A 243,793-nucleotide genomic window follows, 5' to 3' on the forward strand; every position below is an offset into this window, starting at 1 on the left:
AAAAAACCAGCCAAACACAGTTAGGTCAACCAAACAAAACATAAACATCAAACGATACCAAACAGACAATATAGACAGTCAGTTTCCCTCGCCAAAGAATGCTCCACATAAATAATAGCAGTAAATAAGAGTAAAAATATTGAAAAGTGTCATGGCGGGTAGAAAAGCGCGCGAAACTTTATATCCTTGGGTTTCCGGCCGCCCGCGCGCCAAAATGGCAGAACGGATATTCGTGTATCGGAATTTCGTACGCGATCGCCGAGCGACGAATAAAAGAAATCTGTGGAGACAATGTTTGGGGTTGTTTTAAAGGGTTCAAATATGGTTTGTTGTTCTATGTTATTGAGTTGTAATAGTGTGTAACGGTGTGTGTTCAGTTATCTCTGTAATTAATTGTTTTGGCGCCCAACGTGAAACATACATTACGAAGTAAGACAATTTCTCTCGGACCGAAACTGATTTGATTGTTTTGTTTGGTATTTTTTTATCTTACCACCAGATTATGGCGTTTTAGTATGGCCTGTACCATAATATGTAACAATGTGCATAGTTAATAAATATTTAAAAAAGTTTTATTAAATATACAGGTCGCTCTAGTAACCACGTCAGTATCCAGTTAAAAGACTCACGTTCGCTAATTTCCAAAAATAACTTCTGTACGACGAAGAGCCCACGGCTTACCCCTCTCTGTTTCGGCCATATTGATTTCTTTCATTTTCTTTTTCCACCCAAAGCTATCCATTTTTATTTCTGTTTGTCCGCCATTCACATACTGCAGTCTATCCAAATTTCAATTTAAAACTCGCATGCGGGCGGTTTATGTTTCAAACTTTGATGAGTACGCCTGCCTTAATTAAAATTCTAGTTAAACTAGACGACCTCTTTTAATTTAATATCCGACGGCAACTAAAAAACCATTTAAACTTATAAAACAAAACGCTATTATCTATGCCCCGTTCGCTGTCCGGAACCGCAGGGGAGCGCGGCAGATTTGAAATTGGAACCAAATAGGCGTTAAATGGCGGCGTGCGCTGTCATAACGTCATTTGGCGTTCATCAGCGGGCGAAACAGCATCTCCGAATGGTGCACGTTTTATTAGCGTAAGGAATAGCGGGGCACAGTGACTCGGAAATTGAGATTTGCATCGGGGAATATACCGGGGCGGTGATTGCATTTTCTTTGCGAATGCAGCGTCATTTAATTTCGCTTGGAGGCAGCCGCTTGGTCTAGCTAAATTGTGTCCTGTCTCTAGCTAATTCTGTCGTTTGAGACTTAGTTTGATAGATATTATAAACTGGGCTAAAGCACACTACAAAATAGAAATAAAAGCGAGATTGATGTTTTTTTTTATTTTAACTAAATCGTTTGATATTTTTTTATTTTATCAACTAAACTGTATACGGCGCGGCGGTGTGACAACAAGTTCTTTAAAGGTTTTTTTATGCAATTAGCCTTCACTTAAGTTACGTAACACTGAAAAGTCTTAGTTATGAAAACAGTCTCAGAGTGTAACAAACAATTCATTTTCAATTTTACAAACATTTTATCTATTTTTCTTATTGAATACCCATCTTATTATACGAAATCTCTTTCACAGCAAATCCGAACTTATCTAACTACCCGCGATTCAAACGAAAAACAAAAATATGCATTCAAGTTGGAAATCTCTAAAAATATTAAATTGAATTCATGAAGTTCCATCGGATATGAATTGCGGTACTTGGTATAACATTTGAATGAATGGCGTTCGTATGTGAGCACAATTGTGGTGATAAAGAGGAATTCTGTCTGATCCATCGGCGTGCCTCATTACGTACGGTATAAAACCGTGAGACGCCGCCACGCCGTTTTCTTATAAATTATATTACGTTCCAATCGATTCTCAGTCAAGGATTCCGGTGTATGTTTTTGGGATGAGTAAATAGAAGCATTTACTACATTTCTTCCTTACTGAGACTATGCTATTTAATATATGGCACTTAATGTCTATCTCACGTAAATTAGAGCTCTACATAATAACGTCACATCGGCATTAGCGTTATAGTTACATGTGTGTTGCGTCTAACGTCTGTTTAATTTTTTTATTTTGTTATTCAATTTAATACAGTAAACATGTTCCTTCTCTACTATTTTTCGTCCCACGTACTCCATTTTCTGGTTAAATATTAATTTGACTACGGCGTATTTATCGTACTGTACATCAATAAAAAATATTATTTACGATTTATATCAATATTTGCTTTACTCAACTCGTTACCTTTTTACATCAAATAAATTTTCATATAAAAAATGAAATAAAAATACACCCCTTAGCTCTCCAGACAGGGGGTGTTTCCATTTTGTACAAATTAAATTGAGTTCAATCTGACACCGCCGCCCGAAACCAAATGCCTACCCGCCGTAAACAGACGAATCACACCTTATTTTATTTACCTGTGCCTTAGAAATAATAAATGTGTCTATGCTTTAGTGATGTGATTTTGGTAGACAAAAGATTTACAAATGATGTTCATTCAGGTACTTGATTTTCTTTTTTTATAACTAATTGATACTTGCCTATTAAACTACCGTTGCTAGATGATTAGAAATATGTTTATTAAGATGTTTTTACAGGGAATTTCTTTTTGAACTTTCATACTAATTTCTAAGGAATGAGTGCATATTTAGCGGTCGTTCTCTGGATAAAATATCATAATTAAGGAAAAATACATTCGTATTAGCAAACCTAAGCAGTAATGAAATAGGTAAGTACGTAAGTATATTGTCTACTTGTCTTAAAAATTGTTGTGCAGCGTGGTTAAATGAACGAATTTTCAATTAACTGATTCAAAAAGCCTTCTTCCTTAATAATTTCTAACATCAAAACACGAAAAACCGTTTCACTCAATCCATTAACCAAAACAAATTCAACCAATTGACAAGCGTCGAATTAGTTGTCAAACAAATCAAATTAAACGGTGTTGCCAGCACTTGTATTAAAAAGTAGATTATCTACAAATTGCGGGTAAACATCTCTACGTAATGGCGCGGTCGTGTCAACAAGCATGGGTGAAAGAACCACGCCTCCAATTGCCTCGGCTGGCTTTAATTTTTTAATCTTTATTATGGTGAGGTTTAGGTGGAAGTTATTTTGTCACGTAAATTAAGGTTGTATGTGATTTGATGCTTTAAGAAACAAAACTGGCTGAAATTATACGGCAATATAAAGCGTAAATTTTAATATTATAAGTACGTTATCTTTTATGGCTTGTGTTGCAAATTAAAATAGATATTGTTTAAGACAGTTAAATCTGCTTATACCGAATCAGGCTGGTTTACTAGCAAATGTGCATTATAAAAGGTATTTTCTGTAAAAGTTGGCAAAAGTAGATGTATTAAAATTTGTACTTTGAATAAAAATAAAATTTGATTTGCTTTATTTAGGTATATTTGAAGCAGAGTTCGGTGTACTAACTAACTGGCAAAGTTATACAGATGGTTTTGTAAACATGTTTGTTGTTTCAGTTTTTCACTATCAAAGCATTAATTATAATAATTAGCATAAGATTATTACGATTGCCGTCTAACCACAATTCATACTATAAAATGATTACTTATGAGCTTGTATCAAACCATTTAAAGAATATTGTATTAAATTTTGATACAACCAACCAAAACACCTACAGCCTGAAATCTTCACAAAATACCTACACAAACTCTACTCCGAAACACATTGTCCAACTTAACAGTACAAACTTAAAAAGTAAGAACCAACATGGCGTTACAAAACGTATAATTTACTTCTGTTTGTATAACCGCCGCGATCTCAGATTAAAACGATAAATAAATACTTAACGCGTTAATCCATTTGCGGGACGATCTAATTCAACTGATATAAGAAATGAGAAGAATGGACGACAAAGGACGGGCGGACGACGAGTTTGAGAGACATAGTGGGCTTGATACTTCAATGAAATTAATATTTTTCGTTTGTACATAAATATAAAATTAGATAATAAATGTACTTTTTTAAATGTTAAAGGAAATGTAAGTATTAAATAAATATATGAAAATTATGTTCTTTAATATTACATGTATAAAATCACGCCCCCTATATCTGAATATGTAAGATGCGTAAATGCACCTACGTTTCGCCATCGACAATATTAGGCCCATTTATCGGGACCTATTTAATTGCCATCATTATTAGCCCGGAGTATGGTATTATGCCCAGTAGGTTATATTACTCCAGACATATATTTTAAACTAGCTGACCACCGCAACTTCGCTTGCGTCACATGAGAGACAATGGGTCAAAATTTTCCCCGTATTTGTAACATTTTTTACTGCTGCTCTGCTCCTATTGGTCGTAGCGTGATGATATATAGCCTATAACCTTCCTCGATAAATAGGCTATCTAACACTGAAAGAATTATTCAAATCGGACTCGTAGTTTCTGAGATTAGCGTATTCAAACAAACAAACAAACTATCAAATAAACAAACAAACTCTTCAGCTTTATAATATTAGTATAGATTAGTATAGATTAAATGAGAAAAAACTCTAGCATTTTGACTGACCCAGGAACCGAAGTTGAGTCATCATATACTACCGATCGCATCACAGTTTTTAATGTTAATGAACATTTAAAACGTATAGTGGTAGTACTACCTCTATATGAGTACTATATATAGTGATGCATCCTACTTTTAACCGAATGACCAATTTATTTATGTGACCAATCATTTAGATATGTCGTGCAAGTGCCTTTTCGCTCATTAATTGTCTGACCACCTGGAGGTCATAAGCTGAATGTTAAAAAAATAATAGGTAATGGGTAGATGTCAGCCACCGTGCTTTTGTTAAGTACTTCGACTTCGATAATAAATTCTTTAGTACAATTTTGTCATGTTTCATAGAAACTGTGTAGATACACTGTCGCTTTTGCAGATACTCCGATATCTTATGGAAATAAAATAAAGCCTAAAGAATGATGCAATATTTTATAAAAAGTATCAAGAATTCCTATCCAAGTATCCCATTGTTCTAAGATCACAAAAGTGTCAGCGATCAATTACTTCGGTTTATTGAGAACAGAGACAACACTAGATGGAATGAGACAAAGATATTGGAAATAATTACACTGTTGTTACACAAAACAACAATCTTTGTGCGAATAGAGCACAATGTTAATAAAGTTTAATTATATTTTTTTAAGGGATGTGAAGCTTTTGTTAAGATAACTACTTGTATATAATTACTGTTAAGTTTCACTTGTGGAAAAATAGGCACTCAAACGCAACTCCGTTTTTTTTTATGATAGCTTAATTTCCTTAATTTGTTTTTTAGTTTCAGTCGTACAATGAGAAAAATAATCCCAACTTGCGAAAAAAATCATTTTTACTTACTTCCCTTTACCAATGAGCCCCCCGCAAGAAACAAACGACTTTTCATACAAAAATATGTCTGCCAAGTAAACCGCAAAGGTCAAGCTTTCACCTATATTAATAACCAATCATAAATCAACACAGAACAAGAAAAATACGAAAACGGAACTCGAACGAGCCCACTTGACTTTTTCCAGATTTTTAAAAAAGGAAAATTTGCCAAACCAGCCACCAAGAATAAGAAGTAATAAGCAGTTTTCTTTCGCGCCAAAATTGTCTTCCATAATAGCGTCGGCGGGAAGATAGCGCTCTCGCCATAAAAAGAGATAAACGACCGTTCTCTCTATTATTTTTGCTCTTTAACAAAGGCAATGTGTGCACCTGCCGTTGTTTCTTTCCCCCGCATAGGTCTCCCACTACAGCCGTCTCTTACACGAGTGAAAAACAAAAATTTGTCCCAGCACCCACCCCCACGCTAATGTTCGCGGAGTGGCGAAGGAAAGCGGCCACTCTGCCTCCTTTACAATTTACTTGGAAAACCTAATACGTGTCAATTAAAATTTTATTAAAACCACAAATTGAGCGCACTCGAGTGTGTATGTTATGATGTTAAGGTTTTATTAATATTTTAATAATGTCGATGCTTTATTGCGAGATTATTATGTTGCTTCCGAGAAAATTCGCTGTGATTTTGAACGAATTTAACCTTATTAAGGCTAAGTGTAATTATTTAAAGGTTAATTGTATCGTAAGAATAATAAAGGTAAAGCTATTTTATACAGCCTAGGCTACTCAAACTTGAGTGGGTTGGTACCTACTTACTATTCATAAAATTAGACTGAGTTTATATTAATACCTATAATTATTTTTAGTTACGATCCTCGAGTATTTGCCTATTATCCAATAATAAACGATATATATTGTAATGTAAGATGTATAATAGTCAAGTTTAAAATACATCGATCTTTTGCGGTAATAAACTAAATTACCTCAACCTCAAATTAAATCCACTACCATTACCTCAAAATATATGCATGAAAAATCAAATTCACGTAAACCAACCATAAAATGTACATAAAAGTATGAAAAGACTACAAAAAATTTATTACTTCGCAGTGTGAGTGTTCGCGGCATTGTGTGCTCAAGTGGCTTTGTGTCGCTATTCTGTGGCAACAATGGCGCCCTGTTTTGGCGGGAGAAAAAGGCGGGAGCGGTGTTATCAGCGGCCGCCATTATGGTGGCTTATCAGCGACACTTCCTTCAAGACTTTGCCCCTTTTTCTTTTACGGTCACGTCTGGTTCAGGTGAAGATAGTGGCTTCAGTTTCAGCGCCTTGTGTTTCGTTTTTAGATGCTCGTTTAGAATAGCTGTTTTGTTTGTTGAGAAAATATGGCGAGAGTTATGAGTTGATGAATGTTTAACACGAATCTGATGAAAATAGATTGTGGAATATTTTAATCATATCTAATATTAACTTTTGAATGTTGGATTAGGGGATTTTCGTACTACGTCAGTTACATTAATGTTTAATCTCGCCGATAGAGAATCGGTTGGTAAGCAGAAAAAATTAACAGCACTATAACTCTACATAATATATAATAAGTTAAGTATATTGAGTTACTTCAATTAAGTTACTTTTAGGCTAATTACAGTGCATCGTAATGAGTTAATGTAACAAGTAAGTAGGAATAACTTTCAGCAAAATAAACCTCTGTGTTTGACTGTATTATGAAAGAAGGTTCTCAAGGTTCGTGGATTTTCTCGGAGAAGGATTGTAGTTGACCTTAGAGAGCAGCGACAAATGAAATGAAGCTCTACAAAATAACATAATGTGATAGTGGTGACTGACCATGTATCATATAGATACGTATCAAATTCACATCCTATGGCAGCAAGAAGTACTCTGAAAGGAACTTATTTTCAAAATTGACGAGGTTTTATCTATGCCGATTAATAATTAGGTAACTCTTAGCATTGGCTTCTTATCCAATATTATATGTCTTATAGTAAGAAACAGCATGTACATTCTATTCAAAAACATTGAACTACTTATGTACCTATTACGACAGAAATGTTACATCTACGAAAACGTAATATCAAAATCTATAAAAAACTGTGTCCCCAATCTGTATCTATGAACTGAAAACCTATAAATATTTGATTATGCACAAAAAATATGAATAAAGTTCATCGCCCTACCAATAAAATATCACCTTATTCGCTCCGTGGGGTTTCGCCGATCGCTAAATGCTCACTAAATACACCATTCGAGTTGTCAAAATGTAATATAAAAGTGCTTTCAATAAATAAGATAATTTAGGGGGTGAGGTGGCGAAGAAGGGGGCGCGGGGAGGGCGAAGGGGGCACTGAATGAGCTAATTAAGGCACCAAACGAAAGAAAACGCAAAGAAAAGCTACGAAAACTCGGGGAAAACAAGAATATTCCGGGCAATGATGGGGGACGGACTTGGTGTGGTTTAGTTTTGTGAAATCGTAACCTTATTTTGTAGATAAATACAGGTTATTTAGAAAAATAGTAACAGTTAGATAAATATTATTTTGCCGTGCCGACCTTAAAACTAAGGTTCAATAATATCATACTGTATAAACTATAAAGATTGAAGATTAGTAAGTTACTGCGTCATGTATTTTTAGAATAATAATAGTTACAAATAATTACAATAACATACTATCCATAGGTCATTAAACAATGCCAATCAAAGATAACGCAGTTTTCCATCTGTATCTAACCTTCTTGTTCAAACTCAGCCTTTAAAAATATTAACTTTACTACTTCATACCGTAAGCAAAAAAATACCAGAAATTTGATCACTTCCCGCTTCCCTAAATCCGTCCCTTCTATAAGAAAGCGTCCGCGTCCTCGACTCTGAATGGTCCGCTAACAAACTCTTTCACAAAAACACAATAATTACTTTAAGCCGAATAAAAAGTGCTTTCTTATGAACGGACAAGAGCTCTAATTTCACCTCGCCACCTCTCCACTTTGCTTTTGGACCTCTCTTACAATGCCGCTTTATTTTCCCTTTATTTATAAGATTTGCGCGCGGAATACTGATTTGTTATGGACACTTACAGGAAAATACGTTTGGAAAGGAATTGTAGTTGCTGGTTAGGGTTAGAATTTTGGAGGTTATGTTTTGAAGGAAACTAGAGGGTTTTGGAAAAAAACATTAGATGTGTTTTATAAGCTAATAGGTATAGTAATCTGTGATTATGTTGTGATTCTAATCTACTCACATGTAAGGAATTTATGTGCGTTTTACTGTTTCTTTTACCTTATTATATCTGTTTTAACATAAAAGTCTTACGATTATTAAGTAAGAACAATGTGATCTAAAGACTTTGGGAAAGATCGATGCTCATTATATCTTCACAGTCTCACTTGAAGTAAGTATTAATATTTGTGATTCACAAGAAACACTAACGTCTTAATACAATCCTAATAAAGATTATAATGCTAAATATAAACTTGTAATTGAATTTCTTACAATTTAAAACCATAAATAACCTTAAAGTCTCGAACATGAAGTGTAATTATAAGTGTGAGTATCGTTCGCGGCAACAGTCTGTAAATTTTGCTTTAATTCATTAGCCAACTCGTTAACAAACGCGTATTAAGCTGTTAAACACCGCTATAAGTTTGCAAGATGTTAGTACAAAGATGTATTGTGATGTGGAGCGTAGTTACTGCTGGATGAGGTTTGAAGCGCTCTCTGATTTACCTACCTTGTTAAATTAATTGTTAACAAACTAAGTGTCATGTTTCCTGTCTCCAAATCACTTTAAGTATGCTGCGAATGAATTTGACGTTTTCAATTTTAATGGTAACCTGTGTAATATCATAATAATTCAGCTCACAAAGTTGTAAGTATATACATACTATATTACCTTACTCTAAAGGATTAAGATTCTCAAGATTAGATTGTAAATTCATATGACAATAAGTTATACTTAAACTTTTGACAAAACTGATGTACCTATTCAATTTTAATTTATGTAAACATCATTTAGCATGCGGAGTAAATATTCCGTTTATTGATTTATCATTCTACCCAACTTGTCTTACTTTCTGGCCTTTCTGGTAATAACGTAAGACGTTTCTATTTTCTCTATAACAATGTACCGCGAAATTTCCCGCGCCGGAGCGCAGCGCTTTCCAAATCAGCGCTCAATCTAAATTATTGTACAACTTATGAACTAATCTTAATCAGCCCGCCTCCACCCGCCTCTAAGTTTTTCAATAAAACACGCTTATCTCACGCTCACTCAACTACCGCTAATTGCAAATGTGCACAACTTTAGCATGCTGACAACTGGTTTAATTAGGTTTTGTAGGAGTTTGTCATTTTAACTTAATAAATAATTTTAAAACGTAAATATTAATAAAATATACTTACCTAACACTTCTAATTTTATATGTCGAGCTAAGTTTTAATAATGTTTGCAGTTATAAGAAAATCAGTGGCATTGCCGCCATCTAGCGAATAAGTCTTACGGGATGGAAAAGTGTCCCTTAAAAAGTTTTACTTACGGCGCTTGATGGTGATCTCGTTTCTGGCCGCTCTCGAAGAGGACGGGTTATTTCAGCATTCACAATCACTTCACAACACACTTTAAAATTGAAAAAGTATAAATAACTTTAAAAGCAAAACACAGCAAATAAGTTAACCTCCGTACACCAAAAACCTATGGTACCTTCCTAAGGTAGGCACAGGAAAATATTAGAGATCCTTATTAGATTCTAATTACAAAAATACTAACATTATTCCTATACGTTTACCTATATTTTACTCCAAAATCGTAATATGTATTAACATGTACATACATTATAATTAATATTTTTCTGTGCCTATTTAATAATAAATATATAAAAAAATATATTTCTAATTTCCTTCAAAACAAACAAAACACTACTACCGCCATCTAGTATCAATATCGTGCAACAATTTCCTCGTTGGGTCGTTTTCGCGCTAATATTCTACGTTGATGGGTTAACTTTTATCAGTAAGTTGTTCGTTAACGCGTCTCAACGGGTAATTAACAGCTGCAGGAGATTGAATATTGATAACATCTAATTGATGAGGCTGTGATATTGGAATGCGATTTGGTTTGTATAGTTAGATGATTGAGTTATTTGTATGGTACTGACGTATGGGCGTAGTTTATTGTTTTACTTGAATTGTTTGACTATGAATAGGAGAGAATCAGTAATAAGTATAAATAAGTTGTCGATAATTTTTCTAGCACTCCTGACCTAAAATGATCATTTAGTGACGGCTGATCGCTTTTTGTGTAAATAATCTTTGAAAACTGCTAGCTTAAGTATAATAAGACTTTTTGCAAAATATTTTTGGGTTTCGATTTATTTTTAAAGATACAAAATACTAACACAAATCGTAAGTCGTATTTTAAAAACGTTAATTGCTTTCTTTCTATATTAGCATCTGAAAATGTTGTGAAAGGTTAAAATGAAACAACCACATTAAAAAACAACCAATTTTTCCGTAACAATAATTAAAATTACAAAAGGCAACAAAATATACATACATACAAACAAACGGATTATCTGTGCGCTTACAATATTACCCTAGCACCTAACAATAACTAGCTCGGTACATCACAGCTTAAAGCTTATAGCACTAGCCTTAGCATACTGACAGATGTGTAGTAAAAACGATTTCTGAACCGGGCACACAGTACAGACAACTCAAAAGTATGTGAAACTATTATTGTGATCGTATTGTATCGTTAAAACAGGGATTTTAGATAAATAACTAAGTTAATAAGTCTAGTCATGCACGACATATCTTTATAATCATAATTCCGTTAACAAATGAACAGGCAACCAAACACAGCATAAATTCTAAGTTTTGTAATTTTAAATTTAAAGTCTAAGAAATTTAAGTCTAAGTTTTGTATGCCTCAGCTATCCGCGCACCGCGCTCCTTGCTTATGGGGCTCTTGACTAAACTGTTGGACTGTAGTAGACATCGTATCGGCTGGTATAATTATTATGATATTCAAATTATCTGAGTTTATCTTTATTCATGTAGACAGAAAAAACACCTAACCTTTGTCTAACAATATGTAGGTAACTTTCTAACTGTATTATGCCTTAGTCTGTAACTTTTAAAACTGAAAAGTATGAGGAAAGATAAATATGTCAGTATGCTAATTGTGTAATTGTTCCTTTCCCTATTTAAGTAAGGCTGAAGAACTATCCATTTACATAGCAAATATAACATTATTATAATAAATTCAGCTTAAAACTACATCTTGTCAATACTTTATTAAACCTTTCAACTTTTAAACTAACAATTTTCTAAAAAGCGGCGGCCAGCACCATTTCCAAAACACTTATTGCATTTATCTAATAGCATGTAATTTTATATATTTGGTTTAATTCAAGCAAGTGTAACTCGTTGTTTTTGTTGTAAGCTTGATATTATTTTCTGTTCCGATGTTAGTGGTTCCCCTCTGAATCTTTTGTATCTGAAACAGAATACAATTTATTTATTTAGCAGCACAATTTATAAAAAGGTATCATTACTTCATTACTTTAGCTATGTTACCAAATTTATTGATTCTGATCATATTTGTGTCTACTAACTTCCGGTTTCTGAAGTAGGTACATTTAGCAGCAGTTTATCTATTCAATAGCGTTTAAGCTCGTTAATACATGACAGTTTAAAAAGATAAACTACCACTAAATGTACCTCAGAAACCGAGCATAAGTGAAACATTAACAAAATTTTAAATCACGATATTTTCGCGAGTAAGTTTTTTACATTCATTATCTTACTGCTTGTCGTAAATAAAAAAAATAGACCTAAAAAGTATTGTAAAAATCCTGATTACACTAAGTTAATAGTATGCATCTATATGAATCAATCTGTATTAACTCACATCGTATCATAGAAAAGTCTTTGTTCCCTGGAGAGCGAGGGCTTGGTCTCCTCTAAGGCACTCTCTATGTCTTCTTGATACACCACCACGGATTCCATAGTTTTGTCCTCACTAGTGACCTATAACAAAACATTGATTGATTATATCACATAAAAAGGTTTACCTATATGTCAAGCGATTCTGGGCTTTTCTGTCAAAAGACTTTCTTTTAACAGTCTAATAACCAATCAATGGTATCGCCCCTGCCCAAAATGTAGGTTGTACACGGTTCTCTCTCAATGTTCGTTCTTCCTCCTCGTAAAAACTGGACTAGATTAGATAAAATTTTGCATAATAATAGACCTAAAAATATTTGCCGTAGTCAAACTTTTACTCCCAGGACACGATATTATGTCGCACATTAGCTCCTTATAAAAGAAAATAGTAATGTACTTACCAGTTGTTTCTCCAGCCGAGTCAACTGCGCAGTAACTAGTATGGACTTGAGATCGGCGGGCGAGTAGCCGTCGGTAGCGGCCGCTAACTCTTGCAGGTCCACGCTGTCGTCTATTGATACGTTCTTTGTTAGAGTACGGAGAACTTCGTAACGCCCGCGCTAGAGTGAACAGGATATTATTGTTATAAATAGGTAGTTTCAAATATTGATGTAAATAAAGTCTACAATTTTCAATGATATTCATTTGACTGGTAAGTACTAGAAACATCTGTTACTTACGATGTAGCAAAGTTTTAGTCAAGTAGTAGCTAATCGCGTCACGCGTAGAATATCTTCGTTAAAGATCAAATAATTACTGAACAGCGCTAATAGCGTATTGTAAGAACTACTTTCTCGTGTAGATAATTATAGTCCATTAGCCAGGCGAAGTAATAATATATTGAGGAATTTAGAACAACACAGATCCGCAGAAAAATGCAGCTGTCGGTGACCTGTTAGATACCGCTATTACCTATATTGTGAAAATGCCCAGAATTATTCATTATAATCCAGATAGATCTCTTCTAAGTTGTCAGACTAGATATACGTCAGATGTCCGCTTCTTAGTGATACCGAGTATAGTCATTATAATCCAGATAGGTAGATCGTACACGCAAAATTGAAAATTGTCAGACTAGATATATGTCAAATGTGCTTCTTAGTGATACTCAATATAGAAAATCGTGGTACAGGTCGTCACCTCATCAGGCAGCGGACAGTAGATATGTCTCTGCAGACGGCCCGCGCGCAGCAGCGCGGGGTCCACGAGGTCGGGGCGCGACGTGGCCGCCAGCACGGGGCCGCGCGCGCCGCCCTCCGCGCCGTCCAGCCGGGACAGCAGCTGGTTCACTACCCGGTCCGTCACGCCGGTGGAGTCGTGGCCACGCCTTTAGAAAACGAATATTTTTAAGATAATTATATGTAAATTATAACCAAACTATACATAAACAGTAAAGAAAGTGATAAATGTTTAGACTTGTAGGTACAAGCATAAACACATAGTTGCCTATAGCATTTGCTCATTTAATTCAGACAGGTTTTTCTTTGGTAAGTGTAGAAAAATCAGAAACACTGTATACCTAGTCGGGTCGTAAGTTCTGTCACATTTTTATTGTGAAATAATTGAGACATGTTTGTTTTTAGAATAATCATTTATATATCAAAAGAAACGTAATAAAACATGGATTCTTATTTTAATTACTATTATTCAAAATAAGCTCCGCGATTTTGTACACAAGCCTTCAACCTGCGCGGCCAGTCGTCTACAGCAGCACGCACGAGGTCCATGTCAATATCGGCGGCTGCTTTGATCAAGGATGCCTTGAGTGACTCCACATTAGGATGGCGTGTTGAGCAGGCCTTTTCCTCTAAGTGTTGCCATATTTTGAAATCCAACGGATTTAAATCTGGACTGGAGGAGGGCCAGTCTTCGTGCCGAATGAAGTCAATTTCGCGCGCCGCTAGCCAGTCTTGCGTGCTTTTCGCTCTATGAGCTGGTGCAGAATCTTGCTGGAATACCCAGGGTCTGTTATTGAACATTATATGAGAAACTGGTTCCACAAGGTTTGCTAGGACTGTATTTTGATACACTATCGCGTTTGTTTTTACGCCTTTCTCACAAAAATGTACCTCAGTTAAGCCCAAATATGAGATTCCTAGCCATACCATGAGTGAGGGTGGAAAATGTCCTCGCTGGACACGCGGAATACGCTTGCTGGCCTCTTCACTGCTGTGGGCGTACACCTTATCATTTTGTTTATTGTAGCTCTCCTCCACGGTAAAATTTTTTTCGTCCGAAAAGAGAATTTGACGATGCTTTTTTCCCGCGTACCGCTTCAACAAAACGCGGGATCTCTTCAGTCTCATGTCCATTAGACGCGCATCTAAGCGATGCCCTGTTTTTCTGCGATAGACTCGTAGCCCTAGGTCTTCATTCAACACCCTTTTGACCGTGGTTCTGCTTAACCCCATTTGAAGGACCAACAGTTTCTGCTTGCGGTTGGGATTTCTTTGGATTCGCGCCTTCACAGCTTTTATCACTGCTGGCGTCCTAACAGAGCGAGGGCGACCACTTCTTTTTCTATCTTCCAAACTTGAGTCCTCATTATAACGTTTGATGGTACGAGAAATGAATCTTTTGGATAAATTCAAATTTTTTAGTATATCAAAAATCTGAGTTGGCGCGTAACCACATCGATGTAGCGCGATAACCGCGACACGGTCTACTTTAAGCGTCCACTCCATAATTTACCAATACACCAAATATGAAAAATACACATTCTTATTTTAACATTTTTGTGGCCAAAATTCCATAATTGAATAGTTTTTATTGTGTACACAACTTATGACCTGACTAGGTATAGGAAAACCCGGGAGCAAACATGGGCCAACTCTTTTTTAAAACAACTTCTAAAGTGCTGAAATAACTAAAGTGCTAAAAATGACGCATTCCCATGGGCAAATTCAGGTGGCAGACGAAGTCGCGAGTAAAAGCTAGTGTACTATATATAATAAGATATGTACGCGAGGAAAACCGTGCAGCTCAGCTGGTACGTATAAACTTTACTTAATTTTGTGTATTTGTGTTAGTAACTTTGTTGGTGTGTAGTGGAGTGTTGGACACTTACTATAAGCACTTACTTGGGCGCGAGACTGTCGAACTCGTCGAAGAATAGGATGCAAGGCCGCTTCATGTCCGCCCTGTAAATAAACCGACTCGATATAGCTAATATTCAGGGAATCGTATAATTTACGCCAAATTTCCTCAAACAGGCAAAAAATTAAGGTAAGCATATTCGATAGACTAGTTTATTAAACATATCTAGTATTTGTTAGTATATATTATAGATTCTCTCGTCACATGTATATTTCGTGCCGATAATTACGGACGATTGCTGGACGTACTCCGCTATAGTTACGTCTGCATCACAGTGCTATGCTCCTAAGTATATTTACGTGGAATCATAAAAAAACAAATGTATACTATGTATACTAATATTATAAAGCTGAAGAGTTTGTTTGTTTGAACGCGCTAATCTCAGGAACTACTGGTGCGAATTGAAAGATTATTTTACTGTTGAATAGCCTATTCATGGAGGAAGGCTATAGGCTATATATCATCACGCTACGACCAATAGGAGCAGAGTATCAGTGAAAAATGTTACAAAAACGGAGAAAATGATGACCATTTCTCTCTTATGTGATGCAAGCGAAGTTGCGCGGATCGGCTAGTCCTCCATAAAGCAAGAAATCTATCACAATACTAACTTGTCAAATACATCTCGCACAGCCTTCTCGCTCTGTCCGATATACTTGGAGAGCAGCTCTGGTCCTTTAACGGTGATCATGTGCATATTGCGCATGCGCGCCAGGCACGAGCCCACGTGCGACTTGCCCGTGCCCGGCGGCCCGTACAGTAGGATACCGCATGCTTGAGACGGGAATAGTGCTGGGTACTGGGGAGAAAGAGAGAAATGAGTTGTCGAGACATTTCTACAGTAGCTATGCATAAAATTAGTAATTTTTATAACATCAAAAAGATGGCTCATAGTAAAAAAATGTTCATAATTGAAGCTCATGTCAGAAAATGCACTTAATTTCTGTGGGAATGTAAAAATCAATGGTCTTTATACCTTTTGTAGTCACTGTGTAAAGTGTTATTTAAAAATAAGCTATTTGTAATATCTATGTAAACGAACTGTAGTTCTACTATTATCCTATTTATGAATATAATATTCTTGAATACGATAGCGGGAGGAGCAGCACAGATAGTGCTGAAATAGATTAATCCACGGTTTTGTGGCAGTGGTAATAGTGTCACAACTTACCATAATAGGCCAGAATATACATTCGGTAAGTTCTTGCTTGACTAGCTCGAGTCCTCCCACGGGGCCCCAGATGTCAAACTCGCTGGCTTTCTCCTCGTCTTTTATCACATCTTCCACTAGGCGAGGTTTGGGATCCGTTGGGTTGGCTTCTAGCAAAGAAAATTTAAATTTATTTATACATAATGTAGTACCAGTAACCAAGGCCTGCACCAATATAACAGATTTCTAACAGATAATTTTTTAAATAATATACCCATACATAACTTACTTTTTTAACTGGATCTTAGTAAAAATTGCAAGTGCTTTTTAAGCAGTTTGTTAATTAGAAAACTGACACAATTAAGGTACTAACAGAGGAGATAAACAACTTTTAAACGCGAATTTACTGTTGTTTTACAACTAAAATGTGCCAAAACACATGTAGAATTTGTTAAACTGACTGAATAACCATCATCTAAAATCTAAAAATATAATATAAAATTCTTACTTTTCTTTTTGACAGCTTTAAATATCTTCTTATTGAGATAATCAGTGATATCTCTGACAGAACAGCCGGCGGTGTCCGACGCAAGTTTGATGACGTCATCGTCCTCTATCAGGAACTCTTGACGAAGCTTGTCGTTTAACAAGTGCTTGAATAACTCCGTTCTTTCTTCCTATAACGAAAGATATATTGAGTAAAAATTTCGTTGGTGTCAAAGTTATTAATCATTTATTTATATGAAATACAGTAAACAAGCAGATTCCCGCAGTCCGTGTAAAACCGCTCCACGTTTTACTCACGTTTCAATTTTAGTGAAATTAAAAAAATACAACTCGTTTATTTTGAACGAAAATGGGTAGCTTCAAGAAATGTTTAAAAAACATAAAGCTATTGTCTTAAACTATATCCATCCAAAATTACATTACAATCGGTTAAACGGTACCTTCGAAAGCGTAACAGATTCTGATAGACTTTCGTATATTTAATATCCAGTATGAATAGCTCTTTATCAACCTCTCACCTTATCAAGTTCTGGCACATCAAAATGCGCAGTAAACATAGGTTTTCCGTTGAACTGTCTCAGCGTAGGATGTAGTGCCTTCATACTGAGTGACGTCATCAGCACGCACACACCGCTACATGTCTGTAGCAAGTGCTTTATTACTACTGCTAGTCTGTGAACATATTTTACAATAAAATTACGAGCTACTGAAGATATTACTTGAAGATTCATAAGATGGTGCAAAATAAGGGCTCTAATAGACTAATATAGTCTGGACAATAATGAGACTAGAAAATAGAATATTATAAAAAGGCCCAATTATAATAGAATAAGTATTAAACATCGAAACTGACTAAGCTGATATGATGACGGGCTACATTGATAGACATTAATCTGATCGTATCTTGCTTCGGCGGAAGTTGTAGATTAATCAAACTTGACTTTGCATTTCTAAATATACGTCTAATATGTCTAATATCTATAACTACAAACAATGATCCGTATAATACAAATTTATACATATTTTTTATACTGTACATTATTATCGCTAAACATTAAAAAAAGATTTCAGTCTATCAATCTTCCTAACAAGACCTAAAACGGTGTAGGTATAAACTTGCCTTTGATAATAAGCGATATCTTGTGGCGAAGCTCCCTCGACATTAGGCGGTACTAGCGAATCCACATCATCACAGATCAGCACAGCAGGACTATGTTCTTGACACATAAGTATCGCCTTGCCCAGCACCTCGGGAATGTCTTTACGACCCTTCAGAGAACGACAGTGGAGGATGTGCGACCATACTGTAAGCTCTTTCTGAATTATATGGCAGATTGACGACTTGCCTGTACCACTAAGACCTGAGGATTTGAAATTGGAATGTTAGGGAAAATGGCGATTGCGTAGTAAATATATTTTAGCGCATTTCAGCAAAAAAAAAAACACTCAGATTTGATAGATTGATGGGTAAATTGACTCCAAGGAAATAAAGTGTCCACGTTGCACCTCTATATAACTGGTAAGTTAGTTTTTTTACGATTAACAGTATTTTACTAACTAGCTAGAAAAACTGTGATAAGACCGCGAAAAAAAAGACTTGGCAACATAATATTATACGACAGAAAGCTTGCAGCCTACGATGCAAATAATAACGTCAAATGTAATAATTATAGTGTCTCACCCGTGACCAAAACATTGCTTTTAATCTCCGAAGCACCTTTAAAACTCGCCTCTCTATGAATCTCAAAATAAACATGAGACAATACTTTTCCAATCAAAGCCTCCACAGACTTCATTGTTCTACAATAATTCTTATAATCATAATCAAACTTCGAAACAACCAACTTTGGCATAGCCATTTCAATGTCGGTCAAACATTTTGCTGAAATCGTACAGTTTCTAAAAGACTCACAATTCAACATAGTAAACTTTAACTTCTCAGGTTTTAATTTAAATTGTAAATAGCCTGAAGAAATCTCAGTATTTTGTTTAATCATCCCATTATTTATTAAGAACTTCTTTCCAGAATGTGTGCTGCTTATAACACAGTTTTTAAACCGTTCTATAACATCTGTTTCGGTTTGTGGTTGGTCTGAATATGTCACAATATCTATATGATCTGGTTGTTCAATTCTGTCACCAATTATAGTGAATATTAGTCTCATACCGTTTTCTATATTAATAATAGTGTTTAAAGCTTTAGGTATAAGGACTGTGGGTATATGTTTGTTATATACTTCTCGACAGAGGCTTCTGTATATCACACTGTCTATAGGCACAAGTTCCACACACAAATCGTTGATCGGGCTATTATTGTTTTCATTATCGTCATCGCTATCATGTATAATAGAAGGTATATTCGTCATTGTGGATAGTATAACAATCAAATCCTTATATTTATCATCTACAAAGTCTTCATGAACGAAAACGGTGTAAGGATGTATTAAATTTTTTTTACCATCACTGTCTATTGGTAGTGCTCTTAAAACTATCTTTTGCGGTACATTTAAATACGGACCGATCATAGCTTTGTTAATTGCACCAATGTTTTTAAATTTCTCTGGTTCTTTTGGTGTCTCAGAAGGTGTGCTTGGAAAGCTGTGCATGCTATTAAAAGCGTCCACTTTGACGATAATTCGGCTGTGGTTGACGAGGATACCGGTTTGTTTCGGTATGAATACTATTGGTAGAGAGGCTGATATCCACACTACTGTTTTCTGATTGGCTACTACTAGTCTTAACTGGTCTAATATTCTCATTTGGAGAAGTTCTACATTGTGTTCCTGAAAACAATATTGACAAATTACGAGAAATTAAGCGTTACGACATAGTGGGAACGCACCCTAAGGGCGATTAATTTATCATTGGATGACTGTCGTCTCTAGCTGTTCCCATTATAACGATTGTTTGCCGTCAAAATGTTTTATCGTTGACTATCGTATCTAGCCGTCCCACAGTGTGTTATAAACCCGATTTTTGTTTCGTCGTCTTTTTATTGAATTAATCGATAGAGTATACCATTCTGAGGATTAGAGTAAAACTCCGGGCTCGCTAAGACTTGTACTTTTTTCGTAATTCAGTGTCAAAGTTCTGGAATATCCGACTATTGAAAAACGAAAAAAAATAATTACAATTTAACGGAAGTCCTTATTCCAGAATTTATTTATTCTATCGAAAGAAGATATAATAGCCGACCATTCCACCAATTCCTGAAGCTTTAGCATGAATAGGTCGAGAGATATGATTATTTTTCTCATTTTTCGTTTTTATTTTTTTATTCATCTAAACCACCGTAGTAGGTGGTCATTCCTACATCAAAAAATTGCTAATACTTTCTTTTATTTGCAGTATTAGTTCTAAAACCTAACTCGTTGGTTTCCAGGAGATATTTGAAATTTGAAATTTTACTTAGGGTTGTCACTTTCGAGTATCCGAAAATTATATAAGATTATAAACCTTTATTTGAAAAAAAAGTTAAGACAAGCCCCCCGGCCGTAGTTCTGCACGACGTACCTCAGTCACGCCTTACTGAGGTTGTTGAAGTGCAGAGTACGGTTACGGTATTAAGGTTGACTGGCGTTCAGTCCCCTAAAATTGTTCCAACTCCAGATGGAACAACCATTGATTTTGCTTTTTAGAAAAAAAATCAACAAATACAATTACATAATATGTGTATAAATTATAATAAATACCTTAATTGTTGACGAAAATAATTTTATCGTATTTTTTAAATAAAAAATCGACACAATTGATGTACATACATGATAAAATTTGATTTAAAATTATAGATAGGTATATAATTCATGTAGATATATAAAATACATTAAAAATTATTCTTAAAATTGTTGTACCACAAAAATTACGATAAAATTGATTTTAAAAAAAGTAGTTGTAAATCAAAAAATAATATGGAATTCACTTAAAAAGTAATTGTAAAATTAAATAAATTAACTAAAAATATTTTGAAAAAAAAACGTTGTAATAATACTTATGTTGAATGTTGATTTATAGGTATACTTATGAGATATCGGAAAGGATTTTGTTTTATTTACTATAAGTTGAGTCTTTTGAGTTAGAATTTATAGACAGATTCCAAATAAATGTATAAATCAACATCATACCAATTTCTTAATTTGTTTTTTAATTTCCTTTATAAAATTACCCAATCTTTGCCATTTTAAGCCACAAAATTATGATATCTTGTTATGGTCGTGATATAAAAGCTAAAACTTTATAAAAATAAATTTATTAAATTTTGATTGAGGTGGCAGCCCTATGTGCGGATATTTCGGATATTACTAAACTTTCAAATATCTCCTGGAAACCAACGAGTTAGGTTTTAGAACTAATACTGCAAATAAAAGAAAGTATTAGCAATTTTTTGATGTAGGAATGACCACCTACTACGGTGGTTTAGATGAATAAAAAAATAAAAACGAAAAATGAGAAAAAAATTCATATCTCTCGACCTGTTCATGCTAAAGCTTCAGGAATTGGTGGAATGGTCGGCTATTATATCTTCTTTTGATAGAATAAATAAATTCTGGAATAAGTACTTCCGTTAAATTGTAATTAATTTTTTTTCGTTTTTCAATAGTCGGATATTCCGGAACTTTGACACTGAATAACGAAAAAAGTACAAGTTTTAGCGAGCCCGGAGTTTTACTCTAATCCTCAGAATGGTATACTCTATCGATTAATTCAATAAAAAGACGACGAAACAAAAATAGGGTTTATAATACACTGTGCGTCCCCAGTGTCACGATAATCTGTCGTCACTGCAAAAAATGTCGTAGACGACAGTAAGTTGTGTCGTTCTATATGTGAACAGCTCCATTTAAACATATAAGCATCGACACTTAAAACTACACGATTATCTGTCGACACGACATACTGGGAACGCGCCCTTACTGTACTTAGCAAGGGTGGTTCTTAAAGGATATTTCTTCATACATTTTATAGTAATTGGTAACTAGCAAAAACCACACAAAGTTTATTATAAAATCTGCTGTTGAGACTCACACTTGAAATTTAAGGGTAATATTAACAATTTAACAAGGAAAAATGTATTTATATGTATGCGGTGAATAAAGAACCTACTTTCTTACAATCTACCACACATATACAGGTACTATAAAATTCATAATAATGTTTTACAAATCACTTACCAGTATCTCCTGATCATCTGGACTATCAGTATCCACAAAGAGTTCATCCAGCACCTTGATATCTCCGCACGGAGACACAAACACATCAGCCCCTTCATCCAGGCCTATTAACCGGCTGTATATCGGGTTGCAAGATATATGACCTTCTGGAACTGAGCTGTTGTACACCACCCAGAGGAGCATCTGCTTGTCTCTTGATAGCACTTGAACACATTGTGTCTGAAAAAGGTTGGTTTTATGTTTATTTGAAAAGAAAATAATAAGTGCACATATAAAATCACATGGATGTATGGATGTGAATAAGGCAAAGGAAGGTTGTAAGGATTGTACCAAGTTGTGGTCTTTGCACTCACACCCCTCCATGAAAGTGGGCAAAGACAAAATGAAAGAATAAGTTTTGCTGATGGTACACTTAGCAATTCTGTAAGGTGTATAATAAGGGGCCTATACTCAGCAATGAGTAAGATTGGATTGGATATCTTATAATAGATACAGAATTTTATGATAAAACACTTTTAAGATGAATGGTTAAAAATATTAATAAATATTAAAAATAAATTTATAACTTTGCACAAAAATATTAATGTAATCAGTCGCCCTTGATATAACTCATATTTTTTGGGGTTTGACCAGCTCAAACACCTGAGAAAGTCAGTCATTGTATTTTATTCATATTCATTACGGTCATATTTGTATTATGTATTCAGCATACAATGGGAACAAAACAATGACCATGGTAAACAAAATTCTAACCTCTTTCCGAAAAAAATATGATAAATATCAGTCTCAATATTATCTTGACATGTAAAGCTACTGATTTATGACAAATTTATATCGTAAATCCTTACCTGTTCATTATTTGTGCTGTACTTTGGACTGATATAAGCAAAACAAGTTTTTTCATGGGTATATGTCACTTTCAGCTTAAGTCCTCCTAACATTTTTGTTCCAGACTAGTTAAACTACATTTATTGCAACAAATTTACTACACCAACCACTGTTTTCTTATCATTTGCTATTATTTTTATGAATAAATATCAAAACAGTAAGTACAATGACCAAATTTTAACAGTCATGTTTCACTTCGTAGCTGGTTAGTATATTGTACATTATGTTAGGACGCAATTTATGGCTAAAATAAAAATTACGAAACGATTTTAGATTAATACTGTGACTTTTTTCATTCTGTAGTCAAAATATCACCGTACTGACAATTTTGATTATCATAGTAATAATTCATTGATTTATTTTGTGTTTTTCCTTTATTTTTGTCCTAGTTTACTTGTTGTGTTCATGCTACGTAATCATTATTTTATATAATGGAACGCTATAATCACATTGGCCCTTTGACATTTACATTCCGTTCCAGATAATAACGCGAAGTAAAGAAATATTATTACTATTCACTTTAATGTTACTGTTCTATATAATATAAGTAGTAATAAGGAATAGTTTACTATAAAGTAGCACGCTAAATTTAAGAGATTCTTCATAAGTTTGCTTTTAAATGACATCAAAACTGAGTTATTTGGAATTGTGATAACTATTATAAGACAACCAGTCAATATAATATATTTATTAACGCATCTGAATAATTTACTTTAGATAACAACGAACTATTCTATAGTAGTATTCAAACAATACATAATTCAAAAGTTTAAAAATGATCTATAAGTTCTAATCAATATGACAGAAACGTAAATTGGAACGCAATTTTAAACCTTCCCACTCCATTGGTTTTCCGTTGCACCAATGAAAATTCAAAGCAGTTCAACGGTTTTTGAAGACGTTTCATCTGTCCGGTGTCTTGTTGAATTATCTTAAAATTTTGATAAAAATTTATCATTTTGAAACTAATATCGGGACGTGCAACTTCTAAAGCAACCAAAATTAAATCAAAACGGCCAACGCCGTTTAATAAATGTGAGTACAAAATGAGTCGTTAGATAACCGTTTGACGCTGTGTCGATGTTCGCTTGTTTTGCCTCCATTTTCGGTCGTTAGACGTGATAATTTTGAAACGGTTGTTTACGTTTACATCACATTTTACTTGTGTTTTATGATTACAATATTGTATAATCGTGTGAATTATACCACGTTAGAGAGTGCACGTGATAAATTGCGGATTGTTTCAGTACCTCCATAATGGCGCCAACACGGTTGGCATCGAAGCCGATCGGCGTCAATGAGAACTTGAACGGTTTACTGGGGCATGGTATAACGACAAGGAGTAAGCAATTAGCTTCTCTGAAGACTCACAAGGACAGTCTGAAAGTTCCAAATAAGAGGAAAGCAGACAGTCCTTTGAAAGATGTTACTGCGAAGAGGGCGGCGTTTGGCGATATCACAAATGCCTTCAACAAAACCAGCGCTCCTGGAGAGAAGGACAAAGGAGCCACCATGGCCCTGAAGAAAGTGACTGTGGAAAGCAAATTGCTCCCAGTTGTGAAGGTTGTATTTTATTCCAATATTTATTTTTCGAGGGTACTAATTACAAATGTTTGATAATTAGCTCGTGGGAACTTTGTAAACGCGTAATTATCCGCATGGTTGGGTTAACGAACAACAACATAAAAATTAGCGAATGCTTAACGGGTCATTGAACTTTCCCTCCAAAAATTAACTTGTTCAAATTCTTTCAAAATGTGCTATTTTTCATCAGTTTTTAAATCACTATATTTTTATACCTCATTGGGAGTCGGCTTTGATTAAACATGTGATTGCTGTGGTCTTTATTTGTTGAGATATTTTATTATCACTGACTTGTATTGGGTCAAGGTCAGCATTGTATTGGGAGCACTCTGCAAACAGTTGCTAATACCTCAACAACTGTTTCAGTTATTTTGAAAGTAACTGTAAACGTCCCTTTTCCTTTGTGTATGGCATGATAAAGATAAACTTTTATTATCATATGTTTCCTGTTTTGATATGAACACTTGTACTTACACTGAATAAAAGTAAGACTCAGATTGCAACAAACTGTAAAGACTTATAATATTTATTTGAATATTTTATTATTTCAGTTTTCTAATAAAGGCAGGCAGTTGTTTACTATGGAATACTACTTCATTGGTTACTCACAAGTACTCTAAAACTATTTAATAATAAGTTCTTTTACTAATAACTGCTTCCCTTTTTAGAGCATTAAACCACAGACAACTACCCTGAATGGTAAGACCTCTAAAGCAAAGACTCTGCAGAGAGTGGCAACAAATGCCATAGATGCAGTTCAGAAGCACTTTGCCAAGGATCCTCCTAAGCCTTTAGCCACCAGGGCTCAGAATGGCATCCTCAAGAATGTGGAGCATAAGAAGGAGAAGATTATCAACCAGAATCAAAGCCAAAACTCTGCCAAGTCAGCCAGAAGTGATATCTCTGAACCTTCACTTTATATGACTGCTTTGGAAACTACGTTAGTTTGTTTATTTTTGTATATTTTGAAACAATTTGTTTAATATTTGACCTTATCAAGATAAGACAGTGTTAGTTAATGTTTTTGTTACCACTTGGTCTGCATCATCATATCTTTAATTAGTAGGATCAGTAATTTTTGTTTGTTATTACTGCTATTTATGTGGAAGAGACTAAAAAACACTTATTTACTTCAGAAGTAGTACAATGTCTTATCAATGATGTTCTAATTTACATTGTGAAAGTTATTATAGTAGAGATTTCTTTGTGTTGTCATGGTCCAATTTATTTATGACTTGTGACTACAATGAGTACACGTTGCTCTTATTTGAGCCCATCATGTGGGACAGAGTTTATTTGCAAATGAAGATTCTGAAATCCACTATATTGTGAGATTGATTGGACACAATCTAATTGTTTATTAACTGGGAGCTGTATAACTTACTAAAATTTTATTTTATTTTGTTTGTTCGAAATCTACAACATTCTGTTTTTAGTATAAATTTCAAGTTTAAAAAGAGATTAAGTAGACAAGTTACACATCACTGTTAGGTCATTCACGGAAAGTTCTGCAATACTATCCACCACTTCAACACAAGTTCTTCAATTTCAGCAGTCCCTCAGAAACCTCAAAGGAGGAATACAAGACGATCAGCGAGAAGCTAGATAAAGTAAACTTGGACGACACAGTGAGGTCCCTGGACGAGGAGACCGAAGTCCCGCACAAGCCACCCACAGGTGTCGCCGACTTTGACCAGGAGAACTGGAATGACCCCTTCCAGGTCTCCAACTATGCTATGGATATATTCAACTATTTGAAGGGCAGAGAGGTGAGTTCATTTAGTTATTGATTTAGATTCTCCTTCCCGCGTCGTAATGCACGTAGATGCGTTAAGATGCGCGTGCGCACCATTAACAGTTTTCGCGGCAATCAAGTTACTTGTGTTGATATTACGAAATTATGTTTTCTTTATTTATATAACTTATGATCTACTAAACTGTTTAATAAATTATGTAAACATAACTGTTTAAAACCTTTCAAATGTATCGCAATCTGTGTCACGTCGATGGCTACCCATAATAATGTATGTTTTATCACTGTTGTGGATTATTTGTCAAGTCGGTCACATTGAAATCGCTGCGCGAAATAGCGGGTTCGATTACAGCTAAACGAAGTGACTCACTAACAATTGTTTTGTGTAAAAGTCTTCGCGAAACTGCGAACATTTTTCAAAAAAATAGTAGTTGTAGTCACATTTTACGACACTCTTTGTATTTTGGCGCGTAAACTCATCTCTGTCTATTAGATGTAATCATCAACAATCATCAGTCATTTAACGCTACCCAAACCTTTTAGCGCCTGTTCCCAATCGACGACTACCTAGTAAGAATGAACGGCATCACATCATGGATGAGGGCACTCCTCGTTGACTGGATGGTGGAAGTGCAGGAGAGCTTCGAACTGAACCATGAGACTTTATACCTGGCCGTGAAGCTCGTAGACTTGTTCCTCACACGTTCAACTAAGACGCAGCCGTTGAAGAACCAGCTGACTAAAGAAGAGTTGCAACTGCTTGGTGCCTCTGCGCTTTTCATTGCTTCGAAGTTTGACGTGAGTAAATGTTACATTATGCTTTTGATGTTACTTTTGTTTTGGTACAGACGTAGGACTTTAGATTAGCTGAACTGATAATTTTTCTTAAGCCAATAATATTTTGACAACACTAAACTTTCGGAAATACTTCGTTCTACTATTGAAGAACAACTTGTGCCAAATATTTGCAATTTGGACGAAATATTGACTTCTATCTTCTCATTTCATTGAATTTGTTTTATTTTTGAAGTAACTTACTACAAGTTCAACTCTGAAAAGTCAACGTAGAGACATTACGTGTGATTTTAGTCTAGCAGTGCCTTATCGTCATGGTTTGTTTTGTTGTATCTTTAGGAGCGCATTCCCCCGCTAGTAGACGACTTCCTGTACATCTGCGACGGCGCCTACACGCTGAGCCAGCTGCTCAAGATGGAGATGAACATCCTCCGCGTCGTGGACTTCGACCTCGGCGTGCCCCTCTCCTACCGCTTCCTCAGGAGATACGCCAGGGTCAGTACTGTTTGAATACACATTTGTATGGTTCTTTATTATAAATGGTATATTTCTGGATCAATCATACAAAAATTATATACTTCGAGGTTTTTACGTACCTACCCTCTGCGGTTGTTGTAGCTGCTTGGTTTAGTTTTGTTGGCATATTAAGTCTTTGTGGCAGAAACTTTGGTCTTAATTATTGCAATATATTATCACATAAAATTGAGACAAGCACTAACTTTTTTATTTTCTATCTTTTAAATAGCGATGTACGGGTAGACAATCGCGTAACGTATTCGAAATTTAGTCGTGATACAGGTATCTTTAATGTAGTAAATATTTGTTGTTAGTGCGCGCGCGTGTCCATGCCGACGCTGACGCTGGCGCGCTTCGTGCTGGAGCAGTGCCTGCTGGAGTACAGCCTGCTGGAGCACTCCGACAGCAAGATGGCGGCCGCCGCGCTCTACCTCGCGCTGCGCATGAAGAACATCGGCACCTGGACACACACGCTGCAGTATTATACAGGTCAGTAGCACTGCCATATTTTAAATTATCCAACCCAAATCCCAAACTAGTTTTATGCGTATTTGGAAATATAATGTAATTCTTTGAAGTTTATGATACAACAATGTTTTTCGTATCTTACACTTGCGTAAAACCCTACGCTCTGTCGTGAAGTTTTAATATGAGTAATTATAACTTCTTTTGATAACATGTATTGTTTATTTGGTTTCAGGTTACACCCTCAAGGACATCCTCCCGATCGCCCTGGCACAGAACGCGACCCTGCACAAGAAGCCCAAGTCGGCGATCAGCACAGTACGCAACAAGTACTCGCACACGATCTTCTTCGAAGTCGCCAAGGTACCTCTCATCGAAGACTCCGTGCTCTCCAACCAGAGCTGAGACGAGCCCTGTGGCGCCTTATATGCTGTACAGAATATCCTAAGGTGGGTCCAAATTTTCTAATAAATTTGTAAAATTCGTGTGTATATTTTAAGGCTAGGCCGAGAGATGTCTGACTCGAGTTTCCTCACTGTAAATAGACTCACTTCATTTTTTGTTAGCTCTTATTTAAGTATCGTATTGTTGTTTATTTAATCTCAAAGCTTTTTAATACAAATTGGTATTTTCTTGCGCTAGTATTAACTCCTTTTTCCTGTGCGTGTGAATGGTGAGTGAGTGTGTATGTATGAACTGTGTTGCTATCGTTTTTAAATCTCTCAGTGGTGATGAGTATGGGATTTATCAATATTAAGGCGAATAAAACCTTTAATTAATTTTAGCGTTTTACCATTTTTGCATTTATTATTATGACACCATTGACTTGCGTCAGACTGAAGCTCGGCGCTGGCCGTAGTCTAAGATATCGCAATTGATAGCTTGTGTTACTTAATTATTTGTAATGTGCTGTCTTCGTGTGACGAATGTTGGCTATCGGCGCACAATTAGCTCGCTCTTCTTATAACAATGGAATGTAAAAGTTTAGGGCCCGCGACCACGAGCGAGCTATAATACAGGACAGTATCAAAAAGATCAATTTAATGTAAGGTGCCACATAGGCTTGTAGTACTACGTTTTAATTGTAAGTAGGTTTGACTTTAAACAATGGCTTGGGGCACCCGAGCTCGGGTGAACAACACTGCCATTAAATAAAAATGTAGGTAGTGAAAAAATCTAGATCAATGAAGAATTTGTGTTAGCTACACGAATTGTTAAGCGTTATATACTTACGAGTTGTTATGCGAAGTTTATTTACTTTCGGTAAATTAATGTATTAAAGACTGAATGTGTTTTGTTGACATGATCTAGTGGAACGTCAGGTCATCACCTGATTATTATTATTTGTCAAATATGTGCCATATAATGTTATGGCGAACCGAAACACGGACGATTTGACTAGAGGATAGAGCCTCAATAAATAACATCATTTTGAACGGCGAAACTAAGTTTCATTAATTAAAAAAAGCGTTTGAACTAAAACACTTAAACCAAAATCCCATCATGTCTTGTCTGACCTCAATAGATAGAATTTTTACCAAAAAGCAATGCCCAAAAGCCACATTCCAATATTGTTTATCCGCCTTGCTGCTTATTATTTAATTAGAATAACGCTGTCTTCCTATAGTAAATTATAGGTGTTAATCGGCTATTGTAATAATAAATGTATATTTATCGGTCATGTGCAAATTTAGACCATTATTTCGGGACCAATAGTTTTAAATACGTCGCTTGTTTAAAAGTTGTCGTAGTTTGTGTCACATATGCGCCTCCGCACTCACGATAAATATACAAACGATTTAGGAATATTTTACGACTAAGATTTGTAGAATCTTTAGAAATCGTAAGCCTCGTAGACAGTCGCGATTATAAGTGTAATATATTAGTAATGAAATGAATTATACTTTGTAAGTGTAGAAACTATTTTTGGTTCATAAGTAGGGTATATTCTCGTAAAACAAAATCTGTAACACTTATTTTCCCGACTATCGCAGGACCAACTCGCACCGGATGTCGATGAATGTTTTTATACATATTATTATGTATTCGTGGCAAAGCTTTGCTAATACTCTTTTAATTATAATTATTATTAATGGATTTTGTAATGTTTTAATATAATTAATTTACATAGTAATTATTGTGAGATTATTCGCATCATTTGTCGTATGTTTTGTAATTTATCACATTTTAAAGAGTACAAAATATTGGAATGTTATAATAATGTTGTTCGTTTAATAATAAGTTTTAGAATAATTGTCACTTTGAAAACTGTTTTCTTGATAACATTTGTCGTCTAATTATACAAGGTTAATGTAAAACTGACGTGTAAATAAAAGTGATTTTGGTTTGGTAACACATGCTTTTGATTTAAAACATATTACTCATAATTTTTCGACAGAAACCAGAAACTAGTGTTGTCATGCTTTTATCAGCTTCTTAAATTATTGTGTAAACGTGATAAAACTCATTAAAATTCGAGTTATCGTATTGTTCACAATCTGATCGAAAGTAATCCTTCTTATAATCAGTATGTATCATATTATCAGTATTGTGATATAAGAGATTTGTAAGAAATTAATAACAGCAATTAAGATCTTTATCACTGTTGTGTCAAGTGCTGTAGTTTGATTAAATGTTTAACTTGGCACAGCATTGTAAGCTAAACTCATTATCGTCAGATGAACTAAAAGAGTAGAACCTCTTTCTGCGAAACTAAGCTGCGTACACGATCTTCAATGTTACCTACATTTAACTGTTTTTATTTATTTCTGTAACAACAGGATATACAGTGTTTAAGCAAACAATTTTTATGTTCTCCGAGAGAAATAACAAAATTAATATTCTTTTTTCCGTTATTACAAGGCACGAAAACTCAGCTTACTATCTCAAGAGTAATTTTAAAATAAAACCACAAAAATATTCATGTTGTGATTTAATCACACTTGAAAAACAAATCGTTTTTTCCAGTAGTCGACTGACATCTGACTAACATTACTTTGACACAAAAACCAGTCAATTTAGAACAACCATAGCTATTCACAACTTATTGCACAATGAATGAAGGCATTATGATTGAGAAACTTGTCTGATTTTTGTGCTAAAGTTATACCATACAAAAAACTTATGAATCGTTACCTACATTATATAGTTAGGTACACACAAGGATAAGATACCGTGGGCATACATACATACATCGGTCTAACTTATATACACAGCTCAAACTATATTAACAAAATGCATTTACAGTTCACGACTGCCACCGTGAGGTAATTTGACGGACGAGATATTGTGAACAATCTATCTTTCGTTGAGAGATAACTATTCATGATGCAATTTTATGTAGCACTGAGCAACAAACTCGGTTTGATCACAGGTTATTAACTAACAGATAAAGGCTGCGAGTTGGCAAGACAATATACAAACATTAATATGTCTATGTTCTGCCTATATCATTTGGTGCGCGCAAAAGCGAATCATATCATTATCAATGGTGGAAACGCAGGATAATTCTATTGCCTGCCTGTTCGTAAGGTCATTTTCAACAACGTCATGAATAAGTAAAACAATCGATAAATTGATCAATAATCTCGACCGTATGAGAATTCATTTTAATCCTGACAACACTTCCGATCAAAAAACGTGTTACAAAAATAACATTTGTTACATCAATTTATCACAATTCATAGTTTCTCCAAATAGCACTTTAATAATACAAACAAATATTACGAATTTTGAGTTCAAAATGTGATGAATATTTTACAAATTACATTGAAGAAATTAAATCAACTCAACAGATCGCAAGCCGTTTCAGAGATTCGGTCTTGGCACTTATTGAACTAGTCCAGTCTAGTCAATTAGTAAATAGTAACAATCATATTTATTTTACAACCTTTTCCTTTAGTAAGGACACTACTTTGTCATTTAGTAGTTTAGCGCGATTAGGCATCGATTGACTTGACTCACATAACAGTGAGTTAAATATTTAACAATTGATTACAAAAGAGAGATATGTAGATTTTCTGAAATCATTTTATCTGACAATGCAAGTGCCTTCACTCTGCAATACAGGCGATAAAAAACTGCCAAATGGCTTGTACATAAAAGGAACAGTGTGAGAACATTAAAAACAACAAATTTGTTGGATACTGCACATTTGATAGTAAATAGTATTGCATTACCTATACTCACTGTTGGTAAAACAGTCCTTCCCAAAAATCAGATGTAACAAAGTTCTTTAAACAGTAATCGTCGAAGTCCATTGCAACGCGAACCATATTAAATACCAATGACTATAAACAAAACCTATACGAACATATCGCATTTGCAATAATACCAGTGGTACGTGGCTATGACGCGAGTCACATGTTAATACCCCTTAAATATTGGATCAAAATAGAAAACTTACTACCAAATTGGTTTGAAAGGTAACTAAAAAAAAGTGGCATTCTTCAGGACGTGTTTCACGGCTATTTAATAAGTGTTTAAGTCTGCCTATCGCCATGTTGAAAGAGCGTGAACGTAAGTATGTGTATAACTAAGAAAAACGTGTATCATGATGAACTTAACAAACAGATCATTGGTAACCAGATTAGAGATAACATTCTTACAAATTGTCTATGTAAGAATCGTGATAAGCGTTGATATCGAAACAGTCACCAGTGCCTTTTTTACTCAAAACTGGGGTGTTACGAAAACTATCGACATTTATAACAAATGAATTTGAGATATTGGGTATAATAATATGAGGGTATCAACATGTTTGTCTCGCTAAGCCACTGCACTGTATAATACCTACACACTTGTGGGTGTGACTACACTATCTTATCGATACAAATTATATACATTACGCGCTCTATACACGTGAACGCATCTAAATATATTTACAATAAAGTTTTGGATGCTTTGGCTAACAATAGGGCACTCGCGCTTACAGTTCATTCCTATACTACTTTATAATTTCAATGTCGATAGGAACCAACATGGTAGGCTACTGTATATGAATGAATACACGAAATTTGAACCCTATGAATAGTAACACTAGGCTTACAATCGCTCGCTATACTCAGCTAAACGTGCTTCAGTACCGAAAAGCCATTAAAACCTGCAGTCGATGAATTTGAGTTGAAAAATTCTGCGTAAACAATACAAGAATGAGATCTAGAGTAAGTTGAAGGTTTAAAATGTGTAAATAATAATAAATTCGTGAATGATTCAATCTCGACGGTATACATGTAGAATTGAATACACTAAGATAATACAGAAGTTGGCAAGAGCATTACATTTCTATGATAAGTTTCTGAACTGATGATGCAGACTATTCGATAGCACGTTCAACTTTCCAAAGCACTAGGCTGGTAATCAGATAATGTCTAGTACACACCGAATGCGAGCGGGTGACGTATAAGTGCACGTATTGCACGCACCGGTAGCAAGGTAAGAAGTGTCAGATCCAGCTCCAATACCCTGCAAGATCATGTTCAGCCAACGAACCAGACCTTCACACTAAATCGCCTTCAAGTTTACGCAAAACTCCCAACCCAAGACTTCACACACTATTAGCTAGGATTCGACGACTTGTGATTTTCTTGGATATCTGTGGATTCGTGTGAGCACTCGTTCATTGGCTGGGCCCGGGGTGATACTGGCCTGAAAGTGCATTCTAAAGAGTCGGAGTCGGGAGTGCCTGGTGTGGAGGGTGTGAGCCTGTCTGAGGTACACATACGCTTGGACAGCGGCGAGTCGGCCTCGTCTCCCCGCCGTTTGCCTGGAAGCAGGTTCGGTCGACTGACTGGACTGAAGTTTGACGCTCTGATCATCTGGATAGGTGAGAGACTGCGACGTGTCGTGTATTTCCGCGGCGGTGATGGTGATACGACGGTGGGAGAGAACCTGGAATGTAACAGTTCTATTAGCAATCTGTCGTAAGTATACTAAGTTGAAGGTATAACTTATCTAATATCATATTGAAAATAATTTGCTTCTGGTTTAAATTACTGGTGGCATGGGGTCACAAATTATTGACAAACAGTTACAAAACAGTTATCCTATAAAATAAAATCATGTATTTAACCCCGTACCCTCGTAGCGGATACGTAGAAGAGTGACTAATTAATCATAGGTTTGAACGCTAGTCAGCCAGCTGACTAGCGTTCAATTGTTGAAAATACCATAGTATGTATGTAGCCTGCTATAGTTCGTAAAAATTAAATTTCGTAAAATATTAAAAGTATTATTTTAGGACTTTATTCTATCTTGAGACGGAGTAAGCAGTATCGGGTAAGCATGATTTTAGTTCGGCTAACATTTTATAATGTATAGAATTGTAATAAAAACAAACGAAATTTCAACAAATGTTAGTTTTTAATGATTATGGAAAGGCTTCAGATACGTGAAGGTTGCTTTTCTATCTTGCCTTGCTCACCTAGTGCTAAAAGTGATGCAATTTTTGTAACATTTATGACGCTCAAATTATTCTTATTTTAGCAAGTCATAGAAGGCATTTCTTCGTAATACAATTTATAAAAGCTGATGAAACTAAATGATACCGTAACATTCACTGAAACTTATCTGGATGTATCGTAATCTGACATTTACATCAGTGTTTATTGTAGGCGCCGCTCTTTTATCAATGTACTGGATAATCTGCGAGAGAATGCCTATGAATGAACCGATAACACTACGACTAGGTTAGTAACGAATAACAAATGTTATTAAGATTATAGTGAGTGCAGTCGGACTAAGTGTTATAAGATTACCGATCACGAGACCATGAGTCAGGCTATTAGGAAAATGTTAAGGTTCTCTTGTTTTCCTAATATGACACAGAACTAAAAATGGTAATTGGCATATAAATCGATCAGAGTGGTCAGGAGTTTCTTTCCAGCTCTGCTCATTGGCCCTATCTGCCGAATTAGCGTAAAATCATTTACCGTATTTTTTACTTTAATAAGTGTCGGTTTTGACCTAATAAGTAGTATTAGTAGAAAATGTCATGCTCATCTTTGGATACCAGAATAGTTCATCTACCCCACCAACAATGTAATCGTCTTGCATAGTAAGTATTCAGCGATCCATTTTCGTGCTAGGTCGTTGAGAACTATTTGATAGTCACAATTCTGTAAATTAATTGTGGTTTTCTTGGTGATTAATACGTCACGTCAAAGCAGCAATATACTGCTCAGTGGCTATCAATTCGAAGTACGCTGGCTGTCAAGGCAGTAGCAGGTAAGCAGTAAGGAGTGTCGTACCTGGGTATCCGAGTGGGCGAGTTGGCGAGGCCGGGCACGAGCGTGAGGTCCTCGCAGGACTGCCCCATCTGCATGGCGCTGTGCACCTCGCGCTCGTGCGCCACCTCGCGCGTGTTGGCCACGTCGGCGCTCTCCTCCGCGCGCAGCTGCGACACGCGCGGGGCCATGCGCGCCCACGAGTTCTGCAATGTACGGGTTACTAGTTCAAAATACTGCTTAAACATAACCCACTACCGGGTAAGGGTCTCCTCCTATGTAAGGAAAGGGTTAGACCTTGAGATACCACGCTGGCCTAGTGCGAAAGGAGAACAGACTATGCCTTCCTTCAAGAACTGTGTTAAAGAACTCTCAAGCGTGCAAGTTGTGTATTTGGACAGTAAAATGGATGCTAGTTTGTATATACAAAAACGTCATCATCATCATCGTCATCTCAGCCATGGGAGGTTCACTGCTGAACATAGGCCTCCCCCATAGATTTCTAGAGCTGACCGATCTGATGCGGCCTGTATCTACCGGCTCTCTGCTATTCTCCTCAGGTCATCTGCCCATCTTGTGGGAGGACGTCCCACGCTGCGTTTGCCAGTACGTGATCTCCACTCGAGAACTTTTCTGCCACAACGGCCATTGGTACTTCTTGCTATGCCATGTGCTCTGCCACTTTAACGTACTGATTCGCTTGGCTACAAGAAAGCAGTAAAGTGGAGTATAAATACATAGTAGTAAATACAATATACTAACGCCTAAGTTGACAGGCGCCGAGATGTGTCCGAACGTGCCGCTGTGCCTGCGCGTGCGCGTCAGGTTGTTGTTCGAGAACATGCTGAAGATCGACGGGTTCCTGAAACAATACCAACAATACCTTTAATTTACATTATTTATGTTGACTATGTGGCGCGGCGGAGTATACGACTGTTGCGTAGAGTCTGGTCGAATCGTACGACCAAAACCCTATATCTCAGTTGTCTGTTAAGCCATGCTTGGTGAATAACCTGGAGTAAGGAAGTGGTATAGTGTAGATGTCCTTTATTTACGTCAAATTTTAGGGTTACATCATGCTAATAATCTAAAAAATTTGCTCGAGACATCACTGTTGCCTCACCAACACACGCTCTATCTATGTAATCATACTATCAAAAAATAACATCTTTCGAATCAAATAAACGACTTCTATTTAAACAATGGTCGCCGTCTACCGCTACTTTGTCGTACACAATTCGGATGGTAACAGAGTTTTGTTACTTGAAGTTATTGATATAAGACGTATCATTAAATATTGAATGCAAGCGGCACCCATTCGAATCGATCGCTGTATAAATCTATGAATTACTTAGTGGTATAACTACGCAAAAGTGTTGTGTGTGAAACCTTGGAAGAACTTTGTATTTCCTCAGTAAAGCGAAGGACTCAATACCCTACAAATGATTTAATATTCATTAGTTGAGAAGATAAAGACCTGAGAAATTTTCAAATACTACCTTGAAGATATCGTAATAATGTTTATGCAGCAGGTAATAATATTAAGTTTAGTTAGTTCAATTACATACAAATGACTACCTAATACCACAGAATAAGTAATAGTACTACCGTACAGAAGGTCCACTTCCGAACAAAAGTGAAGTTTAGGCATAAAAAATTACCTACACTAACGACTGCCACACGAAATTGAAACTTATCGCGCTGCGCGAGCGTTCATACTCCATTGGGTATCGGCGCGCGTCTCCGGTTTCACCGCCGGAACACAGGGTTATCACTAATCGATATAAATATTAAAATAAATCAATAAAGAGAACAGTGTGTACCTATGCAAATACAATACTTCAAAACATGTTAATCTGTTCCTATAATAGTGTCTGAAAAACCCATTAATCATTATAAAATAAAATTATAATTGTATTGCTGTCTGACCATTAAATAAATATAGGTATCTACATAACTTTACTATAGGTAAAATCAAAGAAACGAATAGAACGAACGATTGGCCGCCGCCACTTTTTTAATAGGTATTCCGTGGATTGCGCCGACGATATAAAAAAATGATATTTACCTATATATTTATTATATTATTATGATATTTTCGATTCCGTATTGTCTTTGTTCATGCACCCATAAACACTACAGTATCTTTTAGCTTTTTTACGGGATTTTTGTTGTTTAGTTGACATTTTTTTTATTTAAACAGAAAACAGATTAAGAAAATAGATAAGTGTAGCTAGCACTAAATCGCGCGACGCGGTCAGCGAGCGCGCCGAGTGGCAACCTACTGAGATAGGCCGCATATGCGGCCCGGCGGCCGATCATACCTACTCTGCGGAGTGGAACCCCCCTGCTAATACTTCAATATTCTAGTTCTAAGAAGTTGTAGATAAAGTGACGGCAAATGTATAGATATATCCTTCTGGCTTATACCTACCTATGTGACACCTAACTATAAGTCGTAAAAATGGGCTTTATTCTTGGTTAGCTCATCAAGTAGAAATTGGCGGACGCTTTCTTATATTTACTGTCAGACACATTACCACAGTTATTTATAAGCTGCGAATCTGATTCTACGTGACACAGAAACTTATTGAATCACTAATTTCGAAATCAACAGTCAAAAATTAAATTCCTAAAGTATCAGCATACTTTGCATATGAAAGTTTTCGTTCATAATCGCGACACATACGGGTAGCATTGCACTCGTGCGACCGACACAATGTACTGCATGAATAAAAAGATCAAAATCAATTGACATGTGCGGCGCGGGCGCAGCTGTGTGTTAAATTAAAAGCATCCTCCTTGGTGTCGCGGTCCAAAGTTATGGAATTGATTCGTGCACTTACATATTATTAGGATTGAAGGGTTATCATGTTATACTGTTAGCTCTTCTCATGGGCTCTATGTTCCTAACTAGCGGTACGCTTACTATAACTATGTACTATACTGTATACTATAATATAACTTATAAGTGCTAATAATTTACTATATGTGTACTATAATATAATCATATAAGTGCTAATAATTTACTTAAATGAATAAAGGATTTGATTTTTAAATGGAATTGGCCAGAAAACCAGACTCCAGAGTCACAATAGAATCAGCCAGAAAGTTGAAAAGCATCAAAGATTGCACACGAAAAAAAAAAGCATGTTACACCGTCGCAGGTAGATATACCATTCGAAACAGATACACAGTCAATTGAAAGAACTTTAAGAGTGACTAATATTACGAGGTATTCATAATACGATACTATCTCAATAACAGCTGCCAAGTAAAACTTAAGTGATACTAGGAAAGCCCGTATCACTAAATCTGGAAACTACAAAATGATAAAATGTCCTTTGCAATTTTCCTTACAAGCAGTGGCATAGCTAAGCGGTGCAGCCCAATGGGGCCCTTAAGCTCAGGGAGGTCCCGGCGACCGATCAACTAGGCATTTTTTTTAAATTTCTCCTTTTAGTCGAGTTGTAGTGTTGATAGCCTTAGTTTTTTTTTTGCACCACGGTCCTAGACATCTTTGCTACACCACCGGTTGCAAGTTTTATTGATGGCCGTTTAAACGGACATATTTATAACAATCTTATGAACAAATTGACGTTGTTGATTAACCTTTATCAATGTGCAATTATTTGTGATTGATTGATGATTTATGTGAAGTGGGAAAATTGACAATCGAAACGGTATTCAGGCTGCTTTGTAGTGCTTACATTGTACTTACAAAATTATGCACTGGATCTGTGAATACGACAAGGAGTGGTTCTGGACATTCGATTTTCCATCGACACAAGTAACTTATAAAAAAATTATGGTATCTAAAAACTCTGAAAGAAAAATATCTCTTGCAAAATAAGTATCTTGCTGGTGTTGTGTTTACCTTTGCGCCTGGTGCGAAATAATCTTCCAGTCACTTACGCTAATTCTTACTTCGCTATTATATATCTCAAATCATTATTTTATTAATCGTAAACAACAAGCACACTAAATCCTTAAACTGTAGATCAAAGAAACCTTCCGATACTAAACTTACTACTTGAATACTCCCCAAGAAATGAATGAGCCTCCGACTTCGCCCATTTCACAAAAAGCCTACGCAAGAAAAGCGGGTGTTTTATCATTCCGTGTAGGGTATACTCTCAATATAGTCTAGACGTGTGGATAACGCCTACAATTTTGTATAATCATCTTGAAATAGATATCTGTAGGTCTGTGAGTTATTTTAACGAATTTGGGTTTCATCTCAGAACTATAGTAGGAAGGATGTGCGAGACCCTGAATCTTTTGGAAGATGAAGCTGCGAATAATGCCCTTATAACGCTAGATTTGCAGACAATTTTTTAATTAACGAGAACTAACGCTTAAGGGCTATAAATCAAAATAGGAAAGACGACACCATATATCAAGGTGCCAGCAAGGATCAAAGAAACCAAAGATGAAAATAATGTGAAATCACTTGTCTGGCGAAAGCGCTAAATATTATAGTCAACAACCTTTTAACTACAGTTCAAATAGTCAACACAGTAGACCATCTAGAACCAAACATATCGGTAACATAGTTGCTTATAAAACAACTATAACATACCATAACATTACGAGGTTGTCGTGAGCCAACAATAATATAACCACTTGCGTGTACAGACAACAATTAGTCAATGTTTATAATATACAATTTCATTGCAACTGTGCGACTATCGTATATGTCACGATCGAATTATCATACTCATGTTAAGTGGAAATTGTATGGAAAACTGTTACTATTGACATGCAAACTCATGTGGGACAAGTGTAGAGACATAATCGTAAAGAAACTTTAGGAACTACCCGCATTTATTCAGGCTGTTTCAGCCGTGACAACACTAAAGACCCGATGGTTAAGAAACTAAGGACTAATGACTTTTATTCATGCTGATTTAGTTGTTAGTCAAAAAAGCAGAGATTCTGAAAAATACTCGCACGCGTCCTTTCAATATTCGACGACTAATCTTAAAGTCACTGAAACGAAAGAAAATGGCGTCAGTTATTTAATATATAATTCTTCTTCTTCACTTCTTAATATCCAAGAGTTAACTTATCGAATTTTGGGCGTTATTTACATACATTTGCTGTCACTTATTTAGCAGATAAGATATCTAACAGTTATTTACAAACTGTGAAATTGGCAAAATGTTACGCGTCTGTCGTCTCCATAAAAAAGAAAATAGATCACGAGAGCTATCGGAAATCGATCGAAATAGAATAGAAATGCTGTCTTAACACGTTAGTGCAAGGAATTAGCACCATAGTGCTAATTACTGTGACGAACACTCAGCCGCAAAGTCGCTAAACAACTTAGACTTTTGAACTCCTTTCAACTGGACTAAACCACAATACAGTAAATAGCGAGTTAGGTATAGTAATTACAATTATACCGCAAATATTTTAAATAACTGCTAAGACTGCATTTCATAAACCATTGTGTATAACAGGTGTGATATCCTAATATTATATATTCCCTTAATTTATACCTATATTCCCGCTATTCCCTTTATAATTACGAAAGTCTGTTTATCTAAAATACTTGCTAAACTATTGAACCAATTATGGGAAATTTGGTACAAATAGAAGAGGTACTAAGGCAAATTTTTCTCAAAATTTAATCATTTTGCAGCTGAAATAAGGAATAATTAAGCTATTTGCATTAATGAGCCTGGTCAAGTGGCAATTAGTTCATAATTTGATTCTGAGGCCCCATAAACATTGGAACTCTATACTCATAAAACATTGAGTTACTCATGTTACTTTGTTATTGAACTGAATAAATTCAACTTGTGGGGTTTAGTCACTGTTCAGTGTTCACAGGAAAACAATAACAGGGCAATGTTATTCATTTGAAATGAGAAAGTAATATTTAATAATAAATATCATTGGACAACTCATACACCAACATTTGATTCCAAACTAAGCAGAGCTTGTACTATGCTAACCAATAACTGATAAACATACTATATTCCTCTAATTGCATACTTATATAGATAAATTTACAACCAGGCATAGAACAGATACTTATGCTCATCAGACAAATATTTGTCCTGGGTGAGATTCAAACCCATCACATGCGGCTCAACAGTTTTTGCCGGGAGGTGACTATGTTAACCACTGCACCATATGTGCAGTTAACGGTAAACATACCTGCTTAGGTATATAAGTAAATAAACATTACTGCTATTGGAGACTCTCCACTAGTCTCCACCTGAGGTAAGACATAATAGAAGGATAACTTCAAATCAAAATAAAACTACCTCATTACTATCCAACAACTTGGTAGAGAGAGTAGAGAGCCTTATCCTAGTTTCATTGCTGGCAGGCTTGTAAACATTTTGAATTTAGACCACCATTGATCTAGCATATTCAGCTGTCAGTGGCCAATTTGATAATTCCTTCATACCCATAATCTAGATAAATCATGCACACCAAGGCTCTCTTACTAATAAATTGTGGGAATAAATTATCAAGGGTATCTTCTTAAATTCATGACCTATTGTAAACATCTTTGCATCTCCTTAAGAATTATTTTAAGAATTAAGAAGTAAACTATACACTGTATTATGTTTACAAAGATCTTACATAGGAGTACAGCTGTTAGGTATTTAATAGCATGCTTGGGTTAGAGGGCAGCAATTAGTTGTAATGCTCTATTGACAATCTTGAAATGTTATGTACTGTGACACAAACATTTATGTGCTTTAATGAACGCTGTTTTGTTACTAGTTCAATTTATTTGAATATCTGCTTAATAAATGAAGATAAATAGAAAATTCCTGAGGGTAATGTTAGTATTCTGTTATATTGTAATATTAACAAATCTTAAAAACAAGTTGTGTTATTATTCCTATTAGTAACAAACATTATGATATTTATTATCATCTTGTTTATGCCATACACCAAGAAGTACTATCTTATTGCAAAGATTTAACTTTACAAGACCAAGTTTACATTAGAAAACCACTCTATTTGTAAAGTAAATGAAGTTTTCAAGAAATATAAAACCATATTTTAAAATAAATTCCCCTTTAAAACCCCAAATTTCATATGAATGTTATAATTTTATAAATTTCAAGTGCAAAGTGATTAAATTTCCAAGAATTTTGTAATCAAAAATGAGAAAACCCCAACTTCAACTGTCAACGGTCAATTAAATACATATTTATCATAAAATCCAGTATTTATCAAAATAAAACCTGTCAGATAGCAACAAACAAGTTATCAGACTCCTTAACTTATGAGAATTTAATCACTCAACCAGACAGTTTAAACAGTTAGATAAATATTTGGCATAAACTTATCATGATTGGTCGAGTGGTTTTTGAGATGCATGCAGATAAGTAAACAAACATTTGAATTATTTAGTTAAAGGATGATCTAATGTTTCATTGATATTAAGTTAGCTTTGTAATAAGTGGTTATTTGAATGAAAGATGCATTTCATGACATAGTGGACATTGAACAATAATAAATTAATGAGTGTATTATGTGTGAAGACATTATGTGCTATTTCATGTTCATTACCTACTGTTTGATGTACACTCAGTACAAATAACTCAATCAACAACTTAGTAACACAAATCAAGGAATCAAATCAAAACACTTATCACAACATGAAAATTAATTAACTTGCTATGATAACATTAATAGAATAGGCAATTAAACACAAATGACTGAGTTGTAAAAACAGTACACAAAAAACTACAACACATGAACAGTGTGATAGCTCAGCACTCACTGCCATACTCACACATTGTCAACACAACCGCAATTCAACACTGAAAAGTGACGCCAAGCTACTGCATTTTTACCAAAACATTATACAACCATGCAGTAATGATAATATTATAGAATACAGTGTGAATGATGCACAAACATCGCTAAATACGGGCACAGCACCCACTGGCGACCTCAGCAGCTGTCAAAAATAGGTAGGCAGCGTAGCAACAACCATATCACAGCCGTAGGAGGCGTGTTCATAAAATATAACATTACCTGGGAGCTACGTTCGTTGTGGGCGACGTGACGGCCGTAGAAGCTGCCTCATTGATTAACGGTGCGCTGCTGCACCTTTTTAATATGTTAGGAGCATCCACATCCATTATCTTAATGCCACCATTCGTTCACTGACGTACTATGTAGTTATATGCATCGGAATTGCCGAAACGATTAGCCCTCTACTGTTTATGTAACACTGTAAGTGCACTGACAAATAGTCTAATAAACGAATCACTCTACTATTACTTCTACATACATGTTATTTATTACGCGTAAATGAAAGGATAACACAAAATAAAATGAAAATACGCTACTCGGAAAGCTAAAAAGTGGCTCGAAGCTGACCTGTCAAATCGCCGCAATAGTGGAGCGTTCAGGTTTTGTTTTTTATAAAAGTGCTACTAACATCTATGGCTTTTGTAAATCGAACCAATTGCAAACATCATTCAAAATAATATATTCTGGTTTAAATTGAGTATACATTCAAAAATAATAAGTAAAGTAATTGTTTAACTAGGATAACGATTTCTTAATTTTAGAACTCAATTTACGCCACTTCAAATTTATTGAACGCGCTCTTATAAATGTCAACACTCATTACCATAAACGTTCCATTCCTCATTTTCGTTTATATATCTCAGAGTATAAATCTCCATAAAACAATGATTGTATATAAATTAATAAACCTGAAAATTACAAATATTTTATTTTGTAACCAAAAATGAAAATTATAGGCTTAAAACTTTTGTTTCACAAAATTTGCAAAACAAACATTATATTTTATTAATGATATTTATGTGTAGCGTAAACCAAAACGTAAGCACGTTGTTTTGAGAAATTTAATTTGAGATGGATAGATAAGGTCTTGTTTAATTTAATATATTTGAATCACACACAGAACAAATTAAACAAGGCGCAAAATTTGGAACAATGTATTTGAGAAGAAGGTGGGTCTGTGGTACAATTTTCGAAAGTTCGGAGTCTGGGTGCGTCTTACTTATCTCGTGAGATAAACTTATTTTGGGTCATATTTTTGCAGTACCACTGTGAAGTACTTCATAGCGGCGTTTTTGGGCGCCGCTGTGTACTGCGAATGGTTTATTTACCTCGTACAACCGCAGTACTGGTCGGAACTGGAGTGCAGTGAACATGATTCCACCTGTACGAAGATATTGTTTATTGCTGATCCTCAGATACAAGGAAACTATGCCGTCCCAACACCTTTGAACTACTTGTTCAATTGGGATAGTGATCGGTGCGTATTTATTATAAATTTAACATAATATTTAAAAGAACTCTACCAATTTGTCTTCTTAACTTCTAGTAGAAATACATAAGTATAAAACTTAAATAAATTAAGACTGCAATAAATAGTTATAATCAATGATGAAATAGTTGTTATTGTTAGTTCAAAATTTTAGAGATTTGCATGATAATACCTACTTGTTTTGTATTTAAAAAAACATAAAATTTATGCTTAGCCAAAACTTATAAACACTCAAATTAAAATTTATAATGAACATGAACATTGCTACTTTGTCACCTGCGCTAGGTTCCTACAAATTTTGTATTTATTCCTTACTTCTTCAATATTATATTCAAATCGGCATGGCATTGTGGTATAAGTTGGCACCTCCCATGCAAGTGATGAACAGTCCCAGCCTGAGGCAATACACTAATGAGTTTTTGAACTTATGTGTGAGAGAAAACATTGTGATGAAAACTGGCATGCTTAAAATTTGTATAATACAAATTTTAAGCATGCCATTAAGGGTATGCAAAGTCCCCAACCCGCACTTGGCCACTATTTTGACTTAAGCCCTAGGTAGAGGACTCTTGCCCAGTAATGGTACAGAAACAGGTTAAAAATATAAATATACTATCATAGCAGTGACATACAATTGTACAGTAATAAAGTAATATTATACTCACTGTAAAAATTCATTATTTCAGCTACCTAAAGTCGACATTCAGTGTAGTGATGAAGAAATTTAAGCCAGATGTCCTTGTCTACCTCGGTGACCTGATGGATGAGGGCTCCATAGCACCCTATAAAGATTTCCATGAATATGTGGGGAGACTTCTTGACATATTTGAAGTGGATTATGAAGTTACGGTAAGATTGCATACACTATCAGCTGTCTTAATTGCCTGCTATATAATATAATAATAGTAAAAATTTGTTTACTCATACATATTGTCACAAAATGGATATGGTAAGACAAGATGTATCGATGTAAATGAAGCAAAGGAAGGTTGTAAGGGTTGTACCAGGTGGTGTACCATTCTTTTGTCTCTGCCTACCCCTGTGGGAAAAAGGCGTGATATTATGTATGTATAGATATAGCGCATGATGGTTTCCAGCTACGGAGTGAGCCTATATGTACGATCTGGATAAAGAACCAATGATTACCACTATGCGGTCACCCATCTATTGAATGACCGCACCAAATCTTACTAAACAGATCGTTTACCGATCGCTGAGCGCCTCTTTACAATACCTAAAGGAAATTGTTTTTTTTTTCCAGCAAATCTGGCTACCAGGCGACAACGACATAGGCGGTGAAAATGAACCAGTACGCTATGAGAAGCTGGCAGAATTTGAGAAATCATTCCAGCAGCCGTCCGTGATATACTTCAGGAACATCTCGTTCTACAAAGTGAATGGTATGACTAACAAGTACCCAGAAGGTACGGACCCTGATGGCAATCATACTAAGGACTTCAAGATGATTGTGTCCCATTATCCACTGACGCATAGGCGCCTATTTGTTTTGCAAGTAAGTAAATAAAATAATTGTTTAAAATAATAATTTGTTGTTAAACTGTGTCATCTCAAATTGAGTGTTAAAAAATTAAGATGACTGAAATGATGCCACGGAATAATAGTCGACATCGCTCGCATTAAATGTTTAAGATAATCTTGCCTTTCCTCAACACTGAGCAATAAATTTGAGCGGAATGGAAAGAGGTTTAGCTGTGAAACACAAGACTATGCAAATTCTTTAATACGCAGCGAATTTAGGCTTCAAGCAACTCCCGCCATACAAATCCTTAATTCATTGCGTTTCGTGTCATGTCGTAACATTCGCACCGCGGCTGGATTTGTATGGCGGGAGTTGCTTGAAGACCAAATATCGTTGAAATTGCGAAGCCTTGAAAGACTTAGCACTACATAAAAAAACTTATCAATGAAACAATCTCAAGCTAAATATTACCTTTCTATTCCAGATGAAAGACACGATCCATCCCAACATATTCTTCTGCGCCCACACCCACGAGTCCAAATACGTAACTCAGAGTAAAGACTTTACTAACAGGAAGACGACCTGGTTCAATGAACCGAAAGGCATGCTGAGCTTGTCGTTCAATGAGGACACTATGTATGAAGTGTTTGTACCGACTTGCTCTTATAGAATGGGAACTAGCGATATCGGGTATGGAGCTGCTGTATTGGGTAAGTTAAAGTTTATTTCTAAAGTACCTTTTGTAGCATAAGAGTACAAAGGGAACGATCTTTTGAACTCACTACCGTCTGCTACGAAAAGCTTCAGTGCCCACTAGGGGGCAGTATTACACCGTATTCATTCATAGACTTTTGTGGTCCGCCCCATTTATCTTCGAAAGGCACTTCTACGCAACGTTTTGTGAACTACCGCCTCTTTTACTAATAAAAGAAACTTTCAGCGCCCACCTTTACATAATGAATGCTCTTCCATCGTAATGCGTTACTCGAAAGCTGGTATTAAATGTTTAGGAGATAAAGTATTTTAAGACGTTGCTGGTTCTTAGTGCCTGTACAATTGCATTATAAGCCCCGAAATTCCGACGAAGTCTTCCTTTATCCTCCCAAATTTTTTTTTACGTTGCCGCGCCAGTAAATAACCCGATAGAGTCCTTCTATTTAAACACAATTAATTCTCATCTTACTACTGCTTGATTAATAGCCTAAGTAGCACTATACAACAACCCTTTTTTTAATGGGAGACAAAACAACATTATAAAAGTGTTTATCTGGTTATTGTATACATTGTTTTTTATTCAATTTCAGAGAACAACAACCAACACATGCGCTACACGGTATTCTGGTCATCAACAAGGTTCCCCTACTTGATTCTGTACCTGGTAATACTAACACTCTTACTACTATACTGCCTAGTATTCAGTGCAGCTAGGTTCTTCCACAGGAAGCCTAAGATTAAGAAACCAACTGCCGACATGTCACCGCTCTTGGAAAGATTGTAAAAACTTGCTACATTTAAATGCAGCAACTGCAAGGTTTACGCAGCTAAGTTTGCTTTGACGATAAGAGATTTACAGGAATTCAGTTGTTATGTAGCAGTTGCTGCACTCGATCAAATCTCCGAAGTTATTAACCCTTTGACCGCCACGGTCGGCTATACTCGACGCTTTCGTTGGCAAATGTCGACAAAAATATAGCGCCGTGAGCACATTCTGATTTGTCTGACATTTGCAATTCAGCAGAAAAATCTTATAAAGCAATTTCACAACAAAGTGGTATATTGAAAATACAAAAAAACAAGTTATATAATAATCCATATAACAGTAGATGAAATTGTAGCATTTGATGTGTTTGTAGCATTTAACATCTTAATACTCAATTGTTGTATTTCCAAAGGTTGTTTTAGGCTGTGTTCTCCTTACTATATCCTTTCCGTATTCGGGTCACATGTTTAGTTCTTCTTAACGGGTTAAAATTGGACGCTAAATTGACTTATTTTATTAAATCGCGTCGGTAATAGAGCCTAATTTAACATGTTACATTTTTATGTCAATTTATTACTTAATAAAAAGTCGGGTATCTTTCAATAATATATTGAGAATTTAATAAAATGAAATACTATACTCATTAAATACGTTGTGAGCGAACAGTTAAATCGATATTTACTCTAGTTGTGAAATAGTAGGTACATAAAACAGTTAAGCCATTCATGAAACAATAATTTATTATTTGAAATCAAAAATATTTAAAAGCCAGTGTACAAAAGCTTTAATTTACAAGGTACAACATTGGAATTAATTTAGTTCATAACTTGTAGTTTTATTATAATTTAAATTACAATAACATTAAATTAAAAAACTGGTAGCTTTGAACAATCATGACTTTAATAAATAACAGGGTTAAATAACCATGACAACATTTACATACATACCGAAAAGCTCTAAAAATAAAGTCACTTCAACTCCACCTAAAAATTATACATGACAAACTAAGTAACTTTATTTTTAACGATTGCAATACTAACCATATAGTATGATGGTAACACTCAAAACATTTTTTAGCAGTGTAAAAAGCCTATTATCAATATTTTATTTTAATTTGTGCAGCTAATTTTAGTTATTTTCGTTCGTACGTTTTACGCCTGTTGTACCCGACAGTGTAGGTAGATGTGTATGAAATACTCTTTCCTTGACTTTTAAAACATGACTTTGCTATTTCAAGTATATTTACACGACAGCTAATACTTTGCCCCAATAATATTTAATCTAGATTTAAGAAGTATTGAATTATATCTCGTTCGTCTAATACAAGTACAAGTATATAAATGTATTATATTTCATAATATTAATATTGCAGTGAATATAAATGTTAGTTTTTGAATATTCCAAAGATTTTATAAAAAATTGTAGCTAGGTACTATTGTAACGAAACTGAAAATTGTCTCCATTTTAGTTATTTGTTTCAAAATGTAGATTTATAATTTCCCAGTAATTCATACAGAGTCAAATAAAAGAAAGACTGTATTAAAAAGTATAAAATATATTTTGGAAATTTTAAATAGTATACAAATTGTAGTAACCAGTGAATTGAAATATGGAATGTGATTAGTTTTACAAATTATTTTTATAATAAATTATTAGTTTCTATTTGTAGCATTTACTATTTAGCCATTAAAATATATTTACATTATTTACGATTAAATACACTAGAAGAAAGAGCATACGCGGGCGTTGATTGAGCATAAATAAATAAATAACGTAAGCAAGCATATTGATTCTTAAAGCAAGTGAAAAAAAGAAACAATTTTTTGGCGCGAATTTGCATTTGACGTACGGTATCACGATTGCTTGCAGCTCTGCGCATTTTTCATTATGTACTAACAAATTTCAGCTTTCTTTACACAAACATAAGATTTAAAATGACAATGTACTGCAGTTCATGGAATTTAAGGCCTCGGAATTTTAATTTCACTGTCTTATTAATAAACGTTGTAAGCTCTGATAAGTGATATATTTCGTCTTTGTCAATCAATTTTGGAACTGTATATGAGTGAGAAAGACAAAACACTAACTAATCAGAGCTACGTTTTAGTAAGATGGTGAGTATATTAGATCTCTATAGCAACTATTACTTCTTTAGTTATTTTGTAAGGTGTTTTTATGTCTGAAGCTATATACATTTTTATCATAATAACGCTTTGTGTGTTCAATGTAATGTACCGATTTACTGTAACGTTTTCGAAGTAGTTCTTCTACTGTAGCAATAGTATTTTGTGCTCAGGAATTAGTAGTTTTAAACTACATAGAATTGTCTAACAGAAGTGTAGCTAGCTGTAGGCTGGACGTATAACAAAACCTGTTAAAGCATTTTAAATAGACTAAAACCAGGTCCAAAAAGTAAGAAATACAGGGTTCATATAACCCAGCGGTCAATTGATAGTATAGCGCCAAACCTGCCGAACCTTCGTCACCACACATTAGGCAATGAAAGGTTCGCTGCTACGCGAAACGCGACGTAATTTTGACTGATGTGACAAGTGTTTTACATAACAACGAGCGTGTTGAACGGAACGTTCGGCAACAGACGTTGCGCAGGTGTGACGCTAGATTTTCAGCAGCTACACTCCTGTTGCCAAGGAAATGATGTACTGGTCAATAGAATTGTTATTATATTAACTGATCTCTAGCAAAATAGACATACATAATATTTACATACAATTTTGAAAAACGTAGCTGTGTATCTCTGTTATAGTTTTCTAAATGTATTACAAATTGTAATGTCTACTCTACATTTTATATAACTTTAATACTCTCTGTGAATTGTATAACAGTCTATATTAATATATTTGTTGAATATTTTATTATGCTTTCATTTGTTATACCACACTTAATAATAGCACTTAGGAATGTATTTAAATTTAAGTCTGTCTTTCTATTGGAGCAGGGAGAGGCAAAGCTGTGACAATACAAATAGGACTTGCTTCAAACTAGTTTAAGCCTGGCTCCTTTTCATTTAAAAATTTGGCTTGTTTGTTTACTAAACACATAATTACATCTCCCCCCTAGTGGTGGACAGTTCTTATGTCTCTCTTTAATGTATGTATATTAAAATTACAATCACTGACAACATTTATCGATTTTTTATAAGAAATCTAGTTTTGGCTTACAGCAATATCTATCATGAGTTCTATTCAAAACATTACATCATATTCTGAACCCCATATTTTTCAGATACACTACAATTGCTAAAGTAAAAATCATATAAACATTTAAAATAACAAATGTAACACTACTGGGTACAAGTAAAGTTCTCATTGACAAATTAATAGCACCTGTACTCAAGTTAGCTATTAAAAAATATGACAATCCGTTTGTGTTTATTGTAGACAGGATCAATGGTATTTGTATATTGTCTTTCTTATCACATAATACAGCTACGAAATACATCAATGTGGTCATAGTTACTAATAAAGTGTTCATGTACATACAATAACTTGCATTAGCTAACGTTCTTGACGTTGGTCTTATATGGTCAAAGTATAATAATAACCATAATATTATCGTTCCCAATGCAAGTTTCTTCATCGTATCGTATTTAGTGACTCCTTTATTCAGTAATAATTGTCTTATGTGAACCGCAAACAAGTAGATTGAGACGTAACCTAAACTTGACGATAATCCTTCACGATTTGCTGATATTAGAGAATCTCTGGGACTATCACCAAACACCCATTCTTGTAGTCCAGTGTACAATACAAATTCATGAATGCATAAAGTTATGATACTAAGTAATAAGGCACGATCTGACATGTACAGTAAAATCGTTGACAGTATTTTACAAACAGCTATCGTAAAAAAGAAATTCCAATGGACACCATATTCTGTAACATGTTCTTGGTAGTCCAATTGTTTAACAGACACAAATCGTCCAACACCAAGCAATAATAATATACCAACAATTTTTATATTCCCTTTGATAACATCCTTTAGAGTACTCTTTCTTATATCTTTATGAACTAAACCACTCATGGTTACGAATAAACCTACGCCGGTATCCATTAAGCTGTAACCAAACCTTTCAGTCTTTGCTAAATACCTTGGGAAGTCACGAAAGTCTACTGCAAGTATACATAACACAGTAATTAAGTACGTAAGGCCTCTTAGAGATGATATCAAAGGTATTCTATCGTTTTTAAACACATTTTTAGTTTGAAACTTTTTCAAACAGTTTTTATACTGAGGTAGAACTTTGTAAGACAAAAATACGAACATTATGAAGTTTAAAATATAGATGTATTCTGCTAAAACTGTGTGGGCAAGGATCATAGGTAGTACCATGACGATATATTCGTAGATAAATTGCTTGGACGCTGAGTACGTAGGCCGAATGGATATGTACATAGAACTTTGTACAGTAAAAAGTATACAAAAGAATGTATGGACTGCGTTAGTTCCATGGTTATTCTGCATAAAGGACTCATGATATTTCTTGTATTCCATCGCGTTCATTGTAAAATACGATTAGAAAATTCACTTTAAATTATGTTTCTTCACAAGTTCTTACATGTTCTTGAAGGGAGGCCACGTGCCACAGGTATGTAGTCTTTGAAAATCCACACAATTTACTAGTCTAGTTTACTATTTGTGCAGTTATAAAAGGAAAAATTGAATTAAGCCCCAATGTTATCAAGAGATAACCTCAAAAGCAAAACATCAAAATTCAAAACAAACAAATGTCACTGTCAAAATTTCGACGTTCCAATTCATACAGATACGATATCTTGAAAACGTATGTAGAACAAAATCTTATCTACAAGCTGATGTGACCACGCTTTTCATAATCTTTTCATTCTTTGTACATTCTGTATTTCTGAATTGACAGAAAACGTCTTTATTGATAGATCAATCAAAATTAATTTTGATATTTTTCTACAATAATACAAAAAAATGTTACAAATAATATTAAAAATATGAGTTTAATTTGATGCAAAGAATTCACAAAAAGTTTAAGTTATTTGGTATATTTCGAAAGGATTATTTTAAAAGTTCCCCGTCCAAATCTATTCTGATTATTCTTGCAGTATTTGGTGTAGGGTTCCTGTGTTTTTCTTTATTTTTCAATAATTTTCTCTTCCAGTTAGTTCGTCTATGTCTTTCTGTATTCAATCAATATTATAACTTTTTGCACATAGCTTATCTGTTGCTATTGGTTTTATTTACAAATCATAGAACTCGTTCGTTGGGGTGTTGCGGATGTAATAAGGTAAGCCTACCTTTACGGCTCATGATAACTACTTCGCTTCGATGGTGCAGCGGTAGCGAGTGCGGCACCGCTTGTTCAGAGGTCTCAGGTTCGATTTAATAGCATTAATCCATGTCATTTGCAAAACTTTATAACTTGAAGTGTTTAGTTTCAGATAATAATCATAATTCTATGTTATTACTATTGCAGTATACGTTATTGGATTGTAATGAATGTATATCGGGCAGAGAGAACACAAAACACGTAAACTTCACCAGTTATTTGTGTAGTCTCTTTGTAAAATTGAAGTCGTTTTTTGTTACAATCTATAAAAAGGTTATGCTGTTGCCTCAATACCGTAAGTATCATGTTTTTAAACACAATAGTAATGACCAACATATATCTCGTATGACTTAAAAGTACGACAAATACAGGACAATACCTACTAACTAACAGTGGATTCGATTTCCACACGCACCAATTTTGATTTGTCTTTTGCGGTTCCCGTTTTATGTTTATACCTAATATAGATACTTAATATATTCGTACACACTTTAAGTATTTTTCGCTTTACTTCTATAACTATTGATACTTAAAAAACTGTTAAAAATCTTAAAGACAGACAACGAGTGAGTGATCCTATTTAAATCCAAAAACTCTACACATTTTATTCAATTTGTCATATAATTGATCAAAATCTGTCTCTTTCTTTTTTAGTTGTAACCAGTTCGGATAAAGAAATACTATTAAAACCAAGCTACCCTTTAGATCAGTATTGTCGCTTCACTGATTCAATCATCAAGCTGTTTATATGCTACAAACTGTACACAACGCACACAAAGTTAAGAGAAATTGTCGGCATTGCTAGTACGAAGCTACGCAGGTTCAACGCATTACTACTTGGAATAAAGAATATTAAAGCAATTAATGTTGTCAAGGAAGAATTATAAGGCAGAACTATCAAGAATATAAACAAAGATTTGTTTTGTAAAAATAATATAATCCTCGATTATTGCCGATATTAATTTCAACGTGTGTCGATCAAATCTGATTATGAGAGGAAGAAAACCAGGTCTCCAAATATCCATAAGAAACAGAAATTACAAAAATATTGCGTATATCATTGTAGACTTATTTTTGTTCTTTTGCAAGTGAGTTCGTGAGTTATTTCTTTTTCTCGTTTGATATTATTACATCGGGCTTTACTTCTATTTTGTAATAGTGTTGTAGCACAATGTCCCACAAAACCATGATCGTTATTAGTTGTTTTCTCACCTGAAATCAATAGGTAGGTACTTTTTTCAACTGAAAATATCTATATCTTGATCATCTCTCAATCTCCATCGACTATCTGTAATTATTTTTGTGGTTACAAAGCTGCACAAAAACTGCAGCTACTTAGGTAAGGTGACAATAAAACATTCGTAAAAGGACTAAGAAAGCATTGCTTGCAGATCATGAAATCAGAACCAGAAAAGCGACCGAAAATATAACACACTCCTGCCAAGTCCTGCACGGTCCGTCGCCCATTGCTGTGACGTAGTATAGAAGGTAGTTGAATCTCTCTTTTGTTATTCTTGAAGAAAATGGCAGGGATTTTTCCCGTGTTAAGAATCATGTTTCCTCCGACTATTGTACTCATAGCTTCTGAGACAATATGGCCTACCCAAACCAACATAGCTGTCGCTGTGACGACCACAGAATTATAATTAGATACGACTTGAGTACATTTTCGAGAAGATAGGTCTTTACATTTCTCTATTATGCATCTCAAAAAAGGATGTTCGGCTCGTAATGTTAAGCCTACTAAATGTTATCGAACAATCAGAATGACAGTCTTCCTATTCCGCGTCTTCAAGATTGTAAAGTTCGCTAAATATAATTTGTCTCTTACTGATTCGTCAACAAATACTGCAATCGTTGGAACATTTCAGTCGTCTACCTAACAAAGAGATACCTCGGAATATACGTTTAAAATGAAGCGATATTCTGATATGATATCCGACTCCGAAAGCCATGTATCAGGCTCTGAGACTAAAGTTGATGAATTTGATACCAAAAGAGAATCCTTTGGCTCTGCTTGTAGAATACTTGGATCTCGTTGTGTATCTAGTACTGATCTTAAAGATTACTGCCGAATCTCTGATTCTAAAAGTGACAAATCTTGTTACGCTCCTGAAGGCTACCCACCTGGCGTTAGGCGTGTCATATCTTCAGTTGATGGTCGGGATTCAGCCCTCGCTTTTGGAGGTGTACCGGATATTCTACTTTATAGCTTTTCGCAACCGCAACAGACAGACGATGACTGCAGCTGTCCACCTTCTGTTCAAAACGATGAAACAGAAATTTGCGGAACCTTCTGTAAGCTTGCCCAGTTTTACAAACACCAAAGAGAACAGTACAAACTGACTATTGACGAAGCATCCGAGTATCCGGAGAAAATATACAACAGAGTTAAGAAACTAATCAATACTGTCACACATTTTCTAGGAGAGGATCACTTTAGCAGAGGAAAAAAGAAATGTAAAGAATGTTCGTGTGACTGTATAAACACAAGTAACATTTGTAGTCAAACAGACTCGGATTTTAATCTAATGGATCATGACAGTCACAGTTTGGGGATGTGTAGAGAAGAAGAATTGAGAAAAGCAATTTGCAATGTAAAGTTTAGCGATACACCTCCAGAGGTATCAAAAATTCCGGGCAATAAAAACGTTTGCATCATAAGATTTAACTCTGGTAATCCAAAAAGTCTACACGATTACCTTAACAAGAACGAAGGGTGTGACTTATTATCCAAGTGTATCCAAGTACAAAATACTCAATGTAAAAATGAGGGTTGCAACATAACATTCAAACTGATCAATAAAAAAGGAGAATTGAAAAAAACTTCGAGTAAGAAGGAAGGTTGTGATATAACCCTTAATGCTATTTATAAAGAAGAATTGAAAAGAACCAATAGTAATAAAAAAGTTTGTAATTTAAGATCAAACCTTAAACATAGAGACGAATCAAGAGAAATGTATAGTGCAGATGATTTCTCGTACAAACCTATTGGCAAAGATGAATTTACGGAAATTACGACCGTTGTAATTAGCAAAGAAAAAGGTAATGTTATAAATTCTCGTAAACTTTGCTGATTAGGTCAATATTATTTGAGATTTTTAACAAGATGTGGGCGAAGGTTACACCCAGATAACCATGTTTGGTTTCGATTTCAGCTTTCCCTAAAAACGTGGATCCTAATCAGTACAGATATTATTATTAAAAGGAAACTATTGAAATCTGTGCTGACCAAATTTTATTCACTGTAATGTGAAACAATCAGAATCTGTTTTCCCATTGCAACGTCTTCGAGTTGATTCAAGGTTTTGGAAAAGGTAAGTATCGTTACAAAAGCAGCGAAATTAAAAAAAACCCAAGCTTTATTTGTAATACTTTATTTATTACTTATGTAGTTTACACAAAGACTAGCTTACAACTAATTTGTGACTTATTTTACATCAACATAAATAAGTTTAATTATAATTAACCCTTAATTTAATACAAAGATGTGATGGTACAGTTTAATCGGTGATTAAACGAAATCCGTGATATAGCACCATACGAATGTTGAGTTATAATTTCAGTGATTCTTTGAGAATGGGCGTATAAATATGAAATGGGAGGATGGATAATGATGAAAATGTCGCGTGGATTCGATGGATGATCGTTTTATGGAAATGGTAAAGAACCACTGAAGCTTAGAAGTGTCTAAGCATTTGAATTATGATGGCGGGTTGATGGTGAGCGGAGGATATTTAAAAGTCAAAGTCGTAGGGGCGCTGAGGGCGCCTCTGGACCAGAGGGATGTTGACCTCCTCTGCTGACCGGAACACTTGGGGTCTTTGTGCGGGTCTCGGCTGCTGTTGCAGCTGAGCTGGCTGCGGCTGGCGACGGGGAGCCTCCTCCTGCAAAAAGATTTACATCAGATGGTAGAACTCAATAAATATTGAATGTAACACGAAATTTTCCGTTTTATTTCTATGCAATGAAAACGTGTAGGTAGTCCATTTTTTTAAGTTTCACGATATTTTTAGTGTTAACTTATTTTATTTGAAACAAAGACATTTCAAGTTAAGTTGCGTAATCGCGCAGTTCTGCTAACCTTTCAACCATCATTGTTACAATAGAATTCACATGAAAAGCACCGAAAAGTACTAATCTAACTTCGACTTAAAATCTTTGAATCGCAAGTAATCGCAAGTAGTCTGCTTATCTTTTCCATTAAATTTTTCTCGTGTCCTTACCTCTTCTTCTTCCTCCTGTTCGAACCTGTCGTCCCTGTAGACCTCAGCGGGGTAATATCTGTCGGAGTACTTGAGGGACACGTTGGGTTTCCTCTGAACCTCGTCCTCGTTGATCGGCCGGTACAGGTACTCGTTCACGAAGTGGTATTTAGACGACTTCTGGCAGATATTGTCGTGGGTAGGAGGCATGCAGATTAAGTGGACCTAGTGGAAAAAATAGAGAATTATGTTTGAATCCGTTGCAAATGAGGGTTTAAGATGTCGTATGGATGTTGGAGAAGTTAACATAGTTCAGGAGCATATGTTCGAAACGGATTAAAGTCTTCATAATCAGTATGTTCGAATGGAAAACATCCCATCGTGTAAAGATATTTAAATATTTTGTAAATATCATTATTGGGATAACTGAACATACTTTCTTTATGGAAGTGGAATCTAGCCCATGAAAAATAATAGGAAAATTAAGACGATAGATGATTTTTCCAAAAAATTGAGTTGCGCTGGATGAGATAAGAAAAAAGTTTTATTTTCATCTTTTCTGTACTTATGCAGCGCTCCACCAGCTCTATAAAATATTCGCTTAACAAATCTTGCTAATATATATACCTGGTGGAAAGTGAATCCGTCAGGGCAGATCCACGAGTGTTTCACATTATCCTGGCAGTAATGGAACACTTCGCAGTTGAGGTCCTCGTCAGCGTAGTAGCCGGTCTGTTTGCTGACGCAGTTGAACTTGGACTGCTGCAGCAGCGCCGAGAGACGGTCGGGCTCCTCTTTCTCCTCCTCCTCTAGTTCCTCCTCCACTTCCTGGACGGGACGCTGTTGGAGACGGGCGGGACGCTGTTCTTGCTGCAAGAAGGAAATTTAATATGAAGTAGGAAGATCGGTAATGTGAAGTACCCACGCGTTTGGTTAGTAATGATTTAAGAGTAAACGCATTGAAAGATTTTTTATTTACTGCTATTACCGCTTGGCTGAATAATTATTGTTCTAGTACTGCACTAGAAATTTCTGCATTATTAAGTACTAGATGATCAGGTTGTACGTCAAAAGGTGCTGGTCGTACTATATTGCCTGCTTTATTTCCTTAATAGCTCCTCGAATATCTTGTGTGCATTTGACAAGGTTTTTTGTGTGTCATTTATATGAAAAATAATTGAAGTAAGTCTTACCTTCCTCTGAGGAGCTCTTTGAACCTGAGGCCGTTGTTCTTCGACATACAGTTGTTGTGTAGGTCTCGCCGGCACGAGGTATTCTTCTTGCACCTGCTGCGGCCGCTGCTGGTAGCCGGCCAGCTCAGCCAGCGACGGTGTAGGCCTGAACCCACTGGGCAGCTGGTTGCTATAGGCTTGGGGGGTGTACGCGCGCGGCCTGAGGTTCCGCGATTCCTGGAAGAAGGGAAATAGTCAAATTAATATTTGAAAATATTTAACTTCAGCTTTATAGCAACAAATTTGAAAGATGGAATATCTAAGATTCTAATTATAAATTGCTATCTTTTTTCTAGATATTGTCATTTTGTTTATCTTAAGCACCCTGTGTTGTTTGGGTGGCCAAGTATCTGAATGATTAAAGACTACATAGCGTCTGCAAGACATTGCGGAATATAATATCCATTAACTTTATTGTTGCTTAGAGTTATGTATAAAATATTGCATCTCAAGCCGTAATTTCCGTCAAACTTGTCTATAGCAACAAGGAACATTCGCTTCTTCGAAGAAGCCTTTAAAATACAGCTATTATTGTTTTCACGCCGTCAATATTTAAAACAAAACGTAGTACATTCACACGTATAATTACGTTGCATTTTTGCCGTACGTTTTTCCGGACAGTTAACTATTACACATTACAGTACAATGCGTCTATTATTTCACCGATTACCTTAAAAAAGTGGAAGCAAACGACATTACATAATTACCAGACTATAATTTGTATTATAATCAGTTTCGATTGTCGACGCGTGCAAATTTTATTGCGGCAATACCACGACCGTTAAAAAATGGCGGTTCGCGCGCAATCGTGCGAGACGACGCGTAATGTGTTTACAGAATTATATCTCTGTTACATGTCGAGATCCGGGGGCCTTTAACCGCTAATGAGGAACTCGTAGTTAATTATTTAGTTTGACTGCTTGATGGGCTTTCTATTTCATCTAATGGCAGTCTAAAACGGATGCACCCATTGATTTAAATAGAGCAGGTGATTAGAAAGTTGCAGTAACTTATATGAACATTATATTGCTGAGATTGATAAGTATTAATGATTCTCGGATATGACATTGAAATAAGATGCATGCGCTCGTTAGTTTCGCGTGCGATTTCGGCAAAACACGCGTAAGAAATTGATTTAGGTACCGATGTTTAATTGTGATTAAGCGGAAGTTTTTAAATCAAATCAATTAGTCCAGTGTTATATCCGTTCTGTAATAAACGAAATTGCAGTTTTACATAAAAAATACATAAATTACTCTATGAAAATTAGGAATTCCGAATGCATAAATTTATGTATGAAATAATCGCATGCAACGGTTAAGCAAATGCAATCGAATAGATAATGCGTTGTTTGCATTTTTCTCACGCGATTATGCAAAACGAACGACGATGTGGAAGCGATTCAATTAAAGAAGACTATTGAGGCAAAATTAACTTCCTACAATTCACTTTTCTTTGTAATAAAAGTAATTAACACGTTTAAAATTAGGTAGTAAACTTGAAATATTAGGCTTATCATACCTAGATAACTGGTACCTACAGATAAAGCTATAGAACTTTAAATAAACTGAACGAGTAAGCGACATTGCGTAAAGAAAGGGAAATTCCGAAAAGTGAAAGGAAAAATATCGTAAAGGATTTTATTTTAGTTGCTGAAATATTACCGATTTCTTTTGTAATTAACTAGGTGTGCAAACAATTGAGGAATGTAGACAATAACATTTTTATAATACTTTAGTCAAGCCTCTTAAAAAAAATAACAATAGCTTTATGATCATAACTTTCCCGCCAAAATGCGGACATAGCGGCAAGTGTCGTTCAGAAAACGTGTAAAAAAGGGTGAATTAAGAAAAAAGTAATGCGTGGCTTTCGACTTTCACTCTCGCGGCCTTGCAAGCCGGACATTGACACGAAATGCTGTAGAAAAATTGCATCGCATAGTGTAATACGGTTGTAACACTCGATTTCTAAGACACGTCAAGTTGGAAAAAAAATAGAGCTGTCAAAAGTTTATTTTTTAACTTGTCTCTGAGTTTTTATTGATTTTTAACTCTAAACGAAAATACGTTAACAAATGGTTATGAAATCAAATTTAATTTATTTCTACTGATTGATGGAACCTTGAACTTTGTTGCACTCAAATCACGAATTTTAAATCCTGTTGCATTCATAATCTTAATAATATTGTCGTGCGAAATTTACTATCTTTGATCTATTAAATTACTTTCAATAGATTCAAGTAACAGTAACTGATATTCAGAAATCGAAAGTGAAATGTTTTAACTGTTAACTAAAGGTAGTTTAGATTACATATTGATAGCAAAATATATCATTACTAAACTGTGAAGCATTAATACAATTTAAGAATGTCGTACAGCTATAAATATTCGTTGCTCAATAATGTAGACATTAATGTTTTTAAATCAGACCTCTTTACGTTGGGAGTGCCTTGAATTTAAATAGATGTGGCTCTATGTCAGTTTTCCCACGCCTGATTTTGCAATTTCCATCGAATCCCTTCCATACTCTCGTTAGTTTTGATATTTGACTGCACTTTTCATTCTAATCTGGAGGTCTAACTTTGAAGCCTTCAGAGTTTTCATTGTTTTCAATTTTCAGGCACAAAATACTATTCGAAAGAAGCAGGTTTATCGAAAGAGGTCTATTCTCTTTAGAGATGTGACCCCGGAATATCACTGTTTACATAAGAAGAATATAAATTGTCTTTGGTTTATTATGGAAGCCATGACAGATACACACTTTCCCGCGCAAAGTTGTGAAAGATTTGGCAAACGGTAGCCCATTTGTGGCAAGCTCTAGGCATCGTTGCTTAACTAGGATTGCTTGATCACCCAGTCTTTTAGTATTCTTACAATAATTTAGGTCCATTTCATCAGTAACACCTTGAATAGCGTGAGTCATTCAGTTCTAGATTGTAATCGGACAGTGGCGAGGTTAGGTCGTGCTGTTAAACTGCGAGCCTAATGTTGTAAGATTGATTGATAATTTCAATCAATTGGTATTTGTTGGCACGTGTTTGGCTACAGGCTACGTCAATCTGGGGGCACGGAAGTGCCCCCGCAAGTCGAGCAAAAAAAAAGCGGCACGGCCGTAACATCCTTTTCTCGAAGCAATTCGGGCTACTTTTGACACCCCTATAATTTCGTTGTGGATAAAACAAGAAGCCTGGATTTTCAGCAACTAATTAGTCATTGTATAAACACGGTATATTTAAAATTTCAGTCAATTTGAACCAGTAGTTTAGGAATGACAACTTGTTAAAATTTTGAATTTTGTCACTCACTGATTCACTGACTCACTGACTCACCGATCATCAAAAGTCTAAGGTACTTCTAGCAGACTTAGAAGCTTAAAATTTAGAATACAAATAGGGTTTTGTGTCTTAATCATGGGAAAAATGTAATATTTTCTAATTTCGGTCCAGTTTTCTAAATACACCAACTGCAACAATAACTTTGTAATCCCATATAAATGTATAAGATTACAAGGTTACATTTGCAGTTAATGAATTATTATTACAGTAGAAAATAAAATAAATAGGTACCTACTATATGAGACATAACGGGGGAGGGGGTATAGGGTGGATAAGGGTGTTTAGCCCATGAAACTGAACAACATTCCCATAGGAAAATATGTTGAATTATGAAAAAAAAACGTCTTTCCATACAAATTGGACTTATGTTCGCTCTACAAAAAGAAGTGGGATGCCATCAAAAACATTCTGTAAAAACCTCAAGTCTCGCCGTAAAAAGTTGTGAGATCGATATAATACCAAGTCGATTAATCTATTTAGTCTCTACTTAAAGGACCTTCTGTCTTAAGTTATTACGTATGTTATTATCATGCCAATTTAAAAAAAAATACCTTTAAAACAATTAGATCGACTTGGTCATCGCAAGAAAACACAAATTCGCCATTAACATTTCAGGAGCATTAACTTCTCGTCGTGCTGTGTAGTGTGATACATACTAATAATTAAATCATGCGATGGCCAGGTCGGTCTATTTGTTTTAAAGGTATTTTTTTTTAAATTGGCATGATAATAACATACGTAATAACTTAAGACAGAAGGTCCTTTAAGTAGAGACTAAATAGATTAATCGACTTGGTATTATATCGATCTCACAACTTTTTACGGCGAGACTTGAGGTTTTTACAGAATGTTTTTGATGGCATCTATGTTTTTTCGACAGGATAAATTAATGAGAAGGATATCCGTTATACAATATGTGTTTGCCGTTGGAAGATTTCAAATTATGATGATATTTTCTTATTGAAAAAGATAGAGCTAGGCTGAATGCATTAACTCCTTAATTTTTTGAAAATAATATTATTTCGCAAACAAAACACTCCATACCATCATTGAGATACTTAAAATGAAGAAAAAATCCAGTTTCAATCTTAATCCAAGGATTGTTATTATTACATTTGCGAAGCAGAAATCTGCAAGTTCAACATTTTAACGTTTGATAGATAAATAGATAATTTCAATCACTTGTTAATTACATGAGCGGTCGTGTTGCGGCTTTATGATAAATATCTTTTAAATTGATTGTTGTTTTCGCGTACATTCACTCTACTTCCGTCTCTGTAAGGAAGCAAGTACCTAATAGACTATTAATTAATTATATCGCCATAAAAGTCTATATAAAAACACTAATAGCTTCGTACAGTTCATAACATTATGTTACCTTACACTATAGCTTCATTCGCATGATATACAAATATAGAATAGAAAATAATTAAATAAACTACACTAATCTTTGTAAATATGAAAATGTTGAATACCTGAAATAATATTCTAAATCGGATTCTCGAGATAAATACGTTCCTATCAAGACAAACAAACTTTCTTTAACTTTTTTATATTACTGTAGAATAGATAGTTCAAATTTCGCTTGAATAAACATTTATTTTGTAGATTTGAATCTTATTTAAACTGAATTCATTTAAATGGTTAAATATCGTTTTTAGTATTCGAACAGAGAAAGTCTTATTAAAACCTGTCTCGTAGTTTTTGCCTAGTGTCTGAACAAACGGCGTAGACAAAAATAAACTCATTAAAATTTTAAAAAAATACCAAAAAGTAGAGACCTGTTAATATTTCAAATCGGGTCTGTATATTGAAATTATAGTTATCAAAATATCAAAGTATAGCTTAACCCCTCCCTCGTTTGAGAGGAGACCCTTGCCCAGCAGTGGGACAGTAAAGGGTTAAACAAGATGAAAAGGTTTGTGACGTCCTTTCTTACGAATATACGTATATAGGAACCTACCCAGATAGATGAAGAACAACTTATACGTTAGTCTTCAGTGCTGTTAAATTGAATGAATCTATTTATTCAATGGAACTACTCAATAGCTCTCAATGCAAGGATTTGCAACGAGAAAGCGGTTCTACGTGCTCAAACACGATACAGGATGTATTATACTATTATTGCCAATGCAAATTACATTGCTCTTTTAACACGTAATACAGAAAGGTAATCGAAACAAAAAGTGCAATGAATAGCTGACTAGTAGATAGCATCGGCTGATTGACAGATGTTAATGTAGCTTTAGAATCAGTTTGTGATCTGGTTGATGATAAATGAGTTTAATTATTAAGACCAGCATTATTTTTCGTCTTTACAAGAGATAGTTTATCGGAACAGTTTTGTTTTCTTCGTATTTGACCAAGCTAGACTACATTTACAAAAGCTTTTGCCGGAAATATCACAACTAACTTTTATAAAACGAAAGTGAATAAAAACAAACATCGATGTCTTCTTCATTTAGGGTGTGATATTCGTATATTATTAATTATAAACTTCTTCATCTTCTTATCTTCTTCTAATTATTCTAATTATAAACGATAATATAATTCTAGATTGGTTATTTGTAACACTCAATATCAAAAACTAACGGCAGCACTATAAAATTCTGATTGAGTGACGATGTATACTCAACTGAAATAAGCTTTCAACAGTAGCAGTAGCAATAGCACTTGTAGTAGTTAGTAAAAAAACTATCGAAAAGCCACTCGTAATAAATAAAGAATCTTGCCATTACAGGCTATAAAGTACTGCAAGTGTATGAATAGTATTCTCACCTCTCTGTCTAACGCCAGTTCATCATTGTCGTCGACCTCGGCGTCAGGGATGCTGTCCTCGTCCTCCACCGCGAAGGCCACGCTCAAGAGCAGCATCGTTAACAAGTATCGCCACCTGGAACAAACAATAATACGATATTAATTGCTGATATATGGAAAATGTTATAATGTGATGTTTTAGGATCGCAATGGGCAAGGAATCTGTACATATAGAGCTTCTTTTTATCATTTTCTTATACTTCTTGGCAATAATAAGGTATCGCAAGTACCAACCTATCTCAAAGTAGGTTCTACAAATGTATGTAGCTCTATCTGAGTAGGTACTATACGTACTCTATTTAAACTCGTAGCCTGATTGAGAAGTCCTTGTTTATTGGTGTTATGAATAGAATTGAAAGAGAACTATCATCCGTTACTAAGATTCTGTAGCTCGGATTGCTCGCATACCTAGCCTAATTTATGAATTCATAAATTATAAGCTAGGTTTAAGCTCTACTGAGCGGACTCTGGGACTTTACAAGTTCGCAGACAAACTCGTTTATTCAACGACTTCAAGGAAGTAGAAAAGATAGGAATGTTTGTTCAATAAAACGGTACAAAAAGTCCTCGTCATGATGATCGAAATACCAAGCATCAGCAGCTGTTCATAATATAAGTAAGTAAATATCAATTGTAAAACACGTGCGAACCGCAAGATGGCGGCTTACGTAATGGCGGCAATTTCACCAAAATGGCCGCACATTGCAGGGCAGTTGCGTAACACAATTGATGTTGTACGCCAATTTAATACGATGACAGCGGAACTGCGCGAGGGAATTACAAACAGGTGAGAATACGGAAACTACAGTCCACTTAGATAAGTTTAAATCCATTAATTTATGAGATTAGTTTGAACGAAAGCCTTAACTACTTCATGAATATCTAGGATATATTGTATTAGAGAAAGTCTTAGATGTTTCGTGTATACATTTCCAATAAGATGTGCTCTAGGTATAATAGTTTGAAAAATAGCTGATTATCTAAGAAGACAGTTAATAAATCTATATTATGGCTGTTAAGTTAATACTTTTATTCCTTCTCTATGCTTTAAATTACCTACCATAACGGTAAGCATTTTTTTTCTTGCGAATTCATTACTCAATAAACCCGTTTTATAAAAAATCCAAAACATTACCATAACAATTTAATTACGTCAAAAGCCGGAAAGCGGTTTGCCAAAAAGGGTTTACGGGTTCGAAAAATCAGTAGGTCAGTTACATAGTGAAAAGTTGTATCGCGTTGTCGTAACATGTAGGTGTGGTGTGTATTTACACACTCATTTATCTCATTAAGCGTGAGGAAACCTTACTTGTTGATAAATGTATTAATATTTTGATGTCGTGAATCAGAGCAAATGGGTTTGCGTCATATAATTTTTTGATGAATGTCGTGTTACGTGATGTTTGTAAAGAGTTATTTCTTTAGATCTAATTTAAGGACTGGGTGTGTAACCAGTAGTTTTCAAAATAGATCTATAGATCCTTCTCAACAGCTTTTCCGAAAACGGTAGCAGATTATTAGGACGTTTTCAAATAGATGTAAAAAGAAAATTAAAAAAAAAAATTGAATGGCAATGTGAAATCGGTTTAGCGCAGGAAGAGTTCCAAATCCAAAATAAATACATTAATAGACTTGTAGGTCTGTAGAGTGTAGACCTATAATAGAATTTTTAGATATACCCGCTACATATACAAGTGTTTTGATAGAATTGGATTAGTTTTATTCATTTTATAAGACTTTTAAAATGAAATACGAGTGACTTAATCGCAAGTAGACCTTTACAAAGTGCATTATTCACCTCGCTTCGTCTACCTACCGAATAAAACTACCATCAAGAACAATCAGATAAGTAAACAGCTTTTTTATATTTTTAGCCAACATTTATCATAACTTTTAACGTGTAATAAGGAAGTGAATGACTAACGAACTAATAGGCGCGTTGAACTTTAGTATAATAGTATTATAACGAGAACTTAACCTTTTATTTACGACAGAAACAAATCGGTGGCTTTTTGCTTTGTTTTAGAATCTGTTGTTTGTTTGTGGTCAGTTCGTACTTTTGTGTTTATTATTAAAGGATTTCCTCAATGCAATACATTTATTTGCAATGAGGTGATTAAGTTACTACTAGGGCTTAAGTTCTTTCTCAAAAGTGAATTACTTATTACTTGGAAAAATTACACTTGGATATAAATATAAGTTAATCTATGTAATATATGAGATACTCAAGGCAGAGATAATTTCTCACAATCATTGAAACCCTTCCCGTGTAAATCCCGATCCCTCGAGAGATCCGGAATAAAAAGTAGCCTATGTGTAATTTTAGTTCTGCAGCTACCTATATATCAAATTTCATCGCAATCGGTACAGTAGTATTTTCGTGAAAGAGTAACAAATATCTATCGCATTTATAATATTGGTAGGATAGTAGGATTATGTTTATGTTCCAGTGTCTTATTCAACATGAAAGTTAAAAAATAGATTTTACTTTAGCAAAACAAAGACAATAATTCTCAATCTGAGGTTTTTGAACTGTTTGAGTCAATGTGTATTATGTTTAAGTCGTATTCCGTCATGATAGCTATAATTACATGATTATCTAATTGCATTTGAAGCCGGCATTGTCCTTTGTCTACCTTTTACTTTTCTACTATTTTGTTACTATGTTTGTCAACTCGCTTTTCGTAATATTTTAGTTTAAATATAAAGCAATTTATTTATAACGAAATATGAAAATTGGCGCAATTTCTAATGTTATTTTTCCTCAGGGCAAATAAGATTTTTATGTTGCAAATATTATTTAATATCAATTAGCAAGATTTATAGTGTTACGACATTGTCGTTTAGGAAAATACCAACGCTATTAAATAACATGGGCTACTGCTTAGATTTCAAAATGTTATTTTATTAGCATTTACTTATGCACTTAAGCTTATAAATTTAGCCGAAGGAAGTTCTTAGTTATGTCCTAATACAGAATTTACAAAAAACAGCTATGCGCTACCTTGTTTACATAGATTTACTAGCTTTTACTAGCCCGTGGACAAAATCCTATGTTTTATAATATATATTAAGGTTATAAACGATCTGTGTACCAAATTTCTTTACAATTCGTTCATAGTCTTCGCGTGAGAGAGTAACAAACATACATACATCCATTCTTACATTCCATTTCGTATTTGTAATATTAGTAGTTTTTAAAACATTATATTATTATATATCATCAGTTTTTAAAACAACATAAGGTCTAAGTTAACTACACGTGTATAATGCTATTTAATCACAAGTAGTACTATAATATACGTAGTACAAATAAATATTCTCTTTATGAAGTATTTGTAATCGTACTAATGACCACAAAACATGCTAACCTTATGACATAACCGACACCATAATCCAACATCGTTAACAAAATGTCAACGCATTAAAACACCTCTTTATTACATACCACGTAATATTTCCACCACTAAAATAACTTAGAAACTGTATAAAAACCTTATAATTACGATTAATTAGTAACATTCTTTATATTTAACTAGCTGACTCGCGCAGCTTTACTCACGCATTTTATTTTTGTTTTATTTCAATCCATAAAAATCTTTCCCGTGTCTTATACACAATTAAACAAAAAAAAAATAAGTCGAATTGATTGAGCCGTTGCGTTTTACGCTGAGCAACACATTTGATGATAATTTTAATTATAAATCAAATAAAATAGAGAAGAAGAAGAATCCTAAGTCCATCTCCTTGTGATAAGCTGGTGCTTAAAACCAAGACACGTACTTTTCCACCAATTTTCAGCGAAATTGTTTGAGCCCTTCTTGACTTATAAACAGTGTAACTAACACGATTTTCTTTTGTACATACAAACATACTATCACCAATTTTCCCTTATGGGGAGGCAGAGACCAAAGAACATTACTGGATTTTCGTACAAATTTCCCGTGCTTCATATAGATAGATTAATTATTTCTCAGACAGAATGTATACTTCGTGTGATTATTTAACGAAGTATTTTGAACTATCATTACGTTTGACGTGTAATTGTGGGGAAAATGTTCTCCCGTTGTTCTCGATTGTTCTTTTTAGGCTTTCTCCGTCCAATTTTATTGGAAAGCGTCCAAATCGTGACCGTGGTGTTTTCTAGCCATGTTTAAAGTGTTTATGGTCGTCCGTTTCCGAACACACGTACTGTCACGATCTATTTCATGTTTTAATTGATTGTTGATGGAAAATCAGATGGATTTGAAACTTTACTTCTTCAAAATTATTGTAACGTGTGAAATAGAATATGGGAGTTAAGGGGAACACGCATTTTATCTTGAAATGCCTGACGTTTCGGCGCAGATTATAATAGAAACATGCAATGCGAAAGTTTTCAAAAATAAATGTATCGTATATTTGTATAGTGCCTTCCTACGTAGAAATTTCTATGTTAATTTAAAGAGTTCAAGACTTTTGTAGTATTAGGTACAATACAAAAAGTAATTACATTAACGTAACGTATAAAAACTAGACTGTACCCCTATATGTAACTTAACATTACAAGCAATTCGATGCAAAATCGATATCGTCTACTACTAATCGAATTTAAAACCGCTTACGTATTTAATTTATGTAAGTTACCTAACATAATTAGCAAATTCAATTCCGAAAATCAATTACTTTTTATTAAATTAGCGATATGAACGAACCAGTGTGTTTTGTTACTAAAAAAGGTTACCAAACAGAATAACTGGAGCTGAAAAAAGTATCAAAGTGTAAATATGCTTTCTCGAAACCGTCCATTCGTGAAATGGAAACTTGCGTAGGTAGTAATTGCCGACTGTAGTATAACAACTTAGTAGATAGCCCTGTATGCGAGATTCTCGGCTTGTGGAAGGTATATAAAATTTAGGGTTTAGAACATCAGTGACCAGACTTACGCAGTAGTCCGACAATTTAATAGAGAGGCTTGTATGTGAGATCCGTGGCCACACAATGTAGACCCGCAGGCTTGTGTGTCTGATGGCGGCCCGTACGATACAGAGACGTTATTTTGAAAATACGCGGAATTCCCAGTTATAATCTAGAATCAGTTCTGTATAACAAGATGTATGGAAGTGTGAAGCAAAGGAAATTTGTAAGGATCGTACCAAGTGGAGTTCTTGTGTATGTATGTAATAGATGAATTGTACTAAAGGCTCTGTACTAAGTCGTCGGACTATAATTGACGGCAATGTTGACCACTTTCTGACGAAGTGTAATGCAATGTAATGTGCACAATGGATAATGGTTTCTGGTCCGTAACAAGATTTAGCTAATACTTCGTATATTGTAATACAACATGCAATATTTGAAGACTTTTTTGTTAGTGATGTAAAGGGTTTATAGATTTAGTCAGTTTTAAGAAATTAAATTACGATGTCTACTGGCTTTTCAACGTTATACACTATTGCTAATACAAGAAAATCATTGAACTTAATTGACAAAAAGGGAAACCCAAAACGAATTTGGCCTGCGGTGTTCTGAGGGTAAAAAGTTCTAGTTGTAGAGTCTAAGTAACCCATTTAATTTTGGAAGGAGATCCAATCCAGCATTTTTTTTTTATTTTATCGTATAGTTAGTGGTCAAACGTTAGAGTAGAAGTGTTCAACCTAGTGTCTAAATTTGTTCAAGCCTGGCATGGTTTAACGACTGTTTTCTTAATTAACAACAACCGCGACTGACTTTCAACGTGCCCTCCGAGGCACGAAGACGCTCTGTTCAAATACCACAATGTGGTCTCTCATCTGTTTATGCATATGTCCTTCTAATGCACCATCATTAACATAAAGTTTAGATCTATATTAGAAGTCCGACATATTTATAAACGATCGACGCACAGCAAAGGGATGTTAGTCAAAGATACGTCTTCGATACGTTGAATTTAATACTTCCTTCTTAACGAAGGGAAACATAAATTCAGATTAGATTTTATCTTCAGTAGTAATGACATGTACCTACTATATATACCCCTATAACATAATAAGCTCCCTCCCTGGGACTTATATTGTTAATGGCAAAACGTGGGTTTATTTCATGTTCTTCTGTCTAAACCTTTACAGGCGTGATATGATGTATCTATGTATACGAGTATACCCCTATATGCATACATAGGTATATATTGTTTTCCAAATGCAATAATATAACGATATTGTATTACATGTATCTGGTATCGTTAACTGAAGGTCAGACTAAGCTTTAACCAGCTTTTCTAATGTTATTGCACACGCGTGGCTTTTATTGTTTTCAGATAAAACTAGGGCTGTCGACAACATTCACTACACAGAGATCTTTTGTGTTAGTTGTTTTAGATTATTTAACTTGGCCATTTGAAACAATATTAATGGAATAGAAAACGTGTACCGCGTTCTCATCGTTATGTATTTTCTTCTTATCTCTTAATTTGCATAAATATTGTACACGGATCTAGTAAAACATGTTTATTGATGTTTCTACTAGTCGCCTATTACAAAAGTTATTACCCTTTAACTAAAGATAAAATAGTAATTATTGCGAACTGAGTCTTTTACTTCTTGGTGTTCGAGTTCAAGGGTGACTGGTCAAGAATATCTTTGGCATTAAATCCATCTTCTGTTTATGAAGATAATAAATCAACTTTGCGCCAGCCCTGTGTACGTTCCGGCAGGCTGCGCGGGCGCATATCGTGACGCGGCGTCAGTTTCATTGTCAAGTCTATCGCAACGCTCCGTACAATCAGTTTCAACACTTTTAATTATATTTCGTGACGACAAACGCTTTTATTTCGTTTCTGACATTTTTACTAGTATTTTTGTTACTATTTTTTCCACGTTATGCAAATAAGCAATTCCGATTTGGAGCATTTTTAAGTGATCTTGTCACGATTTGATCGTTAGAGTTGAACATTTTTCGCTGTGCGAATTTTATTGTGAAATGTTTACGATTCATTTTTGAAGGCAAAGTCGTTTTTTGTAAAGAAGTCTCTTTTTTATCCAATTTGGTCTCATTTTCTATAATTAACACAAGATCATTTTCAAATTAGGACCGATAGTCATGCTTTAAGTGCACATCATTCATATTTAAGAATTCTACGCCATTTTAAATATATTTTTTAAGTAAATATACTCCAATCTCAAGCCAAAGTAATCAAGGCAATCTGACCCCATATTATCCAACAACAATAACCGGATAAATTGAACACGACGAAAACAAAATTAAAAAATTATGACACCCATTTCATAACACACGGATTGCCAGTTTTTAATGACTTACGGAAATAAATGTTACACCACACTGGCAACACTGGCACATTTTTAAGGTGTGTATACACTTGTGTAATGTTGTATAGCGACATCTGGCGATGATAACTGGCTTTATAAAAAGTAGTTACGAAATCTGTTCTTTTACAAGTTGTGACAAATTGCTTCCTTATTTTTGTTCTGGTTTATTCGTTTTCTTTTGTAAATGTATCTTGTTATGTTGCTGAACAAGCTTCAGAATCACATGGTTAAGAGGAATGACTTCTAGAGTGTAGAGTTGAAACTGGTTCTTCTGCTCATAAAAGTAAAACAGCGCATCAATGTTATAAAAAAAATCAAAATACAGCCGAATTGAGAACCTTTTCCTTTATTTTAAGTCGGTTTAAAAGTGGTGCTGTTAGTATCCCTAATATAATATAATATACCAATACCCAACATCCTTATTACACATTCGTTTTTCATTACGCATAAACATTTAACAGTTTCCGCGAACAGTAGCCAACAGTGGACACTTTGATAGAGTTGAAACTTGTAAGGAATTACACAATCAAAAGTGAAATCCGAACAGAATGTCGTATCAACATGCGAGCATGACGCTTCTGTTACTGTTTAATCAACGTAATCGTGAATAATGGTGACATTTACGGCTACTTACTTTACAAACTTCGATTATAATCTACTAGCTTTTACCCGCGACTTCATCCGCTATCTGACTTTTCCCATGGGAATGCGTAATTTTCCCGGGGTAAAAAGTAACCTATGTCCTTTCTCGGGTATTAAAATATCTCCATACCAAATTTCATGCAAATTGGTTCAGTAGTTTAGGCGAGACTGAGTAACAGACAGACAGACAGAGTTACTTTCGCATTTATAATATTAGTATGGATTTCGTCAAATGACAAGGGTTGGATGAGCTGGATCTGATCTTAATAACGGATGTATCACTATTTGAGCAGAGGAAGTAATATTAAGGTAAAAAAAGGCATTTTAAATTCAATTAAATAAATTTCTTTATCTAGATCTGCATAAATAATGAAAACCAAATCAAACAATATTAAAATATGCTACATTTTTAAAACACGTTTATTTTTAATTACCATTATTAATTATTGTTATGTATAGTCATAATAACATTATATAACGAACAACAAACACGCGAAGAAAGTTGTTAAAACTAATTTGTATTCAAAAGGATAAAATTTACAGCAATTTATAACGATTATGATATAATCTTATATATTTTTCAAACATAATAGGAATGTTGTACCTATATTATGTATTTACATAGTGTTACATAAGTAGAAATAACAGTATTAATTATACATCAAATTAATTTTATTCATTCAGACTTTATTAGGCTTTCATTCATAGTTAATTTTAAACAATTATTTTCGGATATAGGAAGTATTATGTATACAGTTTTTGACATGACACACATGACATCTTTTATGAATAAAATACATAATAAATACGATTATTAGTCTGATACTATAAATCAAATAAACTGAACCAGATAGATATTTTTCTAACTTAAGAATTTAGACTTTCACCATAGTAATAAAAAACAGTATAATTTGTTATCTGATCTATGGTTTTCCATGCTATGATCTCGTTTATTATGTATCTAGTTATTTATACCTAGCGAAGAATAATACAAAGGTATATATTTTACTTAAAAGGAGGCTCTAATGTCAAATTAACTGTAAAAGCTGTACAAGTTTCTGCAATAAACCTTTTCATATTATCTTTTTTTTTATAAAATCTGTAAATATACATTCGAAAATTTAAGTAAAATTACACATCTGCAAAAATGCCAAATATATTTCTAAAATCACCCGTGAGCCTTAATCCTAACAATATAAAACCTCAATGATAGTAATAAAGCATTTATAAGATGTCTGAATTGAACGATAAAACTTTATTAACTGGTATTCATGTCAGTTGTATCTGATGAACAAAATGATAAACGAAAACTAGAACTGTTACATCAAAATACATATTTATGTATCCGTTTCTGTATTTTTAAATCTGTGTTACTTTTATGATTTCCACAAAGGATCTCGTCTAGACGAATAGATAAAGTACTTAATAATATACTTCTTAATATAGCAAATTGCATATTGTAACATTGGACGAGCGTATTGAAATTCTTTTACAGCTTATGCTATTGGAAACAAACAATTTAATATAGTTGGCTTAAGAACTGTTCCAATATTTTAACAGTTTAATATGTTGGCCAGAAAATACCATGTTTCCGAGCTCTTTGGCCGTCTTTAATTACAAATCTCCGGTTTTTATTCAATAACGTTTAAACACATACAAAAAAACGCTTTTGAATGTATAGATAAACTACCGCTAAACGTACTCAGAAACCGGGCATAAGACATCTACAAAAGATCAACTGGAGCAGCACAGATCGTCGGTTTTCAAGTATAATCTTTGTTTAGCTTATATCTTGTAAAAAAGTTGAGAAAATTAAAAACGAGCTAAGTTATTATTTAATTATATTATCGATCTACATAGATACGGCAACAGGATCTAACCTAACACCATAGCTTGCAGTTCAGTACATACTGTCAGTTCACGCAAGAGAGTGCAAGTGATCTATTTACCGCGTTACAACGCCACACCCAGTCACACGTGTGTAGGGCTTGCTAAGGTTGTCAATTACGCAATATACATATTATTATATAATAATATTGTTATATTGTTGTAGTTTCTACCCGTTGATATGTCTGTGTTAATGATTTCCCGTGATAAAAATTGTTTGTTATAAAGTGTTACAGTGGTTTCTTCTGCTTAGAATAATTTTCTGGGATAAAAAGTATCCTATGTGTTAATTATTTATATTGTAAAGTATCTGTTTGCCAAACTTCATCGAAATCATTTCAGTATTTAGCTATGAATTAGAAATAAACATAAAAATTTACACATATTTATACTTTCCTATTTATTACTACAAATATTTAAATTGTTATATCTACACTTATATTATAAAGCTGAAGAGTTTGTTTGTATGAACGCTCATTACAGGACCTAGTGGCTCGAACTGAAAGATTACATCACATCACGCTATGACTATTAGGAGTGGAGCAGCAAAAGACAAATTCTGTGAAAACTGCAAAACTGAAGTCCACGCCGACGAAGTCGCGGGCAACTGCTAGTTGTGTTATACAACTCTTGTTAAAGTACCTGTTTAAATATTTAACAAGTGAACTCATTTGTGTTTAATTAACTTATGTCATTTCATTGTTGAGATTTTTGTCTTAAGTATAATAATATTATGTTGTAGAAAGCGTGTAAATTACTTTTTTGTGAAGTGTGTCGTGAAAATTTGAAAACGGTATGGAGATAAATACGTTTAATTCTTATTCAAAAATGTCCCGCAGAGTAGTTGTGAGAGCAAGTAAAAGTAATTTTTCTGAAGTTATATTTAAAACCATTTTATTACGACTTGTAGTCGTTAATGGAGTGTCATAAAATGTATATGAAAACTTATTCAAAACTTAGCAGCTACTTACAATAAGCTACTTACATGCTTAAAATTCTTAAGGTGGTAAAGAAAGAATCAGAGAAGCCACATTTAGAATAATAATTATTTGAGAACTATTTTATTATTCCTGTTTGACAGCCCTACAACGAGGTCACATAAGCGTATGTATCATATAATATTTGCATAATTATCAATCTTTGTACAACGCGTGAGATTTGACTGATACTACAGCTTACTATGTACAGTCAACATCTAAAATATGTAGGCACTGACACACTTTCAAAAGCATGTTTATCAATGAAACTAGTTAGTTTAATCCTGTATATAAACTTCATAGTAATTTTACGTTCACTACGTACTGTTTACTGACCAAAAACAACTTTATATTAATATTTTCATAGAAAAAGTATGATGACAATGTGACATTGTGTACATATGTATTTTTCACGTTGACTGTACTACCTATGTACTGACTTACTATGTATATACTATGTAGTATGTAGTAATCAGTTCACGAGTGCATATTATGATTTGAACTCAATTTCATACGTTAAGCCTCGCACTAAGGCATGAAGCTTTTGCTTGCTCAACACGGAATGTTTGTATAGGCTGTATTTATGGGAAGTTTGCCATGAAATAACTAGCCATGCATAGATTTAGTAGCTAACTACTATGTCGATCTAACTATGTTAATATTTTAGCTTTGAGTCAGTTTTCTGACTCAAAGAACGATTATGGACAGCATTTTTTCTGCATTTTGACTGCTTACATATTGAAGTGCAGTAAAGAGGCGCTGATCAGATCTTCATCCAACATTTTCATCATCGATAGCCATTCGGGTGTCGATAGTAGACAGTGGTAGAAAAACATGCTACCATTCAGAAGTAGCAGTGATTAAGTTACCGTAAAAAGAATAGTCTAAAAGATTAAGTTACATTGTTAGTAATTGCAAACCAAAAACTCATTCAATGATTAGGCTTAATTATTCTAGATTTCGATATCTAGATGAAAAGCTCAGCATCCTTTGCCTAGTCATTTCTCATTTCATAGCAACGTACTCATTAAAAGCGACTACCAACATGTAACTACAGCAACAAGTACAACCGATACTTGTTTACTCTAGTCAGTTGAAAGTAATTCAGCTTAAGGAATGCTACATTTTCGTTGACCGTATTGATCTGTTACGTAAGAAGCTGGACAGGAAAACTCGTTCTCATCACATTAGCATTTCACCGGCGCCCTCGATAGCAGTTTATTAAATTACACAATATTTAACGCGAATGCGAATGTGTGTAGTTTCGATTAAGATAAACAATTTACGACTTCATGAGATCGGACTTAGAATATCATTATAAGATAATTTAATAAGTGACGTAATGCTGGTTTTAAAATATTGACGATTTTAACATGTCTGGAAGGCGTTGTAGTGATGATAATTCAGAAAATTTAAAGGCTTCCGAAAGAGCTTTAAGACCCTGCTCTCCCCGGAATCGCTAGTGCACGACGTATATGCGTAAATTTAGTTCAATATATTAACTATGAAGCGATTTAGGGACTTGTTCTTTCATGTCACATTTTGTGCTAAGAGCTTTGCATTTCAATATAAAAATGGCAAACATTTATCCGTCATGTGTTACAAAAGTCCTTAAGATGAGATCAAAAAGGCTATAGCTTGACTGCCTAAAAGGTTTTCCTAGTACGTTCTGCCCTTTGACGATGTCTAAAAGCCAAAAGGTCTTGAAACCAGTTAATAGTTATTAAATTACATTACGTATACACACTTAATAAGCTTAGTCACAGATGAGTTTATGAAGTTACAACTTAGAAGTCAAAGATCTGTAGACCGAACTAAAGCGAAATTGCAAACCCAACAAAATGATGCAGGATTCTTCATATTTAGAAGTTTCTGAACACAAATTATTTGTTAAATTTAAACTTAAATTGGGTTGTAACAAGTACATTTCTGCTTGGAATAGTAGATACAAGAGTCAGTACTCCATAATCTGGTGGTAAAATTAAACTTAATGTTTTTGTCATTGACTTTGCAGCCTTGTGTCCTTCGACCATGGCCAATTTTAGGGTAGATGTAGACCCCCTGAGTATGATCTCAAATTGGTCTAGGTATTTCAAAATGCATAAGTGAACTTTGGAACTGACACCTATGATCAAAACATTTTACTCTCTAAATCAATTGGCCTTGCCTTGACCACACAAGTATTTAACCACCACTATAGCAACACAATCAATTAATCGTATCACTTAGTACAAAGAGTTTCATCAGAGCATCCAGTTGGACCAGTCCGAGATGTGACAAGTTTGACATGTGTGTCAGTGTCGTCACGATGTGCGACATTGAACATCATGCCTTACTTGGCAGGGCTGGCATGTGATCATTGAGAGTAGTTTGGTTAGTAATTAGAAGAGAAGAATAGCACATAGTCTTCTCAAAATTTCAATGTAGAGCTTCAAACAATTAAGGTGTAGATATGCGGGAACCTTTGGATGATGTATTTAAGTCACAGAGTTTCTCTAACCACCTATCTAATGATTTACTTTCGCGTTTTTAGTTGTCACACTTCTAAATAATTTTCTAAATAAATCTCTCTCCGTTTCCTAGAGAAGGCGCGGCGGTCATCCGAAGGGACCTTTGCCTTCGTAAAAAAGAAACTTACGGGAGAGTTTTGTATTGGGTGATATTGCAAATCATATATATATGATGACTAGCTGACCCGCGCAACTTCGCATGCGTCACCGAAGAGAATGGGTCAAAATTTTCCCCGTTTTTGTAACATTTCTCGTTGCTACTCCGCTCCTAATGACCGTAGCGTGATGTTATATAGCCTATAGCCTTCCTCGATAAATGGGCTATCTAACACTGAAATAATTTTTCAAATCGGACCAGTAGTTCCCGAGATTAGCGCGTTCAAACAAACAAACAAACAAACAATCAAACAAACAAACAAACTCTTCAGCTTTATTATATTATAGTATAGATATACTTCTTTAACAGGATTTTTCTTAAAATTTTCAGCCATGTTTAATAGTTAAGGTAAATTTATCGTTCAATTATCTGCAAAAATATCAGACCTTTTGAAACTGGTTCAAAATATCAATAAGTAGAATAAAATCAATGTTTGCATTTTACGACTATTCCATAAATACTAACGATATCATTTTCTAACCTAACCACTGATCTTTAAAAACATTTGCAAATGCAAGTAATAGAAATATCTAGAGCAATGAAAGACGTAGCCCTATAAAATGATCATTGACAAATCTGTGGGTACTTCAGACAGCGTGCATTGTGTAAGCTTCAATGATCGGCCATTTGTTAATCTAATTCACACAAGCACGCGAGTCTACACGGTACCGTAGTACTAAGATTTGCGTGTGTGACGAAATTATCTTTATGACTACTACCGTGTGTTGTTGGTTCCATTCATGTTATTGCACGTTGCGTGAATTGAAACGTTTTTTTATAGTTTTAAAGCCCTTGTAGCTTAGTGTTTCCTTATTTTTATTGATTTAAATTATTGATAGTCTTGATTTTGGTTTCCCGAAAAGGTAGAGTCAATTTTGTAGTAGTGTAAAGATTTCAAAAATAGAAAGGAATTCAGCAGATGACGTTGCGGTCAAGGTTTGACATAGAAAATTATGTAGATGTGTAGATATGTCTATATTTAGTTACATAAACTATTAAATAATACTAAAACAAAGAGTTTTCAGGAAGTGTCACGGCGGAATCAAAACGATTTCTTATAATTTGTAGCCTTGCATGCCATTGTCGCATCCAATGTCCGCGTCCGCGAGTTTTCTATTATTTTAGGAATCCATGAAGGTTTTCCCGCCAATTCGTAGTTTCTACAGCAATTATATTTTAATCGAAGGATGTGATTGTATGCCTTCTTGCTATTAACTAACGGAAACATTCGGTTTTAGATGCCGAAATTTCGCGTTTATAATTACTGCAATTATCCTGAAATGTTGCTTCTAGTTGTGCATCGAGAAGTTCAAGATTTCAGTAACAATTATTAGCGAGTTGAACCGATTGTGAATTGATCTCATAATTAATTTAATTTATGATTCAATCATTTTCATCATTATTAATTTTAAAATCACAATTTTATTTACCAATTTCCCGCGCTTTGTTATGTCTTGTGATGCGAAACATCGAGTTACATCGATCAATCTAACCATAAACGATTATCGATTTAGTCGATGACAGGCATTACCGGAATATTAACTTTTGTTCATTACCCGTCTATTACATACCTACTTATTACACGTATTCGGACATTATTCGATATTACATCAAAAGTGTTTAATTGGTCGATGGATGACACGCAATATGGCGCACACAAGGAAGAAAAAGTAAAAGATAGTTACTATGTATCCGTTAATTAAGTTAGTCGATATTATGAAAGTTACGTGCACTTCTTACGTTTTTTTGTGGCACAAATGTGTTATTGTTTATAGTAAAAGTAAAAGTCAGCGACATTAAATTATGCGTGTAAGATGCTTACGGATAAAGAAACCAGGTAAAATTGCTGTACATTGACATTATCGGCTGGAAACATGGCCACATAATGGAACTCTCTATTAACACGTCCGCAAATAATTTTACTTAACAAAATAGAGCAAAATGCAATGCAACTTTTCTTTTCAGTGACTATAATATGTTTTTTACCTTAAAAATAGAGTCATGAGAAGAACAACATGCTTATTAAAGCAGTTTCCTAATTAAAAAATATCTATATCTGCCGCAAGTTTTTCATCTTAGGTTTTGAAAGTGGCTGCTATCCAACAATTTTAAAACATTTACAATTTGACTAACACCTATAATCCTTTCCTTTCCTACACATATCGGGTACATTATTGGAACTAGTTTCTCCATATTTTCCATCGTATGTAAGCAACACAGTTATAATCATAAGCGCGGTAAGATCGCCACGATACCGTTATGTAAGAGGCGGTCTGTGTGAAAATGAAAACTGGCGGGAGACCAGTCTAGATTGAGCTGATAAAAATGTTTGCTGCCTTCGTGCTACGCTTGTTTATTGATCGAAAACTTAAGCTTATGTCATCTTTCGTTGTAAAGTTATTTTCGACACTTTTCTTCCTGTATTTGGCGAAAGCCACTTATTAGAAATAATAGCAATGCAACTTAGGTTCCTTTTTGCACAAGTCTGTATTTTGGAAATGTAAATGATTGATGAGTGTTATGTTGATCGTTTAACCTAACCTTCAATTACTATTTAAGGATGACTCAAATATTTGTTCTGTGTCAGATCAAGACAGATATTATTTCCATTTTTGGAGAGATGAGTCCAAAAAGACTACTAAACTTGCATAGAATCTTCATTACAACGACGCTTTTGACCTCAACCACCGTAATAGAAATAAGCCACAATGTCTAGCACGTAAGTAACAAATACCATTAATTGTATAGCCTTGTTAAGTCTAAATAAATTAGGCCCATGCAAATCCCATTTAATTAGCCACAAATGGTTCGTGTTGAATCGATTTCAACACATCGATATGTCGCATCTCGATTTGCGTTACGTAACAACACTAATCGAGTATCGTTAAAGGAACTGCGGTAGATTTATCACGCGTAACCAGAGACAACTTCCTTCTATGTAGGATGCTGTTGCGTTAATTGTTTTTGCTTTCTTAAGCTGAATTAAATTATAAACAAACACACTCCCTATTTACGAACGTCTTTCACCCCTTTATCCTCTTCGTGGTTATTCTGTAATTTTCTTTCATTTTCTACTGTAATGGAATATAACTAAGTATTTGTTTTGGTAGTTCCTACTCAATACCTGCAGCATTCTCTGTATTGCCTGCCTACTTGCTCTCGGATTCTTCTTTTAGTCTATCAATAAGATGAACAGTTTCAGCCGCCTAGTTGCAAATCTCATATTATTATCGTCATCACGATCATTTGATAATCTGTTACTTGGCGGAGACCTCATACAAAAAAATATATACCTGTACTAGTACTGTGTGCTTAAATTACGACTTTTCTTCTTCTTTATATTTCGTCGCGCAGTTTAACACAGGTAGACTCCTATAATTTATATTCTCAACTGGCAACTAAGTGTGAACAGTTTCATATTCACTTCATAGTCATTAAGCAAGGAATGCAATAAACATACGTATGCAAACAGCTGTCGAACAATGGTCTAACACGGCCTACATAGAGTACGGTCGTTCACTTGTGGTGTAAATCTGTCTTAGTTCTACAATATAGAGCGTGTCTAAAAGCCATGTCAAAGTTGTTATTCTAACGTATCTATTTTAGTAAAAAAAGATTTTTGTGTGATTTTATCGTCATGTTTTTCCCTTAGCCAATGCAACGTGGTGAAGTCTATCCTAACGTTCTCTAGAGAGCCATGCCCTTATGACATACGTCCTCAACCTTTTCGAGGACTAAATTGGGCGTTTTTAACTATATCTTCACCGTCAAAGACATTGCTAATAGTCCGAAAATTTGGTTTACTTATCTATGTCAGTGTTTACATTCTGTTATGTTCATTACATCCAAATACATCACAGTTAAAGGACTAAGCCACGAACGACACAATGTATAACGGCGTGACATGAATAGTGAACACTGTAAATTAGTCGTACGCATGTAAAATTGAGTTAAACAGACGGACTACAGAACTGTGGTCCGAATGCAAAGTTTGTGGAGTAACTACTTTTTCGCTTGTTGCATGATTTGGCAAAATATTATTGATGGATGATTAGTCAAGTGCAGTGTAATTACAATGTATTACTTAGCAAGATATTTTTGCTCTACAGCGCAGTACAAGAGTTTACGAGGTAGAGTACTTAATAATTACCTACCTAACATGAGTTTAATTTCTCTTGACTTTCAAGTAAATATGATAACCATCCAACGAACTACATACATTTACTTCTCGACTGCTTTAACTGCATTCAAACTGCCCGTTTGCAGTTGCTACGCAGTCCGTCTGCATCGTCCCCGAAATAGCGTAGGCTTCGCATACGAAACATGTCTCAGTGAACTTGTTAACCGTTGTTATGTTATGTTGCGCAACAACGCTTTCTTCATTCAGATTACACAGTGCTATTCACATGTAAATATTGGGCAAAGTGCGCGGGCGGATATATTTGCACGCCATTGTTTTTAACTGACAACTCTGGCTGTTTAAGCAACTGCCTTTGCCGAAGAGGTTATGTTTACTTTATGAAGGTAACATACTCCTACATCTAATTAGCAGTTAGGTTTTGATACCCGTGTAAAATCTTGTTTAATACATGAAATGTATATTTTTAAATAATGTTTAAAATGTATGTATCAAATATTTAAACTATCTGAATTAATTTTAATGTTAAAAACCGATATCAATTCAATAAAAAGGCTTACGTAACACATGTTATTATGTTATACTAAAGTAAATTATTCCTAGATAAACGTCACGTTTTCAAATTTCTAAATGCTAAGTCGTCTAGAAATATGTAATTAGGTAGCTATGATTTATAGTGTCATTATATAAACGAGTTGGGTCCCACTTGATACCCGAGTCGTTTAAGTGCCAAGCACTAGGCTGTTTGCGAACAACTTTTGCTTTCCTTCGCCACAGACATCAATGACCGATCGTAGTTCGTTGTTCTAATTTTTACTCTTCCTCTCGTTGACCTTGTTTGTCTTTGCTATTGAGTTTCACTAAATAAAAACAAATAAATTGATGAATCAAATATCCGCAAATTAACTCATCAAACCTTGAAAATGAATCATTTTAAATACCATTTCAAATCTGTCAAAGTCTATTTCATTTCGAAATATTTTCCCGCCAATTTGTTTATCTGTCATAAAAAGTTTGTTGTTGATGCAATAGTGTTACAATATTAAAATTTAATAAAGGTAACAATGGATTTTCGAGAGTGATCTTGAGGTCAGAATATAACCTACAATGTTTATTTAATAAATAATTGTTGCTTTCACATTATTAGTTACGGTCTTTTACGGCTATTAGTTATACTCCAATAATAATAATCATTTATTTTATTTACCATAGACACATTTAATTTGATTTGCGCAAGGAATATTACAAATATTATTAGATCATCGTTAATAATGTTGTTGGTGGTTATAAGTTGTTCAATATGCTCTAATTTTAGACTAACGTAGTCGTTAGTCAACAAGCGAAACCAATGAGTTTTTATGCATTAAGTAGCATGAAGAGTTTCACCTAAAATTCCTAACAATCATTCTTTAAGTTAGCCTGGTACCTAAACTACGTCGTCTACGAGTAACCATTACGAATGGCCAGTGGTAGAGTCAACTTTATGTTAACAGAAGAAAATAATAATATAGGAAATATTTATGCTCATTTTATTTAATTAAAACACGATCTTGGTAGGCAATAAAAAAGTAAGATATGTATGTGAATCTAGAAAACCCATGGTAATAGAAAAAAAATAACAAGTTACGCGGATATTATTGAGTAACACTAATAAATTTTCTCTCATTTTTATAAACCTGTTCGGAGAACTTGCATTTCATAAAATCCTTTAGAAAGGTGGTTGACCACAAACAAAAGAATACAAAATGCAGTGAGGATGCAAGTCATAAATAATGCGAAATCTTTTCGAGATAAACATCGCATTTCTCGCAAGTCCATTACATGCATTTGAAACTGAATAAATATTTAAAATACAAATGTTTTCTTGTTATAAATGTCCCCAGTCAATAAACTCCAGCCACAAAGCATTAGAGAAGCACTTTGTCATCTGTAACATTAAAATATCCCGCTAATTATAAATAAATGTTACCAACCCATAAAATCAATTAAAATTGTCCCTGATCCCTTCATGGCGCGGTTATATTAATTTACATACACACCTTAAGGTATTTTATTACGGTTGCAATAAGAACACCATTTCTTTTTTTATTATTGGCCCCCGATTTATTATCTTATGGCTACCTTTTGGTTTTAGGTCTTAATAGCCAGTATCAAATTATGTAAATTAATTTGTTGAGATTGGGAGCCACATAAGAAATTAATTGAATAACTCTTTCGACTATATAAACCTATATTTTGTGATGCACCTTTTTACATGCATACTTAGCTTCATAACATTTTGTTTTAATTTTTTTGCCTATGATAACATAACTTATGTTTGATTACATTATAAGCGAAGTTAACACTGTCATAGTTTAAATGAAGGGCTAGTTGAAAATATATGTGACTCTTTAAATAGAATTTTAGTGTCACATAACAACACACACAAATTCCTCTAAATCAAATATTCAACAAACCGAATAGACTTGTGTTTCCAATTAAGACTGGTAGCAAGTAACAGTGTAACAGTGCTCGCTAGTTACGTGAAGATTATCTGTACGAGTAGATAATTGATCGTTACGTGTAGGTCTGTTGCGTTATGTATTGACAATATACCGATAGACGTTGGAAGATTGTTGGTAAAAATGGTATTTGGAACTGAGAAATTCATTCAAAATTGATTTCATGTAGAACATTTTGGACAGTTGCTAAGAGATGCATACGTTGAATTAAAAATACGTAATTATATTTATTTCCAGCGAGTTTCCAATTAATTGTAACAAATTAACACCTGCTATATTCATAATTTGGATAGTTAATAAATGTTTTTCAGTAATAACGTGCTCGACATTAAAGGTTTTTGTAACCTTTGTAAATATCATGGAACAAAATATAATGTTTTAAACTTTGTTGAGTTACTTTACTCCACTAAAATTATAATATTTTGTACAATTAATGTATGAATGTACAGTTTAAATTCAGGATATTGTATACAATACAGTAATAATTTGTCACTACTTGTCTAGCCATTATTTTTTATTGTTTTAAAATTGATAATTATTTGCGTGTACGCAACATGCGATCACTGAGCTGTATCACGGAATATAATGATTTACACATTATAGAAATTACGTTAACTATAGGTAAGCCACACAATCAACTACTACCGTCTTAGTAGAAAGCGATCGGTTTCTCATGCCTGCTTATGAATCATGTGTAAATCTACTTTACATTGATTCAAACTCGATTATAAAATTCATATAGCGTTATGCTGCTTTTAAGGCTTTTTAGTCGCATATATGGTGACCAAAAGATTCGCCAATTTAATTTAAAATACTTGTGAATTTAGGCAAAGAATCAAAACTTATAACTAACTTTATCAACATTAATTTTAAGCTTTTGTGGTTTGGTTTTATAAAATAAATGAATTTAAAGTAATTTTGTTTAAAACACCAAAAAATAAAATAAAATATTTACCTCATTTCCATTGTGAAATAATGCACAAAAATATTATCCGCAAAAAGTTTGCAACACTAAATAAGTGCACGTCAAAAAAGGGCGCGGAATGATCGGCACACAATGCGTTCAGAAGGGGACGCGCGCGACTGTTCGAACGCAGTGCTTTCTCTGCGCTTTATAACTTGCAGCGGTCGGCTGGCACGGGGGGCCGAAGAAATGAAACTGTTTGGCAATTCTACGCGAAACTTAACTAATTCTGTAAAATATCGAATTTATTTCGCCCACAAATAGTTTGCTTATCAGTGATTGGTGTTAGAACTCGTCCGTAGAGTTTAAGACGTGACGCGTTGATGTCTTTCTGCTGATTTGTGTGACATAAGCATTGTAAAAGGCTGTAATAACAATGTTACGTGTTCCTGAAATATTTAAAAGTGTAATTGCCACTGACAATGTTATCGTCGCATTCATTCTTAATTATATCACGCATTGTTTTAGTAGTATGTAATTGTAGTGACCACGGAACAACGCGAAATTCAAACGTAAAATGACTTTTTTTTCACTATTGGCTTCATTTATATTCAAATATCCTTTGTAGTGCAAATGGCCAGTACTCTGACTAAAAAGTCTAACAAGTTAGGGTCTATTACGATCACCTCTTGCATCAGGTATAGATAACTGGTGCCAACCGCACAACACAAAAAGCCTTGTTGCCTACGTGATTGGTAACATGACGCGTAAAAAATAGTCACTGGATGCTCTGATATTGACCATAGTTGCCTTTTGATCCTCTCTGCACAATCTCAAAATAATTTGCTAATATTATTATGTTTTGTATTAGTTCATATAGGTAACTAAAAACGTTTTGCGTAGACTGCCAAAAAGCAGAAGCTGCGTCGAAATTTTTTTTGGGTTAAGGTTCTTAAAAAAATACGAACCCATTTTATTTTAGGTATAGAAATTTGCATTCACTCTGGTAAGTCTAAATAAATAAGCCAAACTTCCTGATTCCTATCGCTTCAATTGTTTTTGGAGGGCTATTTAACAACGAAGGTGACTAACTTTATGACTAACCTAACATTACTGACTGCATTACCCCGTAAATCTCATAGCAGTAGCTTAGTAGTATAGCACCTACAATGCCGAAGCTAAAATAATGATTTCAGTAAATAGGCATCTTCATAAAGGTCCATAATTACTTAGGTATATAGACTCGGCCTTGGTGACTCGACACTATCGCACTCGACAGACCAAAAACCTAGTTATTACTAAGAACGCTAATCCGTATAATCGAACTTTACGGATTATATCACGATGCTATTTAGTTCATTGTAGTTTTTATTGAGCATTTAAAGAATACTTGCAAATAAGCAATGATTTCTGCAACGATTGTCGTCCAACAGGATTTTGTAGAGCCTGTTTTTGCCTCTAAGTTCATTGCAAATATAGTATTCTGGAGCCAATATATATTATATCATTTCCTTCACTAAATATTTCGCGTGAAAATGAAGCACTTTTTACGATAAATTTCGGGGCAATTACGATCGATTTCTTTATTGAAGGTCCAATAAAAAGAAGAAAAGCGGGAAGATCAATGAGCTAAATCAATGCCGAATGCAGTTTCTTTTGCAAAAAAAGCCGCTCATGACGATAATATATGTTCTCAATTACAGTATCAAGTAAAAACTTACTTTTGCGGCAAAATTAAGTAACGGCTATCGAAATACGTATCCAAACATATCATATACTGGTTAAATGTCGCACGTGCCCCAATTTTATCCATTACGTCATTCCTCATTATAACATAAGAACGCCAAAAAGTTAACACACCAATATCGTAAATCACTCCGCGTCTTTCGAGTGCGCATGTCGCCAAAAAACCGGTCGACTCTTTGGTTTTTTCAATCTTTTTCCGCTCATAAAATGCAATTTCGATTTTACAGTGGGTTTAGGATTATTTGCGAGGCTCCTTCCAGGTTATTGAACCTTATTCCTGATGCAATCCCCAAAACAGCCTCACTGCTTTTTTTTTCAATCGTAATTTTACATATAAAAGCTTTCTTTAAGGTACAATGGAGCTCGTCCATATTTTATCAAATTGAATAAAGGGACACTGGTTTGCCACCATGTCGGCATTGCTTGAGGTTTAACCATAAAAAAGGTAGGTTAGTATAATAAGTTGTTTAATGATAACTCCTGCATGTTAAAAATGACACTGCAATCGATTAAAATAAAAAAAAAATGATAGAAGATTCGCTATTGATATTATATTTCATTTTAGGATTGAAAATGGCCCACATTGGGTTTTAATATCTTGACATCACGCAGATTCTACTATGGTACTGAAAGATACAAACTAACAAATGTTTATAACATAAGTACTTTCGTTAAATAAAGAGATAAGACCTCTTTGCGATTTATTTTATTTAATTCAAGCGCGTGCGCGGCCTTTTCCGTATCTCTGTATAATTTTGTTTCTCATAAGATATGTAAATCTTTAGCGCCATATATGTTTGTGTTAGGTAAGATATAAACTATTTATGGTAACTTACAACTTTTAAGTTGAATTATTTAAAAAGAGGATCCTTTTATAGGCACAGTGAACAGTAAAACACTTCCTTGATAAACTCAATCAATACTTTTTGGAATTACTGCATAATATTCAGTTGACTGTTTTAGCATTTTTTTATAAAACGAAATCCTTTTTGCTTACTAAAATAATTGACTGTAATTAGACAGTTTATTATGAACATAAAACCTGCGTCATAAGTAATTTATTGTAGTGCGTAATCTTTGGTTGCGCTCTAGACTCTATGAAAAATAATTGTGGTTTGTTATGTGATTAAGATGTCAGTGTTAAAAAAACGAGCATAGCTCTTGTACCTACATATCGTAGTGACTTTTAATTAATATACTAATTAGCAGTGAACACGTGACAGATAGACAAACTTTCGCATCTATTATATTAATATGGGTCTCTCAGGATGCGTTCTATAGACATATCCAGCATATTCCCCCTCTAGCCCGTCAGTTCTTTCAATCGAAAATTGCGTATCGAACTTTCCCATTGCACATTGCACTTGGTAATTTTTTCTCAATATTTGCACAACTGACTAGGCCGTGCTGTTTTGTCAAACTCGATCGGTGAATGTACTAAATAGTAAATACTTTCTACTGTCTATGTGTTGCAAGAAAGTACATTTCATTACTTACTCATGCACACTAGACAGTTTGAAATACGACGATCATTGCCGTATCGATTTTAAAAATAGTGCGACGTCATTCGCGAATTTTGGGTATCGATTTACTTCTCTTTCTTTTTGATGGAAATAGAAAGTGACAGCGAATTATAACTAGGTGCACATTACTGCTTATAGATAAATGATAGCTGACTTATAAAGCTAATAAGATATGCACATGGTTAAAAATACAACCAAGTTCTAAGGTACCGAGTGTATACCTATATATTCATGCACTTCTATAATGTTATGCATTTCAATAACATTGAATTCGCATGATTTATTTATCGATTTATTTGCTTAATATATTTACATAACCTTGTTTATTATTTTACCGAAATATCTAACAAGTTATCGTTTATTAAAAATATAATCTTTACTTTCTAAGTTGATATAATGTTTCCCGGAAAACATAATTTAATGGCTGAGCAACTGCACTGCGCGTGGTCATTATGAAAAAAAATAAAAGCGGACGATATTTCGTTATATGCTGAAATTCTAGATTAAACCACTCATAATACTTTGATTTTTTTCTATACTTTACACATAATACCTGACTCAGTGAAAATACTGATTTCATAAGTTTCGTATTTCATTTATAAGTTACTAGTTTAACAATTATATAGATGCCAGAGTTTATCAATGTCTAATTACTAAAAGTGCTACATTTATTACACTTTTATAACACAATTAATTGTTAAAAATAAGAAAACAAGTTCTTTTTAAAGGTAGGTGTATACCCAAACGGTGCATTACGGTGGTAAAACAACACGTTATTTTATAGCAAATCAATCTTGGACGGTTCACAATTTGTATTGGGCAATAAACTTATAATATTCAAGAGCTGGGATAACATGTAAGAAACCGCAAATATGTTTTTTTTAAATGTTATTGGACAACGCACACACAGTCATCTGATTCCAAACTAAGCAGAGCTTGTAGGTACTATGGTAACCAAATAGCTGATAAACATACTTATAAACACAGAAGTGAAGGTCACAATTAGTTTATTGTCTACCAGTGTTTGATGTTACAAAGGAAAAACACCAAAGATCAACTGTGGTCGAAGTGACAGCCGGTTACTAGCTGGCACCCCCAATCCTAAGATGAGATAAAATAAGTTAACATCAAATAATTTTGCTTTACTTTTCAAATTACATAGTGAATATTCTGTGTAAACTTACTTTCCTAATAAACCAAACTGCAGTCAAAGCAAACAAAAACAAAACAAAGCAAAGAATGAAGAAGAAAGTTCAATTTGCTTTTTACGTTTTCGCGCAGTACCGAGCCCATGACGATCTCATCATTGTATTGTTTGAATCATTTCGCGGTAGATAGAGCGATGTTCTTGTTTGTAAAACACTTTCCTATTTGTGTATGGATATTGGAGAACAATACAAGAATTGATTAAGGCCGGTGTATGGTCGTTGAACGGTATGTTCGATGTAGTTTTGACCAATTCAAATGTGTATTTTTTTTTTCAAATCTCGTACTAGGAACTGCTCTTGTGTCGCGGGGACTTTTACAAACATACAAAAGTGTACAAGCAACGGACAGAAAGACAAACAGACACGAAACAACTACGTATTTGTGGATTGCACAAATATTTGCTCCGTGTGGGAATCGAACCCTCGACGCACTTGTAGTGCCACCTTAATTACTGCGCCATATTGAGGCATATGTTTTGTAGAGCTAGCTAGATGCACAGTCGGGCCAGGCTTTTAAGACCACCTAGTGTTAGTCATTAGTCTCTAAGGAGAAGTTGTCCTTAGGGCCGTCAGGTTCGTACCTGCCAGTAAAGCAATAATTTAGTCGACTGGCTTTTAAGTTAACGGTTTGTATGTGTAGTGCAGACAACCTATGACTCCGAAGACATTTTTTTGTAAAATTAGTGGCCATTTTAAAGGTCTAATCAAACTTGTTATTTTTATTAAGCTATAGTATCTGTAAATGAATACTTAATGTTTTTCTTTTACGTTCAGTAAAGCTAAATGCAGACTTTGATATCAACAGCGTTTAGTTAAGAAAAAGAAAAGACATTTAATAAGAGATAATCATTCAGTGAATGGAGGACCTTGCTACATGAAATTATTAAAATAAAGTTCAGCCATTGTTCCATTTTTGCGTGGGCCTAGCTTGTTGAGATAATCGGCATGGTTTAATTAATGAATGTGAGACCTCGAGCGCGACTAGCAGTTATTATAATATCGCAGACGAATGGCTCTATCGATATCCGTTTTGTTATTTATTCGTGATAAGGCTACATGATCTTGTTAAGTAACGAACTTTAAATAAGTGTAAATCAGGGCTACAGTCACAGAATAATAAGTACTATAGTACTACAGTGACTACTGTCGTTGTGTAAGACGAAACTGTTCGTGTATTATTTGATTCTTCTATTTTTCGTACACGGAATTAGGAGTATTTTTGTACCATAGTTCAAAGTTTATTCGCAAATACGATAGACTAAAGATAACCACCTAAAATTTCAATTTGAAATAGTACCTATATAACGGTTTTCGTAAAGTAAAAAATGAATCTTCTAGTTCAATATCAATGATTTTGTTTCGCAGCAAAGAAACGTACCTATAACTTGGGGGATATCATTTTCGGAGAACGATTTCTCTCATTCTCGTATTACTGGTACAAGAACAAAATGTGCATGTTATGCAGATTATTATCTACGTTAATCAAGGAACTAACGATTTAAGTAATTATCCCAAAATTATCCAATTACAGAAGATTGCAGGGAGCTAAATACTTATCCGTATATTCCCGCTTAATTCGTGATTATAAAAAAATCGAAAGCATTAGTTTGTAGTGAGGAAGTTGCAACACGTATACATTGGATTTATGTAAATGTATAAATTGCTGTGAAACTATAACCTAGGTTTTTGTACTTCGACATGCGATGTTTTCACGACCACTCACGATTTTTATTACCAGTCAGTCATTGTAAGTGTTGGTAAAGAATGCGTTGTTAGCGGGTATTGATTTAAGCAATCTTATTAATTAAATTTCGAGACACAGACATTGAATTGTGTTGCATGGATTTGCAAAATGGTTGGTTTAGAATTTTGTCACCCGTTGCTGGACATAAAATAAAAATGACAGATAACTTACTTTTTACTTTAAACGATGGTTTGCCTAGGTAGGTATTCTTTGTTACACCCAAAAATAATAATAATATAAGCGGTAAACTCACGCACTGCACACTTGAATTTTCTAATCAAATTGGCTATATTAGCCATCTGCGTGCGTATCAGCACCGACTTAATTAGGAGTTGAAGTGGTCGCCATGGCCGAAATCGGTCGGATAGATAGATCATTATTTGTTAGCGATTTGTAATTGATACACTATCTATTGTGTTAAGGTCAAAAACTATATTTTTTTAAATGTTTGTCTTGAATAAACTTATGGTCTCTCTCTCTCTCTCTCTCTCTCTCACGCCTTCCATAGACTGTGTTAGAGTTTACTAATAAACCTGACAAATGACTTAAAATTACGTTCTAAGAAGCAAACCTAAGAAAACAAAGCTAATGTTTTACCGACGACAGACAAATTTCGACAGCCTGCCTGTAAAGACATCCATATTATCTCCATAACAATGCCGTGACTGAAAGATAACTATTTACTCAACAAATGTTACATACTGGCATACCTATTTATCTCACTCTCTTTGCAATCTACAAAAAGTTGACTGATTGACGATTTATCCCTTAACAACCTAACGCCTGATTGGCCTGTTTTGGTACCCATTATTTTGAAACATACGCTCCCCATTGGTCAGTGCACTATAATTATTTTGGGACTACTTATAGGCTAGCATCAACTTGGAAACACGGTTTTAGAACCCATATAGTACCTATGTCAAGCGGGTACTTAAGTAGACAGTGCTTCTAAGTTCTAAGTTAAAACTAGTCTGTATTAGTTGATACTTAGGAATCTATACTAATATAATAAAGCTGAAGAGTTTGTTTGTTTGAACGCGCTGATCTCAGGAACTACTGGTCCGATTTGAAAAATTCTTTCAGTGTTAGATATCCCATTTATCGAGGAAGGCTATAGGCTATAAAACATCACGCTACGGTCATTAGGAGCGGAGTAGCAACGAAAAATGTTGCAAGAACTGGGAAAATTTTGACCCATTCTCTTAGGTGACGCAAGCGAAGTTGCGCGGGTCAGCTAGTGTATTAATACATTCCTAAGTATCAACGAATAGCTTTTCTTATCTAAAACGCACTATGCACATTTCTTTCTACAATACCAAACCCTGATTATTATTATATATCAATTATAGAAATGTCGTTCTGTTACATGCATACAGTCTACTGTTTCGGTAGTTTATCCGGCAATAGTAAATGTCAAATCAGTGACCCAGAACTACGACATAATATGCTAGAGTCACAGCGCTCGCAGCTGTTCCAATTCTCGCAACATGACTGACCGCATGCAGAGTTCGGACAATGATGTCGTGCGCGCGAACTGGCTACCGGGCTTAAGATTTATTTATGTCAGTTGGTCAGCATCACAGGAAATTAAGATACTTATTCATTATATTAGTACATACCTATTTATGATTTAAAAGCATTTCGTATCGGCAACAGATGATTAAAAGTGTTTAATTTACGTGATGGCGCCTGACTTTTTTGTCATAGCAAGATTCAGATTCACAATAGTTTGAGAGCGCATCTTTACTTAAATAAAAAGAATAAAGTACTGACACTGCTTTGTAATTTACATTTCAATTTTTATGTGCGTATTACATCTCTTTCATCATGTTACAGCTTCTTTTAGTAAAATACATTGAAGGATCTTCACCTATCTTCTCGAGCTTGTACAAACAGGTGCAACAAGGACAGAAGTAGAGACGTAGAAACCTTGCCAACTTCGATACTGTACCGACTTTTGAAAACTCTGATGCTGAATCTTTTGAACTAAAATTGCCATGCCTGTGACTGCACACAGCATCATACACATCATAATCATTCTTAAATTTCGTTTCGAAGTCAACGGCTTCAGGCTCCTCCACCTTCAAGATAGGATCTTTAGCCTCTGACTCCGGCTCCTGGTCCCGCTCTCGCTCCCAAGATGTCAACGGCAAAAGATACTCTTCAATATTGAAACTGTGTTTAGAAGGAGGCTGCGATTGACGGATCAATGTAGCTAAATTGATCATTGAAGAGCTATCGCGCTGGTGCAACCCGTCTCCAGGAATAAGGTTACCAACTTTTTCCTTCAAGTCGCTGCTAGTTATACATAATTTCATTCTAAGAACGGTTATGTCCGAGTCACTAGGCCACGATATAACATCTGACAATGGACTTTTCTGCCGGTTCGAACGCATTTTCTTTAATTTCTTCTTGCTTTCGCTGTCCGATTTTGTTAGAGTCAAGCCTGATTCTAAACTTTTAGCTAAATTAGCTGCAGTACTTTCTGACTGCGATGGAAGGTTGAAGGCCACTTGACGAAAGTTTCCATTTGCTTTTTGTATATCAATTATATCTTCTATTTTTCTAATACTTTCATCATGCGTTTGAACATCGACGTCCATTTTTTCAACAAATATTTTTGGCTATTTCAATATTTTGTAATTTTTAATAATGTTATGATCCAATCAGGATGGTTTGACAAAAACTTTGTTATTTTACAAACAACCACGTTTTTAGCATAAATAATAAATTCAAGGAGTATGTAGTTACTACTCTTTGATGTTAACTTTATATTTTATGGCTATTTGTAGAATCTCCTGTGGTTCCTAAATGCAGGTTCATGTAATGCATCGGCTTTAAGCATACCGGCTATTTAAATCATAGATTTATATAGAAGTTAAACTACTATGCAACGGGAAAATGTTTATCCAAATATTCTGCGTTAAATGAAACGCAATTTTGTCATAACGAATGCGTTCAGAAACTAAGAACACCAGTTGTAATTTTTTTTATTACACCCTATTCTTTTCATTGATTGTTCTCTTTAAAAGGTGTTTATTTCAATTTTATTGTCAATTTGAAATACAGATTACATTTTTATTTAACATATTCTTTTTACTTTGGAAGTCTGAGTCGATCCGCTCAAAGAAACTCTTAATCCCGGAATGAGTTTCTGAACTTGACATTTTTCTCAAATGTCATCACATCGCTCTATGGGGAAGGATGGTGTAATGTTTTCGCTCGATTAATTTTTAACTTTCTACCATGGAATCTAATAATCCCGACGCCGATGTCGGCGATAAGTGTAATTTAAATGGTGACTGTTCACCGGCAGTGATAAAGCAACCTTTCGACTTGAATAACGCTAAAAATATTGATGACATCTTTGAGCCTTCTGAGTTAAAATTCGATGAAGGTATTGTAAACAATTATTATGGCAATTTGATTACTTCCTGTGTGTACATATTGGCCATGTATCTTTCTGTAAAATAAGTAATTAATTTTTATGGCATTTCTTTGGGTTAGTGTTAAACATCGTGAGTGAAAGTATTTGTGACATGTCGTTTGTAATTGCTTCTAGAACCGGACTATGAGGACCCAGATATCAAAGAGAAGAAAAAAGAAATAGAAAAATGCTTAGAGAACCCAGATTTTGTAAATTTAGAACAGTGGCAGAGTTTTGCGAAGGGAAAAGGAGGCTTGATCAGTGGTGAGTAATAAAGACATTGTTTACGTCGCAAATATAGGGACAAAACTCTCTTTGTTATTGTTAATGCTATAATTACTGCAACAGATAATTAACTGCAACTAAATTAGGTATGATGCCTTCTACTGAGTTTTAAACTTATTATGACTCATGAAACTAGTTTGTTAAACATGCATTGCTTTTGTTGAAGGCCAAATAGAAAAACATTAATTTCCATACATTCTATGCTAATCTGTTGACAGTGACCTCTGAGCACTAGGACTGAGCTTCAATAAAGTAGTTTAGGAAAAGTCATTTTCGGGTTTTGCAATTTCTTACTTCAATAAGGTTTTTTCGTAAATTATCTTTGCTTATTTATCACAATATAGGGTATTATTCATTTAAACACTGTTATTCAACTAATCTATTACATATTAAAACCTTTAAGGAGTAGACTAACAGAGGTGTTTAATTTCAGATGATTATAGAAGAAAAATATGGCCTTTATTAGTTGGTGTAACACAGGCAGAGATGACAGAACCTCCCTCATTAGATGAATTATCAACACACATAGAATATAATCAGGTAATCATTAGACACACCTTTAATATATTATCTTAACAACTAATCGGAACCGCCCACTCCACCCTCTTACTGATTGTTCTTTTTTTATTAATAAAATAACTACCACAGCTAAATTATATCTAAATTTGTTATATAATTTTGGTGTATAAACAGAACATACACTTACATTTCATATTTATAATATTAATAAATCAGTATGTACATTCATATTACCTAGACCCTAGTTTAAAAAAAACCTTGCCTACCACTTTACCTTCTTTTAATTATGCTAAAACTTAAGTTAAGTGATACAGGATAAACATAAGTCTGTAATTTTATTATAATATTATATTATAGGAAATGATATCATCACTTTATATGTAATTTCCTGTAGCATATTCTATATTTACTCAAACTTTACTATATGTAAATACCAACTTATTATGTTTGTATATTATTTTTGCACTGTCTTATTTACTTTGGGCAGTGTGTTATCAAGGAATACAATATGATGCACTTGTTATCTTATTATGTAGGTAAATATTAATGTAAATAGTACAGTATTGTGGTTTATTCATGTTTATGTTGTTAAGCAAGCCGAGGAAATAATAAAAGCTATCAGTTATTCCTTTTTAGCTAAATACATATTTTGCTTTTGCTGTCTAAGACACATATTATGGTTACAGAATGATGTATTTCAAAGCACAGTGATTCTACTCAAAATTTGATCTAATCAGCTGAAGCACATAACCAAGTCCTACTTAGTGTGATCTTTCTTACTACAATACCTAGCTGAAATATTAGAGTATTTGCACATATTCTATACTAGCTGATATTGGATTTTGAATCCATAACAAAATGTCTGGTATAAAGCTGAATCATTACATATTCAAACTATTTAAATGTTATCAGATTTTCAAATCTCCCCAATTGTTCTCCATTTGTTCAATGAAATCACTCCTAAGCACCAATTTTGCAATCATTTTAAACCATTGCAAAATTCTTAGCAGACTGAATTGCGACATGTTTCTTTAAATAGACACGAAACATAAACAATGTAGCATTAGTTATATTTTATTAAGTCGAGTGTGAATCATTTGTGTCACTAATCTTGTTAGAGTATTATAGAGACTTCGGGAAATGGCTACACACTTTAATTGGGATTATACTGTATTATATGGTCTATACAGTGATGTGTGAAATTCTTGTTAAGACTGGTTAATTTTACGTAAATATACGAGATATTAATGTATGATAATGTACACAAATATTGCAAATAAATTAACATAAAGTTTTGTGTTAAGTTAGCTGATGTTGAATGTTGTTGATTTTGAATGTTACTGTAAAATATTCAATTTCATCCCCCATATTAATATTACGCTCTAACTATGACACTGGGGTGTCGAAGTTTTATTATAATACTTCTCTGAGCATATAAACTTACATATTATTTGAGTACTGTGATTCAGATGAACCCATTTTATAAATGAGAGACTTCCGCTCAACTTATCTCTCGACGAGACTGACCCTTTCGTTTTCTTATTAAGTTAAAATACAGTCATGAAGAGATGGGATATCATTTATTTCAATATGATTATATTGGCAAGATCAAAACTCGAAAACACGTCGACCAATTCTTTCTCGGCTATTGTCTAAAATACGTTCTTAAGACGAAAAACTAGAGAGTCCAAGGAAATTAGTACATGAAAAAATCAATTCACGCTAAGTGTGTCTGCGAGTGTAAAATAAACGATCGCAAATTGGGCCCGCGCCCTATGGTTCAGTACCACTATTTATAAAAACTGCAAAAAATACGTTTGTTATTTGGGAGCCCCCTTAAATACTTATTTTATTCTGTTTTTTAGTATTTGTTTCTATAGCGGCAACAGAAATGCATCATCTATACTATACTAATATTATAAAGCTGAAGAGTTTGTTTGTTTGTTTGAACGGGCTAATCTCAAGAACTACTGGTCCGATTTGAAAAATTCTTTCAGTGTTGGATAGTACATTTATCGAGGAAGGCTTTAGGCTACATATCATCACGCTACGACCAATAGGGGCAGAGTACCAGTGCAAAATTTTGTGACGCAAGCGAAGTTGCGCGGGTCAGCTAGTCTGTGATAATTTCAACTATCTAGATATTACAGTACATGAGATACAGGCTGGTGACAGACAGACAGACTGACAGAATCCCGTTATTACCTTTTACGTACGAAACCTTAAAAAAGGGTTACATCTGCATCACCTAAAAATATCACACAATCCATACTATAATATTATAAATGCGAAAGTAACTCTGTCTGTCTGTCTGTTACTCAATCACGGCTAAACTACTGAACCAATTTGCATGAAATTTGGTATGGAGATATTTTGATATCCGAGAAAGGACATAGGCTACTTTTTACCCCGGGAAAATGACGCATAATGGGAAAATTCAGGTGGCGGACGAAGTCGCGGGTAAAAGCTAGTATCCTATAAAGGGTTTCATTTTCATCATGTATATATCAATTCCTATTTTGTCCGCAGGTGGTGTTAGATGTAAACAGATCATTAAAACGGTTTCCCCCGGGCATTCCTTACGAGCAGCGCGTGGCGCTACAGGACCAGCTCACAGTACTGATACTCAGGGTTATCATGAAGTATCCGCATCTTAAATATTATCAGGTGAGTTGAATTCTTCTATTTACTTCTCAAGAGTTTAGTAATATTTGAGAATATTTGTAGAGTATTTTTTAAGGTAGTCGTTACGCCATTGCGTATTTTACATATAAATGCGAGTGTACTGTCATAATAATTAATTGGGATTAAAAGCGTGGGATTGATTTATTATCTGTTTATTGGTCTATACTATACCGTCCCACGGCTGAGTAAAGCTCCCCCCATTTTTGTCTATTGCTTATTTTTTATCATTGTAATTACTTTGAATTATTGATTGCACTAGGTATAACAGCCAAATTGTCATATGACTTGTCTATTCAAGGACAAAAATAGACTACAATATTGGTCTCACAAACCGCAAATATATTGTATTAATTCATAACCGAAATATGAGCTCGCCCACACCTGGCCTGAATATTAACTCGATAGATTTAATTAGCTGATTACATTCTACGCTATGAGTCAGCCGCCCGTATATTGGATAATTGTATTGTTTATATGCGAGTTAAATGTAAAGGCTGTGTTTACCGCCTTATAAGAGATACCGTTAGAATATTTGTCGCTATTGACAAAGACGCAGTAGAATATTTTTTGTATAGTAGGTGAAGTAACCCTTGAAAAAACCCTATTAAGTTACACTTTAGGCGCTCATAGTCTGTTGCGCTAACCGGTCGGTAAAAGATCTGTGGGTTAAGCAACTCTTGTCGCCGTAAATCCATAGATGGGTGACCGCGTAGTGGTATTTGATTTGTGCGCCTCCGTACTTTGCAGGGCACGTTTGTTGTCAATTAAGTTAACAGTCTTTAATGCCCGATTTCTGATTACATTTAACGGTAGCTTATCTATTCAATAGTTTTGTTTTTAATATGAGTTTAAACGCTATTGAATAGATAAACTATCACTAAATGTTCCTCAGAAACCGGGGGAAAGTCATGTTAAAGGCTTTTCGGGTGGCTTAAACAACATTGACACTACGTTGACCACTAATCATATGTTAAAAAAAAGTAACACTTTATGTACTAAAAATAGAAATACTATTACAACACGATAAACGCAATTTCACAGTATGACACCAGAAGCGCACTCATGTTCAATACCGATATCAGAACAATAAAGTTGATTAATACTCGAGCATGTTGTGTGCGACTGATATTGATAACAACTTCATTTCGTTGCAGTATATAGTTTAAGTATACTTTCTTATGCTAATGTTAGCGGGAAAGTGATTAAGGATGGGTAAAAAAAACTATAATATAAAAATTAATCGCTAAATATTTTGCAAAGCGCAGATCTCGAGAGTAGATGAAACAATTTGGCTATTTTTTTATAATATTCCTTGAAGTACGAGGATGGTTCTTACGGAGAAATGCAAAGAATAAAACAAACCTAGAGTCGGATATTAGGCAGGCACTACCTACGAAGTTCGCTGGTTCGGCTAGTTTTATATAAAAACTAGCTTTTACCCGCGACTTCGTCCGCCATTTTTCCTTGGGAATGCGTCATTTTCCCGGGGTAAAAAGTAGCCTATGTCCTTTCTCGGGTATCAAAATATTTCCATACCAAATTTCATGCAAATTGGTTCAGTAGTTTAGGCGTGATTGAGTAACAGACAGACAGACAGAGTTACTTTCGCATTTATAATATCAGTATGGATAAAAATACATACATAATATCACGCATGTTATACTCGAGGGTAGAGGTGTATGAAATACACCCACAACTCTCGCCGTTTACTTAATACTATACTAATACTTAATATTAGTCCCATGTAATAGGGGTTGAACCTATTGCCATTTACAGGGCACGTTGCCAAACTACGGGCTACTATTAAGAAATATTCGAGTATAAATTAAAAAAAAAGACGTTTTCTGCCCGACCCGGGAATCGAGCCTGAGACCTCGCATTTAGCAGCACCGCAGAGGCAGTCTGAATAGAAAACCTGCACCATTGTTTCTCACACTGATTAGTACCTCGGCATTCAAAAGCTAATAATAACATGTCTAATAAACTTCACCTATTATCTCATATGCTTTTGCTCGGGTATTCCCCGATAAAAACTGCCAGGCCACTTGTGTTTGACGCTCGGTCATAGTTGTAGAGATATAGCGAAAAAGTGTTTCCACCCCCTTTTCCAAGATGGCGTCCGGGGGACAAGAGTGGCGACCCCACAAACTTCAAGTTAAGCTTCTATTGACTACATGTCCCAAAAATTAAATTGCGTCCTCTAAAAATGCAATATACGGCTCTCAATTCGTAACATTTCAATGAACTATAACCTTCTTTCCTAGGGTTACCACGACGTAGCCATCACTCTTCTACTGGTGTGCGGGGACCGTGCCTCGTTTCCTCTACTGTGCCGGCTGTCGTACGGCCCTAGCGCGCCTCTAGCGCCGTTCATGCAGACAACGATGCAACCCACACAACACTTGTTAAACTACATGCTGCCAGTTTTATACAGGGCAGATAGGGCAGTTGCCGAGTGCTTATATAAGTAAGTATTGTGGAACTTTTGTATTTGATGTAGTGTTTTCAAAGATGTGCTATTTTTTTGTGATTTTGTTTTAGGTTGATGATGTGGATCCAGTTTTAGGTCCAGGCATTATTTGGGACTTAGAATTTAATATAATAGCTTAATATAGTAACATTTGAGAATAATAGACATGAAACATCTATTTGCTAGGTATCATAGGGAGAAATATTTTTATGATTGACATGAAGACGAAATTCTACTTCTATTTCCATTTACAATAGTATTAGGTTGCCCATTTGTTGGTGACCTATTCAAGGAGACGTCAAGAATGATGACGTCATAGCTTTACTGGAGACTAAAAAGAAGGAAGTTTGCTAGTAGTTGATAATGAGTATTAGTATTAGTATTGTTTTATTTTGGGTGTCGTATCATTCTCCATTTTGTCTTCTAGAGCGCAAGTGGGCACGATGTTCGCTTTGCCGTGGTACCTGACGTGGTTCGGTCACAGCCTGAACAAGTACACGGACGTGGTGCGGCTGTACGACTACTTCCTGTGCGCGCCGCCGCTGTTCCCCGTGTACGTGACGGCCGCCATCGTGCTGCACCGCGCGCACGACGTGCTCGACTGCGAGTGCGACATGGCGATGTTGCACTGCTTGTTGTCCAGGGTACGTACGTGCTGCACAGGGTACGTACACGTACTGTGTGCACGAGCACGTCACTAGTGCCCCGTATGTCTAGTCGTGCACGTGTGCCGACGTATACGTACACTGACGGCCACATGGTGGTACTTCGGATGTCGCTTCTAACTTTACTATACGAATTACTTGTGCGATAATGCTCATTAAAATATGAATTGATATATAAATTATCCATTTTTGGACTTATATTGTTGGTTTAAGTAAAGGTTTTAATTGTAATATTATAATGTAACGGGTCTTATACGCGATTGAAAATTTAAAGGATAGGATACCTTATTTGCTGCCGTGGTCACGAGCTGACCTATAAATGGTATCCTAACCTTTAAATTTTAAATCGCGTATAAGACCCGTTACATTATAATATTATGTGTACTAGTCGCGAGAGTTTAAAAAAGGTTTTAATTGTGTTTGTTGTATGATGGTGGGTTTATTAATAAAATGTATGTTTGCAGTTACCGGATGACTTACCGTTCGAAGACATCCTGGTGACAGCGAAGATCTTGTACGAAGAGAACGACCCCTTTGATCTCGAAGCTGAAGTGGAAGCGCTCGAGATGAGAGAGTGAGTTCTGATTTTTATTTAGTTCACTGACTTTTAACGATAGTTCAACTTTTATGGCGATAAATATGTATTAAGTAACGTCTGTAATGTTGACCAAGAATGTTATTTATTGCATTTCTTTTTGTTATTAAGGTTTTATTTTTGTTAAAAGTGGCTTATTTCCTACGTAATATTTAATTTGATGCAGTATTTTTAATTTTCATATCACCTTTTTGATATACGCTAAAGTAGTGCCATACTATTAAGCTCGAAACTGCGTTAAATGGACACCTGTGACTGTGACGAGGACAGTTTCCGTGGGACCGCAACGATACCCGTCACGGGGGATCAGATTATTATGCAGCGTCAATAGTTCAGGCGTCGGGCACAGCGAGGGCTTCCAAGCGGGCCTCTATAGTAGGGAGTTGGCCACTGGCACACGACGGATATCCACGCGTGTGTCCGTAATGGAGCATTTTTGTATGGAATTGTGCGGGCGTTCGCTTTACGCAGTTTTAGGCCTTAAGTATTTTCGTTCAAATTATTGACAACTAGCTGACCCGCGCAACTTTGCTTGCTTCACATAAGAGAGAATGGGTTAAAATTTTCCGCGTTTTAGTAACATTTTTTACTGGTACTCTGCTCCTATTGGCCGTAGCGTGATGATATATAGCCTATAGCCTTTCTCGATAAATGGACTATCTATCACTGAAAGAATTTTTCAAATCTGAAGTAGCTCCTGAGATTAACGCGTTTAAACAAACAAACAAACTCTTCAATTAGTATAGATAAATTAAAAATATTATATGTCTACCATTTTACCATTGTCCACCAGAGAGGAACAGCGTCGCTTGGATGAAGAGCGCTTGAAGCGTCGCCAGGCCGCGACCCGTGCCCGTGCGGCGGGCGGGCTGGCGTCACGCCTAGCTCGCTACATGCCCGCCGCGCTGCGCCGCCTGCCGCTGTCGCGGCGCGCCGTGCTGGCCACGGCCACCGTGCTGCTGGGCGTGTACGTGTACTACCGCCCCGACCTGCTGTTCAACAGGTGACAACCATACCAGTTTGTCTTCTTCCGGATATAGGCGGGGACCCGCTGACGAAATCGTTCTATGGACAAAGGGGAATGGATTGTGTGTGTTGTGTGATTTGTGACAATTTTGTTTTTAATTGTGAAAGGTTATTTAGACTTTTTATTAACTGTATTGCTTTTATAATAATCTAATAAGAAATCGAAAATGTTTCACCTTTGTAACATTTGAAAAATATTTTTAATAAGTACCTCCTATTTTTCAATCTCACTTCACCTAGTTCCAAATCGATTACTAATTAAAACGACTCCCTTTGTCCTTAATTACGAATTAAACATTACTAATTATCAGAGGAACCCTAAATATTATTTATATGTAAAAATTAACTAACACACACAAATCCGAACCCCCTATATACCTTGATCTCAATAAGTCATAGAACAATTTCGGAACAGCCCGGACATCTATCACCCAGAATCATGTGTCTACTAACTTGTTATACCTGTTTTATGTATTGTTATCTATTATAAGTATAATTACATTACGTGGCATTTTGTAAGGAGAAATATACAAACCATTTTTCACAATGAAGAAAAGCTTTTGTTAATATTCCATCTGGGAAGGAAAATGATAAAAGATCATGATTACTGAGTAATACTGAGGGATCCTTAAACTTCTGTGTGATTTTGCTCTTTATAGTAAAAACTAAATAATCAGTTTTGATGATTATTGGCACACAGATAGTTTCAAACCTAGATTTATAGAGATTATGTGACCTAGTGAATCAACACGGTCGAATTTACGAGTAAAAGTCAGTTCTATGATAAATGACATAATGAGATATTAGAAATGCCATTTCAAGTGCTATATTTCTCCTTACAAATGCCATTTATTATAGAAAACACAACTTATACCTACTATCTCATTAAGATACTCTGTTAAACTAACTTGGTTTGTTTCATCTGCTTTATGTCGAAGTTATAAGTCCATCGCAACATGGTAACTGTAAGCTTATATACATTGACACTGTAAAATGTATGTATTTGTATGTTATGTATTATTTCCATACATTATTTATAACTAAAAGCACTGACGAATTTAAGTAGTGGATGATTTTATTTCTGAATTTTTATGAGGAACTATGAAATTGTTATTTTATACCTACAATAATATGTTTTGGCTGCATACATATGTATTTATAACACAATTACATTTCGAAAGAAGTTATCTGAAACTTAAATATCACAGAATTGTGGAATACTTATATTAATTTTATTAATAGATGTTTCAGGTTACTGTATCATAGAACAAAAAAATATTGATATTTCAATACCTTTACATGAAGTTCTTTATCAGCCGAGTTTTTTGTCAAATTGGTGAGCAAAACCCTCTCATTAAGACATCCCAGATACCTCTCTTCTTGTAAGATAATTTTGGGTATGTATCCATAAAATTAAAATCAGTTGTCTAAATTTTTTTTTAACTTCAATAAAAATATAGAAAAGTTTGAAATATCATCCACTATTTACTTCGTGAGTGCATATCTCGATACATGGTGCTTGGGTAGTGTAGTGTTCATCGCTTGTCACGGCTTGGAGTACAAACTGAACGACTAGTTACTTGTCAGTCGGTGAAGGACGTGTGACGGACTATTGGCTTGTGTGAAGGAAAATGTGCTGAATAGAGTAAATTGGTTGTAGGGTGTTAAGAATGGAGATAGAAAATATATGTGTATTGAACAGTGAAAGCAAAATATGTTGTAATTTTGGGTATTTTAATGGCAACATTTTATGCAAATGAATCTTTTGTTTGCTTGAAAGTAGATGTCATAGCTTCAGTCAGTGTATTGAGTTATGGTAACACTTAACAAATGGCAACAAGTTACCAAATGTCATCTGCGTTTTTTTTTGTTTTCTTGCGATAATCAACTTAAGTGGATGCGTGAAAAACCTGTATCATGAAATACTATTATGAAATTGTTTTCCTTTTTATATTTTATCTCTATTCTTAAATATCCTACCGTAATATAGTATTGTTAGCTTAGCCCATTTGGCTATTTGTATGTACCTGTGTGCAAATTCATAAAATTATATTTTATTTATCAACTCGATTTACAAGTTTAGACAAAAACAACGATTCTTTATCATGGAATATATGAGAAAGTACTTGAAAAAGTCCCAAGTTTTATAAAGAATTAAAAATAGACTAACGTAGTTCCAATATTGACCACTAACCTTTCGTTCGTCTAGTGCGATGATGGAGCATATTCCGGCAGATCTTTGAAAAAGTTCCCCTTTCAAGCAATGAAGAGTGTTTCTATGAAGGGCTTGTTATGAACTGATTCGAAACACCGGTCACTCAATTATGAACTAGTTATTTCGACGGAAGAATAGAAATAAACTGTTTTCAAGCTTTGAAAATCTGATTTATTTTACGCGTTTCGTATAAAAAAACTGTGTTAAGTTTTTTGGAGCACTTTAATCAATAAAACAAGTAATGTATCAATGTTTTAAATAAAAATATTGAAACGGTACGTAGTTTTACCGACTCCTAACGAAAAGGTACTCAATTCGTCTATATTTCAAATCCATTTTCTTTTGTTTTTTCAAACATTCGGCTAAATGGGCTAAGAAATAATTATAAGACTTAAATTATTACAGATGCCTTACATGATTTGTAAGTGTAAAAATTATAACCGTGGTTAAACTATATGTAGATAAAAACAATGCAAATAAATGTAGATTGTATGAAATTTTAATATGGCAATACTATTTCGGTGTATTTTTAAATGTGTCTATGGTATCAAATTAATAAAATGAAACTAATTAATTAATGAAGTTCATTTATTTTATGGAACTAAAATAAAATGGAAGGGGAATAACCTAATAATTTAATGTAATTATAATTTTTGAGACACAGTTAAAAATACTACTCAATCAAATATGATTTACCTAGGTAACTTTTACGATTAGCCTAGATATTTAGATAAAAAAAATCTTGATAATGTTTAGCGTATTTTATTGAAAGGTGAACGACTGGTCCATCCAATTAAGTAAATTAGTTACCTTTATTATGGTTCCCTTTTAATCTACCAAATAAATTACTGATCTAAGAGCCAGTTTCATCACTTATTACAAAGTGTCAGTTACCTTATCAGGTACAATTTTGACAGTTGTTTTGATACATTTGCTGTCAGTATCTATCGGATAGGTTATCCGACGTTTATCCATAACTTGTAAATCTAGGCCTTATAGTCATTAAAAATAAAAATAATTAATATTCTAGTCTATTCGTAAAAGTTACCCAGGTTTTTAAATTAGCCAGCAAGTTGCAAGTAATGTAAGAATTTGATAAAGTTTTGATTGCAATTCATAACTTTATACGATGTGCTTATGATGTTGTTATATTAGAATATGCACGATGATAATCCCGAGGGAATTTAGAAGCCGAGGTGTATGGAAAAACTAGAAAGTTTGGCAGTTTTATATATTTTAATGCTTGTTGTAGTAACCTTTTCAATCTGGCTTAAATTTAGACTATTTTATTTTACATGTTTGATGAAACAGCATCACTCTATTGTTGCCTATGTGTACGTTTTAACACGTATACGTCGTATACGTGTACGTCCTACGGGCTGTAAAACTTATTGAATAAGATATCGTCCACAAAAATATTTGCAAAAATAGTGTTGAATTTTTAACAACTTAATTGGGATACAATCTTCTTATTATTTTGTTATACAAGATGATCCAAAAAAAGTTTAAAAAAAAGTGCTGTTGTTCTAGAATGTACTGCAACAAGTACTAAAGCATATAATTCAGGCCTTATAAAAGGTACACATGCATGGGTAAAGGAGTTAAAGTAGAAAATGAACAATTACATAGTTTATATATTATATTTATTCTAAGACATTGATGGCAGTGATTGTGAAATGTGTGATTCCAGTATTTGTTGAAATTATCCTTTGAGGTTATTTTATACTTTCGGCTGTTTTATGCCTGTAAATTATTATTATGCTGCTTTTCTGTTCCTGTTTGTAAATATGTAATAATAAATTAAATGTCTTACTAATAAATGTCGTGTAAACTGATTGGTAATGACTGCCTCCGGAGCGCAGTAGTTGGGGTCGCCGCTGCGATTGCGCCGGGAGGTCGGAGTTCGATTCCCACTCGGAACAATTATTTGTGCGATCCACAAATAGTTGTTTCGGGTTTGGTTGTATTCTGTGTCCGTTGTTTGTAAAAGTCCCCGCGACACAATAGCACTTTAGTGCGGTGGTTGACTTTTTTAAAAGAAATAAAAAGTTTTGTCTTTTTCAAGTGAATCAATTTTGAAACTGTATATACGTATATACAGTTTCAAAATTGATTGAAAGTGATAAAATACAGTATAATTAATTAGAGTTAACATGACGATTATTAGTAAGACGGTTACTGTATAATGTTTGTGTGGTCAAGTCAAAAAATTGTTTTCGAAATTTTCGATGCTGGCAATCTTAGTTGAGGCATTTGTATTTAACCAAAAAGTTAATATGTATATTGGATTGAAAATTTGTTGATTTATGTACTTGTATTATATATTTTGCGTGTAAATGATGTTTTGGTTAAAATGTGATATTTCCTTTAAAGTTTTAGGTTAACATTGTTCATTCCTCGATAGTTGTATATCTTCACGACCACTACAAATGGTGCCCGTGACAGGAGGAATTAAGCATTTACTATTTATTGTTAAAGCACTGATCATTTGTTTTTCTTAGGTTATGGTCTTAAATTAATGGAAAAAATGTAAAACGAAAAAAATACTTTACTTAGTTAACGGGATATTGATGATATTGTTTTAAGCAATATTATGAATGTTTTGTGGCTGACTGTACTTTATATTAAGATTAGTTTGTCCTTTGAAACGTTTTGGAGAAATCTTAAAGAGATCTTGTTTGTTTAAGTGCAACTTAAAATGTAATATTGTTTTGTTTGATTTGATCTCAGCATTATTCTACCGTCCGTCATTGTAACGGTCTTTCATGTGTCACCAAACTTTATTTTCTTGTACTTAATAATACTCTCGTTTTCATCCATACATGGTACATAGTTTTTGTTATTATGAATAAAAGTACCAATTACTCACTTATCTCAAAATTCTTCATATTTTTTTTAAGTGTACCTTTACAGAGGGGTACCTTCATCACTAATTATTTCACTTGACCCACCCGATATAATTATCTTCAATACAGATGGTACACGCAGTTTTTCTAAAAGATTTCTCCCAAACGCGAATCTTTTGTAAATACAAATATGTATATAATATAACGTATCTGTTGTTTATATAGTTTGCAGTGTTGTTCACTTATTATATAAAAGAAAATATAATGTGATTCTGATCTGAATGTAGCATGATTGAAGCGAAATTGTTTTATGTATTGTCGAAATTATTTTGTATGGCGGCTGATTGCCAATAATATAAAATGAAGTAGAAATGAAATACAAAAGGTTTAAAATGTTGATGAACTATTGTTGGTATAAACAGACATATTATGAAACTTATGTTTTAACTTTTAATTTTTCATAATTCTTTGAAAATTGAGATTAAGATCATTATTTTGAATTTATCAGTCTAAATAATTAACCATCTTATAGTAAACGGGAAATAACGCGAACATGTATCCCGTGACATTTTTGTTGTAAAGTAGTTCTTGAGGAGATTCGATTTTCATACAATATTTCTCGAGAACTACTCGGTTGTTGACATTCGATAGCAGTTGTTAATCCTACAAATCTGTCACTTGCGACCATCTCAATTCCTGTATAATATGAGACAGTGAAAACCCAAAGCGAAAGTTTAAAACATAGTTTCATAATATACCTATATTATATTTGTTTAAGGCCTATGTTACATTAGGTATATGTTAAGCCAGATTCCTAATTATACCGCCCTCAAGAATGAAGTATATATGAGTGGTAACTGTCTATGTCAGCCGCTATGTCATAGTATTATGTATTTAGCTTTACCGAGGCTTATATGTTAAGTATTTATTTAGTGGCTGTTTCAGTACTGTGAAGTAAACTGAATCATTTGGCTTTAGGTGTCACTACTGAAAACTAATTGGGTTTTAAATTTATAAACGTACGAACTACGAAATTATTATTGCAATTTATGTACGTATGAGGTAGAGTCTGGTAAAAAGACGTAGCTCGTATGTTCGTAATGGTCCGAGCATAATAAATCCATCGGAAAACAGAATCATTCCAATTGATATTGTGTCTTTCAGGATAATCAGGGCTGAACATTTTTCATGAAAATTTTCATTCAGACATAGTGATTGCATGTACATATGTGTACAAAATATGCTACATTTTGAAGTTTGAAAACTATCTTTCAATGAATTATTGAATCAGTTACCTTACAGTAGTGATGCAGGGCCTCGGCGATGTTTTGTATGAACTGTTTGAATGTAATATACGCTGATAGGCTAGGCTAGGGTGTAAACGAATTAGTTGTACGGCGTAGAGCGATACGGCTGGATGCAACGTTAAATACATGTTTATTACTGAAATTATATGAGTTTTATTCGTAGACTAGATGCTCCTATATTACATCAGAAAGTACGATTTCCCCATTACTATTTGTTCTTGTAAAATAAACTGCATTTATTTTTGGTTTCCACAATCTCATAGTGTTAAAGTGAATCATTGAACATGACCATATTAAAATACATCAAGGTAACCCAGTCTTTGGATTAAATTCCCATTGAATAAATTTTCCTAGATTTTATCCGATTAAGAATAATTAATTAATTTGCACATAGGTACTAAGGCACTCATAAATAATTTATATCTAAATGGGCCATACTTACATTGCATGAAAATCAATATTTATACAATATATTTTTCATGTTTTTCATCCTTTTGTTTTGTACATTTCAGAAGGCGAGAAAACGGCTTGGAGTTATGACTACGAAAGATATTCGAATTTAACATTATATGGGAAAGTAAGAAATAAAACATAATTATTGGGCTATTGTTTATTTCATTTTGAATTTCTTAAATTATATTGCACTACAAATTGCAGTTATATACAACATTAAAAATTGCATTTTTCAAAAAACCGTTTTATTTGCTGACCCACGTCTAAAGTATGGTTTCCACCGCATAATGAGTCCGTTCCGCATTTATTTACCGGACTTAAAGTCTTTTTTAGGCGTGAGTGGGTTAAAACACAAACCTTAAAACACTGGCTAATTATAATAAAGTAAAATTCTATCCATCTTCTGTTCTAACAGTAATTAAGTACACATAGTGTAATCATCACTGTCCCACTGCAGGGAAAATGTCTTCTCTCGGAAAGTAAGGATGAGAAAATAAATATAAAAGAACATATAATATATTTCATCGGTTTTACAATTAAATAACTTCATAACGATATATTATTATCGGAACAGTTTACGTAACAATAATTTATTTAGAATATTATAGAACATTTTTATTTCTTCAACCATTTATAGTATATTATTAAGTATGTATGTGGATCACTACTGAGCATAGAATTGATAAAACATAACAGTTCACTTATATATTAATTATATCTCTTGAAAACAATAGATTTATTAGTATTATTACTAAGTATTACCGACTACAAAAAGGAGAAGGTTCTATTTGTCAGCAACTATACACACTTTTCCTACAATAATTTTAGATTATAAAATAAGTGAAAATTAATATTGTAGGTAACTTCTTGTTAGGCAATCAAATTGGTTTAAGAAATCAAGGGCTTACAATGAAGCCTTTTCCATTAGTATGCTACCCTTATTAATTATATTATTGAGTCACCCGTTCAAATGAAAATAATTTTCATACATAACTGGTAGTTAGTAAAAAAATAGAAAAATAACGTATAAATTAAATACATCTGACAGAGCGCGGTATCACAGCCGTAAGCTTGGCTTCACTTAACGTATATGAGGCATTCTTATATCACTACACATGATACGAGTATTACTAATAAATCATACGATTTAATTAACTATTAATGATAGAGATGCGCCGAATAGCAATATAGAATGTATTTGGCTTATGCCCGGTTTCTGAGGTACATTTAGCGGTAGTTTAACTCTTCAAAAGCGTTTTTTTCGTTTGAGTTTAAACGCTATTGAATAGATAAACTACCGCTAATTGTGCCTCAGAAACCGGGGGTTAGTGGTAGAAGCCGAATATTTGGTTGCAATATCAGAAATATTCATGACTTTTTAACTCTAACGTTGCATGTTTAATATTAATAGAATACGGGAACGTTAATTCTCTTATATATTAGAACTATTGTTAGCAATGTTATTAAATGTAATCTATTCCTACTGCTGGGCAAAGGTCAGCTCTCGGAAAGAAAAAAAATGTAATGATTAAAGACAACCAAATATTCAGCTTTATTTTTAAAAGGGATTTTGAGTCGAACAGTAACTTGAAAATATTCGGCGCATCCTTTATAGACTTGTTCTACGTAATGATTAGAAATTAAGAGAGCTAAGTATACTTATTTAATTTTCAATTGACACTATGACAGCTGAATTGTTAGAAGCATCTAGTAACTTTTAACTGTTAAATATTTTATAATTCACTTCAATATTTCTATAATATTTAAGATATTTCTTTCACATTTAATTGAGCCTACTTATTCTTAATTATTTGCATTTAACTTGCGTTTAAGTTCATAGACCAAACTGAGAAAAATAATGCGTTTAAAATGCACTTCTATATAAACCACCATTTAGCACATAATGTACTTATCTACATATCTAATAACTTATAACTAATAAATTACAGTAACCAAGCTTATAACATTAATCGTCATTTTATAAATTAGTTATACTTAGAACCAAAAGTCTTTGTGAAAAAAACTGACTAATTCCAAGCATTTTGCAGAATTTAAGTAGATCAACTTTCAATGTTCAAGTTTCGAAGAAGCTTTCAAGCTCAAATGACAGTATTTAATGTTTATTATCAATATAAGGTATGGCCAAGCATCGATCACCTTTCAACTGTGACGCAAGTATAAGAATATAATGCGACTTTTAGTTAGCTATTTCCGTAGATACTTGTTAGCTACAACGTAAAAATCTTGGTTAACATAAAGTAGATTTTAGGTCTTTTTAATTTCCCCTTGGTGAAGTGTGTTCCTCGACTTTTGATACCGACTACAATTTTGTTCAAATTACTTATTCATTTAAATGATTATAATGTTTTAAGCTTGGTTACAACTGTGTGGTAGAACACTAAGGTACTCGTCAGTTCTATTCAGTAACAATAGTCACTTCGTATGGAAGTGTCGTCATGGAAGCTTTATTCTATACACGTTGACTGCGGCATACTACCGGACACTATCGGACCTTTAACCTTTTCACCGCCACGGACGTTAAGAGACGTAAAATTGAAAATCGCTCACGACGCCATCGACGTGATAGCACGTCAAAAATATCACTTTTTTATAGTTCAAAATAAACATACAACAATACGTTTCAAGTGTTTTCTTTCTCCTGTTATTATTACCTAAACATATTTATTACATTATTACACAAAGACATATAATAATTAGACAGTTGTACCTGAAAAAAAAACAAAGTAAATCATCATGCAAAATGTATAAATTTAGCCCGCAAATCCACGCCACAGACGTGAAGACGCGTCAACTAGTGATGTGCAAGGAAAAGGACTACAATCTAAACACTTTATGCAATATTTCGAAAACAAATTGAAATACTTCACTCCTTTCTGAAAAAAAATTTTTTTGTCTGATATGTTTTAAATTAGATTCAATACAAACCTAAATATGTAATAAAACTACCATATCTAGTGATAAACTCATGACTAAATAAGTGCAAATCGATCATTTTGTGGCAACTCTCGCGCATCTCTATTAGCGGAATCCCTTACAGTGCTTCGTACGCCACTGACGGAATCAGACGGCGCGCTCTGACGTCACCCGCGCTGCTGGACACTCGTAGTGTTGTTGCAATACGTTATTAATAATAGGTACATAAATTCTTGTGTATAATAAATTTTTCGTACACCATCTGCGCCACAAAAATGTCTTCAAGTCAAATGACGACAGAAGAGCTGTTGAGAGTGTTAGAAGGTGTAGAAGATGATGTTACATATTCTTTTTTTATTTAAATTGCTAATTAGGCTTGGTGAACATGGACGAGAATCTTTAGAAGTAGACATAATTAGCAAAATATTTTCGTAGTACGCGGAATAACAGTGACATTTCGAATCATAGAGCACAAAACATATTTATTTTACCGAGTCATAGAGTTCTTTCAAACTGTGTTTCCATGTTACTACATCAAAATAAATTTTATAGACTAGAAAAATATTACGAAAATTTTATTTCTACATTTATTAAAATCGTAAGATACGAGTACGAAACAATTGTGCAAAATTGAGTATTGATTATAATTTAACGTATTCAGATGAATGATTAAACGTAACGATATATTATACTTCACTCCGACTTGCCACACTGGTACATCTCTAATATAAGGCGGCAAAATTTGAAATCGCAGCGCTGACCACGCCAGTGGCGTTTCTTAACGTCAAAAGGTGTCGTCACAACTGGGATTAGTGCTGTGACTTTTTGAATAAAATATTTGAATTAAGTACTTTTTTTATGCAAATTGTTCGTGTATATCATTGTTATTTTTGGGTAATGAGTACTGAGTAGTGTAAAGTTGACACATGGGAGAAATTCAATAAAATTTTGTGGTACTTTTATGCAATTTTTACTCATAATATAAAAACACGTAAAATTAATCGAAGTTTTATCGATATACACTTTTCCCGTGACTATTATTTTGTAGGTATAAACGAAGGAATTTATTGCTTGGCGTGGGGAACACCGATTTTCAATATTACTCTGGCGGTGAAAAGGTTAAAACCCAGTTACTTGGGTTATAACACGATACCCGTAGGTCAGACTGGGATAGAGACAGATTGAGGAATATGGGTCATAATTTTCTACAATAAGGCATCTGGCGTCTTATTCACCCATCTCCTATTCTGTCAAATTGTCGCACACCCCCAATAAACGTTAATTTAGATGAATTCTAGGTCCGTTTTGATACTATACATATGATTATATCTTACAAGATATCAACAGCATATAGTAGACAAAAGGTAACCGCAATATTAAACATCGTATTGCCATTATAGACAACACAAATCTACATTGGCAAGCACACAGTCAACGTGTTATTAACCTACCCCCGGTTTCTGCGGTACATTTAGCGATAGCTTATCTATTTAATAGCCTTTAAACTCATATAAATACGCTATTGAATAGATAAACTACCGCTAAATGTACTCAGAAACCGGGCACTAATAAATTAAACCACTTTACCTTCAATGTTTCATAATCAAAGTGATATAATCCAGTACTCTCTGGTCGTGCAGTATAGTGAGATGTTCGGCCTTGCTCAGTGGTAGTGACTTGACGGGTCGGTTGTTGCCGTAGGATCGCTTGCGCCAGTGCTCGCAGGCTGACAGCGAGCGCAGGTTCACGGTGCCGTCCCCGTCGCCCATGGAGAGAGTGGGGTACCCGTCTAGCCATGTACCCGGCTTGTAGACTAGTCTGGAATGGAGGGATTGTATAATTTAAATAGGCATTCAATATTTAAATGTTCTTTAATTATTTTTCTCTTTTATAAAAGTGAAAAAATCGATAGAAATAGATTTTATAGGAATAGGCTCAACAGTAACATGTAACACAAGTAATAAAAAAAAACTCTCGCTTGATTCCCAAACCTGTACCGCGATTCGGTCAGCGCCTTCGGTCGCGAACGTCGTAGAAACTATTTTGCAGTACTTTTTAATGTCAAACTCTCAATACTCGAAAGTACCTGTTTCTGTTATGTGGCTCGCACTAGGGACCTCACGCGTTGTTATGGCGATTTTAACAATAACGCCTCATGTATTTTACACAGAAGCAGGAATGTAACACAAAAGAAAAATGTAACATTTTCGAAGTTTTTACAAGAAACTCAAAAATATCATATATGCATTTTTACTAATTACTCATACCACAAAGATTACTAATACACTACATCGATTCATTAACAATAATTTGCATCAGTAATATATGAGCTAAACGACTAACTAAATAAATAACTAACCTTTCAACAGTGGACATATTGAAGCCGTATATACAGTGCACCTCGACGCCCGGCGCCGCGAAGTCTTGCGTGTACTTCTCCGTGTCCTTGCGCATCTCCCACGCGTCCGGTAGCTCCATGTCACTGAACACAAAATAGTTTATAAAATTAATAAAAATATAAACAATATCTATAACCGACTTTGGCTGCCTCTGTGAAGCGTTCGGTAGTGTATCCTACGGTGATCATGAGGTTTCGAGTTCGATTCTAGACAGAGACATAGGAAGATTTTGTAAATTTTTGACCAATAATGGGACACTAAAGTTTAGCTAAAACATAATATTAGGTAGTATATTGGTACTTCACACCTATAAACAAGGAAAATTAATTAATTGGCAACAAACCCGGGAACAGAAAAACACAGGTATATAAAATGGAAAAGTTTATGGAAATGATTGCAATGAGTGTGCAACTTTATACATGAGTGTGTCGATCAGCTGATGCGGTTTGTTTATTATTGAAACGTTGTTTAACAGGAAAATGTTTATTTATTTGTCGTACATATGTATCGTTTGTTATATTTTATATGATTGCTTCACAATGAGTATAGTTTTGACTTCTATATAGGTGCGAACGATAATTACGTATTCGTGATTAAGTAAAGATGATAAGTATTTAACAGAATATAAAAAAAATGTTATATTAAAAGCCCTTTATTTACAAAAACAATCTATTAGATTTTATAGGCTTTTGTTACTTCTATGTAATACTACTTTACATATTTAGCTAATCATGGGCTTCTATAATAATAAGTTTAATTATGTGGGTAGAGACCAAAGATGAATAAAAGTGATAATGACAATGGGCTATTTAATGACTGTGTTAAGGCAAAACTATATTAAGAAACGAAAACAGAACAATTATAAGGTTATCTATAAAATCTAAAAAAACATTTAGTAAATACTCACGTAAACCATTTCTGGAAGTCATTAATAGTGTAATTATACTTGTCGGTCTGTACGAGCACCTCGGAGGGCTTCCAGAACAGCGGAGAGGGCAGCAGCCACGCTAGAGAGGGACACGTCACCTGCTGAGTGCGCATTATACTCTCGCGGAGCATGCGACTGCCTAAGTCGTCGCCTGGAATAGGAAAAATAAATGATGTTATAGGAACAATTAACTATTTATTCTTTTATAGAAACTCAAGAAATATACGTATTTGATGTTAGCAGTAAATAACCATATCGTTTCTGGGATACCTGAATGAATACAATATAATGTTAAGTGACAACTTAATATCTTCATTATCAGTCTGGTATTTCATCCGAAACTATCCAGTTTGAATATAGATTACAGTATCCAACATAATGAGCAACAACCTCTTAGAATTATTGAACAAACCTTCTCTAATATTTTCAACCAAGAGGAAAATATCTAAAATCAATTCGTAACATATTGATAGAACATTTCTTTGCCTGCGGAAAGGACGCTAAGGCTTCAGAACAAACATTATAACACAAATCTTAATCGTCTTCATAATTAAATCAGTATTTATTCAATGACTTTCCAAAAACCCATCAATCTGTACAAACAACGTCAGAACAATTACTTAGTATATTACACAGTCGATGATTCACCTCAGAGAGGGAGAGTGCATGACAACACATAACTGTAGCATCCTGTATCACGTACGTGTTGTTTTGTAAACACGATGTATAACGCTGACTGTGTATCCGTGATTCTACGACAATTATGTTGCAGTAATAGTAAACAATGCTGGTTTGTTTAGATTTATTGTGTTTATCATGATGCTAATTAATCAGTATCAAGATTAGTAAAAGGCGCTACTCAAGATAAAGGAAAGAGATTTTGCGGTCAGCTCAGCCAATGTTGGCCACAGGTCTCTTCCCGCAATACGATAAGAGGATATAATGGAATTGGATCAAATGTTTGGAATATATACCACACAAATACTAATTCAGTTAATATGATAAAGACTGTCTGTTGTCCAAGCGATAGTGTATGCAACGGAAGAGAAATTAAAGGTTCAAATTCCAGGTCGGGCAAACTGGTAATGGGATTTTCAATGGAAATACAAATTTCTCTCGGAAAGCCCAAAGTTCGTTTACATGCCCCGTATATAGCAATAGGCTCGTCTCATTACTACCGTACGTGTAAAAGGCGAAAAGCAAATACATTTTTGGACCCATATAATACAAATATAAGAATTATTATTGTTTTACATCCGCGTGACGTCAACAACTGAACTAGGTCAACTTTGTTTATCTTTATTTCCGTGTTATTATAATATTTACATTGTACGTACGATATTTTACATAACTTTCAAACAAGTCAATTTATTTGGAACATTTAGGATCTATTTTACCACTCCTGGATAAGTGCCGAATAATTTATCCGATAGATAAAGTGGCAACTCCATCTGATAAGCTAATCGACACTTATTCGGAAGAGAAACCGGGCTTATAGGTACACAGTAATAAACACCAAGTGCTGAGGAAATGCCTCGCCTTCCTTGCAAACGAGAGACAGGTGAAATAATATTAAGTAAGGTCAATGACATTACTGTTTTGGACAGTATACAGTAACTAACTCATACATATTTATAACATAACGAACTCAAAGCAATAATTACTATGTGTATAAACAGTAAGATTTTCAAGGGCAGAATAAATTAATGAATGTCAAGATTGTATAATGAGATGTAGTTCTGTAATTTTATGTAGATTGCACTTGAGATTTTTGTCTGCAAGGATTTGAGACTGAACCCTACATTTTCCCGGTGACGCAATGTTCGCGATGCTGGAGGCTGGGCCACAGTTTCAAGACGTGTCCGTCGTCCAAGGTAATATGCCCAAAATGTGGCGGGTATCACGCAAATTGCGAGACAAAGAATTTTATATGTACTAACTGTTCAGGAGGTCATATGGCTCTCTCGAAAACGTGTCCTATGTTTCAGAAAGAAAAAAGACTGAGAGAGATTATGTCAGACAGGAACTGTACTTATAAGAAAGCATTAAACATTTTAAATGATTCCGGAAAGCCAGGCACCGTTCGCTCTCATTCTGCTGAAAGATTCCCAACAGATGTAACCAAAAATATTACGAGTACTTCAATCATAGCTACGCCGGAGATAGTTACACCGTCTACAACACACGAGCGAGACAACATCAAAAGTATTCTAAAGAAAAGACCAACAAAACAGAGACGTAGAAATAAAACATGGAGTAGTTTATTTAAGGAAGACACAGACACGGAGGAGATATTTGATATGGAGGAGGAACAAACAGAAACAAATAATGAACAGAACAGAACAGAAGAAAATAATGAAGACCTACCTATTAAGAACTTTCAAGATTTGTTAACACGTTTAAAAGAAATCATATTTTTAAAAAACTACTCGCTTATAGTTAAAATTAAGAAGTGTTGTAAGAATATCGTACAGTGGTTATTATCGTTGATAGTTGTAAACGTATCTGATGCGCCGGTGTTAAATTTAATTATGAGCCTTTTCAATGGCAAATGAACAAGTTATTACTTTGAACATAATGCAGTGGAATGCCCAAAGTCTTAGGCCGAAGTTACCTTCATTTATACACTTACTTAATCATAATAAAATACATATCGCTGTTATTTCAGAGACTTGGTTGGAGCCTGACAGTCCATTAACTATTAGTAATTTTAATATATTTCGACGAGATAGAGCTGACTCATATGGCGGTGTAGCGATAGTTATTCATAAGTCCTTAAAAGCACAAATTGGAAACTTTTTCATTCTTAATTCAGGTATAGAAATTATTCATGTGAAAATATATAACTTCCCCATCCTAGAAAATATTATGGCTGTATATTGTCCCCCGACTGTTCGTACTAGTCAGGGAGATTGGGACGGGCTTCTGTCTGCATTCAGTAGCAAGAGCATGATACTCGGTGACTACAACGCTCACCATAGCAACTGGTCTAATAGAATCGATAGTAGGGGAGTACAAATATTCGACGCTGTAGTAGATAATAACTATGTTGTTCTCAACACTGGTAGTAACACTCGCGTAAGGTTAGTTAACAATGTTTTGCAGGAGTCTTCTCCGGATATATCTTTAGTGACTGCGGATATTGCATTAAAATTTAATTGGACGGTATTACAGGAGTCTTTAGGAAGCGATCATTTGGTAGTCAAAATGTCAACTGAATGCATGATGAATAAACAATTAGATAGTAAAAGAAATCTCAAAAAAGCTGATTGGAATTCATACAAGCGTTGTCTTGAGGATATGTTTACAGGGTTAGAACTCCCCGAAGACCCTCAAGCAGCATACGATATTTTTCTAGATTACATTAATTTAGCTGCAGAAATTCACATACCTATGGTTAATATTTCTCAAAATCCGACCTCTAATTTTACTCCGAAATCGTTTTGGAATCCTGACTTGTCTAGAGCAGTGGCAGTTAGAAGGTTAGCATTGTCTAACTTTAGAAGAAACCCTACGCCTGACAATCTCCGAGTGTACAAAGATAAAATCAGGATTACACAAAAACTAATTCGCCAAGCGAAACGGGATAGTTGGATCAAGTTCTGTACGGGGATTGACCAAAAGACATCTGCGTCTGATATGTGGCGACAAATGAGATGGTTAAAGGGACATAGGGCACCCAGATCGTACGTAGATGACACAAGAGCGAGTAATTTACTCTCCAGCCTGACTCCGGACTACGTCACACCTAGTCAGCCTATTTTTTCCATTCCCAACCAAGAACTAGAGGTGAGTATCTCCATTCAAGAGCTAGAAAAATGTATTAAAACGAAGGATACATCTCCTGGATGCGATGATATCTCATACTCCATGATCAAACATCTGCCTGTCAATGGTAAAATGTTGTTGTTAAATATTTATAATAAGATTTATTCTACCAGCTTCGTTCCACATCAGTGGCGTAATATTAAGATTATTGCAATCCCAAAACCCGGAAGAGACCCCAATGATATTTCGTCCTTAAGACCCATATCTTTGATGTGCTGTCTCTGTAAAGTCTTCCATTTAATAATTGGCAAAAGAATGGAATGGTTTTTAGAAAAAAGGAGGATTTTCTCTGCCAATACAATAGGTTTTAGAAAGACGAGGGGCTGTCTTGAGGGATTGAGTAGTCTTGTGTCACAGATTCAGAGGGGGTTCTCGGAAAGAATGCCTACAGTTGGTTGCTTCATTGATATAGACAATGCTTATAATAATGTAGATATCAAAATACTTATGAACACTTTACATAATTTACAAATTGGGCCAAAAATAGGTCAATATTTATGGAATTTTTTAAAACAAAGAAATTTGAGAATACGAACACAAAATGGTTATATCTATAGAACAACTGGACGTGGCCTAGCTCAGGGTGATCCCCTGTCCCCCTTATTATTTAATGTAGCGACAGTAGATATATGTAATACTTTTGAGAAGGACACTTTTATATTACAATATGCTGATGATTTCGTCTTGTATCATACTGGACCAACTCTTTCTACATGTGTTACCAAATTACAAAGTTCGCTGAATATCTTCCATCAACTTCTTTTAAATATAGGCTTAGAAATTTCACCTAATAAGAGTAAAGTATGTATATTTAAGACAGGTTATAATAGTCATTATGTTAATTTACATATCAATGAAGTGTCCCTACAGTGCGTACCGTCTGTTAAATATTTAGGTGTCTGGCTAGATCAAAATTTAAGATGGACGAAAAATATAAATGAAATTAAAATAAAAGCGTTAAAATTTATAAATGTATTTAAAATATTAACTGGCCCTAAGTGGGGGGTTCACCCTACACATTTAAGAAGTCTTTACATATCCTTAGTTCGAAGTCGCATAGATTACTCGAGTTTTCTTTATGACAATAGTAGTAATACACATAGCGCGAAATTGGATAAGGTACAGAATCAATACATGCGTATTATAGGTGGGTTCATAAAGAGTACGCCAATACACGTGATGGAAGCAGAGTTGTTGTTACCGCCATTATTTATTCGTCGTATTTATCTGGCGGGTAAATTTATTTTAAAGTTAAGGTCTTTTGATGACAAGGGTCTAATATCCGTTTTGGAAAACTTAATTACACTATGTCAAAATGTTTACTGGCGACGTAAAAAGAAGCCACTATTAGTAATAGTTTTTGAACATTTTAAGAACCTTCCTGTACACTCAACCAATCAACTTGAAATGTTTAGGCTAAAAACTTGGATGACTAATATTAATACAAATATATTTATAAACACGCATATACAAGATTTGAATAAACCTAAACGGCATCTTCAAACTGAAAATATACTTTTACTGTGCAATAAATTCATTAGTCACAAATATTCAGGATTTTACAAAATTTTTACAGACGGCTCAATAGATAGCCAAGGCATAGGTGCGGCCTTTCTGGACGTGCAGACGGGGGATAGTATTAAGCTATGTATTAAATCTGCTGACATTTCTATAATGCATACAGAACTCATTTCAATTGCAGAGGCACTGTCATACACTAAGTCAATAAGTAATTGTAATAAATTTGTTATATTAACAGATTCCAAAAGTGCTTTAGAACATTTGAACCGATGTACGTTAATGGCAAGAGGCATTCCATTAGCATATTCCATTTTAGGCTTATTGCATGAACTGTATAGTAAGGGTATACTTGTAAAGTTGCAGTGGGTGCCGTCCCACATTGGCATTAGAGGCAACGAAGCAGTGGACCGACTAGCGAAAGAAGCTGCGGTGGATGGCTTGAATAGTCAGTTTGTGCCATATCATTCCACCTTGTTTTAAGTTATTGTATTGATATGTGGACTGAACACTTTGACAAAAGGTCGCTGTCAAAAGGTGTATGGTACAAGACTATTCAGCCTACCCTACCTCGTAAGTTGTGGTTCGAAGACTGCAATGTGGAACGCCAAACTGTTGTAATTGGTTGTAGGCTTCGCTCTGGACATGTTCCATTAAATAAGTTCGGGCACATGATGGGCAAGGAGAGTTCTCCAAACTGTGTGGAATGCGGTGTTGTGGAGGATGTATATCACATTTTGGTGGAATGTATTCGGAGCGAGGTCTACAGAGATGAAATTAGGCGGAGAGTGAACCCCCTTGGTGTTGGGTGGTGCAACACTATGCTGTCCTTCCCTGTATCTGTGGGGGCTTATGCTCTGTATAAATTGTATAAGAAAACAGTTGACAGAAGAATTACGTATTAAGTTATGTTGATGATAATTAATTAATGAAAAACTACTTATTGTACCTACGAAAAAAAAAAAAACAAATAAAAAAGAAAAAAGAGAAAAAAGAAAAAAAAAAAAAAAACACTTGAATAAAAATTAAAATAGGATTGAATGTAATTATAGGAGTTGTATAGTTTATATGATTGTTATTATAGGGGTTACATGTTCATGTTTGAACCAGCCCCTTTGTCAAATAAAGATTAAAAAAAAAAAAAAAAAAGGATTTGAGACATAATAAGGTCGAACTGAATTGATTACATTTGACCGAATAGGTTTGAAGTCAGAACTGTACAGCGTTAGTCAGACTAGCTTTTGAATCCGCAAAAAACAGTCAGTCATATTATTATATAACTGTTCTTTGCTAAATAGATACCTAAGAATCAAGTTTAAGTAAATTAAATTATGCTCTCCTCAGAAAACCACTACTTATTCTCATATATTCCTCTAGGACTACTATCCCTATGGGATAGAGAAAAGATAGAGACCAAAGAACGTCACTGGATTCAATCTCTGTACACTTCATTTGCTTCATTCACTACTACATAATATATCATATCAGCCTAGCCTTTCTTCCAACTATGTTGGAGTCGGCTTCCAGTCTCGACGTATGCAGCCGAATACCAGTATTTACTACTACTTATCAATAGCGATAGAATTACTTAACTCAATGTAATGAAAAGCAAGACAATAAATGTAAATATAATTCAACATCGATACGATATGTAATTCATCCGGTGAATGTTGATAGTATGCAGGATATCGAAACAATGTGCAATTTGCACAAAATTGCCGTTGCATTTCATAATGGAATGATGACTAAAGGCGACACTTTCTTTGAATGACCAGTCATCGTATTTTAAAACCGTGTTTACCTTTATTGTAAACAAAGTACGAACTAATTCACTAAAAGTAATATGAGTCAACGACCTTTATTGTTTAAATAGGAAGGTTAAAGGTTAAGTGAGAGATTGGGATGTTATAGAGATATCAAATTTTGGATCCGGATTATAATAATAACATTATGTCAGTTTTGGAAAAGGATAGGAAAGTCTTTCGTAAGTTTTCATATAACCTTGGACAACGAATAGTAAGCACGGTATAGCATACATTTTGTATGCAGTAGGTATCTACTATACTGCAAAAAATAAAAACAAACGACGTAGCAGAGTAATGCAGGGGACAAAAATGATGGACGCCCAATACATTCCCTTCAGAATGTAACATACACACGCAAATAATTTCGACAGTAAGGTAGAATGAATGGATTTGCGTGTATCACGAATCTGCACTGATACGAGTTTCGTGTCTATTCGTATATCTGAAGATACGATAAGTAAGTAAGTATCGCACCAGGTGGTGTGATACAAATCAAAATAATATCAGGTGGACACTTATCATTATATTATAGACACGACGATAACACTTTATTATCTGTCAAGTACTGTAAAACAAAGTTCCTAACCGTGTCTGCCTGCCTGAGATAAACTGAGAAACTACTAAACTGATTTTCACTAACAGTAACGCTCCGTTACGTTGGTATACAAAAAGTAAATAGGTACATCGTGAATACATTACTATTACTACAGGCATACTTCGCAAAATGCCCCAAATGATTTTAAAATGTGGCCATGAGGACGTAAGGGGTGGATACGTGGGCGCCTGCTAAACCAGTAGCTTCTGAGCAGCAACACTTTGATAAAGATGATTTTTTTAAAGTTTAAGACGTTTAATTCTAAATCCTAGATGAACCAATAAACAGTGACAGTTTAAATACTTTATACTTATATCGAAGAGCGTGTTTTCTGATGCTTGCTTCATATACTTAGTCCGCCATGGTCGTTCGGCAATATTGACCGAACAACAAAACCGATTCGACTCACTTGTTCAGCTTGTGCTGATCGGGTTCAGCAACACATATTCGGTTTTGACGCCCGGCTAGTCGGCAAGCCTCGGCAAGCCTTAGATTTACATAAGGCGGAGAAACAGCGACAAAAAACGACGTCAACTATTACTTACCTATAGCAAACACTTTAACAGCCTTCATAGAGCCAGCCCAAGGTGTGGACAGAGACACCAGTCTCCGTATGTACTGGTCCTTCCACTTCTGCGGCTGCAGCCTCAGGAAGTGAGTGGCCATGAGTCCTCCCATGCTGTGCACGAGGAGGGTCACGGAGGACTTGTTGTTGCTGTTGTATGTGTTCTCTACTAGAGTCTTCAGGTTTGTGAAGAATTCTGCGTTCTCATCTGTGAATTGAGTGTTTGAGAGATTTCAAGTAGGTATGTGATATAGATGATATTGGGATGTTCTTTTCAATAGGTTTAGGTTTCGTGTGAGTGTACTGCAACCAACAGTCTTGTACGACAAAATGTATGGAGGTGAATGAAGAAAAGATAATTATAGGGATAGCAAATGATGTACTGTAATCTCTACCTACCCCCATAGAAAATTATTTGTTCTTGGTATTTCTTAATTTTATGCCAAGATATTTTTCACTGATTCTTTATTAAATATAACAGTAATAACAGTAATTGAATCATAATTTGTCATAACATTATTGTACTGGTTACTATACCAAATCAGCAATCGGTGTTGTTATTGTTGATAGGAACAATGTTAAATTGTGTTAGTTCATATTTTTGTACAAAATTTTCCTGCCCAGTAATCTTTAACATACAAAAAACAAGCGCTAATTTAACGAATCTATTATGAGGACTGATATCTAAAACCATATTGAAAACAAAAATATTATACTTACTAGGAGCTTTCCTAAAATCGTATGGAGCACCAATAATAGACTCATTTCTTTTATATCCAATCTTGACTAGCGCATCAGCTATCGTATTGAAGTACGCTCCAGTACTCTGATGCGAGGGGTCCAGCCACTCAACAGGCTCCGGGTTACCCCACCCCGGTATCCGTATATCAACCCCCTCAGGGTTCTTCGTCGTTCTCGTAACATTGTTATATTCTAACCTAAGGTTGTCTACCCAACAGTCAATGACAAATGGTACGAGTAGTTCTAAATTGAGCCAAATGTTGAAGTAATCATTAGACGTTTTGGCACATATATAGTGGACTACGTTTGTTTTGTTTAGCTTTGCCTCCAGTTGACTACCCCCATCGCCGGGGACTGTGGACAAAATATTGTAATTTAGGATTGAATCATTTCATGGCTGATATTTTTGATTATTTTATGAGACAGGCATGTGTCTCTGCTGTAAAAGGGGACTGTTAAATGTAAAAAGGGGTAAGAAACATAAACAAAATAAATTACTTTAGAAGAATTCTAATATTTCTCCAGAGATAAAAACCACAGAGTACTTTGATAAAAACTTTATCCAATAAATAGGATGCCAGGGTTATTGTTTCATTATTGTACAATGCCCACAATTTTTTTAAATGATTTTATTTAATTATGAGTAGTTTCGTCATCAGTGAAATGGCATAAATGATAACTGGCATCATTATGAATACAATGTGTAAAGTATGTTAGATAAAGAATGGTTGATCTAGAAAATTATGAATATATTTTTTATTTACTACACACATTAATGAACACTGATAAATAAAAGTACGTAATTATATTTTATTCAATATTTATCAAATCAATTATGGTAATAGTATTATTTTAGTCTTATAGATAGTACTGGAAGAAACAGCAAATAGAAATATTATATCTACAACCTCTAATCATATTACAGACAAAGGTATAATTTAATACATAACTTGTTTACCTAGAAATTGCGTTGAAGGTAAACACTGAAAATGGTTATTATTATAATCAATGAGTAACAGATAAAATATAACAGTGAACTAATTTACGGGAAAATTCTAGAAATGTAAGGGAAAACTAATACTCACTGAGGATAACAGGCGATAAACCCTGAGAATTCTTCGCAAGTAGACCGTAAATGAAAATTATAAGAAAACTTATTTTTACACTCGTCATTTCCTCAACAACTCAACCTATGAACACTCACGCGTAATATTAACACTTCACTAATGCGTTTACGCAATTACGTATAAATACACTACACGTCTGACTACCGTCGATGCGAACTAGTAAATAATTTTGCTGCAATACACCAAAGTTCAGAGGTGCAATGACGTATCGGAATCGAACGATGGCTTGAAATTGGCGGGGGTATGACTGATAACAACAATTAAAAAGCGCCGTGCCTACTCAGCTGGTAGCTGTTTGTGTCAACAATATTGTTATGATCTCAAGCTTATCATTAGAATCCGTATTAAATCGCACGCAAAACACGGCGTGAATTTACGAATTTATTAGCGGGATAACGTTCCGTTTAGTGTATTTTGTTTATGTAATTTGATACACACAGATTTAGAGCTATCGTTTATATTATTTGTCGGTTGAACTGTGAACCATGCATTAGTTTACTTTTGGGAAGCTTAAATAATACATACAGAAGAATTAATTAAAAAATAAACAACATAATTGTTTACGTCGAAAGTCATTGCCTGACATTGCACGAACGGGGATTCAGGAACGTAAACATCAACTATGCCAAGTACATATTGACGTGCGATTAATCGTTCTGAAAAAATATTAATACTTAGATATACAATTAAGTATTATTGCGACGTTCTGCAACATTTAAAAATAAAAAAATTAAGTAAAAATCCACATTTATGAATATATAATCATATAAAACTATATTTATTTATATACCGGGTAATGTCTTCTTGTAAGCAGCTGTCGATTATAGACACTTTTGAACGGAAGCTGTTGAAGTAAAATACGCATGCGCGGTACATTTCAAAAATGGACATTTTCATTTCATAATTTTACCATAGTATTTTATCATAGTTTTAATAGATTTAAGTAGGAATTGTTAATGATAAGTATTTAAAATGTTAGGAAAACGTTACAGTAAGGGAACAAAAACAAGCGTACATCGCTTTCGTGTTATTAACTGAAATGTTTCTGCAGGTACAATATGCACATAAAAATCAATAATTGATTTGTATTCGTACCGATATGAATCAAAAATGTTTATTTGCAGGGTCGTGTTATAATTGTTTGGTTATCTTGGCTTATTGGAGGGATTTGCGGAGTTGTTATTTTGTTAGTTATAATTTGTTACTGCCGCCTAATGCCGCGCCATCAGAAATCGTTTGGTAAGATGGTTTATTATTGTGTTTTGGCTGATATTACAGACAAAATGAAACATTATTATATGATATTCGTGTTACAGATGAGCAATATCTCAAAGAGAACTATGCCATCAAAGAAAACCATGCTTATACCAGTCAGGAGAATTATAGAATGAAACATGCAGAGGTGAGTGACCTTTCAAAACATATGTTTAATATTTCTGTTGTTTTGTTAGGTAGTACTTTCATACTTGAATCGGTATATAATTAAAATTAATTAAGTGAAACACTGAATGGCACCTTCTCATTGTATTTTAATCAAAATGCTGAGCTGTTAGTATTTATAATTAATATTCTCGATAAAAATTTTCGAAATTTATATTTGCTGCCAAACAGGCTGTAGTTTCCTTCAACACCCTGCTTCTAACTCATTTTCAATTAACTTTATATCGTTAACTTGTGTATAAAGGTTCAAGTGCAACGCCACGCCAGACCGGTGAGCTACGCGGGTGACGCGGAGTGCCGCGGTCACCCCGCACACTGCTACGTCAACAGAGTGCCCGAGCAACGAGAGCCTGGGGTGCAGTACGCTTCTAGTAGCAGTGAGTATTACCTACTACACCTTACGTCTACTGCATGCGATAACTAGGGGTCTCGAGATCTAACCGTATAGGCACTAACCAGGCATGGGAAACATGAGCTATATTATAGCACTTGATGTTACATCTGGTCTATCCCACTAGTCCCGTTGAGTTGTCCCATGAAGGGACAACTGACACCACTTTTAGAACATTTCAAGAGTGATGCTAAAAGCTTTAATAGTTTGCAAAATCAAATCCAGGATTTTGATTTTGGGAGCTTTTAAGAGCATTTGATTTAAACCCTTTCACATTTTTAATCTCAAGCGTCAAAATTTTTATTCTGTAGCAGCCGTGTCTGTTAAAAAAAGACTAAGCGCATTCAGAAGATAAGAAAAGGAAGAAAAATAATGCAGTGATACGCCAATCGGACGTCAATGACCTTTCCTTATCCATTTGGAAAAGGCCCTCATACAAAATCGGGAGATATTTTCTTCACAATATTTCGTTATGTTTTTATTGTTGTTCACAGTGCTAGACGAGATAGACAATGCAGCCAACATAGACGCACTAAAGACACGCTCTCTGCCGGCGTTCTTACGACCCAAGCCACGACCACTCTCCACTGAAGATGACTTGCAACAGCTATATGCTAAGGTAACCACCAATTAATACCTACTTCTTTCTGTCTCTTTTTCTTTAATGTATTGTTTTTGACCAATGTAATCAATTCTTTTATGCAGCGTTATTATACCTATTTGTACATATTATATATGTTACATAATATCGACCTATATTTGTAGGTATAAAAGATACCTAAAAGTGTAGGCAGAAATGCATGAAATACACCCACATTTCGCCATTAACAATGGTTGTCCCTTGTAATACGGGGCGAGTCTATTGCCGTTTACTGTGCACGTTCCTAAACTCCATGCTACTGATTGATAAGTAACCTAATATAAATGAGTAAAGATCAATAGTACTGTACCTAACCCGGGAATCAAACAAGAGACCTCATGATCATTTTGAGGCGCCCATAGCCAGTTAAGCTCACCGTAAACGATCTGTGGGTTAAGCAACGCATAGTGGTATTTGAGCTGGGCGTCTCCGTGCTTCGGAGGGCACGTAATCGCGCCACAGAGGCAGTCACTTTGTATATAAAATCCTCTTATTTCGTTACAGGTAAACTTAAGCAAGAAATACAAGAACCGCATGCGTAGCGAGCACGCAGCCATCATAGCTCTCAGTAAGTCACACAGCCAGTTCTTTGACGCGGACGCCGTTATTGTCTATGACCAGAGGACCGCGCTCTAGAGTCTACAACATACCATAGACAACGAGTTTAAAGGTAAACAACGACTATGGCGCGTGATATGATATTTGTCTACAATCTTCATGTATCGCCTATAAACTTGTATTTCAAGCATCTAAGACTACTACAATCCCAAAACCTAGTAACAACTGTTATCTTTGTTAAGTACTTAATGTTTACAATAACATACTTAATCAACGGTTGAAAATAATATCAATCTTGTATCCTATGATTATGTGACCATAGGATAGTTATAAACAGACACAAACTCTCAAACAACAAAACAAAGTTAGTTAACATAGGTACAGTCATGAGCATAAACCTGAATACCTAATTAGTTTCGAACTATGATTAAGAAAGAACTATACTTATGACTGTACCTGTTTCACCAGAATATCAATTAGGTACCTATAGCAAAATCAGACAGTTCCAACCAGAAAAATACAAGAAAAAACAATATTTCACGTTATAAATTCATCTTTGTATATTACCAAAGCTAAGAATTTGACGACAATAAAAAATTTATACCACGTCACTATACGAACCAACAAAATGACGATTTTAACTCAAGGACTGACAGGTTACGAAGAAGTGTGTAAAGTATATATCCCATTACTGTACGCTTCCAGTAAGTTCCCCCTACATATCTACATAGCAGTATCCAGTGTAATGTAAACATAGAGATAATATCTGTAATTATTTAACGCGCACAGGTAGTATATTTGAATTTAATTCGTTTGATGGGTTACCCTGACAAAAAGATCAATTGATTTAAGATATTTTGGTTTACGTTCTTGTTCTTATTTTACTTTTTGAATGTAGACATAAACGAAATATATCTTTAGATTTTGTTTCTATCGTTGGATTCGTAATTAGTTTAGTATTTTCTGGATACCCAGAGTATTGCAGGACTAGATAGTTAACATCATTAGCAATAATCTTTTGTTTTTTTACAAGTTTTGACGTAACTCGGAACGTGAAAAAAGAAAAACGGTTTTTCAATCTCACATTCAGTAGCTCATTACATTATTGTTAAAATCTGTAACTCATCAAACGAATTATAAATCATTTCAAGTTTCCATAGTAACATAATCTTAATCGTTGTTATAATAAAATTTGTTGCAAAATCAAAACGAAAAAAAAAATCTGTATCAACAGAATATTGGCAAAATTGTGATTGCGAATTGTGTGATAATTTAAAAAAACGAAATTGTGGCCTAATTCAAACTTTTTTATGAATTTCTTGAGTACAGTCGCGGGCAAACGTACAAAGAACTTCATACATAATAATATAATATTCACAAATAAAATAGGAATAAAGTAACATAGCTTTTGCATCTCCTTAGATTTTGTACAATGATAAAGGCAGCTAGTTAAATAGTAATAGCATTAAGGCATTTTGTTCGCGACTGTACCCTACTGTTTGTTTTGTATGCGTATGAGTATACAAGAGGCTTTATAGCCTCAGCTAGTGGCGGGGTGAGGTGTAGAAACGGGGAAATTGTTTATTACTGTATATAATATACCCAAACTAAAATAACAGTTACGGACTGTTGTTCGGCTTTTGGATAAATGTCGCATTCTAAACCTATCCGAAAATAATAAACAGACAGTAAATGTAGGTAGGTACTAAAACAAATATCAAAATTCCATTTGATAAGCTAACCGAAACTTATACCAAGGAAGAGCAACTAGGGTCTCATTTTACAAAAAAAAGAAAAATAGAAGGTACGGAAGAATTATATATAGTAAATAACGGTAAATATGAACTAATACAACGTCGAAAACTCCTCTATTTTTATACCTCCGCGCCACTAGCCCTTAGCAAATTGTTTTCGTGGTCTAAACAATAAGTCTCCGTACATTTCATCATAGAAATGGTACAGGAGCACTCGTTTAGATGCCCACGATCTTTAGGCGAAATTTACCTTAGTTTCTTCTATAAATGTTGAGCTGTATCAAACTATTAATTGAATGTATTTTATCACTAAATGTAGATTTGTTTATGGAAAATAAAAAGTTTTGTAACCAGATTTTTTTCGGACTTTTTCTTTTAGTAGATTACTCTCAGAGAAATGAAACAGTTTTCAGAATCTACGTTACTTTATTAGCTAAATTATAAGTTCTAAGCTATAGGCTCCCAACCTTTAATGGACTACTCCCGTTCGGGGTCAATGTTTAAACGAATAAATATTAATAAGAGCCTTAAGTTAATATTACGTCATAATAATACCCTTTAAACTTTAAAATAATAACTAAAACTAAATATAAGTTAAACAACTTCAGTCTTCTCTCCTATGCAATTGTTTGCCGTAGGGACCCAGTACCAACCACGTTGTCATAGCAACAGCGTATACTCGTAATATACATAGGTGACATGCTTGTGCCGTATACTTTATCCCCAAGAAAAATGACTGAAAAGATCTATCAGATTTTGCTGGTAAGTTATCTAAACTGAAGTGACTAAATTCTAGTTTATTAAACCCAATAGACACCAGTTTTACAAAATCTTCTGTAAAAATTGCGGGCAGTCAAGTTTTAGACATATACGCTAATATACGCTAGTTCTATATTAAATTCTACGAGGCATCTGACGCTCCTTTTAAAGTAGTTGTCTGAAACTGGCGAGGGTGGGGTAAGTCTTGAGCCGCAGTAGTTCTAATTCAGTTTGCAGCATCACGATGGTTGAGTGGTTTGATTGCACCTGGCGGATTAGCTGGCTACGAGCCACCAGCGTCTCCATCCTGGGAGAAAGATAAACAATAAGTAAATACACGGTGGATGTATTGAGTTCCTACGCCTTTAAAATGTCAATATTTTTTTATAAGTACTGGTATTGAATTTGAGTACGATTTAAAATTACTAAAATTAGACATACATTTCTAGTGCCTTCTAGTGTCGAGTTGCCAAATTGACTATATTATTTTGGCGTGTACAGTATAGTGTATAGTGTTTTGTGTATAGTGCTTTGCAATCGATTTCTGTTTTATAAAGATTCAACCTACTGACCTCTTCTTGAATATTCGTCTGATCCGGATAGGTTCCAGTGCATCTTCATTGAGCCTCTTCTCCGATACTTTCACATTGAGGCTCACGATCAGCATCTGTAACTTCTCCAACTCCGTCGATAGGTTTGCCACCTTTACCTAGTTATAAACAAAAGTAAAATTTAGAATTATGCACTAATACTTGTAAGTTACTTTTATTTTTAAGAAATTATCCCGTAGAGGACCATAGAGACGACGTTTCTATTGATCGCGATATACTAAAAATACTAAAAATATACACAGTGGACAAAAGTAACATTCTGAATTCTGCGCTATTTAGCTGAAAGTAACTTTAAAAAAAAAGTAAATAGACCTTAGAGAACCTTAAAGACATTTTCGTTGCTCGCGATATACTAAAAAAAATAAAAATATACACAGTGGACACTAACACGGTTCTATGGTTCCCCACGAAAGCAGTGGAATACTATAACCTGGGGTCTAAAGTTAGTCTTATTTTCTGAAAAATAACATTGGTCGAAATGAGTTCAAACCTCGATGTCCTCCACTTTTTTGATGTTGTCGTTGAGTGCTTTGTTCACGGCCATCTCGGTTCCCTTCATCTCTTTCTCCAGACGCATGTAGTCCATCTCGTCTGTGTACCCTTCTTCCTTGTTCTTTAAATACAGCTGCAGCTCTTTCGGGATCTGTGCGAAAGTAATACGATTGAAACAGGTACTCTTATATGATTGGTTGAATTTGGGAGGCTCAGAAATAAAGCTATGACAGGTTAACATATTTAGTCTGTCTGTATTCATACTTTATGATTATAAATAGGGATAGAATGCAGAAAAAAATGTATTCAGGCGATTTTGCTATAAAAGTAGAAAAAACAACCATTGCCTATCTCAATTGGAGTCATTTAAAGCGCAAACTTGTACAAAATAAACCATTACTCTTTCTGTTCAGAAAATGGCTTCTATCTAATGTCCGATGATTTGTCAAAAGGAGAAAGGTAGTAAGTACCTTGAGTCTCTTATAAGAGTACAGTTCTTGCTCCATGTGTCTTAGCTTCATTTTCATCTGCGCGTGCTCCCACTCCTTGCTGAGGATACCCTTGCGGAAGTCCATCTGTTTGCGCATCATACGCAGCTTCATGTCACCAACTTTCTGCAATAAGAGTGATACAACAACTTTTCATTAAATACTTTGATGTGTTTTCCATCCTCTCGAAGTGTTAAATGTGGAAATGACAAATTAAATCTATAGAGCAACGATAACGCAAAAAGTCTTACAATCTCTGAAACAACTGAGAACCGAAGCGAAGTGTTCGATGTTTTCTACACACACCATTTGAAGCAACAACAGCACCTAGATTTGTCTCTTTATTATAATTTTTCGTGTTAGTCTGATTGAGTGTCCCATTGGTGGGTAAAGGCCTCCCCTCTTTCTTTCCAAGTTGTCTCTTTATACAGCCGGAAATTGGTGGAGAATCTCGCAGCCTTGTTCAAGTAAGTAGTGGGTATACTATAATTCGTATTCTTACCAGAATAACGTTGTTGATCTTTTCGATGTCTTCGCGAGGAATTAGCGTGGCGTCGTCAAAGTCGCTCATGTGTCCCGTCGTTACTATCTCCACCTGACCAGCTGGCAACACCAACTAAAACGAAAGGTTACTAAATAATTTGCATGTACCACATTCTCAGGTAAATAATAAGAAGTTATTACTACGCTAATCATTAGTAGCTTTTTCCAGCCAGTGCAGCAGTGCAGGGATGGTATTGCTCACTCATTCTAGTTACTCCAGACCGATTAACTCCCACATTTTTACGGTTTATACTTTCCCTACTTTCTTGCTATCCAATGTTAATAAATTTTAAACATTAGAACTATTGAACTATTAAGTAATTATAAAACGTTATTTTTCAGCATGCGATAATTACAGCTGCCGTAAAAGCTCTTCAATTTGTTATAAACCATTACCTGCAGAGTCCTATTCCTAGCGATGGCTTCAACATTTACGCGATGGTCAGCGATCTTGGCGTGCGCATGCGCGTGCGCGGCGCGTCGTGCCTGTATCGCGCGCGCCCACACCTGGAACGTGTTCTCCACGTACGCCATCTCTTGGGCTACGGCACGAACCTACATTACAACATAAACTTTTTTTTAAACCACTCCTATGTTTTCAGTATTATTCTTGTTACAAACAACCTAGGAAGTGTCTATTAATGGATCGTACAAATATTTGTTTCGTGTAGGAATCGAAACCCATGACACGAAGTGGTAGCAACGCCAATGTGATTGTTATTTATTCAAAGATATGTTTCTACAAATATAGCTGGAAAATATGGTGAGTTGAGACCATGGTAGAAAATATTAAGTTTACCCGTATTTCATTCTCAGTCTTGCTACGTCGCAGTTTGCACATAATGGCCCAAAGTTGTTCGTCCATCACTGGAGGCATGTTGACGATCAGGTCCAGCTGCTCCATACTGCAAATATTCAGTCATATCTCAACCTAAAGAAGCTCATCACAAAACTGATATAATGTAGGGTAGTTCACCTTTTACCCGTGTAGGCACATTAACTGTCTGACAGGTAAACTTACTAAGGCTAACTTACTAACTAACTGCTACCTAACTAACTACTGATGACCTTTGGTTGAAATAAAAGTTATTATTATTATTACTAACGGTATGGTGTGTGATACGTACGCTTTGAAGAACTCAAAACAGTCTTGATGCAGCAGCGGTGGTCGGACGCCGGTGAGGATGCCTTGTGCCAGCTCGTACAGCACGTTAGGAGTCATGGTCGCGCGCTGGTGCCATTTCGGCCTCTTCCTGTGAAAAATTACCTTAACATGATACCCTATGTATATTATATAGGCAGGCAGATAAGCCTCTTGCTTTGGTGGCAAGCGGAAGCCAAAGAAAACCACTTTCTATAATTTGTATCAATTAATAATTATAGTTAGTAACTAGGTACCAAACCACTAGTCGCAACAAGGCCGGCCCGATGTAAGTTTTAGGAATTGGTGTGGTATGAAGCAAGCTCCCACATTAGTGCCTAGCGATAATATTAACAATTAACCGCTAAACCACAGCTTAAAATGACAGTATTATCAGAAATGTCAACAGTAGTATTAAATAAAGTAGTTTTCTCATTTTAACCAACTCACTTGAAAAACTTGTAACACTGGTCTACGATGATGGGTGAAAGATCAGCGAAGTGATTCTTGAAGGTCCTGTCCAGGGTCTTGTCCTTCAAGGTGAGCGCATCATACGCTCCCTGGCACTCTGCGGACTGCTCCTGGATTTGCTGGAGCTCCGCATTCAGTATCTCTAGATCTTGCTCTAAAACTGCAATTTCATCTCTGCGTGATACAATAAATAAGTTGAAACAAAATAAGTACCTAATCAGGATCGGTACTGAACTAATTTTAGAAACATACTAAAGACTGTCTTAAATTACTAACGGAGTAGAATCCAGCAAAGTTCAACCCCATCAAGATTCAAATAAAAAAGGCTTAAGTAGGTATAATAAAGAGACAAAAACTAAGTATTATACTAGGTCTAGGTAGGTATATACTTTAACATTATAATTTCATTCAGCTGTGTGAACGCGACTGAAATTTCCATACGTCAGTGCCAAAGTGTAAGCATGCACGTGCTTCCGTTATGGCGAACGTTCCCTGCCCAGTCCGACGTCTTCAAAGGGTTTCTAGGTAAGCAGGTAAGTAGATGGAATATAACCTGTACGACTCTATTTTCTCAGCCATTTCAACACGATCAAGATTAGCCCTGCGAAGTCTCAGCAGATTCAGGTTCTCTTGACCGATGACGGAATCGATCCTCAGCTTCAGCAGCCACGTGTCTTTTACCTAGTTTAGAAGAAAAAACTGATAATTTAACCCGAAAATATAACTGTTTTATGCAAATATGCGAAATAATTGATTGAATTATTGTTACTTTTTTGTGTATTTTTCTTTCTTGTGCCAGATGAACTTGGATTGAAAATGCATCTTGAATCAATTATGATACTTTATAGGTAAGTCCTTTCTTCCATTTACTCTCGGTTTCTGAGTACATTTAGCGGCGAGTACATTTATTCGATAGCGTTTTTTTTATATGAGTTTTAACGCTATTGAATAGATAAAGTACCGCTAAATGTGACCGGGAGTTAGTGATTTTGGTTTAGACAGCGGACGGGTACTTTATCACATTGGGAGGGGTGAGTAATGCTTGGGTGGGGGTTGGGTCCACTTCAGTCCCCCATCCCCCCAAATTAGCTAGTGACAGTTTCATTGAACTGAATATGTCTAAAGTAATTATTTAGTAAGTAGGTTGAAAAAGTATTTAACAAAATGCAAAAAAGAAACTAAGATCGATTTTAAATTTTATTGACAATCATCATTTCAACATTGACATCCAGTTTCATATAAGTTTTAAATCGTTTTCACTTAAACTATACTCCAGTGCAGCTGCATGGATCACCTAGTATTACATTTACCTATTAAGATTAATATTATAATATTTTAGTATCACAACACTTAAACTTATTGAAAATTTTAAAATACATAAACAGCCATCGATAAGGAAAGATAGAACATCATCAGTAATATATTTTTTTGTAAGAAAAAAACACAACACTATGACTAGATAATACCTACAAACAATGATAATATTATAATAATATTATTACACTACATTTAAAAACATTCATTACAATAGTGAGAGAAATTACTCGGAGCATATTATTATGTTGAACATTTTTATATAGTTATAAATTTGGGGATCCGGGACTAGAAACGGTTTTTCAAAAACTACCTGATGGGCCAAAGAACTACTGGCAGCTGTTACTATTATCGGCAAACAAGAGTTGCCTCAGTTCTATAACAGTACTGTCTCCGGGCATCATGAAAATATACAGCCTCCCGTTATACTTTTCCATAAGTTTCTTCAGAATGAAAGATTCAGTAGGCACTGGTGCCCTGAAGAAGGCCTTAAGACTCTTGATACTGAACTGGATGTTTTGATGAGATTCAATGAAATTGAAAATTCTTTGCATAGCCTGCGATACATCTTGGGAAGACAGCCGATGTTTCATCTTCAATGATTTTTTGTGAATGTTCTTCACATAGCAGCTCCTGTGATACTGAGCTCCAACATTCACCAGATCCACATCTTTAATCCTTTTCCAAATCTGAAGCAGAAGAAAAAGCAGCGGTCAGACTAAAATAATATGCCATGTGCATGCCAATGGTTTTTTAATTATTTATATGATTTTTTTGGCATAGATTCTAGTTTTTATTTATTTTATAAAATAAAATTTCTACAGTTTTTATATGTACATGAGAAATTTACAAGAGAGAATATAAGCATATGATATAAATTTTAAAGCCAACAATAGGTACTTATTAGTATTCTATATTCTTATTGGAAGTGCCTGCTTTAATTCATAAATAAAAAAAATAATTAGGTGATCTATTTATTTGCAGTCTTACCAGTTTCCTTATAGGAGTTGACCTGTCCTCTGCAAGATCTTTCATAAAAGCATCTTTTGTAGATGCTGAAGTAATTTTGAGCGTCAGTTCTTTCTTGCTCCTTGCTCGGTTGATGTCTTGAGCGCAGATGAAACACTTCTCGGCGAAGGGGAATTCCCTAGCGCGGTTAACGTCATCGATTTCAGCTGACGTCATGCTCGGAGTGTTTGAAAAATTCAGCGGCATGTATTCGCCATAATAATTCCTTCTGGTGTATCTTGACCTACACTTTACATGAACTAAAAAGTTACTGATAGTATTCGCGTTGAACAAGCCATCTCTGCGCAGCTCGCTAAATTTTATCAAAGTTTTTAATCCTCCATCGCGTACTGGAGTAGCTTTCCCGACGTCCAGCGATGACTGGCAGATAGGGCAAGACATTTTTTATTTTAAGTTTAACATGCACTATAAAAGGATGGACTTTTCTAAGGAAGTAATCTAGGTCTTTAATTATACCTAGGTACCTTTGCAGACGAAAAATCAATACGGTGACAAGTTCAATAATACCAGCCTATCAATAGGATTCTTATCCCTTTTTGATCTATTCATAAATAAATAATTCATTAGTAAATGCATTATTATAAGGCTAAAGTCTATTGAAATGTCCTAATCATCTTCTTAATATTTCTCGTCAGAAAAATAAGTAATCTTAGCGAAACTGATATAAAATGTACGAATTTAAAGCTGGCAATGCACTTCGATAATATGCATCCTGACAGGTACCTTGCGAACTTTGATTTAACGTTGCATAGGTGTAACAGGTGGCGCTTATCTCCCGCCGCGCCACGCCCACCACGTGTCTCTTTGATAAAATCCGCGAAATTTGAGTAAATACAAAGTCATACTGGGTACATTTTTCGACAAGAGATTCTGAATGAATTTATGAAAGTGTTAAACATTTTTACAATCTCGTAGCGACGATCTACAGTCCTAAAAGATAGATCTGTAGTTGCCGGTTGTTTGATACGGAACTTTGATACAAATACCGAGCTTTTCTTGAAAAATGGACGATATATTCGAGTCTCCCCTTTTTTTTATAACTAAGTACTTAGTTTGTTTTACAGTCTCATTTAATTACGTCAAATGTAATAAATCGAATTCTGCTTTCTAAGTGCGGTTTATGAAAGATCGTGTCAAATAAAATGACGAATATTGAAACTCGTTTTCTAAGATGTGACGACTTGACGAGTCCTTCAAGTTTGTTCACTGGTAAAGTTAATCTAGTTTTCGAGAAGACCATACTTAGTATTTATTGTATTTAACTTATGGGAACATTACATACCTTTTGGTTAAATTTAACGATGCCTTCGTTGAGTGTGGCAGAGAGTTTGGCAAACTCCGCGTGCAACATCTTGCGGTATTTGTCGCGCTCTTCGTTACGGAAGTTCACTTTAGCCTCGTAGTCAAACACGTGGCGCAGGTCTTCCTCATTGAAGTGTTCAGGGTCTTTGTCCAGCTAGAGTGCAAATATAGCACAGAAATATATAAAAAAATGTTATCATAAATTTTAAACTTCTTAAGCTAATAATTTTACGACACGCAACTCACGCATGCGTTATAAAACAGTGCATTATTTACTTTCTTTTTTTAAACACTCGACAATTGAGACGCATGGCCGCCGGGTAATTGACATTCACAAGCTGATAGGTAAACAAATATAGAATAGCGTTAGATCTTGTCGTGTAACGCCGTGCCTTAAAAAATAGCGTAAAATTACTTCGAAATGAAAAAAAATAGAGAAGTTTTTAGTAAATCTGTAGGTATAGTAGGTATACTTATCACTGTATTTTTCCAATCGCAATTTTAAATCAATCAATTTTAGATGACTTTATAAGTATTAACACTTACCATACATTGCGGCAAAGGTATGGGCTTCTTGATTTCCTCATGCCACAGTTTCTCGAGCACTCCGTCCATCATCTCAATGAGAGCCCTCTCTCGGAAGTCGTCTTTCGGTCCAGGGTCTGGAGGTATGATCACGACCTGGCTCGGACTTATGTACGGCTCTATGGAACACTGGCAAAATAAATGTGAAATTAAAAATGTTTTTTTTTAGAACTATTTTTACTAGTTTATCGCCTATGTTCCAAGGCTTCACTCGTAATAATGCCTGGAAGATTTGACAACCTTACAATTAATGAACGGGGCCAAAGTATAAATAAACCCTAAAACGACCATATGGAGGAATTAAACAAATACGTTTTCAATCCGTGTGGGAATCGAACCTACAACTCCGGTGCAGTAACAGCGTGGTCATAGCGCTGCGAACGTTGCGATGTTGTTTAAATTGATATAATGGTAATTATTAGTAATTAATAAATGTATTATTGAAATACAACCTCCTCAGGTTCGACTTTGATGAGTTTGTGTGTGTGTTCCTCCTGCCGCCACTCCGGGTCAGTGATCTGTACGATCAAGTGATGGAAACTGCCGCGCAAGTCCGATAACTTGTTCAGTTCTAAAAACAGAAGAAGTTAACTCATTTACAATGTATTTCTGTAACGTTTCTCTTAATTTAATCGTTAACCTTTTAAATATTATCATAATCAACTAGCTGACCTAGGCAGTTTATGACTATCGCCAAGCTTAATGTTATTAAAATCTATAAGGTACAGCAGTTAAATCGATTCAATAATGAGGAAGCTTCAGAGATTTGCGGTTTTAATAGTTGTACGAATTGATTATGGAATTAAGATAATAGTTAATATGACTTTTTCACGCATATTTAGACAACGTTTTATTGACGGCCATGCTACCAGATTTCTATTGAAGTAACTACTGTGAATAATACAAAGTAATATAGGTGAACTCTACCTTCAACGATGAATCTGAGACGTGCATTCCTCTCTTTAACAAGACCGACTTCTCTGATCTTGAGACCCATTAGCTCGTCGAACTGCTTGTTGAACCACAGCCGCAAGTTTTGAGTATTCAACTGAAACGAATATTAAATATTTTATTATACTCTAGTCATCCTAGAGACTGCAAACAAAGTAAAGAACTTTGCCGATAATACTAAACTAGTTTGACAAAGTTTCAGTCATGGAAAACTAAGTGTTAATGGTCAGATTGATTTAGACCTGAGCGACTTTTATATTTCATAGAAACCGAAACTTCGCACACAATTTCGGTTGATTCTTACCATGATTTCATTTAGTTCCAAGCGTCGTTTAAATGAAACTTGAATCTTCTAAACTTATTAAGACACATGATAGTCATCGAACATAGAAATCTTTCAAATCGTAAAAATTAACAAAACATAGTAGAGGCCCTACATAATTTAATTTGGCGAGTCTACATAATTTAACAAACATCTTTCTTTTTAAATAGTACACTAAATGTACATAGCCGGTTAAGTTAAGTCTTTCTTACTTTAGTAATGTGCTGCAACCAGTTCATATGCAAGAAGCTGTAGGCAACCGTCTGCGGGATCATAAAATGCGGGATAGTGATGAACCGATGGGACGCGGTGCCTGACAGTGCGAAGGGCGTGTTCGGAGTCGTCGTCCTGCTTTCCACACCTGCTTCACCGATATCCTCACCCTCCTGGTCCATGGTACTCATACGAGGAGTATGAAGACCTTCGGTTGACTCAGCAGCTTCCCTGTGCGATGACAGTAAATATTGTAGTAAGTAAAAGCTTCCCTGTGCGAAATCACTTAATGTTGGTAGTAGGTAAAATATCGAAGGAACTCATCGTATGCTGCTATTTTAGACATAGTTCTCTTCTTTCTCTCATTCGGTTAAATGCAAAATGAGGAGAGAGTTAAGAGCTGGTGTTGAGTTATAAATTAGTTTTGACTTAATATCCCTAGTACCCCAGCTAAGACTACGAGTAAAACTCCAAGGAAGTGATCAATATTCTTTGAGAGTATACATCATTACTCAATGGTTGGATTAAAATTACTTACTTGCTACCTAAACTGGAACCTTCAGCAACTTCCTCTTCCCAAGGTTTGAAGATATCTTGTGTCTCCAACTGGATTGTTCTAAGAGCTTCGATTTGATTCAGCTCGGGCCATTTGTCACGTTGTGTTGGAAGTATTGCAAAGTTCTCCACCTAAAGACGAGAATTTTTTTTATACCAATCCCGAACTAATAAATTAACTTAAGCCGCGGGGATTTCTTACAAAAATACTACCACGGACGCAACGTACAACCATATCAGAAACAGCTTTAATGGATAGCTCGTATATATTTGTTCTGTGTGAGAATCGAACCCACAACTTTCTAACACAGTGGTAACGCGGTGGTGAATTGTGTTTACCGAAGTCGTCATAGGGTAGGTGGTGATTTTGTTACCACAAATTCCACTTTATCGTAAAGACACTTTACTTTAAATGAGTACCATACACTAGCTATCAGTAGGCGCTTACCTGGTAATGACTGAATATGGCGAAGAGTTTGACCCTCTGCGTGAGCATGGTGTCCCAACATTGCTGTTTAATCCATGCCGTCACGACGTCTTGAGCACAGATGCGAGCTTCAGTCATTAGGCGGAACTCTTCACGCTCTTTTTCAGCCTGAAAATAAGGTTTAAGAAAAAATAATTCGGTACATCCCTAGTAGTTAACTAATAAAAAGTATACGATTTTTCTCTGTTCGTTTAATAAGGGGGGAAATCATATTATGCTAACCTGAAATATGAAAGTATATTTTTCATCACGGCGTAGTCTAATACCAAAAAACTGTACAAACCTGTTTCAGTCGTTCTTTCTTAGCTTCTAAGTGCAGATTGAACTCAGACAAAGAAAGCTGATGCAGCGGTATCTCTCCTATATTCTCTTCTAGCAGTTCAACCAGCTTGTTCTGCAGAATTTCAAAGGTCTTCACAACGTCTTCCCGCTGTCGCCTATAGTCCATCGCTTCTTCGTGGACTTTCTTGTCTTCTTGCAGGTCCAGGTAATTTTCTGGACAGAGACAGTTAATGGGATAACATATTGAAAGTGACCCAGATTTCTGCGGAATAGAAGCTGCTTACGTCATGTAGATGCAATAACATATGTACAGTTAGAGATAGGATTGCTAATAATAATTGGTAGAATATAAAGTTTATTATTCTTCTTGATTACTAGAGAACACTTTACTATGTACCCAGCAATAACAACATGGTGATCTTAAAGTTGATTATATGGACTTTAAGTAATAAGCAAAAAGAAAATGTGATCTTACTAGCAGTCTCATGTATAATCGTGAGACAATTGTTTTGTTCAGCATACACCGCTTTCTTGGGAGGGTCGTAAATCGTTTTCTCGTCGTATTCAATTTTACGCTGCAGATACACACAGGCGACAGTTTGGTTGCCGCCGAGGTGAACGAGGTACTGGTTCTCTCCGTCAATGATCGCTTCCCTGATCCCACCACGACCACCACTTTCGTAGCGGTGGGTTACCGTTATTTTTAAATCTGGAGATATTGAGTAAAACTTAAGTTAATTAAGTACTTAATCCATACTGGTATAGATGCAATGCTACTGGCCTGGCTTTAATGCTTTCACAGGTACACTGCTGTATTACGACGATATTTAGCCGATACTTAGTCAAAAGAGAGATCAGATGCTTAGTTAATGACTGGATATCAAACGCACGCTACTTAGCTTTCATAAAATTTGCCTTTAAGGGATTGAAAATAAATCATCAATTGAAGAATAAGAAAGAACTATGTTTTTATAATTATACTCTGATCTTACCATATTCATCAGGCACAGTAGGCTGCCTCAATACAACAGTACCATCGTAGGCAAACGTGAGAAACGCATTGATATTCGTAAACCCATCGAACTGCTTTATATCATGGCCAGTTTCCACAATGGAGCCCATCTTCACAGATACGGTTACCCCTTTCTATAAAAAAATATCACAATAATCAGATGACGATGTAAAAACTTCGGTATCTTGGGCTGATGAAAATGCGCTTCTGACCTCTCTTTGGCCAAATTAGCTACCTAAATTGAAACTACGTGGAGTGACGTATCTAGTAATTATGAGTGTGCACAATTTACAGGTCGAAAGAGGTGGGAACTGGATTTTATCACTGCCATAAACCAGGTTAATAAACCACCAAGCGGTGAGAAATCAAGTGCGAAATCAATGTCTTTTTATACTTTCAGAGACAAGACGGGCTATGATTCTAACTAGGTATACTCTAGCGAAACAATTTTTCAGACCTACATAGTTACTGAGGTGAGAACATTTAGGTTCAGCACTCGAGGCAGTTATTGTATGAAATCATACTTACATCCCCCGATAGTTTGAGAACGTGGTAACACCTGGTTAGGTGTGGGATTCCTATCATGGTGTCCTTCGAGGAGCTAGGTAGCAGCTTCGCGTAAGGACCCTGCATTTTGCCTGCAAACTTGTTGTCTTTACCTGTCTCTGCGTTGATGCAGATAACACGCTCACCTAGCGGATAAAAGAAGAATTTTGACCTTAGCTTCTTGAATAGTGACACATAGAAAATTTATTTTAATTATGCCTGTCAGCGTTTAAGCCCAGTAATTTGCTATCTGGTGCTAGATAATCGGAATGGTAAAATGTAGAAATTAATTTGATATACAAATTAAAACGTAACTAGGAGTGATACTATATAATCATTTTAACTTACCTATAGAATACTTATCAGAGAAGAGCACGAGACTGAAACATCGCATGAACTCGCCGACCTTCATGAGGAAGCAGTCAGCAAGTCCACGACCTACTTCTGTGTACCGCACTAGCGACAACTTGTATTCCGGGCTAAGCTGCAAAAACATTATGGAGCATATAGATCTATATATGTAGCCGTATTATCCCAGTAGATTAACGGGCACTGGCCACCGATGCATTTGCAGTTTGGCTAGAAATACTTATATAAAGCTCTTTAAGAAGACAAATGGATGTCTTAAACCTGCATAGAATATTATTATATTGGGTTTGCAAAAGCTTTTGATAGATAAGGTGTCAAAAGCTTTTGCGCTCAAGTACTGCCACAGCGCTAGCGCTAACTTATATCGAGATTGAGTTTGCGTTAAATAGGTACATGGAATAGTATAGCCACTAGTAACTAATTAATAAGTAAATTACTAAGTAATAATTAATAAGTAAATTACCGAATATATAAAAATATGTCCAGCAGACATAGCAGCAGCGACAATCTCCGTTCCCCTCGGTGAGAAGACCACTCTCGAGACTATCTGGTGAGTGAGGCACATGGTCTCCACTTTCTGCATGCCGTTCTTGATGTCGAACGTGTGCAACGCCATGCCGTAGTTCTCTCCCACTCGGCCGTAGATCACCAGGAGCGGTTCCACTGGACTCGCTTGGAATGATACCTCTTTACCTTCAATGTACTTCATGGCGACCTAAAAGGTAATCATTTTATTTCATTGGTTTGAAAGACGTTACACTTTTGTCAAACAAAATACCCATCTTTTTATACTCTAGTTCTGGTATGCTATGAGATTCATTGGCTATAGTCGTTCCTCTGGCAATTTAAGCCCTCTGATGTAACATAATGATTGAATCCGATGTGTAACAGGTCACTTGATACTTACAAGTCTAGCTGTTTCCACTTCATAAAAAGCTAGGGTCCCAGAGCTGTTCATGCAAGCGAGATAAGTGTAATCCGGCGCGATCATTTGGATCTTTACTATATGCCTGCAAACGAAACACCACATTTTAGAACCTTGTAAATCAGTTAAGTTAAGTAGTCAAGTTCCTGGGGTGGCTGTCGTTGCAACAAGCAACAGTTGAAAATAAACGTTTTTCTTGCACCAATTCGGAACATTCTCATTTCACCCCTTATCCTACATTGAACTATAATTAATTAAATAAATATATGAGTACCTCATCTTATAAGTAACCATTTGCACATCAATCTTGTCCTCAGACTCGCCAGACATTTTGTAGACGAAGCCAGTCTCGGTCCACATGACGGCCATGTCAGATGTAGAGTTACCAACCAGGCGCACCACAGTGTCCTCGGGTACGAAGCTCCATACTTCCTTCCATGCGTGCTTCTCTTCTTCTCTTCTTAACGACTGGATACAAAAAACAAGCGGTTATTATTATAAGTCTGATAGTAATCATGGTTGAGACTTGTTCGAACCACCGTCCATTATTAACATTCGAGTAGCTATCGAGAATTTTGTATCGATTAAATTAGCAGTGCCTGTAGGCTGTAGATTTTTATTTTCAAACTTAATATTATCATATTACCAATAAGAAGAGTGAGAAAACACGGTATACTTTAGGAAACGAATGTAGAAAATATTTAATGAAAATGTAGGGTATTTGTAAAACTCACTCGTAGACGATTGTCAGGTCCGTAAATAAGAACGCCATTAGCAAACGCACAAATGCTAGGTTTGTTAGTTCCTGTAGCGGTGTGATTCCACTCCAATGAAGATACCATAGCTACTCCATCTGATGCCACCTGTAAGATTGAAAGTCGTTCTGACTATAGATCAGTAAAAGATATGTAAATCGGACAAAGCTGCGAATAGAAACCTTGTCACAAAGAATAAACTGATTTCGCGGCGATAACTATTTGTGGAGCTTAAAAATTTTGTTTGGTGTGGGTATCGAACCCCAGTGCTACAACAGCATGGCTACCATTAGTACTGCGCCAAGGAGTTAGTCGAAATGTACGTAGTTATAAATTACTTGGTATTGTTATACTCAGCAATTTAGTTACTTGGGACTAAAATTGATAATAGGAAAACGTTGGTGTGTTTATACCACTTCTGCCAATACTTTTGGATAAAACAGACATTATATTATGTATGATTAATTACTCACCAGATACAAGTTGCCTTTAGGATCAATAGCGTACAAATTCCCCTCGTTACCCCAGCAGACGCCTATGAGTGGTGGCTCGGAGATCTCCCAGCCGGTTGCCTCTTCCTTACCACGTCGAAGCAGGTAGCATTTCTTGAAGCACTGGCCTACTTCCCACACAATCAGACCCTCGCCCCAACACTGGCAGATTGTCACGTGAGTGCGACTTGGCCTGAGGGAATGATATATAGGAGCAATAATTAGATTTTATTGTAACACTAGGTATGTTTACAAGAATGTAAACGTAACGTCATCTACACGTCAAGCGCAGAAAGTGGAGTTTCCTCAGCGAACTAATTTGATTAAAAATGGTCTTTCGGAAGGATACAAACCTTGAAGATCGCAGTTATTTGTTACATGTGGAAATCGAATCCATGACTGTCTGACACTGTGGTAATCGCGTGGCCATTGCACCACGGACGCCAGTGAAATATCGTAGCATAGGCCCTCTTAGAAACACGAAATTGATCTAATGTGCCTAGCACGATGCACTCAAACCTAAAGTAACTGAAACTTAAATTAATTCCTCACAAGTATATCTGCCTGCGTCTCACGACTCCAGTCTGTACGCAGACAAGGCGCTGTTTACTCCGCCAGCTCCAGATAGTACACATGTTGACTGGGAAGCCTGTAAAGCCGGCGATCAGGTCACACTCCAACATACCCAGACCCTTGTATCTGTTGGCTTCTTCATCTACAAAAAGCATAGAAGTTTTTAGAATTGAATACAGTTAGATACATTAACAATAAACAACTCGGAAAAGGTAATTATCGCACTAACCTTTGAGCTCTGCCAAAATATGAAACTGCGGGTACCTAACTATGAATATTCTGGCGTGTTTCACTTTCTCCGCAAATGCAAACATATTGGATCTATGACCTGAAATATATCGTTAAGTATTTATTTGATAGATACCTACCTACATACCTACATGTTACAGATATTAAAAAATCTACTCGGTCGGATAATATTGGTTTTATGTTTATACCCACATAAAAAGTAATAACGTAAACCTGCTGATCCTGAAACAAGTTTACGTTCTATAGGTAGTTCTAATATTGGAACATATTCTTACCGCAAATAACATCAACCCCATCTCCCCTCTTCTGATTGTTGGCGACATAAATAATTTCCTGATTATTCTTTAAGTTAAGAAATATTATGTAGATATCGTGGACGATCGCGAGCACGTCTTTGCCCACGAAACTCATCTGCTCTAGATTCTGAGGCATACACCATCTGAAAAGGCATACAAACTTTTGTCATCAAAACCAATGTCTAAATGTTCACAATTATTCTGTATCAAATAGCAGAAGTGTTTATTCGCGTTCAATCGCAATAAACTCCCTCACGGGGCGGTTTTACCCTCGTGGGGACAACAAAAAAAAAATGTTCACATTTTCACAATTTCAACTAAACTTGAGCAGGCAAAAGTTACGTAGACTTCCCCGCAACACGATTGAATCGTTGCCAGAGCAAAATAGTCAGAAGATCTTTAAACGATTTAAGTTCGAAAGTTTGTTTAATTTTTTTATGTTTGAATTGTTTACAGCCTATGCCGTTACGAATATGAAGGAGCTGTTAAGAAGAATGCATTCGACAATCACCCGCCAAAAAAGTTCATTAGATTTAATTTTGTATTTAATAAACGCGTACGCGTACTATGTAAGTTATACAAAGCCAGTGTATACCGTTTAATTAGATTCTAACTACGGATATTATGATAATGACCCTTCCTAAATAGGTAAGGAAGTATGAACGTCTTTTTAATTAGCATCACAAGGGGCATAACGACTCGTTAATAAAGTTTTTTCATCCCATAAATGGTGACTCATATTCAACTCCCGCAAGTTCGTTTAGGTACCGCTCGTATTCCGTTTTACTCACGCTGTGTTATGAGTTGGGATAAAGAATAATGAGTAAATTGTAAATTTATTACCATTTTCTTGGAAATCACAGTTACTTTCTTCGCATTTATAATCATTTTTTAACTCAATGTTTAGGATGCCCCCATAAAAATTATACCTATTGTTAATGTTAGGAATTACTACGAGTTCGATTTTCATCCCCTGTTCCTAACTAGTTCTCGTGGATTTGGAGACCCTTTTACGATCCAGGAAGTAAGATACTTAGTTTCGGTAATAACAGCTATGTACAAAACGGGATTTAAAAATGTACCTATAATGTTAATCTATAATTGTTTAGTTAACTTCCTACCTGACCGCTGGATTGTATTCCATTTTTGCTGGTCACAAGTACAGTGATTCAATCGCTAATTATTTTTATGTAAATAAATTACATTACAAGATAATAATAACATTACATGTCGCTTAGCAACTATTTTGAAGTATAGCTGCATGACGTGTTTCAAATGAGGCGTAAAACTAAATGACTATGTGATATTTCGTTGAAATAATATGTATCTTAACAAATTAATATTTTTCTGATACAGTTAATATTTGCTATCATTTATATTTTTTTCAAAGACTCAATCAATGTAAAACAATGATTGTTTGTATTTATTTATGTTTCATTTTGACGGAGCGGAAAACGGAACGTTATTGTATCTGTCAAAGTTCTGAACCACGGATGGGCAGTGATTTATGATTTTGATAAGAAAAATAGGAAATTACAATAAGAAATGTATATAGAGTGTGATTTTATAAGGCAGATTAGTTGTATACAATGTGAGAAGTGTGAGTGTAGTATTTAAGCCGCTAACATGTAAGTAATCGCGTTCTACGTAGCTGTGTAATTGAGTGGTGTTTATTTTCGTATTTCGAGTTCAGTGGTAAGGTTTTATTGTTGTTTGAGTTATTGTATTGTGTTATCGTTGTGTTTAGGGAGAACTTCACCGGGTCAGTGGACGATCCGGTGGCGCAAAGATGGAATACCTCGTCGATAGACTTCTCGGATTTGCCAATGGACAGGAACTTCGCCCTCTTGCTCGTGTCCCTAATATCGGCGATACTATGGATCGTTTACATAACTTACTACAACAGCCGAGTACTCGGCTACATACTGACGAGGCTGATCAACAAGTTCTATTTCCAAGATGACAATTTTAAAATTGGTGAGTGACCCATTTATTATTTATAAATAATGTTTGTTAGGTCATGTTCATGAACATAGTACACTATATAACTGGGTTAGATGTATAGTGAAGGTCATTGACACACAAACTGATGCTCTCAGTTCAGTCATTATGAAAATTGTTTTTTTTTTTTTATTGTTGTGTGACATTGGAATAATGTATAGAGAAGTCTTTCTGTCATAATTATATTTAAAATATGAGTCTGAGTTCTAAGTATGTCAATATCTGTGTCCAGATAATCAGTTTGATAAAAAAATTCAAAGGAGAGGTATTGGTGATTGTTCCAAACATTGTTATCAGTAAGAATGAAAGATAAGAGTTACAAACACACTATTTTCTTAAATACTCTTTGTTTTGGAACAATTCAATAAATTATAATGCTCTATTTACATTCTATAGCTTTGTTTTCTTCTGATTTTGAATTGTAATATACACCAATTATCTACTAGATTTGCTAAACAATGGAATAAAGAATTGAGTAATACGATTTGACTGTAAACACTATACCTAAATGTATTGACAATCAAATTTGTGTAATGTTAACTTGATAAAATATGATAGGTTATTAATTGATTACGTACTTCAGAAGTTCAAATAATAGTAGATAGGTATCTAAATATTACATTAAAATTAAGAGTTTTGAGTTCAGCAAACATTCACCTTTCTTTCATGAAATGCATACTGGCATATTTAAAATATTTTTTTATAGTAAAATGTATTTAGGAACTATTGTTTATAGAACTATGCAGGAAATTGTGGTCAAATTTCTATACAAATACAAAGTATAATAATTGGAATAACAATAATGTTAGGTATAATTAGCTTTCTCTTTGATTAAATATTATCTGAAATGCAAATGTGTTTTGTTCATTCGTTAGTGCAATGATTATAATAATTATCTGTGTAGATTATAAATATTGCATTCTGTTATGATGAAGCTGCATGACATTATATTATAAAATTTAAATGACTTTGAATATTAAAATACCTTTGTTTCAAACACAGATATTGCAAAAACAATTAATCAGGTGCCATGGAATCTTTTACGAACATACATACAATCTATAGTAATATCTATACTAATATTATAAAGCTGAAGAGTTTGTTTGTTTGTTGGTTTGAATGCGCTAATCTCAGGAACTACTGGTCCGATTTGAAAAAATCTTTCACTGTTAGATAGCCCATTTATTGAGGAAGGCTATAGGCTATATATCATCATGAAATTATATATATTTTCTAGTAGCTTATTTTTAAACCTGAGTCACCTTCTAAATCATATAGTCTATTGGCATTAAGATAGATTAATTCTTCCACATTGGTATGGATGTTGAAAACGTTGATTATGAATGCAAAAAAAGATTCTTTAAGTAGATTATAAATTGTTTTATTCTATTCTTAAATCAATAGTTGAATGAGTAATAGGTTTTGATAGGAGAAACGATTGTTGATTCTATTTTTCATTAACTGACAAGACAACACAATTGAGCTGACAAGATACAAGGTTAAAGATATTAATCAACATCTTTTCTTATATTTTTATATCTGTTGTACCATAAATAAGTGAATTCAAGGACTGTTATAATAATGCAGAGTAACTTTGAAACCTACATGATTATAAGCATCTAACTCTGAGTAAAATATCAGCTGTGCCATTTGCACTTCAAGCACATATTCAGTTGGCCCCGTAACAGTTATCTATTACAAGCTGGGCATCTACTGAAAATTCTATATTTTTACAGAAAGTAGCAAGTTGCTTAGAGCCTCTAAGACCTGTACTGTATTACTTACTGTATATTTGTATAAAAGGCACGAGAAATAAAATATATATTTTAATAGAAATAAAATTTAAACAACATTCCCTGTTTATCCCTATGATTAAATTAAAGATTTTTAACACTTGCGACTTGAACACATAATACTATAATGCAACAGACAAATGTTTCATTCAAATTACAAATAAGCAATTCAACCTTATAAGTATACATCAATCTAATACTTGAATTATTGTTTCCAGGTTCATTCACACTCAATGCCCTGTCCGGTAAGATAATGTTCCGTGACATAGTGTACATCAACTACGACTACACATTGCGGATACAGGACGGGTACTTGATATTCCGGTGGTGGAGGTCTTATGTGCCTAAAGATGTCTCGGAAGGTTAGTACAAGGACTTTTCTTTTAATAAATAGTAAATAGATTCAAGTATTGAGCAGATTTTCCCTATTAATTTTATCTGGAAGTGACAAATTATTCATTGATTAGAGTTGTCAGGTATAGGAAAATCGGATCTTTTTTAAGCACTAAAAGATTTAAATACGAAATGTAAATATGAATTTGAGTGTATTGTTTATGCAAAGTAATAAATTCAAATAACATTTTCTCATACTTACAATATTCACATATATTTTTTATTAAATTTACCTAAACAATAGGTATTAAATAAAAACAGTATAAAATATTTTATCTTTATTATAATTATTAAGAAGGACCTTTTATAAAAATCGTGTGAAGTATCATAAGAATATGACACTCTCACACCTCATAATACAATAAAAAAGGAAATAAAACATTCTAGGACTTTATAATGTCTAAGACAAGTCTAACTCGAACTAGTATTCCTAATAAGCACCGCTAAGGTTTCTTAAAATTAGCATGTACACATAATGAGATTAAACAAAAATGTCTCATAGTTAACTATAGCTGTCTGTGACTATCATAGTCTGCCTTCAATACTATTATGCTAATCACTTGACCTCATTGAAGGAAAATCGCACATTAACTGTGAACTGTGATCTGTTATGTTTCTATATAGTATTATTAACTTTTTAATTGGCTTTAAAAAAAGGAAGAGATTTTCAAGTTGGATAATTATGTATATAATTATTATAAATCATTTTATTGCGAATTTATATATCTTGCTTAATGCTTATATACAAAAAATAAAATACAAACAGTAAAGATCAGCTTTTCCTACAGTCAGATAAATTGTTCCGAAAAATATTTATGATGCTGTTAGCAAATTTTTCATAGATTTTTTTATATATTAAAGTCTCTAAATAAGGTTTTTCTTCGATTCAGTGCAGTAAAAATATTTGTTGCTTAAATTTTAGTTGCATAAATCATACATTATCTTCCTTTATTTACCTACTATATATTATGTCTTTATAACATAATATACTCAAGTTATTAGGAAGTGGAGTGATAGCTATTATAATGTAGGTATGTTTTTGTTTCATCCTAAAAGGGATATAAATATTTACACAAAGAAGGATAAAGTACTTCATGTTTGATAAATGATGTCATTTATTAAAATAATATAATTCCTACTTCCCGCTATGCCCTCCATATAAGTTCTTGTATACAAACTACACCATGTGATGTAAACACTGAGTCATTGTATTTATATTAAGTTTTATATATGTAAGGATATATCTTGTTGCGAAGGACATTACAGATATATAAACCGCAGTCAGTAGTGTGTGCGACTGCATGCTGATTGTGGGGTTTTAGGGTCAAATTCAAATTCAAAATACCCGCATTTTTATAAATATTCCACAACTATTTAAAATCGCCTTTGTATTTTTAATCTAACGATCGATTCCCAGGTAAAGCAAAGAGCTTAAGTGCTTATGAATATCTGTTGAAATGCTGTCAATAGCAGCCCGGAGTTAGGTGACGTGCCCGGAATATAATTTAGCCAAAGGCTCGTCTTCTATTGCATTGGACTGCCATTGTTAATGAATAAAAAAATTTAAATATAACTGTAGTTACTAAATAATACCCCTTGTTACAGATTTATCACACTCAGACACCCGCCTCTCTATCATGTTAAACGGTTTCGAACTACATTTCTATAACCGATGCGATCTGTACAACGAACTCGAAAAGATATTCGGTCTCGACCCAGTCATCAAACAGCAGAACGACGACGACTGCACTGACAGAGACAAGGCTATGAACGACGCTAATGAAAAGAGACGGCGAGCACAAGACACCGTCAGGTCTGAAGCAGCTATGGCACGAACTTGGCGAGACCTTATACCCGTTATAAAAATAGATATTTGCTCCGGAAGAGTAGTATTTGGCAATAGACTAGTCCCTACAACATTGTCTATAAGCGTTGAATAGTCCCACTTAGTGTACAGTACAAAACCCCCAGCGTCCAGTCTAGATCATCTGATGCATTTCGTCAAAGCCAAAGCGGAGAACTGTAAAGTAATGTTAGCTCCTAGTCCGAATTACACGTCGATGGTTGATGAACCGCCGCGGTATATGGGAGAAGGTTTTGTTGTAATGAGCTCTAATTACATCGAAGTCTACTTCTATATGGATGAACCAGGGTTAGTACCGGAACAACCTGTTCTACTGCAGCTGGCTAATGGTGATATCGTGGAGTCTGCCCCACCGATTTGGGGTGTAGATATCAAGTGCGGTAAAGGCACAGACTTCAGCTACGGACCCTGGGCAGACAGGCAGAGGGACCATCTTTTTAAGTTTTTCTTCCCACCGAATTTTAAGAATTTAGAAGTAACCCCACAGCCTAAACCTGGTGATAGACGACAAACACAGTCTTTTGATATTAGACTCTCGACTTTAAACGAAGCCACGATTGATATTTTATTCACTAAGAATAAGGAGACGAATGCTGTTCATATCAATATTGGTGCTGGTTCATATCTGGAAGTAACACTGCCTTGGATTGTACTGCAAGACGGATACACTACGAAGATCACTGGTCAGCTGCTACATTTAGAAGCGACGACGAGTCTACAGTATAGAAGCTTAGCTGAGAGCGAAACGTTAGAGTATACTGTTAAATGTCATTATCCGTTAGTATGGAACCACCATCAGTGCTGGCAGCTAAGTCTAACAGGGTGTAAAGCCACCACACATCTAGTGTACACACATATAGACTTTTTCCAAGATCTCATAAACGACTGGTCGACGAAAGCCCGCCCAGACATTCTACACTTTGTACCTTACACGTGGAAAATATCATTACTATTAAAAGAATGTGAAGTTGTGACTGTGAGTAACCAATACAATTGGATAGACTGCAGTTCAACCAATCAGGAGAACAATCACGTTGCGTTCTGCGGAGATTTGCTTGACGTGTCATTTGATTTGCCATTTGTCGACTTCTTGCCTGACGTCATACCATTAAAGATATGGATACAAGGCGAAGCTGTCGACATGAGTCTGTACCTGCCCGAAGTAAACACTTCTCGGTTACTTCTACTATCGATAGACAAAAATATGAAGTTGGTTCCTTGTAGATTAAAAGCTTCGAAGTGGAGACGAAAATGCGTGAAATCGCAGGGTTGGGTAGACTGTTGGTCTGTGCCTATAGTCGCTTTGAGCGTGAGGTATAACTACCACCCTATTCCTCCACTGGGCCCGGAGCCTCAAGCAGACATCACCACACCAGAAAAAGAAGAAATCTTGCTCTCTCCTATGAGGATACCAAGGATGCGAAAACAGCCCCAAATTAACTGGACGTTAGATGGAAATAAATTTGACAGAACTACACTTCCTCCAGACAAAGTCAGTGTGGAACTTGAAGTGGGACCTTCGATATTATTAGCATACGGAACTATCATCACAAGTTTTATGAATCTTTTAGAAAATATATTCGGCGAAGACCAAACTTTTACAGACATGCAGAAAAACCCAAGCATGGAATCGTTTTACTGGTCTAGTGACAATACAAAAGTGAATGACAAAAGCAGTGTCAATCAGACTGAGATCTCCATTGATGACTCAACAGACTCCACTAAAGGTCCTTTCGACCCTCGAAGATACAGGCCTTTAGACGTCACAGTGTCTATTATCATCCACGACATACAAGCACATTTGGTGAAAAACTGTAGTGAAAACGAACCACCATGTCCAGTCGTTCTCATAGAACGGTTCGGCTTTGAAATGGACAAAAGCTTTAGAGAGACCAAACTACAGTTGTTACTAAGCCCATCTATTTTAGTATCAGCGAATAATCTTTCGCGATCTAATACTACGAATTCGGGAGCGTTGTATCAAGGGCATTTGATGCTCTCGTCTTTCCAACTGAGGGGTAACGGCTTCTTCAGTGACGCTAATCGTACGGTGGAAGAAGAGACTGTAGAATACGCCTGGATGATGGAACTTCAGCTCGGGCAGTTGACAGGCCGTCTCACGCTACCACAACTATACCAAATCATATCTTCTTTAGAAACATTCCTACTACTTATATGTGATAGTGAGAACGAGCTTGTACCTCCAAACCCAGCGAAACAATGCCATCATGGCGTCAACAATATCATGTGTAACGAAACCGATCTCTCTTTGAAGTACCGTTGCCCTACTTCAAATGAAATTAAATACAAAATGATTCGAGTAGCCATAGATCTTATAGATATCTACATCGCTGACACTAATACGACGTTACAATCTTGGATATCACCAGTCAGACTAAGTTTTTGTAATCTACATGGCTCTGGGTTCGGTACGGGAGTGACTGGGTTACTACCGAATATTAGGCTGGCTTTATACACGCAGACGAATATGCAGACGAACACCCATCACCATTCTAATGGGAGTAATAATACTAATAACAGTACGAACAAACCTCCCGAAAGTGACAATTGGGTTGGAGTAGGTTCAGTTGCCTTAGGACCTCTGTTAATCGAAGCTGCATCATCTTTACCGCAGACGCCGAAAAATCTACATCTAGTACAACAAAAATTCTTAAAGTTACATGACGATAAGACTAAAAGGCTATGGTTTTTGTGGCCAAATGAGGGTAAGAGCTCTCAGTGCGGGTGCACCGGTGGCTGTGCTTTCTTCGGCTCGAATAGAAACGGACCTAACTTCCTAAAGCCGAACCCTAACGACCTAAATGAAGGAATAAACGTTGCTATATTCAATATTATTGAAACAACTCCGGGAGAATATGGATATGGACAGAGTTTGCTACATTCTGGACAGTTGGTGTTCCATACACCGCCGTACAACAGTTTAAATGTATGTCTCCAACCTACAAACGTGGCTACGTTAATACCGTCTCCCTTACCGCAGAATTTGAACAAGTCTCCCCAAAGCGCTGAACGTCGAAGTTTAACCAGAAGATTCTCGTACACTAGTATGAGTAAAGGCAGTAATAATATACTGGTATCCAGTACCAAGAGTGATGTACCTTACGCCCGCTTAGTTGATTCCTCCGTTCCACTAGGCAGTTCAAAGATCGACAGTGATTCTAAACTAAATAAGAGTATATTAAACGTGCCTCAAATGGAAAGCAGTGTGTCTGATTCAAAGCTAGCTTTAAGCTGTGCTGCTAAAGACAACGCTAATGTTAACGGAAAGAAAACGGGCGCGACAGATGTGGAAACATTTATAGTACCAAAAGTGCCCGCTAGGAGCGTGGCTGTGTCTGAGTCACATTATTCCCTGAACTCTCAAGTACCTCCCGAAGATACTCTTCCTCAGGAAGTGCAAAGAACGATGTCTATTACTAGTGAGAATCATTCAGAAGCATTCTTCTCTGCTGATGAGGATATGTTCCCCAGTCGGTCGTCTAGCTTGAAGCATTCCTTCGGCAGTCGCCACAGTAACCCTAAAGACAAAAGTTCATTTGGAATCAATGACATATCTAACGAGAAATGGAACAATTCTGTGCCCAAATCGGAGCCTATTGACATTCCAGATACGATCAGTAATATAAGTACTGGCGTTCAGCCTGATTCGGAGAGCGGTTCCGTGTCGTCAACTTCATTCATATCAGCTATCTCTTCCCAAGAAGACATGACGCTTGTCAATCTACACATGCAGACGAACAAACCTATTGTAGACTCTCCGTTGTTAATGGCCAGTTACATGCACAATTTGCCTCAATACAAATGCCCGAATTGGTCCTCCTGTTCGTTACCTAGCGGGAGTGATGTCTTCACTCTACCTTTATTTCGAAGAGCTGATGACGGTACTCTAGTCTACGTCGGCCAGAAATACCTTCCAAGCTTCGAGCCGGTCGGTAAAATAAACATCTTAAGGTTAATATCAAAGAAAGACCATAACAATCAGAATCAACATGGACCTTATTCAAACTTACCACCGCATTTCAATTCGCAAGTGAAAGCCCATCCTTATCCTCAAGGCTGGTGGGACATACAACAGACGACTCAAGACAGTCAAGAAAATACCACAGATAAAAGCACAGCATCAACAGTCACGACCACTAGTGACAGTAAGAGCGGGCTATTCGTGAAATTACGAGGAGAAATCGATATAATGTTAACTCCTTTAGTACTGGAAAGTACGCAAAAATTTGTAGAATCACTCACACCGGTGCTGGCGAATATACACCCAATAACTGTCATCAATCACTTAAGATTATTGTGTATATCAACAGTATCGACTGCAAATGTATTGAAACAGAAGCAGTACGTACAAAACTGGTTGCCTCAGATGCAAGACCGAAGTCAGTCAAACATAGTATCGGATAAAGACGATAAATGCAAACTGGCCACAATACCCCACTCGAACATTTACGAAGAGACAATCTGTGAGCAGCTTCAAGCAACGGTCACCGTTCCTAAAGTCAACATGATCTTCATACAATCATCTGTAGTGGAAGACATGATTTCATTCTCTGCATTGGACAATATACAAGATCTAACTTGCGTATCATTGTTCGGTATTTCTGTTGAAAATATTATCGCTAAATACGTAAGTTCTAAGAAGAATTTGGAGTCCGTACAATTGTCGTACAGGCCTACTTTAAGGGCTTTAGGCAGTAAGAAGTCGTTCGGGATAATGAAAGGTCCGAGGGCGCTGATATCGGCGTCGACGTCGAGAAAGAGGGGGCAAGAGAGAGGGGAGCCCGTGTATATTGAAGCGTCGCAGCAACAGTGTGAAGATACTACTATTACTTTAAATGTTGGTAAGTATCTTTAGTGAAGTTATTTTAGTTTCTTATTCTAGTAACTTTTGGCTTATCTGATCGTGAATCATTGATGTCTGATATAAAATGTTAATGTATATTATTTATAGTTTTGGTGTTTTAAATCGACTGGGTCGAACTTGGTTTTTTTAATTATCGTTATGAAGCCAGTCTTTTTGGATTATAAAATCCGTACATTTTATAACATGGAACCTCTTTAGTTCAAAAATCTGACTAAAACATGAATTTTATCAAACTATAATAATAACTATTTCTTATAGGCAAGGTGCATGGTCAACTGCGTCGTATACGCAACGAGTCTTCGCAACTGAAGGACGTGACGATCACGGGTATACCGTGTCAGCACTCTAAAGTGTCGTTCAAGTTCATCCGGGTCGACACTTGTGCTAAAGGATGCGAATCTATGGTAAGAAACCACATAAACGAAACAATGTATAAACTATACGAGTGGAGAGTGTTTGCTTCCTTTTTATTGTAACAAATAAAATAAATAATATCGTGATTTGTTATTTCTAAGCTATCCATATCTGAAGACCGGTTAATAAAGCTTACTGTATGCTATTTTCTCTACATAATATGTTTTTATTTCAGTGTTGCCAAAACGGTACACCAGAAAACGCCCAAAAAGACGCCCCAATCGGCTTCATCATGTTCGAATGTGGTCTCGAAGGCATCTCCATCAAGGTGTCCAAACACTCCCAATCACACAAGCCAAACGAAGACAAGAAATGTGTAAGACAGGATAACGAAAGCTGCAGGGAATCAGTCAAGTCTGCAGAAGAATTAAAACCTGATAAGGAAAAGACCAAGAGTTATAGGTCTTCAGGGATAGAAGACTTGTTTAGGAAGAAAGAGTCTACTTCGAAGCCTAGTACTCCGAACTTGGGGACTGCTCAGCCTCCCCCAGTTCCACCTCCAGAACCTTCGACTCCTGGACCTGATGAACCTTCGACGAATGACAGCATTGGGACCATGGTGCCTTTAAAGGACAATGGGAATACGTCGTCTTGTGCTATAGATTTGAAAGTGGTGTGGTTTAATTTTGCTGCACCGCCGCGTACACCGATTACTAAGAAGATTGATTATACCAGGTAAAGGTCTTGATAATATCATTTACAAAGAGATTTTCTTACTTACATTTTGGTATACGACTGTTATTGTGGGTTATGTTATAAAAACAAATTCTCAAAACAATGTTAACTATCTTTATCAATGCCTATAGTCAGTTTCACTCATTTTTATGGATACGATTAGTTCACAACCTTTCTCGCGGATAATCCGTAGATAAATGATTGTTTTTTTTATGATTGTCGATTTAGAGAAAAAGCATCAAGCCCAATAAAAACACTACTGGCTGCTTCAATAACTATATTTTATTTCGTCACATATACCTAGAAATAAGAGCTACCAATATCAATATTTGTCCTAGACTGGACTGGAACCTACTAAGTACGGCGTCCCCCGCCATCAACGCGTGGATGAACCCATGCAACAGGCTCGGTATCCGCGTCGTGGCGCTGTACCGGGCCTACGCGCGCCGCCTCACCGCCACGGCCGCTAGTCTGATGGCCGCTGCACTGGACCTTACACCACATCATACGCTGCCTAAGGTATTACCACTTATTTTTGTTGTACCATTTTGTACTAGCTAACGTTTTTAACGATATTTTTGTATTAAGAAAGTCTTATAGCCTACCAATTAGAGACGTGCGGTAGTTTTCATCTTGTTGCTGATAATTACTCTGTTCTAAAAGATAGGTAGCATGTTGCATTGTTTTCTTCATCGTTGGTTCTCAACACAGAAAGATCTGACTGTTAGTCCAGGAGATGAGTACGTTTAAACAAGTACCATTATAGAAGTTGCACAAGTTGATCATCTTTTTGATTTTTTGGTTAAATATTAAACACAAGTTCAATAAAGAAAGTTTTATTAGTTTTAAGGTATCTTGGCCTAAAAAATTGTTTACTACATATATTAAGGGAATACAAAGTTCTTAACCTGCACTTGGGCAGCGTAGTTGCCTCAAGACTTAACTCCTCCCTCGTTTGGGAGCAACAACAGCAAACCTTGCGCTGCAGTGGGACAGTAATGGGTTTAAAAAATTGTTACTTTTCACTAATCAAAAACACCCTCACATCACGATATTGGTCCCGTGTCGACAGAGTCGCTACGGTCGCCACACGCCCATGGCCAAGCAGCTCCGCGAGGAGCCGTCCCTGCAGCTGTGCGCCGTGCTGCTGCGGTACGCGCTGCAAGCTGATGCTGCTGCTGTGCAGGCCGACCTGGCCGAGAGACATCTACCTTCGCTGTCTACGCTACGACAGGTAGGTTGATTCATGATAATGTGCATGACGGTTCAATGTTTAATTTATCAAAACATAAGTTTGTCATAGACCAGAAAATTTCTGTGATAATCCATGTGAACTTTTAGTTCAACTGCAAACATACTTAAGTTGGTCATAGTTTTAAATAAATACGTAAATCTCGGGAATGGTTAAATCGATCTTGATAGAATTTTAATTAAAAAATGAAGGGGGTCGTGAAGCCAATACGTTTGCTACTTTTAATTCCGGAACTCCCGTGGGATTTAGAAGTAGAGACGAAGTTTTAGGCACTGGCTAGCCGTAAAATATTTTTGATTATTTGTTTCAGGGAGTAATAGTCCTAAGTCGACAATGGAAGAATATTTTGTATACACCATTATTATTGGAACATAACTACAAGAGCAAAGTCATGAAGCCACTGAACGTTACTTTCGCATTACCCGATCTTCTTGAGGTAAGTAGACAGTTTTTTTCTTGGTAATTTTATATATATTTGTAAAACTATAAGTAACTACCCTTTTAAATTTGTGGAAAACAGTGGAGCCTGTATTTAGTATAGCAAAAAAAAATATTCGACGTGATATAGACAGGAGGTTGAACCTAAGTTCAATGAGATCTGGCAAGCAGCACTAAGTTTATATTTACCAAACCATTTGGAGCCTATATTTATCCCTTTATAACTATAGAAACATTTGAATGTCGGAATCCAAATAATATATTTTCTCATATTAGAATGATGCTGATGTTCAACTAGTAAATTTATTTCCAGGATTCAGTAGAAGGGTGGAATCCTCTAGAGAACGAAGTGTTAGACGAGAACTGCTTACTTCTCAATATGGACGTGGATAAAGCCAACTTGCCTGGTGAGTCCTACCTTATCTCATTACTCATCAGACTAAACATTATAATAAGTATGTCCACATTATGACTATTAAAAATTAGTCACTTGAAACATTTTATTTATTAAGTAATAATATTGAATAAATTCATTATTCATTAAAATATCAAATAATAATAATGTTCTCTGGAGTATTTATATATATATTTGTCAATATAGCACATTTTTTAAAATATGACATTCTGGTTCATGGTCGATAGATAGCGCCTACAATTTGAAGTGTTTTGTACTTTAATTCCATTCATATTAAGTAGTAGTTTTGGGTGACTGCGTCTTTTGATATATTTTTTAAAACTAAGATATATCACTTTACGGTTTTATTATTGTAAATATTAAAACTAGGTATTTTAAAGTTACTTCTTTATATTGATGATTGAGTAAACTTCTTAGATACTAGAAATACAGTAGTTAAGTTCTATATATAGAACCACCAAAGTAATGTTTCAAGTTATTCTGAATTATCTAGAGTGAGTACGTTTCATGAAAAAGAATAATTAATAATAAGGACCTGGCAGAAATATCTGTGAAAGGGTTTACAAAAAAAACCTATTACTTATTAATATTTTCCAATAATCTGGTTTGGGACTTAATGCAAGTAGTAAAGTCCATATTGCATTGAAAACTGTTGTATAATAATTGTTAAAAAAAGATATGCAATGCTGCGTATTTTAACTGTCAAACAGTTCACAGACGTTTCTACGTGGTCTAAATCCCCAATAAACCAATCAACTAAAACTAACATATAACTAGTATAGTATATAATATATAACGCATAGTAAATATATAAGTACTAAGACGTTGTGTGTTGTGGGTGAAGCGCCCGGCGCCGCGGCTAGTCCGCGCCCGCACTCGTTCCCATCCACGCCGCCCTCCGGTTCGTACACATTAGTATTGTTATTGTGACGGGGATTTGTCGACCTTATAACCTGAGATATAGAGTTGAAATTCAATTGAAGATTTTTTGAAATTAATGATTTTTGTTTTGATTTCTTGAAAATTAACATACTACCGGGGATTCTATTATATAAGAGCTGGGAAAGGAGTCAGTACTTTATATTATTATACGAAAGAAATAATTTTGATAATGATTTCTCATGGGGTAGGCAGTTGTGAAAGAACGTACTGCCTCCGCATCCCTGCTTTGAAATCCTTGATACTTGACTTCAAACAACTTCGTCTTGGCTTCAAAACAAAGATTTTTGACTATTCTGTGTCACACATTTTTTCAATAAAGGTCTACAAATCTTAAATGGTTGATTGAAGTCGTTTGAAATATAGTCTTTGAAAAATAATCTTATACACAACAAATGTTAACATAAGCTGTGTTATTTTACCTGCGATAAGTCGCGCGGTATTTCAATTTTTTTTACCTGCGATTAGTCGCAATAATTTCAAGCGACTTCACAGTGTGTGTCTTGATTATGTCGTTGTTTGTGTTGACTGTGCGACGAGCATGGAGTGAGTTGTCTTGTCAGTCGTGTGTACTTACATCTCATTTACATTTACATTTCTACTATGTGTCTACCCTTTAATCTATGTTCTTTGGATGTTGAAATTGATATAGATATAGATTATTTTAACTTGCAAGAGTAACTCTCGCTATACTTTTTTCGTTTAGATTTTTAGTAAGTCCTAGGTAATTTGTTGTACTGGTATTAGCGATGAGACTGTCAGTGTTAAAATATTGTTCTAAACTTGAATGGTTTTATATTTTTGTTGTCATCTTGCAATCTACCTAAGCAATATTTTGGTCAATGAAAATGTATCGCGATATTCTTGTCAAAGATTTTTGTAAATCGGGAGCAAAGTTACTGTTGCAGGCTAAATGAACCCGTCTCTATGGAATTTTATTTTCGATTCTTACTGTCTTCTTGAAATTCCTTTGACTGTTTTTATTGGAATGTTTATTTATTTGACTATTTCCCGTGCGTTTATCAAGTTGTTGTCTGTTGTCTGACCTATTTGTCTATTACCTACGTTTATTTTCAAGATTTTTATTGAGTTTTTAAATAAGTTTTTGTCTAGTCATATATCTTATTTTCTTTAGTTTTTGTTGCGTGTTTTTCTTTGCTTCATTTGATATTATCTATCTGATCTATGTGTATGAGTGTTCTGGCTTTCTTACATTTATGTGCTACTGTTATTATTATGTATGTATAATAGAATGACTGTCTGTTTAGTTCTTGTTTGTATGTTAAATGTATAAGTGAATATTGATTGCAAAACTATATGTTTTAGTTAATGTTATACGTCGCTTTTTATATGTAACAGCTTATTATTCATACCGATATATTTGTTTGTAAAAATAAATCCAATATAGGTTTTTGTTGCCCAAATAATGCACTATATGTGTCCCATATTGCAAGCTTCATATTGATTCCCAATTGTTAAAAATATATCATTAAAATCATATAAATGTTACAATTAGTCTCATATTAATTTCATAAAAAATATAAGATAAAATCCTTAATAACAGCTAAATGTTAATAACATGAATTAATAATAGTTTTCCTTCCCTTTTCATAATCATGTGGCTAATCCCTGATCCCATGCAGTGCGAGGAGCTCAGAGCAGTCGCGCCAGCCTCGTGTTCCCATCGCTACCGTTCTCTACCAGGAAGCCGGCGTTCCATGATGATGCTATTGCTAGTGAGTAGTACATTGCTTGTTTAGTTTGTAAGTACAGGTATGATATGTGAAGGAGAGGCAATGGAGAGTGTTATTAATTGTTCGAACTTCGTAGCGTGGAGAGGTGTAGTGTAGAAGTATTAGGACGATTCTATTGCCATTATATTGATTATACATTACTTGTAAACTATGTAAGTATAAACAAGTTTCGCAGGAATAACAGGTAATGGATACATAACTACGTGGATATGACATCGAATACTGAATTAAAATAAGGTAATTTAGTAGACGCTAGTTATGAAAGTTCAATTAAAGTAATTAATATTACCAAAATTGTAAATAAATCCCACTTTCAATGCACTTGTGTATAACATAAGTTCATACATAAAATGCATTTATTGCTTGTTCCCGCATGTGTTAGAGTGAGACAACAAGATACTCTATCTCGTTTACTCCAACGCTATTGTATTTGCAATAGATTACGGCACGCTGAAGGAGGATTTGCCGACGGTTGGATCAAACCCGTCGTTGTACTCGCCGCACGGAAGCGATGAGAACCTCAGGAATGATCGAGCGAGGGAGGACTTGTATCAGTGGATGGCGAAACAGGAGCCTATTAAAGTGGTAAGATTATTTGTATATCTTGGGTTTAGTCTTATAATCTGTTTGAATTTAAGAAACATCAGATATTCTCATGGAATACCTATTGATAGATTAGCTACTAATCTTTTAAAGCAATCTATGTTTCAAAACTTATTTTTACTATGTCTGTTAAAGTTTTCACTATCGAGGTTTGTTCACGCAATATAAAATTGCTAACGAATTTTAATATCTACGATAGCTTATTTGTTGCCCGACGTTTCAATTGCATTGCATCGACCGTGGTCCCAGGCTGATAGTATTTTTAAGATTCTAACACTTTATTCCAAAACGAATTATGGATGTTAGTTTTCTTTTTAGTACGCAAAATAAATTCAATTAACGATCACACTAACACAAACACATTTTTACTCTTTATTTCAGGAACCAAAGAGCAAGAAGCCGATAATCCCCGCATCAAAGATGAACCCTCGCGCGGTGGCGGCGGCCATGCCGGCGTGCAGCCTGTACCCGCTGCAGGGCTCGCTCATGTTGCTGGACGCGCACCTCGTGTTCCAGCCCTTCCTCGGAGCTCTGGGAGTGTCGCCACATCAGGTCACACAAGGTAAACTATCAATCAATATGTCCTATCTAGCCTCCTAGCACAAGTATATCTTTATCTTAGAAGGAGGACCTAATGTAAGATTAACTGTAAAAGCTGTTTAAGTTCCTGCAACTTGTTCCTGCTGAACGCAGAAATTTGAACTTTGGTATGAACATTTCTTAGACAGTGTCGAGGAGCACTAAGAGAGGATTTTTGGAAATTGCACCCCGAAAGGGATGTAATTAAATGCGGCCATAGCAGCGGGTGAAAGGCTAGAACATAATAATGTTGTGCAGACTACAATATTTTTGGGAATAGGGTGTTCTGTCTTTTGAGAAGATGGATAGCGTGATCTCGAATTGAAACAAGAGGTACAATTCCTCTTTGAATTTAGTGTGAGTTTGGGGCAGACGATCTAGGGCTCCATGCAAGATACAATGAAGTTTTAACTACTACTTGGTCTATGTACTAGGTCTTCTTCGTTCTAGTTAATTAATTAATAAGTTAGAACTATAGTAAGTGCCCTTTATTCGTAGCCTGCATTGTGGTTCGGGAAACAGGTACAGTGGCATAGAAATATGAACTGAAATCCTCTGGTTATATGTAAACATCTGTCATACACTTCAAATCCTTCTACCTTCTTTTCTTATCTGTCAACCTTATTCATTTTAAAATCTCTTTTTCTATACTTCAATTTAAAAATAGCCGAAACATAACATCTTTATGTGTCGTGCAAACAAATCTACAAATCCTACTAAAATAATAACGTCGTTGCCGAAGTGCGGCTACGGTGGTCGATTAAATTGAAACTGGCCAACGGTGCAGGATTTTATTTAAAGTGTCCAAGTGTGCGCACAATACACAAGTACACTCTCTATCCCTTCACACTTATAACCCGGTCAGATTGCTAAACCGACACGACTAGTAAGAAGTCAGACGCAAGACCAAGGGTTTTACGTACTTTCTTGGGTACAGAGGTACTGTCTCTGAGAAATTCCTAACAGAAAACTCAGAAAAAAATGTTTAGAATGACCTGAGACCTCTGCACGGTAGTCGCATACACTCGCCATGCGCCACAGTAGCAGTCATTCTAGCGTGACAAAAGTACTATAACAATGTGCATATATATGTATAACCTAACATAAATACAAAACACATAACACTGTGTTGTCCACCACACCTGCCCCATCACAGTACCGTCTTTTGCAGGCGAGTCGAAGAACAAGAGTGGTTCGGGCGAGGGAGCCGGCCCGCCGGCGCTCGAGTCGCTCGGCTCCAAGCTGTCGCTGGTCGCGTGGATGGACATGTTCCGCATTGACATCGTCGTCAGTGAACTTGCGACGAGGGATAGAAGGCATGCTGGGAAGGGGAAAGGTTTGTATCATTTTCTAATGTTGGAAAGTTTGGTTTCTATAGTAGGTAAAAAATAAATATCTGTATTTGTTTGACTAGGTAGGATTTGACAATTTTAACAGCTTTGTACATAAGTTTCAAAGAAGCTGGTTCAAATATAATAATTGGGATAAAGCCTTTTCTGGAATTTGGTATCTAATTGATTCCCGCAAGACAGTTGCACTGTGATAGGGAATGGAATAAAATCTTTGTTTTATGATGATGAATAGGTGTTTTTGTAAAAAATGCACGTATAGTTTTTGTTTTATCTTTTTCTGCCTTGGTTTACCTAAGTATCTATTAAGCTATACCCTGCCGGAATACTTCAAGAATCTAAGAAACTCTTACTGCTAAGTATTTTTACCACCAACACCCAAACACTATTTTTAAAACTTTACTAACTTACATCTCTCCACCAGCGAGTCAAGCGCACACCAGCATCCCATCAGAGACGCCAGCGTTCCTGTGTGAGAAGGTGTCCATCGACGTGGACCTGAAGAAGGTGGCCGACATGACGGTGGACGACCTCATACAGAGACAGAACGTGCTCTACATCTCGCGCGGACAGCTCAAGAAACACATCAGCACTATGCTCAACTTCAATATTAGTATACGGTTTATTTCGCAGCAGGTTAGTTCAATGTTTTATAGTGATAAGTTGTTAGTTAGGAAAATAAACTTTAGGTCATTATATTTTGGTAGATTTTTGTATATCACATATTGCTAATTTTTCATTCATAACGATGAAGTAACAATAAGTTGTGAATTACAAAAATAAACTTTTTGAAACATTTATTTAAGGTATATTTTTGTGTATCACATATTGTCTAATAGCGCTTGTTGGATCATACGTCAGTGTGTAATGTCGCCAGTGTCTGGGCTGCGTATTGGTATACTTTACTAAGTGTACGTGTACGTACAACGTACTAGCGTTCTACGTTTACGCCGATTTTCGGCTGCAATTTGGCTCGAAAGTGTGGTCGTATGGTTTAAAATTTTTAAACACAGGTGCAAATGTAAGTGGAAAAGCTGGTTGCAATTCTCCAAAATACAATAAAGTCAGCAATATTCCTTCTTGAAGCTAGCCTAATCAAATTTCCTACCAGTGGTCGCAATAAGAGGGGTATAAGCTTTATTTCTTTTTGTTCAGGTAAACATGCCACTCCTCCGACTGCTGCATCAGATCAGCAACATGTATCAAAACGTAAAAGACACGCAGATAGAACTGCGCTCTCAGACCAAGATCTCGCACAGACAGAACAAACACACATCGTCGTCAGGTAAGTTTAATAATATGAGTATCAAATGTACTGTTGATTAAATTAGGACCTTATTGTCTTGGAGATAAAGCTTGTTTATTTTATTATTTTATTCTTTGACAGCCATCAGTATATTCACGACAATTGTAATAAATCTTTCAATTATTTAATTTTAAGATTGTTAATACGTGAGTGGTGTTTTTGTTTTGGGTTTTCTTTGAAAATAAAGACGATATTTTTAACTTCTCCATCTTACTCTAATTCCTTGCCTTGACTTAACAATATTTTGAGTGTAAAATTTCGATTCTGTAACATATATTATACATTTTCGTCCCCTAGTATCAGACTTCCGGGAGAACCTAGTAAGCGTAACATCCCTGGAAAAGGAAGCTCAGTACGCGACCTTAGAACCGAAGTGGGAGATAATAGCACCGGCCTTGACCCCGGAGCCGGGCCTCTCAGTTCCTCAGTCGCTCAGTCAACAGAAGCTCAACCAGCCCGCCAGGACGCGGCCGCAGTCCTTCGCGCAGAAGTTGCGGTCTACCGGCAAGAGCGTCAAGGGGAAATTAGGTGAGTAATAATTTAAGTGATTTTATAGGTCTCAATTAGCGTAGATTGTATTGCAACTGAAGAGTTTTAATTACCTTGTATCAATAGATATTTTTACGACTTGAAATTTGAATGATATGTTATACTTAGGCCGTTACAAACGTGCGAACTACGTCATAATCAAAAGAATTATAGGAATGTGTCAATGTGCAAGTCCGAGTAAGTAAGGCTGATAAATATAATGGTTAACGACGAGTACTCGTGATTTGTTTAGTAAAAGCGAGCGTACACAATCATATTTATTTTAGTGATAGAAGAAAATTTGCCACAAGTTTCGCTAGGCTATATCGTTCTGGTTGTTGATATACGAATATTGGTAACAAATACAGTACGTCTTTGTTACATATTGACCATCCCTCGTTCACAACTCTCGTGCCACACAGCCATTTTACTGTCATTAACATTAACCCTACCCCTTTGTGTCCAGGCTACAGCTCCCTGAACGAGGGTGCGCACACGCCCATGTACACACTGGGCGCGGGCGCCAGCACGGGCGCGGCCAGCCCCACGGCACCCGTGCACGCGTCCCTCAGTTCCCCGTCAGCCGACGCGGCCGACGGCAAGCTGGCCCCGCGCTGCTGGCGCACCGTGTACCTGCTGCTGGACCTGTACGCCAACATGCCTGACGCTGAGACTATCACGCACAGGTATGGGATCTTATTAACTGTACATATTACATAGTGTTTAGATATAGGTAATGTAGTATCAAGTTTGAGTGTGAGCTGTGGGTTTCTCGCTCATGTTGACGCAATATTCTGCAATAGGTGGCATTCAGTATTTGATTTTTTTTTGTTCAGTAAAACAAAAATGACCAGGCTTTACTAATTTCTACTCTATGAGGATAAAACAAACTCTACATCTTTATCGATACATAAAAGAAAAAAAATCAAAAGAATCTCACTAAATCTGTATAAAAACATTCATTTCAAAATTTACTATGGTTATTCCCCTTTGTCTACAGGTTCTCGGTAACGACAGATATTCCGGAACATTACCGACACAGCAGAACAAACGCTCGGCCCAGTTCTCGGGAACAGAACACGAGCAACTCGTCATCCAGTGCCGCTAATATGGGCATCGTTGTTGTTGGAGTCGCTAGGTAAGTGGGCCCATGCCGACTATATAAAATTGTATGAATACTTCTGACAGATGCCGAATGATGCGGAATGATTCCGAATGCTATAAAGACTTTCCGAACCCTGCACTGTTTCTAAAATTAACAATGCGATGCTCTTATTTTTGTCAAACTTAATTCTTGTATATAAAAAATTAAGTAGTCTTTTTAAAAACAAAACAAAAATACAAAATGAATTAGTAGTTTGTATGTGTTTAAAATGTTACTTGGTCAGTGGACAAATAATTGAAATTTCCTAAAAAAAAATTTGTAGTTCTCGGTTATATTAAATTGACTATGATTTTAGGCGTAATACTTTTTGAATCCTTTCTGAAATCTTTAAATAAAATAGTTTGTTAAACGGTTTACACAGTTTCTTTGTCAAGAATAACAAATTATTTATGTTTTACCCAGGATCCACCGTACGCGTCTCCTAGCATCTCTTTCTGGACTGAAGTTAGAAGCGGAGATCACGTCGCTACAAGCATCGCTGTCAGCGTCGCGATCTCGGCAGTGGTCACTCACGGGCAATCTCGGCAGAACTATGATTGTACTGCTCGAAGGAGTCGCGCCTAATCATCAGTAAGTAGTGTAGTGCGTAGATAATAAAGCCCAGTTTCACCGGTAGCCTGAGTTCTCGATATTGGTGTTTCCGTGGTAACTTGAAAAGGACTGCGATTCTATTTATTTCTTATACATGCGTGATAGTATAGTGTTAAGATATTAAAGCTCAGATTTGAAATGAGGTAGTAGTAATGTAGGCCACAATTGCATTATTTTAAAACACATATTCTGGTCGGAATTACAGCTCGCTCTTATGCTCTAAAAAACTTAACCTTTGCATATGCTTTGTGGCGTATACGTTCAACGTACACTCCGTGCGTGTTTGTACACGCAGCACGATGCGACTCAGCAAAACATACTACATTTCAAATAAACTACATTCAAATGGATTGTTATTTTTTTTAGTATGCTAATAATACGCTTGTATTCCTCCCAGGACGGTGGTGCGCGTGAACGTAGGCAAGTCGCAGGCGCTGTACGGCTGGGAGGCGGGGCGGCCCGGCGCCACGGCGCTGCTGAGCGTGGGCGGCGTGCGCGTGGACCTGCCGCAGCACCCCGTGGCGCTGCACGGGGTCATGACACGGTCTAGCCGGCAACTGTCTTCTACACTACAGGTGTGTTTAGTATCGTAGGGTAACAAGAAAAAGTAAATGTTATTAGAGGTTCGGATGTCTTGAATTCGTCAATAAAAAGAAATTATCAAATACGGCTTCCATGGTAGAGTGGTTTAAGTAGTTACCACGCTACGATTGCCTCGAGAGGTACGAATATAATCTGGTTGTATTTAACGTCCGTTGTTTTTATGTCTATAAAATAATCCTGTTGATACAAAATTTGTATCAAAAGGATTATTTTGCATTTTAAATTGCATTAATGCAGTTTAAATATGAGCGTTGTAAAATACACTAGAAAAAAAGGGAATTGGATATATGTTATCAGGCAATAAAACGACGAAATATTAAGTATTTTTCACATCAAAAACTGTTATTTTAATTTTTTCGTTGTAATAAAAATCTTTATTTTGTCGTGTGCAGGAGCTGGGCGTGACCCGCACGTCGTCGCGCCTGTCCCGCACGGGGCCGGGCACGAGCGCGGCGGCGGCGCCCGGCTCGGGCTCCTCCGAGGAGGGCTCGCCCGCGCCCGCGCCCAGACCTCCCAGACCTCCACGACCCACACCCGCACATCCGCTGCTTAACCCTCTGCATCTACACTTCTCTATATTACTGCAGGTTAGTACTGAAATTTGTTCCAATAAAGACCCTTAAACAAACGTATACCAAGAATGTCTAACATATACCATCGGGTGTAAATTATTTATCTTTGGTGTGGGTAATTTTTTTCACTAATGTATTTGAAATTAAATAGATGATAAAACAAATTGGTTTCATGTTGTGTTTTAAATATCTTACCATAATATGCTAAACTATGTGCTGCTAACTATGAAAAAAAATGTTTACATAACTCCAAAATAAATGTCATCTCAATAAGTATTTCCGGTTGGTTTTGGACGTACTTAGGTCGCATCATAGATAAAAACATTTATAAAATGTATCCAAACCAAGTTTTTTATATTAGTTGTGATCATTATCCTTTAAAGTCCACGATTCTATATAATACATTTTATTTCAGAGTCTAAGCATTACAGCGGCGTTACTACCGTCGCTACAAGCTCAATACAAGATGGAGCAAGTACAAAGTTCCGGTGTGACCGGCAACAAGGCGCAGTTCACTGTGGACTTGCAACAACATTCACTTAGCTTTGTTACTAAGCTGCAGGTATGCTGTTTGAGGTTTTTGTAGTTATAATCATAGTACTAGTATTGTCCAACTTAAAGTTTATCGTATCGCTATAATTATTTAGATGTGTTTGTAGACATCAAATCTTGGTTAGTGTACATAAAAAGCCTGTTCTGTGCGCGTTTTCATCGTAGCGTATATTATGTACGATATAAGTGTTTGAAAATAGTAACAAGTCGATACGAGGCAGTAATTATAAAAAAAAAACTGAATGATTTTTTCGTTTGGATACGAAATTTATTTAGGAGTGAATTGAGAGTGATGGAAAAGTTATCAATCGCTTATGTTCCATCATTTTCAATCTCCTTTATGGCTGCTACACACATGCGTCAAGGCCGTTGGGACATGCCGCGTAGAGCTATCAAATGCTCGAATAGGAACAAATGACGCCGGCAAGCCGAGTTTCCCGCCGGCACAGGCAAGGGCATGCAGCTGGTACGCCCAGCGGCACTGTGTGTAGGAGCTCTTAGACGCACATAACTATTTGGCGTGTTACTATACAGCCTGCGTAGTTATACTTATTCGTGTACTTTAGCTGACTCTGTATCATTGACTAACATAAGTGACAGTATTTGACCTAAATGAATAAATGATTTGATTTGATACCCCCCGCAGGTGTCGGAGGCCAACATCCCGTCGGAGGCGGCCGTGTGGCTGCCGGGCGTGCACGTGTCGGGGCGCGTGCTGGAGCAGCGCGGCGCGGCGCGCCAGGAGGGAGCGCTGCTGCGCGCCGGGCGGTACGTGGCCGCCGCCGCCGACATCGGCCTGTTCGAGCACACGCTGTCCACCGACCTGCTCAACCACCTCGTCTTCGTGCAGAAGGTCTTCATGAAGGTGCGTCTACAGTACTAATCCATACTAATATTATAAATGCGAAAGTAACTCTGTCTGTCTGTCTGTCTGTCTGTCTGTCTGCTACTCAATCACGCCTAAACTACTGAACCAATTTGCATGAAATTTGGTATGGAGATACTTTGATACCCGAGAAAGGACATAGACTACTTTTTACCCCGGGAAAACGACGTATTTCCCGGGAAAATTCAAGTGAAGAACGAAGTCGCGAATAATCAATATTATAATGACATTGAATTAACAAAATTCCGTTGTCATGGCAACTGTTTTAATGGCGGATATGCCTTAGCGCGAATTTTGAGAATATTTTTCGTGAAAAAAAAAGTATATTTTATATCATCACGCTACGACCAATAGGAGCAGAGTAACATTAAAAAGTGTTACTAAAACGTGGAAAATTCTGACCCATTCTCTCTTATGTGACGCAAGCGAAGTTGCGCGGGTCAGCTAGTTGAAATATAAACCAGACTACTTTGCAGATCGTATTACCATAAATAAAACTATTCAGAAATATTCTAAACGTATTATCTGTCAAAATATTGAAATCTTAAAAGACCATCCAAACTCAATTTTCAAACCTCTAAAACAAAATAACTAATTTACGAAATTTGTACAGTACAATTTGTTTTCATAATTTCAAGTTACATGACAACCAAACTTGTAAAACTTTTAGCTGATCAACAGTTTTCTTATAGAGTTTACATTGTTGAAAATATGTTGCAGCTTAATTACTTATTAATTTTCAATATGCTATTTTATTTACAGGAAGTAAACGAAGTAGTACAAAAAGTATACGGCGGTGAGAAGCCTGTACCATTGTGGAACGAGGAAGAGGCTTCAACTTCAGCTCTCAGCAGAATTTTATTCTCACTCACTATAAGAATCAAGGTAAGGATTCCATTCTATACAGGTTGTTAAATCTTAACAATTTAAAGGTATAAACTAAATCCTTATGCAAGACCACACTAGTTATAATCTTAATGAAATAAGTACAGTCAATCTGGGTAACTTTGTAAAAAGTTTGCAAAACTAAAATAAACTTTTATCAATTGTGTTGGTTTTATATGAAAAAATAATCGAAACTAGTTCATATTCCCACTTTCAATGTAACCCAAATGATTTAAAATTACCCAGATTGACCTTAATTAAATTATTTCATTGTGTACTGTAGGATTGCGTACATGTTTCGTATACGTACAGATGACGTGCACGTGCACGGAAAAGATAACACTTTTTTTCATACTAAAATTTATCTAAACCCATTTTTTCTTTAGCGTATTCAACTAACAGCAACAACCCCCAGCAACTCAGCAGTCCGCCTAGAAACAGGCGCGGTAGAGTTCGAGATATCGAACCGTGTACAGAACGTACAACAACCGACGGAACCGCACGAGGTCAGGTTGTTCGCGCGCGCGCAGGTTGACGTCAACCTCAGTCTGGGACAGCTCATACGTAATGCTATGTTTGAGGAGGCCGAGCCTGAGTTCCAGCAGTATGCCTTCTTTAATACTAGGATATGTGAGTATTGTCATTTTATTGCATTATCTTTCTATTTTTTTACTTATGTTAAGGTGTAATTTTTCAAAATCGTAAGAATGTCTATATTTTCAGAGACGTTTGCGCTTTCATTTCTTCCGGTTAAAATTTTTTTAGAAAAAAATATGTAGTTTTTGTTATAATACCTTTTTTTTGCCAATGACTGTCTCATTGCTTGGTAAGGGTCTCCTCCCTTACAAGTAAGGGGAATGGGCAAGATTTTTTTGTTGTTTGGTAAAAACCTGCTCAAACCACTGACATAAACTATTAACAATATAGCTACCTGATTTTGATTCGACTGTTAACCATAATGGACTTATTTTGAATATGTACCGATTCTCTACTAACTATGAGCTTTTAAACTGCTTAAAGTTTTTAAGTATCTATCTATCAAAAAATCGCATCATAATAATTGCAATCTCTTTCCCAGACAAATTTTTAGGTACAGTTTATTCATTAAAACCAATTTACGTGTCTCTTAACATAAAGTAAGTAATATAAAAAATACAACTATTCTACCAATACTCAACTAAATTCACCTCTAGCGATGCGCAACGCCTTCCAAGACGAGATGGTATGCGGCGACGACAAGGAAGTAGTACTCATTACGTTAAAACGACCGCTCATATACATACAGCCCGTAGCGGTCGACAAGGCCATACTCGTGTGGCTGAACTATAAGAACGCATATGAATACTGGAATGAAAAGAGATTGAATCTTAATAAAGAAGTACTGACGGCTACGCAGCAGGTGTTTGAGAAGGTAGGTTAAACAAAATACATTTAAGAGTTTATTTTAAGGCGTTTAAAATGCGGTGTGCCTAGAACGTTGAAACACTGTCTAGGGTGTATTTAACCTCGTTTTAGTACATTCTTGTTGCAGCTGTTTTTCTTTAAAAAATAATTAACATGCCTCAATTAATACTCTCGTTATTGTATTAGCGTATACGTACTACGTATGTATACTTTATAAATAAGATGTGAATGCTGCAATCGTACACTATCATTTACGTGCTTGTACGCTCTTGTCTCTGACGAAACCTTACCCTTAATTCAACTCCGTCTAAATAATCGATATCTTCAGCAAGCGAAAGATAATAAATTGTAATATGATGTTTTATTGATCTTTGTTTCTCGTTCAAGCAATTGTGTTATTTCACAGGTCCAACTGACGTCACAGATCACGACGCCCCATTTAAGCACGTTGTTCTTACAACTGAACGTCGACGATATTGGCATATGTCTGCCGCTCAACCAGCCGCCGATGGTGGTAAGTCAATATCCAATCAGTATTTATTTTTGTTCATCTTTGTTGCTGTGTTTATATTTTTTTTACTAAAGAGGTTGTAATGAAATCTCTAAATTGAAAGTGTCGTTATAAAGACGATAGAAGTTTCTCGCTATCTATATTTTTTAAAGTTTTTAGCATATAAGTTGTCGGGTCAGTGTTAATGATAGTTATGTGTACCCAGGCGCGGTGGGGCGGGCGCGGCGCGTGGGGCGGCTGGGGCGGGTGCGGCGCGTGGGGCGCGGAGGGCGAGGCGCGCGGCGCGGTGGTGGTGACGCTGGAGAGCACGTCGGTGGGCGCGTGCAGCTCGGGCGCGCTCGTGTCCAAGGGCCGCTTCGTGGGGCTGTGCCTGCGCTTCGCCGACGACTTCGAGGCCTCGCTGGACGACTGGAAGCCGCGCGCCGACGAGCCCGAGCTCAACGTGTGCTGCGTGTCCGAGGGGACCTACGAGGTGTGCAGCCGGACCACCGCCGCCAAGCACAACGGTGAGTGACGCCGGGGCCCGAGCTCAACGTGTGCTGCGTGTCCGAGGGGACCTACGAGGTGTGCAGCCGGACCACCGCCGCCAAGCACAACGGTGAGTGACGCCGGGGCCCGAGCTCAACGTGTGCTGCGTGTCCGAGGGGACCTACGAGGTGTGCAGCCGGACCACCGCCGCCAAGCACAACGGTGAGTGACGCCGGGGCCCGAGCTCAACGTGTGCTGCGTGTCCGAGGGGACCTACGAGGTGTGCAGCCGGACCACCGCCGCCAAGCACAACGGTGAGTGACGCCGGGGCCCGAGCTCAACGTGTGCTGCGTGTCCGAGGGGACCTACGAGGTGTGCAGCCGGACCACCGCCGCCAAGCACAACGGTGAGTGACGCCGGGGCCCGAGCTCAACGTGTGCTGCGTGTCCGAGGGGACCTACGAGGTGTGCAGCCGGACCACCGCCGCCAAGCACAACGGTGAGTGACGCCGGGGCCCGAGCTCAACGTGTGCTGCGTGTCCGAGGGGACCTACGAGGTGTGCAGCCGGACCACCGCCGCCAAGCACAACGGTGAGTGACGCCGGGGCCCGAGCTCAACGTGTGCTGCGTGTCCGAGGGGACCTACGAGGTGTGCAGCCGGACCACCGCCGCCAAGCACAACGGTGAGTGACGCCGGGGCCCGAGCTCAACGTGTGCTGCGTGTCCGAGGGGACCTACGAGGTGTGCAGCCGGACCACCGCCGCCAAGCACAACGGTGAGTGACGCCGGGGCCCGAGCTCAACGTGTGCTGCGTGTCCGAGGGGACCTACGAGGTGTGCAGCCGGACCACCGCCGCCAAGCACAACGGTGAGTGACGCCGGGGCCCGAGCTCAACGTGTGCTGCGTGTCCGAGGGGACCTACGAGGTGTGCAGCCGGACCACCGCCGCCAAGCACAACGGTGAGTGACGCCGGGGCCCGAGCTCAACGTGTGCTGCGTGTCCGAGGGGACCTACGAGGTGTGCAGCCGGACCACCGCCGCCAAGCACAACGGTGAGTGACGCCGGGGCCCGAGCTCAACGTGTGCTGCGTGTCCGAGGGGACCTACGAGGTGTGCAGCCGGACCACCGCCGCCAAGCACAACGGTGAGTGACGCCGGGGCCCGAGCTCAACGTGTGCTGCGTGTCCGAGGGGACCTACGAGGTGTGCAGCCGGACCACCGCCGCCAAGCACAACGGTGAGTGACGCCGGGGCCCGAGCTCAACGTGTGCTGCGTGTCCGAGGGGACCTACGAGGTGTGCAGCCGGACCACCGCCGCCAAGCACAACGGTGAGTGACGCCGGGGCCCGAGCTCAACGTGTGCTGCGTGTCCGAGGGGACCTACGAGGTGTGCAGCCGGACCACCGCCGCCAAGCACAACGGTGAGTGACGCCGGGGCCCGAGCTCAACGTGTGCTGCGTGTCCGAGGGGACCTACGAGGTGTGCAGCCGGACCACCGCCGCCAAGCACAACGGTGAGTGACGCCGGGCCCCGAGCTCAACGTGTGCTGCGTGTCCGAGGGGACCTACGAGGTGTGCAGCCGGACCACCGCCGCCAAGCACAACGGTGAGTGACGCCGGGCCCCGAGCTAACGTGTGCTGCGTGTCCGAGGGGACCTACGAGGTGTGCAGCCGGACCACCGCCGCCAAGCACAACGGTGAGTGACGCCGGGGCCCGAGCTCAACGTGTGCTGCGTGTCCGAGGGGACCTACGAGGTGTGCAGCCGGACCACCGCCGCCAAGCACAACGGTGAGTGACGCCGGGCCCCGAGCTAACGTGTGCTGCGTGTCCGAGGGGACCTACGAGGTGTGCAGCCGGACCACCGCCGCCAAGCACAACGGTGAGTGACGCCGGGGCCCGAGCTCAACGTGTGCTGCGTGTCCGAGGGGACCTACGAGGTGTGCAGCCGGACCACCGCCGCCAAGCACAACGGTGAGTGACGCCGGGGCCCGAGCTAACGTGTGCTGCGTGTCCGAGGGGACCTACGAGGTGTGCAGCCGGACCACCGCCGCCAAGCACAACGGTGAGTGACGCCGGGGCCCGAGCTCAACGTGTGCTGCGTGTCCGAGGGGACCTACGAGGTGTGCAGCCGGACCACCGCCGCCAAGCACAACGGTGAGTGACGCCGGGCCCCGAGCTAACGTGTGCTGCGTGTCCGAGGGGACCTACGAGGTGTGCAGCCGGACCACCGCCGCCAAGCACAACGGTGAGTGACGCCGGGGCCCGAGCTCAACGTGTGCTGCGTGTCCGAGGGGACCTACGAGGTGTGCAGCCGGACCACCGCCGCCAAGCACAACGGTGAGTGACGCCGGGCCCCGAGCTAACGTGTGCTGCGTGTCCGAGGGGACCTACGAGGTGTGCAGCCGGACCACCGCCGCCAAGCACAACGGTGAGTGACGCCGGGGCCCGAGCTAACGTGTGCTGCGTGTCCGAGGGGACCTACGAGGTGCTACAAGCACAACGGTTTGTTACGGCACGATACAAAAATGTTAGAAAAAATATCTGACCATCATTTCTGTTTTGCAGAGAACGCCAAATGGTTCCTGAACGTGTCGTGGCAGATGGAAGGCGTGGACATCCACCTGGACGTGAACGTGGGCAAGCAGCTCTCAGCGTTGGGCCACACGCTCACCATGCTCACAGGCTACGAGGAGGAGGACCCGCTGAAGATGGACTACGAGAGCGACCTGGACGACGAGGCTGATAACAGTAAAGATTCGCAGGTGAAGGTTAAAGAGATTTTTAACTTTTTCTTGTAATTTTAAGTTTGTGACGTCAATCGGAACGTCGTTATTGCCCTCTCATTCATAAACGTGCTAGAGGCGTACATAAGAACATATGCTGAAACATGCTTTCTCTCTTCCATTTCACTAACTAGCACCAAGCAGTATTTTTTTTGTTCTCACAATTTAGATTTGTAATTTTACACCTAACATATTCCAGTTTAAATTGCAACTTGTTTTAGCTTTCGACTTATTAGTTGTTGATTATCACACTTTATAGGTTTTATATTTGTAGTTCCATAATCATCAGTCTTAATTCACAATTCACATCATCTGACATTAACATAAATTTTCTTTATAGGAGAGCATAATCCTCCGACGCAAATACACGGACCACCTCCCCGCCTTCGTGTTTGACACCAGCATCGACGCGAAGAAGCGCTCCAAGCTCATCGAGAAGGAGATGAACGAACAGGCCAAGATCATCAACGACCTTCGCACCCTGGGCGCCAGTCACACCACCATTGAGTACGAGATGAAGAGGCTCCACGAGCTAGAGGCACTGGTCTTTAAGGACTTTAGAAGGTACGGTCATATTATGAGTTGCAGATCTGAAATGCTAGTCTCAAAGGAGAAAAGAGTGAAAGATGTGCGTTGGAGTATAAACCAGTTTACTTCGCTTGTCGTTGTTTTACAGTATTCGGAACGGAACATTTTTCGTGCTATTAAGAAGATTATAATTAGAGTTAGAAATCAACACGAGGTTTTAGTGTGTTATTTTATGCTTTCTTTAGGAGAACTTCGATCACCTTTACTAATTGGTAGCAAAGTAGATAATTTATGACCAGCCTATTTTACTTAATCGTGTTATTTTTTTTATGCTGTATGAAAATTCTCTTTAATTAAATTACTTTTGTTGTTATAGGGATATGATTCAGAAGCTTCGTCGTCAAAGTGTCCGTGCGAGCTCCATCACGAAGGGCAAGTTGGGGCTGGGATCGAATCGCTCCAAGTCATTCGTCGTGCCAACACCGCCCAACGAGAGGAAGGACTTTGAAGGGTAACACATTAACATAAATTTTACTTATAGGCTAATAGGCTTTTGGAACAAACATAACAAAGTGGTCCACATTCTTGTTTAAAAATGATGCCTAAGTTACAAAGTTGCTTAACTAATCTACTTTACATTCTATCGGATTACTTTCAAATTTTAGAAAACACATCAAATTAGGGTTACTTACTTCTTATACCTATTACTACCTACCTTACATCTAGATTTGTGCTAGATACTAAATGAGAGGATATATTTATTAACTGCGCTATTAAATATTGCGAGATTTTAATGGCGGAATTTTTCCCACCTACGACTTCGTCACCTCGACATTTCAAAAATTATAAAAATAGCAATGTTATTCAAACAGTAATGGTTACAATTTATTTCAATCCCCACAGAGTGGTAGAACCGAACCTAGCAATGCCAGCGGGAGTAGGTGACTCTGGTGAGACATTACTGCTAGGTGATGAAGATAACAGACTGGCTGATATCATTGAAGGAGGCAGCTGGAGTTCTATGGAGAGCGAGCCGTTGACTGGTTAGTATTTAGTAGTTTAGTCCGCGTATTATCATTGCGTTGATAAGACAGTATTGGTGCATGCGAAAAGTTATTGGAAATATATTACGTCAGGAAAAGATTGGACGATAAACTTTTTTTTCTAGATCTTTTTTAATATTGTTTAGTAATTGTGGTCCTGAACCTTAGACTGTACACGGAAACGATTCTTGAACTTATCCTCTTATTGGTCGCATTGTTAAAATTATAAAAAAGGGGTTCACCACTGTATCCATGTATTATGCATATCTAAACATTAGGTTAAGAGGACTTCATTCTGATTTCACATTACAGAACATATTGTTATACCTACAGACAACTCGTGAGTGCCTTTTTAAATCGGGTGATGTGCAAAATACAAGAATCTTCTTCCCTCCAGGTCCGTCTCGTTCGGCGTCGCTCCGCGGGCCGCGGTCGGGCGGCGCGGGCCCGAGCGGGCTGCGTCCGTCGCAGCCGCCCGGCGTGCAGCGCCAGAGCTCGCTGCCCGCGCACCCCGACCACTGGCCCGATGAACTGGAGCCTGTGGAGCTGAGGAGGAAACATGACTATAGGTGTGTAATGATCGTTATTTTTAAAACGGTGTATTTAGGTATCGGTATATTAGTATACTAGCTGACCCGCATAGCTTCGCTCACACTTTTTTAACTCTCTATAAACCTTTTCACAGATACCAGGAGATCATGACTACTTGCTTGCTAAACAACTTATTTTTTTATAGATTTAGCTCCAAAACCGACGGAGTTTCATAAAAACTTACCCCCCCTTTTTCACCCCCGTTAAGGCAGAATTTCCAAAAATCCTTATTGCGTCATTCTCAATTTCTAATCATATAGCCAAATATAAATTTTAAACGAATTAGCTCCAAAACTGACGAAGTTTCGTACAAACTCCTCTCTTTCTACCCCTCTTTAAGAGCGAATTTCCATAGAAAATAGCCAATATGTTAGCGAGGACTAATAGCATAGCATATAATAAAATAAGTTTCATCAAAATCCGTCCAGTTGCTTTTGCGTGAAAAGCAAACAACGAACAGACAGACAGACAAAAAAAAACATATTTTTGGCTTCTATTGGTTGTATGAACATCTCCCATCTTAGTTTTTCTTTAATATCTATAATGTACAGACATAAGGTTGTTATAAAAATTTTATACGTAAAATATCGCAAAATTATTTATATCAATTATATCACATAATACAACGAAGTCGCGCTAAGGCATATCCGCCATTAAAACAGTTGCCATGACAACGGAATTTTGTTATTTCAATGTCATTATAAGATTGATTATTCGGGACTTCGTTCGCCAACTGAATTTTCCCGGGAAATGCGTCATTTTCCCGGGGTAAAAGTAGCCAATGTCCTTTCTCGGGTTTCAAAATATCTCCATACCAAATTTCATGCAAATTGGTTCAGCTGACCCGTGCGGCTCCGCTCGCGAGAATGATTTTTTTTTACTAATACAAAGCTTAATTATTTCTTAACCACAAAATATGCTTTTTTTCACGAAAAATATTCTCAAAATTATTTATATCTCATATAACTCGCGCTAAAGCATATCCGCCATTAAAACTGTTGCCATGACAACGGAATTTTGTTATTCAATGTCATTATAATATTGATTATTCGCGACTTCGGTGGCGAAACCTGAATTTTCCCGGGAAATGCGTCATTTTCCCGGGGTAAAAAGTAGCCTATGTCCTTTCTCGGGTATCAAACTATCTCCATACCTAATTTCATGCAAATTGGTTCGGTAGTTTGGGCGTGATTAAGTAGCAGACAGACAGACAGACAGACAGACAGACAGAGTTACTTTCGCATTTATAATATTAGTATGGATTTTAAAAGTCAAATTGACTGTGTTTAATTTTATAGATAATAAATAGCCTGCGTTCTTATTACAGCCGCTACGTATATGTATTTTACGTGTGCGCTGTACGTATACGCTATACGCGCACTTTTGGTTTTTGATGCAGTATTAAAAAAATAAACATCTACATATTAGATATTTTGATTTAATCCAAAGTAACGGTTAATAAATAGATCTTAAGTCTATCTCAAAATCAGTTCATATAAATATTAAAATTAATAAAAAGCAATTTTTATGAATCTAAGTAGTTTCTGACACTGTTTTTTTCCGACAGCACTCAACAATCCGACCCGCTAAGTTCCGAGAACAAATCGAATAAGCCGAAGACGGCTGAACCAAACATAGACTTCGAGTTAGACGTGAAGGTACACATCAACAGTGGCAAGTGTGTGTTACACACTAAAGAGCCCGGACATCAGGATGATATGAAAATGTGAGTATTATGAAACATCTTATTTAATATTACGTTTTTCAATTTCATCAATGAGAACCAAAGCATTCAATTCATATGCAAGTCGTCCAAGGCTCTAACTAAAGGTAACATATCATTATATTTTCAAAACTTTGGGTGAGTTGAGACTAGAATTTGCTACTAACGGTGAAGGAGAAAAGAGTTCATCGAAACAGTTTTTAAGGGCTGCATAGTCCCCAACTCGCACTTGTCCGTTAATGGGACAACAATATGTTTAATTTATTACTTCGCAGACCTAACTTAATTTTTGTTCAATATTGTTTGATTGTATTTTTTTTATATTTCATTACTGTCTCACTGCTGGGCTGCTCCCGAACGAGGATGGAGATCTTTGTTGCCAATATTTTTGTCAAAATTAAATTGCATGATTGTGTTATTCCCGCAGCGGCAGTCGCATGCGCGTGGGTCGTTCCGCATCAGGCGGTCTGGCGGAGGGCGCCACGAGCGCGGGCGGCGCCAGCGGCGGCTCGCCCACCGCCGCCCGCCGCAAGGCGCCGCACCCGCGACACCAGCCTGTGCTGGACCTCACCGTGTTCAGGGTGCCTGGGCTAGACCTCAAGGTAAGGGATATACGTTCAAGCTACTTATTGAATTGAATCTGGTTTAGTTTGTTGTATGGTGGTGAAATATGACTATTTTTAACAAATTATTTATGATTACCTGTAAATTTATTGATGGATCCATTAAATGGTGACGTAAAACAACAAGTATCTTGGTATTTCACAAACAATAATGTGTTTGAAAGAATGAAGTGTATTTAATCTGTATAAAAATTTGAAAATTTCTTTCTTGAAAATATCTAAATTTGACAGTAAAGTCGATCAATTAGGCATTTTGTTACTAAGAATCTTCTTACTAATAAACTTCTTACTGATAAACTTTACATAATAAATATTACTATGTGAATTTTGAAAGAAAATGTATTTTAATTTGCACTATTATTAAAAATCTATTTCCTCCCAGGTCCACTACGAATCTAAAACCCTCCCCGAAGAGGCGACCTCCCCTCAAACAGTCCCTCCCCTCCCCCTCAACGTGCCGACCCGCAAGGTGAACACTAAGAAGGCGGCGCTGTTCGCGTGGATCACGCTGCAGAGTATACCGGAGGAGACCATCATCAGTCCACATATACTGGAGTTCTTGGAGCAGACGCTTGAACCTATACCTACTAAGGCGTCGTTCTCTACGCCAACGCCAGGTAAGTTTTGCATAAATTGGTATTATGTATACGAGAAAAATAATATTAATGATTCCTATGTGACAAGATGTGTGGATGTGAAACAAAGGTAAAATTTGTAACGTCGTCTACCCTTATCGGTTTGATTTTATGTACGTGTGTACAGCACGAAAAAGTGACTTTTATTCTGAAATCAGTGATAAAAAGTGACGAAATCGTTTATGTATTTCTAAGCGGCTTAAAATGTTATAAATAAAATAGTTTCATTAGATTGATTTGGATTCCGATTTACTTGACTAATAGACGCTTATTTGGGCAATGTTTAAGATATCGTTGTATACCAAATAATCCACGTATTACAAGAACACGGCACACTGCAACATATTGGTTCAAGCGTGAATATTATCAGTTGTCATTTTGGATTTTGGATCCCATCTTACTAGTTACCAGATTTTTTCTCATATCACACTTAAACGTCATTTCAAATAGAATCTAACATACACACTTTCGTCTCCCAGAAGCGGAGAGCGGGTCGCGCTCCCGCTCGGCAGAAGCATCGTACGGTCAGTACGTGTACGCGTCGTTCCCGGTGGACGTGATCGTGCACTTCCACATGCAGCCGTCCACGTTCCGCTTCAGCTGCCTGCCCGCCTCGCGCGTGGAGTGCCTGCTGCAGCTGCCCAGTCTGCAGATCGTCTTCAGCTCCAAGCGGGCTAGCGATGAGTATGTAGAAAATTGCCTTTATTTTCTGTTTTTATGAATACTTTAGTAGGTAGTATAGTAGGTGGTTTCGTGACTATTCTAAATCAAAGATTATAAATAAGTTTTTCTTAACGTATAGGTCTTTGATTGTAGTTTTAGAGGCATTTTTTTTTGTGTACTGAAATATGTATAAAACAAACACAAAAGTTTCTAATAAATGGCCTATATTTCGAATTGATCACGTGACAGCAATATTTAATTTTTATTTACTGTGCTTGGCTTTTATATCCTCTAACGTGGAGGCAATAACGAATCTTGTGGATAAAATTCATAAATCACACAAAATTGATTACAATACCATGTATTCATTTACCACATCCCTATAGTAAAAGTCTTATATGATCTTCAACAGAGAGATGGCCGAGCCAGCTGTAGCGATGGGCGGGCTCAGCGTCACGGGCTGTTTGGCCGACTTCTCAGTGAACATGTTCCACCCCTACGGCGGCAAGAAGTCCAGCTTGAAGGAAGCCCAGTGGTCCCCGCTCTCAGACACGGAGCGCAAAGACTCGCTGAGCATCAACGTGGAGTTTGTCAAGTTCCATCTGTCCAGGTCTAGGAAACTTGACTTCCAGACTGACCAGGATCTGTCGAAGGCTACTGTTAGGTTTTCAAGTAAGTATTAAATTTAGTATTTTTTGATAGTTGAATTCTTTTGTTTGCTTATTGTTTGTGAATATGTATTTTAATCGTACGGGTAATCTCGTCTGCGCTATGTCGCGTTTTGACGTTCTATGATGTGCACGTACACGTATAGTTGCTCGTCGTATTCGTGCCGATATCTGTGTGTTTGAATTGTAAAACGACACATCAAATTTTAAATTGATAAGAAAAGATTTTTAGTCAGATTAAGTTTTGGAGCTTTATATCTTTTTCTTTTGTTTGTCTAAGATTAGCAATGTTCTAGCAGATTGATCTTTACTCACGACATTATTATTTCAACAGCTATCGTGGACGTAGGCTCTGCGTGGTTCAAATACGACATGCGTCGTCTGGGTGAAATATTAGCGTTCCCGAAAGCATGGTACCGAAGAACGATCGTGAGACGAATGTTCCTCGGAGACCTTAGTCTACATCACGATACAAGGGATCATGGGTAAGTGCCGTACATATTCTTGTCGAAAATGCCAATTACACAGTTCTCTGAGTCGTAGCTGATTCATTCTTCCCTCTAAATTGGTCTTTCCGTTTAAAGGAGTAAGTTTAATAAAGATAATATTTATTTTTGTATGCACAGGCCATCAAGTAGCAACGCACCTGTATCACCAGTACTGCCCCAGAGAGAGAAAACTAAGACTGTAGATCATCAGAAATCTAAAGGTAAGTGTAGTTAAATAATTATCAATATAACTTGCTCTAACGGTGAAGAAAAACATCCTGATGAAACCTTGAATGCCTAAAATTTGTTTAATATATTCCTTCGGGGCATGTTAAGTCCCTGACCCGCAGTTGGCCAGCGTGAGGCCTAACCCCTCGAGGCCTTTGACCAGCAGTGGGACAGTAATGGGTAAAAAAACGACGATTTACGATGATATTAACGTTGATATTGAATATAACAGATAGTAAGACTCCGACGCCAGCGATGGGCGCGGCGTGGGAGACGCTCGTGCTGTTCGCTGTCAACTTCACCAAGCTCAACGTGCACATGAATATGGGCAATGTGATGGGCAATGTCAGGTACGTGCTAATTACAAGAATTTTATTCGTGGTTTTATACTTTTGTTTCATAGATAAATCCTGTACTAATAATATAATGCAACAGTACAAAAATGCATATTTAAAATCCTGTGGATACGAATTGTCTTTCGATTTGAAAATATCTATGTTTTAGAAATCTACTATTCAAATTATGATGTACTGTTCTTTTTTGTAAAGTATCCACTTCTTCTATGTAGTTAGTTCTTATTATGGCTTTTATTTTTGCTATGTTTACTTAGTCATTAAAATGGTCAAGAATACGTGTTCCAGTCGTGCTAGAAATGCAATAATAAAATGTTGTGTGTGCAGTTGGCAGAGCCGCGACTTCAACTGCACGGGTCGACTGAGCATCGGCAGCACGGGCCACCGCAACATGCTGCTCGGCGTCGGCCTGGCCGGCTCCGAGCTTGACGCCAGGGGCGGTATCGTGGGAGGAGCTATATCGTTGTCCTCTATTGATACTTATGGTCAGTACTATACTTGCTTAAGTTTATGTCTATACTAGCTGAACCGCGCAACTTCGCTTGCGTCACATAAGAGAGAATGGGTCAGAATTTTCCACGTTTTTATAACACTTTTTACTGTTACTCTGCTCCTATTGGTCGTAGCGTGATGATATAAAATATGCATTTTTTTTCACGAATAATATTCTCAAAATTATTTATATCTATACTAATATAATAAAGCTGAAGAGTTTGTTTGTTTGTTTGTTTGTTTGTTTGTTTGTTTGTTTGAACGCGCTAATCTCAGGAACTACTGGTCCGATTTGAAAAATTCTTTCAGTGTTAGATAGTCCATTTATCGAGGAAGGCTATAGGCTATATAACATCACGCTACGGTCATTAGGAGCGGAGTAGCAACGTAAAATGTTACAAAAACGGGGAAAATTTTGACCCATTCTCTTAGGTGACGCAAGCGAAGTTGCGCGGGTCAGCTAGTCTCTTAATATAACGAAGTCGCGCTAAGGCATATCCGCCATTATAACAGTTGCCATGACAACGGAATTTTGTTAATTCAATGTCATTATAGTATTGATTGTCGCGACTTCGTTCGCCACCTGAATTTTCCCGGGAAATGCGTCATTTTCCTGGGGTAAAAAGTAGCCTATGGCCTTTCTCGGGTATCAAAATATCTCCATACCAAATTTTATGCAAATTGGTTCAGTAGTTAAGGCGTGATTGAGTAGCAGACTGACAGACAGACAGACAGAGTTACTTTCGCATTTATAATATTAATATGGAAAAGTATGGATGTGAACAGGGCTTTAGAGAGTTTTTCGTTTTGTCTTATTTTGCTAGTTTGCAATAAAATGTATCATACATTATTGAAATATCGACATGATAATATAATTTCCAAGCTATCCTTTGCAGTCTCTCCGGTTTCCTTTGTTTGTGTTTGTGTCTTAAGGTCGTAGTGTTGAAAAATAAATAACAAAATTATTAATATAATATTTATTAAGATTTTTGCACCTGAAAAATATGTTGACTGAAACTAGTAATACTTCAACAATTATGTATCCATATTTTAAAACAATAGTGAATGTTCACAAATTATAAGTACTTTATACATCTGATCTCACGTTCCACTTGTCCGTTTAGTCCACATCGAAGAAGAAGCGGGCTGCAACCCTAGCCACGTGTGCGGCGTCCGTCTGGCGGCGCTGGAGCTGCGCCTGGAGTACATGGGCACGCCTGTGCTGCTGGCGCGGGTGTCGCGTCTGCAGGCCGCGCTGAGGGACGAGTGGCTGGCCAGAGCACGCCACCCCGCACATCATCCACATAGACCTACATCCAGGTATGATACTTGTTTATGCTTGTGAATAAATTTAAGAAGTGCCATGATTAATTTGACTGCCTCCGTGGCGCAGCGGTTTAAGTCGCCTCGCCGATACCACTGAGTCGGAAGGTCGTGGGTTCGATTCCCACACGGAGCAATTATTTGTACGATCCACAAATAATTGTTTCGGGTCTGGTTGTACTTAGTGTCCCTTGTTTGTATGTTTATAAAAGTCCCCGCGACACAAGAGCAATTCTTAGTGCGGGAGTTGTCTTTTCAATAAAGTTATAAAAAAAAAGGAAAACTCGATGAAATACTCACTAAAAACAACTTTAATAGAAAATCTCAGTACCAATTTAAGATCAATATTTTTATTAGCATAATATGTGAAGCTAACCATCATATTATCTTCCCCCAGGCCGGCAATAATCCTCACGCACGGTACACTCAGCTGGCATCAGCTGCAGATCCTAATGTCTCGGTCCACAACACCAGACCTGCTCAAGATGCAGCTCAAACTGGAAGAGTTCTTCACGCAACAGTTCAAGTCTAGCAAGCGCGTGTTCAGCTCGCTACATCCTAATTATACAGCAGCTAAGAGGGATAGGAGGGATCGTGAGTATAACTTATGAATTTTATTGAAGCGCATTTAAATAGATTTAAAATACTCTAATTGTATGTAACATATATAATTATTTATTTTTGGATAACATAAAATTATATTCGATGATAGTGCGAGTGTCCCCAACAACACAGAAATGAATAATTATCATCAATATTAACAGAAATACATAAATTTTCACTGCAGCCAAAGAAACTATTTAGCCCTGTTTCTACTTCTGAATTAGTATCGGATCACACATTGGCTGTCAGTTTATCCATCAGATAGGTTATCTAACGCTTTTCTTCACTCGGACCTTAAGTGTGGCGAGCGACGTAACGTATTTACTGCACTCTGACTCTAAATAACCAAGGTATATTAAGTTATCTTCGAAACTAATAGTAATAAAATTACCATATTATTGTATCTTTAAGAATAAGAAAATAACGTTGAATAGAAATCCTCTTAACCAAAAAAGCAACGTAGAAATATATTTACCTATGTTTCTGTAGCGCCGGCAGCTCCCGCCGCGGCCACTGAAGGTCAGCCACCTCCTCAACACCAGGAGTTACGTCATCATCGTCACTGGCAGAAAGTACTACAACTTGTATCTGGCATGCAACTGTCTACGCTGCCTACGCCACTGCCGGCTAATGGTATGATACTTTTACAAAATATAATACGAAACTTTGAAAGATTAGTAAACTTAAATTCTTTTTTGGTTTCTGTACGTAAGATATGACAGTTTTTTTAGAATTAATTGCGTTTTTGTTCTCGTTCCAACAATATACGTTTTTGCCATTTTTGTTCATTTTACTTAGCTCAGGCTTTAATAACATGGTCTTGTTAACAAAGCTAGAGTAATTTCTTATTATGCTTAAAGAAAATAAGACTTCTTATTTACGTCTTTAGATATGTACGTACTGATTAATTTCCGCGTTATTTATATTAGAAAGTCTCTGAAAACGGTTACTCTTTTAAATATGAAGGAAAAAAATACTAAATAGAAAAAATACTGAAGTTCTTGAACAAAGGTGCTATTTTAAAACAAAGCAACGTTTGTTTAACAGTTGTTGTTGTTGTCGTTAAACCACAAGTTAATTCTCAGGTACGGTGCTCGGTGGTACAATGGAGTTGCACGGCACTAACGTGTCTCTCGCGTGCTTCCACGGCAACAGTCTGAAGGCCAAGTCGTGGGCGCTGTTCAGTCTCAAGGAGCCATGCATCAGCTTCGCCACTGAAGCACAGCAAGTTGCCAACGACGATGGTTAGTATTAAACTAATACCTATTATATATAATATTGTTCAATTTTGTATGTTTCCTATAACCTTTCAATTTTCTCTATGGCATGGTCAGTTTATAGTGGCGGGTGTACATTTGTTGTTTTGTTGCGACTGCATGTATTCGTATGCGTGTCCAAAGTTTATTTATCTGTCACGATGGCGTCGGCTTTCAATACTTTCGTTGGTTAGTATATTGAACACTTTGTTTTTATCCAGGTGAGCTGGAAGTCCACGTGGTGCAGAGCCTGACAGCATCTCTAGGTGGAGCGGGAGGAGCCGCGGCGCGCGCCCACCACTCGCAGGCCACGGTGTGCCGCATGACGCGCGCGCTGCTGTTCCCGCCGCAGTTCAAGACGCTCAAGGAGTGGTTCCACTACGCCTTCGCTAACAGCGAGATCGACGGTACGTGGACATACACTACTATTATTGGATTAGTGTGATGATCAAGCGATCTTATTATTATAAGCTAATGTTTAAGGCATAGATTCAATGATAAGTACCCATGTATGGACAGAAATAACAGTTGTTTTTTACATAGACTCAAAGACGTATACGCATATACGGATAAAATACAGTTAAAAACGTTCGCATAGATACTTATCTGAATTATAAAGGAGACTAAAACAAATATTTACCGTAGTTTATTCTGCTCCAATTGTTATGTCTAATAAAGACTTGCTTCCAGTACTTAACTAAACTAAAAAATAAGGTAACAAGATTAAATCAGCTGTTTAAAATCTCTCATGACTCCAACTAAACCCATTACTAATAAACTCATATATTCGTCCAGCCATCGAGTTGTTCCCGTCCCTGGAGCGCGAGCCTCCGGCGGGCACGGCTCCCGGTACGAGCTCCGGCAACAACACCGGCTCCACCGAGCGTGGCGCCAGTGCTGAGAGGAACAGAGCCGCCGGAGACAAACATGTGCGAGAGGTTTGTATACAAAAACAGTTTGTATTCTATAAAGTAGAGAAAACGAATAAAAAGCAAGAACAGGCGACGTCCGTGGTAGGTTCTGTCACTTTTGCGTGGATATAAATTCTGGAACAATATTTGTGTAATCAATCAATAGTTGTTTTGGATGTAGGTCATTGATGTTATGTCTGTTCTATCCAAGTCAGGAAAAACGTCACGACATGAAACTAGTTATGTCTGAGTTTGTAAGAAAGTAGTAGTTAAGAATACATATTACGGTTGAAATTATGACACAAAATTTTTGTTTCTTTTCAGGTGATCTTCGCCCTGCCGTCGTTACAACTACATCTCAGGACACATCATTTACAAGCTAATTCACCACCCACTGAAAATGGTACGTAATTTTTTATCGAAAATAAATACTCGAGCTTACACCAATTTATACACCGAGCTTTTAACGCGTGCACGTGTGCACGTGTACATTTGTACACTCAAAAAAAATTGTCGTCTGTACTGACTCACAGCAGTTTGGAAGTCTTTACGAACTCGCGTTCCCTTCCTTTATTACAATAACGTGTTTTGACTCATGTCATACGAGTATATAATTTATTGGTTTGTATACAGATGAGAAGCCAGTAGTAGAGTGCAGTTTCATCACGGAGTTTGAAGACCACATCTTCGTGTCTGTGGACGCAGAGGCGTTCCTGTTTCTACATGATCTTATTTCTTCTTATATCAAGGAGAAGGACCGAGTGGTAAGTTCTTATTGATTTCACTATTGATAGATTAGAACGTGTGTCAATTCGAAAAAATCAAAATATTTCTTTTTAGTTATTCGAATTCGCCTTAATGCGCTCTATATTCTACAAAAACGCGATATTTTTTACTCCAAAAATGGCGGCGTAACAAGCGACGATCAAAAGTTTAAAAATGGTAGGTATATAATTGTAAAATTGAGGTTTTCGAAATGTCACATTTTCGTCGCAAGTGAGCGATATTTGAAATTACTAAAAAAATAAAGGATATAAACTTATTTCTGAATTTCACTACATTCTTCACATGGTTTTTAGTCATGAGATTTAAACAAATAATTTTACGAGTAAATACATTATGCGACGAACTTAGGTTATTCTGCATGCAAAAAATTGTTAATTCAATTTCAGCTTGTATTTTCGTGCGGCGTTTTAATATGGCGACATTAATCGTGACGTGAAAAACTTCGATTTAATGTCTGTCTGTTTCTATTTTCTTCATCAGATGCCCGGCGGAGGTCGAGCGGCATGGGGCGAAACCAGCACAAGCGCAGCGGGCGCCAGACCGCGGTGTGAAGGACCACCACAAGATTACCGCGACTATAGATGTGTTACGTGGCATTTAGAACCTACCGTGCGGTAAGCATAAAACATTTTATTGATCAGTATTATGCATCACACTTCATTCGGTGTCATTTATTCCTTAACCTTGTAATGTATGAAATGTACCTTTTTTGTTCCCTTTTTTTGAAATAATATTTTTCTTTACTTTATTAACTTGATGCCACCGAGATTGCTTACGTATCCCTGATACCAATATATTTAACTAGCTGACCCGCGCAACTTCGCTTGCGTCACATAAGAGAATCATAATTTTCCCCGTTTTTGTAACATTTTTCACTGGTACTCTGTTCCTATTGGTCGTAGCGTGATGATATATAGCCTATAACCTTCCTCAATAAATGGGCTATATAACACTGAAAGAATTTTTCAAATCGGACCAGTAGTTCCCGAGATTAGCGCGTTCAAACAAACAAACAAACAAACAAACAAACTCTTCAGCTTTATAATATTAGTATAGATAAAACGTGGATATCGTTGTGAGCTACACATTTGCATAAAACTGATTATTAATATTTTCTATTAAAAAAAGTTTGTAACTGTTTGTTTCCCCTGAATAAAAAATAAACGTTCTGGTTTATTCTGTCACTAGTTTGCAAAGATTGCAGTTTTTTATTGTTGAATTTTTTGAGTTGTTCTTAAAAAAATGTCTTAGTTAATAGTTTTTTGGTTTAAATCCATCCATACATCCCGACAAACTTTGATGTTAAGTTTTATAATCACAATATTTATCAGAAATCAATGTACGTTTGTGCTCTACATCTTGTAAGAAACAACGACAAACTATTCTTCTCTTCTTCCAGATTACTATCCTGGGCCGGCAAATCCATAGAGCCTTACGGAGTAGACTACATCCTTCAAAAGCTAGGATTCAGCCACGCTCGCACCACCATACCCAAGTGGCTACAGCGCGGGACCCTGGACCCTCTCGACAAGCTGCTGTCTCTCGTGCTACTGCGCCTAGTGGCCATTGTACCGCACAAGTGATATACCGCCAATGTGCCGCAGTAAGGCGCTTCAACACGTATGTTTTATGATTTTAGACTCTAATTGAATGGAAATACGGTTGACATTGCAACAGTAGAGCTGTTTTGAAACAGTGAGTGGTAAAGTTTTGTGGGATAATGGACTTTAAATGAAGGTAGATAAAGTTGTAATTACTATGAATGGACCAGCTGCAATTCTAGACAAGTTGAACTCTTGCTAGTACTTAGCTAGCTTCATTATGCCCCATAAATATTTTATACTGAAAATACACAGCGAAGTGAAAATATCATTATCACAAGTAATTCTAATATGAATTATAGTTCTGTGTTATTGGAAATTAACATAATAATACCCTTCTTTTCGTCGGGGGTTAAAACATAAATATGAGTAAAAGAATATGACATTGTTTTATGATTTGGAAGCGGTTGGTGGAAGTTGAGGTTACGGTGTATTCAACTCTAAATATATTGAGATAAGGTTGAAATTATGATGGACTGTTTTGTAGGGAAAGATCTTTTGTATGAGTATCAACTGATGTTGGAAATTATATCATAGTAGAGTAGAGTTCTATTTTCTATGATAAATGATTGTGAGCTCTAAATACAATACTATAAGGTCCAAAATACAAAGGAAATGGGACTAGTACTTTAATAGAGAGTTTTAAATAATGGACTTTATTATCTTGACTTATGAGGTCTAATTTAATTTGAACAAAGAATATTGGATTTTATCTTGTTCTTGATTTTTTGGCAGCTATTATGATTTAAACCTGGTTTTAGAATACCGACATCTAGCGAAATTTAACGAAAACTATTTACGAAATATTCGACAATTGCGATTTTATGAACATTCCCGTGCGAAGGTTTAAAATGGACTGTATTTTAAGGGGATAGGGTGTAAATTCAAAAGAATGAGCGTCGTTTAAGTTCTAACACTACGTGAGGATTTTTTAGCAGTTTTAATGGCATTCACAAAAAAAAAACGAAAATCGATGTCGAAGGGTTAGTCACTTTTTTTTGTTTTTATACATTTTATTTAAGGGTGTCAATGCCTTTTTGGCCTTAGTAAACCTTTTAAGATGAGACCTGTTCTACGGAACAGTGCGTAAGTCAGTTCCGGGTATAGTCTCTCCTGAAAAGTTGCTATAAATGACTTACCTAAAATACTGTAGATTACTATATAGCTCTCTTTACCGTGCATAAGATCCCTTGTGCATCTTACTATTATGACTTACGTAGTGATAGAACTTAAACGACGTTATAAGAAAGGGTGACGGAAAATGTAGGTAACTGTGAATCGAAGATGGCCTTTGGTGTGTTAGTAAATAAAGTAGGAAAATTACAGTTTTTACTATATACCACAATGTACAGCGCGATTTACACAGAAAGCGGATGCGTAGCGGGCGCGGGGCGAGACACGAGTACGGCCGGGATAATTACTTGTATTATCTAATTGTTCTTGCGCCCATAGCCAGTTGCGGTCACCGGTCGGTAGACGATCTGTGCGTTAAGCAAACTTTGCCGCGGTAATTCCATAGATGGGTAACACATTTTTATTTCTTAATTCGTCTGGTAGATTTAAAAAAATATCTAAATATATGATATACAGGGTGTAAACGACAGCCTACCGAAAACGAAAAAAAATGACTTTAGACACGATTCTGGTGCTTATGGCGTTGAAAATTTTCATCGGTTTTTTCTTGATTTTTCCGATTTTTTATGCGTTTTTTTTTATTTTTTCTGGTATTATTTCGTTAATACTAAACAATGCAACATGAATATGAAAAAAAAAACCGTCATATTACTGTTTTTCACAAAAAACAGCAATGGATTAAAACAACGTATAAATTCGCTATCAGCTGTTTAGCCAACGACACCGCGCCGGCGGCGGCCGGCCGCGACGGTCGACGTCACGCCGCTTACCTACGCGCGCCACACAGACACGATTACGCACACAGCTGTCAACCTCACACTCACTAGTATGCAGCGTTACTTAGTATTTGTTCTATGTTAAAAATGAAAATTACATAATTATCCCGCTCTCCGATAAAAGGTAAATTCATAAGATTTAAAATATGTGATATCTTATTATTACACGTACAAATACATACAGAACAACAAAAAATCCTATTGATATTCTTTAGCGCTATAAAAATCTCTAATAAACAATTTAACATGTATTGTCGCTTTGTTCCATTTGTTCTTGCAAAATTCTATTCGATATTTACACGCTCATTCATACTTCATACAAGCGCGGTGCGACTCGAAAAGTAGATGGCCGTAGTGACGCGTGACGACCGCGACCGCGCGTGAATGTTACATAGATGGGATGCGGCAAAATGGATGCTAAGTAATTCTCCGGGGATTATGAATTATGATAAGTTAGTTTCTCTGATAAGAATATTAATGGATATTGATTGTTATCATTGTTATGTACCTACATTTTTTATGGTTTAATTAAATAAACGTTTCGTGTTTATTTTATTTACTTTAAGCTGATTTTATGTTATAAATATCAAAGTTTTTTAAACTTACATCAATAATGTTTGTAATGTTATTTGGTATTTGAATAAAACTACAATGCAACCAGTAACAACTGTGACAAGTAAAAATAGTAATGCCACATCAATATTTTATTGAATCTAATCTCTCGCTGGGATCCTAACTCGTCGCTCGTCACCAAATCGGCGGCGCGCGCGCGGACGGCGCGGAGGGAGCGGGTGGCGCGGGCGAGGGGCGGCGCGAGTGAGCGGAGAGGCGCCGGCGGCTCTCTTTGATTAATAGTTCGAGCAATTCGCTCGCGGAAGACGGAAGCTCTTCACCGGTGTCGTTCGTCATATTCGTCGTGTCGCGTGTGAACTGTTGTTTATTATTACTTGTTATTGTCCCAGTTTTGAGTTGTTAGTGTTTTTATTGTTATTATTTTTGTTGTTATTGTTTTCGAAGTGCAGTTGTGTTCGTAAATAGGAAGAAATGTTGATGTGTTATGTATGGTGAAGCACGTGGAAGTGCACGGCGTGCTCTGCACCTGTACGTCCGGATCCAAAGGTACTCAAACTCTCGCCATACACCAGGTATTTGCGTGTTGATAGACATTGATAACAATTTGTTTTAGCACTTCCTTATTATTGGTTACGTTTTGCTATTATTGTTTGATTTCACGTAAGCCAAGTAGGTACCTACCTACTTACAATTTTACTATGAGCTATTGTAACATACGGGCCTACTTACGATACCATAAACGATACATAAGATTGTTATCTAATGATAGCGTTGCATACTAGTGAGCGCATAGACGTGGTGGTACGCGTATGTACCTACGACGCGTCGCGACATGTCGTCGCTCAGCGCGCCGCCGCCGCCAGAAATCTCGTAGGCATGCGCGGAGATACATCGCGTTGTTCACTATACATTGAACGCTCAAAAATGACTAACTCGGGAACCAATCATTTCCGAGAAATATCGTTGGAGTAAATTTCGCGCATACAGTGTCACAAACTTACCAGTAAAGTTTTCGGTTAGCTGTCATTTACACCCTGTATTTTTTTTGTACAAAATCAAATAATTACTGCGATACATTGATAAGTAAAGTTGCATGACGTCACGGTAGAGTAGGAAATGTACAACAAGGTGACGTCACTAGCCTCCACTCCGCAACTTTTAACTAAGCCACTTTAGAATGTTCAATAAGTGACAAATATTTTTTTATTATCTGACAGATGGACTTTTTAGAATTTCTAGTTTTTTTTACCTGTCTATTAGACCTGCCATGCTCCCGTCCTAACCTGCGCCCTATCGCAACCACTGTCTGTGCGAATTGCACTTAAATGTTAGTCCAAAAAAGAATATATTATTCTTCTCTGTATAGTAGTTTAATGAGTTCAAAAACTCGATGTTTGTATGAATGAGATTATTTTTATTATGAGTGAAGAAGTGATGGATCGCGTTGTATATGATACTATCCTGCCTAGTTGGTGTATATCCATAGATTAACTTGACTGTGAGAATTAGTTGTTTTACTAAATAATTAAATTAAATGTCTAGACAGAATCAACAATGCCACTAAAGGAACTAAATTAAATGTGAAGACGGGAACAACAATTTCTGATTAAAAATTTTGTACAGTCATCAACATACATCCTGAACAAATTAATAAAATTATTGTTGACAAAAATATACGCTTATATATAAGCAAAGTTATGCTTTGTTGAAATACCATATAATTATAATTTCGCAGTTTTGAAGTAAAAGCGTAACAGACAGACGAAAACAGACGTTCATTTTAAACTATAGTATAGTTAGTAATAACTAATTCTCATAGTCAAGTAAGTAGGAAGTTATTTCAATAAATGTCTTTATAAAATAGATAAATATGTAATCCAAGTTGTTTGTCCTTCTCTGTCATTCCCTTGTCACATAGCGTTGGAAGAGGATAGATATATAATTATAAAAGTACAATGAGTATACCCCCAGTTTGTACCTTATTTAGTTAGATGTAAATATTTTGTTGTTCGTTTCAAGATATTATTGTCTTTAATGAAATTATTTTCAGAAATACATGAGTATAAATAAGTATATCTAATGGCATAATTTAAAAGAATTGCCCGAAAACTATGTTACTTTTTAGTTTTTAACTTTGTCAAATATAACTTATACTTATTTATGCTCATGACTTTACTTCTCACAGAAAAATAGCGAAGGAGAGGAGTGAATAAAAAATAGTTTCATTTTATGTTAAAACGTGTTTAGTTAAGCTGTACTCAACCGTTGCTGCACTTTTCAATAAAATATTTTAAAAAATCTATTGAAAATAAAACATTGAAAAATTTATCTGCTAAAGAAATGTTTCTACGAAGATTAAAAATAGTAATTACTCCTTTTCATAACTGGCAATACATTACTCATTTCAGCTAAAATGTTGCCAGACTGTTTCTTGAAATAATACAGTAAATGGTTGAGTAAAGTTGCTTTAGTTTTGTGCCTTAATTTGTAAATTGAATATTAATTAATTACTGGTATTTGTCTGTAATAATTTGGACAGTTACCGAGAGAGAGGTATGTTCCACTTATATTTAATTTTAATCACAAATTAATTTACAGTGGCGGTGTTTATTTAAAATATTTCCCTTTATTTGTGTTCTAACAAATTTTGAAGGAGCTCTTTTTTACGAGTATTTTTTTGTCTTTACTATGTTTTTGCCCTACTCTGATAATTTTGAAACCTAATCTACAAAAAAATTAATTATGATTTAGTTCTCTGAAGTTCTGTTTACTTATTCGGGGCCTCGTGGAGTCTGCTCACCAAAAGTCGACCCGCTGACATATATGTCGACAAATTGATGACAGCGGTTTTATTTCTAAATCAGTATCCATGTCGCTGATATGATTCTTTTAGAATAAAGAGTCGCCTACATTAAGTCGTCGACATTTGTCGGCGGGTCGCCAACATTGGTGGCAAAACGCACGGCATAAGAATTTAATAGAATACGGGAATTATGCGAACGCGCATTTTACCTTAAAATCATTTTATTAAAATACATTGATCATGCAAGGCGAAAGTTTAAAAGTTATGAAGACGCACGACGTATAAAATTCTATTATTTAGATTTCCATTTCATCAAGTTTTTGTATTTAGCCACTGTTTTAAGTTTCATTTTGAAAATCTTTCAGTTTTAAAGGGGTGAGTGGTGGGGATTATGTAGTAATACTCTGTGATTTATGTGAATGCAATTAGTATAAGTTGTGAATTTCGCTTTAATATACTGTTTATCGTATCAGTTATATTATTTAAATATAGTTTATGTATTTCATGATATTATACTTTGTATTGTATGTATTTGAAAATACAGTCAAGAGAAAAAATATGTCGAAGCATCAAAAAATCTAAATCAAATTTATTCATTTAGGTCAAATGCAAAGACACTTATGATAGTCAATGATACAGAGAGTGAATTTACCGCCAGTTCGGAAGGTAGGGCCAATGAGAAGAACTGGCAAGAAACTTCTGGGCTCTCTTTTTAATCGCCAAGTGGTTATTACATTTATATATTACGAATTTGTCTATCACTTTAAAATCATAATCTAATCGTATAGTATAGTAGTTTCATATTAAAACTCATGACTGTATTCTCAAAAAATGTATAATTAATTCATTTATCTATGAAGTTATTTCTTTAAAACATTGACATGTAATTATTTTGTTTTAAGAATAAAAATAATATGTTAGAGATTTTATTATTAAACATAAACACATATATATAATTATTCAAGATTTCTTGTTTATGTATAATACCTTTAAATATTTTATAATAGTGTTATAGCTGATATATCTTTTGCCTCTTTCTACCTAACACTGCGCCTGACCTCTCACTGGTCGTGTCGGATACCCGTCCCACCAGACTATGAGAGTGATGGAATAGAGAGTGTACCTGTGTTTTGTGCACATACTTAGACACTACAGACAAAGTCCTGCACAGTTGGCCGGTTTCAATGAAATTGGCCGCTGTTACATAATATCGGCCAGTTGGACATCAATAATTAATAAAAACAGAAGGTATATAGACTATAGTACTATAATAAAATATTTTATTATAAATATAATAGATATCTTTACTAAATCCGTCTCGAAAACCAAAATCTATTTCTAAAGTACCTTTCCAATGTTAATAATAAAGTTTTAAACATCAAGTAATATTGTACAGGTCATGTCATCTCTGTCTATAAAGAGCGAATAGACAAGGATGGAACATCGACGATGGTAATATTTCACAAGTGGTTGTTTGAAGAATCTGACATTTGTTAGTTCTTGAAATGGCCGCTAGGAAGTGTAAGGTCGTCAGTATACTGTATAATTTTACTTGATAACGCCAATTTTCTATGGTCAAATGAATTTATTTAAAGAATAACTGTATCATTTTGATTTATATGTATGGAAATTCTACCGAAACAACACTTAATAAGGTTTTGATTTAATTAAGTGACACGAAAGAATCGATCTGTAAAATTGAATTAAATTATGTAATAGATTCTCGATACATTTGTCTGTCAAAACACATAAACAGTACAGTTGGTATATAACCAGGTCCTATCACAAAAAATCTAGGCTTTATAATACTGTATATTTGTTTGCATATAGTAGTATAATTTGTAATATAAGAGGAAGGGGTTCCGTTGAGTTGGGCTTCGTTGCATAGTACTGATTATATTTTATTAAAGCATGGTGATTTGTACATAATGTATGTGATAGATATCAATAAATTATTATTAGAAATATATTTATTCTTGTTTATTTTTTATTGTATTGTAGGTTTAAGATCCTTTCCTATCCTATTTTCTTTATATTCCTATTTATCTTGAGATTCAGAATAATAACTTATATTATTCTACTCTATGTAATTAGGTTTGTTTTAATCATTTCTCTCGTTTTACTCTTAGCCCTATAGACAATGTTGAAAGCATTGACATGGGATAAGATGGTGTGGTAGAATTTTAAACTAACTTCAAACAAAGGAGGTTCTTAGTTTGACCTGTATGTTTATATGTTTGTGCGCGATTATATCGCGTTTTATTAAAAAAATATTATAATGGGCATTCAAAGGTGAATAAATAAAATGAAAACTATATAGGCAAAATAACTTTTATATAAAAAAATAATCGAAATAGTGCACATTCAAGTATAACACAAAGAGTATTAACATCATACCAAGTATGTTTCACAAACAAAATAATATCAATACAAAGTTGCACATCAAATATAAGTAAATATAATATATATAAACAAAAATATATTTATTTAAAACTATCCATCGTTGGTTACATAGATCGTTTACTTACACATTGATTTATGTTTAGAAAAAATATGGCACTGTTTCTCAATTTTTAAGAAACCTATAAGAAAGTCGTTTGGTTGATTTCAGAGTCTATAGTTAAATGTACATGTCATTAACTATAAGGCATTCGACAGTCAGACAGGAGTACATATTTATGCGAAGCATTTCTTGTATTCAAGAAGACACGAAATATATATCCAAATCTGCTTAAAACTCAAATTTATAGATAAGACTTAATTAATGAAACAATTAATTCTGCATTTAGACTAAAATATTGAGAAACAGTGACGTAAAGCTGACGGCTATATACATTATTTTTAAGCTCTTGCAGTTGTTACAATTTGGTGAAAAGTTAAAATGCTGAAGCCTTATCTAAACACATAATATTAAATGATTGTATTACATTTATATGGCGACATACAAATGATTATTTATTTCATATGGCGATATTATAGGAATGTTCCCAACTGCACTTAGTTCAATTTTTGTACGCATAACACATTATTTGTGCCAGTATTGGGAATTTATTTATATTTTTTATGAAATATTTAAATGGAGACATGTTACACATCTTAGATTTTTGTTATGCCTATATGTTTATTTCGTTTAAAAAGACTATGATTATAACAGAATAATTCTAAAGCCACATTTATATAATTTAATATCTAAAGCAGCTTTATAGCTACCAGCAAGCTTGAAGATATTGAATTGTCGTTCAAATCGAATTATTGCTCTTCTTTAATAACTTTATTTCCAAAACAATCTAGCCTCGATTGCATTTAGAATAATACATTCAAGAAATCTTAGCTATTCAAATACATACACTGTCTTAATGAGGGTTTAATGAACTTTTAAGTTATTAAATGGCTTATTTGATCATTCGACGACGATAAGAATGAAAGAAAAATGTATATTTGTTTATAGAACTCTTATGCCATGTACTTAACAACTATTATATGGGCAAGTTTCATGTTATCTAAATTATAGACAAAAATGCTTGAATTAAAGCTATAGATAAAAACATTTATTGGTACATCACTGGCCTATTGTTAAATTTATTAAAACTTTTTCAATCCATTCATATAAAATTTCAATTTAATATTCTCTAATATCGATAATCGCAAATCAACTAAACACAGACTGGCCTACACTATGATATTATACAATATATAATAAATAGACGCGGCTTACTTGTTTTTCAGGTTTTGTAAAATAATTGATGCAGTAAAAGAACAATGTTGGTGTTAGGGGCACGTAACTTTTGCTCGATTGTTTGGGGTCTGATTTAGTTTTATTGTGATAATTTTTTGTACTTTTGGGGGGTGACCTACCCCTAGGAACCAGTGTGTAATACCGAAATCCTTTAAATTGATACGTTCACCGTCAAAAATATGTATGTATGTATACACTGTTACATTTTCCAGCATTACATTTTCTATGGCTATGTATATTAACTTCTAAGTAATTTTACGATTATTGCGTATTGTTCGTTGACCGATAACAATGATTAAATTTATATTCTCATACAAAAAAGTACTATTAAAAACGAGACAGTGTATACATACCTCTGCAACCTTTACATTGTTTTATAAATCATAAGTGTATATTTGTCAAGTCCGCCGCGTCTCATAAAAAAGCTAAACTAAGCTAGTTATGTTTAGTTGATGGCGAAGTTTTGCGTGAAGTCGTACTCGATGGTCGGTATGACGGTCTGCACGAACTTGAGGAACACGATGAGGTAGGAATGCACGCCCATCTCACCGCCGCTCTCTGTTACCGTCTCTATTATCTTCTTCATTACTTCTGCGTGCCTGGTAGATTAAAAGTCAATAAATTAAACTGCGACTGTCATGGTTGACTGTGAATAATACAAATTTTCTTCGTACGTCTACTTTAGTTTTAGCGTATACGCGCGTATATGCCTAAACGTATACGTTTGTAATATGCGAGCATTAAAATTATTATAAATGTTCGTGAGTAAGAGCATAAGCAATACCATTGTGATTGAAGGAAGACAAGAAATAGAGTTTTATTCACAGCTTAATTGTAACGTCTTCTATTATATTGCACACGCTATCGCAAGAAAACCAATAGATTTTAACTGGTTTTTTTTGTTAGTATATGACGTCAAGGATAGGGCGAAGTGGAGGAAAGGTGTAAGGAAGGCTGACTCCACAACCGTATGGGACGAATAGCCAGGAAGAGAGAGAGAGAGTGAGAGAGTATATGATTTTAAGAATTACCGGCAAGGATGTACAGAGGCCATGCTGGGTCCGGACAGGTGTGGGTGTGACTCCATGGTGACGGTCTTCTTGGCGTGGTCCTGAGACACGTCCTCGTACATCTGCTCCACGCTCAGTAGTGTGCGATCCTGGAATAAAGACAGATTTTAAAGTTATATACTATCACTACATACTATAAAGCAAAACCGCTTCCCGCCGTGTGCCCTTATGTCTGTATGTATGTAAGTATGCTTAGATCTTTAAAACTAAGCAAAGGATTTTGATGCGTTTTTTTTTATAGATTGGGTGATTCAAGAGGAAGGTTTATGTGAAACAGAAGTTTAGGTTGTTTTTTGAGGTTATTTTTTGTAAAATAATTGTTTGAGTGAAACCGGGTGAAACCAGGGCCGGCCGTTAGTAGTATGCAATTAAGAAATGTTCTCTACTTTCAATTGCTCAAAATCGTGCAAAACAACGAAATAAAGGTAATCCCTACCTCATCGTATCCAATAAGCCAGAGCCTCGGCGTCTGGTAGTACTTGTCGTAAGTGATGTGCAGGTCGTAGGTGCGCGTGCGGATGATCTCGTCGCCGTCTGACTTCGACTTGCTCGATGTCTTCGGCTTGCTCTCCTTGCGCTGCGCTAGGTCTGTCGACTGGAGGAAAATACAAGCGTTAGTTGATATACGAAGGTTAGTTCGGTTCAGTGTTTTAAAAAGTATTCGAAAATAAAGTGATATTCGGTAGTAACAGACGTTTTTTTAAATATAAAATATGTAATTTATTGTAAGGTTTCATAAAAAAAAACGCACGCTATGTACTCTAAAGTAATAATGATTGAAATCTATATTAATGGAGTATATTATGTATGGTTCATCATATTATACAAAGTAACTGAAAGCTATGATATGTACATATATCAACAGGTATACAATGTACTAGAATCAGTGATAAGTAATCAATTTTAACCTTTTGCAGGTCAATAAAGGTAAACATCACAAATTATTTTACATCTGTAGGAACTTCTTAGGCTTAAGTTATAGATATTACACTATCTACTTTGTTGTATTTATAAGCTGTTTGTTTACCAAAAATTTATTGTAGCACAATATGATTGCTCTTACACTATAAATAAGCTTAGAAGATACGCTGAAGCATAAACAATGTCTTAGAAAAATATTGTATTAATTTCACTCACAGGATCCACTTCATCCAGTAAGCCGGATTCCTGGAACTGCTCCATGTCCTCAGCCTCTCCGTCCTCGTCTTCATCATCATCATCATCGTCGTGGTCACCGGCTGCACCTTCACCATCACTGTCACCTGTGTCTGCTGCCTCCAGGGTCATTTCACACACCTAGCAAGGAAATATTTCAATGTTACGTGAATAATAATATGGTAAAGTTACAAATTATGTTATTATATTGATATTAGATGCTAAAGATATTTTCTAATTAGGTCGAAATTTTAGAATTACGTTAGTAGGTATGTTATACCCAATTCAACATTGATAAATCAATATATATAGAACTCTTTCGTTATTACGTGACTGACTAATGGACAACGCACAGCCGAAACTATTGAGCACAGAAAGTTTTCATTTGGTATGAAGATTCCTTAGGAAGTGTATAGGAGCACTAAGAAAGGATTTTTGAAAATTCTACAAGCGCACAACTAGTTATCTGATAAATAACAAAGAAAATCTGTTCATCTATAGACAATGCTTTTTGTCCTTCAATATTGTAATAAACAAGGAAAAAATACTACAAAAACTGCACTTAATTGGCTTACAATCTAGATAATTTAACAATTATACTCTTCTATAATTCCTTATAGTTTTTTTATTTATAACATCATCCTTGTTATTCCCAAAGGTGTTATCAGAGGTGTATAGAATATTCACTTACAGTTTGCTAATTCCACTAAGACTATTCGCACATATATCAGGCACGTAAAATTAATGACATATTATTTACCTTTTCCTCAACTGTTGGTGATCCAGCATTATCATAGTGATGTGTGTCCACCCATCCTCCGTCAGCATCATGCTCATCCTCTATCACCTTCTCTTTGTCTTCACAGTATTCTATCTGAAAGTAAATGTAAAGTAAATGTGTTTTTACAATTTGTCCTTTACAGACCCCTATAGATCTGAACAATCTTAATTTTTATAGATCTAACAATGGCCCTTAGATAAAGCTTCCTAAACTTGGTACAATAGATTAGCAAGAATTTAATCCTACTAACATTATAAATGCGAATGTTTAAGAGCATGGATGTACAAATGTATGCTTGTTACTCTTTCAAGCAAAATTATTTCAAGTGACAACAATACCTAAAAAATAAACCTTTCCTAGCTAACTAACAATTGAAAATAATAATAAACAGCTTAGCTTATCTTGTAGCAAGAAGCTACTGCAAAGCTAGATCATAAACAGAAGTAATTATATTCAAGCATATCATTCACAAGATTAGTACAATGATAAGAGTGTATCTTTCTGCCTCACTAATATTTAACTAATATAATTGCTGTGCATAGCTTTAGTTCTTTTCTTCTTAAGGGTTGTGGGTATGTTTGCAATGCTACCACCTGTCATCTACTACAAGACAATTTGAGATGAGGAAATATAGAAAATGCGGTTTCTAAAAGTCAGCGGCTTTCCTACAGTAAAGTGTTAGTCATTGCTTCTATTGTTTATCCACTAGCCATAGTAAACAAAAGAAAAACTATTTCTATCCAAATTACCTGTTTACACCTCCTATAGCATGGTACATTCCTAGTGATCAAGAACTGTTTATCAGCTGGCAGGTATGGTCTGATCTTGGCCTCTTCACCCTTAGCCCACTGCCAGGTAGGACAATGGTGCACCAGGTGGTCTCCAGCTGCTACAAACTCCTCAGGAGTCAGTACTCCTGTCTCTTGGAACTTTGATTCCTGTAAGAAAGAGTAGTAAAGTAGGGAAGGTTACACTTGAAAATACCCATCACCTAGAAAAATGTAAGTGGTAAGTGGTAAATTATGCAGTTCAAGTAAGAATCTTAACAGAGTCTAATAAACTCTTAATGTTATTGTGTGATTAAAGCAATGAAATTGTTTTGAAAAGGCATTACGGTTTATCTTTGTTTAGTCACGTTACTATAATTTTCTAAAGACAAAGCTCTATTTATTATGCAAAAAATGAATAAAACGCCTGGTTCTTCTACAAAATTTGTCTCGCATTCAGCGATTATTCAAAGCTGTCTTTACACAAGTCAAGCGAATATATTTACATAATTGTGTGCCGAACCGCTGTTTTTAGCGATATCAACTTACAGTAAACAGAGATAACTAATAATATAGCGAAAAGATAAAGATACCTTCAACACCGGCGTCAAATACCCAGCGACTTCAAGCGCTGTGCCCTTTACAGAGTTAATTACACTTTGCATTTTAGCACAATGTTATCGCACAGCTCCAACAATGGATAGTAGTTGATAACTACGATGTTTTATTAATAAAATTGACGACGGACACCACAAAAGAAACTCCAATAAAGTTAAATTGCCAGATTGACACTGACAAATACGTTTCGTTTTCGATAGATGTTGCTTGAGACAGTGATAGCGATTATGATTATTTCTGATAAACATAAATGAGATTTAATTATTTTAATCACAAAATCTTAAATGTAGGTATACTTTATGAAGGCTCAAATTACATTTGCTTAAAATAAAATTAAAATCTTGTTGATGTGTAAAATGTTTCTACGAAGCCTTTAGTATGTGCACTTTAAGTTTCGAGTTTGGATAATCTTTTAACAATCTATTAGCAATAAAAAAAATACTAATAGGTTAAGACAAGATATTTGTGAAAATGCTCAACATTCCATTTCAATTAATTAGTTACGTGAATAGTAACGTCAACGACAAGTCAAACGGAATGTCAATATCAATACACCGTCACGTCAAAACTTACAATTTTCAATTTTCACATTGATAACGCGGAATTATGTTGAATTGCTAATTCTGTTGGAATTCGTACTTTGATATTTTGTTACGCAAAAGTTCTATATTCCAGTCACAATGGAGGACGTTCTAGATGAGATTGTATCTTCGGAAGATTTGCAAGTAATGTATTAACTTGTGCAATACGATGTTCGTGAGTCATTGCATTTTTGCTGATTCTTGTCCATGTTTTGTTGTTTAGAAGTTCGAGAAAGTGTTCCATGAGCAGCTGCACCAGGGAACGGTGACGCACAAGGCTCAGTTCGAGTACGCTTGGTGTTTAGTGAGGAGCAAGTACCCCACAGACATACGAAAGGTAATGGACAACTAAGTCGCATTATTATTTAATCGTGAGATGAAATGTTGACGTCATGTAAGTGCATTGTTCCCGCTGTAGAGAGCTATCACACAACTTTGTGTTCACAAAGAAAAAACGTTGCATTTCTCTTATTCATATTTGTATGGAAATAAAAATAAGTTGTCATTCAGGTTATTTAAAGGAGTTTGTTTAGTAAATGTCTGCCAAAAGCACATCACCAAGGTCTAAGAGGACTTTCGAACTGTCTTCCTTGTGTACAGTATTTAAAAATAGAACATACATTTATTTCTCATTAGTTGAAATCAGGGCATCTACATAGGTGGGTAGTGGGTGTAATGCCATAAATTTGTTTTATTGGTATAGGATTATTTCTTAGATTTATTAAAATAAATTATGTTTTGTTGTAATTTGGAGCCATGCAAAGTGCATTTAACATGTTGTGTAACTTTTTAAATGCTAAATAATGGCCAAAAACTATCTAATTTTACTTAATGGTTTATGTATAGAATAAGAAAATACATACCTAAATAATTATTATGATTAGATAATACATTATGAATGATTCAAACAGAATTGGGAATAACTGTTGATAAATCAGTTACTAGGGAAAAATAATGGTTACACATAACTACGATTCAATAATTATGTTAAATGTATTTGCAGAGGTTTATTGAACCCTTTCTGCTTACTGAACTGTAGACTCACTATAAACACATTCTCTATGGGTGAAAACAATAATAATCTCATAAGCATGTTTGTAGTTTTTTTGATACTATCATAAATAAATATGCTTAAGGCTGACAACTGCTAAGCTTACTGACTAAACAGATCTTAAATATTATTATAATGATTTTAACTTAAATTTTGTTTCATCCGTTTGTACATAATTGTATTGGTTGTTATGACTAATCTATACTAATATAATAAAGCTGAAGAGTTTGTTTGTTTGTTTGAACGCGCTAATCTCAGGAACTACTGGTCCGATTTGAAAAATTCTTTCAGTGTTAGATAGCCCATTTATCGAGGAAGGCTATAAGCTATATAACATCACGCTACGGTCATTAGGAGTGGAGTAGCAACGAAAAATGTTACAAAAACGGGGAAAATTTTGACCCATTTCTCTTAGGTGACGCAAGCGAAGTTGCGCGGGTCAGCTAGTTCTACATATAGCATTAAGATACAGACATCTATAACCTTCATCGTCAATAAATTATTTCCACTTACAACATACCATCATAATAATATTTTAACTGAATTTCCAGGGTATACTCCTCTTAAAAGAGCTCTTCAACTCTCACCCGGAAGGCAAGAGAGACTACCTGTTCTACCTCGCTATCGGCAATGCTAGGATCAAGGAGTATAACAAAGCTCTTCACTATGTGAAGGCATTCTTAGAAATTGAGCCTGCTAACCAACAAGTACTGGCTTTGGAGGTAAGTTGATGTGAAAATTGCTATTATAAATGTGAGTTTTACACATTACATGTAAAGGCAATGTGGTATTAGTTTTTTTAATAGTAACTTCTCAACAAACAACTGGACACAAAGGCTTAATATGAAAATCTACACAATACTGACATCCTAACTTGAATTCAGCTCAATATTTTTTTGACTAGGTATATGTGCCAAGTAAGATAATATTATATCTTAAATAGAACTAGAGGACAAACATATGCAATAGGGTTCTTTGTTTTATCAAATGTAGTGACATCTACTGCTTTTATAAAAAAAGTTAGTGAGAATTTTGTGACTTTCATGAGTTGTTATTTAATTTACATATACAAAGAAAGTACTTGTTATTTGTGTTCAATGTCAAATTAATCAATACTCTCACTGTAGCCAGATTTATTATTGTTGATAAACAGCGTCAAGGTAACACAATAATACTTTTATTACTGTGAATATTCAAACAATGTGATGTGTCATTGTATTATTGTACAGTTTATTTATAGTTTGTGGGTCATAACAACTTTATATATAATTAGTATTTATTCTGAAATTACTGCTTTTTATGTTTCTGGTAACATCAACATTTATTTGGACAATTTCTGAAGGAACATGTTATTATCGAGAGTGCAACCCCTTTAGCTTCCGTTTCGTGTTTCTATACAAATATTAAATCAACTATCAAGCTAATCAAGCAAGCAAGCTAAAATAATTAATCTTCAAAAGTTTACGAAATGAATGATTTCAATGGATACTTAGCTGGTATTAAGCTCTATGGTCTCTCACCTCAAAAAAAAATTAAGAGGTGAAAACGGACTGATTTTATGTCGTATGTATGTTTGAATTAATGTATTTATGTATGTTACTAAGCTCTTTTTATTGCACATTTCCAGCGTCAAATAAACAAGCGCATGGAGAAGGAGGGTCTGATCGGCATCGCAGTGGCGAGCGGCGCCGTGCTGGCCATCGGCGGCATCGTGGGCCTCGGCATCGCGCTCGCCAGCAAGAAATAGCATATGGCCCTCTTGTGAGTACACTATATACTACACTATGTACGAGTCTAAAGCAAAAGTATGTATAAGTAACTGAAAATGCTCGAACTGCATCAATCTCGAGATTTAACCATAACCTTAACCTAAGGTTTCTCTTCTTTAGACGAGATGAATTGAACCTTGTTGGAAAACATCTAAAATATTTTGTGGTAATATATTAATTTCTCTCAATGGAAATGTTAAAGCTACTATCATTTGTTGTATATTTACAGTTAAATATAGCAATAATTTTATTGTCATTTCGATTCACTAAAGTATGTTTGAAAAAGTTGGCAGTATACCTACACATATTTTTGATTTTGACTGTACTAATGGACTGTAGAGTTTAATAGTAGATATTAGATCAATATATTTCGTAATGTGATATGGGATCGCGGTGATGGATATACAATAATATACGTACTATAATCATATAGATAGAGTAATTAAATTATAGATAGGCTTTGATCGTGACACATAAAAAGTGAGTCATTATGCTACACGTAATTAATTACAAGCATCTAAATTAAATTAAACATACAAAATCGCAATGTTATACATACATGGTTTTAGTCGCTAAAACAGTAAAATTACCATAACAAAGTATTTTGCATAATTTAAATAAATACGTACAGTAATTTTATTGTTCTATTGTTAAGTATCAACTAATAAGTAGGTGAAACTGAAATTTAAAAAACGTAAATTTTTTAACATACTTATGTACATAATATTACATTTCAAGTTAAAACTCAAAGAACACTATGCGTAACGTTTCCTACAAAATTCAGTGTAAAAATCTAATATATAAAATTCTCGCGTCACAGTTTTCGTTGCCATTCTCCTCCGAAACGGCTTGACCGATTCTCATGAAATTTTGTGAGCATATTGAGTAAGACTGAGAATCGGCCAACATCTATTTTTCAAACGTCATAATTTTAAAAATAATATGGCAATACAACGTTTGCCAGGTCAGCTAGTATCGAATATATTTTTTCAAACCATGAAATGCCCTTGAAGAATAAATATATTACTAACTAAAACCACTATAAAATAAAATTAACTACAAAATTAAGTGTTACAAGTTTTCCCACTTATATGCGTGCGTATTTTTATAGTGAACGAACACGCGAACAAACAATAAACGTAGTTGTTTTACGTACAATACTGTTAAAACTTAGTTGAAGGAATAAATTCATTGGGTATAAACAGGCGATGGATAAAATTGGTAGGTATTATATTGAAAATGAAAAGAATAAGCTATGCGGAATGTGTAAATAGAAATATCAATGGCTTATAGATTTTTATTAGGGATAAGATTTACTCAACCAATATAAGAGCTCATAGAATTGAATTGGCAGTATATTGCGTTAAGTTCAGCTTAGGTGCAATGCAGACGACAGACTATCCTTGACGCACTTTTTAGTCTGTGAAAATAGAACTTGCGCAATGATATGTAGTAACGCGCCGGACTTTTTGCGCGTTGTGTGCGTTACTGCATATAATGGCATAAGTTCTATTTTCACAGACTAAAAAGTGCGTCACGTATAGTCTGTCGTCTGCGCTGCACCTTAAGCTGATTGAAAACTACTACAAACGGTATCAAACTGTCATCAAGATTTTAATGAGAACATTGAGAACATAAGCTAGGTTTCTTGGCCCAGATATGTTAAGCTATTCGAGCTTGCACGTGCAGTTTTGTGTCGTATATGAGTAAGAAATAAATTCGTACACCAAAATGCGTATTAAACTTATAAGATCATTTAAAATTTTATTTCGACTTGGCGTCGGTTTCAAGTGCCGTTATAATAATGGGAGTATGCTTTACCGAATATTACACATTAATATTAAACAAAGTTTTCGCTTTTATCTCTATTTTTATAGGAATATCATATTGTTTCAGAATGAGTGCTCTGTTGGGCGTTCATTGTTTATTTGCCAAGAAGAAGCAAATAAAAGAGGACTAGAGCCGTTCACGATTCGTACGCTAAAACTCACACATATTATTATTATATATTATTTATGTATTTGTACATTTATATGGGGTGGAATTGTGCATCTTTTTGACTCAAAGATCTCTTTATTTAGTCATTTTTAGCTTGAAAATACCACAATTTATTATGGAAAAGAAAACACTGAAAAACTTCTTATTTTCGTAATGCATCATAGAACAAAATTACCTAAAAGATGCATAAATTATATAAATAAGAAATAATTATAATAAGCAGCAACAAAGACTGGGTAAATTTTCCCACTTTTTCTCTCACTTCTGAACACGTGTCTTCTCTTACTACAAGAGGAGCCAGGCTGTTCAAAAGTTTATTTATGTATTTCACACCTATTTAAATATCTTCCATAATTTTGTCAATTATTCACAGTTAAAAGGCAACTACATAATTTTTCATTTAACAACTATGCATATTGATTAGAACCAGAATCTCCTGCTTAGGAGATCAATGGTTTTATCAAATTCTACCCCTCTTTTTAACAGAATTGGATATTTTTAAGTTAATATAGCACTAATTAAGAACTTCTTTGCTTTAAAAAGATGCTGTCGAATTAAACTCCACCCTGTATAACAAAAAACTCCATGATTTGAAACCAAAATTTTTAACTTTTCGGAACGCTTTTAGATAATCTTATCGATGTGTGTTTTCGATCATAGTATAGTGTATTTAAGACTAAATTTAGCACGTAGTTTTAATAAATATGTAAAGAAAACATGTACTATATTTATTTGTTTAGATTTAGGCATTATTTTACATGTAAGAGGTAAAGAAGGATGTTTGTCAATGTGATTCCATTAAATAAACACGATTTTTTTTGTTTAATATATTTTTTTATGTTGCGCTTCCCTGGATTTTTTAAAATCTAGCTTTCTGACCGCAGCTTTGCCTGCGTGGAATTCCACCTACTTAGGGTGTAATTTGCAAAAATCCTCTCCTAGTACTCCTTTACACTTCCTAAGGAATCTTCATACCATATTTCATAAATTTCAACTTTCTACGCTCAGTAGTTTCGGCTGTACGTTGTCCATCAGTTAGTCACTCAGTAACGAAGGAGTTTAATTTATATTGATTGTTGATAGTGGTTTTACCTTGTTAATCGTTGTCTACTTCAGTCTGTCCGTGATTCGGTCGAAACGACTGGGATTTAACAATTTAACCTTTAAAGGGACTGACATAGTCAATTATGGTTCAAAGTCCCTTAAAATAAAGAAAAAAAAACGTTTATAAATTTCACCGTGCATAATGTCCTGTTGTGTATCTTAATATTATGTGTACAAGCCACGATAGTTGAAAACGCTTGTTTGATAGTTCTAAAGTTAGAAATTTGATATAAGATAATTTAGTAGTTACATAAGGACGCTTAGGTCCTCAATTTATAATATGTCGTGATAATAAAACAACAAGTTCAAAACAATTATTTTTATTATTCTTGTATATAGTAATGTAGTGAAGCGGCGTATAGCTAGTACTCTAATGTACAATGGCTCAGGCGTGGATCTTTCTAGAAAAATATACAATAAAAACATCCGGACATACTCTATCACAATTAGACAAAACATCAAAACAAAACAACGCCATTTTTTTCATCTTTTTCCATTTATACCTTAATTAATTATTGCATAAATTACACTTTTAATTCACATAGTTTTGATGTAAAATCTGATTGTGTTAGAGTACAATAAATAATTATTATGGTGGCAACACTTTGCAGCAGTCGTATACAGTACCACCATAGACAATTGAAATCAAAGACAAAGGGGAGTGGCGAGATCATTGAAACTAAATTTTGGAACTGTTCGAACAGTTTTGAAAATGGAATTAATAGAATATCTTTTTCATGATCTAATGGCGACATTAAACTTGGTTATTTGTGTTTGTTAACTGACAATTTTTTTATACCTGTCTCATGTTATAATCATGTGAGTAAATGAGACAACATGACAAATAAGCAAATACAAATAACCAAATAAAATCTTTTCTAACACAACTTAGAAACTCATTGATTTGACGTACAATTTATATCTTCATCATAAGTAATGTTTGAGCGTAACTATATCTATTCCCATACATTTTACATATACCAAAATATTAGATTCAGATACAAATATCGCACATATAGTGCTGATAATACGCTCACTCAAAGACTACTTATGACTTAGATAATAGGTGTTGTATCAGCTCAATATAAATCTCTGTTTTCTGTACCTATTAATTCCATTTCCACAGTCCAAAATTTAGTTTAAAATTTAAGAATAATCAGCTGTGTTTCATACTACAATGTCAAAATGTCCATCAAACTTAATATTTTGTGCTCCCTAATATAAGCTAACACCCGTCCGGTGAGTACACGACAATTTACGAAAATATATCTAATTTTTATTACTTTATCTTTTTTTTTTCACAATATTTCTGTTTCTAAGTCAATTCGTTATTTGTACTTTAGTAGTGAGGTTTATGTTACAGTCAAAATTTGAATTTAAGTATCTTTCACTTTGACTGTTTCGTCAAATGTCCATAAGAATGATTGATCTGAAAAGTCAAACATATTTTTGACTTAGAAGTACAAGCAAACTATTAGAGACGTTTTTGACTGTAACATATACACATAAGTTGTTGCAAAACCAAGAATAACATACACATATAGCCACCTTTCTTTCCTTCATCTAGAACTACGCTACAGTATCCACTTACATTACAGTTTTCGTAAATTGCGTACAGACGCCCGAACAGAGCAAAAATCAACATTATCTGTGCGTTAACTAATAAAACGTTTTACATGATAGGTCATGCTAATGAGGTAAATTAGTATAACCAAACAAAGAAAAAAACTAATATCGAACTTCCAGTTCTCGAGGTAACTAAACGTAAAAGTATTATATAATAGAGAGCATAATCAATGACTTATAGTCCTAAATATTCATTATTCCTTCACTGGTATATAATTTTCTGCATAATCAACAACTGTACAGTGTAGCGGGAGACACAATATATCAATATCTATATCCCCCTATATTATTCTGTATTTTTAAGTGGCGTGTGTTGAAAAAATATATATAATTTTCCTTAATCACAATCTGGTAACTGTCTATTGTATTATGTTAAGTACTGCGTGCATCAACACTATTTATCTAAAACAACTATCATGCGTAGAATGTACTCAGAATAATCTAAATAAAAAACATACTTGCATCTATACCGTAATCAATTATTAAGCACTCATTTTCCTAAACAATCAAAACTTATTTTATATACAGTCGAAAATTATTACTCACTATGGCAACACAGTTAAATGTCAACAAGGTTATATTTGCGCAAACCAAACTGACTTAAATCATCACTTCTCACTAACACACTAAACAAAAATTATTATTTTTTTCAATCAACCCGTAGAACTTAATCCTATTATAATATCTATGAATTTTTTTGTGATGACCACACTTCTGCAAGTGTCAAAGTGACAGCTCGTTTACAAGCCCCCGGTGGCAAAGTGAGATATCTCAATAAATTCATAAATGTAATATCTCTCATATAAAAGGTTAAATGCTTTCACCTATTGCTCTAAATACTTAAATAACGTGAATCCTAACGTTCAGGGGCGGGAAGTAAATATAATTTTGTGACTCGCTTACAAATACTCTTATAATATACTAAATAACTATAACATTGTACTCTAAAAAATATGTATAAGTATTGAAGGCTAACATGAGATTGTAATCACAGTAATTGTTATTTAAGTAACGAGCCCACATCATTACTACAACATAAACCTTCACGTGTACACTATAAGGTTCATATTTGTCCACAATATCAAACGCAAACCGTTCACTACCCACGTATTTACACAAATTCGAAGGCAACGTCAATGTATACTTTATTTATTGCTTTTTGTTACTATTTATTTATTATGTACTTTACATATCACCTCGATTTATATACATGCATTAATATCGTCTTATAATATATTGTTTACGTGTCAAATTTGAACTTTTGACGATCGCGTGTAGGTATATAATAACGCGATGGCATCCCTCGGATGTGTAGATGTGTTCAGTCTCTAGGTGGAGGAAGTAAGACAGAACACGCGCTCTCTCTCTCTATCGCAACAACTCGACACTATTGTACTCTGTGTACAGCATGTACTGCATGTACTGCACCTGATATAAGTGGCGTTACACTTAAACGTTTAATCGTTATACATATTGTATTGACCGCGTTATTCGTCGTCCGCGATTCAGTATACGCACATATATGTATATTACTATAATAATAGTATGATTTTAAGCTCTGTTATATTTGTTCGTATACAATATTGATCGTATAAAGTTAGTGTGCTCACTGCTCATTGATATAATCGGTTATGTTCATTACTCGCTAAGTTCGTGACACAGTCTAATGTTCCTCTAGTGAGTGCGCATTCTATAAAATAACGGTATACGAGTATCTACGGGCAGCACTAACAATCACCTAATGACTTGCATATATTTACCTACGATATACTCTATATAGTATATATATAAATGCAATCTGCAAAATGCATAAAACAACAGTTATTTATATCTATAAATTGTATAAAATATTAAATAAAATCTATTGAAGTGAGGTAGATGGATGGAATTTCACAATTTGTGTGGATATTTTTTTTTACTTTATAACGTTTGCCGCATTGGCCCAAATGCTGAGGTAGATGGATGGAATTACTATGTAAGAGGCCCTACTACGTGACCGGGTCCTTTACATACACAATACAAAAAACACTACTCACTAGTTTCATTATCTACTAAAACAATCTCACAATCATGTGGCGAGTCGATCTGAACTAATGTGTCAGGTAAATGCTAAAGTGAATTATGGCTGTGTATCACATCGGGTATAAAAATAATATCTCACTAACAGGTTATAAACCAAGTGCACAGTATCGCGCTCGACCGTGATCCGCGACTACCGTGCGACGTGCACTGAACACGTACAGTTCAACTCACGCTCAGATTCATAACCACGTATCTGCTCATTCGGAATACCAGCTATCCAGATTCGTGAGTTCCTTTCGCAAAGTAACCAGACTCAACCTAACTGCAAACGATTTAACCCTAATTTTTAAATTTACATTAATATCGGAAATGGCACCAACGACATTCCACGGGTCAACAATAAAACCGTTATTACAAAAAACGAATCAAGCTAATGACCACAAAACATAACACTCAAGCACCTTTTGATAATTTCAACATAACATTGTCCTATCCCTGGCTCGCGCGGCACGCGACTAATTCAACACTCTGACTGGGACGTGATCATTTCATGACGAGTTCTTGTTGTGTTCGTCCTCGGAGTAGTCACCGTCGTCCTGGCCGTTGTTCTCGCCCTCCTGCTCGGAGTTGTTCACTCTTCTGTCGTCGTCGTTATAATCTTTGTAGTAATCTTTGCCGTTGTCCTTGTCTGAGCTCTCGTGCTTGTCATCAGTCTCGCTTATGCTGTCGTTCCTCTGCCTCTCCTTGCCGAGGTCGAGGGGCTCGTCGGAGTCCCTCATGATGTCGGGCTTGGTCATGCTCTCGGTGTAAGTCCGCTGCATTTGCTTGAGAAAGCGCTGGTGGGCGAGGTTCGTGGGCGGTGGGGGGAGGGAACCCATCTGTGGTGATGGATCCTCGTAAGATTTTCTGTCCATGTGCATAGCGCCCATTTGTTGTGCCAGTTTTGCATTCATACCTAGAAAAGAAAAGAACAGATTAGCGGGACATTCATCAAATTAACTTTCAAATCAGGCATACTATAGTGACACATACCGAACATGTTCTCACCAATGTACTGCAGGTAGGTATCCAGGAGCGCGGAGCTGCCGCCATATCCCGGTGGGTAGTCGTCGTGCTTCATGCCCGCTCCCAGGCCGTGAGGGATGTTCTCCACAGTCTTAGCTGTAACCGCTCGCACTGCTGGCACTTTGGTGATCGTCGTGTTGGCCAAGTTGTTAATGTCTGGGGAGAAAATACGAAATATAATTATACATTAACTAGCTGACCCGCGCAACTTCGCTTGCGTCACATAAGAGAGAATGGGTCAAAATTTTCCCCGTTTTTGTAACATTTTTTACTGATACTCTGCTCCTATTGGTCGTAGCGTGATGATATATAGCCTAAAGCCTTCCTCGATAAATGGGCTATCTAATACTGAAATATTTTTTCAAATCGGGCCAGTAGTTCCTGAGATTAGCGCGTTCAAACAAACAAACAAACAAACAAACTCTTCAGCTTCATAATATTAGTATATTAGTATATTAATAAATATAGGAATGCTGAATAAAAAAAATGTATGGAGAAGGCCCTAAGAATATAATCCATCTCCCTGACAACTACCCAATTCAGCTGTATTGAAAGCAAAAGAAGGACACAAAAAGCATTCACATTTATTTTATGGAGTAAGTATGGATTTATTTTTATGGAAACTTACGTGGTGGTGAAACGGGTATATTATCCTGGTATCTGGACTGGCTGAGGTCGTCGTTGTCGTTGTCCCCGCAGATAGAGCTGCTCTCAGACGCGGCAGACTTGGCGTCCAGCTTGATGTCCGAGCGGCGAGGGCCGGTGGGGGAGGCGCGAGCTCGCAGCTGTTCGGGAGATACCTTCACTCCGGCTTTGGCTAGCAACCTGGGGAAAATAGATGGTTGTAGCTTTTGGAGCAATAGATATCAGCATGGTCTTGATGAACTTTTGAATATTCTTTAAGAAATTGTGTGTATCTGATTCATTGCAACAGGGTTTTTGCAAAAAAATAAACAGGTTGAAACGTATTCATGCGTATGGATACTCACTATTACCTTTAGTATAGCCGCGTTATCATAGGAAGATGACGTGAAACGAGTTATTTCAATTTATGAAACGAATATCAGTAATATTTAAAGGAAATTAAAAATATAGAACATCATCATCACCAAAGTTAAAATTATCTTCGAAAAGATTTTGAATCGTTATAAGATCGTTTGGGTTATTCCTATCGATCAGGTTAAATACTCACTGGCTGGCAAGTTCAGGGTCGAATCGCGTGGGCATCTGCAGTACAGGCAGGTCCTTGGTGGAGATGCCGCGGTGTTGTCGCGACATGTGCGAGTGCAGAGAGTTGCGGGACTTAGCCACTGTGCCGCACAGCACGCAACTGGAAAATAACACAACGTTTTATCATTTTTCTGTAGAAAAAATTGCAAAAAATAAAATAGCAAAATCTTCAAAAAATAGAAAAGTCTGTGAAGTGATTTTCTGATTAATTATTTTGATATTATGTTTATGGTGTTACAAAATCATGAATTACAGTCAGTCAGTTGTTTGGTCAAGTTTTCTTACCGGTATCCAGGGCAGACGGTATGTTTATCTTCAAGATGTGTCCTCAGCGTATGAGCAGAGCGGTAGATCTTGCCGCACTTGGGGCACGGCCGCGGGTCAGTCGCACGCACGCGCAGCAGATCCTGAGTCCGTCGGCAACCACCTGCAAATAAATATTTACTTTAATACCACGCCACTAAAGCCCAAAGTTCGGTGAAGTGAAAAATCTTACCTTTTATTTAGTCAGGTTTAGTACTTGTTAGTTCTAGAACGATACCAATCGCTTCACTTTTATAAATGAAACATATATATCTACTTCGTAGTTTTATTGTTTATGTATTTATATAAGCAGACACTTTCTTCTGGTAAAAATTAAGTTATTACGTATATATCGTATCACTAATACATTCGCAACTAGAATCGTTTACTCACATTGAACATTTGGTTATTGAGTTGACTAATTTTACGCTTAAAAATATGTTTTTATTATTTTTTTTTCATAATAATTAAGATATACGACATTGCCTCTCAGGCGTCAGGAACAATTTCATCTACTCGCTAATTTTACCAATATTACTTTATTCGTTCTGGAGATCTATGAAATGTATCAGTTTCCATCGCATATATTTTAAAGGCAACTTCGTTGATATTTACACAATCTTACGAAATGGACTCTATGCTTCTAAATACATTATATTTAAAGGCTAAGGCAACGTATGTTTCTGTAAATGTATAAAACGACTCGAGTCGAGTATATCTGTAGGCCTATGGTTACTAACAATCAATGTATATTATTTATTATTGCTCTCTAAAGGCTAAGTGTCTCGCGGACAGGATCAGTAATATCAGTAATATCTGTATCAGTATACCTATGTCTCTTTGGCAGGCAGCAGCAATGCACTATCAATAGCTCTATGTATAGGCAGTGTTGCTAGTTTATGAACAAAGGCATTTTATGTTTCGTTCGTTGGTGCACCCTTTAAACGTTAGCTATAAAATATTTCTAACAGAATAAATCTTATATTTTTGGTGTTTTACTTTACAAAAATATATGCGAATGGAACCGTATAATATTATGTACATTTTAAATAAATCCCTCCTGTTGTCTACATTTGACTAGATATGTTTTAGATTGTGCACTTACACAGAACATTACGAACAAACACCGTTTAGAAAATAAATTCTCTATGACTTGGAAGTGAACTTATTCTTAACTATTGCGTTCAAAGGCATTAGATTTCCGTTAAAATCTATTTCGTATTGTCTTATCTATGGTCGAAAGTATACATATAAGGACAAGTAGGTACAGACCGGTACAATAGTTATACTGACAGTGTACATCATCTTAAACAAAATAAAATTATAAAATCGATACATTTTCGATGTCATTAAATTAAATATTTCATAAATAAAATTAATAGATATCGTATTATCACAATAAAAAAATATTGCCACTATAAAAATATCAGTGTTGCTACACTATCGTACCGGTTTTGTTTCGGAAACCGTAGTTTGGCGGAGTGATGTCCCATCTAATAGAATCACACGAGAACCGATTGTGAATCGAACAAACTAACACTACGCTTATTTCCTGGGACACCAGGGCCTAAAGACAAACAGCTAATAGAAGAATAAGATCGACCGCTTATAAGCGTTCTTCCGTAACACCGATCGAATGCTGGCATAAGTTGACACGTTTCTTACTCATGAAACCTCACACCTTCAAGAGGAGATACGAAACGAATACAAGGAGTATATTCATCGTCGAATAACGCTTATGAGCGAACGACTATAACCGTAGAAGCAACAATGGAAGTTACAGACGTTCAGAAAGTCTTCAGAATGATCGACATTCAAGTTGCACTTCGTATTCTATCAATGGCACCAATCATCACATGTCATAATGCGCTTACAATATAAACCTTACTTAAACAATATCAGTCTATTCTACTACAAAAATAATTTTCAGTCGATTTATCCTACCGCTTTATACAACGTTTTATGAACATGACAGCGTTATATGAAAAAATGCATCCGGGAGATCATAATATTCTCTGGCACGAATCCGAGCCCCACTCGAGTGGTTCCTTTTCACAGCCGTATAATTTAAACGTTCGACGGGCGAATATCGCGCGGGCGCCGCGCCGGCTCAGTTGGCCCAGCCGCAGCTCCACTTCAGCGTCTTCATGCAGTCCCACTGGCGCCGGTGCTTGATGCGCATGTGGTTGCGCACGGAGTTGGGGTGCGCGAAGTAGCGCGCGCAGCCCGCCACCGGGCACACGGGCGAGTCGCGCGGGTAGTGCGCCTCCAGGTGGCGCCGCGCCTCGCCCAGCGAGCGCAGCGCGGCGCCGCACAGCGGACACGCCAGGCGCCCCGCCCCCGAATCGCTCCCCGCCGGGTTTGCCAACGCGCGCCGCGCCGCGGCATCTGCAATGCCGACACCAGGTTACTCGCACGACTCCGGCGGGACGCTTGGCAAACCCGGCCCCCGATCCTACACCCCCGTACCGTCGGAATAAACTCTCTAAAAATATGACGATATATTTAAATACGACATCGCCGTACGGCACGCGCGGGTCCATTGGCACATCGGTTCGTCACCACGGGGCGCCGAGCGACTGGGGCGCGAGGAGCGGGGCGCGCTCGGCGTCGCGCCGTCTCTAAGAGTTCTGTCGCTGGCGGATGCCGTGAGCTTGCAGCTGGTGGTTGATGAGGTAGTGCTTGGTTTTGCACTTCTTGCCGCAGTGCTGGCAAGGGAACCACTGGTCGCGGTCGGTCTGCGAGTGCACATTGAGCATATGCTGGCGCAGGTTGGAGGTGGAGGAGTACACGCGGCCGCACAACGGGCACTGCGGCCGGTAGCCCATGGCCGCCCCGCCCGCCAGAGCCGCCCCTGTAACACAGAGGCGGCGGTTAGAGATCGGATCCGCACAGTATTAAGCGCTATTGTGAGTGTATCGGTCGCAGTGTTCTGCGGACGGGGCGGGGTCGCGCCTCCTCTGCTTGACGCCGTGTATGGAGTTCATGTGTATTTGCATGTACTGGCGCGTCTTGAAGGCCTTGCCGCAGACGGGGCACGAGTGCGCGAGCTCCCGCGCCGCGTGCACGTTGAGGATGTGTTGCTTGAGGTTGCTATTGTTGCTGTAGCGCTTGCCGCACTCGGGGCACGCGGGCTTGGCCGGCTCACCGTTAGCGTAGCCGGCGCCGTAGGGCGGCGCGAACTCCTTGGCGCCCGGCTCCGGCCGCTCGGGGGCCCAGCCGCCTCCTGCCGCAGACGAGGCTCGTTCAGTGCCACCACTACGTACGACTCGCGCCGGACTATCGCACTACGTCACTTCCCGGTGCCGACTATCTCAATATCATATACTGTCCCTACTGTATTTGCGATACGACTTAGATTTTGGGGGCGAGTACGTATTTATCGAAACGTTATAATAGAGTAATTAAGCGCTTTGGTGTCGTTCTCGTTATTTAATTGTTAGTGTTATTACATGCAGCAGGTACATGACTCAATAATGTACAATTAATGATACAATTGGCTTCCTTTGTTCTGATGTCGTTAATGTTGTCGATTGGGAATTCTTTTAATAGATATTAATTAGAGTGAACAATTCCATTGTGATTGTAGCGGTATTGAGTCATTTGATTAGTGGAGATATTAGTGCGAATTAGGTGTTTACTCACCGTAATTGTCGGGTATTCCAGAAGGCCCTGGTAGTCCGGGGAAACCTGGAAGGGAAAGGGTCCTAGTAAGTACAAATGCTAAAAGAAACAGGAACAGTTTCTTGCGATGTCTGTAGTATGTCATCTTGTATTCCATCTCTCTCAGTCATGTTACCTGGCAGATTTAAGAGTCCTGGGAAGTTATGAGGCAGAGTTCCGTTGGTGTTGGCCATGGTGGCGGGGTCGTCGTAGTCCAGGGGTTCTTGCTTGGCGCGGGTCTCACCCTCAGTGTCGCTGGCTCCGGCGTCAGAAGACGACTCCTCGCCGTCGCCAGACTAAAAGGAGAATGCAAGAGTTGAACACATGAATCTCTTATGAAAACAAGAAATTCTGCTGTAGGTCTTAATAGGAATCAGAGCTGAAGATTTCGAATTCAATTTTTGTTGATACTTTCCGACTTGTGTACATCAAAAGACGATTATTTAAAAGAAGTATGCAGCTGTTGGTTTCTGCAGTAATAAGTAATTAATATTCAGCTACATCTCGCCGAAATATCTACATCATCGAAAGTTCAGGAGACTCACCAGATTGTTAGACACTCCAGAGAGATGAGGGTTCTGCGAGGTGTCCATGGCCTGGCTGAAGAGCAGCTCGTGGCCGTTGGTGCCCATCCGCTCCGGAGACGCACCCTGCGCCAGCAGCTGTTCCGTCCTACACCAATAATTGCAACTACTCGTAAGTATATGGTACTAAAAAAATTCATAACATTAGAGATTAGAATTAGGACGAACTCAATTGTGAATTTCAGAAAATATCGTATGCGGTTTTTCTCTTAAATAATATCTTATTATTCCCAAAAGCTCTTTTTATTCAAAAAATATATTAGGTTTTATTAGGACAACTCCATTTCGTTACATCTGCATTCTAGAATCCGAATTGATATAAGTAAGGTTTAGTGTAGAAAAGTAAATATTCCTCAAGTTTTAAACAACCTCTAATTTATTTGCTCATTACAGGATTCTACGTCACCTTCCGTGTTATAATAGTTCAACTTAATTAATGTCTCTATTTATAAGTGAGTGACGTCACAACTCACAATCCGGACTGTTATTAGGTAACACAATTAAATACTCTTTACGATCGAATACCGAAACCTGTTAATTTCAAGTTACTTTAATCTTGTACCTACTTAGGTTTGTACTTAAAAATACTTTTGAGTGATACCGATATACGAATGTCCATATTCCTAATATATACCTACACAATCTAATATTACATAAGCGAAAATAACTGACAGTCTTTTACTCTGTCTCAGGTAATCTGCTTCAGCAGATTCGCTTTGGGTGCTTCAGGTTCAGTAGATTTGTAAGGTGATTCATAACATTGAAAAAATGATGCAAGCTAATTTTACTTCAAAAATTCATATAATTTCCCTAAATGCTCTTAATCATGGAATGCTCCTTAATACCTGGACTTCATTTGCGCCTGGTAGAGGTCAGAAGACCTGGCGCGTTTCGGTGGCGGAGTGTTGGCCGCGTTGTCGTCTGGCTTCCTGGGCCTCCTGCCCTCGCGCTGAGTCTCCCGACCTTCGCGGGAACCACCGCTGCCGGTCTCCGTCCATGATGATGCGGACTGTTATAAAAGCGTAAAATATTTTCACAATTTTGTCTTAATTTATGGTATGAAGAGTTTAGAATTTTGTGTTTGGTAATGTTGAAATTGAGTTAAAAGAATAATCATATCAAATTATGTTTATAAAAGACGTGTTTTCATGGTTTTTCAACTCGAAAAATAGGTTCACGCGAGTAGAACGAACCCAATTTTATATTTATAACCTTTACAGTCTCGTGTTGGGTGCTCGTTGCCTTTCATTCCTTATTGGCGCCCCACCATGGGACTATGTTAAAAGTGAAATTCAATAGTGACTGTAATGTTATCTTACCGGAGAAGCCTTCTGATCAATGGTGGCCATCGGTGCCGGTGCTGGCACGTCCGTCAAGCCTCGTACTTGCAGCAGCTGGGCTGCTCTCAGGAACTCTTTCAGTTGCTCTTGTCCGATATGGACTTCGCCTTGGTACATAAATCTGGATAGAAGGGAAACATTTCGGTGTTACGACTATGATTTTTGGAATGGTAGGTGATTTTTTGGGTTGTTGTGGCAAATAAAATCTTTTTCAGATTGTTGGTACTTAAGGTAGACAAAGATGTGAATGTGGCACAAAACTATGATTTGTAGAAGTAGATCATTAAATCTTATTTTGGTTCAGTTGTTGGTAATATTATATTTGTATTACTTATTTAGTTCGAAAAAACTTAGATGGAATTTTTATTTTCGACTATTCCATCATAGTTGGTGTGGTATTTAGTGTAGATTGGACTGAAATGTATACCAAACTTACCTTAGTAGACTCTCCATATCTTTGTCGTGGACATCCCGGAGGATCACGATGGGATGTTGACACGGATTTGCCTTCAGTAGCCTCCGGAAGTAAGGACTACACGCCGACAACACCACCTAGTGGCCAAGCAAAATATTACAGTTAAGCTAAAGTCTGTCAAATGTTGGCACAATATTGGATCCAATTACCAAGCCGTATTAAGAGAGGTGTTAATGCGATCCAATTTCCACCATGAGAAAGAGAGGGTTGGAAATAGCGCTACTCCTTTCTAATTGTGAAACTTGCATCGCATTTGAGTATGGCCTGGGTACATGATTCAATAAAAAATGCTGAGTTCTACAAGTACCAGTGGCTTATCGAGAGGAAAATGTTGGCACAGTATTGGATCAAATCATCGTGACATACATTTTTAATACATCTCCGAGAATATTGCAGGTACTTGTTTGTTCCCATGCATATTTGTTGGCCGGCTACATTGTTGGCTCAGGTTTGTACATAGAAATACTTATGTTAATTATTTAGCAGAACTCCGTAGTCGTATATCGTCTTAAAATTTAAAAAGATCTTCATCTAAGATACTTAAATTTTATCGTAATATCAATCGCTGGATATTAGCATTATAGCTCGTATATATTTTTGATGGAGACTTTTTAGTGCCAGTTTCTCAGCTAATGAATAAGTGCCAGATAACCAATCTGATAAAGTCACAGCAAATGTACGAACACTACTAAAAACCTAGAGGATAAGCTACTACCTGAAGGATATCCGAAAATGGAGCCGAGCCTTAATCTCTTTAAAAAAATAATCCTTCAATGCACTATACCTACTAATAAAAAAATGCAGGTATTTTTTCTGCAAAGCAGTCTAACCATCTAATCATCCAAAAGCCGTCCCTATAATTATGTAATTACCTTGTGAGCAGTGAAGGTGGCGCCGGCGCACGCGAGCGTGACGTCAACGAAGTCCTCCTCATCGCGCAGGCGCCGGAACGACGACACCATCGAGGAGTGGAAGTCGTTCCATCGTAACGAGTATTGCTGCTCGCCGCCGGCCGCGGCGCCGCCTGGGGAACACATACAGGTTAGTGATATGATACTTATGGTCTTCACATACCCTGGCCAAAAACCAGACATTTCAGAAATTTCCGACGTGATGAGCTTTCCTGCCCTAAACCTTGTAGACTGCAACCCTTTGATAGTTGATGATAACAGATCGTTATATTCAGTAGTAATTTCGATGGCACACTTGGAAAAAGGTGTAATGAAACTCTATGACAGTTTTAGCAATTTGGATGTAAGAGCTTTTGATTGGTTAGTCGTTTGGTTATCTAGAGCCAAAGTGGTTTGAACCTGAAAACCTTTGCTTTTACATGGGAAATATTAAAGTATTTAATTAACAAACGTTAAATGTAAGTGCATCTCATGATCAATTTGTAACTTAAACTATTTCAACAAATGGTGTTCTCGTTAGTTTTTGGTAATATTCGTAGAATTGCGCAAGTAATTTTGTAGATTTACACGTTCTTAGAAGTCAGTTCCTTATAAAGTTTCCTAAACTTTTAGGTTACCTAAAGATCTAACTTAGGTCGTTATTAACGATAAGGTTAAAGATTAGGACACCTAAGAACTCGGAAGTTAGAACAAAGAATAGTCTAAACCAATTATGTACTCTTTGTTAAAACAAATAAAGTCTAATTTTAAACTTCAAAGCAATAATGACACGAGTGAAAAAAATGTAGATTTTTATTCAAATTCCGACATAAAGTATGGCTATCTATTCGTGTCGTATCTTTATTACTGGGTATATATTTTAATGTGATCTATCCGTTTGCGCAACGCAAACAAGTTGAACACCTTTCACTAAGATATTTGGTGATTTGTCCCCAACTCCCCACCGTTCTCGGAAAGATGACTGTTTTAGTATTTCGCCTTGTTATTAAATGTCATCTTACATCCGCTAGCATCGTTTAATGTTTTTGAATAACTTAAGTTACTGTTGTATAAATCGTTTACGTTTGTATTACATTTAAAAACTTCTTCAAATTATTCTTGAAGCGCATAAACTTGCTCGTAAATATCGCACACAAATCCATACTATTTAATTTTATTAATCTGTGTGTTCGTTTGTCCTTCATTCCCGTTTACTTAAACAATAGTGATGCAATTTGGCAGAGTGATAGATTACATATATACCAAAGTAGGACATAGGCTAGTATTTGCAACAAAACAATGCGGGCAGAGCCAGGGTCACGGAATATTCCATAAAAGTCCTTTAAAATACTATCTATAGGAGAACGATAACCTTTTTATTGCAAATTATTGAATCCCGATTTGGCATTCATAGTCTACAAGATGCTGGACTTTTTTCCGGAAACGTCGAGAATAGAATTCGCAAAATGTATTTTATTGAATAAATATAAGAATAGATAAATATATTGAACTGGAATTATGTAATAGTTGAGAATTATGCGTCCGATGAGTCCTACTCAATGCGATACGTATTATAATGATTTCTATAAATAAATATTTGTGACAAAAACGACGCGTTAAAGGAAATACTAAAATAACTTGTGATTTTTGTCAATATCTTCGCAATTTTTTGTCGTCGACATAGTTAGTTGTTCAAGTCCCATATTGGCTTAGTGACGTTTTAGCTAAGTAGTAGCGTGGTTTTCTACAGTTGTTACCATTGTATAGCCAGGAAGTTTAACATCCGAATATAAGTTCCTTCAGAACACGCCAGGGGCGCTGATCGGTTTTTCAAACAACATTTTTCGGTAGCTATTCTATACTCGATAGTGGTAAGAAATAGCCCATCGAATCTGACAATTAGATTTTTCAAAATTTCAACATTAGTACTACTTAGTGGTCGCTCATCCACAATTCGTCGCGTGATGAGTTGCTTAACTCACTGATCTTTTACGTTAAATCCAAATAGCTTTAAGCGCATCTTTTTTTAAGTATAAAAAATGTAGTAATATAAACTAGATAGTTTGTAATAGTCAATAGTTTTATTAACTTTATAAATTAGTCAAGCATATTGCACAAATATTAAATGTCACCTCGTTTAATGGATTTTACTAAATTCTTTTCACTAATGAATTCAATTTGTGGAAATAATTATAATGATTCATTTTGTATCTCATTATAAATTCAGTAGAGGCAGAAATTAGTTCAATATTTGAACGCTAGATGGCGTTGATTTGCGAAGTCGTGTGTACAGATAATAAGATTGTATTATATGTTTTTTTGTTTTAATATCTAGTTATTTTAAATTAGTTAAACATAAGATATGTGTTTCAATAAAATGTAACTATATTCGTATTATTATGAACTTGAAACTTTGTTATAGGTTTTAGTAAGGTACCTACTTGGATTGCGTACCTAAAGCTTTAAAATATTTTACAAAAACACTGAGTTAGTTTCCTTAATGCTATTTGAATTCAATTGACCGTTTTATTGATAAAAAAATAATAATTATAAAAATTACACGCCATAATGGTTATCAAAATAATTGATAAAAAATATTTGAACTTTGAAATGTTGAACGTTCTAACTAAACAGTTTATCATATTTTATTATTTATGAAGATGCATGGATCCGTGAAATTGATTCATCTTTTAATATACTAGTTATCCTTGATGTACAGCGATAATTAATAATATTAAAACCATTCGATCCATTATTTCACCTATCAAAATTTGAAATGGTAGCACTAAACCTTATTTTTCAACCTCTATAATGGAGAATGTTACTAGGTATGCCAAATCGCTTGAAATTTTGACACAGTATAGCCTGTATGTATACATATAAACTAGTTTTTGTTTCAGTCAAAAATACCGAATAGTTTTGATTTTATAAGCATTCAAAGTTTCGAAAAATATCGAGTCCCGCTAACAGCCGCGTAAGCGGCTGTGACGTCATACTACATTACCGCGCCGCGCGGGCCGCGTCGCGCTTAGTATTAAGTCGCCAATCGTTGTTGTAGGTGTAGCTTGCGTAGTATTTTGTTGTGTTTTCGTCCGCTTATGTATAAAATAACTTATATAATAATAGTAAATACTATTCGATTAATAAAATGGATAAAGGATTTTAAAAAGGGCAATCGGATAATCTACCTAAAATGGTACCTAATGGTTGCGAATTATTTGTGAAACAAATAGAGGTTTTGTTGCTTCCGAAATCCTACTTAATATTATAAATTTGAAAGTTTGTGAGAATGTACATATGTACATACATAAGTACATAAGTAATACACACAGTAACATACATTTGTCATTGTATGTATGTACGTACGTACGTACGTATGTATGTATGCATGTATGTACGTATGTTTGTATATGTATGTATGTATGTACGTATGTATGTATGTAAGTATGTAGGTATGTACTTACATACCTACATACTTACATACATACGTAAATGCGTGAAAGAGTAACAAACATCCATACATAAGTATGTATGGATGTTTGTTACTCTTTCACGCAAAGGAGAATGCTCAAAAAAAACCCAGGCTGTACACAAAAGTTATGTAGCTCAAAAAATTAGTTATACTGTGTTATTGAATTCCCAATGTTTACCTCTATCAAATTCGATGGCTGAACATACTATTTTGCTATAACTTTTCAGTAGGGGTTTTCAATATATTTTTATATTTTCTAAATAAGTTACCTATATAAATGTTTAATCTTTTTTGAGTCACACATTTTTAATATAGGTATGTAACTGAGTTACAAATTAAAAATATTAAAAAATATATTTTTGAAAAATGAGTCATCATCACCAGGTCATATATGTCCCCACCGAGGGGCACGAGCCTCCCCTCTTAACAAAGAGGGGGATCAGGCCTTAGTCCACCACACTGGTCTAATGCGGGTTGGCAGACAATTGGAGGGCTATTATAAGGTAGAAAAGTGTTGTCATGGTGGTAGATTGCTAGCCTATAGCCTATGAAGCACCAAACCCTTCCATCCCTCTACTGACTTTTGCAGTATGCACGGGAAGAAATGCAGCTGGCACCTTTTTTTTTTTTTTTCGCTCTCCATCCAGCATGGGAGCAATGGGAGAAATGAGTGATACTGTGTAATTAATTCCAGATATTTACCTCTATCAAATTCAATGGCTAAACATATTATATTGCTTTTACTTTTCAGTAGGGGTTTTTAATTTATTTTCAATATTTTTTATCATGAATATAAAAAAGACATACCGCCCACACTACTAGCTGGCGCCCGTAGTGCGGTTTCGATACAATTATATTATTCAAAAAATAATCATTGTGATGAATGTTTGAAAAATATTTATTTATTAAATTCACCTTTTAAATAGCAAAAAATAGTATTTAGCCATCGAATTTGATAGAGGCGAATATCTGGAATTGAATCACTCAGTATCACTAAAATTCTGAGTTACACACCGTTTGTGTACGGCCTGGGTTTTTTTCCCATACATTTTGAGCATTCTCCTTTGACTGAACCGATTACGATGAAATTTGATATATAGCTGAAGACCCAGAATAACACATAGACTACTTTTTATCCTCGAGTTCCCGAAGGATCGGGATTTACGCGGGAAGGGTTTCCATGCGGACGAAGTCGTGGGCGGCTTCTAGTATATTATACATAGGTATAATAAGTAATAATGTTAGATATTTACGATCACTGCATATTATAATGAAACAGTTTTTAACCGAAATAATCGCATACTTATCGATTTTACATTTTTCCTGCCACAGTAAAATCAATAAACTCGCCATCAATCCGGTTAGAAATTGTTTCATTATAAGATGAAGTTATTTATTATTACTTATGTACTTACCTACATAATATTAAATTACATTTAGGCACAACATATGATTTCCTAGTATTTGAATTAAACATTTTTAAAAGTATTTAGGAATAATTTCAACGCACCGAGCGCGCGACCGCAAGTGGACTGTGTGAGCCAGACTGAGCAAGTGTAGAGTGACGTCACACCGTCACCGAGAGCTAGCGTCGTGCGGTTACAACTTGTTTTACTTATAAATCGAAAACTAATTGACGTATCGAAGTAATTCTTTCACCAGTATTTTTAATTTTTAAACGAGAATATGGAGTGCTAAAAATCAAAATTAGGTAACATTCTCCATTCCCTTAGTAATACAATGGTATAATAATTATCACTAAAATAGAAAACTAATATCATTTGCTCATAGAAACTTTGCCTAAACTTGCGTAATACATTTTTTGAAAGCATACAAAGTCCCCAATCCTCACTTGGCCAGTGTGGTAGACTCAAGGCCTAACCCCCTCGTTCGGCACTTCGAGAGGAGACCCGTAATTTTTTTGACAAAATACCTACGTAATGTGGGATTTCTGGGAAATCACAATTTGCTATTCTTCAGTATGACATTATATTTATAGAGTCACGAGCAACAAGATAAAAATTATAAGAAAAAAATATTTTTTAGAACTACGTGCAAAACAAGAGTGTACTTTATTGTATGGCTGTATCTAGTATGACCTACGCCTAACCTTAGTAATAAAGGCGTAAATATAATAGTTCCTGATTACTAAGCCAGGTACCAAAAACAAAGCGTTATAATAGATGAGCACTCAGGTAGTTAATAATGAAAATGTCAAGGATCTTAGCAGGTTATGACTAACAAATACCACACACTTAGTGCGCAATTAATTAAACTATTATTTTTGATATTTTCCTCAAAATTTAAAGCTTTTTTTCAAATAAATGGGTTTTATGTTCACGGGTTTTTTAGATTGTAACTCTCGGTACAGGAAAGTGTGTGGTAATTTGTTTTTTTTTTGTTAGTAGATTGTTAGTTTCGTATAATGTTTGCAACCTACCACGTAGACTATACTGAGTCTGGCCACCCCTATGATCGCCTTGGAACATAAAATCTAAAACAAAAACAAAACATTGTCAACATAAAAAAACAAACAAAAAAATAAAAAAAAAACAAAAACTATAAATAGTAACAGTCGTCATAATTTGATTTCGAATGCGTTTGAAAAGTTTAAACGAAGAACATCTGTGCGTATCAGTTTCGTTATAATTCCATACATTAGAAATTCGCGCACGGGCGCCATTCGTTCACTCGAACAGATCTTGGAAACAACGGGAGAGTTTTTTAAAATTAAAATCGCGTCTTTTGCGGCTGACCAGATGTATAAATAATGTATTGTACTTACTATTAATGCTAAATGTTTTGCATGAGTCAATAACACGGAGGCCTTTGCCGATTTAAAGTTTTTTCTGACATGTTTTATTTATTTGACGGAGGAAAGAGTAACCGCATTAATTCTGGATATACGAAATTGTAATCAGATGACGAAGTAAATGGAAAAATAACGTAGCAACAAACTAGAGAATTATTCGTATAAAAGAAGAAGGAGACGTTTTCTGAGTACTTATTTAGTTTCAATTTAGGCCAGTTTCGAAAACAAATTAGAAAAAAATATAGCAGACAGCTAAAAATATCGGACACCCAAATCAATAGATCAGATTTCGTATTTCCAAAAAATAGTCAAAAAAAGTAGTATTTATGGATAAATGACAAAATATAGTATAATATTTTCCAAGAAATCTAAGTATAAATGTAAATGGAAGTTTGTATCGTCGATGTTGGGTTTGTCGTGGTCCTGCTACAAAGATTTAGGGATCTAATTAATCTTCAGTATCCGGTCGGAGGCTCACTGAAGGATTCAATTTATTACTAACATTCGCGATTTATACGCCGATGCGAAATGGACTAACTTTAAATTTATCACTGAATAATTCTGTGCTTCTGCAGTTATGTTGCATTTGTAATTACACGAGCATAAACTACAGACACAAGCTTTTTGTCGAAACGCATAAACTTTTACTTTTGTAAGATGGGTTTTTGTGATTGTTGTTTATGGATTTATAGTTTCTTATAGGAAAGTTATTGACGTAAATATTTCTTATTATCTTATAAGAAAATTTCCAAAGCTTACTTCATTTATCTCCAATTGGTCGTTTTCAAATAGTCTTCTTGTTAGATTTTGTAAGAAAAGAAAATAAATCGATAATGATTCAAATCAAAGCACAAAGCTCTCAAATAAACAACAAAGTGTAAAATCAATACACTTTTAAACAGAGTCCATCAGTTTAGTTAATAAAAGGCTCGCCTCAAAAAGGTCATGATATATTTTGAGTGTGAATGCACGGCTTTTGATCCCCTGTCCGTGAATTCTCCCCTCGGAGGGGAGGCGAAGGTGGCGGAGTGAGCGTTTTTATGACGCGTATATCTGTACTCGGCGCAATATTAACCCTATGAGCCCTTCGGAAATCGCGTCGACGAACGCGTAAAGGCAGTAAAAATGGAAACAGTAGTGCGCGGATATATGAATTATGGATCGAGAGACGTCGCTTTTTTGTCCAACTTTTCCCCGCTCTTATTTCCGATTCGATTAATGTGACAAACATTGTCGTATTCGAGAATTAGGAAGTGTTAACGCTGATTCTTATAGCGAATCCAGTCATTAGCGTGGACGATAAACGCTAAGAATATCAATTTAAACACGTACTTTACATAAAACGACGTCATTTACGAAAAATAGCCGTTAAAAAATAAAAAACAAAGCGCCGAAAACATTTTACCACAGACAATTATTTGTAAATGCATTTGCCGCAAATAAAAGAAAAACTCGGGATCTCGAGTGAGCGGCGACGTCATTAAACAAGAACCGCCCGGCGCCCCATCCCCCGGGTCCTGCGGGGGATGATCCTGGCGTGGGGAAGGACGGGTGGGCGAATATCAACGAACTCATACGTACGTGTGACGTGGACGACATGCGTACCTACTATACGTATACAATCTGTTGGTAAACAATTGCGTCTCACTGCAACGCCATTTTGTTTCTTTATTTCTTAATTATTTTTTTTTAGAATCCGTTTCGTTTGTCGAAATATGAAATGATGGATGGAGTTTTAAGTAGATGATATTTTGTTATGGCTTTTTTGTTTGCAGTGAATAATTTAGTTTTAATTTGAAAGTATTATGGTAACTGCGCTATCTAGAAAATTCTACGCAGTTTAACTTATACAATATTATGATTGGAGAGTAAACTTTCGTTTCAAATAATTCAAAAATTTGTGAGCCACAATAGGAATTAAATTACCTACCTTTATTTTTAAGAAAATTTTGAAAACATCTCATGTAATAGTCATAAACGATTTGCAAAAGCGACTTTGTACTGGCAGGGTTTAAAATTCGATGCAAATTCAATTCCGATTATTTGAAATGTAAAATCTTGAATTCAAAATTAAAAGAGGTGGAAGACCTTTCCTTTTTTTCTTAAATTTTATTCCAATATTGAATGAGACTAAATTTTACCACTCTTAATATTTTTTAACCATAGCACGGGGCAATACGTTCCTTCGTATTTTTGTAGTTTTAGAGCAAATAGGTATGAGAAATACATGAATACAGTACTCACCAGTCTCGGTCGCCATGGCCGGATGTTCGGAGGGCGGCACGGTGTCGGGGCGTGCGCGCGCGCTAAACGAATCCAATCCGGCGCATTCCAACCTCGCACCCAGTGTAGCCGCCACTTTAATGCCTTTCCCTTGTCACTTTCCAAACAAAAATATACTTCTCTCTTCTTATCCTACTGTTTTGACTCTTCGCAAGTTTTATATCATCAAATTAAAAAATTGGAAGTTTTATTTAAAGCTTGTTTGTTTTTGAGTATTGCGTATTATTGGATGTTTTTTGTTCTGTAAAAGATTGATTTATGCACGGTTAGTTAGTAATTACAAATAATTATAATATATTTGTAATGCGCGGATAGACGGAGCGGTGACATCTTTTCGCGTTCAGTTTTACGTTTGCGTCGAGAAGGGTCCGGGGCGATGATTAATATTTATTTTTTGCGTTCAATGGAAGCTCGTACGTAAGCTATTTTGTTTCAGTGAATTAAATATTTTTTTCAAAACTGCAATATTTTACTTTATACTTATTTTTTATAAAACTGAGAAATAATAGCGTAGGTAATTATTATTTTTATTTAAAACAATTATTATTTCAGCCAATTTTTGTTGCATAATTCAAATTAATTTAATTTCGACAAATAGTAATAAAGTGAACAAATCTGCACATTACTAAATAAAATATAGTCAAAAGTTGATCAGCACTCACAATAAATCTGGCTGGTTATTTAAAAACAATTAAAAACCTACGTCATTTAATAAAGCAATTAACATTAATTGCAGTTTACTTTAAAATAACTCACGTACTGGCATCCACGTGACGCAATAAATATAAATGAACGTACAATTCGCACACGCACTCGCACGCCACTGCAACGGTTTACAATAAACGTCCAAAATATAAGTGTAGTCCGTAGTGTCCGGCAGATCGCGGGGTGTTAATTGAAAGGGCCGGTGCAACGATCGATGGCGCGCCCTGCATCGCACAATAAGGGAGGAGCGGGCAGATAGAAATCAATACGATGTCCATCATCGCATGCACCCACCCCCCGGCCCGCACCGCCTGCGCCATGCACACGGGAAATGCATTTTCCGCAACACCGCCGCCCTACACCCTTCTCTCGGCGCACTCACTGTCACGAGCGAGGATTTATCCGAAATCGACGACAACTGTATTTTTTTGTGATGTCCGGTGTCGGATGCACCGCTCGGTCCGTCCGCGTCCGGTGTGTACCTGACGCACGCGTGCGTTCGGCTGCGCGTCACGCGGGCGACTGTCGCGCGCCCCGCCGCCGCCGCCAGTCGCCGAGAATAAACAGCGTGGGGCGCGGGGCGGGGCGGTGCAGCGCCTGCACGCCCACAGCGGCCGCCCACGGCCGCCGGACGCGGCGTGGACTCCGCCGGACGCCGGCCGCGCCGCGCCGGCCCGCTCCGCGCCGCGCCGACCGCCACGCAAATTACGCGTACGCCGTAGATTTATTGCGCGAAAGGACTTTCGCCCGCGTATGTCACCGCCTTTTACTCGAAATACCGAACGGGTTCCCGACAGGAAATTGTTCGAACGTTTATTACATCTTTAGAGGCATTAAAATAAATGATATAAAAAGATTAGTGTGTAGATTGGACAGGCTTAAATGATATCTCATATTCACGAGAACATCTCTGTAATTAATTTGGTCGACGAGTAATCAGTCTATAATCGAATTAATGAAATCCGGTTTTATTTAAAAGTATGATTAGGAGACGATACTCGAATGATACGAATAAGGTTTTATTTTTACCTTATTTCGTTTCCTGTACGGCTTCTATTACTGTAGTTGTTGGTGTTGTTTTGTTCTGTTGCACTCGTTAGGAGTATTTATCTGTCTGCATCGTTATGTTATAAACATGTTATTACTCATAGGTCCCACGACTGGTCGAGTTTCATATGTAAATTAGTATTGAATTTTAAAATACGTAAAACTTATAAACGGTGGATTCATTCGCGATGTAAATAGCTTGTTTTTTCCAAACGAACAACATTATTTGGACACAATCGTATTACATTATTACTTATTAGATGCTTAGGATTGTTGTTTGTTTCTCGATGTCGAATTAATTAAATTTAAGGTTTTATTGCGTGATTAAGTTTTAATAAGCGAATATGCTATCATGGGATTCCTACTTTGACAATTTGAGATTATGACGAAATCATGAAATAAGAATTTTTAAGTACTTCTAACCCTCTGACAAGATCGTAGTAACCGTAATATGGTGACTTTTAGAAATAAATTGAAAAATAACAAATCGGAGCACAAATCTATTCTGGATAGGATTTATTTCGATCAGCAATGTTCAGTAGACTTCACACTTAGGCATGATAATATGTACTTGCTTAAAACTAAGACCAATAAATACTAAATTCGACACTCTAACTCTCCATTTTACCCATCCTTTAATACCGGAGTACCTAAACAAATGTAAAAATCTCAGAAAATCATTTCTAAGTAAAATGACAGCAACTCTACCGTTTCTCTCACCTGGCTTGCCGGAGGGATGGCCCTATTCATGCTCCTTGCGTTACACCTAGTAACCTATTTACACCTACAGAGGCAGTACAGATTGAGGTCAAGAACTATCACAACATGATCTATTGTAAACTAGATATTTATGAACTAAATGAACTTAAAGTTGCTTTCCATTTCGAAGAAGATGAAGGTATCCGTTGACTTGTGTTTAGCTTAAGGCGTTTAGTATTAAATAACTGTAATAAAGGACAAATCATGAACTATGAGTTTTTCTAATAGACAATTATTGTTTTGCCTTACTCGGGATTATAATCCTACACTTTATCTTTTGTTTCGGCAAGTTCTATTATTCTCAAAATATATCAAAAGACACCTTAATTCATTTTTCTTGAACATTTTAATGATCTACTTACGCGTGGGAAACTAATAGGTAGACAGAAGAAACTCATACATGTTTTGCTACTTTAAATGTTAGTCACATGTAATAGGAGGCAAGCCAGCCTTTTAATAAACACCGAGCACGATACGAAGCTACAGGAATATTTTCCACATCGAGTAGACTTCAACAGGATTGAAAATTCCCGTCATTACTCGAAAATCAAGCCCGGTTTATGTAACAGTTAACTTTGAAATAGAATCCAGGAGTCACATTTACAACCACAGATGCAGTCATAAAATTAAACATTACATTTTAAAGAAAGCAATTTAATACAAAACAATGAAAAGTATTGCTTCACGTAAATATCAAGCAATAGTTCCTCATCGCTCGTTACGTTCAAATAATCGTTGTTGCCGACAGACATACGATTGATCTGCCCATCTCTGTGTGATTGTAATTGTGCCTTTGTTTCACTAATGTAAATATTCTAAGTGCTTCTATCGTTACACGTTTATGAGAAACTAATGGCTTATTTCAGTTTTTCTGTTTAGTTGTTCTATTGAATCGGCCTAGGTTTGATGTTCAATTGTTTGATTAAATTAAATAGATTTTTAGATTTTGGGTACATTGTTCGCGTGGAAAGTATTCTATATTATGTGAGTAGAGAATAGTAGAGATTATAAGCCATGTGTGTGCAAAATGTTATCAAAATTTCTTCGGTAGTTTGTGTGTCATAGAGTCACTGGCATTTAAATATCCATTCATTTTGTTTTAGGTTAATTTCTACGCAAACCCTTGACTAATAAATTTGACAGTTATGGGTTAGTAGTAGAGTGACAACGTAGTCAAAGTTTGCAAACATTCAGGAGAAAAATTTTCTTCTACACTATGACAATTATTGGTATTGCTTCAACTTTTTTATAATGTTTAGTAATTGTTTGATAAGTACAAAAACAGACTCATCTATAAACCATACAAAATTCTATTAGCACAAGGCATCCTTGAAATCTCCCAATACACAGAGCGAATTTCACACAGGTCTAAACTATCGAGTGTCTGAAGTATAGACGCGTATTGGAAGCCTATGTCAGTGACTTGTCCAAGTTCATTGCGCTGTTCCTACGTGTAGAGGACGTCTGACTGCGCCTTGTCTATACCAAAACAAATTTACTAAATAAATACCTTTAATATATTATCTATTAAACCTTGTGTAAATAATTATCATTTAGGATGAATGTTGAAGGGAAACTTGAGGAAAATGCACTTGGGTGTCCTTTGAAACAGTTGCTGAAGGAATGTAATGTCAATAACATGATTTTAGTGAGCGTTGTCGGGCTCAAGGCCGAGACCTGTGTCATCTTCTTTCATTCTATCATAGAGTTCATGCCTTGTTATGATAGTTTTTTATAAAATTAATAATAATTCTACCCTAAATGTTTTAGTCGTAATATAGTCCGTCATTCTGGGCGCAGGATAGATTAATGTATATTTGATATTGATTAGAATATGAAAATCAATAACAGTTAGCTTTGAATCAAACTCTGCATGAGATTAATAGCCATCTATAGCTAATAATGAAATATTTTTAACTAATTTGTTCCAAAATTATGCACTAGGAACCGATTTACAAAAAGGCAAAAAGAATAATACCGTTACATTACTTTCATGACAATAACAGGAAAGAAACCAAAGAAAGAAAGACAGGAACCTTATTAATTCACTATGCAAATATAGTATGTCGCAGCGCATACTATATAAAAGGAATCAATGCAATTTCAACTACATACATTTTTTCTAGCGTGAATGCAAATGTACAGCCATTTGGTAGATTTATCGCCACATAATAATATTCGTGCTGTCGTGCTTCTACTAACTGTTATAGTTTAGGAAAATACCGCAAAGTTCAATAAACAACACGTAACGAGAAAATAGAATACTTTTTCTACATATTGCTTTTGATACACTTTTTTCCCTAATAAACTTTTTTAGGTAATCTTTGAGTGTATTCTAGTGTTTGTATTTAATACTAGATTTCATCAGGTAGTGAAATATTCATATGCAGACAAATGCATCGTAATAATTCTGATTATATCCCTTTTTTTTCTAGTAGAGAAGCTATTTTTATCTAAAGTGAGACTTAACTACTGCTGTCCTAGTTGACAACAGCCAAAAGTGAAATTCCACGTAAAGTAATTGAAGAACGACCATGCATTAATCGTTTCATGATTTATCTAATTTCAGTAACACGATACGTTTAGCCTTCTGAATCTTCAAGCCAAAGGCTCACGAATTCACACATATGGTTTACTATATGGTAACCTGCGAAAGAAACAAAATGGGCGGCTTCAAAAATAATGTCATTTTCGAAAGAAAAGAACCGTATCAAGAGTTATCAAAACATTAAAAGAAAAGGCTGAATTGATTTGAAAGTCATAAAGAATATTTATGACGGCTGCTCGGACCGGTAACGCCTATTTAAGTGTTGAAAAGAACATTAATATGAATTAATTTTAAATGAGTTTCCGATCCAACCCTCTGCTGGTTATAGAATACTTATCATTACTTGATCTTGATCAGTTTTATTTCAAAAGACTGACTGTTTGGGATTATAGTATAGTTTTATCAATACTGTTGAAACAAAATTAAATTTTACATTAATATTGTGCCAGTTTTACTTGAACGTGTATTGTAATAAATACAAACGCGTTAGACAGATGTGAAAAATGTAAACAGTTGTCTATAGCAGTGAATGTGTTTGGTTTTAGGTAAGAGTAGAAAATCTTTGCGTACACCAAACTGACGGTTTTACGATTAGTAGTTTTTACATGCAAATTGTATGAATGATTTGGAATTAATTATGACATTGCAACGTAACGATTTTTTCAGATAAATCTAAATGGGAAGCACTATGGGTCGTGAATAATATAGGCAGTTTTAGTATTACGAGTATCGGTCAGTACTAAAATGCAATTTCTCTTTACTGCTGAAGTGTAACTGAAGGTTTTAACATATTTTCTGTGTAAAAATACTCTCATGGTTTTTTATTTTTATTTCATGTCCGAGAGGAAGAGCATTTCCAATTGACAAAACATAAAAGCATAATTTGTAGAATGCAACCGTAGATTTCTCCAGAGTATATCCGGTGCTATAGGAACACCATACAAAACTTCAGTCCCCTCGACATTTATACATATCCTGGGTGAAAAACAAAACAATCCGTAAAGCCTTCCCGTAACAAGCGAACGGCCGGCCAATCATTCGTCAAACGCTACCCGGCCAGTTGTAAATCTTTGCAGGCGCGGGGCCCGGGGGCCGGGGCGGTGGGCCCCGCGCCCCCGCCACTGTAGTGGGGGGAGGGGGGTTACGTAACATCCGGAAGTGCGGATTAGGAATCAATAGTGCGCTCGTAATGATAGTTGTAGTGTAATCGTAAATGCGCTGTGAATGTTGCGCGTTATTGTAGCGGACTTTTTTGACCGGACGCCTTCTGGATGGTTCATGTTTTCATGAATTTACGTAGGTACATTGTCTATTAGGCTGACTATTTGCAATGCATAGTACACATTCACTGCTAGTCTATCGATTACGAGTAAATTCGAGATAGCTATTTCACAAATTAAGTTGTCAAAAAAGTGTCAAAATCGGTAAAAATACGCAATATATTAATCAAATATTCAAAGTTTTGCAAAAATTGCAATTAACCCAAAAAAAAAAAAACAAAAATCAACTCTTTTTATTTTAAGCCCCTATTCATTAGGAAATTGTGGAGTCAATCGGGGGTTGCATTAAGGGTTGTCAGTCACCCTAACACTACATTATTGTGATATTTAAACGCTTGTACCCCTGTATGCTCGCAGCGATATCGGAATGACCCTTCGGATATTTGTTATCGCAGAAAACGGGGAAATAATGGCGGAATGTTTTTTCTCAGCGATTTTTCTTACAATGTTATTGTTTGGGTGAAACTTGTGATTTTTCAACTGAAAACAACGTGTTAGGGATGGAGTGTTTCTTTGTTGCAATTCTTCTGTGTTGTGTTTGTTATCGCGTTTTTTTGTTTGCTTGTTGTTTTTGGGTATTTTATAATCAGGTATTGGTGTGAATGGGTTGTTTTAATTATATTCAGTGTATATTTGATTTCGTATGTATGTTTCCTATTTAAAGAAGTTTAGATAGAGTATTGTTTCGTATTCTTTTTTATATACGTTTTTTCGACTTTGTTGTCATATATATATGACCTTTGCTGTGACACAAATCATCAGATTTTGATGTAGGCACTATTTTTAACGAAATTTGTCGTTGTAATGGGAGGCCTTATTTAGAAACGTAGACATTAGACACATAATTTTTTGGTTTGTTTCAAAAAGATCTTTTTTATATATTAGCTTTTTTGTAGATAAAAATATTTTTCCCATTTTTTTGCCAAAACTAAACCATATTCCCATCAAAACAAGTACACAGTATATCTAACTGCATCACACGTAGTCACTCAAAGCCGAGGGGGGAGGGAGACATCTTCGCCCCCCGTCCTCCCCCCAGCGCCCTCTACCGTCATCGCCGGCTCATCCGTCACAGTGACTGCTGTTGTTGACAAATGCTCCACGGACATATTAAAAGTGACTGTTTTTTTTGTCACTGATTTTGTTGCGATTATGTATTGGTGTTAAATTATAATATAGATTGATTGATTTGTGACAAATGTATTTACTAATGGGTTAAGAAAAACAGTAATATTTTCAATAATGTGAACTGTATACTTAACTTTCACTTTTTTACTTAATACGTATAGGCATAAACGACATACACATATTATAATTATTTTCAAATA

The 243,793-nt window shown here is 35.9% G+C and overlaps 17 protein-coding genes and 1 long non-coding RNA gene across 24 annotated transcripts; 8 read left to right on the forward strand and 10 right to left on the reverse strand.

Annotated features, from left to right (window-relative positions):
• Positions 1-10,870: 10,870 nt before the first annotated feature.
• On the reverse strand, positions 10,871-23,337 carry Pex1 (peroxisomal biogenesis factor 1). Of its 2 annotated transcripts, XM_076136650.1 has the most exons (13): positions 23,099-23,336; positions 22,251-22,469; positions 18,764-19,865; positions 18,203-18,443; positions 17,601-17,754; positions 17,084-17,252; positions 16,597-16,745; positions 16,037-16,224; positions 15,410-15,469; positions 13,470-13,656; positions 12,731-12,889; positions 12,295-12,413; positions 10,871-11,880 (listed from the first exon to the last, which is right to left on the reverse strand). In XM_076136650.1, the coding sequence occupies exons 1-13, from the start codon at positions 23,189-23,191 to the stop codon at positions 11,793-11,795; spliced, it is 2,928 nt and encodes a 975-aa protein (XP_075992765.1). In that variant the 5' UTR covers positions 23,192-23,336; the 3' UTR covers positions 10,871-11,792. The 2 variants fall into 2 exon arrangements, with proteins under 2 accessions (XP_075992765.1, XP_075992766.1); XM_076136651.1 differs by lacking the exons at positions 10,871-11,880; positions 12,295-12,413; positions 12,731-12,889 and having other exon boundaries at positions 13,530-13,656; positions 15,397-15,469; positions 23,099-23,337.
• Positions 23,338-23,997: 660 nt separating this feature from the next.
• CycB3 (cyclin B3) lies at positions 23,998-30,604 on the forward strand. 2 transcript variants are annotated; one of them, XM_076136653.1, is made up of 8 exons: positions 23,998-24,173; positions 24,386-24,701; positions 25,391-25,662; positions 26,278-26,491; positions 27,019-27,273; positions 27,610-27,765; positions 28,101-28,275; positions 28,487-30,604. In XM_076136653.1, exons 2-8 carry the CDS (start codon positions 24,396-24,398, stop codon positions 28,654-28,656), a joined length of 1,548 nt encoding a protein of 515 aa, XP_075992768.1. In that variant the 5' UTR covers positions 23,998-24,173; positions 24,386-24,395; the 3' UTR covers positions 28,657-30,604. The 2 variants fall into 2 exon arrangements, with proteins under 2 accessions (XP_075992768.1, XP_075992767.1); XM_076136652.1 differs by having other exon boundaries at positions 23,999-24,173; positions 26,275-26,491.
• Positions 30,605-31,168: 564 nt separating this feature from the next.
• Positions 31,169-43,847, reverse strand: LOC142987703 (uncharacterized). Its single transcript, XM_076136654.1, has 4 exons — positions 43,491-43,847; positions 36,237-36,336; positions 35,499-35,680; positions 31,169-34,140 (listed from the first exon to the last, which is right to left on the reverse strand). Exons 1-4 carry the CDS (start codon positions 43,595-43,597, stop codon positions 33,807-33,809), a joined length of 723 nt encoding a protein of 240 aa, XP_075992769.1. The 5' UTR covers positions 43,598-43,847; the 3' UTR covers positions 31,169-33,806.
• A 455-nt stretch (positions 43,848-44,302) lies between these two features.
• Positions 44,303-50,594, forward strand: Mppe (Metallophosphoesterase). The gene is made up of 6 exons (XM_076136656.1): positions 44,303-44,440; positions 44,533-44,748; positions 45,447-45,609; positions 46,022-46,273; positions 46,725-46,950; positions 47,545-50,594. Exons 1-6 carry the CDS (start codon positions 44,424-44,426, stop codon positions 47,736-47,738), a joined length of 1,068 nt encoding a protein of 355 aa, XP_075992771.1. The 5' UTR covers positions 44,303-44,423; the 3' UTR covers positions 47,739-50,594.
• Positions 50,595-50,712: 118 nt separating this feature from the next.
• On the reverse strand, positions 50,713-52,421 carry LOC142987705 (glucosaminyl-phosphatidylinositol-acyltransferase PIGW-like). The gene has a single exon (XM_076136655.1). It carries the CDS (start codon positions 52,242-52,244, stop codon positions 50,940-50,942), a length of 1,305 nt encoding a protein of 434 aa, XP_075992770.1. The 5' UTR covers positions 52,245-52,421; the 3' UTR covers positions 50,713-50,939.
• A 190-nt stretch (positions 52,422-52,611) lies between these two features.
• Positions 52,612-56,415, forward strand: LOC142987708 (uncharacterized). The gene is made up of 5 exons (XR_012960522.1): positions 52,612-52,998; positions 53,188-53,335; positions 53,695-54,128; positions 54,432-56,085; positions 56,199-56,415. It is a non-coding gene; the product is annotated as an uncharacterized LOC142987708 (long non-coding RNA).
• LOC142987707 (uncharacterized) lies at positions 56,402-85,836 on the reverse strand. Its single transcript, XM_076136657.1, has 6 exons — positions 85,679-85,836; positions 64,590-64,704; positions 58,439-58,654; positions 57,873-58,115; positions 57,267-57,470; positions 56,402-56,927 (listed from the first exon to the last, which is right to left on the reverse strand). The coding sequence occupies exons 1-6, from the start codon at positions 85,687-85,689 to the stop codon at positions 56,778-56,780; spliced, it is 939 nt and encodes a 312-aa protein (XP_075992772.1). The 5' UTR covers positions 85,690-85,836; the 3' UTR covers positions 56,402-56,777.
• A 7,784-nt stretch (positions 85,837-93,620) lies between these two features.
• LOC142987085 (uncharacterized) lies at positions 93,621-94,529 on the reverse strand. The gene has a single exon (XM_076135636.1). The coding sequence runs from the start codon at positions 94,449-94,451 to the stop codon at positions 93,660-93,662; it is 792 nt and encodes a 263-aa protein (XP_075991751.1). The 5' UTR covers positions 94,452-94,529; the 3' UTR covers positions 93,621-93,659.
• Positions 94,530-95,032: 503 nt separating this feature from the next.
• Positions 95,033-110,494, forward strand: LOC142987709 (TBC1 domain family member 20). 3 transcript variants are annotated; one of them, XM_076136660.1, is made up of 9 exons: positions 95,033-95,245; positions 95,411-95,539; positions 95,994-96,100; positions 98,609-98,746; positions 101,029-101,231; positions 101,662-101,878; positions 102,364-102,473; positions 103,288-103,497; positions 110,401-110,494. In XM_076136660.1, the coding sequence occupies exons 1-9, from the start codon at positions 95,095-95,097 to the stop codon at positions 110,426-110,428; spliced, it is 1,293 nt and encodes a 430-aa protein (XP_075992775.1). In that variant the 5' UTR covers positions 95,033-95,094; the 3' UTR covers positions 110,429-110,494. The 3 variants fall into 3 exon arrangements, with proteins under 3 accessions (XP_075992775.1, XP_075992776.1, XP_075992774.1); XM_076136661.1 differs by having other exon boundaries at positions 110,404-110,494; XM_076136659.1 differs by lacking the exon at positions 110,401-110,494 and adding an exon at positions 105,730-110,030.
• On the reverse strand, positions 110,484-127,174 carry LOC142987710 (lysosomal phospholipase A and acyltransferase-like). 2 transcript variants are annotated; one of them, XM_076136663.1, is made up of 7 exons: positions 126,740-127,174; positions 125,634-126,008; positions 124,894-125,121; positions 116,582-116,753; positions 115,635-115,757; positions 114,863-115,093; positions 110,484-113,069 (listed from the first exon to the last, which is right to left on the reverse strand). In XM_076136663.1, the coding sequence occupies exons 1-6, from the start codon at positions 126,825-126,827 to the stop codon at positions 114,865-114,867; spliced, it is 1,215 nt and encodes a 404-aa protein (XP_075992778.1). In that variant the 5' UTR covers positions 126,828-127,174; the 3' UTR covers positions 110,484-113,069; positions 114,863-114,864. The 2 variants fall into 2 exon arrangements, with proteins under 2 accessions (XP_075992778.1, XP_075992777.1); XM_076136662.1 differs by having other exon boundaries at positions 110,484-115,093.
• A 491-nt stretch (positions 127,175-127,665) lies between these two features.
• On the forward strand, positions 127,666-131,913 carry LOC142987086 (uncharacterized). Its single transcript, XM_076135637.1, has 6 exons — positions 127,666-127,832; positions 127,906-128,020; positions 128,098-128,183; positions 128,466-128,598; positions 129,107-129,231; positions 129,757-131,913. The coding sequence occupies exons 1-6, from the start codon at positions 127,821-127,823 to the stop codon at positions 129,886-129,888; spliced, it is 603 nt and encodes a 200-aa protein (XP_075991752.1). The 5' UTR covers positions 127,666-127,820; the 3' UTR covers positions 129,889-131,913.
• Positions 131,914-132,011: 98 nt separating this feature from the next.
• Positions 132,012-149,525, reverse strand: LOC142987088 (cilia- and flagella-associated protein 43). Its single transcript, XM_076135639.1, has 31 exons — positions 149,447-149,525; positions 148,305-148,468; positions 148,010-148,108; positions 147,760-147,922; positions 147,190-147,400; positions 146,696-146,824; positions 146,236-146,429; positions 145,944-146,046; positions 145,500-145,751; positions 145,016-145,151; positions 144,650-144,813; positions 144,102-144,255; positions 143,585-143,818; positions 143,111-143,322; positions 142,789-142,935; positions 142,324-142,472; positions 141,785-142,016; positions 141,227-141,347; positions 140,752-140,870; positions 140,261-140,428; positions 139,695-139,868; positions 136,623-136,750; positions 136,049-136,243; positions 135,585-135,710; positions 135,257-135,362; positions 134,854-135,012; positions 134,417-134,530; positions 133,897-134,040; positions 133,425-133,577; positions 132,896-133,032; positions 132,012-132,630 (listed from the first exon to the last, which is right to left on the reverse strand). The coding sequence occupies exons 1-31, from the start codon at positions 149,467-149,469 to the stop codon at positions 132,489-132,491; spliced, it is 4,752 nt and encodes a 1,583-aa protein (XP_075991754.1). The 5' UTR covers positions 149,470-149,525; the 3' UTR covers positions 132,012-132,488.
• LOC142987087 (uncharacterized) lies at positions 137,318-138,875 on the reverse strand. The gene is made up of 2 exons (XM_076135638.1): positions 138,374-138,875; positions 137,318-138,072 (listed from the first exon to the last, which is right to left on the reverse strand). The coding sequence occupies exons 1-2, from the start codon at positions 138,791-138,793 to the stop codon at positions 137,713-137,715; spliced, it is 780 nt and encodes a 259-aa protein (XP_075991753.1). The 5' UTR covers positions 138,794-138,875; the 3' UTR covers positions 137,318-137,712.
• A 287-nt stretch (positions 149,526-149,812) lies between the features above and the next one.
• Positions 149,813-154,452, forward strand: LOC142987712 (bridge-like lipid transfer protein family member 1). The gene is made up of 4 exons (XM_076136665.1): positions 149,813-149,953; positions 150,073-150,302; positions 152,338-152,481; positions 154,118-154,452. Coding segments are annotated over exons 1-4 (711 nt in total). The 5' UTR covers positions 149,813-149,951.
• A 51-nt stretch (positions 154,453-154,503) lies between these two features.
• tweek (transmembrane protein KIAA1109 homolog tweek) lies at positions 154,504-201,700 on the forward strand. Its single transcript, XM_076136664.1, has 51 exons — positions 154,504-159,238; positions 159,520-159,665; positions 159,851-160,350; positions 160,689-160,869; positions 161,423-161,584; positions 161,913-162,038; positions 162,354-162,447; positions 163,300-163,356; positions 165,038-165,130; positions 165,588-165,733; positions 166,133-166,313; positions 167,502-167,666; positions 168,104-168,315; positions 168,835-168,964; positions 169,283-169,513; positions 169,980-170,199; positions 170,514-170,651; positions 171,081-171,248; positions 171,667-171,844; positions 172,265-172,459; positions 172,860-173,006; positions 173,643-173,861; positions 174,645-174,767; positions 175,154-175,397; positions 175,961-176,178; positions 176,578-176,685; positions 176,888-177,188; positions 179,713-179,915; positions 180,271-180,494; positions 180,835-180,969; positions 181,362-181,501; positions 181,899-182,070; positions 183,660-183,818; positions 184,243-184,417; positions 184,821-185,055; positions 185,553-185,757; positions 186,149-186,408; positions 186,739-186,889; positions 187,031-187,113; positions 187,353-187,470; positions 187,801-187,958; positions 189,090-189,285; positions 189,686-189,882; positions 190,381-190,524; positions 190,977-191,135; positions 191,369-191,554; positions 191,943-192,085; positions 192,383-192,461; positions 192,692-192,822; positions 193,325-193,458; positions 194,244-201,700. The coding sequence occupies exons 1-51, from the start codon at positions 154,504-154,506 to the stop codon at positions 194,425-194,427; spliced, it is 13,389 nt and encodes a 4,462-aa protein (XP_075992779.1). The 3' UTR covers positions 194,428-201,700.
• A 346-nt stretch (positions 201,701-202,046) lies between these two features.
• Atg3 (Autophagy-related protein 3) lies at positions 202,047-208,028 on the reverse strand. The gene is made up of 7 exons (XM_076136666.1): positions 207,834-208,028; positions 207,223-207,411; positions 206,453-206,566; positions 205,675-205,833; positions 204,974-205,132; positions 204,499-204,626; positions 202,047-204,066 (listed from the first exon to the last, which is right to left on the reverse strand). The coding sequence occupies exons 1-7, from the start codon at positions 207,903-207,905 to the stop codon at positions 203,913-203,915; spliced, it is 975 nt and encodes a 324-aa protein (XP_075992781.1). The 5' UTR covers positions 207,906-208,028; the 3' UTR covers positions 202,047-203,912.
• Positions 208,029-208,385: 357 nt separating this feature from the next.
• Fis1 (Mitochondrial fission 1 protein) lies at positions 208,386-214,083 on the forward strand. The gene is made up of 5 exons (XM_076136670.1): positions 208,386-208,583; positions 208,663-208,776; positions 210,042-210,212; positions 211,118-211,251; positions 213,156-214,083. Exons 1-4 carry the CDS (start codon positions 208,539-208,541, stop codon positions 211,235-211,237), a joined length of 450 nt encoding a protein of 149 aa, XP_075992785.1. The 5' UTR covers positions 208,386-208,538; the 3' UTR covers positions 211,238-211,251; positions 213,156-214,083.
• Positions 214,084-214,665: 582 nt separating this feature from the next.
• LOC142987715 (protein abrupt-like) lies at positions 214,666-237,387 on the reverse strand. 2 transcript variants are annotated; one of them, XM_076136667.1, is made up of 15 exons: positions 237,314-237,387; positions 236,088-236,367; positions 233,472-233,525; positions 227,542-227,693; positions 226,631-226,746; positions 226,174-226,315; positions 225,700-225,863; positions 224,816-224,942; positions 224,407-224,566; positions 224,253-224,297; positions 220,590-220,731; positions 220,267-220,404; positions 219,703-219,899; positions 219,042-219,230; positions 214,666-218,964 (listed from the first exon to the last, which is right to left on the reverse strand). In XM_076136667.1, the coding sequence occupies exons 2-15, from the start codon at positions 236,101-236,103 to the stop codon at positions 218,558-218,560; spliced, it is 2,049 nt and encodes a 682-aa protein (XP_075992782.1). In that variant the 5' UTR covers positions 236,104-236,367; positions 237,314-237,387; the 3' UTR covers positions 214,666-218,557. The 2 variants fall into 2 exon arrangements, with proteins under 2 accessions (XP_075992782.1, XP_075992783.1); XM_076136668.1 differs by lacking the exon at positions 233,472-233,525.
• Between the last annotated feature and the right edge of the window lie 6,406 nt (positions 237,388-243,793).

Source organism: Anticarsia gemmatalis, chromosome 3 (assembly GCF_050436995.1).
Source record: "Anticarsia gemmatalis isolate Benzon Research Colony breed Stoneville strain chromosome 3, ilAntGemm2 primary, whole genome shotgun sequence".
In the NCBI taxonomy this organism is placed as follows: Eukaryota; Metazoa; Arthropoda; class Insecta; order Lepidoptera; family Erebidae; genus Anticarsia; species Anticarsia gemmatalis.

Coding starts and splice junctions, on each gene's coding strand:
- LOC142987087 (XM_076135638.1), bottom strand. CDS start 138,793: ATGTCTTGCCCTATCTGCCAGTCATCGCTGGACGTCGGGAAAGCTACT. Junction 138,073..138,373: donor CAACTCCTATAAGGAAACTG/GTAAGACTGCAA, acceptor CTTCTGCTTCAG/ATTTGGAAAAGGATTAAAGA.
- LOC142987712 (XM_076136665.1), top strand. Junction 150,303..152,337: donor AGATGACAATTTTAAAATTG/GTGAGTGACCCA, acceptor TATTGTTTCCAG/GTTCATTCACACTCAATGCC. Junction 152,482..154,117: donor GCCTAAAGATGTCTCGGAAG/GTTAGTACAAGG, acceptor CCCTTGTTACAG/ATTTATCACACTCAGACACC.
- LOC142987707 (XM_076136657.1), bottom strand. Junction 58,116..58,438: donor AAAGAGCTCCTCAGAGGAAG/GTAAGACTTACT, acceptor TCCTTCTTGCAG/CAAGAACAGCGTCCCGCCCG. Junction 56,928..57,266: donor AACAGGAGGAAGAAGAAGAG/GTAAGGACACGA, acceptor ATCTTTTTGCAG/GAGGAGGCTCCCCGTCGCCA.
- CycB3 (XM_076136652.1), top strand. CDS start 24,396: ATGGCGCCAACACGGTTGGCATCGAAGCCGATCGGCGTCAATGAGAAC. Junction 24,702..25,390: donor AATTGCTCCCAGTTGTGAAG/GTTGTATTTTAT, acceptor TTCCCTTTTTAG/AGCATTAAACCACAGACAAC. Junction 28,276..28,486: donor CACGCTGCAGTATTATACAG/GTCAGTAGCACT, acceptor ATTTGGTTTCAG/GTTACACCCTCAAGGACATC.
- LOC142987710 (XM_076136663.1), bottom strand. CDS start 126,827: ATGACGAGTGTAAAAATAAGTTTTCTTATAATTTTCATTTACGGTCTA. Junction 115,758..116,581: donor GACTTCCAGAAATGGTTTAC/GTGAGTATTTAC, acceptor TTTTGTGTTCAG/TGACATGGAGCTACCGGACG. Junction 115,094..115,634: donor AATATGTCCACTGTTGAAAG/GTTAGTTATTTA, acceptor CCTCCATTCCAG/ACTAGTCTACAAGCCGGGTA.
- LOC142987086 (XM_076135637.1), top strand. Junction 128,021..128,097: donor GCGCCATCAGAAATCGTTTG/GTAAGATGGTTT, acceptor TTCGTGTTACAG/ATGAGCAATATCTCAAAGAG. Junction 128,599..129,106: donor GCAGTACGCTTCTAGTAGCA/GTGAGTATTACC, acceptor TGTTGTTCACAG/TGCTAGACGAGATAGACAAT.
- LOC142987085 (XM_076135636.1), bottom strand. CDS start 94,451: ATGGACGTCGATGTTCAAACGCATGATGAAAGTATTAGAAAAATAGAA.
- LOC142987705 (XM_076136655.1), bottom strand. CDS start 52,244: ATGAACGCGATGGAATACAAGAAATATCATGAGTCCTTTATGCAGAAT.
- tweek (XM_076136664.1), top strand. CDS start 154,504: ATGCATTTCGTCAAAGCCAAAGCGGAGAACTGTAAAGTAATGTTAGCT. Junction 162,039..162,353: donor CATTACCCGATCTTCTTGAG/GTAAGTAGACAG, acceptor ATTTATTTCCAG/GATTCAGTAGAAGGGTGGAA. Junction 192,086..192,382: donor GAGACAAACATGTGCGAGAG/GTTTGTATACAA, acceptor GTTTCTTTTCAG/GTGATCTTCGCCCTGCCGTC.
- LOC142987715 (XM_076136667.1), bottom strand. Junction 226,316..226,630: donor GATATGGAGAGTCTACTAAG/GTAAGTTTGGTA, acceptor CCTTCTATCCAG/ATTTATGTACCAAGGCGAAG. Junction 224,567..224,815: donor CTGGAGTGTCTAACAATCTG/GTGAGTCTCCTG, acceptor TTCTCCTTTTAG/TCTGGCGACGGCGAGGAGTC.
- Atg3 (XM_076136666.1), bottom strand. CDS start 207,905: ATGCAAAGTGTAATTAACTCTGTAAAGGGCACAGCGCTTGAAGTCGCT. Junction 205,133..205,674: donor TACTGGATGAAGTGGATCCT/GTGAGTGAAATT, acceptor ATTTTCCTCCAG/TCGACAGACCTAGCGCAGCG. Junction 204,067..204,498: donor GCCTCTGTACATCCTTGCCG/GTAATTCTTAAA, acceptor TTAATCTACCAG/GCACGCAGAAGTAATGAAGA.
- LOC142987703 (XM_076136654.1), bottom strand. CDS start 43,597: ATGGATGTGGATGCTCCTAACATATTAAAAAGGTGCAGCAGCGCACCG. Junction 36,337..43,490: donor ACAACGAACGTAGCTCCCAG/GTAATGTTATAT, acceptor GTATTGTTTCAG/GAACCCGTCGATCTTCAGCA. Junction 35,681..36,236: donor CGGCGCCTGTCAACTTAGGC/GTTAGTATATTG, acceptor CGTACATTGCAG/AACTCGTGGGCGCGCATGGC.
- Mppe (XM_076136656.1), top strand. Junction 44,749..45,446: donor TTCAATTGGGATAGTGATCG/GTGCGTATTTAT, acceptor TCATTATTTCAG/CTACCTAAAGTCGACATTCA. Junction 46,274..46,724: donor GGCGCCTATTTGTTTTGCAA/GTAAGTAAATAA, acceptor TTTCTATTCCAG/ATGAAAGACACGATCCATCC.
- Fis1 (XM_076136670.1), top strand. CDS start 208,539: ATGGAGGACGTTCTAGATGAGATTGTATCTTCGGAAGATTTGCAA. Junction 208,777..210,041: donor ACCCCACAGACATACGAAAG/GTAATGGACAAC, acceptor CTGAATTTCCAG/GGTATACTCCTCTTAAAAGA. Junction 210,213..211,117: donor AACAAGTACTGGCTTTGGAG/GTAAGTTGATGT, acceptor GCACATTTCCAG/CGTCAAATAAACAAGCGCAT.
- Pex1 (XM_076136650.1), bottom strand. CDS start 23,191: ATGTTAGGAGGACTTAAGCTGAAAGTGACATATACCCATGAAAAAACT. Junction 18,444..18,763: donor AAGCAATGTTTTGGTCACGG/GTGAGACACTAT, acceptor TCAAATCCTCAG/GTCTTAGTGGTACAGGCAAG. Junction 12,414..12,730: donor CTCGGCTGGAGAAACAACTG/GTAAGTACATTA, acceptor GTTTTGTTATAG/GTCACTAGTGAGGACAAAAC.
- LOC142987088 (XM_076135639.1), bottom strand. CDS start 149,469: ATGGAATACAATCCAGCGGTCAG. Junction 142,017..142,323: donor GGTTCCAGTTTAGGTAGCAA/GTAAGTAATTTT, acceptor GTCATCGCACAG/GGAAGCTGCTGAGTCAACCG. Junction 133,578..133,896: donor ACTCTTATAAGAGACTCAAG/GTACTTACTACC, acceptor ACTTTCGCACAG/ATCCCGAAAGAGCTGCAGCT.
- LOC142987709 (XM_076136659.1), top strand. CDS start 95,095: ATGGAATCTAATAATCCCGACGCCGATGTCGGCGATAAGTGTAATTTA. Junction 96,101..98,608: donor CACACATAGAATATAATCAG/GTAATCATTAGA, acceptor TTTTGTCCGCAG/GTGGTGTTAGATGTAAACAG. Junction 98,747..101,028: donor CGCATCTTAAATATTATCAG/GTGAGTTGAATT, acceptor CTTCTTTCCTAG/GGTTACCACGACGTAGCCAT.